We start from the raw sequence: 288,358 nt of genomic DNA, 5'->3' as shown, positions 1-288,358 counted from the left end.
TGGCGCACTTTGAAAAAAAAGTTCGTAAAATCGGTTTTTTCACTATTTTTTTAGTTTAAAAAATAGGAAATTATTTAAATAAAATTATGATTCTAGTTCCGACGATAGCGATACATGTTGTGAACAACATATCCAAATTTCAAGTGATTCGGTTGAATAGTTTTTTTGTTTTCATCCCCGCCGTGCCGAAAAAAGTCGTTTCAAGATAAATGAGTTTAAAGTTTGAGGGACAGAAGCGCGCGGACCGCTCTCTATCTACTTAATGGGCTGCTGAAACTATAGTATTGGGGATTTCCGCATGAAAATTGCACAGTATATTTTTAAAAGCCTATACTTTTGAAATATCGAAAAAAAAATCGATTCTTTGACATTTCTAGACCACGGGGTCCCCTTAATCATCTCTCGATAGCGCAATCCATTCATCGTAACTGTTGCACCAGCGTCACTTTCGAAAAAGTAAGGTCCAATGACGCCGCTGGACCATAAACCGCACCAAACAGTCACACTTTGAGGATAGAGAGGCTTTTCAACAATGACTCTTGGATTTTCTGAGCCCCAGAACCGACAATTTTGCTTGTTGACGAAGCCACCGAGGTGGAAATGGCTCAAGTTAATTTTTCGTTGGAATTCCGGATCATTTTCATGGATTTCAACGACCCAATCAGCAAAGACACGACGTTGTTGATGATTGGCCGGATTGAGTTCTTGTGTTAACCGGACTTTATGAGCCTTAAGACCCAAATCGTTCTATTTTTATTACTGGCGTAGTTTCTACTTGACAAATATCAAAAAATGACAGCTTCAAAAGTGACATCTACCGAAATAGCGGGCTATTCAAAATAACACCTGTTATTGGAACACCCTTTATATATATTTAAGAATACACGCAGAATATTTAATATCGTTCCGGTGAATATTTTCGATATTACACGCAAATTTGAAAAGGCATTTCAGAGTGCTTGAAAGTACAAGGCAAGCTTTAAACTTTTCTCAAAATGGTGTTTTCAAAATCGGTGACCATTATTACCCGAAAACGGCTAAACCGACTAGTCTCAAATTTTAACACGAGCTTCTTAAATATATTTTTTAGTAATTTAGTAATTTTCTCACCGATAGATATTTTTTTTCTATAAACAATTTAAGGCCGAAATTTTGGTCAAAAATCGATTTTTTTTTTTTTTTTTTTTTTTTTTGAAAACCGCCATTTTGTCAAAAAGATTATTGTGCTTATTTCTTCGATTAATTACTAGATTTAACATTACCTTAACGAAATCTGTTTGGTTTTTTAATTTCAAAGGATCCAGTTCAGAGATATAGTGGTCACCGCAAAACGTCTCTTTCTAGAGGAGCTCCCGGAGATCAGTGGTAGCTCTTTTCCAAATAAATATTTTTACTAATACAGTTAAAAGATAACATCATATGTTTACACATTTTTAGATCAACCAAATTTAAAAGTTTTCTCAGAAAAAAGGAAAATTCGCTTTTTTTCGACCTTCCAACTGTATATAACCCCTTAATAAACGTTGAATCTGCGAATGTATCTGTTTGAGTACCTATGTATGTATCGACGCTGCCCCGACAGTATTTATTAATTATTTATATTTTTTTTTACTTTATACTATTTTTTTAATTCATTCTTAATTTTTTTTTTATTAATTTTTTTAATTTCTTTTTTTTTATTTTTTTTATTTTCTGATTTTGTATTTTTTTTTTAATAAATTTTTTTTTTTTTAATTATTTTTTTTTTTTATTTTTTTTTTATTATTTTTTTTTTTTAATAAAATTTTTTAAATTTTATTTTGTTGTTTTATATTATTTTTTAAATTTATTTTTTTCTTATTATTTATTTTATTTAATTTTTTTAATTCTTCTTTTTAATTATTATTTTTTTATTATTCTTTTAACTATTTTTTTTTTTGTTATTGTTTTTATTTATTTTATTTTACTGACATTTTTTTGTAATTTTTTCGATTTCCCTCGCCAACAATTTAGTCAGCTGTTCGTGAAATTTGCAAATTGTTAATGGTTTTGCGTTAATGCCCTCTTTTTGATATTTTTCTCTTTGAGAGCCAATTCTCGGAAAATAATTTCCTGGCAAGTAACTGGATAATTTTTACATGAATGGAGCTAATAAATATAATATAAAAAACCCTTTCTAAAACACTCTTCGGAGACCAGTGTGAACAATTCGAAGAAAATCGACGCATACATGGCGAGTGTGTTCGAACTGTAATAATTGCAGCTGTGTTACTTGTTATGAGATAGCATCACGTCAAGGGCGCAAAACTAAGTTCAAATGAAACGAAGTTATTAGTCGATACGAATCAGTCAATTCTGCCCAGTATGAGGGCACCCCTTTTATTCAAGCAAACTCTGGATCAGATCAGTCTGCAACGCACAAGCCAACAATAGGAGCTCACTTGGGAGGTAACTAGACAGGGCTAGAAGGAATGAACAGCGCACTGCATACGTCTCTCAATGAACACTTAGACCAGCCTTTCATTAGTACAATGATTGATACCATCACCGGGCGCTACTGGCGTGCACTGTTCCATTGTAAAAATCTGCTTGGACTGACGCTTCCAACGCGGTATGTCATTAAGCGATCTGACGTCTCTGTCAAAAGATACAGGGTTGCCAGATGGGTCCGTCGAATATGGGCAACCCAGTTATGGGAACACATGTAAAAAGTATGGGATTTCCCTCTAATAACTTTGTTACACCTGCAGGAACAATAGCGCTGTCCCGCTCTTGCCAGACCTCGACATCGTGTCTAAGCTCTTACTTCTTTGGATGTCTGGCAGGCTTAGAATCCGCAGACGTTCACAATATTTCATTGCTTATTAGAGATGAACTGGCTACCGAAGGTATCACACCAGCTTCTTCAACTACACTGACGCGATTCAGAACAAAACACAACTGCACCGGACTGTATATAGAAAGACATCAAACGGCATTCATCGGGAGATCCTTACCATGTTCCTAAACTCCTGACACCCGAATACCGTTATCGGAGACCAATCAACACCCATTGCAGGCGAAGAGCTTCAGCTGCCAGGTGGTTTTCCTACTTATAGAGAATTGACCTAGACATACTCAATATATGCGCGGCATGTGAAGATACCCCTCACAACACTCACCACCTTTTAACATGCCCCATCAAACCTACTCATCTAACACCCCTATCCCTCTGGAATCGAACTATCGAAACAGCACGTTTTCTGTGCCTACCGTTAGATGAGTTAGACGAAGACGATCGGCGACTATACCGCACTACTACTACAACAACAACAACAAACAAACTGATTTTGCCACATTCGGAATTATAGAAGGAACTTGAGACCAAACAAGTGGTACCAAAATGGGCCTCCAAGCCTGCAGCCTCATGTAGAGTGGCATTCCACCATAACTTAACTAAAATTTTACTTAATAAAACAAATTCAAATAAAGTGTAAATCAAATTACTTCCAGAAGATCTTCTACCAGCTGTTGAGAAGTTGAGGTACGGAAAATATGTGCATACAAGCGATCAAGTATGAATTTAAGAAAAATCGATCCGTTATAGTTCTTTTTTTTAGTGGACGTCCGTACATATCTGTGTAGGGTAAAGCTTGTAATTAGTACGAATACGTGATGCATATAATTATGATCAAGAACAAAGCTGATTAGCTAAACATACATACATACATACACACCAAAAGCGTTAATAAAGTTTTAACCAGCAGAAAATGAAGAAATTTATTCATTTTCTGGCTTATAAGATATTTCAGATGATGATTTCACAATTGCCGTAGGGGTAGGTGCATCGCTAATGAAGTCACAATGAAGACCCTCTAATTCGTAGTAACATTTTCAAGATGAATCAACCACGAAAATAATCGCAAATACATTTTTTTTTTTATTCATTCAAATGCAAAACACTCAATCTTACTTGTTTACTCAAGGCGCGAAACTTCTCACAAACGTAAGGGATGGCATGCATAAAGGAAGAGCGCAAAGCAGAGCACTAAACATATTTTAATATTTTGATAATTTTATGGAGAAACGTTTCTCACTACTTTCTAGTGGCAAAAGAGCTGTTTTGATGTAAAAAATAAATACGGCTATGACAGCATTTCAAATAAAGTATGTGCAAGGTGTTTTTTTTTCTGGTTTCTTTTTGTACGTTTTTGAATTTTACAGTCATTTTTTAGTCATTCGTTTAGAAGTGATAGCTCATTTACATCTACTTACATACTCGTATAAGTATGTCTCACGACATTTTGCGTTGAGCGTCTAATTCTCAAATTTCTCCGAGGCTGGCTTAGAACGCGCTCACTCTCTTTCCATGGCCAATAAGAAGTAAAATGAAGTCTTCGATTATCAATGAGTATTGAGAAAGAAACTAAATTCCAAAAATACTGTTGTTGTTATTATTTTTTTTTTTTGGAGCGACACTTAAATCCATTGCTTACGTATGTAAATGGATATGTTTTAGCGCATATTTGTGTAAATGTATGTATGTATTTGTACATTTGTACATTTATATATTCCAAAGTTTGGTTTTGAATGCCACGATGGCGACAGCTCTTTGTAAAGGGCATCTCAAAATGAGCTGCACTTTTCATGTGTTAGCAAAACGCATTAGGGTAATTTTCTTATCCAACCAGTGAGCTGTAACGATAAAGAGAGCTAACGCTAATTACTTATTTGAAAAGCACGAATATTTTTATTTGAATTATTTTATATATCATGCAGAAAAGACTTGGGGGTCATATTTACATCGAAAATGTCGTTTTTTAAACATGTAGACTTTATGATTGCCAAGTCTAGATCTATGATTGGCCTTGTAATAAGGAATGCAAAGGGGTTTCAGGATATTTCTACGCTGAAGAATTTTTCTTTTCTGAAGAAATTTTCTCTTGTTAGATGAAACCTCGAATATTGCAGCATTTTTGGAATATTTTCTATATGGGTTCATCTTTAAGAATTGAGAAGGTTCAGAAACGTTTCACTAGGTTTGCCATTCTTTCTCTTCGTTGACTTTGTATCATAGTTTGCTGCATATAAAAGTAGATGCCTTTTTTTAGCACTGCCAAATTCTAGGAATAAAACTCAGAAGCCTGTATCGGTTGCTACATAAAAACTCTCATATTTCTCTCGAAAGTAGGCTCAATTAGCCCTCAATTTTGCTCTGATTGACCTGAAACTTTGACATTTATTCTTCCAGTAAAAGTGATATAATTCGCTCAGCTTTGCTCTAATTGGCTTCAAATTTCAACACGTAATTGCAGAAGCGTCAGTCTTTCTAAATATGCAAAAATCATGAAAATCGTTTGTCAAACACCATAACTGTCAAGTCTCCTCGGTAAAAGTGCTGTAACTCCCTCAATTTTGCTCTGATTAGCCTGAATTAGCCATATAACCTTCCAGTAGAAGTGCTATAACTCACGCAGCTTTGCTCTGATTGGCATTCAACTTTGGGGCACTGCAGCTAACTCCAACATCAAGATACTTCAAAAAGGCACAAATTCATCGTATCATCGCGAAGGTACGGTTTGTTCTTCGTAAGATCTAGCGTTCAAGCTAATATTTTTACCGAGATATAAATTTCTCTGAAGTGGAAATGAAGTAGATTCTAGAAAGAAGTAGGAAGGTAGGTAGATAAGCTGCCCTTAAGGTTTTCGCAAACTCTCTAACTACAAAGTGGTTTTCACAAATGTTATATACTAAATATGCTCGAGTTAGGAATACTAGGCAACAAGATATCTTTTTTACGTGATATTGCACATCTGATCATCGGGTCAGAGTATTATTTGGCAAGGCTTTCTTTGATGCGCATGCAGTTGTAGTACTCTCTTCTTCAGCTAACAAAGCCACTATCAGAGAGTCGGCGGTTTTTTCGCCAATTCAGAAAGTCTGTACCATACACATAGCCCATAAATTAATTTTTCATTATTTGATCGGTTGGCGAACTCACTTGCACATTTCATTTTAAAATGGTAATACGAGTAATTTGAAAACATGAAAACCAAAGTAAAAGAAATTAGTGTATCAGGAAGAAAAAAAGAAATAAAATTGTGGAAAGATGGAAATAGTTTCCGAAATATTGAAAAAGCTATTGGGAGAACGTTTTCCTCTATTTAACGCGTAGTAAACAATTACAAGCAAACAGGGATGTTAACATCTAATCCCAGGTCTGAGCGTCTAAGAATACTATCGTTCTGAGAAAAGCGCAGCATAATCAATATGGCAAAGGTTAGCCCTCGAATTACATCATCGAAAATTATTGAGAGCGAAAACCAAACATTTAAAAAAAGGATTTGTGCTAGAAAACATTAAGCTGGTTACCATAGTCCAGTCGCTCGTGTATTTCACTTGTGAACAGAAGAAAGAGCATTGAATTTGCTAATAATTATATAAATAAGCCTCCCGGGTTTTGGAAATAAGTAATTTTTTCAGACGTAACTAAATTTTGTATATTGGGATAAGAAGTCGTCAAATCAAGCGCAGCTCTTGACAAACAAAATCTGTTGCATTGTCAAACAAGGCGGTGACGGAGTTGTGGTGTGGAGATGCAGGCGGCAAGTGATATGGGTCAGTTAGAATTTATTGAATTGACATTGGATAAATGGGGGTATTTGAACATTTTAAAAAGGAATTTGAAACAGAGTACCGAAAATCAAGAGCGTGTTGGTGCCAACGACCCAAAGCATACAGCCGACATGGTTAACCCCTTGTACAACCTTCCAATCCTATTGAGCATCTATTCGAAAAACGAACTCGACAGGATGTAATAACAAGTAAGAAGGCTTTGCGAGAATTACAACTGAGGAAATACAGAAGTTAGTAAGCTCAAGGACAAATAGAATGATTGAAGTCCTAAACAATAAAATATTAATTTTCGTTTTTGTATATTATCTACTAAAAAAAAATTTTCCATATATAATATTTTAAAACTGTACGCAGACTTTCTGGTTGGTATATTTACATGTGTCTGCAATTATTTACCATTATGTAAACAATGAAGTAAGGAATTTTGTTATTTTCTTTTGGTTTTGTCACCTAAGAATGTAATGAAAGAACAAATAAATAAAATATGTTTTCAATTATGAATTTATATATGTTTTTAATCAATTTAAAAATATTTGTAAATTGTACATAGACTTTATTGGCCATATGTATATATAATTCCATTTACCCTTCTTGTTTTAATGAGAATAAGACAGCGAAAGAATCTTCTTTGAGGCTATGCGACTTTCGAGGGGATTGGGTATGCCCGTTTGGAAAATGCGTTAGGTGAGACGAAAGTCTAAACTCCCTACGCTCCTCTAGCCAGATTTATTTAAATAAATAAATAAAATTAGTTTAATAAACAAAACCACAACAAGTCAAGCAAAATCATCGACTGTATTAAAAACAGACTCATTCCCACCGGAGCAGCATCAAAATCATGTGGCTACCTGGACACTCCAGCCCCTAGGGTAACACACTGGCAGATACAATTGCCAAGGACATTTCCATTACACCAACAATCACATCCGAAATCATCCTACCCAGCGACATATACCGACTTATTCATGAACAGAGGCAAACGAAGTTACTTCGTGAATGGTCGTATTATAAACACCGAACACCGTTATTCGAACATTAACCCGAAAGGTACAAAACCTCTCTATCCTTCATCGGTACCCACCAACCACATTACCCATACACACGGCGCACACAGGGGATTTTTGTACAGAGATGCGGAAAAAGTATACATCCCAAAAAATATTTACATTTTTACTACTAACGAAGTTGTATATATTCGTGTATGAAAAGAACATGTTTAAAAACTATTTTTTAAACAAATTTTAAAAAACAATATTTTTAAAATTCATAAATTTTAATTTTTTTTTTTTTTTTTTTTTTATTAATATAAGCCAGCAAATATTTACGCACAGGATACATGTAAGTTCATAATTCTGAATTACCCTCAAAATGTCAAAACAAAATTAAAAGTGTTTCGTTATCATTATGCACACACTAGAAAGCGTTTAGTTATTATCATTGCCAAAAAATAATCAGTGGCGCCTGGTGGCACCTGCAATTGATTAAAACTGAAAGAGACGCTATTAAGCAACACGTTGATACTAGTTTCTGACCGTAGGTAAATGTAGCTCAACTTGCAGATCCAAGAATATGAAGGAATATGATTTTTTTTTTTTTTTGTAAAATTAATTATAAATAGATAATCAAATGCTTCACAGCCTTTGTTCTTCCGGCTAAAATATATAAAAATATCGTACCCTAAATGAAAAATAAAAAATTGGAAGGCGGCTCAAGCAAAAGGAAAAAAAACCACCTTGGGCTTTGAAGTTTTTTTTAGTCAGTTCAATACTACAAAAAATAATACTTTTGACATATCTATAAAAAAAAAACTGTAAGTCGGAGTTTAGTAATTCTTTTTGATTTTATTGTTGGTTCTATTCTGGAATTTAGAAATACCATTAAACATTGCGTAGGTGGTATGTTGCAAATTTGACTTTCTTCCGCTAAATCCCCAGTGTGCGGCGTCATCTATGCACACGGCTCCGTATTGGGCACACCATAATAACTAGCGCACACTTATTACATGGTAGTATATCTAACAGCTGTTCCTTCCCTGCCAAGCCACAGCCAGTGTGCATCATCTACTGGTATCCTGCCCAGAACTTGCTTCTCAAAGGCACTACCACTTCAGCAACACAGATCCTCTTAAACTTTTAAAAGATGCCACTGAAGATAACATCAATAAAATGTACGCATTTGTAAAGAACACCGACCCACTCCGTCGTATCTGATCCAATAGACATCACCAGCCAGCCGAAAACCTCTGCTGCTAGCTCTGCGTTTGCTTGAGTTTACTAATAATTTTATTATCATGTAAGCTTTTAAAAATAAAAATAAAACACATTAAATAAATTGGATATCATCTTAAAGACGAACAAACTCAATGTAATGGACGCTGTGTTGTTTGAGAGCAATTTTCTCTAACTTTGTGCTTCCGATTGCAAGCTAAAATTTTGTTATCAAGCTTCCCATAGAGTCACAGAATGATGGGCATATTCATTTGTGAATTCTTGCGATTTCCTCTCATTTTATCATTTGTAATTCACTCTAAATAAAGTAGAAAACTCCTGTAAAATATTTGAAGATTCTGGGTTCACAGACAAAAAACTGGGCCAAGCCATTTTGAGTCACCCTACATCATGTGTGATCATGAAACTCATGCAATAGCACAACAAATGCGAAGCTCTTGCAAACTGCTTAAGCTCTCAGCTAAGTTACTTGTTGTACTCTCGTATGCATGATTTTTTAAAATCCAGCAGCTGCCACCTTGACGATCTCACTCAGCCAGCATGTTCAGTCTCAATTGAGAAGTTGATCGTGTGTGAATTGTTTAGAACTTTGTGCGGCTTTCGACTTATTCTGTGCTTACATACATACATTAATACGTGGAAATTTCAAAGAATTTGTAACACTAATTTGTATTCTTTTGGTAACCAGTTTGTAAAAACAAGTGAAGATGCCCAAATACGTTACGGACAAAGCGCTATTCAATGTCAGCCTGCGTAATGCCTGCCTGGGCATAGCGATATTCTTTCTGGTCACATTGGTGCTGGGTGTCATAGTGCGACCGGGTTGTAAGTGAAAACAAAAAGGCAGAGAACGTTAATGTACAGAGAATGTAATGTAAGACATTCACGTTCTCTGCAATAGGGCTATCGGATGAAATGGTGAAACAAAAGAGAAAACAACAAACAAATAGATATGGAAACTAATGGCTGCTTTAAGTATAAATAATGCAAAAACATCATTTTTGGTAAATTCAAGCCAAGATTTACAAAAAAAAAGATAAAATGCTATGAACCATTAGTTGTCAAAATGGACAGACTTTAATCAAAATAACGGAAATACATACATACATATATCAAATGCTCCTTAAGTGCTTGAATAAGAGACGGTAATTCCACTAAACAAATACTAAGCAAATAAAGTTGCAAGCCAGCACTTTGTTGTTGCAGAATATCTGGCACGCATAGTGGTCGCAAATTGCATCAAAACATTTCGCAAGCCACAAACCGCTGAAGGTAGTATAGGCGCGATGTTTGCTTTGTATTGAGATTCTGTGTTGCTTTTTTTGTGTTGTTTTTTTTTTGTTTTTGCTTGTCGTTTCACCTTCTTCTACTGTATATAGAGAACGTTAATGATCTCTGATATACTGTTTATTTTTTTGTTTTTTTTAAACTGATGAAACTGAGACGTAATACGCGGATGGCCGCAGCATTAAATTTCTTCGATATTTTGCGCTAAAACATGAATTATAGTAAGAATCGCATTCGGTTGTTTCAGCACTGCTGATTACACAAAAATTGTTGTCGTTGTGTTTTGTTGATTTCATTTGCCACTTGTTGACATCATTGCTAGCTTTGCTGTTTGTTTATTGTTTTTTTTTTTCTTTTGTGTTTGCTGCTTCTCATTGTTCTTTACCACTTTGCAATTTCGTTATAGTACTTGGCGTGGTGTGGTGTGGTGGGCGTCGACAACATCGCTCTGGCATCCCCATCGCATCGACGCTGAGAATTTGGCGCTCATTGTCTGCGTATGCATAAATAACACTCAAATTAGGTCATTTCGACTTTTAAATTTGTCAAATAAATTAAAAAGAAATGACATCATTCCCCATTCTTCAAAACAGTAAACGAAATGGAAAACAAATTGTTTTCAGTTTTAATTGTTATGAAAAAATAATAAAAAAAAGTATTCCTTCCACAATCTGCTCATAGACGTATGGAGAGTAAAATGTAAAGTATGTATGTACATATGTACACATATCGTGGTCAACAAAGAGGCAGACTGTTGCATTGTCGAGCATTGGCGCGGAGTTGATATTCATTATAGCTGATAGATGGGGAAGCTTTATGTACAAAGTCTCTACAAATAAACATAATTAAAAAAAAAATACCAGTCTAACGGTTAGACGCGATAGAAGTGAAACCTTCCGTAAAACAAATTGAGAGAGAATGAGACGAAAGCAGCATTAGGAGCGGGATAATTATAGGTTCATTATAATATTGCTATAAAGTTCATATTTTATTTTATTCATTTTATTATTATTCATCCTCAATGTTTTCAATTTCAACAAATGATACGAGTGGCTTATGATAGCTAAAATATGATACAAATGCTTTGGTTTCGATGTTGTCAACACATCTTTGAAATACCGAGTCAATTGTTGTTTTTGATTTTTTTCTGTCGATATTCACGACACTTTTCTGCATTATTTTTCGGCATAATTGCGGTAAATATTTAAATATGAAAATATTTACGAATATAAAAATACGGACGCAATACAGCACACGCGGTTGCTATTATGAGCGTCGTAACGCGTATAATACACAGACGTACTAACATACACGCAAACATTCGTAGGACGCTTGGTTTGAATTTTTTATACATATGTATGTATGCTATACTATGGCCTAGCCTATGTACGTACATACATATTTATGTTCTGAACTTCCAGCAAAATAATGCTTATTAATATACACATATGCATCTACATACAACCGCACACACAGGCCACTCACTTTATTCCTGTAAATGCGTATGTCGTCCAAAGCTAAAATTCTATGCCTAACGACTACAAGAACAAAATGCATTAATAGGCGCAGGCGTAGCGGCCATCATCCTAGTTGCCATAGCGCTGAACAGTCGCGGCGGCGCCGAACAGTTTCAACTATTGTACTGTGCAACAAAAACTCATCATCAAAAAATTGATTTATAAATTCGAGCTCATAGTTCTAAGAGCAAGTACTTTCATTCATAAAACGAGCCGCCCATATGCTAATTTTCTCCACAATTCGAAAATAGTCAATATTGGAATATTTCGCGTAGAATTATTTGCCAATATTCAATTTTTGTCAAGTCGAGTGCCCGCGGCTCCGTAAATATATTTGCACCCATATACATCAGAATTCGTTTTAGAGGTATGGTTCCTTCGGCAAAGTTTCTTATTTTGATCCCTAGAATACGATTTTCATAGAGCAATGAGCGATTTTTAAATCGACCCGCCCTACTGTACATGCAATGCTGTGCCTATGAATGCGCGCTGGATTTCTTGAGAAATTTTACCGTATGTTTTGCTGTGGCGAGGCACATATGTACATACACACAACATATATACATATATCCGCATATATACATACATATATAAATTCACAAATTTAAATTTGCTTATGCCATCCTTCTGTGTGCCTGGTAATGAAGCATTTTCTATACATACATATATATACGTATATCTTTTTTCTTCTTCTTTTTGGTGTCGCTTTTTCGTTTCATCGAGTCTCAAATCACTCCCAACGATTCTAAAGAAGTTTTCACTTCAAAAAAAATAGGTTGGGAAGCCAACGATGTCCATATTCTGCGATAACAAGAATGCCATTCAAGTGGCATTGAATAAATCCTACTCCCACACCTAAACATATACACATAAAGACGAAATGTATTCGTCAACTTATTAAACATAAGCAAGTAATTTTGAAGTATTTACTTACCAGCTCATTTAGGTCACAGGACACAGAGGTAATAATTAGAAACGAAGCAAGATGATAGATTAATGGGTTTGCCAATAACTGTGCTGAAAAGCAAAGTTGTGTGGGTAACTACGGCTGCCACGTAACGGGGGTGATTCGCTCGCCTAATTCTGCACTATCGTTTCACATGTATTCACATACTCGTAAAATTTGTCGTTGTTGAGACGGCAGCGAAGTGCCATTGGTCGATTTTTTTCGTATAACACCAACATATTCTTAGTGTTTTCGTAAACAAACAGATTCGTTACCCGCACCACGTCAGTCCATCCGCCCATCAGCTGATTCTCATTCGTTGAGAGCCGGCCAACGGTCTGATTTCGGCCACACCATTAAAAATCGTTTCTCCATGAGGCACGAACTAGCGGATGCCCCCTTGCTTGCTATGGGACAATACACCATCAAGGGGAAGCTTAGAAGTAAAGAGCTAAGGTTTAAAGATGTAGGTAGGTAAGTGAAAAGGTTGAAGTGCCAGTCTGGCACTCCCCAAGTAGCACTAAAGGCCCGTTCTGATACCATTATGAGGCATCCAACAGAGAGATATCGACATCCAACCAGAGCTGTTGATATAATGAAGAAGATTGATGGGATTTAGGTTGGCGCACTGCCCCAGGCTGTCGAAAAAAGGAGCACCAGTGACCTTAATCGTTTAGCTGGCAAATCCGGACATTTCCAGAGAAAGTTTTCAGCAGTCTCCTTCTCTGAAAGGTCTCCACAGCTTCTGCAATGAGGGTTAAATGATAACCATAGCTTTTCCGCGTGTGTATCGATGTGCTGAGAATTTGATTGTACTGATATCTTAAGCAGATTACCTCTTAACATGCCTGCTACGGGCTTGCGCCATTTCGACTTGTTGCATATGCAATTGAACAAATTTGGAATGCTATCAATGCACTCATCTCGAGAAGCTCAAGGGAGCCCAATAATGTCAAAACTAATGATTCCTCACCTAGCTGCTTTACTGTGTCGCTTTAATAGCCATCAAATATAGGCGCTTGTATTCATAATAGGATTCTAAAGGCTCTAAAAGTGCAATATAGAAACGTTTCACTACGCCGTTGCTGCGGAGGATTATTTAGTTTTAGAAATGAAGAAAGAAGCTACCCATTTCCAAATTATTTTCCAACAAATCAGTTTGGTGTAACTTATAGTACATACACTCATGACAGTAGTAAAATTTCCATTCAGCTGAAATATTCCCTATTTACATATTCATATATATATATACATATATATTAGGGTGTCCCAGGCTACAAGGGGGATTTTTTTTTTTCGGAATTTCAATACGGATACCCTTTATTTTTTTCCATTTGACTCTAAAAACTTAAATATAAAATATTATTGAGATAGGATGTCATTAACCCGTGCCGACTTGATGTCAAACTTTAAGTTTAAAAGTTAGTATGAAAGCTATAGGCTCACAATAGAGAAAAGTTTAATTGAATTTTTAGATTAATTAAATAAATAAAAATAAAACACACATTTCGTATTTATTTTCTTTTTATTATAAAAGGGACATCAATCATCGAATTTTCTTTTCAAAGTTTGCTTTTTACAGTCGGGATATACCTGTCTGTGTTCTTGTATGCAACGTAATAAAAATTGTGTTTGCTCCTCTTGAACAGTGATCAAACCATGGAAGTCTTGCATTAACTTAACCGCTCTTTCTGCCGTATCATAAACTGCTTTCAGTCCTAGCAGCTTCCTTTTAGCCTGTACTTGTTCAGAAAACTGTCGTCAATCTGGATTCGCTTAAACAGGAACTTGCTTTTGACAGAGACGAAGTCATCAATGTTTTTCTCTGAAATTAAAACAGATAGATCAGTTATCAATTACATATACCTATTAGCAAACTTAGTAAAAGAACAAAATTAAAGCTTAATTAATGTACCAAAAAGTGGGCCACAAAGTTCTTCTTTGGATGCAATGTAACGTTTATTGTGGGCTGTTGGGTGTTCTCTAGTTAAGTTAGCAATCATTTTTACTTTAGTTTCTAGATCGACATCATCATCGAATAAAGCCAGAATAGATACTTCATCTGTCAAATACCACAAATGCTGGCAAAACTTCTGCAAAACTGCTTTTGAAATGCTTTTGTCTATTGTTTCGTAATTTTTCATGCCCTTCAAAAAGCACAAATCCTGATACGGCGCCTTTACTGCTAAAATACATTGGAGCCAGGGTTTTACGTAGGATGTGATGATGAACTGACATACGTCCAACAGAGCTGCCTTATCCTTATTTGAAATTCTGAATTGAGAGCTAAGTAACGATATTTTTAATGAATAAATGGCTCTCGCCATCCATCGAGCCTGGTGCATAGCACCTGGAGGCCGGATCTTAAATTTCTTCTCTGAATCTCCGCCAAGAAATATAATTGAAAGCTCAATTAATTCGCGATAGTCATCCCTAACGATTTCTTTGGTTAATTTAGTTTTGTAGAGTTCTAGCAGTCTGTCAATTTCCGAAACATTAAAACAAGATAGCTTTTCTGTACAGCTTTGTTTTTTCTCGGTCGGGATCGATATTTTTCCAGTTTTCTCGGAATTTCTTGAATAATGGTATGTCTGGGCTTGTAGTTACTTGACTGATTTTCGCTTCAAACACGCCTTTAAGTACTAATTCATAAACGTGATGACGGCAAGCAAAAATAAGCACTCTCTACCCAGTTCTTGTTCGAGAAGCACACATGCTCCATTTATGCGGCCTGTGTTAGAAGCAGTAGTATCACAACAGAGAATCTGCGCTTTGTCTTCAAGGTTCCAGTTCGTAATAGCATCCCAAACTGCGTCTGCCTGTTCCCTTCCTGTCGAGCTATCCAATTTAGGAACAGCAATAATTTGTTCTTTATTATCGTACGTAATAACTACCGGTAGGCGTTCTTCTTTACTTTTACGTGAATCTAGAGCTGGTTTTCCGTCCCAATGGACAGTTACCGTGCCCGGGACCTTGTTTTGAAAATCAATTTTTATAGCTTCAGCCCGTTCTTTTCGCATTTCCGTAAGAACTCTATGGATTAAGGACTTGCTTATAGGGAAGTCATCCGTATTGTGTGTCAGAGCCTCAATAGTAGCTTCAGTTATAAAGACAGAATCCCTCACACTTAACTGACACCTGTCTAATGCGGCAACTAACTTGGGAGTTATGCAATTTTTCTGCATAGAAGTTTTATCGGGCTGAGAGGAGGCTTCTCTTGCGCTGGGCCTATTTTGTTCTAATTCTATTATTTCAGAATCAGAAGATGACTTTTCTAGTGGTGGTTCGCAAGATGATGTTTATGGTGCTAAGGATGAAAAATGTTTAGCACGTCGCTTTTACTCCTCGATAATTGTAAGGCACGTCTTTTCCTCTTTGTTTATTACTTTTTTGTCCACTCCGGCTAAGTGACCAGGCCGACCTGGTTCTCTTTGGCGCTGCAAGAAGATCTTATCTTCATTTATTTTAATCAATTGAAGAGCATGGGCATGTGCGATGTCAAATAAATTGTTTAAATATGAAACAAACTCCTGTCGACGCTGTTCAACCACCTCTTGAGTTTTTTTCGCATTTTTTTTTTTGCAATTCTCTCCCAACTTGGTATAAGTTACCTAGTTTGTTAACACAGTTAGGTATTGATCTTTTCGGTATACGTGCCTTTTCCCAATAAATAATACACTCACAAATTGTGAGATTTGCACTTTCATTGACACTTAAGTTCACTTCGCGAATATTATAGAACAAAGCTGCCAGTACTTGCCCGTTAGAGGGAAGTTTAGAACCGAAGATTTGATGTTTTACATCCCCTATTAAAAATATCTCTTTTTTGGAACTTCGTAACTCCACTGGCATGTTTACTACACGAAAAAACGCGATTACTAATAAAAAAACAAGTAATTACACGCAATCAATCCGACTTTTCGCGCGCGCCGTACTATACAAGTGCCGACAGGTTTCTGCGCAAGTCGGCACGGGTTGCCGTGATTCTAATTTTGAGACCATTCAAACAAAATAAGAGGGTATGCGTTAAAAAAAAACACTTTAATTTTTTTGGACACTCTAATATATTATATATACATATATATATATATTTTTTTTTTTAATTGCAGACTTGCACAGCAGCTCTTCACTTATAGGCTTTATTGTAGAGCTGATTAGTAACTTAGCATTGCTTTTCGGTGCCTTATGGGTATGTAAAATATATTCATGAATTCAAAAAATTGATATTCTTATTCAATAAAAATGACTTTTATGCTTTGCCTTTTAAACTATTTTCACAGAGTAACGCCTGGCTAGTCTTGGTTTGGCTTGTGGTTGCCGTGCTGTTCTTCATCCATTGGCCCATTGCAGTGTTGGGCGTAATTTTCAATTATGGAGATTATCGCGCAGCTGCGTACTTCAACAACGTGTTTCTCATACTATTTGAATACATTCTGGCGCTGGGTGAGTATTTTCATTTATTTTATATTTTTTTAATTTTATCAAGATAGTGTTTAGATTGCGCGGGGCAATGTATGCCATTGTTTAGCGAAAAGGGGGAAATGTTGTAACCGTGGCAGCAGAGAAAAAATTGCCTAAATCGGTGATGTCGTTAATTAACGTCAACGAGTTAATTTATTAGTAAATCCAAGAAAAACTCGTATGCTGTTTCTACGACGTTAAACCAAAGAAAATTGAGTGTAAATGAATCGATTGAATCAGATAAGTGAAGGACTGGTTAGCACGAGGGTTGCTATTTAGATTCTGTCAAAAAAATATCGGAAATTGTTCATTTAAAAAGCGCGCGTTACACATACAGTCTGGGTCAGAAGATAAGAACCTTCAAGATATATTTCGTTCTGCTTTTTGCTGCACAATAGTCCCACTCAAGGGCTACGCCGCCTGAGCTAACTCAGGTTAGTGTCTTGCGAAACTTTCCAGTAAACGCAACCAAACCAAAATGAGTGAGAAGTACGCGAAACGTTTTGAGGCGGTATTTTTATGCACGCATTCGAACGAGCTGAAATTATCTTTCGCCGCGGCTGCAAAAGTAATTCGAAAATCAAAAAAGTTTGTTGTGATGTGGAATCAGCGGAATAAATAGATCGAAAATTTTGATGACCTTTCTGAGCGCAGCTTGAAGCAAGTGATGACAAAGTGATCGTCCAACTTTTTAAGTGGGAGCGTTCTTTGTGACTACGCCAAGCACGATCAGTTCTTGCTAAACATTGGATAGATGTGTGTATCAACATCATCGTACGTCTACTGAAGGAGGCGAACATATCCTACCGTCCCACATCGTCAAAATCATTGCTCTCAGAAAAACACATTGAAAAACAAGAAAACAAGAAAATGGTGTCACAGTATTGAATTGGCCTTTCCAGTCCAGACGCCAACACCATTGAAAATGTGTGGGGAACTATGAAAACGCATCTTGCCAGAAGGTCAGTCCATGATTTAAAGCAACTCGTGCGTCAAGTTCGCAAAGTCTAGTCCTGTTTGTCGACGAGTCACCCAGAAAAACTGGTTGAAGATGCAACGAATGAAGAAGATGCCAGACTATATTCAACGATTGCGACTCGTAGTTTTTTACATACTTTCATGTAAACAAATTTAAAATATATATCTTTTATACTTCATGAATAATCGCCTTTCCTTTTTTCTGACACGGATTGTTTGTCTAAATTTTTTTTTTGCCAATTTGGTCGCCGATAAACGTCTTCAACGGATGAAAACGTCGACAAAGTCAAGGAAATTGTGCTGGAAAACCATCATTTAAGTTTGAGGGAGGTAGCTCGTGACCTTAGCGTGTGTCACGAATCAAATCGCAACATTTTACACCATCAACTGGGCATGAGACGCGTGGCTGCTCGACTCGTTCCAGGAGAGTTGAATTTCTTTCAAAAAAATCATCGGAAGAAGGTGGCGGAAGACATGCTTGAGCAAGTGAATTCGGACCCAACGTTTATCCAGCGCATCATAACAGGTGATGAGACGTGGGTATATGAGTTTGACAAGCATACCAGTTAACCAGTCAACAAGCGTCTGAATGGTGCTATCCACATGAGCCGAAACCCAAAAAACCACATCAAAGTCGGTCAGAAGTGAAAGTTACGCTACTCGTTTTCCTTGATTGTCACGGTGTTGTGCGCTCGAAATTCGTTCCAAAGATTTTACGGTAAATAAAGAATATTATTTGGCAGTTTTGCAACGTTTGAGAGAGAATGTGCGTAGGAAACGGTGCAATTTGTGGAAAGAAAACTCATGGATCTTGCACCATTATAACACACCGTCTCACAAGGCTCATATTGAGAACACTTTTTTGACCAAAAACTCATCAAATATCATCGAACAACCACCGTATTCACCGGATTTAGCCAGCCGCCTGTCTTTTTCCCAACACTTAAATTGCCACTCCGCGGATGCCGCTTTGAGTCGATAGAGGCAATTAAGGAGAATTCGCTGAAGGAGCTGAAGAATATTTCTTCAAACGCGTTTAAAAGGTGTTTTGATGACTGATGCTAATCGTCGGCATACGTGTATTGTTTCGAATGGAGCTTATTTTGAAGGCGACAAAATAAATTTTGATGATTAAACAACTATTTTGCGTTTTATTGAACAATTCCCCGCTACTTTTTGTACAGAATGTATACCGTCGAAAACTAAGAGACTTCTCTGAAAAAACTTTATGCGAAATCAAATATAACTATACAAAATCCTCACAAGAAATGTTTGTTATGTTTTTATTTCATTTCCCATTTTCATTCTTTGATTTCAGTGATTTTCGGTTATTGCGCGTATCTGGTCTACTCCTATTTCCATCAGTTGAGGAACAGTCAGTCCGCTACACCTCACGACGTTGTAGTTTAAATACTTATGTATATAAATTATATGTGCTTATGCATAAGTGTACCAATGTGAGTACAAATATTGTACAAAAACACCAAATTATTAATATCCTTTTTCATTTATGCCGCAATGCAGACACCAACTCTTATGCATTAAGAAATATTATATTTTGAATGCCATTATTGTTCGCTTGACCGAGAAAAAAAGATTGTAACATCTTTAAAAATAGTTACACACTTAATATGCATTTTTACAATTTTTTATATATATGTGTGTGTATCTTTTAAAATGTACGTATATATGTGGGAGCATTGACAACTTTGTTACTGTAATTAATAAATAAAATAAAAGAAAAATACATGGCAGATGTTGTTTTTATTGAGAGGATTTATATAATTTGTTTCAAAGTCCAGCTCGGTTAGTGCATTCTTCTTCTGGCGGAGCAAAATATAATGTTGATGACAGAGAAAAACAAAATTTTTAAAAGCCAAGGTGGGCTTGAAGGTCTCAAAAATTTCAGTTACCCTGGTTAATTTCTTTAAACGACTCACTAGACAGGGCTAGTTTACTGGGGCGGCAGCCCTTGGTCGGGGAAAGTCCGAGTCATTCCGGTAACGTAGAACCGGCTGCCATGGGAATGTAACTTCTTTCAGTAAAAGTGCTATAACTCACTCAATGCCAGTGAGCTTTGATTGCTTTGAAATTTCGGCAAGATTGGTAGTCGCGCACCAACCCATTCGGCTACCGCCGTACCATATATATACATATACATATATATATAGTAGGTAGGTGGTATGCAGACTGAATAATCTCGTACAAAATAAGAACGAATGATAATGTACGCGCTTCGCTAATGTATTGGTTGCTCCGCTTAGCAGCTCAAAATCATAAGACTAAATAAAGATAGCGGAAAAAACGTATAGACAAAAATGTTCACAAAAGAATGCTCTATAAAAAAGCTCTGATGTATATTTTCCATAAAATCTATAAAAAAAAAGTTATTACGCTTTAAAACAATTCATCCATTAATTTTTCGCGTAATTTTGTTTATAACTTTTTTATTATTAATTTTACAATAAAAAGTTTTGAATGAAAGTTGTAGATAATATTATTGTCTACAAAAAAGTATCTTAAAACGTAACTTTCGGAATTCACGAGATAAACGCAAAAAACGAGTTGCACCCTTATTTCTAAGGTGGCGGCCGCGGGACACAGCCCCCGACCCCGAAAACTCAAACTTAAGTTCACAGTGATGGGTTTTACATAATAAATCCATAAACTCGCATACTCCTAAAATTACTTACTTGGCTATTTTTTTTGTCTCTTTTGACTGGACTAAACAGACGTAAACGCATTCAGTTTGCTAATGAGTACATAAATAAGCCTCCCGAGTTCTGGAAAAAAAGTAATATTTTCAGACGAAAGTAAATTTTGTATATTCGGAATAAAAGGCCGTCAAATTGTTTGGCGAAAACCTGGAACTGCTCTTGAAAAGCAAAATCTTGTTGGCACGGTTAAGCACGGAGATGGCGGGGTTATGGTTTGTGGCTGCATGGCGGCAAATGGGGTGGGTCAGTTAGAATTTATTGATTCGACGATGGATAAATGGGGATACGTGAACATACTAAAACGGAATTTAAAGCAAAGTGCAGAAAATCTGGGCTTATTAAGAACATTTTGGTTTCAACAAGATAACGACCCGAAGCACACAGCCAAGATCGTTAAGCTTTGGCTCTTGTACAACGCCCCAAAACAGCTTAAAACACCGCCACATTCCCCAGATCTTTACCCCATCGAGCATCTGTGGGATCTATAGGAAAAAAGAATACGTCAGCAAGTGATTACTAGTAAAGAGGTTTTGCGGAGTGTCATGCAGGCAGAATGGAGGAAGATAACAGCAGAGGAAACAGAGAAACTAGTAAGTTCAATGCCAAATAGGCTGAGTGAAGTCCTGAAGCAACGTGGATATCCAACTAAATATTAGATTTAATTTTTGCATATAGCATATCATGTTTTTGTATTAGACTTTTAGACTGAACGCAGACTTTATGGTCGCTTTATTTACTTGTTACAGCCATTATTCACCGTTATCTAAAAACTTATGTGAGGAATCTTGAAATTTATTTTTGTTTTTGAAACTTAAACATATAATAAACATATACATATATACAAATTTATAAAAATTATAAAATCAGGTTGTGTGTTTCATTCACTAAAAAGTTATTGTAGGGTGAACGCAGACTTTGTGGGGCATGTGTATGTATATATAATTCCATTTACCCTTCTTGTTTTAATGAGAATTAGACGGCGAACGAATCTTCTTTGAGGCTACGCAACTTTCGATAGGATTGGGTATGCCCCTTTGGAAAATGCGTTAGATGAGACGAAAGTTTAAGCTCCCTACGCTCCACTAGGCAGATTTATTTTATAAATAAATAAAATTAGTTTAACAAACAGTTTGTTCTGTTTCCAAGCCATCCAAAACCACAACAAGTCAAGCAAAATCATCGACTGTATTAAAACATACATAAACATACTCATTTCCCACCGGAGCAGCATCAAAATCATGTGGATACCTGGGCACTCCGGCATCTAGAGTAACACACTGACAGATACAATTGCCAAGGACATTTCCATTACACCAACAATCACATCTGAAGTCATCCTACCCAGCGACATATACCGACTTATTCATGAACAGAGGCAAACGTAGTTACTTCGTGAATGGTCGTATTATAAACACCGAACACCGTTATTCGAACATTAAGCTCAAACGAACAAAACCTCCCTATCCTTCATCGGTACCCACCAACCACATTACCCCATACACACGGCGTCATCTATGCACACGGCTCCGTACTGAGCACACCATAATAACTAGCGCACACTTATTACTTGGTAGTATATCCAACAGCTGTCCCTTCCCTGCCAAGCCACAGCCAGTGTGCATCATCTACTGGTATCCTGCCCAGAACTTGCTTCTCAAAGGCACTACCACTTCAGCAACACAGATCCTCTTAAACTTTTAAAAGATGCCACTGAAGATAACATAAAACATTTACACATTTGTAAAGGACACCGACCTACTCCGTCTTATCTGATCCAATAGACATCACCAGCCAGCCGAAAGCCTTTGCTGCTAGCACTGCGTTTGCTCGAGTTTACTAATAATTTTATTATCATGTAAGCTAAATTAAAAATAAAATAAAATAAATAAATCGGATATCATAGTAAAGACGAACAAACTCAATGTAATGGACGCTGTGTTGTTTGAGAGCAATTTTCTCTAACTTTGTGCTTCCGATTACAAGCTAAAATTTTGTTATCAAGCCTCCCATAGAGTCCCAGAATGATGCGAAGCTCTTGCAAACTGCTTAAGCTCTCAGCTAAGTTACTTGCTGTACTCTCGCATGCATGATTTTTTAAAATCCAGCAGCTGCCACCTAGACGATCTCACTCAGCCAGCCAAGCATGTTCAGTCTCAATTGAGAAATTGATCATGTGTGAATAATAAACAATTGAATCATGTGAATTGTTTAGAACTTTGTGCGGCTTTCGAAATACTCTAAGCTTACATATGTACATACATTAGTACGTGGAAATTTCAAAGAATTTGAACACTAATTTTTATTCTTTTGGTAACCAGTTTGTAAAAACAAGTGAAGATGCCCAAATTCGCTGCGGACAAATCGCTATGCAATATCAGCCTGCGTAATGCCTGCCTGGGCATAGCGATATTCTGTCTGGTCATATTGGTGCTGGGTGTCGTAATGATACTGGTCCGTGGCGGTAAGTGAAAACAAAAAGGCAGAGAACGTTAATGTACAGAGAATGTAATGTAATATAATACATTCACGTTCTCTGCAAAAGGGCTATCGGATGAAATGGTGAAACAAAAGAGAAAACAACAAACAAATAGATATGGAAACTAATGGCTGCTTTAAGTATAAATAATGCAAAAACATCATTTTTGGTAAATTCAAGCCAAGATTTACAAAAAAAAAGATAAAATGCTATGAACCATTAGTTGTCAAAATGGACAGACTTTAATCAAAATAACGGAAATACATATGTACATACATATATCAAATGCTCCTTAAGTGCTTGAATAAGAGACGGTAATTCCACTAAACAAATACTAAGCAAATAAAGTTGCAAGCCAGCACTTTGTTGTTGCAGAATATCTGGCACGCATAGTGGTCGCAAATTGCATCAAAACATTTCGCAAGCCACAAACCGCTGAAGGTAGTATAGGCGCGATGTTTGCTTTGTATTGAGATTCTGTGTTGCTTTTTTTGTGTTGTTTTGTTTTTTGTTTTTGCTTGTGGTTTCACCTTCTTCTTCTGTATATAGCGAACATTAATGATCTCTGATATACTGTTTATTTTTTTGTTTTTTTAAACTGATGAAACTGAGACGTAATACGTGGGTGGCCGCAGCATTAAATTTCTTCGATATTTTGCGCTAAAACATGAATTATAGTAAGAATCGCATTCGGTTGTTTCAGCACTGCTGATTACACAAAAATTGTTGTTGTGTTTTGTTGATTTCATTTGCCACTTGTTGACATCATTGCTAGCTTTGCTGTTTGTTTATTGCTTAATGGTTTTTTTTTCTTTTGTGTTTTCTGCTTCTCATTGTTCTTTACCACTTTGCAATTTCGTTATACTTGGCGTGGTGTGGTGAGGTGGGCGTCGACAACATCGCTCTGGCATCCCCATCGCATCGACGCTGAGAATTTGGGGCTTGTTGTTGTTTTAACAGCATAGGTAGCCCTGTCTGTGTAGGCATATCATCGGTCGTCTTCGTCTAGCTCATCTAGGGGTAGGCCCAGGAAGCATGCTGTTTCGACAGGTTGGGTCCAGAGGGAGAGGGGGGTTAGATGAGTCGGTTTGAGGGGGCATGTGAAGAGGTGGTTAGTGTCGTGCGGGGTACCTTCACATGCCGGACATGTGTTTGGTATGTCGGGGTCGATTCTGGATATGTAGGAGTTTAACCTGCTACAGTATCCAGAACGTAATTGTGTCAGTGTTACACGAGTCTCACGGGGAAGCTGGAGTCGTCTGCAATCGGTGGTGGTTGGACTCAGATTACTGCATTCACAGGACGGGAGTTCATGAAGGTGGTAACGGTCTCCCGGTGGATGTCGTTTATTGACTGTCTAAATACTGTCCGGTCCAGTAGGTTGCGGTCAGTTTTGTCCTAGATTTCGTCAGCGTAGTCTAAGAGGTGTCTCCTGACGTGCCTGGTAGGCGGCTCAGGCTCAAGCAGGTGTCTGCAGGGGTGAAACCTGCGGTAGCATCCCAGCAGGAATTGCTTGCTGAGCAGTTTGTTGTGCTCCGCTACTGGGAGCATTTGTGCCTCGTTATGTAGATGTTGAATCGGGGACATCAGGAGGCACCCGGTCGCTGTCCGAATGGCGGTATTCTGACATGTCTGTAGCTTTGTCCACTGCGAATCACTAGTTCCAGGCGACTAGACAGGCGCAGCATAGTTTAAAACCGGCCGGCCAATTGCCTTAAATGTCGAAAGCAACAGTTCTTTGTCTTTGCCCCAAGTGCTGCTGGCCAGCGATTCGAGGACCTTGTTGCGATTTTGGACTTTAGTGGCAATTGCGGTTGTGTGCGCAGAGAAGGAGAGCAAGCTGTCAAAGGTTACACCCAAAATTTTGGGGTTATTTACCGTCGGAATTGGTGTGTCATCGACTTTTACCTTAAGGGACAGCTTGACCTCTTTTGTCCAGGTGGTAAAGAGGGTCGCCGTGGACTTGGTGGGGGAAAGTTGTAGATTCCTCGCAGTGAAAAAGCGAGAACGGTCGGTGAGGTAGTTGTTCACTTTGGAACACAGGCCATCGATGTCATTGCCCGACGCCATTATCGTGCAGTCATCAGCGTATGAGATCAGGGAAACTCCCGCTGGTGGTTGGGGGAGCTTCGAGATGTAGAAGTTGAACAGCAAGGGAGAAAGGACACTACCCTGCGGTACACCTTGCTTAATCTTTCTCTGCTTTGAAGTTTGATCGCGAAATATCACTGACGAGTGCCGACCGCTCAGATAGTTTGCGGACCACCTCTTCAGCCCTGGCGGGAGTGTCGACTGGTAAATATCATCTAGTAGCGTGGAATGGCTGACTGTATCGAAAGCCTTCTTCAGGTCCAACGCTACTAGGACAGTCCTCTCGCAGGGGCGGTTTTGGTTAAGCCCGCGATTTATCTGGGCGTTTATGGCGGTGAGTGCAGTGGTGGTGCTGTGCACTCGTCGGAATCCGTGCTGATGTGGGGCTGGGGCCAGGTGTTTCGTATAGAGTGGGAGTAGGAGGGCTTCAAGTGTCTTCACTACTGGGGAAAGGAGAGTTATCGGCCTATAAGACTCCCCTTGGTTGGCGGGTTTCCTAGGTTTCAGTAGTGGGACCACTCTCCCTGCTTTCCACTTTTCAGGGATGATGAGAGTGGCCAGGGACAGATTGAAGACCCTTGTGAGGAATCCTACTCCCAGGGGTCCCAGATGCTTCAGCATCAGCGCGTTTAATCCGTCAGGGCCAATGGCTCTCGATGATTTCGACTTGTTGATGGCCCCCTGAACCTCATCACTGGAGAAAGTAAGTGGCGCACTGTCGTTCGTCAGTTTGTGCAGCCTTCTGGTAGCGCGACGTTTGGTTCTGTCGCCCAGAGGATGCAGTATGAAAAGCCGGCTAAAATAGCTCGCGCATCTCTTCGGGTCCGACGAAGTGCAACCGTTGAAGGTGATAGCCACCTTGCCGTTGTGCTTCGTCGGGTTCGACAGGGACCTAACGGTGGACCAGAGCTTACTCACCCCAGAGGTGAGGTTACAAGTCTTCAGGTGCTCAACCCATTTGGTCCGCTTATGCTGATTTACCAATTGCCGGATCTCCAAATTGAGATCCCTTATGCGGGGATCCCCGGGATCGGCCTGGCGTAGGTGGTCACGCTCGTTTGCTAAACTGGCTGCTTCGGCTGGGAAATGAGGACGAATGTCCTTGTAACTTTCAGCTGGAATGACGCTAGCCGCAGCAGCTGTGAGCTCCTCGCGGAATGCGCGTTCGCTTACGCGCACATCAGTGGGGATGGGAAGAGAGGCGAAGGTGTCCTCGGTGAATTCCGTGAAGCCGGCCCAATTAGCTTTTTTAAAGTTAAAATAGGACCGGTGATTCGCGGAAACGAAGTCGGCAAGTCTCTCAATCGAGATGATAATGGGCAAGTGGTCTGATGCAAGCGATAGCATAGGTCGCCACGTTATGCTATTTATCAGACCCGCGTTAGCTATTGTTAGGTCAGGCGAGCTGCTGCAATTGCCCACTACCATGGTGGTGGCGTCGTCGTTCACAGTGCTGAATTTGGCGCTCATTGTCTGTGTATGCATAAATAACGCTCAAATTAGTTCATTTCGACTTTTAAATTTGTCAAATAAATTAAAAAGAAATGACATCATTCCCCATTCTTCAAAACAGCAAACGAAATGGAAAACAAATTGTTTTCAGTTTTAATTGTTATGAAAAAATAATAAAAAAAAGTATTCCTTCCACAATCTGCTCATAGACGTATGGAGAGTAAAATGTAAAGTATGTATGTACATATGTACACTAGGCCGGGTCGATTTGTGAGGAGGCAAAAAAATCGCCCATTGCTCTGTGAAAATCATATTCTAGGGATCAAAATAAGAAACTTTGCCGAAGGAACCATACCTCTAAAACGAATTCTGATGTCCCCCAATTTGTGTCGAACTTTTTAGTTTCTTTTCTCATGTAAAGGCCAAAAATGGTGATATTTTGAAATGATTGTATGGGGAACCCCCCAGGGGAGTTCCAGGGGGTGTGCCACTGGCATGGGTGGTTCGGCCGTCCAAAGTTAGTGGGGGTCGGTCAAACATTTGGACTCGATTGGAGCACTCTAAATGGGTCAAACTGGGATTTTTCGTCCGACCCAAATTGGGGGACATCAGAATTCGTTTTAGAGGTATGGAGTCTTCGGCAAAGTTTCTTATTTTGATACCTAGAATACGATTTTCACAGAGCAATGAGCGATTTTAATGTACACATATCGTGGTCAACAAAGAGGCAGACTGTTGCATTGTCGAGCATTGACGCGGAGTTGATATCCATTATAGCTGATAGATGGGGAAGCTTTATGTACAAAGTCTCTACAAATAAACATAATTAAAAAAAAAAATTGGTTGGGAAGCCAACGATGTCCATATTCTGCGATAACAAGAATGCCATTCAAGTGGCATTGAATAAATCCTACTCCCACACCTAAACATATACACATAAAGACGAAATGTATTCGTCAACTTATTAAACATAAGCAAGTAATTTTGAAGTATTTACTTACCAGCTCATTTAGGTCACAGGACACAGAGGTAATAACTAGAAACGAAGCAAGATGATAGATTACTGGGTTTGCCAATAACTGTGCTGAAAAACAAAGTTGTGTGGGTAACTACGGCTGCCACGTAACGGGGGGATTCGCGAGCCGAATTCTGCACTATCGTTTCACATGTATTCACATACTCGTAAAATTTGTCGTTGTTGAGACGGCAGCGAAGTGTCATTGGTCGATTTTTTTCGTATAACACCAACATATTCTTAGTATTTTCGTAAACAAACAGATTCGTTACCCGAACTACGTCAGTCCATCCGCCAATCAGCTCATTCTCATTCGTTGAGAGCCGGCCAACGGTCTGATTTTGGCCACACCATTAAAAATCTTTTCACCATAAGGCACGAACTAGCGAATCTCCCCTTGCTTGATATAGGACAACACACCACCAAGGGGAAGCTTAGAAGTCGTTCTGGTACCACTACGAGACCTCCAAAAGGCAGATATCTACAGCCAACCAGAGCTGTTGATATAATGAAGAAGATTTATGGGGTTTAGATTGGCCGGCTGTCGAGAAAAGGAGCACCCAGTGACCAATCGTTTAGCTGCCATCCCGGACATTTACGGAGAAAGTGCTCTAGAGTCTCCTTCTCTGAAAGGTCTTCACAGCTTCTCCAATGAGGGTTAAATGGTAACCCTAGCTTTTTCGCGTGTGTCCCGATCGTCCAGTGACGGGTAAACACAGCTACGAGTTCGGAAATTAAATGGCGTGGAGTCTCCAGGACTTTCTGAGTCCTCCGTATATTATACTGAGGCCAAAGGGTTTTCGAAGTAGCACATGAAAAAATGGAGCTCCATCTTTTCTGTGCTTTCCTGAAAAATAGTTTGTACCAACTATCAGAGGGATGCCAATGACTGGGTAGGAGGTCTCTGAAGCCAATTCAGTCCCCTTAAAGACGTAAGTTGGCACCAAATTATGGGGCTACGCCAGACGAAGTCCCTACTGGAGCGGTCCACTGGTCCACTGACTTCTATCGTTTATGCGACGTTATAGCGCGAAGAAAGTTAAGACATCTCGGCCGAATGCGGCTGGAAGAAAGGCACATACGCTTAGCCTAACCCAACCCTATCTTAGATTTATTAAGGAATCTGGGGGTTTGGATGAGGCACATAAAAAGCATTGATCCCATACAGCTCGTAAAAAAAATATATGTAGCACCTAAGCACTTTAACAATTTTGTATATGCATTTATTTTTTTTAATTTAATAATTTTTTATGAAAATATAGCTCATTGTCCAACAGCAACCCAATATGGTTGCCAAATTTCAATCTTTATACAAAAATTGGAAAACTTCGAAAAATGTTCATCAAATTTTTATCCATAATTTTTTTTTTTGGATATGGAAAAAATACGCAGCACCGTCAAGAAAAAAATTATACAAAATCAACGAGATTTTGTAGCAACTTCGAACTTGCACTTTATTATACTAAAATTTAGTGGGTTATAAAATTGCGTGCCAAAAATTTTGTTTTTTAATTCTGATTAAAAAGTTTGAGATTTTGATGAACATTTTCTAATTTTTCTAATTTTTATATATTATATAGTTTGAAATGTGCGCTGATATGATTTTTTGCTAGACAATGAGTCATAGTTGTATAAAAAACAAATCAAAAATAATAATGAACATTAAAACGAAAAAAGATTCTAAATTGGTAAAAATGTTGAGGTGTTATATATGTACTTCTGCTCAAATATGAACGAGACTGATTTAATAAAACACAAACGGTTAATTATTGTTCAACTTTTATTTTATCTCCTTCAAAGTAATCACCATTGGAGGCGATACACATATGCCAACGTTTTTTCCAATCATCATAGCATTTCTGGAAGGCCGATTTCGGTATGGATTTCTGTTCCTTCTTCGAATTCTCTTTTATGACTTCAATTGTCTCAAAATGTTTTCCACGGAGCGGCAACTTGAGCTTGGGAAACAGGAAAAAGTTACATGGAGCCATATCAGGCGAATACGGTGCTTGCGGAACAAGACGTGATATGTGAGCTGGTGCATTATCGTGATGCAAGAACCATGACTTGTTGTCCCACAATTCCTTCCTTTTAAGACGAATGTTCTCGCGCAAACGCTTTAAAACGTCTAAATAATATTCAGCGTTAACCGATTATGCGATTTGTGCGATTTTCAAGCACAATTTCCTTTACTTTTCCGATGTTTTCGTTGTTTACTGATGTTGCTGGACGACGTTCATGAGGCAAGTTTTCAACCGATGTACGGCCCTCTTTTAACGATTTGTACCACTGGAAAACACGTGCACGCGATAGAGCAGAGTCTCCATAGGTTGTCTGCAACATTTTTAAGGTGTCTGAAGCCGAAACTTTGTTGGAATAACAAAATTTCAAACAAATTCTTTGTTCAACTTGAATTTCCATCGTTAAATTCGAAGAACACACTCGAGCTTGACTTGTTTACAGTAGCACAGAAAACAAAATATGTGACATATCACGCTGAAATTGGCCATGTAAGCTTATAACAGTCCTACCATCCAACAAAAAATTTATTTTTGCCATATGTCATCCGCGGACCGTTTTATTGATAAAGTCTCGTTCATATTTGAGCAGAAGTATATATCGCTCATTTGCTGCAACGTCGTCATAACTCAAAAATCGCAAAATTTTAGTTAACATCACTAATATATCGGAAATAATATGTTTGATCAACTGACAAAGTGTTATATCCGAAGTTTTAACATTTCACGCAGCATCGCGATAGATGCCTTTCGCTCTAATTACATATCCTATTGCGTCGTATTTGCAACAACGTATTATCTCAGTTGTGCGTCGGCTTTTGTGTGGTTAACATAGTGCAGTTCTCTAGAAAAGTGTCATATTTCGTTTTGTGACAATATTAATAAAAGGTAAGTTCAGTTTTATATCTCTTTCTCTATCGTGTGTATTGCATTATTTTAAGATATGACGTTGTGCATGTACAAATTTGAGTGAATTCCTGTAGTGTTTTTGAGTGTTATGACGTTTTTGCAGAAAATAATAATTTTTATTTCAGTACTATTTTGTTTTGAAACACTATTACAAATAAGATGTATTGGTGAAGCCATAGTGTATTAAAGAACTATTCACTGTTATGACATTCTTGCACTAAATATTTTTTAAGTATAAATTATTTGCTATGAATCATTTCCATTTATGTCAGTATTGTTGTCATTTTTAGTCAAAAAATAATGGAAACTAATTCTCGATCCGCCAAAATGGTGGGAATGGGTTTAAAAAACAAGATGGAAAGGGTAAAGAATGCCAGATAAAAAGTACATCAACAGTGAATTTTGTTGAAATGAAATCAGACTCATTAAGCTCGAGCTCATTTTCTGAGGATGATGACGATTCCGTACGTGATACCACATACATTCCACCCGATATTGTCAGTAAGAGTAACAGACCCCTATTATGAGCAACATTCGATCTTCGACTGTAGTCGAAAGTGCTGATCGAACGAATTTTCATTTGGTATTATGGTGCTCATTCGTTGAAGAATAGGACTATTGTGAATTTCGATCGCTCGACGCATTTACAATAGATAATTTTTTCTCAGCTGATACAGCAAATCAAAATAAAAGAAAAACCGATTGTGTTGAAATTCTTTGCTAACATTATTTTTAAAAGGTAAAAAAAGTATTTTTTGTGAAAATGAGTACAACGGAGTTGTGGTTCGACGATTCATCGGACGATGAAAGATTAGTGGAACTAGCTAGAAGTAGGAAACAGTTGAGGGACGCATCCAACCACCTAGAAATGGCTTCCACTGAGTAAATTTAGAGCTTTCAAAATGTGTTGACGTACTTAATATTACAGAAATTTCCTTACAGATTTTTAAAGAACTTTAGATTGTCTAAAGAGCCGTTTGTGAACCTACTGTCCAGTACAGAAAACCAGTTGCAGCAGTGCACCCGAGCCAAATTGATTCCAAATATTTTAAAGCTAGCCACAGTTCTGCGAGTTTGTGCTCAGGGATCGTACCAATTGAGTATTGGTAATGAAGGTATGCTAGGACTTGCTCAACCCAATGTGTACGATGATGCTGAAGATATTGAAGTGGAGTCAAATAACGGAGAATTAGAAAACATAAGAAATGAAATTTTGAGAATATTATAGAAAAATCTAAAAAGTATTAAATAGAAACCTTTACACCACACTTTCTGTTTCATTTTTGTTATAAATTTTCTTTATTCAATTATTCGTCATTCGAAAAAAATATGAAAATGTATTTCTATAAACATCACAAAAAAAAACCATTATTAAGCTTAATCCATTTTGCTGCCGTTCTCACTGGTGGTCCCAAGCAATTCAGCTCCGTTGTAAATTCCTCCCATTTTTTTGCTGCTTGAAGTTTGGTGCAAATCCCTTTTGCGAATTGTGGATTCGCCTTTCTAATTGTTGTTTGGTATTCACGACTTTCGCCCCGCATAATATTAACAAAATTAGTATATATTTATTATTTGGTTACTATAAAACCATAAATAATCGCAAACAACTTACACTTTAACAAGTTTTCCCACTATACGCTACACGATCGAAAGCAAAATTGCATTCGACTCTAAATTCGGTAAACAACGAAAATTTCGATAGAGTTGCACCGCTCATAATACCAAATTGACATTCGATTTTCGATCTTCGACAACCAGCGAATATCGAAGATCGAATACAACTCATAATAGGGGCCACAGTCACTGCGAACCAAATTCAACATCAGACAGTTCTGAGGCTAACACAACCGACGTCGAAACTCCGATGATTTTAACGAGTCCACTAAAAAAAGGAGTAAAGCGTAAACGAAATGAGAGTAATTGGGTAAGAAATGTAAACAAAAAGTTGAGAAATAGTGGAAAAGAATACAAAATGAGGTCTACGTGTCAAAAAGTTCGAAAAGAGAGAAAAATTGAACCTCCATGTACAGAGAAGTGTAAGCGAAAATGTTTCGAAAAATTTACAGAAGAAGAACGGATGGTAATTTTTGGATCATACTGGTATTTGGCTATGTAGGAAAAATAGCCATTTAACGTTACGGAACTGTGCTTTGAAGATTCAATCAAAATTTTCCACAGTGGTGGTTCTGCAAGTTCGGCGCGATTCACCTAACACCATTCTCTTTAAAACATCTTATAACGAAAACGAATTTAAGGTGGCAAATAATATCATTAAAAAGAAAAACATGAAGGATATTACAATGACAAGAGCATTTTATACAAAACCTCAGATATCGGACCGAAAAAAAAGATCTGCTAGAATTGATACAGAAAAATCACATTCCTAAGTATTATAGACCTTTTTACGAGCAATTGTAATCCTTATTCAATTCATCTTTTTATTTAAAATGAATATTATTTTTTACGTGAATTTATGTTTCTTTATTTTATCTGAAGTAATATGCTAATTTTTATGCTACAATAAAATATGCTATGAATGCAATACATTTTATTTAATATCCATATTTTTTTCTCTTATAATGTTTAGTAAGGTGCAAATATAATACAGTCACAAGTCAGAATTTGCAATAGGTTTTCAGCTATAAAACTTTTTGTTATTTGCAGTAACGTCACAATTTTAATTATGTCAGACCATAAAACCAACGTCATAAGAAAAACTCGGAGTACTTTTGAAGCTACAGAAAAAGTCCATTATATTGTACATTTCAACCTTTAATTTACATATACGTCTTAACCAGGTTCTATTTCAGCAAATTTGACCATAATCTTCTTTTCATATACAATTTTAATATATATAAAGCAATTTAAAAACTGAAAAATGCGTCTCCTGTAAAATCACAATTTTTGAGTTATGACGACGTTGCAGCAAATGAGCGATATATATTTTTTTTTGCAGTATATCCTAAATGTATTTATAAAAGTAGAAGAACACTTTTCTCGTATTCCAGTAGATTTTGATTGTACTGATATCTTAACACGTTCGCGGATACTAAAAATTTCAGAGAGCTGCACAAATAGACAGGCAATTGTTTTTGAAACTATTTGTAATATCCTAAATCTGATTACACATATTTATATTATAAGAGTAGTCAGAACATCGTATTTTAACTGTTATATGAAAGTACTTAATGAATCAAGTGGTCATTACTTTAAAATGTTTATTAATTACAAAAACTTAAAGTTACATGGCTTTAAAATTCGAATGCTATAGCATTCACGTCCGCGAACGTGTTAAGAAGATTACCTTGCCTGCTACGGGCTTGCGCCATTTCGACTTGTTGCATATGCAATTGAACAAATTTGGAATGCTATCAATGCACCCATCGAGCGAGCCCAATAATGTCACCTAGTTGCTTTACTGTGTCACTTTAATAGCCATCAAATATAGGCGCTTGCATTCATACTTGGACTCTAAAGGCTCTAAAAGTGCAATATAGAAACGTTTCACTACGCCGTTGCTGCGGAGGATTATTTAGTTTTAGAAATGAAGAAAGAAGCTACCCATTTCCAAATTATTTTCCAAGAAGTCAGTTTGGTGTAATTTACATACACTCATGACAGTAGTAAAATTTCCATTAAGCTGAAAATATTCCCTATTTGCATATATTTATATTTATATTCATATATTTTGTTTTTCTTTATAAAATTTCAGGCTGGCACTTCACCTATACACTTATAGTTGAAATTATGCTGCTGATTAGTACCTTAGTATTGCTTTTCGGTGCCTTATTGGTAAGTAAAATATATTTATGAATTCAAAATGTTGTTATTCTTATTCAATAAAAATTACTTTTATGCTTTGCCTTTTAAACTATTTTCACAGAGTAACGCCTGGTTAGTCTTGGTTTGGCTTGTGGTTGCCGTGCTGTTCCTCATCTGCTGGTTAATTCAATTCTTTGGTGTAATTTTCAATTATGGAGATTTTCGCGCAACTGCGTCCTTCGACAACGTGTATATCAATATATTTGAAGACATTCTGGTGCTGGGTGAATATTTGCATTTATTTTTTAATTTTATCAAGATAGTGTTCAGATTGCGCGGGGCAATGTATGCCATTGTTTAGCGAAAAGAGGGAAATGTTGTAGTCGTGGCAGCAGAGAAAAAATTGCCTAAATCGGTGATGTCGTTAATTAACGTCAATGAGTTAATTTATTAGTAAATCCAAGAAAAACTCGTATGCTGTTTCTACGACGTTAAACCAAAGAAAATTGAGTGTAAATGAATCGATTGAATCAGATAAGTGAAGAACTGGTTAGCACGAGGGTTGCTATTTAGATTCTGTCAAAAAAATATCGGAAATTGTTCATTTAAAAAGCGCGCGTTACACATACAGTCTGGGTCAGAAGATAAGAACCTTCAAGATATATTTCGTTCTGCTTTTTGCTGCACAATAGTCCCACTCAAGGGCTACGCCGCCTGAGCTAACTCAGGTTAGTGTCTTGCGAAACTTTCCAGTAAACACAACCAAACCAAAATGAGTGAGAAGTGCGCGAAACGTTTTGAGGCGGTATTTTTATGCACGCATTCGAAAGAGGTGAAATTATCTTTCGCCGCGGCTGCAAAAGTAATTCGAAAATCTAAAAAGTTTGTTGTGATGTGGAATCAGCGGCATAAATAGATCGAAAATTTTGATGACCTTTCTGAGCGCAGCTTGAAGCGAGTGACGGCAAAGTGTAGAGTACCTTCACTTCACTTTCAAACTTCTTTCGAATTCTTTAAATATATTTTTAATAGGTAAATGAACTCAAACTTAAATTATTTAAACCATTTCAATGTCAATGCCATTGTTGTCAAATAAACACTTTAATTTCAATGACAAAATTCTTTTTCTTTTTTTTTTGAAACCCAAAACATAAGTAAACACATGGCGCACACCAAATACATTTTTTCTGTCATATGATACCTCACTCCAAAGCAAAACCATAGCTTACTGTCAAGTAAGTCTGCCTAAGCAAAATTTAAGTCAGCCTGAGCAAAATATTATTGTATAATCTTTTTTTTTAATTTATAATTTTGTTATTGATTTTTACTTGTAACAATGTTTAGTTGTAATTATATATTTTATTGATGAGAAGACAAAAAGAAAGTATAAAATAAAGCCATTCTATCAGAAGGCGGGCAATTCAGTCTTAGCCTGGTAGTTGGAAGGCAGTCATTTGCCCTAACTAAATTTAAAAAAATCTTTTACAATATTTAAAAGGAACCTTTAGTCGGCAGGTTTGCTCTAAAGCTCTTCCCCGATAATAAAGACTCGTCCCACTTTTTAAGTGGGAGCGTTCTTTGTGACTACGCCAAACACGATCAGTTCTTGCTAAACATTGGATAGATGTGTGTATCAACATCATCGAACGTCTACTGAAGGAGGCGAACATATCCTACCGTCCCACATCGTCAAAATCATTGCTCTCAGAAAAACACATTGAAAAACAAGAAAACAAGAAAATGGTGTCACAGTATTGAATTGGCCTTTCCAGTCCAGACGCCAACACCATTGAAAATGTGTGGGGAACTATGAAAACGCATCTTGCCAGAAGGTCAGTCCATGATTTAAAGCAACTCGTGCGTCAAGTTCGCAAAGTCTAGTCCTGTTTGTCGACGAGTCACCCAGAAAAACTGGTTGAAGATGCAACGAATGAAGAAGATGCCAGGCTTTACTCAACGATTGTGACTCGTAGTTTTTTACATACTTTCATGTAAACAAATTTTAAATATATATCTTTTATACTTCATGAATAATCGCCTTTCCTTTTTTCTGACACGGACTGTTTGTCTAAATTTTTTTTTGCCAATTTGGTCGCCCATATACGTCTTCAACGGATGAAAACGTCGACAAAGTCAAGGAAATTGAGCTGGAAAACCATCATTTAAGTTTGAGGGAGGTAGCTCCTGACTTTAGCGTGCGTCACGAATCAAATCGCAACATTTTACACCATCAACTGGGCATGAGACGCGTGGCTGCTCGACTCGTTCCAAAGGAGTTGAATTTCTTTCAAAAAAATCATCGGAAGACGGTGGCGGAAGACATGCTTGAGCAAGTGAATTCGGACCCAACGTTTATCCAGCGCATCATAACAGGTGATGAGACGTGGGTATATGAGTTTGACAAGCATACCAGTTAACCAGTCAACAAGGGTCTGAATGGTGCTATCCACATGAGCCGAAACCCAAAAAACCACATCAAAGTCGGTCAGAAGTGAAAGTCACGCTACTCGTTTTCCTTGATTGTCATGGTGTTGTGCGCTCGAAATTCGTTCCAAAGATTTTACGGTAAACAAAGAATATTATTTGGCAGTTTTGCAACTTTTGAGAGAGAATGTGCGTAGGAAACGGTGCAATTTGTGGAAAGAAAACTCATGGATCTTGCACCATTATAACACACCGTCTCACAAGGCTCATATTGTGAACACTTTTTTGACCAAAAAGAGGTTGTCTGTAAAGTCGGTTTACTGACGATAGTTTAACGTGATAACGTCATAAGAAAATACTGATTGAATGGTTGCATTTTTCAAAAGAAAATTTTAATTTTATTTGTTTGATAGATATTTTGTATGGATATAGAGAATGAGTTAACATTAACATAACATAATATACAATACTTTAACATAACAAAACATAACATAACATAACATAACATAACATAACATAACATAACATAACACAACATAACACAACACAACACAACACAACACAACACAACACAACACAACACAACACAACACAACACAACACAACACAACACAACACAACACAACACAACACAACACAACACAACACAACACAACACAACACAACACAACACAACACAACACAACACAACACAACACAACACAACACAACACAACACAACACAACACAACACAACACAACACAACACAACATAACATAACATAACATAACATAACATAACATAACATAACATTACATAACATAACATAACAAATTACCCCGTATTAAAGCACTTATCAACAGCTTTCATTTGATACCCATATTGTACATACACAACCAAAGGTTACCCGGGTCCACGTTTTGACCTATATCTCGAGACCCCAGTCACGGAGCGGCATGAAAAATACTCTGTACTAAAGCATTCACCAACAGCTTCCATTTGATATCCATATTGTACAAACACATTCTAGGGTCCACGTTTTGGTCTCTATCTCGAGACCCTAGTCTCGGAGCGGCATGAAAAATACTCTGGACTAAAGCATTCACCAACAGCTTCCATTTGATACCCATATTGTACATACACATCCGAAGGTTACCCGGGTCCACGTTTTGACCTATATCTCGAGCCCTATTTCCAAAATAAAATATAATCCATGTTACTCGTGGAGGATGTAGCTTTCGAATGGTGAAAGAATTTTTAAAATCGGTCCAGTAGTTTTTGAGCCTCTTCATTACAAACAAATAAAGTTTTCCTCTTTATAATATTAGTATAGACAACATATCTTATAATGTATATGGTAAATATTGCCATACATCTTTTCCTTCATATATAATAAAAAAATTAATAATAATAACATTAAAACAACAGGTATTATTAACAAACTTGGTTTTATTTTAAATTCTTCAAGTGAATCAAATTAATAATAATCAATAAGAAGGCATATGCAAATACAAATACGTGAATTTATATATGTACATATGCGCATATACATACATATATACGCTCACTTAAGTAGGAGAGAGCAAGATGTCGAACGTTGCCGTTCGTTAGCTTTGTCGTTCGTTCCGTGCTTTCGCTTGCAGTTCATTCAATGCAATAAGCAAGGTAACGACAAATGAGCAAGGTAACGGCAATGAGCAAGGTAACTACATATGAGCAAGGTAACACTAATGAGCAAGGTAACGACACATTTTTTCGTGCGTGCAGCCTGTTAAATCGAATTATAAGACGTTATCACGTCAAAACTCATCAAATATCACCGAACAACCACCGTATTCACCGGATTTAGCCAGCCCCCTGTCTTTTTCCCAACACTTAAATTGTCACTCCGCGGATGCCGCTTTGAGTCGATAGAGGCAATTAAGGAGAATTCGCTGAAGGAGCTGAAGAATATCTCTTCAAACGCGATTAAAAGGTGTTTTGATGACTGATGCTAATCGTCGGCATACGTGTATTGCTTCGAATGGAGCTTATTTTGAAGGCGACAAAATAAATTTTGAAGATTAAACAACTATTTTGCGTTTTATTGAACAGTTCCCGCTACTTTTTGGACAGAATGTATACCTTCAAAAACTTCTCTGAAAAAACTTTATGCGAAATCAAATATAACTATACAAAATCCTCACCAAAAAATGTTTGTTATGTTTTTATTTCATTTTTTCATTTCCCACTCCACGCACCTTTGCCTTTAGATAGTCGCACAGCGCTCGTATGTATACATATACATATGTGGTTTTTTTGGCTTTTTTTTTTGTTGGTGTTTTGTGTGTGAATTTGATTCCCATAAGTTCCATGAGTTAAACATTTCTTATTTTTCATTCTTTGATTTCAGTGATTTTGTGTTATTTCGCGTATCTGGTCTACTCCTATTTCCATCAGTTGAGGAACAAGCAGTCCGCTACATCTCACGACGTGTAGTTTCAATACTTATATTTAAATACTTATATAAATTATATGTGCTTATGCATAAGTGTACCAATGTGAGAACAAATATTGTACAAAAACACCAAATTATTAATATCCTTTTTCATTTATGCCGCAATGCAGACACCAAAACTTATGCATTAAGAAATTTTATATTTTGTATGCCATTATTGCTCGCTTGACCGAGAAAAAAAGATTGTAACACATTTTAAAATAGTTACACACTTAATATGCATTTTTACAATTTTTTATATATATGTGTGTGTATCTTTTAAAATTTACGTATATATGTGGGAGCATTGTCAACTTTGTTACTGTAATTAATAAGCAAAATAAAAGAAAAATACATGGCAGTTGTTGTTTTTATTAAGAGGATTTATATAATTTGTTTCAAAGTCCAGCTCGGTTAGTGCATTCTTCTTCTGGTGGAGCAAAATACGATGATGACGTCAGAGAAAAAAAAAATTTTAAAAGCCCAGGTAGCCTTAGAAGACGTCAAAAATTTCAAGTTGCCCTGGTTAACTAACGATTCACTAGAGAGGGCTAGTTTACTGGGGCGGAAGACGTTGCTCGGAGAAAGTCCGAGTCATTCCGGTAACGTGGCACCGGCTGCCATGGGAATGTAACTTCTTTCAGTAAAAATGCTATAACTCCCTCAATTTCAGTGAGCTTTGATTGCTTTGAAATTTCGGCAAAATTGAGGGAGTTATAGCACTTTTACTGAAAGAAGCTAACCAGGACACCACCAGGACACCAGAAACTAGGTACTAGGGAGGCTAATTTGACCGATTTTTCGTTTTAACCAGATTGTTCTGTTTTTAACATATTTGAAAAGGTTGACGCCTTCTGTCAAAATTTCAAGCAAATCAGACGAAAACTGAGGGAGTTATGCAACTTTGGCCTGAAAGTATTTGACTGAATTTATTCACTGAAGGTCAAATGAACAACGGAAACGAACTCAACCTTAAAAACGTTTGGGGTTTTCCAATTTATATTTTTATTTATTATTATAGGCAGATTTTTAAGTGTATGTACAGGCAAATATTTATTATACAATGAAATATTAATAAATGATAGAAATGTCTCTTTTAGCTGAATCAACACTAAATAGCAAAAACCAAACAACCAACTGCTATCCAATACAATCAAACTTTCACCAACTACTATCAACCTGCACGAACGCGAGGAAAAAAATACTAAAGCAACGTATACACGCTGCACGGTCGTTGTTCATTCCACACGGTCGTTGTTCATTCCATCTGGCTGAACGACAAAGCTGGGCTCTAAGCAACCGTGGGGGTCGGCAGGTTGCGGATAGCCGGAAGGCCTGTAGTAGCAGGTTAGTTGCGAAATAAGTTTAAACGAATAAGCAATCCCCGACAATGAGCGGCCAGAAGCGGAGGAGGCGGCTAAATGACAGCCCATCCGATGAGGCTTCCGGGGGCAGAAAAAAAAAAAAAAAAAAAAAAAAAAATCGGCGGTTTCCATAGTGGACGGCTTCCTGGTCAGCGTCTGTTCACCATGTTAGGTGCGGCTGCTAACTGACCGGTATATGCCGTGGCGCACTGGGAGTCTCTCATCACTTCAAGAACCATCTCTGTTGTTGAAGTGAAGGGAGTGATGTGAGCTTGCTCTTCCGAGGTGTTAGCTGCGGGGTGTATCAGTGACCAGCCCCTTCGGGCCCTAGTCAGGGAGTGTGTATTGGACGCAGAGGTAGTAGTATGCGTTGCCCCGGGTGAGCTCCGGTCCGTCCGTGTTTTCCGGGACCGGTAAAGCGAAGAACAGGCCTCAGGGAACTGGGGTAGGGGCACCGTCCCCAAGGGTATACCCGTTCCTGTTTATTTCGGCCCGCCCCCCTACACACGATGCGCTGGTAAACAAAAAAGAATGGAAAACAAAATGAGAATTACAAACACAACAAACAACAGCAGTAACATCTATGGAGCCATTATGGGCAGTGGCAGTGAAAGCCGGGAAGAGGCTAACAGAAAGGTACCAAGTGCAAGTGGATCGAGTGATCTACTAGTGGACCTAACTGAGGAGTACAAGACCCCCAAAGGCCGTATAACAACGGGGGCTGATCCCTTTAAGCGTGCACCAAAGCTGGGACGGAGTCCTATCAAGACGCTCAGTGTAGAAAGGCCTGAGAGAGCAAAATCGTCGCCACCTGCGCTGCAAGATAGCAATGAGAAAGCAGCACAATCGAGTAATGATACCTTAACGCTTCTTGGTGAGACGATTGGGAAGTTGACAGAAGCAATGCGTCTACCGCAACGCTCGATCAACAACCATATAAGGGAACTCCTCGAAAAGATCACTAAGCTACACTCGAGAGCCCAGGAAGAAGCGAAAAGCAAGGAAGCCAAGCGAAACGTTCTTGGAAGTGTAATGGCTGAAGGAACACCGAAAAGACCACGCGACGATAAGCAGCCGGGCAGAAAAACGCCACCCAAAAAAAGCAAGACTACACACGAAGAAGAACACAAAGTGTCAGCAAGTGCAGACAAAAAAGCCAAAGGAGAGAGTAATGCCAAGAGGACAAACGGGGTTATGGAAAATGGCTGGATGAGTGTCAAGCGCAAACCAGCCAAGAAGAAAGTGATAAATAAACCACCCCCGAGGCCGGATGCGATTGTCATTGCGCGTGCCGGAACAATGACATACAGTGACATTCTCAGGGCGGTTAAAAAAGATGATGCCCTGCAGGAACTCGGCGAAAACGTTACGCGTATAAGAAAGACGGCCAAAGGCGAAATCCTGCTTCAATTGAAAAAAGAGCAGATGGCCAATACAGGAGTCTACCAGAAGAAGATTGGTAAGGTGCTAGGTGACCAGGCGCAAATCAAGGTCCTAACCCACGAGATGTTGGTGGAGATCCGTGATTTAGATGAAATCACAACCAAAGAGGACATAGGTGAGGCAATACGAACGCAAGTTAAGGAGCTTAACCTATTTAGTGCAAACGCAATAAAAAGCGTTAGAGCGGCGTATGCAGGCACGCAAACAGCGGTGATAAGCCTACCAGCACTGGACGCAAGGCGACTGCTTGAGCAACAAAAACTCAAAATCGGCTGGACGGTATGCCGAATAAGAGAAAAGCCTGACTTGAGGAGGTGCTACAGATGCCTGGAGTATGGACACCTAGCGAGGACGTGTACAAACGAAGACGACAGAAGCCAGAACTGTCTCAAATGTGGAGAAAAGGGTCACCAAGCAAAAGTATGCGAAAAAAACCCTTCTGCGGAGCTTGTAAAAGGAATGAAAGAGAAGATACAAGCCATCAGATTGGAAGCAGAAAATGTCCCCTGTATCAAGCGGCGTATATTAAAACCAAAAAATGAGGATTGAGCAGATCAATCTAAACCATTGCGAGGCTGCACAAGAGCTCTTAAAACAAAGGGTATACGAAAATAAGGTGGACGTTGTGCTAGTCAGCGACCAGCATAAAAACCTAAACGTCGGAACGTGGGTCTCGGACAGGAAAAGTAAAGCTGCTATTTGGGCCTGTGGTGGAAATACCCTGCAGGACAAACCGCACACCCACAGTGATTACTATACCCGAGCAAAAATACGTGGCATCTATTTCTACAGTTGCTACGCGCCACCGAAACTGACGCAAGTAGAGTTCGAAAACCTACTGGATGAACTTCTGCAAAACGCTCGCGGCACCACACCAAACGTGATTGCGGGTGATTTCAATGCGTGGGCCTTGGAATGGGGTAGCAGATACACCAATAAAAGGGGAGATGCCTTGATTAAGGCCTTCTCACTGCTTGATGTGGTTCTGCTAAACACTGGGGGAAAAAACACCTTCGAAGTGAATGGTCGTGCATCAATAATCGACATCACTTACGCCAGCAGGGCTCTAGTACGATCAGCAAGCTGGCAAGTGAGTGACTCTTACACAGGCAGTGACCACCTCGCCATTAAGGTGGACTTTTTGCATGCAAAAGAAACCGCACAGAGAAAACAGAATAAGGGTTGGAGGGTGGAGACGCTTGATGAAGAAATGTTCCAAATCATGCTGGAAAAGACCCCACCTAGCACCAACGATGTGGAACTTCAGGCGGAGCTGCTAGTAAAACATGTTAGCAGAGCGTGCGATGCCGCTATGTGCAGGAAAAGACAGAGCGCTCCCAGAAAGCCTGTATACTGGTGGAACGAGGAGATCAGCACCCTAAGAAGTGAATGCAAAAAAGCAAGGCGCCTTTCCCAAAGGAGTTATGGGCTGGCAGAACACTACAGGCTCCGCGAGAACTATAAAAAGAAGCGGAAACAATTAAAGAAAGCCATTAAAAGCAGCAAGGCAGCCAGCTTTAAAGAACTGTGCCAGAATGTGGACGAAAACCCGTGGGGTGATGGCTACAAACTCGTTATGGCCAAGGTCAAAGGAGGTAGAGGACAGGCGCCAACTTGCCCCATTCTCTTAGAAAAGATTGTACAGACACTCTTTCCAAAGCAAGACATACAACCAAGCCAGACCCAGTTCCACGCAGCTGGAAATAGTGTCACAATCAGTGAAGCAGAGGTGATTATGGCAACGGAAACTTTCGGCAATGCTAAGGCTCCAGGACCTGACGGCATTCCGAACAAGGCGCTGAAGATCGCTATCGGGCGCAACGCAAAGCCATTTGCAGAACACTTCACCAAGTGTATAAATGAAGGCATGTTTCCGAAAGTATGGAAGAAACAACAACTAGTCCTACTTCAGAAACCAAATAAGCCAGCGGGTGACCCAAGTTCTTATCGGCCACTCTGCATGATAGATACTATGGGCAAAATCCTGGAGAAACTAATCTGCACGCGCCTGGAACAGCATCTGGAGAAAGTGCCGGCTGAACTATCCGAACATCAGTTTGGTTTCCGAAAAGGTCGTTCAACCATCGATGCCGTCAGGAGGGTGACAAACATTGCAAGTAAGGCTATTGAGGGTGACAGGTGGATGCATGGTAATAAAGAATACTGTGCAGTTGTCACTCTGGATGTTAAGAACGCCTTCAACTCGGCATACTGGCCCCATATTATAAAGGCTCTTGAAGAGAAAAAAACACCAGCATACTTAGTACGGGTTATAAACAGTTATCTGTCGGAAAGAGTACTTCTGTACAATACAGATGAAGGTCCAAAGAGATACGCAGTGACGGGCGGAGTACCGCAGGGTTCTGTACTGGGCCCGATGCTATGGAATGTATTATATGATGGGGTACTGCAACTCCCAATGCCGAGGGGAGTGCAAATGATAGGATACGCAGACGACATTGCGTTGACCATAGTCGCCAAAACAATCCCCCAGATCCAGAGTATCTGCAGCGAGGCAACAACAAAGGTCAAACAATGGCTAACGGCGGTTAAACTCCAGCTAGCCGGGCAAAAAACAGAAGCAGTTCTCATTACGAGTAGAAAAAAATTAGAAACGACCACACTAAACATTGATGGGTTCAACGTCACAACACAGGCGGCACTACGATATTTGGGTGTAATGATCGATGCGCGACTAAGCTTCAGGGAGCACATCAAAAAAGCATGCGGAAAGGCAGCCATGGTAACGGCGGCACTGTCAAGGATTATGGCCAACATCGGTGGTCCCACTCAGAGTAGAAGAGCGCTCCTGGCTAGAGTTACCCAGTCTACACTCATGTATGCAGCACCCATATGGGGTAAAGCCCTGATACAGAAAACGTACGCGAAGAAGGCGGAAATAGTTTTTAGACTTATTTCCCTTAGAGTTGCCTGTGCTTTCAGGACAGTGTCGTTCGAAGCAGTATGTGTCATATCGGGTATCATGCCACCAGATAAAATGGCCTCTGAACTGGGTAGAGTGTACGACAAAGCCAAAAGCCTAAACAGGCGATTAACGGCTGAAGAGCGTAAAGAAGAAAGACGGGGGAGCATAAGTGAGTGGCAAAATCGCTGGGGCCAAGCGACAAAAGGGAGATGGACGCATAAACTTATCAGAAGCGTACAGGCCTGGGTTGAGAGAGGACATGGAGACACAGATTACTATCTCACACAGTTCCTGACGGGGCATGGATGCTATAGAGAGTATCTCCAAAGACTCGGCCACGAGGACGCAGCTGACTGCTCGTTCTGTGGCAACGGTAGTGAGAACGTGGAACATGTCTTCTTCTCCTGCCCGAGATACGCATCTGAGAGAATGTGCATTGAAGAAATCATAAAAGAAAAAATAACCCCGGGCAACATTGTAGATCACATGCTGCAGTCGAAATTGGTGTGGGCCAAGATGAAAGAATGGTCCGCAAATGCGTTACAGGAACTGCGGAAAAAGGAATGGGAACGCAGTAAGGAACGAAGACAAAGAAGTAATGAAGGGTAGACGGAGAGAGAAATACAAATGAAGAGCCATAATGGCTAGCTTGGCCCTGCGATGCAATGCTTAAACGGCGGTACCGCAGGGCAAACGAAAGCTACAGAGGTCGGAGTTAGGGTTTAGTACGTAGGTGTACTGTTTCCCAAGTCCAGTTTGGTAGTAATACTGACTGTGCGTGGTCCCGAATGAGGTGCACCTTTAGCGATCAGTATGAATCGTGCATGCCGTCTGTATTGACGGTATCTATGTAAGATTCCCCCTTCGGATAAAAAAAAAAAAAAAAAAAAAAAAAAAAAAAAAAACGCTGCCTTTTTGTATCTACAATCCCTACGACCAGCACACACGCTGCGATTGTTGTATCAACGCGTTGTACAGTGCGTACATGCAATTACAGGCAATGCCCCACATCACTTAGTCGTTGGGCTTAGAGACTGAGCAATTCACTTTACACAGTTTCTTATGAAGCCTCACCCTTACAACTCAACCGTCGGATACAGGGAAAAGATTTTTAATTACCAACTTTCCAGGTCAAGGAGCGTGGGGGAGAACGTTTTCGGTCACTTGAAAGCAAGGTTTAGAAAAATTTATAAGCCAGACAAATTTCGAATTCGCAAATCAACCACAACCACAACTTCAACGCAAAACACATACGATTTATTAAATTAATTGCACCTTATTAAAGTACTAACAACAAATGCATGGAATCTTTGTGTTCGACTAGTTTTAAATTGAAAGCTTTAATTCACTTTATCTGCAAACTTAAAATAAAAATAACAGTTTATCACATGTGTATATTTTTTTTATTTTTCTAAATTGACATTAACATTTTGCTATTGAACAAAGTTGCATACATTTATTAGGTAAATTGTGAATTTTGACTTTTATTTCCTTCGACGAAAACACAAAGCCTCTTGTGGCCATTTCTACTGTCATGTCTGCATATATATGTATGTATGTTTCTTTTGCAACCCTCGTAGTTGTGGCAGATTCTCTTGCCACCACTCCGCAAGAAATTCGACAGCTTCTCTGTAAAAGTGCGTTGGTTTTTTCTGTAAAATGAATGCATAATTAGCAATACTTAACAAAAACTTTATTAAGATTATGTCTACAAACCTGTTTTCTTTGCCGACGACGTCACTTTTATTTAGTCTTTACTTTGACACTTCTTCCTATATTCGTAAAAATAATTATCCATAACACAGGGTTGTATTTAAAAAAGTGTGGTTATAATCTAGAATTATTTTATAATCTCAGATTTATGGAGAGAAATTTTATATGGGAAATCTCGCTTTTTAATAACGGATTGGGAGTTAAGCACGAAAAAATAGATAATCTGTGATAATAATAAACTTATATGTGAACGTATTGTTACTCGCGTATTTAATACTTAGTAGGGTTGCAATTGTGATTTGAATTGTTGGAATTGTTTTCAAATATTAGACGAAAATAAAATTATTAACTTTTTTTATCAAACCTATTTGACCTGTAACAATAGGAAATACCTTTGATTCGTCATGATGTGCATAATAAATATTATAAATGAGATCATTCAGTATTCTCTTTTATTCTTTATTCTTTTAGAAGAGCTGCAGAGAACATAAATGTATACATTAGCGACTACTAGCGACCAGTCCTGATAGGTTGTATAGGAGTAAATATTTGAAATGCTTGAAACTCATCTTTATCCAAAAAGCTACTGCGGTAGGAGATTAAAAAAGGACTGAGATTGAATGAAGCCCCGCCGCATGAATTCCTAAAGGAAATTGTCCAATTACCATCACACACGAGAGTTGTTGCTTGGTTAGTCTTAGAAGGAACTAACCTTCGAGCAGCTTCGATATATTCGTCACCAACTCCGATATACTTCGCCAAAAGTGCTTACAACCTCATTGTCTAAGTAAAAACCACAGGGAGCCAAAAAGAAAAGGAAAACTTCTCAATATTACCTTGTCTAACCAGATTATCTGTTGCATCTGGCCTGGTACTCATAAAGGGTTTTTCAATAAGGGCGGGTAGATGTTGAAATGGAATAAAATGGCGTTTGCTGTGTGGCACGTAGCGCCGTCCTGCTGGAACCACATGTCGTCTAGGTCCATATAGTTCAATATGGGCCATAAGAAATTGGAAGGGCCACCACGTCTACCGAAAAATGGGCGCAATGCGCGCAACGTTTGCGATAATGAACACTCATTTTGATAATAAAGTTTTATCATTTGAACGTGCTGTTCAATCGTGTAACTTGCCATGATGATTTGGCATAAAAAACTGAATAATAAACAAAAGATTTGACAGATGCCACCAAAACAAAATGGCTACCAGAGGGTGCCAAAATCGACCCGCGCTAATTGAAAAACCCTTTATAAGCATATATATATAACTAAGTATTCAGTCGAAGCTGTACGAGATCTCAGGCATGCCCTGAGTAATATATTCTACTAAATTATAGGTGTTTCTTGGACTTTCTTCAATTTTGGTTTTTTTAATTATCGGCAAGTCAAGCTGGGCACGATTTTCAAAAAGTATATTCATTCGGCCGTCATACCCAAATGGGTTGGTGCGTAACTACCATTCGTAAGTACACGGGTTCGGAACTCGCTGTCGATACCAAACACCAAAATAATTATAACAAAGGTTTCTTCTGATGTCGGTCACTCTCGGCAGGCAATGGCAATCCTCCGTGTGTATTTCTGTCATGAAGAATCTTCTCATAAAAAATCATCTGCTGTTTAGAGGCGGCATAAAACTGTAAGCCCTTCCATCAAGACATCTACCACAAATGTATACATTAACGTTCTCTGAGAGCTAGTCTTTTAAATAACCACAAACGTAATTAAACAAGCATGAAACTTAAACTTTCCATAAGGAGAATCTAATAAATTTGTTCTTCAGTGCTTATCACTTTATGGTTTTAAGGGGACAGATACCTGTAAACGGCCATATTTTCTCTGATTTTCATTAAAATTATTTCAAATGAAGAAGTCAATATATTTTTTTCAAAATTGGCATACAGTTTTTTTATTTATTTATTTATTTATTTATTGTCTTTGAATGGATACATTCTTACAGACTATATTAAGCTAATGTACAATAGTTTAGTAGTATACTAAGAAAAGAACGATTTAAGATGATTGACTAAGATGCCATACGGCCATGTAAAATCAGCACCAGAAGAATTGAAAAACATATTTAAATCTGCACATGTCCTAGGAATCGGAGCATTCACCCCATAGTTGGTTCTCGAGAAGCCAATTTTAAAGGTTTCATACTGTCGGAGCCTCATACTGGGTATATTAAATTGAATTTTACTTAAAAGGGAAGGACAATCAATAGATCCAGAAATGATGCGAATAATAAATGAGCACGATAGAATAGATCGTCTGCTATCAAGTGGTTTTAAGTCAATTAATAAACATCGAGAGCGGTACGATGGAACAGGTTCAGAAAAGTTTAAAGATCGGAGCGCAAAACGAAGAAAGACTTTCTGAACTCTCTCAATCCGATTAGACAGACCTATTTGGTACGGTCTCCAAATAATAGCGGCATACTCTAATCTTGATCTAACAAAAGCACAATACAATGTTTTAAGAGTGTGTGGGTTGGTAAATGCAGAACAATTACGGCGAACGAACGCTAGCATCGCATATGATCGTCTTATGACGTGGTTAACATGGCTGGTGAAATTCAGCTTAGAGTCGAAAATAACGCCTAAGTCTTTAATTTCCTCAACGGATTGCAAAGGTAAGCCAGCAATATTATACGAAGTATGCAAAGTATTGTTTGATTTAGCATATTTTACGTGAAAGCATTTGCTAATATTTAGTGACAAACGGTTTAAATAGCACCAGTTCCGAACATTGTGCAAGTCGGTTTGCAACTTTTCAGAGTCCCTAACACTGTTAATCACCGCAAATATTTTAAGATCATCAGCATACAACAAGTGGTCTGCAAACGAAAAGCAAGAACCAATATCGTTAATAAAAAGTATAAAGAGGAGGGGTCCTAGAATACTTCCCTGTGGGACACCAGAGGATGCAATAAATGCACGGGATGTCGTATTATCAACAGTTTATTTATACATTAAAATAATATAACATGTTTTTTTTTTTTAATCATTTAAAATGGCGGATGTGCACTCAATTCTTCCACGAAGGTCGATCAAAATTTTTTTTGTTTACTAATGTCATAATTTCTATATGAGTTAACAATAAATTGAAAAACAAAAAAAAATCCCGGAATAAAATGCTTCAAAGAAATTAATTTTGGGGCGAATTTTTCTACTATTTTTGCTTCGAAAATTTATTCGATGTGTGCAAAATTTCAGGGAGATCGGTCAGTAAATTATCGAGTTATCGTGTACGCCAATTCGAGAAATATAGTTTTGAGAAAAACGCGTCAAAAGTTTGAATACATGAAACATATAAATCTCCCAGCGCTCGAACGCAAAGAATAGAGTCGTCACGGTTGACGATCTATAATATAAGAAATACTTAAATTTACGTTCTAAAAATTTTTTTACATATTCTTAAAAGATTGTATTAACATTTTATGAAAAAAAAATTTTGTATCCGAAATTTTACAGATATCTGTCCACTTAACTATAAATATTTTAATATGGGTGTGCAACTAAGTTTTAAAGGATTTAAAACATATAGTAATACTAGTGTCAAATTGTACTGAGTATTTGTGTAACGAGTTTCATGTGAAAGCGTCATCATTAAGTGTCGCTTCTTAGTTTGTGTCATTTCGTCGAAGTGTAAACAAAAATTTTTTTTATACAAAGACTATGCCAGCTTTTGTGCCTACAAAACTTCATTCGCGGGAAGCATTGCTATTTTGCTTCCATCTGAAGAAAAGTGCAGCGGAAAGTTATCGGATGCTGTGTGAGGCTTTCGGTGAGAATGCTCCATCAATTTCAACCTGCGAGTGCTGGTTCCGACGATTCAAAAGTGGTGACTTTGACACAGCCGACAAGGAGCGCGAAGGAAGGCCACCAACTTTTGAAGACGCCGAATTGGAGACAATTTTGGACGAAGACCAATGGCGTGACTCATCAAGCCATTTCAAAGCGGTTGAAAGCCATTGGAATGGTTCAGAAAGTCGGAAACTGGGTGCCTTACGAACTCAAACCAAGGGATATCGAACGCCGTGTCACTGCTTCCGAAATGCTGCTTCAACGATACAAAGCGAAGTCGTTTTTGCATCGCATTATTATTGGCGATGAGAAATGGATTCACTACGACAATCCGAAGCGCAAGGCAGCGTATGTTAAGCGTGGCGAACCCGGACCATCGACGCCAAAGCCAAATATCCATGGCAGCAAGGTAATTCTCTGCGTTTGGTGGGACCAGAAGGGAATCGTTTACCACGAACTACTGAAAAGTGGTCAGACGATAAACGAAGCACTCTACAGACAACAACTTATGCAATTGAAGCGAGCAATTGCGGAAAAACGTCCGGAATGGGAAAGCAGACATGAGACATTGATCTTTCATCATGACAATGCTCGGCCGCATGTCGCACAAGTGGTCAAAACCTATCTCGATGGTAGCGGATGGGAAGTTCTACCCCACCCGCCTTATAGCCCAGATCTTGCACCATCAGATTACCATTTGTTCCGGTCGATGCAGAATGCCCTTACGGGAGTGCGTTTCACTTCGGTTGAAGGTATCCAAAATTGGCTTGATGAGTTCTTCGCCTCCAAAAGCGAGCAGTTTTATTGGGACGGAATCCATGCATTACCAGAGAAGTGGGAAAAAGTTATAGCTAGTGATGGACAGTATTTTGGATAAAATAGGTTGTACCAATTTTTAGCAATAAATTTTTGAAATCGAAAAAAAACCTTTAAAACTTAGTTGCACACCCACACAGTTGTATTAAATAAATATTGTGTTTTAAAAAATAAATCATTTTAAACAATCAATGTCACATGCGTAAATATTTCAAAGTTTGTGTTGTGTGTTCCAGAACCGATACTAAGAGAGTTGCCCTAATAAAACTTACATAATTAAAGATCCATGTTTAATTACAACTTTTATATTATTTCTTTATTTAAAAGTATACACATTGATTGGCAAACTTAAGATTGAATTTATGTACACATGTACCTCCTTAAAATTGCATATTCATGTGTATATATGTACATATTTACATATATGTATAGGATATATAATTAGCGCGTATGTATATTCTTTGTTAGATGTGTAGCCGAGCTCCTTCACCAATGATCATGTGCGCCCTTGATGTCGCTTTAAAAATGGAGGGACTTTTAGTTTTATGCCGCCTCCGAATGACAGATGCATTTTTAAGAGGAATTTTTTCATGGCAGTACACGCGGCTTGCCATTACATGCCTAATCTTGAGGTGTTTCATTATGCCCTCAATACCCATTCGGCTACGGGGGCTACAAATGTATATATGTTTGTATAGTAATAATTGGATTATCTATGCAGCATATGTGTAGTTCCGAAGTAAATTATTTACTTGTTTCGCTATTTGTATGTATTTAAATAAAACTAATCTTTCGCCTTAATAAGTAATATCATTATGACCACATGTCTAGGCAATATACTATCTGAAGTGTTTTTTTGGATGTGTGCAAGTGCAGAGTGCTTAGCCACAGCTTAGCTCAAATATAGTCAAATCTATATTCAAATTAAAAACAAAAACAAAAAGATCGTAACCATCCAGCAATTGGTTCCAAATTTAATTAGCTTTCCTTTCATACCACTAGAGAACGACCAAACTTCGACTGCGGCCACAAAATTTCAGTTCGGCTTTGGTAAAAAAAAAAACGGACTTTAGCCGAACATTTCTTTAAATTTTTTTTTTGTTCAGAAGTTTTAAAAACTTTTAATAATTATAACATTTTCAAATAATGATGTCAAAGTCTAAATTTTATGTTGCAATAAATTATCTGCCCCCCTCCATCCAGGGCGACTGGTGAGGATTTGTTCATGCTGTGCAGGTCAGCTCTACAGGTATACCGAGAGATGGTGGCACCTACAAGGTGAAAATGTCGATAAGCTATTATTTCATCAACAAATAATTAATATATGGTATTTTTACAAACATAAGTATACTATATGTTACGAGTTGAGAATAATGTGTTTGAAACTTATGTACCTCTTATGCTTCTCGATTAATAAAAGTATTGGATTTTTTTAAGTTATTGCTTATTTATTACTTTGGCCCTTGAAAATGTTCGGCTCGGTTTCTTTTCGAATCGCTGTTCGGTCGCTCCTACATTCCTACATTCACCCAAATGCACTATTAAGCTTCATCATTTGCTTCGTCGCTACTCTCCGCTGTGATATTTTCTTGTACTAGTACTTCGTACTCGGTTGTGTGCACCTCAATTCCATCATACGGCATATACATTACCCTATGAGATGGATGTACCTTACCAAGCAACGTCTTTTCATTGTATTTCGCACGTGCCACATATAAATTTTCACCAAGTTCAGAATAGCCACCCACTATGGCACCTTCTGGCACATGACCATCTCTATCGGCTACCCACTTGTGTTTAAAGTTATTTAACAATTCCACATTTTGACTAAAGGCATAGCCATTACAGCCATGAGAAGCATATGCAACGCCCTTGGCGGGTACATAACCAGCCGGCAGTAGATCATCTTGGAAATAGACGCGAGCAACATAAGTAGCATTGCCTTCTGAATCAGTTCCAGTTTGAATAGCTTCGTCAGGTTCTGGAGGGGCCATTGGTACACGCGCGGAACCGTGCAACTCTAATTCAAAAAGTGGTGTCCAAATAGGCATATTTGCATATGCATCGGCAGCAGCAGATTCACTCCATTTTACGTCCATCTCTGTACGTTCACCATAATTCAAGAATACCGGATGCACTCTGTTGCGTGTGCAAGGTCGCCGACACTCAGGGCATGATTTTGAATGATTTAATGCGGCAAACAAGCATCGATTGTGAAATAAATGACCACAGGTCGTGGAATAGATGCGATCTGATTTGTCGTAAAATTCACAACAAATTGCGCACATAACGTTCAGAAATGTGGGCTTTTTCGTATCCACAGGCTCTTGTTCCTTTTCCTTAAGCTCCATATTAAAATTTCACAATAATTGCACACAAAATAAATGACGCGATTACCAATGTAAAAACACTTTTCTCTTTTCCGAAATGAATCACATATTTCACTAAAAGCAATAAAGCAACAACATTGCTGAAAATATTTACAAAACAAATCATACAAAATACTAAACACTTTTTCAGGGTTGCCGTGATAACGTAAAAATACACCAGTTTAATTATTTTATATGAATCCAAAAAACCATGGCCACCGTAGCCGAATATTGCTAAATAATTACCGTTCTAAATTCGGAGTACGTTGGTTCGAATCCCCCTGATACCCCAAATTGAAGAAAAGTGGTTTCTAATAGCAGTGGCCCCTGAGGCGGGCAATGGCAAGCCTTCGAGTGTATTTTTGCCATGAAAAAGCTCCTCATAAAAACAGTGCGTGTAGCGGAACGAAAATGCCCAACATGTTGCATGGCCTTGAAATTGTACTCTCCATTTTCGCTCGTCCATCGACGCCTGAGAAGTTAGACTTCAAAAAAATGTGCCATTCGGCAGTAGGCTTAAAGTTTAGGTCCTTCCATTTCCATAAAATGGTATTTTGTTGAGATAAGCACCTCCAAGTTCCTTTAAGAATGTCAAAAAGTCTCTCAACTGATTTTCGAGCCTTGCACAATGCCTCATTATATATATGTTGTTGTTGTTGTTGTTGTAGCATCGAGGAATGCTGCTGAAGTGGCAGTCCTTGGCCGGATATAAATCCGAGTCGTTCCGGTTACGTAGAACCGACTGTCATGGGAATGTCATTATATAGATGTTTGGGATTGCCTTCTGGTTAGTTCGTTAGAGTAGACATCAGCGAAGACTCCAAAGGGTGCCCGGAATCACCTGCAGACAATTTTTGATTTTCAATTCACTTATTTTTTTTCTTTAATATATTTATTCAAAATTCATTCCATTCATTTCAAAATTCCGTTGAATACTATTCACACCGCAGAGTAACACCAAATATATGAATCGTGCCGTGCTCCTAGAAATTTGGAGTTAGTGTTTAAAATGTTAAGAGTAAGGTCACATATCTGTAAGATATAAAAGGGTAATCTTGATACCTAAATACTTATTATCTTGCCACCATTTGCACATTAAGCGAATGATAACCGTGGTGGTTGACATAGGCCTCTTCATGATGTTTCGTGACCAAAATCGACACATGCACGCAATCGATAGCTCCAATGGTACCTCCCACAAATGGTGAGGTGCTGAAGCAAAAATTTCTTTTGCCATTTGCCCCTTCACTTGGGTCATAGGAAACCTCAGCTTTGCGCAAGACATGGAGCGGTTGTTTACTTCTGTTACACGATGTATACTACGGCTAACAAACGACTGGCTCATGGCTATTCTCCGTTGCTTTACCTACGGGTCGTTGATAACATTCAGTGGCATGAATTCGCAGTGCAGCTACCATAGAACCTTGTAAATAAAGACAGCGTTTAGAATTAAATTAACTTAAAGATTACAAGATTTACCTGTTTCCAGTCGAAATCAGTGTTATTCTGGAACCCCTAAGGTGACTGTCAAACTGAGAAATTAGTCAAGTCTGGAGTTAACCGGGTTAGTTTTTGGAACTCCCATGCAGCCAAATGGAAAGGGTTGTCCACATCCCAGAGCGTACGTCCATTCACAGGGTTCACTTCTCCTCTGCACGCGATAAGTCATAAGCCAAGTACTTAAAAAACATATTTCTGTCTTCCCATTTTTGTAAATGCAATTTAAAATTTTTATTCAAACTACTAATTTTTGTTTTCTCGTTTAATTTAACCACAACAAAATTGTTGTCGTTTAGTTTGCGCTAATCGACAGGTTAACCTAACAGCTGATTTTGTTTTATCGATTATCGTTATGAAATGGGTTACCGCATAGCAAAATCGTTAAAGTTGCGGTTAAGGAAAGATATCGATACGCAGATATCGTTAAAATGTATTAGTGAATCGCACTACAGTGATTGAACTCAGCGGCCTTTTTTGAGACTTTTATTTGAGAAAAACTTAACAATATGCGTATTTTCGACCATGAACGCAACTACTCGCCGGGCAAAAATATCAGATTCACAAGATATGAAATTTTTGAGTGATCATCAGCGATTTTTTCAAATTTACATTTCACGTTTAGGGGCCTAAGCAAACCTGTAAAAAAATTGTAAAATAAAAAACAGTTTACTATGATGACAAAATTTTAAATTTCTGTCTGATATGCCAATTCGTAACTTTTTACGTGGATAACTAGATGCGAAACTCTCTCAAATTATGGGAGAGCGCGATCAGGTACTAGTTTGAGTGCTTGGTAGGTCTGCCAATCCCTGGCAGATAAACAGCTGACGAAAATAGTTCTGTTTTACATTAATGACACGATATATATATTTCGTAGGAATTTATATTCAACTAAGAGCGAAAACTAAAAATGAAGAAGGTAAATAATAATGTTAGTGCAAAGTTGATTTTTTAAGCTAATAAAGCATATTATGTACTTTTTTTTCAGTAGCTACGTAACTAATTTATCTTCTCGCTCCATTTCCAATCCCTTTCTCTTATTCCTGGAAACTGGATGAAATAAACTAATGCAATATTCGCTATAAGACAGAGTAAAATCTTAGCTGTATACTACTTTTTTTTCTTCATCACCGATTCACTACAAAAAATTACAGTAAAATTAGAAAATAATAGTAAATTAGCAACAACGCAAATATATCTTCTTTCTTATATATAAAAATGAATGTTTGTCTTAATGTCATCGATGAACTCAAATACAACTGGACTGATTATTGTAAAAATTGGCATATAGCATATATCGCACCCTAAATACAAAAGGGTCACAACTCAAAATTTTCCACACTCGAGCTTGACTTGTTTACAGTAGCACAGAAAACAAACTATGTGACATATCACGCTGAAATTTGCCATGTAAGCTTATAACAGTCCTACCAAAAAACAAAAAATTTATTTTTGCCATATGTCATCCGCGGACCGTTTTATTGATAACGTCTCGTTCATATTTGAGCAGAAGTACATTTTGAGTTGTGACCCTTTTGTATTTAGGGTGCGATATGTATTTTTCCACGGAGAAGGTTTTTAGAATATGCTCATTGATGCCACTCGCCACCAGGTGACGCTGCAGAGGGGCAACGCGCGCCGGGTACAGCTAGTTTTTAATAAAAGTGTATACAATATTTCAGTTCCGAACGAAAAAATAGCCAAATAATAAAAATAACTATGAAAACAATACAATAATAAAATTAAAATTCAAATAATACAATAATACTCGTAAAAATAAACCAAATGTAATTCATAAAGTCAGTTTAATCCCCAATTGTTTTGAAATTGTCTCTTTATGCTCCAAATTTTTTTTATTTCTCATTTTTTATGTTCTCTGCAATGCATTTGTATTTTTGACAGCAGTCACAAGAATAAGAAAAAGAATTATTGCAAGTTCTAAAGAAAGATAATCTATTAAAAATTCCCTGCAACTTCTCTGTTATATTCCACATTTTTGTACTTCTCAACATTTTACGTTCTCTGTATCGTGTGTTGCCTGTATTTAGTTTATTTCCAATGCATTTGTATTTTTGACTGCAGCCGCAGGAAAAAGAAGAAGAGTTCACGGAATAGGGAAACACGCGAAAAATCATAAGTAAAAAATCGATTGCAGAATTTTCCTAGCATTTTTCAACGATAAAGTAGCTTAACTCAAATAAAAAGTTAAAAAAGTGTAAGAAAATATAAATATTCCAAACATAATTGTAAAGAATTTAATTTGATGCTAACTACGCTGTAACATTTATCAGACGGCAAACATTTAGCCGAGCAAGGTAGAAAAACAGTGAAAAATATAAGAAATGTCATCGAGTACTGGTACCGGGACAGGAGCTGGCGTTGGTGCCGCTTTAGGTGATAGCGAGTGAGTTGCAGCTGACTGTCGACTGTCTGAGGAGGGTGGTCGAGTGTTGTTCGCAGCAAAAAAGCCAATTATTTATTTTATCAATCTTACTAAAATTTCTTTCGACGATTTCTGAAATTTGCATTACAGAAGCCGTCATGCGAGTTTTGGGCAACGCAGCCCCGAACGCTCATCTGGCGGTGGAGGTGGTGCGTCGAAGAAAAAATTGGGCACTGAAATCGGTAAGGCAGCTGCTGAAAAGTCGCGTGGTCTCTTCTCCGCTGAGGATTGGCAGTGTAGCAAATGCGCTAACGTAAACTGGGCACGTCGGCAGACTTGTAATATGTGTAACGCACCTAAATTTTGCGATATTGAGGAGCGAACCGGTAAGAGCGAAATGTCGAGTTTTTAACTTCTTTATTAATTTAACTGGTTCAAAAATGAACAGTAATAAGAATAAGTACATATATTTAAAACAAACGCACTTTAAACTATGAATATATAAAGATTTACTGTACTGTCTTACATCTACAGGTTACGGTGGTGGCTACAATGACCGAGGCGTAGTCGAGTATAAAGATCGTTCTGATTCAGACAGCGATTATGATGAATATGGACGGCGAAAAAAACGCAAGATGCAGGATAATGAAAAATCCAATGAAGATGGTAAAGAATATGATGATACCGACGAAGATGCACTTGAAGAGGAGGAAGATGAAGAAGATGATGGTGGCGATCTTTCGAAATACGATTTGTGGGGTGACGATGAAATAGCTCCTGTTACCCTTGTAACACCGGGAGGTGTTGAACAAAAACCGATAGCAAGCACAAAACCTTTAGAGGAACGAAAATCTCGTAGTCGTTCAAGGTCACGTTCTCATTCACTGTCACATTCTCGTAGCCGTTCACGCTCCCATTCACAATCTTCCACCTCTTCCAGCTCAAGTTCTTCTTCGTCATCGTACACTTCAAGTTCACGTTCGAGTTCTGCCGGATCGCGTTCAGGTAGCCGACTATCCAAATCACGTCAACGCAGTACATCCAAAGAGCTGAAGAACTCACGGTCAAATAGCCTTAAATCTGCACCATCCACACGTAAGCGTTCGCGCGAACGCTCCAAAACGCACTCACAAACATCTCGAACCTCATCACACAAGTCTGGAAAACCTGGAGGAAAAATATCTAAGTCGCGATCACGTACAAGATCATCCTCACGTTCGTCATCGACATCAGCAAAACGTAAGCGTCGTTCCTCCCAGTCACCAACTCGTTCTAGGCAGGGTCGCGGCCGCAATCGTACACGATCTCGTAGTACATCACGGCACCGTCGTTGAGATCCGAATAAAAAGAGAATAAAAAATATGGTTGACTTCTTTAACAACAAAAATCTGAATGCAATAGCATTTCAATACTACTAAATTTGCGTCTTCTACCTACTATGACTATATGCATGCCTCGTCAGGATAAGTCACAACCTTCGGATATTAAGAACTTATGCATACTGGAAAATGAATAGCAGTAATTTAAAAAAAAAAAAAATAAAACAATTTTGATTTTCACAATACAGATTAATTATACAGCACTTAAACACCACATATTTAAACACAATATATAATTTATCTAATATTTAAAAGTTATATACTATTCTTGCGCATACGCCAAACGACGTTTTATTCCTCTGCTTTTCATAACTTAAGTATAATTATAAACGCTGAATTGTAACTTACGAAAACTATATTAGTAATTTGATGGACGTAGTGAATTTCTTTCAGGCTTATTAGCATGTATGCAGCTGGAGTTATTTATGAGTTGTTATTTATGTAAAATGAATAGTTTTATAAACTTTCAAGTTTTGACATAATAAATAAAACAAATAAACACTTTTATGAATGTACTCAATTAAAATTGGTAACCATTTAATGATGAAAGTACACGAAAGGTTGTATTATACCAAAGTTATTTTCCACAAAAAAATTGATAGCATTTAATATTCAGTCTATATGAAAATGAAAATGTGCTTACCGATTCCTTAAACTGGTGGCCGCCGTAGCCCAATGCGTTGGTGCGTGACTACTATTCGGAATTCACAGAGAGAACGTAGGTTCAATTATCGGAGAAAGACCAAAATGAAGAAAAATATTTTTCTAATAGCAGTCGCCCCTCGGCAGGCAATGGCAAACCTCCGAGTGTATTTCTGCCATGAAAACGCTCCCCATAAAAAATATCTTTCGTTCGGAGTTGGCTTGAAACTGTAGGTCCCTCCATTTGTGGGACAACATCAAGTCGCACACCACAAATACGAGGAGGAGCTCGGCCAAACACCCAAAAAAGCGTGTACGCGCCAATTATATATATATATATATATATATTTCTTTAACTGAGATGTGCTTATGACTCAGTTTAAGTAATCGTTGCATCCGATTTGGACTTGAATTTTAAGGGGTCACAAATCGTCCTAGGTGTTAGAATTTGCACTTTCCACGACACACCGGTATCTAAGTATTGATTCCCTATAAGTTTGAGTAGGTGCGAGGCGTCAGCGAAAGCAAACATTTTTTCACTATCATCCGTAGGGTGTGTGAACCGGGGCTTATCTTTTAATAGTATAAGTTTTTGAATATTATGTCCATTAGATCATACCTACAGTCACGTTTAATTCCTCCCGCAACTTTCGGTTGGTAGATCTCATATCACATACCACGGCTACCACTGGAAAACTAGCGGATTTCAGTGCTGAAATAATTTTAAGCAAAATTGCTTCTGTCATTTGACAATCGTAGTCAAAAAGTATAGGCTGCTTACATGACTTTAGTAGCCTACATGCCAGTACTACTTGCACATAGTGCATCTCGTCGAATGCAAGAACTCATATTTTATCATAATTATAAAGATCAGACATGTGTTACATAGAATTGATTGATGCAGTCAGGAGGCTCTTTTGTTGTTGTTGTAGCAGCATGCCCGCACGTGACCAATTCACGTTTTGATCTATAATAAGTTTATAGTTATAACACTTCGTACATTAAAAAGGAAAAATTAAGGCATACCGGGGAGGGCCAATTTCAGAATTTGTCCTTCGGTGAATATTTTTTTTATATTGGCCATTATCGCATTCGTTTCATTCAACTTGTTGGTTAACTGCCGATATTCCGCCTTCAATTTCTGGAGTTCATTTTCTAGCTTAAATACTTTCTCCTCACTTAAAGATTCCAAAACTATAAAGCTTCAAGTTGATGGAAAATTAAAGTATCAAAAACCCACGATTTGCTTATGTACACTTACTCTGTTTGCGTTTGGCAGTCTTTAATCTGCGTTATAATTGCTTTTTTTTTCAAAGAAGGTGACGAGCATCGTTTAACGGTCGATATACATACCGTTTAAAATGGAGCCATACGAAGATGGGGGAATGGAATGGCTTTTGCCAGTAATCTAGTTTGATTACCTGTGAACACTACATCTTCACGGGGAAAGTGGTACAACAAATGAAGTCATGGCCTCTAAGTTGTGTTCGGCATAATGTGGACCACATTAATCGTTCTGATTCCTCCATTGAAACCTTGAAAAACGGCACCATTCCACCCTGTTGTTTCCTAAAACAAATTGCACGCTTTCTCATTTTATTATTTAATTTTGAAACATTTTTTGAATTGAAATAAATTACAAAATTTGAATGTTTCAAATACGTTGCGTCATTTCATTCTGTGCTGACAGTTACATGACACCGCGAAAGAAAAAAATACATCAGCTGATTTAATGATATCACCTTTAACACATTGACGCCACGTCGGCCATATATGTGTGACACTGTACTATGCGGTTTACGCCACGTCGGACACATATGTCCGACACGACTATTATTCTCTCTCGCCATGTTACACAGCAACGATTGACGATAAATATGATTTTATTGCAATAATAAAATATATGGCTTCCAATGAAATTTCTGTTATAGTGGCTTCGGCGCAGCTCAAAAAAAAATTTTCTTTTCGACATTCCGTAACACAAATATTATCAACCAATATAACGCGATCAAGTATTCTTGTTTACTCAGCATGTAATAAGCTTTGACTTGTTTCTGTTTGCAAAATACATTGTCGTCATATAACGTTGTTTGGTGTTTGTTTGCAAAAACAACATACTCCCAATTGTTTTGTTTTTGCAAAACGAAGTAGAGCTTGCCAATGTTTTTGTCGTGCATATATGTATGTCCGCCATGGCCCTGAGTTAAAAAAAGTCGGTAGGCGCCACGTCGAACATATGTGTGTGATATATTAATTAGTTAAAAACTGCCTGTTTCTAAGCAGAAAATATTACCAGCACTACCCTAAATTCCAATTTTGACGTCTCTGATGAGATTTAAACAAAAAATGCTGTGGCCCCAGAGCATCTTATTTGCTCAAAGTGCCTTGGCAGTCAATGTGTTAATAAATTCGCCTTGGTAGATAAATATTAAAACAATTTTAGAGCAACGTTCATAGAATAATTCTAAAAAAAACATTCCGTTTGAATGCCAAATACATGAAAATCTAAACCACAACTACAAGGGTACTGTGGTTATTTGCGACATTGCTATACGGCTGGTGAGCAGTTCGCTATTTGAGCACAAGTGTGCGACAACGAAGCGTATCTCTCGCGCATATTTTGTCTCATACGCTGCGATGATAATACGAGCCAAGGCATTTATGCCCTGGATGTAAATAATATAATATTGTTTTTTTTATAAGTTTTGGTTCATATTATTGGACATTATAATATATGGCTTACTACATATTTATTGAGCATTTCAAATAGAAGTAGCAGATTTACTATCATAATTTTTTCAATTCGATATGAATATTCGAAGCTTGCTCAATGTGTTTTTATTTGTATTTCCGTACTAAATTTCTTGTTGGGAAGCTTCATAAAAACAGATATGTTACACTACATAAATAAGCTGTCAAAAAGAAGCCAACTTCATTCAAGTAATCGTGATATTTCACAACAAAAATCTCCGAATAATAATAAAAAGTATTCTTTTGCTTATTTGGCACGTCTACAAAACAGAAATTAAGAAGGTGTTGTATTAAAACAATTGATTCCTTCCGAGTCGGGCTCTACAGTATGTCCTCACGTGGTCGCGATGATCATATTTCACACCCTCATTCGATCCAGTCTGCGTCAGGCGTCACATCTTCCAGTTCTTCGCGCACACTTTCGCTGGCTGAAAAACAAAAATACATCGAAGAATACGATTTTCCATACTGTGATGAGTCGTCCAAATATGAGAAGGTAGCAAAAATAGGCCAAGGAACATTCGGGTAACTACTGCGAAATCGGATTACAATGGCCTCTAAAAAATTATTGCTTTCATTTGCAGTGAAGTGTTTAAGGCGCGTGAAAAAAAGGGTAATAAGAAATTTGTCGCTATGAAGAAGGTGCTAATGGACAACGAAAAAGAAGGCGTAAGCAAAACACTTCCATTTTTTAAGCACAAATATTTTCAAAAACTATTCTTTGTACATACCTATGTTCTAAATTATAGTTTCCTATTACTGCGTTACGTGAAATTCGTATACTGCAACTATTAAAACATGAAAATGTGGTAAATCTTATAGAGATTTGTCGAACTAAAGCGACTGCCAGTAACGGTCACCGTTCAACATTTTATTTAGTCTTCGACTTTTGTGAACATGATTTGGCTGGGCTGTTGTCGAATATCAACGTAAAATTCAGTCTCGGCGAAATCAAGAAGGTTATGCAGCAGCTCCTTAATGGGCTTTATTATATACATAGCAATAAGGTAGTAATATTGAACTATGAAACAAAATATTATTTAATACAAACTTTTATTATACTCCCAGATTCTGCATCGTGACATGAAAGCTGCCAACGTACTTATTACGAAACACGGTGTGCTAAAACTAGCAGATTTTGGCTTAGCGCGTGCATTTAGTATACCAAAGAACGATTCCAAAAATCGTTATACAAATCGGGTTGTAACGTTGTGGTATCGACCACCTGAATTGTTGCTCGGTGATCGCAATTATGGCCCGCCCGTGGATATGTGGGGTGCGGGTTGTATTATGGCTGAAATGTGGACACGATCACCCATTATGCAGGGCAACACGGAACAACAACAATTAACATTCATCTCTCAACTATGCGGATCATTCACACCTGATGTATGGCCAGGCGTTGAGGAGTTGGAATTATACAAATCCGCTGAATTACCTAAAAATCAGAAACGGCGTGTGAAAGAGCGCTTGCGTCCCTATGTAAAAGACCCAAATGGCTGTGATTTATTGGATAAGTTGCTGACACTCGATCCAAAGAAACGCATCGATGCAGACACAGCGCTAAATCACGATTTCTTTTGGACTGATCCGATGCCCAGTGATTTGAGCAAAATGCTTTCACAACATTCTCAAAGTATGTTTGAATATTTGGCACAGCCGCGTCGGAGCAATCAAATGCGAAATTATCATCAACAAATGGCGACTATGAATCAAAAGCCGCAAGATAATAGCTTAATAGACAGGGTTTGGTAGTTCTTAAAATTTTTAGGATTTCCACCAATCCGAATTTCGCTAAATTTGCCGTTAGTTACGCGGCACTTTAGTGCTACTTGAGGAGTGCCGGACCGGCACTTCAACCATTTCACCTACACGGATAGTTATAGGATCATATACTAATATATTTAAATTTAAATAAAAGCTAGGAAGTGTATTTGAATTTAAGGCTGAAACCGCACGGTGTATGCGCAAATAAACTCGTTTTATATTTATATGAATTTCGATTTTTTCAAAGAAGTAAAGGCGACCGCCGTAGCTGAATGGGTTGGTGCGTAATTACAATTCGAAATTCAGAGAGAACTTAGGTTCGAAACAACAAAATGAAGAAAAAATTTTTTCTAATAGCGGTCAGCTTAGAACTGTAGGTCCCTCCATTTGTGGAAAAACATCCAGACGCACGCCACAAATTGGATGAGGAGCTCTGCCAAACACCCAGAAAGGGTGTACGCGCCAATTATATATATATATATATGTATATATTTACCAGTTATTGTAAAAAATGTTTTTTTTTTGGAATTTGATTTTCCCACCTATTTATTATTTTTAACGAAAGTAACAACAGTTTTTTCTTATAGTTACTCCGTGGCTTCTGCCTTTACCTCAATCTTTGATTTGAGAGCCTCTAGCTCTTTCTTGAAATCTTCTATTTGCTGCTCGGTTACTGTAACTGGTATATCTAAATCAATTTGCTCTTTGCGCACAAACTCCATTTTTTTAATAGTATCTTCCAAAAATGGTATTTTTTGTTCATCCAATAATTTACGATACTCAGCCAAGCGTTCATCTTTTATTTTTTCACAATGCGCATCGGTAAGCTTTTGCAACGATTCCTTTCTTGTAATCCAATGGAACTCTGTCGGCGGAGGTTTGTATACTAAATCAAGCTTCTCTAACATCCATTCGAATCGGCGGTAATCCCAGCGACGTAAATATTTTAAGAACTTTTTCCGCTTTTCAATAAGTTCTTTTAAAGCAACCTTCAGTTTCTTATTGCGAGGAAATTGTTCAAGCTCTTGTTGCATACTTCGAATTCTCACAGTCATCCGAGCCACTGCAAAGAATTGACGCAAATAAATACATAATTTGTGATGCCAAAACAATGATAAAATATTTTACATTTGGCTTCCATGGAGCCATAATCCAGTGGATGGCGTTGAACCTCTTTGATTAGCTGATTCCGTAAATAACGTGAAATGTCAGCACTTCGGTTATTGCCAAGTTGAAAGAGTGATTGTACTACTGGATCGGCGCTGCGAAATAGTATTAATATTTACTTATCATTCAACAGTTTAATTACAAACTTCAGCCTACCTTTGAAGTTCTCTGCTGTTTTTATATTCAAGTAAAAACTCTTTTTCATTTACCGGAGGTAATTTGCCTAAGTCTCCACTTTTCTCTGGGTTAGTAGATGGTATCTTCACAGGACGAACCCATTTGATTTTCAAATCCGACTTGAAGGCATAATCGCGCGTTAATTGTTGATGCACCACACAGGTTTTCCGAAGTATTCTTCCGAAATTCATCTTTTTTATGTGAGAAATTTGGGCAAAAATTGAATGCGAGGAACTGCCCCCCAATATATTTGTGACTTTTGTGTCAATTTGTAGGAAAAAGGTTATGTCACAACAGGGTTGCTATTTATAAGAAAACATAAAATTTACTTCTCAAAAAATTGCAATGAGTCGTAAATATAATATTTGTGATTATGTTTACATTTTTATAATTTTCTGAATGATCATAACAAAGTCCTGGTGTTAGAATGATTTAATTATTTCTGTGTTTAACGTACTATAACCTGGTAATCAATTTCACATTTCTACGCGCCACCCTTTGAACAGCTGATCCATAGTTATTTAACAACAAGAGGTTAGTTTTGTTATTTCTGTATTGAAATACCTATTTAACAATTTCATTCTTCAAAATTAAACCAGAAACCTGACAAAATGTCTAATAAGCATTTATTTCTCAAATCTGGATTTCCACGTGCGCCTCTTCAAAATGGTTTGGGCCGTTATATTTGCCAATTGCAGCGTGTTACGCTTAAGTTCTGCAAGAACCATGGCGCCAGTCGCGGCATGAGGTTTGGATACACAAACTTATTTAATCTTCTGATGAATTAAATATTTCTGTTTTAATAGAGGATTCATCGAAAATCACCTACTTGATTTTGCCAAAGAAAATCCCGGAGTAGTGGTTTATGTAAAACCGCGCCGCCATCGCGGACCTGTCATAGTTGGTGAATATTGTAAGAATGGAAAGCGTTATAGGGCTATTGCATATGTAAATCTAAGAGAGAAACTCTTTGCTTTATTTTAGTAAACGGGGATCGTGAATGGTTATCTTGTCAAAATGCCACTAAAGACGATATTTCGAAGTGGCTGCAGTTACTGAAAACACAAAATGGAAGTTCAAGCTCACTTCGTTTACGTAAAATGTGGCATACCGATATACCTTCAATACAGGGCCCTTGGACGCCTTTTACACTCCGTAATCCAGAAGATAATATGGAGACATTCCCCAATGAGGCTGCTTCACGTCCACTCGATTTGGAACAATCGGCTACAGAGAAACTTATTGAGTTGTTCAAACAACAACGACTCGCTGATGATAGCAAAGTTGCGGAGCAAGTTTTGGAAGAAAAACGTGCTGAATAAGTGTAATTAATAGTTTAGAGTACTCGTAAAAGCAAAAGATTTCAAAATACACATAATAAATTAGAAAAAAATAAATAAATGGAAGTGTTATTCATTTTTGGCTGGTAGATTGCCTATAATGAGAGAAGTTTTTCTATAACTTTGATGCTTAACTCAGTGCGGATCGAACCCAAAATCTACTGGCGGTATGCCAGACACACAAAAATAGCGGTTATGAAAAGGGTGCATAGTATTTTTTAAAGAAAATAACTTTCCAAGCTGAACGAAGTAATTTGAGATTGTACATACATATGTATGTGTAAGCGCAAAGCGCCTATGAAAATATCTTTAGTACGAATCTTTAACTTACATACATATATTTAACCACCCCAGCCGTTGGTCGGATATGATATGTATATATGTATATAAAGGCACAATATAAAATAATTTTTTTTTTGTGGGTGAGCTAGGAGTCAATAACTTCGCACTTACAGCGACCGTCTTTTACTCCTCCTCTTCTGGGGAGACTCCCTTCCAACTCCCTTGTTGTAGGAGCTTAGTAAACCCTACCAGTGCGGTGGAGTCACCGGTCGTCTTCGTCTAACTCATTTAAGGGTAGACCCCGAAAACGTGCTGTTTCTACAGGTTGGGTCCAGAGGGAGAGGAGTGCTGGACTAATGGGTTTGATGGGGCATGTAAAAAGGTGGTTAGTGTCGTGCGGTGTGCCTTCACGTGCTGGACATGCAAGGTGAAGTCCAAAATACACAAGACTGGCGTCATAAAAATGTTTTTGATGCCGCCATCTTTCTAATCAGTTAGTGCGTTGGAAGTTACATCCCTAGCAGACTTCCAGTGAAAGCTTGGAGACATTCGGTTCAGTGGAAGCGAGGTTATTGCATCTAAAGTGTCAATATGTTTGTGCCATCGGTAGAGTTGAGTTTCGAACAAAGAGCTAATATCAAATTTTGTTTTAAAATCGATAAAACGTTTACCGAAACATTTGAATTGATAAAAAAAGTTTATGGCGATGTTCATGAGTCGCTACACTTTTCAGAGATGATTGTGAGGTCATAAATGACAATGAACATAACTACAGGCCGCCCAAAATCAGTAATCACCGAAAACTCCATCGAAATTGTTCGTAAATTTATCAAAAATGAACCGAAATCATCGTTGAAATTCATAGAATCGGAGTTAAATATCTCCAAAACATCGATTTATCGCATTTTAACTGATCATTTGGGCGTACGAAAGGTCTGTGCACGTTTCATTCCGCGCAAGTCAACTGAGGACCAAAAATTGCTCAGAATTCAACATTCGAAAGACCTCATTAAAGAGACGAGAAAAGACGCGAACTTCTTTTACAACATTGTAACTGGTGTTTCCAACATGAACCTGAAACTAAGCGTCAAAGTGCCGAATGGAAGGCCACAGACGAGCCACCACCAAAAAAATTGCGTTTGGAGAAGTCAAAAATCAATTCGATGCTCATTTATTTTTACTATTCCAAGGGAATTGTTCACAAGGAGTTCGTGGCAACGGGCCAAACCGTCAAAGTGATTTTCTATCTCTTGTTTTGAAGTGAACACCGCGAAGGAGGAAGCTGGCGTTTATTGCATGATAATGCACAATCTCATCGATCCACTCTTGTGACTGATTTTTTGACTAAAAATCGCATTTTAACCATCAATCACTCACCGTATTCGCCTGATTTGGCTCCCCGTGACTTCTACCTATTCGGAAAATTGAATTTGGCCATGAATGGAAAACGTTTTGCGTCCGTAGAGGCCATCCAAAAGGCTTATACCGACATCCTGAATGGCATTCCGGTCAATGACCTGAAACACTTTTTCGAAAAACTTTTAGATCGCGCAAAACAGTGTATCGAGGCCAGAGGGGACTATTTTGAATAAATAAACTCGAAGTTATCAGAACAAAGCTCCTGTCGTTTCTATTTTAGCTTAGTCTTGTTTTTTTTGGAAGTTTGCTTGCCATAGAAAAATTGGGAGTAGCACAGAAAATATTCGTGTGAAGAATTTCATGACCACCACATATTTTTATACTTACTTCTACTTTGGTGATGATGGCCCGTCTTTTGCCATGGCAAAAAGAAGACGTCCTTTGTGAAGGCTGTGCTCTGCGACTTTCACTATGGATAAAAATATCGATCGAAGAATAAAATTTTGTAATTTGAACGGGAATTCGTGTGCCGAATCATTGGAAATGTTGCAGAAAACCTATGGCGAATGTATTTTATAAAAAAACAAGGGTCTACGAGTGGTATAAGGCTTTTGAAGAGGGCCGAGAAGTCGTGGAAGATTTGCCCCGATCTAGTCGTCCATCAACGTCTTCAACGAAAGAAAACGTCGCCAAAGTCAAGGGAATGGTGCTGGAAAACCATCATTTAAGTTTGAGGGAGGTAGCTCGTGACCTTAGCATGCTTGACGAATAAATTCGCAACATTTTACACCATCAATTGGGCATGAGACGCGTGGCTGCTCGACTCGTTTTAAAAGAGTTGAATTTCTTTAAATCTTTCTTTCTCTTAAATTCTTTCTAGCCCCCTGTGACTTTTTCCTTTTCCCAAAACTTAAATTGCCACTCCGCGGACGCCGCTTTGACTCGATAGAGTCCATTAAGAGAATTCGCTGAAGGAGCTGAACAAGATCTCTTCAAACGCGTTAAAAAGGTTCCTTGATGACTGGAGTAATCGTTGGCAATTATGTACTGCTTCGAATAGAGCCTATTTTAAAGGCGAGAAAATAAATTTTAATGATTCATCATTTATTTTGCGTTTTATTGAACAATTCCTGGTACTTTTTTGACAGAATGTACTCGTATACTTTAGAAGTTAAACATCAAGTTTGTGGGTGTTCAACATAGTTTTATTTTTTAACAAAATAATTTTTACAACGGAATAAAACGTAACACAACTAAACATTGTTTCTTTATTTTCTAATAACTACAATACAATAATGTTTAGCTTAAATACAAAATATTTTCAGCGCATAATTTTCAGTCAATAAATAAATTAACCAGGAGGTTTTCACATATTTTGCAACTGGATATTCAAGGAAATTATAACAATTATCAATAATATTGTATATAAATGTACTAAACTGACTGTTACAAATCGCTCGAAAACATAAATAAATCCGATTCATTCTAATATAAATGTATGTATTTTCGGGCATTTTTATTCTAAATAAATATTATGAAATAATTTTTTTACAATACACTTGTTTCATATAAGAATATAAAAACTGCACCATTTGATTTGTACAATAGAAGTTTATAATGCAAACGAACAAGTCTGACATATTTTAGAATATGCATTGTCATAAGTAAGTTTTAAGGTAATGTAATACAAAATGAAAATGTACACCAGAAACCATAATAATTAATTTGAGTGAATTTTTCTATGTAAATATATGCAGATATAATAAGTGCAAACATATTCATAGTGTTATGCGTGTAGGAGTGTTTGTATGCATGTGCATGTCATATGCAAATATACAAACAAATACGAGTACATTGGTATTGGTATTTATCGTTGGTATATCAGTGGGTAGATACGAGTACAATTATTTAAGTTGAGTACATTATTTGAGTAATATAAAGAACGGTAAACGATATGTTTGTTACAATTCTTAGACGAATGTTCTTAGGTTGCTTTCGGATATGGAAACATTAGGTGCGTTAGCTTTTATTAAAAAAAATGTATACATACATACAATATATGTATATAAGTAATTTGATTAAGCTTAAGGAATGTGGTAAATTGCTTTTCATTTCAAAACTATATCGCCAATTTATTTTAGAAATAGAATTGTAGGTATGTGTGTAGCATATAAGATCTGGTCATGCAGCAAATAATTTGTAACAATTGTTTTTGTTAACCCAAAAACTTGCAAAGTAGGGGAAAGTGAGAGAGCAAAATGGAATTTCATTTTGAGGGGAAGTTGCAAGTTTTTACTGGATACCTTTTTGCTTGTAAGAATTTGCAAGTGAGAAAAGCAGCTGAGCGCAAAGTTAAAATAAATTTCAAGAAATCAAATTTGCGAATGCGGTCACAGTTCTACATTTAAATTAAAATTGTGATTAAAATGAAGAATGTAAGTAAATATCTTTTAGATAAAATTTATAAAGTTTATTTGAAGTCAAATATTAAATAGGAATCTGAACCACAGCCTCTAGTCGCCAAAGTTGCAGTTTCCGAAATACATTCCCGCGACAGTCGGGTCTACGTAACCGAAACGACTCGGCCTATTCGGCCAAGGACTGTTATGTCAGCAACATTCCACATATACCTATGTATGGTTGAAGGCACATAACTTTCGTGTTTTATGCTTGTACTTCTTCATTATAAACTAATTTGGCAATATATTTACATAAAAGTGCATGCATAGACGGAATCAAAGGTAATATGAAGAAAGCTTTGATTGCCACAGCAAAACAATTGCTAACGGAATGTGCTTCAGCTGACAGCGATGATCAAATGGAACAAATTGTTGTGTACAAAATAAAATTATGAGATGCCTAACTCGTTATTTCTCATTTTATTTGCTTTATTTCTTTTCGTTTTTTAAGACGAGGTAGCTCGAATGAATTTTTTTTTACTTTTCGTGATTTTTCCAGCCAAAAATGTAATCAGCTGTTAGCAAAACTTGCAAATTGTTACTGATTTTGCGTTCGCGTCCTTTTTTTCATATTTTTCTCTTTGAGAGCGAAATCTTGAAAATCAAGCTACTGGATAATTTTTACATGAACAGACCTTAATGGTAAGGTGGTAATGGAATATATGTAGGGTATGGTAAAATCATGCCAATGCAATTGCTTATTTTTCCACATTTCAGTTGGTAGTTAAAGAGAAAAATGATAGTCAAACATTTTGAGTTTATGAAATTTTGATTTCACAGTGACAATTTTTGACGGACACACGAATCAAAATAGTGTATCGAGGATAATTCCGTTTTTCCCCGTTCATAGACCACACAAATTTTACATTGAATACAAAAAAAAAAAAAAAAAAAATTATGTAATAAAAAATTTAATTTTGACGTATTTATTTTTCGATTTAACAATTTTAACTAAACAAAATTGTTTAAATAAAAAAAAAATTTTAAAATAACAATTCAAACATGTATGGGGTTATTTTTTGCCTATTTACACATTTTACCAAAAAACAAAAATTATGTAATAAAAAATTATTGTAGATTTAAAAGTAAGAATTTTAACTAAACAAAATTATTTAATTAAATCAAATTTCATTAAAAACATAGACGGAATTATTTCTTTTATTTATCCATTTTAACTTAAAAAAAATGCTTTTAATGCTATTTTTTATTTTATCTTCCTCTATAATTTTAATCCGAATACATAAAAATTAAAAAAAAAAGATGTATTTATGTTTCGATTTAAAAATTTTAACTAAACAAAATTATTTAAATAAATATTAAAAAAATTTATTAAAAAAAAAAACACAAACCTGGATGGGGTTATTTTTTGCCTATTTACACATTTTAGCAAAAAAAACTCATGTATATTAATAAAAAATAAAAAAAATTAGATGTACTTAGTTTTCGATTTAACAATTTTAAAGAAAATTATTTAAATAAATAAAAATACTTTAAGAACATAGACGGAATTATTACTTTTTATTTATCCTTTTATTGTGATTATGTGAATTCGGCATTTGGAGGAAACAGACGTGTTTTGATTTCGCTCCGCAGTTTTTAAGTGTATTAATATCGTTGGTGACTTTTAACCATTTTAATGGTGACATATTGAGCCTGTGATTATTGATATACACGCATATGTACATGTGAACAAAACTTGTGATTAGCAAAATACATATTCATGCGTTTTTAGTTTCGCTGTGCATATATGTACATATATTATTGTACGGTAGACTAAACACGAAAACAAAGAACAATAGAAGAGAGAGAAACAAAAAAACAAAAAACAAAACAAAAAAAAAAAACATTACAATAAAAACAAAAAACAAAAAAAAAAAAAACCCGCTATAGAGAGTGTAAACAATCACGTAAACAAACAATCTCGTGGGTCGAAAGAACAGCTGTCATCGTTAACTGCATTACCGACTCAACGAAAAGGTATCTACTATACCGACTAAACTTCGAACCCAAAGTGCTGTGTTAGTAGATAAGTGTTTAAACATACATATATCCCAGCGCACACTACGAATTACATAAATTATGCAACGAACGCCTCCACCCGGAGGTGGCCAACTAGCGAAAAACCATGAAATTATGGCAAATAACTTAATCCACTATCAAAACATAATAAGCCAACAAGCTAACCAGTTAAAAAATATGGAAAAAATGTGCATGGAGTTAAAGAATGAATTAGATTTACTCAAAACAGAAAATAAAAACCTTAAAAAAAATAGTACACCTCCTAAAAAAAATGATACTAACGTACAATATGAAACGGATGAAGAAGAACTTGCACGAGAGACGGATTGGATCCTAAAAAAAAGGCCAAGTAAGAAAAGGAAGGCTGAAGTATCACCTGAAATACAGGCTTCTAACTCAAAAGTGACTGCAAAAGCATCCTTTGAGCAAAAAGAGAAGAAAATCCCACGACCTCCACCAATAATGATATCTGGAGAATGCGATTACCAACAAATTTTTAATATTGCGAAAAAGGAAATGAAAAAAGAGTTTCTTATTAAACTTCTAAACAATAATACTTACAAAATCAATGCATCAGATCCTGATGACTATAGAAACCTGACAAAAATGCTGACCAATAAAAACCTATCTTGGTATACATATGAAAACAAGCAAGCCCGGCCGATTAAGGTGATGGTAAAGAACTTGCATCATACGAGTGATCCAGGAGAAATAATATCAAATCTTCAAAAACAAGGACTTAAAGCCATCAGCGCAGTCAATAAATTGAAATGGAAAACTAAAGAACCTTTAGATATGTTTCTCCTTACGTTTGATTCCAGTGAAAACATTAAGAAAATACATGAAGTAAAAACTATCTTACACTCTGTTGTTACTATAGAAGCAGTGAGGCAATCAAAACTCATACCGCAATGCAAATCATGCCAGGCGTATGGGCACACGCAAAACTACTGTGGCAAACAACCAAGGTGTGTCAAATGCGCAGGGAAGCATAAAACGATTGAATGCACAAAGCTTGAACAACAACAACCAAAATGCTGCAATTGTGGTGAGTCCCATCCTGCGAACTACAGGGGATGTGTTGTTGCCAAAGAACTACAAAAGATACGTGATCAACGAGCTGGCTCAAAAATAAAAAATAATATAAATAGTACTCAAGGCAAAAATATAAATAAAAATATTATAGGTAGCTACCCAAATAACCTTACCAGCAAACCAATTTTGCAAAACAATACTACACCACTTAAAAGACCCACATTCTCACAGGTAGTAAAAGGAAACAATCATTCGGAAAACGCTAACATACTACAACAAATATTGGAAAAACTAACGACACAAAACGAGTATATGACTGCACTAGAAAAGAGATTGCAGAAGATCGAAAAAACACTACACCTAGTTGAATAAAAATGACTAAATTTTTAAAAATAATGCTATGGAATGCAAACGGCTTGTTTAAACATCAAAGCGAGCTGGAAATGATTTTAGAAACCGAAAAAATCGACATCTGTCTAATATCCGAGACGCACTTTACCAAGCAGTCATATATCAAATTCAAAAACTACAATACATACCATTCAATTCACCCAAACAACGCCGCACGAGGAGGCGCTGCTATTATTATAAGAAACAATATAAAGCATTACGAAGAAGGCAGCATCTCTATACCTGAATTTCAAGCAATAACCATAACAGTGGAGAGTGATAGGAATTTATCAGTCACTGCAGTTTACAGTCCCCCAAAACATCAGATCAAATGCGACCAATACATAGAGCTAATTAATAGTCACGACAACCGATTTTTAATGGGCGGTGACTTCAATGCGAAGCACACACACTGGGGCTCGAGATTAACCACTACAAAAGGTAGAGAATTATGCAAAGCTCTTCAACAGACTGGATGTATAACATTTTCTACTGGGACTCCAACATACTGGCCAACGGATTCACAAAAAATACCCGACCTAATCGATTTTTTCATTGCCAAAAAAATATCAGCTAATTATATCAGCATAGAAAGCGGGTTGGATATGAACTCGGATCATTCTCCAATTTTATTAACATTATATGAAAATGCGCTTATCAAGAAATTGCCATTTACGCTAACAAATAAATGTACGGATTGGGAATATTTTAGGAACGTTTTAACCGCGGATAATCACAATGTAGAAATTACCAACACTTCCGATTTAGATGATGAAATATTAAGATTATCTAACCTTATACAACTGGCAGCCTGGAGTAGCACTTCGGAAAAAAAGTTTGTCACATCAGGCCATAAATATACCAAAGATATTAAAGATATGGTCGCAGAAAAACGCAAAATACGAAGACGATGGCAGCAAACAAGATCTCCCTCCGACAAAAAACGACTAAATAAAATTACGAAAGAAATTTCCAGGAAAATAAAAGATTTTAAAAACAGATCTCTGAGTACGTATCTAAAGAGCTTATCGAACGAACGCAGCACTGATTACTCGCTCTGGAAATGTACAAAAAACTTTTCACAGCCAGTAACACAGTACCCACCAATCAAAAAAGAAGACGGTTCTTGGGCCAAAAGCAGTAAAGAAAAAGCTAATGTTTTTGCTGAGTACCTCGAGGGCATCTTTAAGCCATATGACACGTCGAGGATAGCCGGAATGCAGCCACTTACCTATGAAACTGATGCCGAAATTCCCCTTGTTACGGATTCCGAATTGCTTGGTGAAATAAATAAACTAAAATCAAAAAAAGCGCCTGGGTATGATCTTATTACTGCTGAAATTTTAAAACAACTTCCTCAATGCACGATATCTAGGTTTACTGAAATAATGAACGCCACATTCAAATTGCACCATATCTCAATATATTGGAAAACTGCTGAAATAATTATGTTTAATAAACCAGGGAAGCCAGCGCATGATGTCACATCTTATCGGCCTATCTCGCTCCTACCAATTATATCAAAACTGATGGAAAAGCTTTTAGCCAAACGTCTCAACATAATTATTAAGCAAAGAAATATAATACCAGTGCATCAATTTGGTTTTCGCACAAAACATTCTACCATCGATCAAGTGCACAGAATTACTCGCATCATTGAAAACGCCTTTGAGGAAAAAAAGGTGTGCCCTGCTGTCTTTCTCGACGTGTCTAAAGCCTTTGACAAAGTTTGCCACATTGGGCTCCTCAACAAAATAAATGCGCTTCTACCAATACAATATTTTAATGTTCTAAAATCGTACTTATCCGATCGTTTTTTCCGAATAAAATACGAAGACACATATTCCGAACTTAAGGAAATTAAAGCTGGCGTCCCACAGGGCAGCGTGCTGGGGCCCATTCTTTATATTCTTTTTACGTGTGATCTACCTATTGACATAAATTGCTCCACCGAAACTTTTGCTGACGACACAGCCATCTTATCGGTAGGAGAAACTCAGATTGACTCAATCAAAAACCTTCAAATTTATTTAAATAAAATCTCCGAGTGGACCATTAAATGGCGCATAAAACTAAACGAAACAAAATCGGTTCATTTAGACTTCACACAGAAGAAAATCAAATATCTGCCACTACATATAAACGGGGTACAAATCCCGCATCACAACACCGCCAAATACTTAGGTATGACACTAGATACCAAGCTTAGATGGAATGCTCACGTTAAAAAGAAAAGAGAAGAGTTAGATATCAGATTTAGAAATATGTACTGGCTTATGGGCAACCAATCAGCCTTATCCCTATACAATAAAATTCTTTTATATAAGCAGGTGCTTAAACCAATTTGGACATATGGGATCCAGCTATGGGGCTGCTCAAGCTCAACCAACATAAAATCCATACAAAGATTCCAAAATAAGGTACTACGATGCGCTGTTAATGCACCTTGGTACGTCCGTAACACCGATATCGAACGCGACCTTGGCATCGAATCAGTTGCCACTTCGATCAACATCAACGCTAAGTCTCATATGGAAAGACTACGCCACCATGTAAATAGCGAAGCCTCAGCCCTAATTGACCCCGTTAAATGGAAAGAAAGGCTGAAACGAAAAAAACCGCACCAACTCACGCAGTAGCCCATTTCCCTGCAAGCCTGATGCAGAGTATTATTAAATTTAGTTGTATTGTACAAAAATAAATCCAAATTGTTCGTTAGTTTATAATTTATTAACTAGTTACAATGTAAATAATAATAATAAAAAAAAAAAAAAAAAAAATTTATCCTTTTTAATGAAAAACAAAATGTTTTAAATGCGCATTTTTTATTTTATCTTCCTCTATAATTTTAATCCAAATAATATTTTAGATAGCATAGATTTTTCCGCTCCTACTATTACAAAAAAAAAAAAAAAAAAAAAAATGGAAAGACCGTGAACGAATGCGTTTTTGCGTGACTATCATTCGGTAGGGAAGTTGAGAAACAGTAACCAATGTTCAAAAGGCGCCAAATATATATATTTTTTAATGAAAATAAAAAAGAAATATGTATAACTGAGATACTAAAAATTGTATATGAATAACATTTTGGTAGAAATGATGCAATGATGCAAATATTCTCATTGTGGTATACAATTTTTAGTTCCTATGATAAATCGAAAATTTTCTGAGTGAGCAATCGTTCCAGAAATCATTATGAAAACTCGCCCTCACCACAGGGCGAAGGTCAGAATATCAAATAATTGAGCATTCATGAAATGTTCGGCTGTCGTAAAAAAGTCAACTAATCGAGATTTAATACAAAATATTGGGTTGCTCGGAAAGTAATTAGCAGCAGCATTAGTAAGCAGCATTTTCCTCATAATTTAGGTTTTTACTGTAGAAAAGGTAAAAATGCTGTTCAAATCAGAAAGAAATTAACCGACGTGTATGGCGAAGATGTGTTGACAAAACGCCAGTGCCAGAACTGGTTTGCAAAATTTCGATCCGGGAATTTTTATGTCGAAGATGCACCACGTTCTGGAAGGCCGGTTGAAGCTGATAAAGACGCGCTAAAAGCATTAGTTGATTCAAACTAGCGATAAATAACACGCGAGATCGGTGAGAGGTTAAATTGATCGAATTCAACTGTTTATGACCACCTGAAAGGCCTGGGTTTAACCTCGAAGCTCGATATATCCACAAAAAAAAAAAACGAAATTACTTTGCGAACAACTCAATATATTAAAGCTACACTAATAAAATACTATTTGGATACTGAATTAGAATTCTATAAAAGGGCAAATTTTTGCTTAAAAAATATGATAAAAATGTTGAGCACAGAAAGAATATTTTATAACTTTTTTTTATTAAAAAACTTTTATTAAAAAACCTACTCCTTTGCGTTTTTTTTATGTAAATAATCACTTTTTAGTGCAATATATTGTTGGTTTTCCTTGGATACACCATTTCGATTCGCGGCTAATACTGAAGCTTACCAGTATATATCTAAGTACATATGGCCCCCCATTGGCTGTAAGCGTGTCGCAATCAAAAATAAAACTTTCTTTGTGATATTTTAATATGACAAGTTCTTCATTTATCATGGCGTCATCAAATAACACTATCTCATTAGATGAAATTATGTCATATGGGGTTAGGGGCGGTCTGAAATTTGAAAAAATTGGACTTTGTTTGTATTTTCTTAAAGTATAATATCTTAAAAATATTGTGTGAAAATTTGAAGTGAATCCGACAAATACTTTTTGAGTTATTCAACAATTAAAAAAGGGCGCTCGGGCGCTCTGGAGTGTTCGTATGCTGAAAAAATGGATGCTGCACGTATGAAAGTGGCTGATAACACTCGAGAAGGTAGAATGCTACGTAGGCAACAGCAAATCGATATTTTGGAAGCTGCTATGATGGCTGAAGAAATATTTTATGGCCCAGAAATAGATGACACAGTGTAAGTAATTAAATAGTTCGTATAAAACCACATAAATCGATGGCAAAACTTGAAATGCGTTTTTCTCAAAACTATGTTTTTTGAACTGGTGATCACCCCTACTTAAAAGCCGCTTGGTAGATTTCAATAAAACTTATACTGGTTTTGAGAAACATAAAAAACTCGTGCCTGAGCGAAGGATTTTTTTTCAATAATTTCTATTTTTTTTAAACAATTCATTGTCAGTTTTTTTCTCGAAAATCTGAAAAATATTTCCTGAGACCGCCATATTATTAGTTTTGAAAAACAAGTTTCGATCAGGTACAAGATTTTCTATTAATAAAACGAATTTCTCTTGTCCGATTGATTTTAAAGGAATCTCGAAGGACTTGTGATGATCACCGCAAGGGAGTTCTGGAGAAACAGGCTCCACACAAGCAGCGATAACTTTTACAATTATTATTATTATTTTTTTTGGAAATTTTGCTAAAGTCAAGTCGAAACATTGTGTATTAATGCTATGTTTTTATTTTTGTAAAATAAAGCAATGACTAGCAAAAAAAAATTATTCAAAATCATAATTTTTTCGGACATCTGACTGCCTCTAATACCTTAAGCAGATTTAGTAAATGAAAAACTTTGAAGCCGACAATTAGGTTTTTTGGATTATGTCGCACTTGCAGCAAATGAGCCATATGTACATGGACGTGATATATGTATGTATGTATGTAAATCCATTTATGTGGTTTGTGGTAAATGACAGGCATGAAACCTACGGCAATACAGGTGATTTCGAATTAGTGGTTTCTACTTTTTGAATCACTAAAAAACGTGCGCTGCATTTATTTAATTTTTCATTTTCGCAGAAAAATGAAGTGTAGCTTAAAAAAAACCCATGCATTTTCCAATTTATGTATTACCATAAATCCTTTGAGAATGCATTCCAAAAGTGGGCGTGAGCTTTCATGGGCGTTAGGTATGCATATACCATTAGAGAAGTTTATATTTTATACTAATTTAGCGATATTTGAATTGAGTTTTGCTGCTAAGCTAAATTTTGATAATGACATTTTAGCTTCACAATTGCAAGCGTTTTATTTATTTTTAGCTAAGAAAATGCTACTGCACAGGTGCGCGCAGAGACGTTCACTTTGAGACGAGATCCATTAATGAGTCTTTGAGGTTTTTTATTATTTTTTTTTTGATATTTAAGTACGTTAGCCATGTAATGTTTTAATAGTTGATTTGATGACAATGATTGTGGTTATGCACGATATAGGCATATACACTGGTGAAAAAAATAATAGAAACAAAAGCGATTTGCTACTCTTACGCGTAAATATTTTTTTCACTGATCGTTCAATCGAGGTCGTCTTTACTGTAATGTACCATTGTCCAACGCTGCATATCTTGACAATTTACTTTCATTGTCCATTAAGCTTCCCAGTGCTTTTTGAGCATTGAACAATGGACATACGCGTATTTTTGTGGAAAAAATTAGAAACAAAGCAAATTAACTTTGATATTTTCATTTGACATGCCATTTGTAAGCCATTTATTTTGCATTTAAGCCTAAAAAATACAATTGCTTTTTTCTCTTTTAGTAAAACTTTACACAAACAATAACAAATACTTATCAACATGAGGCGAAAAAAGCATTCAACTGACTCGCAGCAGAAATTGATTAAATACTTATGGAATGATGGCAAAACCATGGACCGAATTGCCGGAATAATGAAGTGCTCCAAGAAAAAGGTGTTCACAGCTGTCCACGCACATGTAAAGAAAAAAACGAGAGGCAGAAAGTGGAACACCACAGTTCGACTGCCGAACAATAAGATATAGATTAAAAGAGGTAGGTTTGCCGGCAAGAAGTCGAAGAAAGTAGTAAAGTAAAGTAAAGAAAGAAGTAAAGTAATGGTACTTTGCTTCCAAAAAGGTACTTCAACCAGAGACTTTCCTTTGCGTTAAGACATTTGCAACGCGAACACTGGTTAAATATTCTATGGTCAGATGAAATCAAGATAATATGTTCGGATCCGATGGAAAATGTTACGTGCGACGTTCAAAAACCACAGCGTGCGATTCTAAATTCACAAAAAAAAAAAAAAAAAAAAAAAAACCAAACATGATAGTGGATCAATAATGTTATGAGGCAGCAACTTTTCTGCATTCGGTGTAGGTCCAATTTTTTTTGATTAAAGTAACGATGTGCGCCCCGCACTACGTAAATATTTTAAATACAGCTATGCTTCCATGGTCCGGCACTCGAAGTGTAACCAACTTCAGACCGCCCGCGCACGCTCTGATGCACGGACATCAACTGTCTGTTGACTAAATGACAGTGCAGAGTATTGTTTAGAAGTGCGCGCAAGCATTTTGCCAAGAGTAAACGCGAAAAAAGAAAATCAGTAATGGATTTCAAACGTAATAGTGTGATTACATTATATTTGGCTGGATAATAGTCCGGGAGCCAGGGGTCATTTCGATCTCATCATTTCATGCCGACTGATTTTAATACTGAAGGCAGACGACATCCAATGGATGACGAAATCAACCGTCAGCTGGTCCAGTAGCGCTGGGTTCGTGCGTGGGATCCTGCGAAACGTGTCGAAAAAAAATGTATAACAACTCATTTAATATCGGCATAAAGTAGTTTTAATTTTTAATTTATTTAACAAGTTCGCCTGTTCAGCTGACGCATTTTCTCCCCTCTACGGCGCAGCTGACTATTTTTTTTTATTCTACTAAATGTCAACAATACACAAAAAAAATTTCAGCCGGTATTAAATGAGTTGGTAGAAATTTATTTTCGACACGTTTCGTACCCTCCCACAATCACACCCACCGCGGGTGTGCCAGCTGACGTTCACTTTCGTTATTCATGAAAGCTAAATCACACTTATAGTCAATATAGGCATAAAAACGCAGTCCAAAATCGACCCCTGGCTCCCGGGGTATAATCACAACCAGCGATTGTTTGTGAGCTCGAGCACCTTAAAGTAAATAAAGTGTTTGTTTATCGCACCATTACTCGTTACAATGATACTCGTAGCATCGCGAAACGTCATGAAGGTGGTCATCAAAAGACTGCAACGTCACGTGAAATGGTTCAGAAAATGAAGAAGCGACTTCAGCGAAATCCCCGTCGAAGAGACCAACAAATGGCGAAAGAACTGAAAATATCTGATCCTAGCATCAGCCTCATACTGAAAAATGATCTCAAAGTCAAGCCTTACAAGATCCAAAAGGCGCATGATCTCACACCAAAGCAGTCAGACTTGAGAGAGCGAAATAGTTGCTTCGCTTGGGCGAAAGCGGTCAATTTCAGAGTAGTGTGTTTTCTGACGAGAGAATTTGAGTCATCGATTGGCCATCAGGAGGCAGCACCAGCCACAGTTAATGGCGTGGGCCGCTGTAACTACACATGGGCGCTCTCCAATTGTTTTCAATGAGCCTGGCGTCAAGGTAAATGAGAAATATTATCGGGAAAGTATGTTGGATGTTGCTTTGAAGTCGTGGGCAGACAAACATTTCGGTGGCAGGCCATGGACGTTTCAACAGGACTCGGTAACGTCTCACAAAGCGTGAGTGAACCAAGAATGGCTAAGAGCACAGAGGCTCTCAAGTTCACCAGGCGCGGATCCAATGGATTATTCTTTTTGGGTCAGTGTAGAGAGCAAGGTTCGAACTAAAAGATTCACCAGTCTCAAGGCGCTGAAAAAACCCATTGTCCGCGAGTGAGCCAAAATACCTGCAAGTCACATTCGGGAAGCTGGAGATTCGTTTCTAGACCATCTCAAGGCCATAGTCAAGGCAAAAGGTGGTCATATCGAGCAAAAGTAAATTGATTTTTAATTTTGTATTATTTTCACACATGTTTTACTTTGAATTGAATAAAAGTAATTTTCCAAACTAAATTTATGGCCTTTTCAATTAATTACACTTCGAGTGCCGGACCCTGTATTATGCACTATTTGTTTTTTTTTTTTATATTTTCCAACTGTTACACTAGAAATGAATACTATCTCTGACAGTTGTTTATGTTATTTCTTGGTTTAATCGTTAATGTGTTCATAATTAACGGCTCATATAATTTAAAAAAAAAAAAAAGAAATAAAAAGAAAATGCTAAAAACTGCCTTGTTTCTATTATCTTTTCCACCAGTGTAGGTATGTATTGAGTGGTGTTCCAACAACTGAAACCACAAATAAAATTTCAATTCCAAAATATAAGAACAATAAGAAGAGTTCCATTTGTTTGCATTCATTTGCTTTTAGTCTATTACGTGCGCGTTCATATTAGTGTGCACAAATATCTCAATGCAGGCGACCGCAAAATGCGCACACGACAATAGCATTTTCTGGCTCAATTTCAATTTCCAATACGACACCTTCAGGGTATATAGTACTTATAGTAGATGACCTAAGGGGAGTTAATTTGATATTTATACGCCAGTTTGTGTTTAGTAACGCATAGTTAGCCATTTAGTATAGAAAATACAAAATTGATAGTTTACTTAGTTGGAGTACTTTGAAATATATACTCGCACATATACTAGCTTACATAGATTACAAGTACAATCATATTATTTTATTTTAATTTTGTTGTCTTATAAACGCTAATGCGTTGAAAAAATCCCTAATGCTCAGACAATAATTGAGCTTTCAAAAAGTTGTCATTTTCATTTTTGTTATTGGTTTCTATACTTGTACATATTTCGTAGTATAAAAATATTGAAACTGCATACGTACTACATATGTATGTGTATGCACGTTTGTACATAATTTAGAAAAAGAGTTTGCTTTTATTGATTTGCATGTTTTATTCACATCTTTGTCTTTGTTCAATTTGTGTCGTTTAGCTGTGAATGCACCGTCAAAAGTCATTTTAGCCTTTTTAATCTTATCTTAGTTTAATAACAATACATTTGATACAACAATCAATACAATCAATGATCGAACAGGACGCCAAATATTTTTGCAATTCCATTGTTTTCATGAAAAATATTTTCGTTTAATTTGAATGGAAACGAGGTAGAAAATCGTTCCTACGCACAGTTGGCTCTAAGCTACTCGAACAACTCGTATTTATAGCCAAGCAATGGCTGACACTCCAGCAGCATTATGCCAAGTTGGTTGCAGCATTATGGCGAGTGTTTAATGCTGCGCCAACAATAACAACAAATAATACAATTTTGGATTTGCTTACTTAAGCTAGGTTTGGCAGCCGTATCGCACATAGAGACAGCGATGCCACTTAGACCACGAAATGGGTCCGTTGTGAGCAAATGAAAAAAACTAAGCTAACTCACATTAATTTCATTGAACTATCAAAATGAAGATAGAGTGAATGTGTTTGTATATAGACTTTCAAAATAAACTTAGTTAAATACATAAATTTTCTTAATTAACACATTGTTGACCGGGAACGTCATATGACGTCTTTAGATAACCAAATGTAATTGACGAAGTATTACACAAACAAATTGTGGTTAATGGTTAATTTCTATAAAGGAAACAGTGGAAATCAGATACAAAAGAGGGTTCAAGAAATTAAAAATTAAAATACTTTCGGACAGCCAATCGGTTCTCAATGCCTTGAATAGTTCACATTGAAGTCAAAAGTCTTAATAGAGTGTTACAAGCCAGTCCACAAACTGGCCACTCATAATCAGGTCTCACTGATTTGGGTACCAGCACATTTGTATGCCAAAAAAGGTGCAGGAGGGCTATTTATGGGACCAACTCCATTTTTCGGCTTTACAAAAATAATATAAAAAAAACCAAAAAATGGATCCAAACAAAAATCAGTGCACTCTGGAACGGCACAAGCGGCCTTAATCACTCTAAAAAGTTTTTGAACTTCAATGCCAACAGAGCAAAATCTGCTCTAACCCTAGATAAAAAAGACCTCAGATTACTCTGTGGATCACTTACAGCTCACTTTGCCTGTAATAAACAACACAATTGGGTTATCTAGCATAAGATCATGCAGGTTCTGCTGTGATGAAGAGGAGTCTATGGACGACACTTAATCACCAACTGTGAGGCATTAGGCCACAGAAGAGCTACAATTGCTCCCTCCTAAGGAGCTGGTTCGATTCCTCGCTATACTAAATAATCATAATTAAGTATCACAATTAGGGGCGCATAATAGATCCAAATGTCGCAGTGCATAAAGGCCTTAGCCCAATCCGTATAACCATTACCATTACTGTTTGCCATTTATCCTCGTTACATTTACAATACAAAGTGCAAATATATAATTGAGAAACTCTCAGAGTATAAGCAAACGTAGTAAGATCAAGTTGTTTTACATTTTTCCATTAAGGGGTTAGGGGTAGTCAGAATTTTCAAAAAAATGTTTTTTTTTTGTTTTGCATTTTCTTAATGTATAATATCCTAAAAATATTGTGTGACATTTTGAAGTGAATCCGACAAATACTTTTTGAGTTATTCAACAATTAACAAAGGGCGCTCGGGCGCTCTGGAGTGTTCGTATGCTGAAAAAATGGATGCTGCACATATGAAAGTGGCTGATAACACTCGAGAAGGTAGAATGCTACGTAGGCAACAGCAAATCGATATTTTGGAAGCTGCTATGACGGCTGAAGAACAATTATATGGCCCAGAAATAGATGACACAGTGTATGTAATTAAATAGTTCGTATAACTCCACATAAATCGATGGCAAAACTTGAAATGCGTTTTCTCAAAACTATGTTTTTTGAACTGGTGATCAGTGTAACTTAAAAACCGCTTGGTAGATTTCAATAAAATTTATACTGCTTTTGAAAAACATAAAAAACTCGTGCTTCGTCCTTCGATCAGAATTTTTTTTCCAAAAATTTCGATTTTTTTTAAACAACTAATTGCCGGTTTTTTTCTCGAAAATCTGAAAAATATTTCCTCAGGCCGCCATATTGTTAGTTTTGAAAAAAAAGCTTCGATCAGGCACAAGATTATGGACTAATAAAACTAATTTCTCTTGTCCGATTGATTTTCGATGAATCTCCAATGCGATGATCACCGCAAGGGAGTTCTGGAGAAACGGGCTCCACCTTCGAAGACGCTGAATTGGAGGCATTGCTCAATGAGGATCCGTGTCAAACGCAAGAAGAGCTTGCTTCAGTATTAGGAGTTACTCGCCAATCCATTTCCAAGCGATTGCACATGCTTTGGGAATGATTCAGAAACAGGGGACTTGGGTTCCTCGTGAGCTAAAACCAAGGGATGTTGAACGACGTTTTTTCGCAGTTGCTCCAGCGGTAAAAAAGGAAGGGTTTTCTTCATCGCATCGTGACGGGTGATGAAAAATGGATTCAATACAGTAATCCAAAGAAAAGAAAGTCATGGGGACTGCCCGGTCATGCTTCTACGTCATCGCCTTGGCCGAATATTCACGCTGCGAAGGTTATGCTATGTATTTGGTGGGACCAAGTTGGTGTTATTTATTATGAACTGTTAAAACCAAGCGAAACCATCACTGGGGATCGGTATCGCCTTCAATTGATGCGATTGAGCAGAGTACTGCGCGAGAAGCGGCCGCAATACGCGGATAGGCATAAAAAAGTGATTCTACAGCATGACAACGCTCGGCCTCACGTTGCCAAACACGTTAAAACCTAGCTGGAAACACTGAAATGGCGGGTGGGGTAGCCGCCATATTCTCCAGATATTGCGCCATCCGATTATCACCTCTTCCGATCGATGGCACATGGTCTAGCTGACCAGCTGATCAGCAGTTCCATTCATATGAAAACATCAAAAAATGGCTTGATCCGTGGATAGCCTCAAAAGATGAACAGTTTTACCGCGACGGTATACGAGATCTACCAGAAAGATGGGAAAAAGTAGTAGCCAGCGATGGGCAAAACTTTTAATGATCACTTGTAACCATTTTTTCAGAATAAAGTTGTATTTTCATAAAAAAAAAACAGCGAAAACTTAGTTGCGCACGAAATATAAAGACCAGTTTTAAAAAGTTGTAAAAAAGTGTGAAAAAAGTTTGCCCCTCATCATATAAACGAAAATATTTTTCATAAAAAAATTGCGCATATTTGTTTGTTTCGATTACTTTTAGTTCATTTCTCATTTTTTAGCACTTGTGCAAATGCTTTTTGTTGGTTCTTCATTTTGAGTGCTTACAGTAATTTTTTGTTTTGTTTGTTTGTATCTTTACCTACTTAATATCATCATAGAAAAATAATCGATCAAAAAAGTTTTGGTTTTATACATATAAATATTTGCTACTTTATAATAAATATTATCATCAGTGTTATTTATTAATACCGTTATCGATACCGATGTTAACATTAGTATGATGCTTAGTCAATAGCATCAAAAATATTTGTATCATTACCACAATCATCGACGTCAACGTCAGCATCCTCATCTTCATCTTCTGCTACGTTAATTACATTGTTAGTGTCTAGCACAGCTGATAATTATAACTGTTACAAAATATCATTAGTTTTTCGTGTATCTCGTTTATTACATATTATCAACAGGTTTCGGTTTCTCTTTATTTTTATTTATAATTTAAGACAAGCGTATTCGATAAAAGTGCTTTAATTTATTACATTAGTTAATTTTTGGTTTGTTGTTGCATTCTAATGACCTAAATTCCGTTTAAGCCTTTTCTTTGCCTTTACACACACATACGCACATATCTTCCCGACCATTGTACACTTTGCAGTCCTTTGGACGAGATGAGACGAGACTAAGCGTGTCAAAATGTTAACAAAAAACAAAAAAATTGGCGAGCCCATCCCGCGCACACTAACTTACATGTCTCCCGTTTCCATGGCAGTATTAATATCGCTAACGATTTTTCCCATTAATTCGCGATACGGCGAATCGGGTTTGAAGGCGGTTTCTAAGAGTGTGGTGTCACCGAAAAAATCGAATACTTCGTCGATGCGATTTAGCGACTTCTCGGTAAGGTGTCGTTGGACAATTGACTTGAGGGCGGCATGCGATTCGGCAATGGATTTTTGCAGATACGGCAGATCGAAGCTATAATCCACTTCATAGAAGGAAATTACTGAGAGTTGTGTATTCTAGAAAAAAGAAAAATTGCAATGATTATAAATTTATTATTGGTTTTTTGGATTTATATACTCGTACTGTTTTAATGTTTATAACAATTAGAGATAAATAAGATACAAGGTGGCGCAAAATTAAACTAATTTCCAGAACTTTCAAAAAAATCGATTTTTTGCTTTTTCGATATTTCGAAAGTAAAGTATCTTAAAAAAATACTGTGAAATTTTATACGGAAATTCCCAATATTATAACTTCTACAGCCCATTAACCAGGTAGAGAGCGGTGCGCGCGCTCCTGGACCTCAAACTTTAAACTCTTTTCTCTCGAAACTACTTTTTCCGGCACGGTCTGCATGATAACTCTACAGTTTTTAATATTTTTTGATCCGTTTTTTCTTAAATATTCAAAAGTGTTTTCCCTATGGTCCATCGACACGGATTTTTGATATTTTTATTAACAATTTTTATAAACATAATTAAAATGTGACATTTATGACGCAAAACACATTTGTTTTTCCTTGTTCACTCCACTCGGGAGCATAGGGCCTCGACAACACTCAGTCTTGCGTTGGTTTCGTTAATCTATTTCGATGCCTGCCAGGGTAGGTGATTAGCCTGCCGCTACCAGTCCTAAGTAGTGGGAATGCCCACCTGTTGCTGCTTAGGACAAAGCCTTTTTACTGCTTGAAGCGTCATCTGTGTGTCAAACTTTTCTGGCAGAAGGATCACACAGATGGTTGAGGACTTCGCTATATTTGGTGTGTCTGCGCTATTACCGCGATAGCCCGCTTCCTCTTGCTGGCGCCACTGTTGCAATGTGTAACTGTGTCTTCTTCTTTTTTTTGTTTTGCTTGTTTTAGCAGCCACAATGCAAATAATGCGCTGACTTTTTGTGCGGGAGTAAGGATTGGAAGGCTAAGGTTGTTGGGGTTGAGGAATTATTATATTTTTTTTTATAGAAACTAGGAAAGTAGGTAAGTTTGGAAAAGTGCGTGGACCGTTCTTTACGTGGGATTTGAATCCACAACCTCTGGGATGGCAGGCTACAGCACTTACGCTAGACTACCGAGTCCGCCGTAAAACGCATACTTTTCTTTAAAATACCGTAAATTGCAAAATTTTTCTCAATTCAAAACTCCGGCTCGACAGACTATAACTACAACTTTATTTTATAAGATTTTTTTTAACTTTTTACAGATCCATCAACGTTTCAAGGAAAATGGATTCAGACCGTGGAGCAACTTTTTTTCATTGTACTTTGGGTCACGTGATTTTTTATATACTAATTTGGAGCTACCCCTCCAGCACTTTCTAATTTTCCATTGTTTTTTGCTTTAAAAATTCATTTACAATCTAAAGAATGAATATCTTTTCAATGTTTTAAACTTAATAGATGTCTAAAAAGTTCCTATAAAGACGGTGAAGTGATGAGCGTCGAACGAAAGATGAGTAAGAACGAAAACTTCAATCGCCCTCTTCTTGAAATACGTTTTTTTCTGCGCTGTCGAATATAACTCAAAAAGTAATCAAGATATCAACCTAATATTTTACAGGGATATAAATTCTTAATATCGTACAGAAAGAAAACACAAAAATTAACGCGATTTTCGGAAATTTTGTACAAAGTTTAAAACTAAGATTTAGAAGGTTTTTGTTATACAATGATTATATTTTTATAATATAAAAAATTAACGAAAAAAATTTAGCACGAAAATCGCAGAACCTGCAGAATACCGATAAACTAATTTTGAAGGAAATTGTGTCATTGACTCTGCGGCATGTCGAAACGTCTTTAGTCCTGCCATAGGTTCTATTACAAGTTAAGTCCGTTATAGAAATGAAATTATAATACTTTTTTTACTGAAGTTAGTTTTATTTAATCATGTAAATATTAAAAAATAAATTTTAAATTGTCATTCGAAATGGTCACCATTTGCTTTTACACAAGCCTTCAAACGATTAGGCCATTCAGCTGTTGCAACACGCACGGTTTCCATGGATATTGACGTCGCTGCTCGAACTAAGGATTGTTTGAGTTTCTCCAAATTTCTACGAGAATTTCGACATGCCATGTTCTCCCATTCTGAGCACAAACTGTAGCACAATGGATTCAGATCTGGACTTCCAGACGGCCAATCTTTGAATCTTCTGCTGGGTGGTTTATGGCTGATGGGCTGGAGCGGAATCTTGCTCGAAGATCCAACGCTCTCAATTGAACAGAGTACCGCTCAACTGCTTCACCATCGTCTTCTGAGACATCCTTCTGGTGCACTTTTGCCCCGGTCTTAACCCTTTTTTCATAGAAATGAAGAGACACTTTACGAGACACCCTTCTCCAAACTATGGCGGAGGCTGGATGTTGGCCACGCAGAACCCTTGGACATTTTTTGCGTCTTTAGAAGTTTTATCATATATTTCGTCGTTTTGCTTACTAAAAACTTCTTCAACAGTGAAAATTTTCTCATCTGTGAAAAGAATATTTTCATGACCGTTGGCCGCGTGCCACCCTAATGTAAATGGCTGATGCCATGTAAATATTAAAAAATAAATTTTAAGTTGTCATTCGAAATGGTCACCATTTGCTTTTACACAAGCCTTCAAACGATTAGGCCATTCAGCTGTTGCAACACGCACGGTTTCCATGGATATTGACGTCGCTGCTCGAACTAAGGATTGTTTGAGTTTCTCCAAATTTCTGCGAGAATTTCGACATGCCATGTTCTCCCATTCTGAGCACAAACTGTAGCACAATGGATTCAGATCTGGACTTCCAGACGGCCAATCTTTGAATCTTCTGCGCCTATGAACCCAGGAATATTGTTTTCTAGCCACTGCTTGGTGGTACTGCTGTGCCTCCATGTAAACTATGGAACAATAAACCCCATAATGTGCTAGAATTTTAAAAAGCTTCAAACGCACAATAAATCTGCTTTGGTTGCAGTACGCAGTAGCCTTATTATAATAGTGTCTGACCAAGGACTGACACTTCTTCTGGGAGTAGTGAAAAATAACTCCCCCCGTTACTAGTAATCTTTCAATCATCTGTGTATACTGTATGCCCACAATTATTTCTTATATTCCCATTTACAATACTTACTTGAAACTTCCGCTTGAAGACTTCCGCATCCTTCAGTTCGTCGGCACTGAATTGATTATTTCGATGTAGGACACCAATTTTGATAACAATTTTAATTATGTTTTTTATCAGCTTCTCCGCTTTGACTTTGTTGCCCGTCTACATTATATAGATAAGTAAAATTATAAAGTTAATGTACAGTGAATGTGATGAGTCAGCAAAGAAATGAATGTAAGTAGTTAGGCATGAAATAGTAAAAGTTCTCACACATAGTAAGTAATCGGTATGTATATGTAGGTATGTATGTATGTAAATGGTAAGCAAAAGTCGATGGTAACGCACTTACATGCATCTTACATAGGCGATATAAATTATCAAGAAGCGATGCGGTGGTGCCATCTATAAATGTTTTCGCTATATTCTTGGTGGCCATGCGCGAGAGGATCTTCTTTTGGGCACGCAAGCCAATGTCACGCGACTTGAAAGCACTGTCAGCCATAACTGAATAAAATATAAAGAGAATAATAAATGAATAAAACTATAAATAGAAATGCACAGTTTTTTGCTTCAAGTGTAGAAATACGAGTAGGATAAATTATTGCATGGTGATAGAAAAAATAGACTTATGTATGTAGTATAAAATAAATAAAAAATAATTTTCTAAACAAAAAGGTGGTATTAAATAATATTGTGTGAGAGTGATTATATACTTTCTACGAGACAAACAACAAACTGTAGGCCTAGTCAAGTAGAAAAAAAACTGCGTATTTGGAATTTTTAATTGGCCCTCAAAATCGGGACAAATCAATTTTTCACTTCTTCTTCTTAATTGGTGCGATAACAGCTTACGCGAATTTGACCGAGTTTAAAAAAGCGCGCTGGTCGTTTCTTTCTTGTGCTAACCGGCGCCAGTTGGACACACCAAATGAAGCCAAGTCCTTTTCCACCTGATCTTTCCAACGCAGAGGAGGCCTTCTTCATCCTCTGCCACCACCAACTAGTACCGCATCGAATACTTTCAGAGCCGGAGCTTTTGTATCCATTCGAACGACATGACCGAGTCAACGTAGCTGCTGGATCTTTATTTGCTGCGCTATGTCTATGTCGTTGTAAAGCTCATACGGCTCATCGCTCCATCGCCAGTGATATTCACCGTCGCCAACGTGCAAAGTTCCAAAAATCGTTTGCAGAATTGTCATCGTCCAAGCTTCTGCGCCATACATAATGAGAGCCTTGTAGAGTGTTATTTTCGTTCCTCGAGAGATAACTTTACTACCCAACTTTACTTAGTCCAAAGTAGCACTTGTTTTCAAGTGAGATTCTACGTTGGATTTCAAAGGCTGACATTATTATTGGTGTTAATTTGGGTTCCTAAATAAACGAAGTCTTTCACAACGTGGGTGCCGATAAGCGAGTGCACCGACTGCTAGTTTGAAGACAGGAGCTACTTCGTTTTGTCCTCGTTCACCACCAGACACATTCACTTTGCTTCTTTATCCAGTTTGGAAAAGGCAGAACTAACAGTGCAGTTGTAATACCAATACCACAGATTAAAGAAGTCACACGACAGCGAGTCTCCTATCTGGAACCTCGTTTGGCATCAAACGTTTCGAAGAGGTTCTTCACAATTTTACCGACGTTGCTGGTAATGAGCAACGTTATCTTGCACAGCCGTATTAGTTTTGCGGGAATACCAAATTCACACATCGCGGCATATAGGTGACTCCTTTTCACAATGGCGAATGTAGCTCTGAAGTCGACGAAAAGATGGTGTGCGTCGATTCTCCTTTCATGGGTGTTTTCCCAGACTTGGCGTATTGTGAATATCTGGTCAATGATGGACTTTCCAGTTCTAAAGCCACACTGGAACCACGCGAGGACGACCACTTCGACCACTATTTTCAATGCTGCTAACTCTCCTTCAAGAGAGTTTCATTAGGCTGCATTCATACAGGGAGACGTTTATTGCTTCAATATTGCGAATTTTCTTTTGGGTGTTGTCTGTCGTATTCACGCAGCTTACAATTGTTAGTTTTTAGTCTACAGACGATAACAGCATTGAGAAGAAAGAGAACACAAAGGGTGTTGACAGAGGACGAGCATCACAAGTAACGAGTTGAGGCAGCAAAAGTTGCTCTGTATGAACGCGGTCTTACTAGTACTCATTAATTGGTTCGAAAAATATGTAATGTTTTGCAGCTCTTTTCCAGTGATGTCGACATATTTTTATTTGTAGCAGCCACTTGCTAACACTTGGCGAAAAGAAGAGGTCTATTGTAAGCAACTAAATGCTGCCTCTTTTTTTTGTTTTTCAATGACTTATAAAGCTTTCTCACGGAGTTTTTATATATACAAAGTGGCGCAACATCAATCATCCAATTGGTTTTGAATAACTTTTTTAATAAATAAAAAAATATATTTTTTAGTTACTTTTTTAATAAACAAAAATAGTGTTTTGAAGTGAAGTACTCCGTCGCTTGTCTGTTTGTCCATTGAACTAAAATTTATGGCCACAATTGGAGAACATGGCCTTTCGCAGACCTCGCTCAGACTCGTCAATTTGGATATTCTCAAACAATCTCGAAGTTCGAGCAGCGACGTCAATATTCATGAACCATGAAACCGTGCGTGCCGCAATAGCTGAATGGCCTAATCGTTTGAAGGCTTGGGCAAAAGCAAATGGTGACCATTTCGAACGAAAATTAATTTTTTGTTTTTAATATTTACATGATGAAATAAAACTAACTTCATTACAAAAGTATTATAATTTCATATCAGTAACGAACATAGCGTGTAACAGAACTTATGGCAGGTCTAAGTATAGGTACTGCGCTAGTTCACAAGCGCCAAATTCGATTCACATACGACGCCATTTGCTTAAAACTATAAATTTTCCGATACGGTGATTAATTTTGTGCCACCTTGTATAAAGTTTCGGGCAAGTTTATGCTTTGACGCATGAAAAATTGGATTTACGGCACTATGTCCAGATTTTGAAATTCTAAATTCTGAGTACGCAGCAGTTTTCTACTTGGCTATGCCTACAACTCGCACATTCTTGGGAAAAAAGTATATTAAACATTTTTTTGTGATGTTATATAAATGCAGAATCTATTTAAAAAAATAAAAATTCAATAAAAAAAACAATAATATTTTTTTGTTTTAATAAATAAACGCATGCATTCACTGCACTCAACTCAAAGCAGTCGATTTGCATGAGAAAATTGGTTTTCGACCAAGTCAAGTCAGGGAACTAAGTTGTTGGCCATGCAGAGTTTGACACAAGGGGTAAAAAGAATTCATTTATGCATATGAAACTATAACAAAGAAACTAAATACATACATACATACGAGTATGTATGAATAATTTAAAAGGGTAAAAGTGCGAGGGAACAAAGGAATAAAAAAAAACGAACCAATACACAGCCACGTAAACTTTATGGCAAAGGGGTATAAAGTAATCAAATTTGAAAAAGTAATCAAAATAAAAAAAATGCTTTATTTGGTATTGATTTGATGGCATGGTTGGTTGACTAAATGTTTGCTTGATTACCTTCTAGATTCCAATAGTCGACGCTCCACAGCAGCAGACATTGACGCAAACCTTCCGCTGCCATTTTGCTAACAAATTCTGTTGTTTTTTTTGATTGATTTTAGTTCGAATGCAATTTTAAATCGAATGAGAAGAAAAAGGAAAATGCTAGAGAATTTTTCAAAAATAAATTGGAGCAATATATCTACTATAGAATAAGTGATGTACATATGCGTGTAGGTGCAGCGATTTATACGGGCGCTAAACATTCTATGCATGCGTGCGTATGTATGTACATAATATATATTTAATAGGATGGTGCCGAAAAAAAATTTTTTTAGGATCGAATTCTAATATTGCGGAAAAGTTGCTCTATTAGACAAATAAAGTGTGTGCCAAATTTCCGCCCAATCGAACGATATCTTTTGTCGCCAGCAGAGGTCTCAAATATTGAAATTTCAGTTGATATTCTTAAACATTTTATTTTATAAAATAATAATACAACGTTATTGATTGTGCAGCTTTTTGCCTACTTTTTATTGCGAAAATACGAGTACATAAATATTTTTGTAGCCCAGAACCCACCACGTGGAGGTTGCTGCACTTTGGGTTCCTATTTTTTTGTTTTTTTTTTTTAATTTAATTTTTTTTTAACTTTTTTTTTTTTTAATTTCATTTTTATTTATTTTTTAATTTTTATTTATTTTTTAATTTTTATTTATTTTTTAATTTTCATTTATTTTTTAATTTTTATTTATTTTTTAATTTTTATTATTTTTTATTTAATTTATTTTTTTTTTTAACTGGTTTTGTTCTTTTTTTCATGTTTTGTAATATTGATAAAAAAAATATGAAATAAAAAGTATTTCAAGAAACTCTGCGTTTAAACGTAAAGCTATAGTTCATTTCATATTTATCAAATCAGAGGGAGTATTGGGCTTTGTTGTCAAACTGAGACATAGTTTGACGGGATGCTCAAGTACACCGAATGAATCCATCCGAGCGTCACTTCCGTATACTTGAACCATCATTCACTTCAGATATATTGCATGGGAACGTAGAGCAAGAGGGATAGTTTTCTGGACCACAGAATTTTTTATTAGTAATTTGCTTGGTCATCTCATCGCGGCGTCGTTGTCTTTCTATAAGTTTCTTTGTTTCAGGTATGTCCGGCCGATACGGCCTATACGAGCACCTCTTTGGTCTGACAGAAAAGCTTGCTCTTTTTGAGGAACTTTTTTTCTCTTGGAGATGAGCAAGTTGTAAAATCTTGACACTTACAAGCCTAAATATCAAAAAGTCGGGAAGCATTCGCCTTAAAGTCATCAGCACATTTTTTCAAAGCAGGACTTCTATGTGCAGAAGACAAATCCTCTTTAATTCCTCTGTACTTTCTATCATGTATAGGTATTGGGCGTGAATGTGAAACTATGGGAATAGAAGCCTTGTTATAAATACAAATGGTTTTCTTGGCAACTTGTCCGGCTATGATCGAAAAGGCCGGCACTCGTTTCCTCCTACTCTACTCCCACTTCCCGTCTTTGAAAAAAAAAACATCTTCATAACTTGGTAGTTGATGATCTGGCAAATCTTTAGGACTTCCAAACTATGGGCAATTAAACGTTTGTCTTAGGGAAAATTTGGTTAATGCCATTGTCGTCATATAAACTTTTAATAAAAGATATAATTAAATGCTTTTATACGAAACAATAACTTTCGAATAAAGGGGAAGAAAAAATAGTCAAAGTAATTGCTGTAACTTCAATTCAACTCGCAGTATAACGACGAGCTACTGGGAGCTCCAAATAAACAGGGATCTTGATCAAATAAACAGGGTAGAGTGTGGTAGTGAATTAAATTGTTTCGGTGGGCCTTCTCATATAAAATTTGTATTTAACATATACGGGTGTGATAACAAATAGTATTTTCAAAAAAGTTAAAATTGTTCAGAATTTAAACTGAAATTTCAAAATTTGTGGCCTCTGCTGGCGACAGAAGATATCGTTCGATTGGGCTCAAATTCGGCACACACTTTATTAGTTTAACAGTGCAACTTTTCCTAAAAAAATTTTTTTTCGGCCCACTTTAATATACATATAATATGTATGTATGGAGAGGCAACGGTAAGGGGCAGTAAGCCGTAGGCAAAGGGTGCTACCAAAAAGCTATTGTTATCATGTTTGGGGGTAGATTTAAAGGTATATACAATTCATGTGTTTAGAAACTCCCATACGTAAGTAAGTATACATGTGTGTGTGTGTGTATTGTACATTAATACCTAGAAGTATTTTCAAATTTCAATAGCGTGTCTAGGAACTATTAATGTATCCATGAACACGTATGTGCACACGTGTAGGTACACATTTCATATTATAGCAATTCGCCTCGAGAACCTACTTAGAATCAATTTTGCATATACTTACAGTGCTGCCCAAAAATTATGCACTTCGTTAGTTACTCAGTAGCGAACCCATTAGTCCGGATGAGTCCTGCACGTCTTTTAGGTATAGAGGATATTAAATTGTAATTGTGGATTATTAGGGTTGGGGCCTAACCAAATGATATTAAGCCTCAGCCCTTCCCACCAAATCTAAAGGGTGATCAATTTAGAGGTATAGGATTTTAAATTGAAATAAAGTAAGGAGTTAGGGTAGTAAGAGACCCGAAAAATGATGATTTAAAATATTTTTTTGCTAGCCAATCGCTTTATTTTACAAAAATAAAAACATAGCATTAATCAGCCATATTTCGACTTGACTTTAGCAAAATTTCAAAAAACAAAAAAAAAATATTAATAATTGTAAAAGTTATCGCTGTTTGTGCGGTCCTTGGAGATTCATATAAAATCAATCGGACAAAAGAAATTAGTTTTATTAATAGATAGTATTGTGCCTGATCGAAGCTTTTTTTCAAAATAAACAATATGGCGGCCTCAGTAAATATTTTTCAGATTGTCGAGAAGAAACCGTCAATTAATTGTTTAAAAAAAATCAGTATAAATTTTATTGAAATCTACCAAGCGGTTTTAAGATGTTTTGAGAAAATCGCATTCAAAGTTGTGCTATCGAGCGCCCGACCCCATGCGCCAACTTTTAACCCAGTCCTCCCTCCATGCACCCCTGGTAGGCCATCGAAGGGATGGCCTTCAGCTCCGTCGTCGCATTCTCTTTGATCTCCTCTATCGACTGAAATCTCCTTCCACGAGGTAGTAATTTCAACTAGGTGAATACGGTGCTAGCACGATGGTATTTATTTGGTGTTTGGTCAAATAATCCAGCAAAATTTGGGCTCGGTGCGATGGTGCGTTATCCAAGAATGTTTGTCCACATTTCTGGTGGGCCAGGCAGACACTAATGATCCGATGGCGCTAAAAAGTGACAGAAGTGTGTCTTACAGTCCTACCAACATAAGCAAAAAAAATATGGACCGGTTCTCACGTGCGCGGTTCGTTTAAATTAAACATTCCAGGTACTTCCTGATCATAGGTATTTCAATTTAAAATCCGATACCTCTATATTGATCCTCCTTTACAAGCAAGGGCTACTTAAATAAGATTACAAACCAGGAAGAAAGTATTTCTCATCAGAACCGATTTGGGAAAAATTTCAGCTCGTACCGAAATTTAAGAAACTGATGTTAAATGCATACTGAAATGTCATACGCCTACGCACAAAATAGAATCCCGATATTTGACTAATTTTCTTTTGTTTTTTTAATTTTCACTAATTTTTGATAAAAATTTAGATCATTCTACCACAAATTTCATGTAAATCAAAGTTTCTAACTTTCTGCAAAATTCGTTAAATTGTCGTCAAAAATTCAAACTTTTTTATCAGATTTAAAAAAATTGTACGTAATTTTACAGTAGCTCATTGAATTATTGATATTGGCATAATAAAGTGCAACTTTGAAGTTACTTAAAATTCGCGTTTATTTTTGCTACTTTTTCCCGCTGACGGTGTTGTGCTAGAAAACTGCCTATTCAATTTTTTTTTTAATTCTGATTAAAAAGTTTGAAACTTGAAATTACAAAAAATTATCAATTATCATTTACAGTTTTAATAATATTGGGTATGGCAATAAGTTTCCGCCCTCGTAAAAGAGGTGTCGCTGCTGAAACTGTTTTTGTGTTCGCTCTAGTTATACAAGAATACCGGTATGAAGGTGTATATGTGGGGTCTAGGTCGCAGTAGTTGACATTCGTTTGAAGCGCAAAGATCCTTTTTTATCTGACGTCAAAAATGTCTACGTTCGTTCCGAAAAAACAGCATTTGCGGAAAGTCATGCTTCATTATTACCTTCTAAAGAAAAGTGCAGCTGAAACGTGTCGAATATTGATCAATATTTACGGTAATAACGCTCCATCCAATACAACTTGTAAAGAGTAGCTTCGACGCTTCCAAAGTGGCAATTTGGACATGAGTGATAAAGATCGAACGAGCGAAGTGGCACCGAAAAAATTCGAAGATACTCAACTACAACAATTATGGGATGAAGACGCATGTCGAACCCTTGATGATACAGGGTTTGATTGAAAAGTAATGAGCCTTCCCGCGCGGAGCGTCTGCCAAACGATCAACCGAATCGGCTGGTGGGGGAAAATGATCATTGGACCTTCCACTAGAAACCGGTCCCAGTTCGCTGGCAACAGCGGTGCAGTTAACATCGCTCCGGGCGTGAAAGCTGTTTTAAAAGTTTGTTCGGATTTTGCAGTGGTGAAAATGCAGCGATCGTTGGAGCAAAGTTACTCTATCAAATTTTGCGTAAAGCTAAACAAAACGAGTACCGAAACCATTGGGCTACTCAAGGAGGCTTACGGAGACCAATCTCTATCCAGTGCCCAGGTAAAACGGTGGCACAAGTCGATCAAGGAAGGCCGGGAGGACGTCGAAGACGAACAGCGATCTGGAAGGCCTTCGACGACGAAAACAGACGAAGATATGAACCGGATTCGTGAATTTTTGAACATTTACCTCCAGGAAGCACTGTAAACGCGGCATTTTACAAAGAAGTGCTCCTTCGGCTGAAAAACCGCGTCGCCCGGGTTCGGCCCGACCTCGTCAACAATTGGACCCTTCATCACGACAATGCGCCGGCGCACCTCGCCTTCCTCTGCACCTCTGCATTGGCCAAGATGGGGGTTCCGGTGCTTCCCCACCCTCTCTACAGCCCAGACCTGTGCCCTCCGGACTTCTTCTTGTTCCCGCGCCTGAAAAGAAAGCTGAAGGGGAGGCGTTTCGACTCCATCGAGGCGATCCAAAAAACTGTTACAGCGAAATTGAACGCGATTCCGGCGGATGAGTTTAAAAAATGTTTCCTGCAGTGGAAGGACCGCTACCAGCGGTGTATTGACGCTCAAAGGTCCTCTTTGGAAGAATATTAGTTGTATAAGCCGAAAGGTTTAATAAAACTGCTTAAAAGAAATAAGGCTCATTACTTTTCAATCAAACCCTGTATGTCTAAAGAGTTGGATTTTGGCAGATCAACTGTGTGTAAACATTTGTACCCGACGGGAATGATCCAGAAAGCAGGTAACTGGGTGCCACATCAATTAAAGGAGAGGAATATCGAGAGACGTTGGGTGACGTGTGAGATACTTTTTGAACGGCAGAAAAGAAAAGGTTTTCTGCACCGCATCGTCCGTGGCGATGAAAAATGGATCTATTGTCTAAACGTCGACAATGTCTCTGAACCAGGTCTATCAACAGCGAAAAAAAGCATTTATGTATGCTTGAAAAGTTATGTTGTGCATCTGGTAGGATCAGAAGGGTGTCATCTATTATGAACTTCTTAAACTATCTAAAACCATTACTGGCGATCGTTACCGATTGCAGCTAATGCGTTTGAATCGAGCTGTCAAAGAAAAGCGGCCGGAATGGTACGATGGAAAGGACAAACTGATTTTGCTGCATGACAACGCCAGGCCACTTTGCTAAATCGGTCCAGAAATATTTAGTGGGACTTCCCTACCCACTGTATTCCCTAGTCATTGCACCTTTGAATTACCATCAATGCAGTCAGCCCTTATTGCAGAGCGGTTCTCTTATTACGAGAGCATCGCAAACTGGCTCAATGAATGGATGAACTCGAATTTTTCGTCAGAAGAATCCGTATGCTGCCTGAAAAATGGAGTAAATTATAGCTTCCAATGGCACATACTTCACATAATATCAACGTGTGGGTCCCCTCTTGGAAGCAGCTAGAGACCGCGCATTATTTTCAAATTTGTATTACAAAAAAACAAAAAATTGTAAAAAAATGTGTAAAAATTGTTATTACTTTTAAATTGTATAATCGCTTACATTCGATTACGAATGGTAAATAAAGAAGAAGATTATTTAATTGTTTAAATAATTTGTAACTTTGGCTTAGAAAGGACGGTATCTTATTCGAATACCCAATATATATGTAAGTACACTCGGCGAGAATATATCATACAATGCAAAATAGGTTATATTAAATAAAAGCAAAACTTCAAATACATCAAACGAATTCCGGTTAAGGTCAATGGCAAATTTAGTTTTTGGCGAAGAAAAGAAAAACATTGAAAGTAAACATTTATCATTAGGAACAAATTGGCTCTTGTATCACTAAAAAGCAATTAGTTCCGCTAATGATTTGCTGCTTGAAGGCAAAATAAAGCTACGAACAATAATTATAATTACGCCCATAATGAATTTCGGGGCTAAATGTAAATTCCTTATCTAGATACATATGTACATACACACATACACAGTTATATATTGCCATTCTTATCTAATCGCATTTCTGTTTTTTGTGAATTATTCAAGAGTACTAATAGGCAAGGGATGGAGGGCCAATGACATCCAATATACAAAGTGTTGTTACATACACAATAACAACAACATAAACAGGCTTGCACTCGACAGAAATTTGCGAATTATTTCCTTATTTGGAGTATTATTATTCAAATATTATAATAAACTTTGAGTACATAGGGTCTTCCAGTAAGGGCGGGTCGAAATGGAGTGAAACAAGCCGTATGAGAGCTATTAACGAAACTCTTCTTTGGAAGGCCGATGTATGCCATTATCTACATATGGAATACGACATCGTTCAAATATCCAACGTGGCTTTGGATGATGGCACAGGTCTCAGAAGATACAACTTATTGGCATAGACTTAAGGGGTCACACAATTTATTCGTACACTCACAGTTTATAAACAGCTACACCTGATACTTAGCACGATGTATGGTAAACAAACGAACAAAATTTTGATATATTCGTAAAGAATAACATATTTATGCAATATTTAAAGACCCAAAACTTTCAATTTCATTTCTGGAATTAGAGAACTTAAGACATTAACGAAATAAGGCACAATTTTATGCGAAAATATTATTCGTACATAGCCATATAAGGCTGCCTTTAGCTTTAATAACTGCTTCCAAACGTCATTGCAAACTTTTTACCAATACCTTGGTTTCATTAGCTTCAATTTTCTCCCACTCAACACTTAAAGCTGTCTTTAATGACGCTTTTGATGTTATTTTGTGCTTTCTGATTCTCCTTCTAAGAGCTCCTAGACATGGTCAATTGGGTTCAGATCCGGTGATTGAGGTGAATATTTAAGCTGCTTACAGTGGTAAATAAGCCATTCTTACACGAGAGATAAGATGAGTGTTTTAGGTCATTGTCTTGTTGGAACAAGAACCCTCTAGCATTCAGTCCAAGTTTAACGGAACTATCATGCAAATTATTCTTCGAAATGTTTAAATACAGATGTTAATCCATTTTATGACCAATAAAAACCATTTTTCCTACTCCAGATGCACTATGCATTCCCAAACCATTGCATTTCCTCCTCCATGCTTAACGATAGGAATACGATTTTTTTCATTATGTTCTGTATTTTCTTTTCGCCAAACTTTTGGAGGCCCATCTGATTCGGAAACATTAAATTTCGACTCATCACTGAATATGACGTTTTCCCAAAAAGAATCTGGCTCATTTGTATAGCATTTGGCGAAATCCAATCTCTTCTTTCTGTTTATATCAGAAATGTAGGGCTTGCGGCGTGCCACTTTGCTATGATAACCAACGTTTTGCAGACAATTACGGACTGTTTATGGGCCTACTTTTTTATGCAAAGACTCTTGAATATTTCGGCCTAGTATCGTGGAGGTTATTTTGGGACTTTGCGCGACTGATGCTACTATGTTACGTTCCGCACGTGAAGTCAATATTTTTCGCCTTCCGGCTTGGTGGTGCTTAGCTTCCAATTTACCAGTATTAACGTAATCAGCGGTAACACTTTGCACCGTATAATGCGATTTGCAAATTTTTTGTCGATTTCGCGCAGATACTTATTTTCCATGTACAATTTAATAACCATTTTAAGGATTTCTATGGGTAAATCCGCACTTCGTCCCATTTTGCCAATTTCAATATTACGCGCAACTGAAACTGAATCAGCGGGAAAAGCTAAAAAAAACCTATATTATTTCGTTTTTACCAATATTAGTAAAAACACAAACGATTTTTATTGTTACTTTTGTAGCAACAATATCATGAACTGAAAGTGTATGAATAAATGTTTTGCAGAATTTTGCTACGTCTGCCTGCTTTCCTTGGAACCCCTCAGTGGGAGTTGAAATATCGGGAGTTTTGTTTGCGGCAATTCATCGGGAATGTAACATTCTTATACTGACCCAAAAAATATATATTGCCACAACAAATATTTTGCGCAAAGCTAACGTTTTTTATGTACTACGCAGGCTGTACGAATAAATTGTGTGACCACTGTATGTAACCCCTTAATAGTAGCAAAACCGGCATCAAGGCGCGTAAAGCTGTACATTTGATGGGAATAGATTCTAAATGAAAAGAAAGGAGTCCATTATTCTTGCGCAAATGATTTAAAACTTTTTTATGGTCGCTCTTTAGCTACTGGGCGATGCTACGGCTACTAACATGCCAGTCAACTTCGGATATTTCTGTGATTTTATCGACATTAACGACATTTCCTTTAACATCAAAAATGCCTGAACGGAAGCGACGATACCAAAATTGCACACATTTAGCTGTCACAGTATCGGCACCATAAACACCACTCACAATTTCAGGGACTGGCTTGCATTTTCGCCTTTATCAAAGAAAAACTGTAGAATTCACAGAATTTTTTCTTGTTGACCTCCATTGCTAACACCCTGTAACTCACAACTGAATGGAACAAACAAAAACAGCAACAGATTTTTTAGTGTGTAATGTCACCTTGACAACGAGCGTAAACTTTAAAGTATTTGATCGATAGTTTAGGAGATATCCATCATTACAGCCATCTACCGAAATAATACTGGATTTCTTTTTCCCCCAACCTAATAAATAAATAAAGAATTGGCGCGTACACTCCTGTTAGGTATTTGGCCGAGCTCTTCTTCCTATTTGTGGTGTGCGTGTTGGTGTTATTCCACAAATGGAGGGACCAACAGTTTTAAGTTGACTATGAGCGCAGATGGTTTCTTATGAAGAGCTTTTTCATGGCAGAAATACACTCGGAGGTTTGCCATTGTTTGCCTGTGGAGCGACCACCATTAGAAACAACTTTTTCTAACATTTAGTGTTTCTGTGCAACCCATTCGGCTACGACCGCTGCTTTAAGTTAGAAGAAATTTTACTTTACTTAAATTTGCCTAAATACATAGCTCACAATAAACTTCTTTAGATTTACAGAGCTCATACTAAATCAAGACTTCATTAAAGCAATGAAATGTTTGACAGTTTTTGAGTCTGTCTGTAAGTCACTAGCGCGACGATTAGGGGAACAAAGACCTCTGGTGGACAATAATCTGCGGGTAACGAACAAAAGTCATGCCTCTGTTATGAATGGAAAAATTCGACTCCCAATCACACTTTTCAGCATACAAATTCGGAGTTCTGACATCTTGAGGGCCTGAAAGGAGCAGAGATTGCGCTCGGCCAAAGATCACTTGGCGAAGGTCGATGTTGCGCGAACTAGCAGATGTCGATATTACACGGGACAGCGCAAAAATAACAGTCCAGAACCGTGTATGATGAAAGAGTCTTGTCGAGGTCCTATGTTCCCGAGCGGAGTGAACAAGGATATAAAGCAAAAAAAAAGTATTGAAATTTTTTTTCGGTAAAACGCTTACTTGCAAGTAAGTTACTGCCGATTTCCAATAAAATGTGCAAAAGCGTGAAAACTTTGATCCCACCTTCTAAAAAACATGCAGACGTAGACTTTCAAATCGCCGATAGACATACTGGGTATTTGTGTTCAAAATAATAAGCGCGACGAAATGCCAAGTTTTCACTCTTTTTGTTTTTGTATTTGCATCAATTTTTCATTTTATTATCAACAAAAGCATATAACTCAAAGATCCAAACTTAATACAAAATTCACGAAAGTTACAAATCTAAATAATTTTTCAAATTTTCAATCAGAATCTTTAGAAAATTTCAAGGAATGCAATACTGATTTTTAGTAGAATAAAATGTAAGTTCGAAGCCGCTCGAAATTCGCGCTGGTTTTTTTACTGCTTTTTATCACACGAACATTTTCTTCTATATAAAGCACCTGTTCGGAAGCGCCTAGAAGAATGCAAATAAATGCTCAACACCTTAGCGAACAAAAAATGTGCGCGTTAAACTTTAGAAAAATACAAAAACATAAATATTGGTTTTTCGGACAAATTAAGTGAAATGAGAGCAAAGTTAAGTCAGTTAAGGTTCGTTACCTCCGTAAATTTTCCTCTGATTTGTTTCAAATTTTGACAAACATTAAAGACGCATTGAGCTTTAGAAAAAAATACTGGTTTTTGGGGAAAAATCAGTTAAGGATACCTGTAAACAGATACCTGTAAACGGCCATATTTTCCCTGATTTTTATTAAAATTATTTAAAATGATATACAATTTTTTTTTTTAATAATTTAAAATGGCGGAAGGTTGCAGCTGGGATCTCAATCGGCGGACATTGTAGCATCGGCGTCAGTGACCTGAATACAAAAAACCAAAAACTTTTTTGTTTATTAATGTCATAATTTCTATATGAATTAGAAAAAAATGGAAAAAAATTCGCGGAGCAAAATGCTTAAAAAAAATTGATTTTGGGGCGAATTTTCCTACTATTTTTGCATATTCTTAAAGGGTTATATTAACATTTTATGAAAAAAAAATTTGTGTTTCGAAATTTTACAGCTATCTGCCCCCTTGAATGAGCCCAAAGTCTCACTAAATTCTTTCAGTTAAAGTTCGTAATCTCCGTAAGTTTGATTTAATTGAAATTTTGACAGAACCTTAAAGACGCATTGAACTTTAGAAAAAAAAATGCTCCCAGAATTTTTCTAGAAATTTTAAATAAAATTTGGAAATTTCGGTGTGGGTTTTAAGAAATTGGTTACATTTTTATGAATTTTGTATATGGAGTACGGAGCTTTGAGTAATAATTTTTTGTTGCAGAATGAACTTACTTTTCTAAAAACACCAAAAAAAATAATTACAAAAAAAATTGCTGTAATTGGTAATTCGTCCCCTCAATATTTCGATCACAGGAGGATATTGCTTTTTATACCCTTTACCAGAAAACATTGTCAGTATTTTTTTTGCGTTGTACAATGTTACAGGAACAAATTTTTAACCGCATATACGAGGTGTGTTTAAAAAGTTTCGCGAATTTTGTGTTTTTTCAAAAATTATTTATTTAATTATTTAAAATATATTTGGTCTCCTTCAAAGTAATCCCCATGAGAGCGAGTGCATAATACTTGTGCCAACGTTTTTTCCAATCTTCAAAGCACTTCAAAAAATAATTTTTTTATCTTGTTCAGCTCCTCCTACGATGCCGCCTTTATCTCGTCAATCGTAGCGTGCGTCGTATTTTCATGGGCCTCTTCAGTTTCGGGAACAAGAAAAAGTCCCAGGTGGCCAGATCTGGGGAATACGGTGGATGGGGCATTATTAGTGTGTTGTTTTTGGCCAAAAAGTCGCGCACAAGCAAAGGGGGGTGTGAGCAGAGGCGTTATCGTGATGCAAGAGCCAATTTTTGTTCTTCCACAAATACTGGCGTTTCTGGTGGATTGCTTCGCGCAAATTGCGCATAACTTGGACGTAATATTCCTTATTGACCATTTTATTCTGTGACAAGACCTCATGATGCACCACGCCCCTGCAATCGAATAAAACGGTAAGCAAAACTCTTACATTCGACCGAATTTGGCGCGCTTTTTTCGGTCTTGGTAAGTGTAGCAGCTTCCATTGAGATGATTGAGCTTTGGTTTCCACGTCACAACCATAAACCCACGATTCGTCACCAGTTATGACCCTCTGGAGCAAACTTCGGTCGTCGCGGACAGAGTCCAACATCTCATTAGCAATGTTCATGCGATGCTGCTTTTGGTCGAAATTGAGCAGTTTTGGTACGAATTTTTCTTTGATCCATCTTTTTGAATAGGTAAAAATCGAAGATGAACTGAAACACGTGCAAGCAGAGCAGCTGCCAACAATTACCTGAACATTCAAAACAGCCGACCTCGTCAGCATGAGTGAGAGACATGAGTACCAACATATCGCCACAAAAAAATCGAAATTTGAATATACGTAACCTGCGAAAATTGAAAATTCGCGATACTTTTTGAACACACCTCGTATGTATGTCTGTATGTAAGTATAGGAAAATGCACCCTTAAGAATTATTTAATCGCATACATACATACATACAGTAGCTGTAAAAACCATGGCAGCGCAAACACAATACCAAAATTTTCTCGACGACAGGTGGACTTGAGCGATGTGCTCACATATTTACATACTAAACATCTGCAGGTATTGCAAACATACGTAGATGTGTATACATTTACATATGTACGTATGCGGCAACAACACGAAACTTAGTAAGTATATTTTTTCACCGGCCCATCATAGGAAGTTGGCTGGGCTGGAATGAAATATGTGTGTTTTTGTGTGGTTTGTTGCTGGCGGGCATTCGCTTCAGTTATCGTAAGTTGGTCGTGTTCGAAAAAATTCACGTATGTACATACATGCACAAAAATATTAATATATTATATATATGTATGTATATAGACATAAGTATGTAGTTATGCACATTTACAACCCGTCTGAGAACATCTGTTTTGAATTCCGCTTTCCCTTCTCGTTCAGTCGGGTTATTTTTCGAGTGTGCACATGTATGTAGGTTGTATGTCGAGTGCGTACGGCTATAAAGATTGGCATGCTGGACGAAATACGTAGTTACTATCCTCTGTTTTTTTTTTTATTTTTTTTATTTCTTATTTCAATGTAAAAGGTAGTGACAGTTGACGGCGAAAACAATTTGCGAGATTTCATTATGAGAGCCTCATTAAAAGATACTCATAAAAAACTAGCAAAGCTTGGCTCTAGAAGTGACAAGTTCGACTGGTTTACTTGGGGTCAGCGAATCATCAGTGGTAAGCAGTTAGGCGAAATACATTTGCATAAGCCGCTTTAATGTTTTTTTGTTTGATTTTTGTTTATTATAGAGAACTACACAATGGGCACAAACTAGCTTTTAAACAAAATACAACAGATTGAAAGAAAATTAATTATTTATGCTACAAAATCATCAAGTGACACAAATTTATTGTCTTGTTTATTTGCGAAAAAACTACTTCACATTCGAAAACTATTCGCGTCCACATAACTGAATATTCAATTTAATAGACACAAATGACGAATCATCAGCCTCATTACCGCAGGTGCTCGCGCACTCGTCAGGGCTTACTAGTGGCAGCCGTAACTAGTGTGAGTGGAACAGGTTTCGTGCAACAGACTACATAGAATGACACGTTTCCATGCCGTGGCAGCAATAAACTTTTCCAATTCAACTTTCTTAAAGTTATGGAAAGTGAGTAAACTTTTTTGTAATTGTCGCCAAGTGCGCACTGCTACCTAACCTCTCTATTAAGGCGGACAGTTGGGGGAATTCATTTCGATATATACAAGGGCGGTTCAATAAGTGCCCGTGTTTGATGACAGAGGGCGTTCCCGAGGGAAGTTGGTGTTAGCATCGTGAGCTGCCATCTATCAAACGACGGCAAAACTAATTTTAGACTGATTGATAGGTTAGTTCGGACTTGGCAGCTATTCGAGTAATTCGCTTTTAGTTTTTGGAGATAAAAGCAAAGTTAGATGCTGTTTATCGGGACGATTCGCCATCTAGGACCACACTATTTGTTCAACGAATTTAGACGTGGCGAACATCCGTTTTTTATGAGGAGCAACCGAGACGCCCGGCAGACGTGGGTACCGAGGAAATCATTCAATAAGTCCACGACATGATTCTCGCTGATCGACGAAGGAAAGTGCGTCAAGTAACAGAGGCCATGGGTGTGTCGAGCGGAACGGTAATTAATATTTTACATGATAAGTTGGCGATGGAAAAATTGTTTATGGCCCGATGGGTACCACGATTGCTCACAAGCAACAGCAAACAGATGCGGCTGTTAACTTCGAAACAGTGTTCGGAGCAATTTGAGCGAGATCCGAAGGAATTCTTGCGTCGAGTTGTCAACGTTGATGAAACCTGGATTCATCATTACACACCGGATAACTAAACAACAATTGAAATAATGGATTTCTCCCAGGGAGTCTGCCCCAAAGAAGGCTAAGACAGTTTCATCGGCCGCAGAGGTCATGGCGACGTTTTTTTGGGATGCGAACAGCGTCTTTGGTTTCTGTAACAATTTGATTTCGGAGACAGTAAGTTGTTAGCCTAAGGTTCCTATCCTCGCGATGGGATTACCACCTTGAATTTAGCTTGCGAGATTAGCTATTTGCTGGCAGCCGCTCGTTACGAGTCAGACGCTGCTTTCAGCCGCTTAATATAAGACAGACGCTGCTTGGTTTCTGGTTTTGGTCCGCGAGTGGTATTTTATTTCCCATCTGCCCTGCATATCTGCCGAGCTTTTCCCCATCCGCCACCCGGGGACGCGTCCGATGGGAGACTAGAAACTCCACACGGCCCTATGCTCCGCAACGGAGACGAAGGAATGATGATGATGATGACAGGCGTCATCCTCATCGATTTTTTAGAAGAAGGAAGAGCGATTAGCACTTGTATCCGGAGTTGTCGCCGCCAAACTTCATGAATTGCGTTATGAAGTGCTGCCGCACCCCCCGTATTCACCCGATCTGACTCCCTGCTACTTTTTCTTGTTCCCTAACATGCAGAAATGGCTCGCGGAAAAAAATTTAGTTCAAACGAGAAAGTCAGCGCCGAGACGGAGACGTATTTTGGGGAGCGCGACAAATCCTATTTTTTGGAGGGGTTCAAAAAATGGCTAGAGCGTTGGGAGAAGTGTATCTGGCAAACTATGTTGAAAAATAAAAAAAAAAATTCTTAAAAAATGGTGTCTTCATTTCTAACACGGGTACTTATTCAACCCCCCTCGTAGTACATATACTTACATACAGAAGTAAGTAAGAATCACGAGGTGTGATTTGGTTGAATGCATAAAGAATGGATACAAAAAATATTGGTCGAGCTAAAATCATTAGAACATAAAATTTGCGTAAGCTACCAAAACAATTTTTATTTTATTTTCTTCTTTCTTAAGCGCACTACGTTACGTTATGTTAAACAAAAAACTCATATCAATTCTCTTTGTTGTAAACAAAATGACGAAATTTAGATTGGACTTCTCTATTAGGCGATGGACATTAGTTTTTGTTACGGCATCTGCCGCTCTCCGCCAATTCATTTTAAACTGCTGCTAATTTTTTTTCTTGTTTTTTTTCTGCTTTTAGCAATTTTCTGTTAACAATTGCCCAATACTTTTGAATGGGTCGCAATTGTGCACAGTTTGGTGAGTTGTGGCCCTTTTGAGCAATATTTATACCGCGGTTGTCATACCAGCTCTTGGCAAGACGTCTGTAATGACACGATGCTAGATCCGACCAGAACAGAACTGTGCCTTTATGCTGCTTTATGAATGGCGGTAAACATTTTTGTAAACAGTCCTTCATATACATTTCCCGATTTATAGTGCCCGTGGTAATGAACGTTTTGCTTTTCATACCACCAAATATTTTTTAGGCCACTTGTCCAAAATTTTTAGCTTAAGGGCTACTGGAATTCCTCCTCTCTTCGTTGCAGTATGAAACTCAGCGCTCTGAATCTGCTTAAAGTCGGCTTTGAGGTATGTTTCAGCGTCCATAACCACACAACCATATTATGGATGTCTTGCCCGTATAATTTTCATGCACGTGCTTTACAGTGTGTGTGATTTGGTTGGAAAATCAAAACCAGCGATTGTTCGTGAGCTCGAACACTTTAAAGAAAATAAAGTTTTTGTTACCGCACCATTACTCGTTACAATGGTTCTGGTAGGCATCGCGAAACGTCAGGTGGTCATCAAAAGACTGCAACGAAGTGCCAATCAAATACCGAAAGAACTGAAAATATCTGACCGTAGCATCCGCCGTATACTGAAAAATAATTTCAAAGTCAGGGTTTACAAGATCCAAAAGTCGGATGATCTCACACCAAAGCAGCAACAAGTCAGACCTGAGAGAGTTAAGGAGCTGCTACGCTTAGTCGAAAGCGGTTAATTTCCGAACATTGTGTTTTCCGACGAGAAAATTTTTCAAATTGAGTAATTCGTAAACTCCCAAAACGATAGGGTTTATTTGACCGACCGTTCATATGAGAATTCGAGTTATCGATGGGCCACCAGGAGGCAGCACCCGCCACAGGTAATGGTTTGGGCAGCTGTAACCGGAAATATTATGGAAATATTATCGGGAAAGTATTCTGGAGGTTGCTGTGAAGCCGTGGGCAGACAAATATTTCGGTGGCAGACCATGGGCGTTTCAACAGGACTCGGCATCGTCTCATAAAGCGCGAGTGAACCAAGAATGGCTAAAAATCAACATTCCCAACATCATAACGACCACACAATGGCTCTCAAATTCACCAGACGTGAATCCGATGGATTAATCTCGTTGGGCCATTTTGGGGTCCGAACTAAAAGATTCACCAGTCTCGAGGCGCTGGAAAAACCCATTGTCCGCGAGTGGGCCAAAATACCTGTAAATCACATTCGGGCAGATTGCGATTGGTGTCTGGACCGTCTCAAGGCCATAGTCAAGGCAAAAGGTGGTCATATCGAGCAAAAGTAAATTGATTATTAATTTTGTATTATTCTCACACATGTTTTACTTTGAATTGAATAAAAGTAATTTTCCAAACTAAATTTATGGCCTTTTTAATTGGTTACACTTCGAGTGCCGGACCCTGTACCGCTCTTATTTCATTATTATCATTTATATGATTCCTTCGTATTTTGATTATATGATAGTAAACCTTCTTTTTTGCGCACTTTTTGCGCCTATGACCATCCCGGTAAGGTATCCAGTTCGTGTTGTTGAAGAGGAACTACACAAATTATTTCTCAGGAAAGCGCAGAAAAGATAGGGTTTATTTGACCGACCGTTCATATGAGAATTCGAGTTATCGATGGGCCACCAGGAGGCAGCACCCGCCACAGGTAATGGTTTGGGCAGCTGTAACCGGAAATATTATGGAAATATTATCGGGAAAGTATTCTGGAGGTTGCTGTGAAGCCGTGGGCAGACAAATATTTCGGTGGCAGACCATGGGCGTTTCAACAGGACTCGGCATCGTCTCATAAAGCGCGAGTGAACCAAGAATGGCTAAAAATCAACATTCCCAACATCATAACGACCACACAATGGCTCTCAAATTCACCAGACGTGAATCCGATGGATTAATCTCGTTGGGCCATTTTGGGGTCCGAACTAAAAGATTCACCAGTCTCGAGGCGCTGGAAAAACCCATTGTCCGCGAGTGGGCCAAAATACCTGTAAATCACATTCGGGCAGATTGCGATTGGTGTCTGGACCGTCTCAAGGCCATAGTCAAGGCAAAAGGTGGTCATATCGAGCAAAAGTAAATTGATTATTAATTTTGTATTATTCTCACACATGTTTTACTTTGAATTGAATAAAAGTAATTTTCCAAACTAAATTTATGGCCTTTTTAATTGGTTACACTTCGAGTGCCGGACCCTGTACCGCTCTTATTTCATTATTATCATTTATATGATTCCTTCGTATTTTGATTATATGATAGTAAACCTTCTTTTTTGCGCACTTTTTGCGCCTATGACCATCCCGGTAAGGTATCCAGTTCGTGTTGTTGAAGAGGAACTACACAAATTATTTCTCAGGAAAGCGCAGAAAAGATGGAACTCCATTTCTCCATGTGCTATTTCGAAAACCCTTTGGCCCCAATATGATATACGAGGGACCCAGAAAGTACTTTGGACTCCTCGCCATCTAATTTCCAAACTCGTAACTGTGTTTAGCGGTCATTGGACGATCGCCAGACACGCGGAAAAGCTAAGGTTGCCATTTAACCCCCATCGCAGAAGAAGGAGACTGTTGAGCACTTTCTCTGCAAATGTCCGGGTTTGGCAGCTAGACGACTAAGGTCACTGGGTGCTCCTTTCTTCGACAGCTTGCGGCAGTGCGCCAACCCAAATCCCATCAATCTTCTCCAATATGGCTGTAGACATCTGCCTGTTGGATCAAAACGGCGCTTTAGTGCTACTTGAGGAGTGCTAGACTGGCACTTCAACCATTTCACCTACCTACCTACCTACCTTAATTGAAATACTTTTTATTTACACCCAATTTGATAAAACTCCTCACACAATTTGTATCGACGAAAGAGTTAATACTTTTTGCTGCTATATTTTTTTACCGCAACTGTATGTGCAAGTTCAACAATCACGTGAACGTAAGTATGTATGTGTCCCACATGGACATGATTCATGACTTATGTCAAGCTGCCACAATGGCAATATACTAGTAGACATGCATACACATATTTACTAATATTTATTATGTTCAGTGGAGTGACGCGTGCGAAGTGAACCATCGCATTCCAATAAAATGTCGACAAATTTAAATTGAGGCATGAAAGGGGCGTCCCACGGACCAGTATCGGCGAAAGAACAATTGAAGCGAGCGGAACAAGGGTATCAAATTGTGAAAGCACAAAGCATTTACAGGAAAAAATCAAAATCTGTAAAATCGAGCAGAACGGATTCTACTTATCGTGGTTGTTTATATTCAAAATGATAAGAGACAAAGCTTCGTGCAAACGCTTGATGCAAACTGCTGAATTATTTGTCTGGATTAAGTTTGTGTGCACAATTTAAGCGTTTACTTAGTTGAAAATGAGTTGAAATTTAGTACGCTGGCGGCAAAACTGCTCGGTCAATGCTCGAAATGAGCTTGTTTTGTTAAGCCATTGGCTCTTGTTTGTATTTGTTTGTTTGGTTGGGCGGTGACACTGGGTGGCAGCCACTTATCAAGCAACCATTTAAAATTCTTATCATTCAATTTAAACGAATGTTTACAAAAAAGATAAATTTATTTTTTTTTTCTGTCAATTTAGTGCAAGTGCCTTAGTCACTGGCTTCTATGACTCTTACATATATTCGTCAGCATGAAGAAGAATTGGGAATAAAATTGAAATATATGCAGGTATGAGGTATTATCTTACTTAGTTATTAGTTAGTTAATAGTTAAAATTAAAAAAGTAATAGAGATTTAATAGTTTTTGAATAAGAACCCAATTCCGGTGAGACACAGAGATATAGGAAGCTGGACAACAAGATTGTCGCAGCAAAATCCTCATATAGGGACCCTCACTGCTCAAAAACAAATCAGACTGCACAGTCCCCGACTTAACTTCAAGAAGGACTTTCGGTGAGTTTTCCACCAAGAGCCGAATGGAGGAAAGGAAAAGTGATTGGTGCATTCGACATTGAAATCTACACTGATAATGCCAAGATGAACTGTGGTGTTGGAGCTGTCCTCTATTCGGAGCCGCTCAACATATCGAAATCAATCCGACTTTCTGACTATGCCAGTGAATTCCAGGCAGAACTATTAGAAATCAGAGAAGCATGCAAATCACTAAAATGCTACAAAGAAATTTGTGCAAGAGTAGCCATCTTTTCAGACAGTCAAGCAGCTATTAAGGCCTTAGATTCCAATTCCATTGCATCCAAGTTAGTGTTACAGTGCAGAAAGGAACTAGAGCTGCTTGGTCACTGCCTTCAAATTTTTCTGATATGGGTTCCTATCCATAGGAACATAGAGGGTAATGAGATGGCCGATGAGCTAGCAAGAAAAGATTCGGCATTAGAAATAACAGAAGCGGTGGCGGTTGCTACCCCTTATAACACAATAAAAACATCCATTGCTTCGCACTACTATGCTTTAGCCGAAATAAGGTGGAAGCAATTAACTTCATGTACTACAACAAAAAACACATGGCCGTCGTACAAAATCCAAAGAACGAATCCCCTGTTAGGATGCTCTCGGCCAAACATTTCACGTATAACTGCAACCCTTACAGGTCACTGGAAAGTAGGGGATCACGCAACCAGACTTAATCTGTCTTTCAATCCCATCTGGAGAAGGCGTGAAGCGGAAGTGGTTAAGGAAAGACGTTTCCACTATTTATGCGAATATCCAGGTCTATCTAGAGCAAGACTTCGCTCTTTCGGCAAGCCCTTCTTACAACAAATTAATGAAATCTCAGACATAGAGATAAAAAGTTTGCTGTTATATCCCTAGATCTCACGAAATGGATCTAACTTAAAAAAAAAAACACCAATCCAATTCAATATAACACATGGGCTGAAAAGTCGCGGGCTTAACACATAGACGGCACTAATTTCATTTTAATTCACCTCTTTTTCAGATAGTACTAACCTTAAAAAGGCAACTGTTAAAAGTTCATGATATTCTATTCATTAGGATGTGAGTTATTGCGCTAAGAGTGAAGCTAATTTTCTTATTTTTGAAAGAATGGACCAAAAAGAGTTTCGTGTTTTAATTTTACACAGCTTCTTGATGGGGAAAAATATCGTTCAAGCCAAGCAATGGTAACGATGGTTTGCTACATTCCCACGACAGTCAGTTCTACGTTCCACGACAGTTGGATCTACGTAACCGGAACGATCCGGCCAAGGACTGTCCCTTCAGCAGCATTCCCAGTATATATATGGGGATTGCTTATGCTGCTACAACAACAACATGGCTTGCATAAAAAAAATCATCAAAATCGCTTTGAATGCTCGAAAAGTGAAGTTGCATGAGTTAGCTGACATCGTAAAGTTATCAAAAGAACGAGTGGGCATGAACATTTGTCTACAGTCTGTTACACAAGAGCGTTGTCACTGTTAAATAATAACAATTGATTTTTCGAAAATTCGCAAACTTATTGATAATTTGGTCATCAATACTCAATGCAAATACCTCAGTAGCAAGTCCAATTTCCTGCATTGTCAATTATGACCTGGCACCGTTGGGGCATTGAATTGAATTGAATTTGAATTTGAAAAGGTCGAGCCAAGGAGCACCAGGAGATTTGGTGGCTCCTAAAACACTCAGGCTAAAAAAGCCCATTGTATTTAAAGCTCTGGAAAGGGGGTAGATAGTCAAGGAGGGAGGGAGAAAAGTATCATAGAAAGAGATAGGAAAGAATAGAGACAGAGATAGAGATAGTTAGTCCTGTGAGAATTTTCCAGATTCTTTGACAAATTTGTAAATATCCTCCAGTTTTAGAGAACGAATAATACTCATTCTCATGACATCGGAACCCAATACTCGTAGTCGCGCTCTAGCAAAGGCAGGACACTCACAGAGAAAGTGCTCAGTGCTATCCGCCTCCTCCAAGCACGACAGGCATACCGGGTCCTCGATGATTCCAATGGTGGCCATATGCTGACCCCATGGGTTGTGTCCTGTAATGATGCCGACCATCAACCGAATGTCTTTCCTTCTAAGTTTTAGTAGAAAGTTTGACAGTTTTCTGTTCGGACTCGTCACAAAACACTTTGCAGTTCTGCAGCGTTCTAGACCGGACCATCGCTCTTTATGTAGATTGCCTACATAATCGTTGATCCAGTTCTTGATTCCTGCGGGACTGATTCCGATTATTGGCTCTGGCCCCTGTGGAGGCACCGCTGATCCACGGTTGGCCAATTCGTCGGCAATTTCGTTTCCTTGAACACCGGAGTGTCCTGGAACCCATATAAGTACAAGCCTGTTCTGTTTTGCGACAGAATTAAGCTTCTTCTTACATTCTTGAACAATCTTTGAGGTTTGCTTCGCGTTCTCCAGGGCCTTCAATGCAGCCTGACTGTCACTGAAGACTCCAATCTGTTTCCCGCTCCATCTCCTCTCGATTATCCATTCGGCTACTTTTAGGATGGCAAAAACTTCTGTTTGGAAGACAGTTGCCATTCCCCCCATAGCGTAGTGATACTTATTACTATCGTTTAAGTACCATCCGGCTCCAGACCCTATTTCAGTCTTGGACCCATCGGTAAAGAAAATATCCGTCAAACCTCCCTGCATGCCTCCTGGATTGCTCCATTGCTCACGCAATGGAAATCTGACATCAAATTTCCTTCCGAATGAAACTGTGGGTATCAGGTCATCTTTAGGTGCCAAAAACAGTGGATACTGCTCCGACAGCAACTTAAAGATTTCTCTGTGTCCCGAAGCTCCATCTTCGTGCCAGAAACCATATTTATGGAGTCTACACATAGCTTTTATTGCTTCCTGTTGTATCTTAAGATCCAGGGGGAGCAAATCAAGCATAGCATTTAGGGCATCTCCAGAGGTTGTACTCATGGCACCCGTGATGCATAAACATACACTTCTTTGCAGCCTGTATAGTTCCCGGATTGTGGACTTAACCATGCTCCGTCGCCACCAGACCACAGAAGCGTAAGTGATGATTGGTCTGATAAGTGCCGTGTATATCCATAGGACCACAGCAGGTTTCAGACCCCAAGTTTTGCCAAAGGCTCTACGGCATTGCTGAAAAATCTTCAATGCACGATTCACCTTCAGTGAAACGTGTGTCTCCCAAGTCAGCTTCTTATCCAAGATTACTCCTAGATATTTAACTTCGTTGGAAAGACCAAGTGTCACACCTTTCAGTGTTGGAAGACTGAGTCCCTCCAATTTCCGTTTTCTCGTAAACAAGACTATAGTTGTTTTGTTCGGATTAACGGAAAGACCTTGTCTCATGCACCAATCATCGATTTTGTCAAGAATCCTCTGCACTTTCGTGCAAAGCCTCCTTAAGGATTTATCCGATGTTAGCGCACAGACGTCGTCCGCATATGCTTGGACGTGAAAGCCGAGTTCCTGCATCTCCACTAATAGGGAGTCTACGACGAAGCACCACAGCAGCGGAGAAAGAACACCCCCTTGGGGACATCCTTGCTTGGCCCTGACTGTGATTTGCTCGTCATCGCTCCCACCAGCGGTTAACAGCCTCTCAGAGAGCATGGAGTATATCCATTTTATAATGGCTTGATTAACTCCGTGTCGTTCGGCAGAAGAACATATCGAGTCGAAAGTGGCATTATCAAAAGCCCCCTCAATGTCCACGAACACGCCCATTGTGTATTCGTCAGCTACCAGCCCAGCTTCAATCTTGCTAACAAGATCGTGTAAGGCTGATTCACATGATTTTCCACTCTGGAAAGCGTGTTGATTTCTACTAAGTGGACTTCTCGGCAATACCCCCACTCGAATATGTTTCTCCACCACTCGTTCCAGACTTTTCAACATGAACGATGTCAAACTGATTGGTCTGAAACTTTTTGCTAGGGAATAGTCATCTTTTCCTGGTTTCGGAATAAATACTACTCTTACGCGTCGCCATTGGGATGGTATATAACCAAATGCAAGACAGGCTGTGAAGATCCTTTTCAGGGCCTCAATCAGCCTGTCTCCTCCTTTTTTAAGCATTGCTGGATATATTTCGTCAGGTCCAGGGGACTTAAAGTTCTCAAAGGAAGATAAGGAAAACCTTATCGATTCCCTTGTCACTATCCGACTAGCAATATACCAGCTGTACCTAGAGGTTCCACCGTTGCCACCGTTGTTGTTCATGCCACTCTCAACTTCAGAGATAGTTCTACTACCCGGAAAGTGAGTTTCGAGTAGAGCATTAAACGTTTCCGATTTGGAAATGGTGTATGAACCATCAGGTTTTCGAATGGAATCCAGCCTTACTGAGCGGTCTAAATGAAGGACCTTACAAAGTCTCGCTGTTTCCCTCATTTCTTCGACGTTACTGCAGAAATTTCTATAGGATTCAAGTTTGGCTTGCCGTACTTTTTTCTTATATTCTCTCTGTGTAAGTCGATGATTGGCCCAGTCCTCTTCTGTTTTGGTCTTCAAGGCCTTATTAAGAAGTTTCCTGGACCGTACACGAAGCTTCGACAGTTCAGGGTTCCACCAAGGAACCGCTTTCCCCTGTCTGCTTTGCCTGAGTGGACACAGTTCCTCAAAGCAATTGATTAAAGTACCTTCTAATTTCTTAGTCGCATCTTCAATCATTTCTGCTGATTTGAGTTTTTTCAGGTTTGGTAATCGCTCTGTTACAAGCTCACCATACCTGTCCCAGTCCACATTTCGAGGATTCCTACCGGAAGGTATTGATATTGTGTCAATTCCCAGTCGGAATTCGATAAGACGATGATCAGAAAGAGAGTCCTCCTCCAAAACTCGCCATCGGTTGATTTGATTTCCAACTGACCTATTGGTAAGTGTTAAATCAATCACCTCTTGTCTCCTTCTGGTCACAAAAGTTGGTTTGTTACCAGTGTTTTGAATGACCAAATCGGATGACAGGATAAAATCCAGTAGCTTGAGACCTCTGGGGTTGCATTTGCTGCTTCCCCACACAATGTTCTGTGAATTTGCGTCACAGCCCACTATTAGCCCCACATTGGGGCATACTTTCCACTAGTTTTTCTGCATATTCTACCGGAAAACACCTCCAAATTTGTCGAGAAAGTTGATCTAAATTACATGGCTTGCGTCGGAAATGCCCAGAAGGAGGATTCATCAGAAAAAATTACGTTGCTCTAATCGCGGTCCAAGTTTTCCTTCCCCATTCCACTCGTTTTTCAACGTGTTTTGCACTCAACATTGGTTTCTCCAAAGTACTGCGATATTTTGGTTTATTGGCAAGTAAGTGCCTGCGAATTGTTCCGTAAGATATGTCAACACCTTTCACTTTCAATTTCACAACAGCCCCACGTAAAGTCAAAGTTGGATCTTTCGAGAACAATGCGAGAATCTTTTTTTCGTTTTTTTTTGAGACTTTTATCCACTTGCTAACGAACTGCATATTTCGCAGCAGCAGTTTGCGTTAATTTGGGTCCTTTTTCATGCAAACATAGAAAAATTGCCTCAAAGCGAGAGGCGTAAACAGCACTCATTTCGAAAAACCACTCAATTGAAGACTTAATTTGGCAGACAGCTCACTTTTTACAAAAAGCATGAAGGATTGAGGTGCCCTCTATGTCATAGAAAAAGAAACAGGACGCTCTGATTTCGCGTTTGCTTACTGTTGACTAAAAACAAGAACATGTTGATGATTCTGAGCAGTGTTTGGTCAGGTGTAAACGTAATAAACCAGAATTTTTGCATCGATATGGGACAAAGGATAAAACATGGATCCATCACTTCACTCTGGAATCAAAACGATCGTCATCTGAGTGGACAGCAACTGGTGAACCTCGTCCAAAGCGCATGAAGGCACAACAATCGGCTTGAAAGGTTACGGCCTCGGTATTTTGGGATTTGCTTGGTGTAATATTCATCGACTATCTTGAAGAAGGAAATTCCATCAGCAGTGAATATTATATAGCTTTATTGGAGCGCTTGAAGACCGCCGAAATTGTAAAGAAACGACCGCATATGGCAAAGAAAAAATTACAGTTTCATCAAGGCAACGCACCGTGTCACGAGTCAATCAAAACAATGTCAAAACTACATAAATTGTGCTTCAAATTACTTTCACATCCACCGTATTTGCTAGATTTGGTTCCCAGCGGCTACTGGCTGTTCGCAGACTTAAAATAATGCTCGCCGTTAAGAAATTTCGCTCGAATGAAGAGATTATCGTTGAAACTGAGGCCTATTTTAAGGCAAAAGATAAATCGTTCTACAAAAGTGGTATTGAAATGTTAGAGCGGCGCTGAAATTATAGCATTGTGCTTGATGGAAAGTACGCTGATGAATAAAGCAAATTTTGAATAAAAAAAAAACTTTTTCTTTGTTACGCCCGGGACTTTTCAGCCCATGTGTTAAACATAAAACCAAAGCAACACAAAATAAGAAAAACTCGAAATTTTCTTTCAAAGTAAAAGATTACGAAATTTCACGAGAACAAAAAAAGAAATAGTAAACACTAAACACAACATAGCGAAATTTGTGTACAAAAAAGAACCTTTTTAAAATGTCCACATTTGGCTAGTTTTCCTTTAGCCTCCAACGCCTAGCTCACTTGTTTCTACCCATCGATTCTAAAGGGTGGTTACATTTCAAGGGCCGATGCTGAATTTGAACCACACCTAAACGTCAACGACACCGTTGGACTTCTTTCTTTGGGGTTATTTGAAAGAAAATGTGTACGTCCATAAGCTAGCAACAATTCAAGAGCTAAAGGATGAGATAATTCGGCACATTAATGGCATAGAACCTCAGTTATGCCTCAGCGTCATCGAAAATTTGGACCATTGGATGGAGGTGTGCCGCCGAGGCCGCGGCGGCCATTTGGCCGATATTTTATTCTATACGTAATTGATCTATACCAATATTGTCATAATAAAGAGAAATAACAATAATTTCCTAAAAAAATTGTATTTTATTCAAAATCAACACCGGCCCTTGAAACTTAACCACCCTTTATGTATTTTTTTTTATATTTGGCCTCTCTTTTTTCTCTTGTGTCCTTTTTACTTGAAATAGATGAAACGACTCAGTCATCTCAGCCTGAAAGACACTACAGTTGTCGGGAAGCTGACCCTCGAGCTTTGAGCCATTTGCGTACACATGGATGGACTCGCCTTACACCGCCTCTTACACAAAAAAAAAAGATTATTAATTTTGATGTAATTATCTTCTATGTGAACTAAAAAACATCCAAAAACTTTTTTAAGCGACTTTTTTACCCAGTTGAAGAGTTTTTTTTTTCCTTGAAAAACCACTTTTTTTTTCTACCTTCCCCAAAAATTCGAATTTTACGTGTTTCTTAGTTCACATCGAAGATAATTACATCAAAATTAATAATCTTTTTTTTTTTCGTTTTCAGATGAAAATTGCAAGTTGTATCTTGTACAGAAGTTGGATACAGGCGCTCTGGGAATCTATTGATAACTTGGCTTACAATATATTGTTGGAGATTGTACAAATTTTTTTTTTTTTAGTTCAAATATATATTAAACTATCCCCAAAACTTCATTTGGCTAATTGTTTTTTTTCTCATCCTACAACGCTTCGCGAAAACTACTGAATTTAGGACATCTAATTGGCCCGCCGGCCTTAAAGTGTTCAACCTTATTGTCGCACTGCGGGCGATTAATCTTGCTTGTAAGTCTAATCAGGCCTCCAACCATTGTCTTGAATAAATTCATCGTCTGTCAAGACATATGGCATGTTGCGCCATTCAGCTAGAAAAAATAAGATTCACACCATACCAAACAATGACTTTTACAACATGCAGGGGTTGCTCTTGCACGTTGAAATGTGTCTCATCGCTCGTGATGAGCCAATTCGATATTCGCAGAGGTATTTTCTAAATTAAATTTCGCGTTTTTCAAGGTTCAAATTGTACTCCATTGACTATTCTAAAACGCTTGAGAAAAAGCAAATCGAGCAACAACAGTCAAAGTTATTCTATGTTCTCTTTCATCAAGTCCGGATGAAACACCCTGTACAATATGTACCTATGCCTCAATATGCAATCATTAATTTGCAAATGCCCACAGGTTAATTTGCTTCATTAACATTTAAGCTGTTATTATTAGCATTTGCATCAATAAATAGCTGATGTTCATTTAAGCCATTAAGAAGTAGGCGGCCATAGTAATTTACGGATCGATGTTCTAAGAAATGAAATAGGCTACAGACATGCGAAGTGTGTACATGATTGCATATTGAAATCGGTATAGCTGCATGTGTATGTGTGCAGTAATATGCACTGCCTTTTAATACACCACTCAAAGATAAGCCTAATAAAGACATGTCTCTTGAAGAGAAAAAAAATACTCAAAATCATATGGAATTAATTTAAATAAAAAATGTAGTAAACAAACAAATTTTAGTATAGAAATTATTTCTTTAGCGTTATTTTCCAATTACTATAATTTCCTGTTTGTGGGAATAAAAATATTTCTTTTGGAAATGCGATTATCCTATTTAGCAGCAAAATTTAAAGATACTTCAAATTCAACGGAAACTCTTGAGAGGTGCCTTTAATCCTTCGTAATGCGTTGCCACAACAATTTTTCCCCCAAATCTGTTCACCTGCATTTGAAGCTCTTTCCAAACTCTAAATTTTTTTGCGATAATTCCAGCAAACGAACATTCAAATTTTTGACCTCAAACGAAAAATCGCATTCAACCCAATTTCTTAAAAAACAAAACCCTAACATTTTTATCACCTTTAATACTCACATTTTACTAATTTATAGTATTTTTATAAATTGGTAAAATAGAAGTGGTTATTCTCTCTGAATATTATTTCGAAACTTTTCTCCCACAACCAAAACACGTCCCAAGAAATTATTTGAAAATTCTACGAAAAAGCGCTACGAAGGAACTCAGTGATGCCATTTTACTAATTTCGAATTCGCGATGTAGCCATTGATGGTGGGTTTTTCGTAGAATTTACAAAACTCGAAATACGCTGGATTCAGTGATAAGGCAGAATGAAAAATGCTGAATTCAGCGAAGATAATTTAGGCCCATTTTTTAAGAGCAAGTTGAGCTTTATTTGGTTTTAAAACTTGACTTACACTCAATGTGAAGTTTTTTTTAGATAGAAGGCAAATTCAGTACAGTTAAACTAGTTATTGCAGTGCCTCCACCAGTGTGCCTTTATCGTTGCCTGATTATAACTTGGTTCGCTTCAGTACCATTTCAAATTATCTTGAGATGTGAATTCGTCAAGGAATAGACTTAACTTCTAAGCGACCTCACAAACGTTTCGATGCATCTGATGCTACAGATCAGTGCTCCAATTTTATAACTACTAAGCATTTTTACTAAAAGAAGAAGTTGAGGTAGCCGAGAGAGTATCTGCAAGAGAAATCGACTTCTAATTCAGTAATTATTTGTTATATCCAAACCTTTCGAATAAAAGAAATCTGAGCGTCCACTGTATTCAAAATTATATTATATAATGGCCACAAATGGTTATTGTTGTTGTTGTAGAAGCATAAATATTTCCCATATATGACTTAAATTCGTGTCGATCCGGTAACGTAAAACCAATTACCGTGAAAACGACAACAAATAGTCTGATATGACCGATCCGTAAATTAGTAGTGTTTTTGTTTATACGAAAAAATATTGTCCTTCCCCGGTGTAGAAATTGTTCACTGTGGCACTCAATCTTGTAAGAAGGCATGTTTTTGGCCTTTTCAACGGTCGCCGTAACCAAACGGGTTACTGCTTGATTACCATTCGGGAGTGCGTAGGTTCGAAACTTCGTACATGAAACAGCAAAATGATAGAAACAGCGGTCGTCCCTCGGCAGACAATGACAAGCCTCCGAGTGTATTTCTGACATCAAAAAGCTTCTCATAAAAATGCCTGTCGTTCGGAGTCGATTTAAAACTGTGGGTCCCTCCATTTGTGGAACAACATCAAGACGCACGGCATAAATAGGAGGAGAAGCTCGGCCAAACGCCTAACAGAATTGTACGCGACAATTAATTATTTATTTTATTTTTGGCCTACTCAGAAAAGAGCACAGAACACTGCCAATATGCCCGTCTTTCTATCTTTGTTAGACACACGCATTTTTTAATATTATGATTTTAAGTAGTCAGCTGATTTAGCTGACTGTGTCGAAAACCTTTTTCAGGACTAGCGCTACTAGGACAGTTCTCTCACAGGGTGGTTTTGGTTAAGCCCGCAGTGTATCTATCGTAGGTGTTTATGGCGGTGAGTGTTGTGATGGTTTTTGACTTTGGTTTATTAAACAATGAAAAATTGTAACTGATAACGCGGATGGGCGGAAAAATGTGTATGCAAAAATATCAGTGGCAACATTGTGTCGATACAACCAAACACAAACCCACTCCAACCGATGTATTGTGTAAATATGTAACCAAACGAGAGCAGCCGTTTTCTACGGGCACAAGGCTTGCTCAATGATTGAATAGGTAATCAGAACTGGTGATATAAATGATGGTGATTTTTCTATTCCATGTCAAGTGATTCAAGTATTTTAGACATGGTCTTTAATTTTTCTTAAAATTGGGGTATTTGTTACAATGGAATACAACTATGAAGCTTTCAGGGCTTACTGAGCAGACAGTCTGAGCTGATGATAAAAAATTAAAAATAAAATTTGAGTGAGGTTGTTTTTAAGAATGATAAAAAAAATTTTTTCCCAAACATTTTATAACAAAAAAATTTTTTCAGAAACATTTTTTAACAAAAAAGAATTTATAAAAAAATTTTTTCCACAAATATTTCTTAACAAAAACACAATTTTTTGTTAAAGTAAATTTTATCAACAAAAAAATTATAAAAATAGCCGAACATATTTATTTATAATGGAATGTAACTTTCAGGGACTACTGAGCTTAGTCTCAGCAAATAATAAACAAAATATGAAAAAAAATAACAGGAATATTTGATTTGGACTATTTTTTTCCAAAAATGACAAAAAATATATTTACTTCGAAAAATTTTAAACGAAAAAATTTATTTCTTTCCAAATTTTTTAATTTAAAGTACATTTAATAAAAAAAAATTGAAAAAAGTTAAAAATAACCGGAGATATTTGATTTAAAAAACTTCAATATTGAAAAAATCTCAAAATTATTCAATTTTTTTCCAGATATTTTCAATTTTCGTTTTCAGTTCATTTCTTATTATATTCAAGCTAGCAAATAAACCAATTTTTAGAAAAATTTGAGACGGTGTCCAAAATAATTGGAACAGTAGAATACGAAACAGTCCGCAAGTGACTACATTGTAACCAGTTGCAAGGTAATATAAGGGTCGCGGACAAATTGCAAAAATTATAAAATGTGTGTACGAGTAAATACTTTTAACGCGAGGAGACATAAATTCAAGCGCTTGCTTTACTGCTTGAACAAAGGTGCAGTGTACAGCGGGTAACAGGTTGATGGGTACCCGCTGTCAAAATTAGAACACATTTAATAGCATCAAATCGCACTGAATTGCAGCGGGGACGAAGTCAAAACAATGTTTACAAGTGGTACAAGCTTTTCACAGAAGGCCGAGAAGATGTGAATGACGGCGCTCGCTTTGGACGACCGAGCACATCAACAACCGATGAAAATGTTGAGAAAGTTTAGAAAATTGTTATGGAAAGTCGTCGAGAATCACAATTAGAAAAGTTGCTAAGGATGTCGGCATATCGGTTGGCTCTTTTCGGAAATTTTCGGCATAAAGCGAAGCTCGTTCCAAAACTGCTGAATTTTGACCAAAAACAACGTTGCATGAGCATCGCTCAGGAATTGTTGAATGACCTCAACGATGATCCAGATCAAGACCCTTAAAAGGGTCATAACTGGTTACGAATCATAGGTATAGGGTTATGACATCGAAGCCAAATCCCAATCGTCCCAATGGAAGAGTCCAGGAGAGTCAAGACCAAAAAAGGCACGCCAAGTTCGATCAAATGTCAAGGTTTTGCTCACTGTTTTCTTCGATTACCATGGCGTAGTGCATCAGGAATTGCCCCCACAAGGTGGTACGGTAAATAAGGAGTATTACCTTGAAGTTATGCGCCGTTTGCGTGAAGCAATACAAAAAAAACGCCCGGAATTCATGGCTTTTGCATCCTGATAATGCACCTGCTCACTCATCTTTGCTTGTGAGAGATTATCTGGCTAAAACAACACCGTCATCATCATGCCTCAGCCACTGTATTCACCAGATTTTGGCCCTCTGCGACTTTTTCCTGTTCCCAAGATTGAAGAGACCCGTGAAAGGACGGCGTTTTGCGGCGATTAAGGAGATAAAAACCGAATCGCTGAGAGACGCTCAAGGACATACCAAAATGTGCATATCAGAACTGCTCTGAGGATTGGAAAAAACACTGGCACAAGTGTACATATTATATCTGAGGGGGACTACTTTGAAGGTGATAAAATAGAAATTAATGAATAAATAAATATTTTTTTGGGAAAAATTTAAATTCATTTTATTTTGGAACACACCTCGTATGCATACATATGTACATATGCTTCTATGCAAGCTTATAAAGATTTGTGGGCATCTACATAGATTTCCATGAAAGTGCAAAGATACACCAAGGTAACTTCTATTCATTTAAACTGGCTGTCATGAACAAATAAAAATATCAGGTCAGTCCATAAGTTCGTACGTATCCGCGGAATATAGCGTATATATTTAACGAATATTTATATTTTCTTTGATATATTGTGCATTCAACAAGTGATTTTAATCGCGGATAGAAGTACGGGTTGTTAAAAAATAAAATGGAATCTTCGAACGCGTATAAGAGGCATATTTTGTATTTTTTTTATAAAAAAGGGTAAAATGCAACAACTGCTGCTGCAGAAATAAACATTGTTCACGGTGAGGATACCGTGATTGTAAGGATTGCGCAAAAGTGGTTTTCAAAATTCCGAAGTGGTAACTGTGACGTGGAGTCGTCCTGCCCCGCGCGCTGGTCGTCCTGAAGTATTTAACTCCGACGCTTTGCTCGAACTCGTGGAAGCTGAGTCAAATTTGACAGTCGATATGATAGCTCAGAGGTTAAATGCATCGCATGGAATAGTTCTTAGGCACCTGGTTTAGTTGGGAAAGGCTTCAAAGCTGGGAAAATGGGTTCTGCATAGACTTTCCGTCGCCAACCTTTAGCAGAGAGTGAATGTGTGTTATCAGCTGCTGCAACGACTTGAAAATGAAAGTTTTTTGAACCGTATCGTTACTTGTGATGAAACGCCAATGGTTAGATAAAAATGAAACACCAGAACCGACCCCTAAAGATGACCTTCATCCCAAGAAGATTCTCCTGTCTATTTGGAGCGATATGGCCGGTATTGTTTATTATGAGCTTCTGGAACCAAACCAGACGATAACTGCTGATTATTGTTCCCATCAGCTATCAAACCTGAATGAGGCACTTAATAAAAATCGACCGTCTTTAGTGAATAGACGCAAAGTTTTGTTTCACCTCAACAACGCAAGACCTCATATCGCAAGGCAAACATTAGGCAAGCTGAACGAGCTCGGATGGGAGCTAATGCCGCATCCACCATACTCTCCGGATATTGCACCTTGTCATTATCACCTTTTCAGTGGACTTCAATCCCATATGAGTAACAAGAACTACTCCTCAAAAGAAGAATTTTGGCTCCAAGGACAAACAATTTTTTGAGCAGGGAATTACAAATTTGCCTAAACGTTGGGAAGACATTGTAAATAATGAAGGAAAATATATTATTGATTAATAAATACTTTAAACAACTTTTTATTAATTTTAAAACCACCTTTAAAAAACGCACGAGCTTATGGACTGACCTGATACTTACAAGCATTCGCAAGTAACATACACACGCACACATATATGGATACGTACTTGTTTAAGTAGTTCCATACATGAATAATTTAGTAATGTTGTTCAGTGATTTATTTAGTTGTGCAAGTTGCACAACGCATATTTTAGTGAAATGAGTATTGTACTTCCTGCAAATTGCTGCAACTACATGAAAATAGTTATACGCTCATACACATACGTATATATAATATGTATGCATGTATGTGCAATGGGAGATCCATCTCCCTCCATACAAAAAAAATTTGGTACTCTTTTTTCAAGTTTATTAAGTTATAGTTATAACTTTTAAAGTTAATTATAGTATATTTTAATACATCCGACGAAATATTTCCTGAGCGGAAATTGATAATAACAGCAACATTGTGCGGTACCCTAATGTATGCAAATATGCATACACACATACGAGTGTGTAATGAATATGCACCCGATACCACCCACCTTGCCAATAGCTAGAAAAATGAATAGCGGACGAGCACTGGAAAGTAATGTAAACATTAGTTAACTGTACATTTTAACGTGACTTCGAACACTTACTCGAGTGCTAACATTTTCCGTGCAATTCAAATACAAATTAAAATAACTACGAATCTCTTAGATGCATATATGGATGTGTGTGGGTGTGTGCGTGTGAGTGTTAATATTTATATCGATAGATCCGTACGTACATCGTTTACAAAAGTGAATTACAGCAAACTGTCGTTTCTCGCTAGAAAACTAAGCTATAAGGAAATTAAAAGCAAATAAAATCAAAGGCTTAGCCAAAGACATAAAAAAAATGAAACGATGGGAATAAAATGTGACATGATGGCATATGCACTATGAGTGTTTTAAATAAGTGAACATTTGCATAGTGTGCCATCAATTTTCAACGTTTTGGGCGTTAGTGATTTTGCCAGATGCCTGCTTTTTTCTTGCAGACCTATCCGAATATGCGCCGAGAGTGAAAAAATTAGTACATTTGTAAATATGGGCGCCAAAAGTAGGTGCGCACTAAATATTGTCTTGTTTTGACTTGTTATTAATTTTTTTATAAAAATATCGTTAATACTGCAAACAATACCATATAACGCAAAATCCGCAGAAGTTGATAGTCCACTGGACCTCCTCAGTGGCGAAAGCAAGCGGCGCACTGTTGTTGGAAGTTTGTATATTCGTCTGGTGGATTTGTCGGCCAGAGGATGCAATATGAATCGTGCAGTGCAACCATTGAAGATGATACCCACCTTGTCAGTGTGCTTCGTCGGGTTCGACAGGGGCCTTACGGTGGACCAGACCTATTCACTCCAGTGGTGAAGTTGCAGGTCTTCAAGTGCCAACTCCCATTTGATCCTCTTATGTTGGGTGACCAATTGCCGAATCTCCAAATTGAGATCCTTTATGTGGGGATCCCCGGAAGCGGCCTGGGGTAGGTTGTAACGCATGCTTGCTAAAACGGCTGCTTCAGCTGGGAAATTGGGACACATGTCCCGAATCCCCCCAGCAAGAATGAAGCGAGCCGCAGCGGCTGTGAGCCTCTTGTTTTCTCCTGTGATGAGGTTCAGGGGGCCATTAACAAAATTAAATCATTTAAAGCCATTGGCCCTGACTGAAAAAGCTGGGCCCATTGGGAGTAAGATTTCTTACAAGAATTTTCAATCTGTTCTTGGCCACTCTCATTATCACTGACAAGTGGAAAGCAGGCAGAGTGGTCCGGCTACTGAAACCTGGGAAACCCGCCAACCAAGAGGAATCTTATCGGCCGATAATTGCCCTTTTTCCAGAAATGAAGACCCTTAAAGCCCTTCTACTCCCACTGTACACGAAACATCTGACCTCAGCCACATACCAGCATAGCTTCCGAAGAGTGCACACTACCAAAACAGCACTCACCGTCATTAACACTCAGATAAACCGCGGGCTCAATCAAAACCGCCCCTGCGAGAGGACTGTCCTAGTAGCGTTGGACCTTAAAATAGGTTTTCGGTACAATCAGCTATTTCAAGTTACTAGATGACCTTATACACAGTCCTGGCGGGAGTAGCTGAAGAGGTGGTCCGCTAACTATCTGAATGGTCGGCACTCGTCAGTAATCTTTCCAGACCAAATCTCTAAACAGAGGAAGATAATGTAAGGAGTTCTGCAGGGTGGTGTCCTTTCACCCTTTTAACTTTTATGTCTCGAAACTCTCCCAGCCACCAGAGGGAGTCTCCCTAGTCTCCTATGCTGACGACTGCGCGATAATGACGTTGGGCAATAACATTGATGACCTGTGCGTCAAAGTGAACGACTCGTCTGCCTTTCTCGCTTTTTCACTGCGAGGAACCTACAACTTTCCCTCACGATGTCCACGGTGACCCTCTTCACCACCTGAACAAACGAGGCCAAACTGTAACTTAAGGTAAAAGTCGACGATACACCAATACCGACTGTTAACAATCCCAAAATCTTGGGAGTTACCAGCGACAGTTTGCTCTCCTTCTCTGCGCATACAGCCGCTATTGCGACTAAAGTTAAAAATTGCCACAAGGTCTTCAAATCGCTTGCCGGCAGCACTTGGGGCAACGACAGAGAAATGTTGCTATCGACATTTTAGGCAATAGACCGGCTGATTTTAAACTATGCTGCTCCTTTCTGGTCGTCTGGCTTAGTGATTCGCAGTTGACGAAGCTACAGACTACAAAACACTGTCATTCGGACTGCGATGGGATGTCTACTGATGTCCCCACATCAACAGCTACACGACGAGGCCCATATGCTGTGAGGGAGCACAACAACCTGCTCAGCAAGCAGTTTTTGGTAGGGTGTTACCGCAGGTCACACCCGCGCAGACACCTGCTTGAGCCTGATCCGCCTCTCAGGCACGTCAGAAGGCACATTCTCAATTACACCGACGAAATCCCGGAAAAGACAGACCGACAATTACTGTATCGGACAGTGTACAGGCAGACAATGAACGACATTCATCGGGAGACACTTACCACCTTCTTAAGTTCCCGGCCCCCGAATGCCGTCATCGGACTCCAACCACCACCCATCGCAGACGAAGAGCTCCAACTTCCTCGAAGGTCCCTCGCAACCTTGGCGCAATTACGTTCTGGTTACTGTAGCTGGTTAAACTCCAACCTATACAGAATTGACCCCGACATACTAAACATATGTCTGACATGTGAAGGCAGCCCGCACGACACTAACCACCTCTTCCTCTGGACCCAACCTGTCGAAACTGCAAGTTTCCTGGGCTCACCGTTAAATGAGCTAGACGAAGAAGACCATTGGTTTACACTACACTGACAGGGCAAAGTATACTGCTACAAAAACGGCAAGCATGAGCACTTTGCGGAATGCGCGTACATCGGTGACGATGGGGAGAGCTACCAAGGTGTCCTCTGTAAATTCCGCGAAGCCGTCTCAATTAGCTTTGTTAAAGTTAATATAAGGCCGATAATTCGCGGAAACAAATATAATACAATAGGCCTTCATGCCAGAACTTATCAAAAGCCTGCGTGATATCTAGAAAAACTGCAACTCAATTATTCCTTGTTCTTGTTTATTTATTTATTTTTTTATTTATTCATTCTTCCATCAATTAAAGTACAACTCAAATAGATTACTAATACTAAAGCTTGAATATGATATATGGTAAACAATACTGCCAGATTCATTAGTCACAATTCAAAAAGTGTATATCCAGATTAAGTTTTGATTTGAAAGTCTCTCGTGAGTTAGAGAATATATCCAAATTTTTGCTTAATTGGTTAGACTGTCTTATACAACGTGCAAGCGGTTCAGCAGCATAAACATTCCCCATACATATACGGGGAATGCTGCTGGAGTGACAGTCCTTGGCCGGATATAAATCCGACTACTGTGGCAACGCACAATATGCCTTCTTCCCAGTGCTTCTCAGCGAAATTAAATACGCAGTTCATCTACAAAGTACCTACATATTCACAGAAATAGCGTCGTGGACGTATATGGAATAAATAATTTGCTATGATTAGTCACAGAAAAAATTTGATACAAAATGAACTCTCGAAAGTACCATTTTCTGAATTTAATTTTATTTTAGAGTTTGAGCTTGCTTATTGAAAACCCCTATGCGGCGCGCGGTATCAGCTGGCCAGCAACTTAAAAATATTTTGTGTTTTTTTTTTAATAATTAAACGACCAACTGACTATCTGACGGCATAAAGTTGACCTATGCATTGGAACATTCAACCGACAACGACCACTAACAAGCTCTGCTGAACATTTGTTGACATGACCAAACAATCGATTTGCTTGAATACATTTGAATGGATTGTGGTGTTAAGTGAAACATATTAAATGAGCGAATGCGCACAATGCCTGCCACAAACGTGGACAGGCAGACGTTGTGTGCTGAGCAGACGGTGTCAAAGTTTCGAAGTGAATGTGATTATCGATAGATGACTATGTATGTGTGTGTGTAGCTAGGCTGGGTATTTATCAACAGACAAGCATTTATTTGTGCCAACTAAATAATACACTCCAAACTTCAAGAAATGAATGAAAATAGAAAGAAGAAATTAATTCTAAGTAGCAGTAAGAGAAGCCACACTAAAGCCGGAAACGAGTGTCGGTCGCAAGTACGCTTGTGTTAATGAAGCAATGATGGCGGCACTATACGAATATGTTATTACTTGTATGGATGGATATATAGCACGTGAAGCTCCTCCAATGGTACTTAACTTTCCGAAATGTTAACATTGTCTTTGTTTTTCACTTTATGGCTAATAATCCGCTTTATAGACGTGGTCATAAATTTTAAATGGCAGCCTTACTTAGCTTCGAAAGGCCATAGACTGCTTCGGCTGCTTACTTGCGACATTGCCTGGAGTAAGCGTTGCTTTTATGGAAAGTGTTGAACTCTTTAGAATGTTAATGGCAGAACTAGTCTATATGCGGTCAGTATGTATGTATGTATCTCCTTAAGTTCACTTGTGTTAGTGGATTTTTAATTTGGAGTGTTAGAGCGTTTCAGAATCATAAGATAAAAGTATAATATCTTAAAAATATTGTGTGAAAATTGGAAGTGAATCCGGCAAATACTTTTCGAGTTATTCAACAATTAACAAAGGGCGCTCGGGCGCTCCAGAGCAGATACCAAAACTTTAAATGAGTTTTTCTATGTTTTTTGAACTGGTGGTCACACTGTAACTTAAAAACTGCTTGGTAGATTTCAATAAAATTTATACTCCTTTTGAAAAACATAAAAAACTCGTACTTGAGAGAAAGATTTTTTTTTTTTTTTCAAAATTTCGATTTTTTTTAAACAATTAATTGTCTATTATCTTTATATATAAAAATGAATGTTTGTCTGTATGTCCTCGATGAACTCAAAAACTACTGGACCGATTATTATAAAAATTGGTGTATATATGTACATATATATATTATATATCATTGCTGCCACTCGCCACCAGGTGGCGCTGCAGAGTAGCAACTTCTGCCCCGTTCAACCGATTTTTTCGAAAAAAACAAAATTAATTAAATGGTTTAGAATGAATTGAATATTTGTGTACTGAGTTTTCTTTAAAGTTATTTTTCTTATGCAGTTGATACACAAAAAATAATCTTTCTTCGAGCATATTTTGTTCTAGAAACGATGCACTGCTCATTGCTATACGGATTCGAAAGTTAAGCTGTGTTTTTGTTGCTTTATAGTAGCAGCACTTTTTTGAAGAACTGGAAAAGAGAATCAATAAAACCGCAAAAGAATGGTGGAGCCTTGCCAAAGAAATAAGAACAGAATCATTTAAAGTTGGTGTAGATATTACGCCATCGGAGTTTAAAAACTATTTTCAAGACTTACTAAATCAGCCTCAATTAACAAAAGATATTCATTATGCACCTGCTTTGCATGCAGATACGGTCCTTGATAAAGATGTAACAATAATCGAAGTCCAACAAGTAATTAAAAATGCTAAAACACACAAAGCACCTGAAGAAGACAGAATACCTTATGAGCTACTAAAGGATGCCTCAACAGAATTTATCATGGAGCTAATGAAAGTATACAACATCATCTTCTAAACCGGAAGAATCGACGAAGCATTATTTAAAACAATAGTTTTCCTAATCTTTAAAAAAGGAAATGCAAATATAGCAAGTAACTATCCTTTATGAACTGTATCGCAAAAGTTTTAATGGGATTGTGGATTTCAAAGCAGCTTTCGACAGGGTACCCAAATAACAAATCTGATTGAAAATATATATTCGAATACGAGAACAGCAGTTTGGACAGGAAGGGAAGTATCAGATTACTTTGAAACCGGTACAGGGGTAAAACAAAGTCGTCCGTTATCACCTTTGCTCTTCACATTATACCTGAATGATCTTCATGTCTATTTGAAATGTGGTCTACGGAATAAATGTACGCCGTCTTCTATATGCTGATGATATTGTTCTCTTAGCTGATAATTCTTATGTCATGCAATCTATGATTAAAAAACTAGAAATATATTGTGCTGAGTGGATCATGGAAGTAAATTTAATGAAATCTGAGATGATGGTTGTTGTTGTTGTAGCAGCATAAACATTCCCCATACATACATATATGGGCAATGCTGCTGATTTGACAGTCTTGGCCGAATATAAATCCGGGTCGTTCGGTTACGGAGAACCGACTGACGTGGGAACGTCGTTCTGGTTACGTAGAACCGACTGTAGGGGGAACGCGGAATGTTTTAGCCGATCACGTTGCTGCTCGAAATCCTGCCTATATTACCCAATCGAAGCAATTTTTAACTGATTAAATGAAAATAATGATCAAAATAATGTCTATAAATTTAATTAGTTCCACTCACCAAAGTTTTAAATCGTGTTTCAAAGCAAAAATAATGTATTTGGGAGATTAAAACGACGATTTAATTTAAACGCAGTTGACAATAACTTTTTCCGAATTCGAATTTCTATGAACAAAACCTGTAGGTAGCACTTTTCAAGCCTTAACAGACTTTTATCGGATTAATTCCTAGCCTAAACCGTGTTTGGATGAGGTACTGATAAGTAAATGGCACAGAGACTATTTATTAATGAGGTAGCTGCTAAGACACAAAAAACATTTATAATTAACTCATCACTCATCAATAACTCAGGTGCGACTGTTAAGGGTCAGCAGTAATAAGGCACCCAAACTTTATTGTTACTGTTTCTTTCGCGTTTATAGCAACAATTAAGTTTGTATATTATATTATGCATATGTGTATGTATGTATATGTATGCATGATGGTCTGCATATTGCTTATGCATAGCGTAATGACAAAAGCAAACAAAATTGTTGCGGAAGTGTTACTTTGCCATTCGTGTATTTCCGGACCCATCAAAATCCTTGTCGTAAAAGTCATGGATAAGTTGTAGGATACATTCAACATCTACCAATGGTAGCAATTTTGCTTAGCTTTAGTTAAAGGGTGTTTAACAACACTCAACCATGGTACGCTCCGATCGTAGCAGACTTCGCGAGGACGTCACAAGAAGTTTACTTGCCATGTTATGCGTGTGCGTTTGAATATAGTCATAAGCAAGTAGGCATGCAATATTTTTTATAGTAGAATGAAAACATTTTTCAGCATATCCTTTCGGATTTTTTTTTTTTGTATGTTCTTTTATTCAATTACCTTATGTTTAAATTTGTTGTGTATCCTTGTAATTTTCGTTAATTATCACTATTTTGCATTCAACAAAAACTATTACGATATTCTTCACGCTGCTTTAACTGCGCGTAAACACCATCGATGCCAACTTTTGGAAGTGTTTTCAGATTTATCTTATTGCTTGTTTAATATTTCTGGTTAATATAAAAGCCTCACACAATTCACTCAAGTACTCCGTTTTCTCGCGCTTGCCAGCTTTGTAATTCCGTTTTAAGTATATAAACGCGTATTTTTTGGTTATCACAAATGCACGTCATTAGAACATGAAATTTATTTTATTACTTTCAATTTTATTTTGTTTTTCTGTTTTTTATGCACCACATTAGCCCGACACAATTTCCAAACAACCAGTCGCCCAAAGAAATAGAATTAAATTGAAAAGAAATTAAGCAAAAGCGTTTTAGGGTGTTGTTGTGCGAATAAAAATTCAGAGATGCAACAAACTCAGTATTCCATTTTGCAATGAAAAATCATTTTATTTAATTTTTCTTAACAAGTTTCTAAAATAAAAATCATAGTTGAAAATTCGTTTTTATTTATATATTTTTTTTTTTAAATTGTAGGGTTTTGAAGGCATTGAGGGTTTACGATTTGCTACTTTAATTGCATAAGCTTTGAGGTAATCACGGATCGTATTTTCATAATTAAATAAAAATTTAAAAAAATTAGAAAATACTAATTCCTCCAAATCCCAAGAATAATAGAATATCAGTGGCCTTTCCCCAATCGTACAAATCTTAAAAATTTATAATAATTGCAGTATCTGTTTTGATTGACATTCACTTCTTGTCAATAAATCTGTTGTCAGTCGCCAGCGCAAAAAAAAAGAAAACTAAAGAAGGTGGAAAGAAACCTTAAAGAGTGTAGCAAGCTGAATAGAATACCGTACAAAAAGGACAATTAGTGAAAATTTGTTTAAAATTGTTTAATTGTGCTTATTTTCGGCTTGAGAAACACCTGCACTTCAACGAAAACTCGCGTAGCTACTTCCACGGCATAAATGTATCGAACGTACGAAATTCTCTCGGCCAATAGTAGTTACCATTAAGAATAGCAATAGGAAACGGTCGGAAAGAATTTTTTTCTCTTATTCCTATAGTCAATTTTAACACAAATCTCACCCAGTGTAATTGGATCAGTAGCTGCACGGTTTTTCCAACAAGCATCGCCATTGACTGGGATTAGTGGAGGCAGACATGTTGACTCACAAGGGCTGTCAAGGTGGACGTAAGAAAATGCAGGTAGGTTATGTCGGCAAAATAAAGAGCAGCGAATGATTTCTGCGACAGTCTGCTGGCGCCCACAATGAGTTGCTGTTGCAGCAGCCATGGGCATACAAAAGTGTAACGCTTAAAATTTCTTTGACTACCCAAGTAAAAGACGTGAATATTATAGAACTCGAAGTGTTTTCATTGCCAGGTGTCCTTTGTAATACGAGATGCAGAGGAGAAACAACACAGAAACGGTGTTAATGCGTTGCAACTAGACCCCAACAATGGCAAGCTCTACTCAGCTGGGCGTGATGCTATTATCCGCGTATGGAATACGAGAACAGAGTCCACAGAGAAATATATACAATCGATGGAGCACCACAATGATTGGGTTAATGATATTGTGCTCTGTTGTAATGGCAGAAATTGTACGTCATTGAACATTTCTTTGAAAATATAACGAAAAACCAATTTGTATTTACAGTGATTAGTGCCAGCTGTGATACCACCGTTAAAGTGTGGAATGCCCACAAAGGCTTCTGTATGTCAACGCTACGTACACATCGTGACTACGTGCAAGCGCTGGCCTATGCTAGAGATCGCGAGCAAGTGGCAAGTGCAGGACTGGATAAAGCGATTTTTCTTTGGGACGTGAATACGCTAACCGCACTGACTGCCAGCAACAACACCGTTACAAGTAAGTGCATGACTTGGTTTCGCCATCAGTGTATCAGTGTATTGTCATTGTGTTTTGCATCCACAGCCTCTAGTCTCACCGGTTCCAAAGACTCCATATACAGTCTGGCTATGAATCCATCAGGTACGGTTATTGTTAGCGGCTCCACAGAGAATATGTTACGCATTTGGGATCCACGCACGTGTACACGCAGCATGAAGTTGCGCGGTCATACTGAAAATGTGCGCGCGCTGGTCGTCTCACCCGATGGCAATCAAGTAGTCTCCGGCAGCTCAGATGGCACAATCAAAGTGTGGAATCTGGGCCAGCAAAGATGCATACAAACGATACACGTACACAAAGAAGGCGTTTGGGCGCTATTGATGAGCGAAAACTTCCAGTACGTGATTTCAGGCAGCCGCGATAAGAATATCATTGTAACAGAGTTACGTAATCCCAGTAACTCGGTGTTGGTGTGTGAAGAGCGAGCGCCAGTGCTTAGTCTTGGCTATAATATTGATAAGACAGGCGTGTGGGCAACAACCTGGAATTCGGATGTACGTTGTTGGAAATTGCCACTCTATGATAAATGCACATTAACGTCTAGTGGTGGAATGGATGCGCAATGGTCGATAGCGTCCAATACGGAATTGACCTGCATCAAAGGTAAGCATCAAATAGGCAAATTGTACTGGATTGCAGGAATTTCATTTACGCGCATTTTTGTAATCACAAATTAGGAGGTGCGGCCGTAAAGAAATGCATTGTGTTGAACGACAAACGATACATCGTAACAAAGGATACGGAGGAAAATGTTGCCATTTATGATGTACTGCGTGTGATGAAAAAAGAGGATTTGGGTAAGGTGGACTTCGACGAGGAGCTAAAGAAACGCAATAAACAAGTGTACATTCCAAATTGGTTTACGGTGGATTTGAAAACCGGAGTAAGTAAGAAATTGAGCGCGCAATTATTATATTCTAAAGCTCAAGTATAATGTGCGAGTATTAATGAATGGACATTTTCCCAACAGATGCCAACAATCGTTTTAGGGCAGGACGAAGTAGATTGCTTTGCAGCATGGGTGTCTATAGAGGCTGGACTTCCTGAATGTGCGGAACCAACATCGGAGACTAAGGTGGGCTTTGGATATACAAGTTGTTAACTGTCAATGTTGTTGTAGCAGCATAAACATTCCGCATACATATTGGGTAGTCGAAAAAGTCTTTTCGTATTTTGTCAATAGATGTCGTTGGAATCATCTATCTCAGTGCTACCAATCACATTGCGTCATGTCATATGGTGTTAGAAAGGTGACATTTTAAGCTTCATTTAACAAAAAAAAAAAAAAAAATTAAATTCGGAGAAGTTGAAAAAAAGTTATAGCTGTTCAAAAATGAGTGAAAATAATGAAGAAATCCGCTATATTTTGAAATTTTTGGTTAAAAAAGGGAAGAAGCTACCAATGAAATTTGTGAAGTTTACGGAGACGATGCTGTATCAGTTCGTGTAGCACAACAATGGTTCGCTCGCTTCCGTTCTAGAAATTTCGATGTGAAAGATGCACCTCGCTCCGGTCGACCTATCGTTGAAAAAGTCGATGAAATTATGGAAAAGATTGACCAGGACCGTCACATAAGCTGCCATGACATCGCCAAGGCACTAAACATACATCATCAAACGGTTTTGAACCATTTAAAAAAGGCTGGTTACAAAAAGAAGCTCGACGTTGGGGTACCATATGAATTGTCTGTGAAAAATTTAATGGACCGAATTAACATATGCGATTCTTTGCTGAAACGAAATGAACTCGATCCATTTCTGAAGCGAATGGTAACAGGAGACGAAAAGTCGATCAAATACGACAATAATGTGCGAAAAAGATCATGGTGCAAGGGTGGTGGAGCTCAACAAATGGTCGCAAAGCCAGGATTGACGCCTCGAAAGGTTATGCTGTGTGTTTGGTGGGATTGGGAAGGAATCATCCACTATCAGCCTGCTCGAGCGATTGATTCTGCACTTTACTGTCACCAACTGATGAAATTGAAGCAAGCAATGGAAAATAAGTGGCCAGAACTGAGCAGCAGAAAGGGCGTAATCTTCCATCAGGACAACGCTAGGCCACACACATCTTTGATGACTCGGCAAAAACTGGGAGAGCTTGGCTGGGAAGTTTTGATGCATCCACCATATAGCCCTGACCTTGCGCCATCGGACTACCATTTGTTTCGGTCAATCCAGAACTCCCTTAATGGAGTAAAGTTGGCTTCAAGAGAAGCCTGTGAAAATTACTTGTCGTAGTTTTTCGCCGGGAAACCACAAAAGTTTTACACTGATGGAATAATGTCTCTAGAAGAAAAATGGCAAAAGGTGGTCGACGAAAATGATACATATTTGGCTTAATAGAGTTCATTATAAATATAAAAAAATGAGCTGAAGTTTGATCAGAAATATGAAAAGAATTTTTCGACTACCCAATATATGGGGAATGCTGCTGACGTGACAGTCCTTGGCCGGATATAAATCCGGGTCGTTCCGGATTGTAGTTAACTGCCAATGTTATAATTTGCTTTTAATTGCAGATAAATTATGGGAAATTACTACTGGAAGCGTTGCTAGAATATTGGACACCCCCGCATAGTTTACCGCAAAGCGAGTTGGAACCTGACAGCCACGGCAACGGTTACTTTCAAGTACCCAAACATACGCCAGTTATCTTTAGGTACGTACTTGAAAATATCACAAAAAAAAAACAAAACAAAAAAAAATAAACAAAAAAAAAAAAAAAATGATATGTAAATTTGTTATTTTTTATTTTATTAAATTTATATAACAAAACTAATTTTGATATGCAAATATATTCAATATCGGCACTTGTGATTCCTTTACAGTGAGGTTGGTGGTCGTACAGTCTGTCGTCTTCTAGTACGCGATGCAGCTGGTGAGAGTGAGAGCACATTATTGCATGAAACCGTGCCACAATGGGTCACAGATGTGGTGATTGAAAAAACTATACCGAAATTTTTGAAAATTCCCTTCTTCCTGCAGCCACATCCACAAATGATTAAGCCTGAACGTACCAAAAAGGTATGAAATCATAAATTTAAAAAATATACCGTTACGTGTACTCATTGTACCTCCTGTTGCTATGCTAACTAGGATCGCCTAGTTGCCAACGAGTTTATACAGTGCCGAAAGGTGTGCGAACATGTGCTGGAAAAGGTACTCGGTGCAGAGACAACGCCCAGTGGTGGTGGCAATGCCTCGAATTCCTCGCAAAATAGTCAAAGCGATGCGAATTCCGAAGGCTCGCAAGTACCTGCAGAAGATAGAATTGAGTTATGGTGCAACGATGTTGTAAGTACTGCTTAATGCACATAAATAAGTCTTATTTGTTAATTAATAATAATAATTTGTTAATTAATAATATTGTAATTTACTAGGTGGTGGATCCGAACATGGATTTGCGCACAGTGCGTCACTTCATTTGGAAACAGTCGACTGATTTGACTTTCCAATATAAGACAAAGCCAAATTTTAGCTACGATGGTAAACTATGAACATACAACACAGTTGAAATACCAACACACCAACAGATGCAACCACATAATTACATAGAGCAAACGCTTACCCGCATATATACACGCAGCTACTTAATACACCTACCATTCTTTACGTTGTGCACGCGAGAGATAACGCAAATTTTTCAAACGTATCATCGAAAGTCGTGGGATATAAAACATGCCGTGCTGGACGCATATACAATGCCAATAATAGTTTAGCATGAGTGCAAGCGTGGTTTGTATAGCGGTAAATCTGTACAACAAAATATGCGTCAGGGCTTCAGTTCAGCGCACGCGTGGCGAATTTTTTTGTGATGTTTCGTCAGAAGTCGACAATTTGTATTTGGTTGTTGGTTGATGCCCCAAAGAAAACTGGACGTGTTCGATCAAACAAAATTATAGATCTTTTTAAGTTGTTTTTGATAAGTTGTGCATAGGCACACCTTTAAAACGCCGGTATGTTGTGGGTACTGCCGTCTACGGGCTATGTTTATGTGTTAGTGCGCTAAACACATCCATAATTTTCGACAAATGCGTTGTTCAAGATTGTATAAAAGTTTTTTTTTTTTTTTTGGTGTATTTTTAGCTTGCTTAAAATACGTTCAACTAATTTGGGATTGTTTTTTTTTTTTCTTTTTTTTTGTGATATCTGCGTTAAATCTTTTACACCTCTTTACAAAAGGCGCATTTAATTGTATGCGTAGTTACCAGTAATTTTATTTTGCTGTAACGATAAGTGTTTTGTAGCGCGTAAAAGCGCTTAGTTTTCTGAAAAAATGTTTAATTTTTAGCAGTAGAAACCCTTGAAATGCGCATTGTACAACATTGGTAGTGTTCATAATGGCCCAGCTCTTTTGTGTTTTGCTTGTTAAGTTGTATCGTATTATGTATTCAAATCTGTGGTTTAGCTTTTCATTGAAATCGAGTCTTGCGCTCGGCTTGGTTATTGTTTATACATATATTGTACGGATTTAGCAACATATAAGATATTAGTCTTTGATAAATTATCTAAATAATACATACATACGTATTTATGCATAAAATGTACGTGGCGCGTATTATCTACAAGTTATTTACTTTAACATAAGTTTAATGCTATTCTATACGAAATTATTATATATTAAAAAAAAAAAAACATAATAAAAAAAATAAATAATTATAATATAAAATACGAAATCAAAAATCTAGCTAATATAGCAGCAACTATTATAAAATTACAATACATTAAATTATAAAGAAATTGAAATTTCACACAAGGAATATAAGAAGTAATTGCATTAAAGCCAATAAACTGACAAATTTGTATATAAGCCATATGTTAAGTGTTTACTCTAATCTAGGATCTTCTTCCAGATGTACTAAAATATGACGCGCACACCATGGGGATCCATAGAAATATACTTGATTTTGAAATATTTTAAATGCATTTAATCCGTATAATCAACGGTCACAAGAACACAAATTTGCATATGCTTTCATGAATTGTAATAATTTGTATGCGTTCACTTTGTAAATAACTTTCAAGCGATTTCATATATTTTTAATGAATGTCGTTTATATAAAAATCAACTTTATTTTATTTATTCATTTACAGGCAATCCTTAAAAATAAGCAAAAAAACAAAAAAAAAAAAAAAAAAAAACAATATTTCGTTTTGTTTCTATGATTTAAATTATTCCCACCCAACTTATATTCTATTTAAGGGGTTACATGGGTTTCGTCGGGTAAAAAACGGCTTATTTTCAATATTTTTTTTTTCTATGTAAAAAATTATTTATTTAATTCAAACTTTTTTCTTTCTTATAGATAAATATATTTAAAGAATAATTTCTGAAATTTTCAAAAAAAAATTAAAACTCCTCCATTGTGACGTCATTTTCGGTGACCCCTCGAAAAAAAGGTGCGTCCGCGTTGTCAGCATAACTCCAGGCTCATCAAAAATGAAAAAGCAAAAATAAGTGCTTTAGTTAAGACTATAAACTCGTGCTTGAACGAAGGAAAGAAAAAAAAGTAAAAATTGGAATTCTGGCAGACATTTTTCCAAAAAAAATGAAAATTTCGGTAAAATTTGCTTGACATTTTGTTTTTTTTTAAATAGTTGTAATTGAAAAAAAAAAAATCCTTCGTTCAAGCACGAGTAAATTGTATGGGGTTTTTCAATAGGTGCGCTTCAACTTTTTTCGGATAATCGTTCTGTTCTGCTACTTTAAGGGCTTATACGCAGTTATGAAGCAAATAAAAGACGGGTTGTCAAGGATTTATCCTGAAGAAACTTCAGAATATTTTAATTTGAAAATTTTTGGCGGTTATAAAAGCATCCTTCAAGAACGTAACAAAATTTTTTATTTATGAAAATGTTGATTATAGAGCGCGCTGCAGGCGATTTCTGGAACCTCCTTTAAAAAAAGACGATTTACGGTGTACATTGTAACTCAGGATTGGATTATCTGAAATCAAAAAACCAAACAAATTTTATTAATATATTAGATTATCTAGTAATTAATCGTTCGGCTAATCAAAATAGTGAATTTTCACAAAATGGCAGCTTTTAAAAGAAATGATTTCGATTTTTACGTTAAAATTTGGCCGTAAATTGATTATAAAATGGAAAATAAGTATCAGATTTACAAAAGGAACGATTAATTACTAGAAAATATATCTTTAAAGATTGAGTTAAAACGGTTGACCGATCAAACAAGCCGTTTTCGAGATATCGTGTACACCGACTTGAAAAATGCCGTTTTGAAAAAAACACGTTTAAAGTTTCAATACCTACCTTAAAACGTGCCGAGGCATCTCTACATATTTAGGTATAACTCCGAAAGTATTGCTTAGATCTACTTCAAATTTCGTGCGTATACTTTTGAATATATGTACATTACAAAAATGCAATAAAAAAATCGATTTTTTTGAAAGTCATAACTGCGTATAACCCCTTAATAGCATTACGGCCATTTTACGGTCCATTTAACAAGCCGTCCCGTTTTGGGGTTATGTGAAGTCATTGATTTGTGAGCTCAGAGCCAATATTGAACGCGAAATTGCTGGAATTTCGGCCGATTTATGCAAAAGAGTGGTCGAAAATTGGGTACAACGATTGGACTTCGTAAAACGTGCACGCGGTGGTCATGCAAAAGAAATCGAATTTCATACTTAAATGTATATGTTCAAACTCGATAATAAAAAAAAATTAGTTAAAAAAGTCAAACCGTTTGTGTTTTATTCAAAAAAGTTCAAAAGTTGAAGCGCTCTTACTGAAAAACCCTATATTTCAAACACTTGTGTAAAATTTCATCAAGATCGCTTGAGTAGTTTTCGAGAACATTTGACAACCGACTTTGAAAACACAGTTCCGAGAAAAACGCGTTCAAAGTTTTGAGTAACGATAAAAATGGCTTGGAGCGCACACCTCCCAAAGGCTGTATCTCCGAATTTATTATTCGGATCAACTTGAAAATTTAGGATAATATTCCTGAGATGATGTAGAAATTAATAAGCAAAAAAAAAAAAAAAAATAGATTTTTTCAACCAACGAAACCCATGTGACCCCTTAATTGCAACAACCATTCCTGTTCGCCCCTCCCCCCCTAGTCTTTACTATTAATTTTTCTTAGTTTTTCTCGTTCTAGTATACTGTTGAACATTTTCATTGTGACAATGGTGGGATACTCCTTGCGTAGGAAATGCATTCTCAATTCGTTTTTCAAAACTTTGGGTAGTAGCAAAACATCGTCAATGGTACTCATCGCTACTTGGTGCGGTATGGCATGCAGTTTTGTTACAAGCTGCCAGATGCAATTTTCTCGTAACGTACGCAATGTGAAATGTATATTAATCTCTTTCCGACATGGTATAATACGTGAAGGATTTCTTGGGTCACGCATTCGATAAGTTTGTGGCCAAAATATTTTACGTTGTTCCACCTACATATGTACATATTTAGTAGTAAATGAATATTACTGTAGTTTTTTACCAAACATCATTTTCCCAAAAATTCATTCAACAGCTGTTTACTTACACACATCATTTCATCGGTGTCCTTATCACAAAATATCCAAGCATGGTTTGTGAATGTGTTAGTTTTACTACTGTCGCCTGGGCCCAATGTTACATGATAATTTCTGTTACCCCTAAGACTCCAGTATAGATTTATAGTGCGTTTCGTTCTGTTGCGAAAGAGTACGAAAGACTCTTGTCCTGGATTCCAAAGTTCTCGTTGAGCACCAAGCGGCTCCAATGCCATTATTGTGAATTTACTTGATGTGGAAACTTGCGCGAATGGTCAAGTATTGGGGAACTTTGTGCATATCCTATATTGCCAGTTTATTCGTTTGTAATTTGTTTATAATTAATTTGCTTCTTTGTTGAATTGTATACCCGAAATAAATCACGATCGACAAGTGCACAATAAACATCTGATTATGGTTGTTGTTTTCGCATACAGTGATGCTTCTTTTTAGACTTGCGTATGCAATATGGGAAAAACCATTTACATAAATAGGAAATTTTTTATAGACAAATAATCTGCGGTATTTCGATTTAATATAAAAAAATTATTATCCGATTTACAAATGATTATTGATTCTTAGAAATCATCATACGAGTATATGTTACTGATTCATATAATGATGGCCTCCCTGCGTTTAGATTATTCTTTGCAAGTGCAATGCCTTAGGGAAGGTCTGGCAATATGGTTATAGTATCATTAATTTTCTCGCCGAGTCGTGGATAGTTGAGTTGGTGTTGACTATGGCAGTGTGTATTTCAATAATTGGGAAAGATGTAAGTGTTTTTTAATATAAAATGAGGTATGAGGCTTTCGAAGCAAGCGTTGAAAATATTTTATTATTCGTAAGTTTACCAAGAGTTGAGGAGGGTGATTGCTTTTCAATTGTCCATAATAGTAAACAAAAGTACGGCACTTACGAGACTCGAAATACTGCCAGACGTGATAATTTTGTTAGAAGCAATGAGAAATAACTATGAAAGGCGCGATACGAATTAGAAGAAACATTAGGGTCGTAATATTTCAGATAATCTTCGGCTTATATTGATAATAATATAAATTAATATTTTAATAATAAATTAAATTGATAATTGTCTAGTTTACGGCCGTGGCGCTAAAATTCGTCAAAAATAGGGTAATTACACAGTTCATGAAGTACATGAAAAATTGATCGGAATTGTATAGGGTTTTCCAATAAGAGGTGTTATTTTGATATTCAAAGAAAAATGATATTTTTTAATATAAATGATCGGATGTTTATTACAATATAAAGTGGAGGGAGATATGCCGTTAATAGGCAAATGACCACCACGACCACGCTTACAGGACAATATCCTTTTCATGAAATTTGGCTGGTGGGCAATTTTTTGCAATTTATGTCTTTATTAATGAAACTTGGTGGAGATGTTAGTGAGGTGTTAAGGAACACTCTTTATAACTCCAAATTATTCGGGAAATAATAATTTCATAATTATTTGCCTTCAAAATGCCCTCGGGAACTTCACTATAATTTGCCACATTACACTATATATTTTTTAACACTTCACTAAAATTCAGCAAATATACACTCACACGCGTGTTTTTACATATTTTTTATCCTTATATTCGAATTATTTTTATTAAAATTAAATGCAAATGCATTTGTAAGAAGAATATTGGTATGATGCCTGCAAATGAAACAAAAATATGAACAAAAATTAAGTATTTAAGTTTAGTGTTAATGATGGGGATGGGTGTTATTGTGCCTCTTTATTACATACACGCATATGACGTTTTAATTTTGGGTTCAATGGTTTTAACAGGGAAAGAAGTTCTACGCAAAAATACTGTGGATTGCGTAGCCGGAGTTGGATTGACGAGGGTTATTTTTTTTGAAAGAAAACGAGTTTTTTAGTAAAGACAACTACGACCACCCTATTTAGTTTGCAGACATGATAATCGAATTTTTGTGGAGAAAATCTGTTTATAAAAGGCATGAGGGCCCGTTTGTAAAACTAGTCGAAGCAATACAATACACTTATAAACCGTAATTTTTGGCTTTTAATTACTTCCACTTCCTTCCACTGAACATCCCTGCATACGAACTTCGTTTTTATTTCAGCTGTATAGCAACACCAACTTTTCGCTAAATTACAGAACTTTAACATTAAATTATTTAAAAACTATACGCCTCCGGCAGGTGCGGTTTTCAGTTTTAAGATGAGGATACACCCCTCTATCCTCCCCTTTTAACCTTTTTTTCAAAGCCATAGACATACTAAATATTTCCCTGAAATTTTCCATAACCGAATTGCAAAGTGGCTGCTCTATGTCCTCGATAGCCTCACGAATTCCATCTTTGAGGTCTTGAATCGACCCTGGGCTGTTGGCGTAGACCTTCTCTTTCACGTGGCCCCAAAAAAAAAAAGTCACATGATCTCGGTGGCCAATTGTGATCACCTCTTCGAGAAATAACATGAACCGGAAACTTTTCCCGTAAAAGATCAATGGTTTCGTTGCTTGTGTGGCACGTAAGGTCGTCTTGTTGAAAATAAACGTTGACGTTGTCCAGATCAATACCGTCCAATTCCGGCCAAAAAAAATCGTTAATCATCTCTAATCTAATCTAAATAACACCTGTTATTGGAAAACCCTATACCATATATGTATAAATAATAGGTTTTTCACACAACTAGTCAGAGGTTTAAGATTTAGTCCGGTTCTAAAAACATTCCAGAACATCAATGGAGAAGAAGACCTGCGCTTTCCAAATGATTTAATTTGAATCCTTAATATTTTTAGAATGCCCCTTTATACTTAACTACAGCTGATTTGGATAAAGAATTGGAACTGCAGTATCGTGTACATGCAGCACTCGATGTCGTTGAGGAAAAATGCCTACCCATGGCTAAGGGTACACCAGAATCGAAGGAACTTTATTTGGGCATGCTATACTCGACAGAGACCCATAAAATGTAATATTGCCCGTTAGAGTAATATAAGTATAGTGATTTAATATTTCTTTATAAACAGTTATGGATTCGTGACTAACACAAAAATTAAGTTCATCATTGTCGTGGATTCGGGAAATATAGCATTGCGCGAAAATGAAGTGCGGGCGGTGAGTATTACCAAAAACGAAATCGATGTCATGATAGACGGGTTGATGCTACCGAAAGGATGCATATTTACATGCAGGCAGGCTCTTCAGGAACACTCAAAAAATTAATTACTTTCTTGTTTTATTCGCAGATGTTTCGAAATTTGCATATGCTTTATACGGATGCAGTTTGTAATCCTTTTTATGCGCCCGGTGAGCCTCTTACTTCCAAGTAAGTACAACTACAAAGACATCTTTTATGTGGAATATTATATGCCACGTATTTGGTTATATCCATTTTTTCTATTTTTTTTCCTTTCAGAAAATTCGATCGAGCAGTGCAAAAAATTATGGGTGGAAATGCCTAAACTTAATTACTTTTTCAATTCGTAATTTGTTAGAGTGGTATTATATTAATGTGTATATTGAGTTAACTAAATAAATCTGTCTATGTAATGTTATTGGTGTTTTTTTTTCAGACGTGTAGATTTTTTTCTTGTAGGAATATGTGCCAAATTAACTGTCAATGTAAACACATCCTAAGTCCATTCGAATAGGTTTTCACGACAATCAGTTTTATATTGTGTCTAATCAAGAACTACCGCTTCCTTGAAAATATGTGGTGAATATTTTATGCTATTACAACAACAATAATGCCATTAGTTTTTCAGATCTATCGAGCAACTGCTGGGGAATAATAAAACTAATCTCGCCTGAAGAGGTAGATGTGTAGTGTTTTTCTGGCATATTATTAAAGAAATTTGACAAACGGACAGGACATACACTCAGGGCGAAAATTCGCACGGCGCAATCGTGTATTTTATTATTCCTGAGTGGTAACAGTACATAAGCTGATTGTTTTTTTTTTCTTTCGCCGTGCCCATGTGGCTACTAGCCCCAGAATGAAAAAAGCGAATAGAGTAGTGAAGGTGGCGCCATTAAAAACAGTTACTTTACTCTGGTGTCAGCTCCCCTCTTACGACAGGGCGAATTCAGAAGACGCAATCTCTTTCTTTATCATTCTTGGGGCAATAGTTGCGTACGAGTATATTATAATAAAAAAAAAAAGTGCGTGTAGCGTAGTAGGAGTGAAACTTTCAAGGCAGACAAAGAAAGAGGGAAAGACCCGAGAGAGCATGAGAGAAAGAGAGAGAGAGAGAAAGAATATATATCTAAATAAATTCACAACATTTGCAGAGAATACAAATAGAGAAAATTTACAAAAAACGGGGAAGGGTCGACCGGTGTAGGTAAACGCCGTACACAAACCGTGACAACAACGCGCTCTACTCCCTGCGTTTTTCACCCGCACAAATGCAGCGATTCCAGGACCGCAGCAACGGCACAAATTACCGCAAGGCAATACCAATAAACCCGACGCCGGAATGGATAGCACTCTATAGCACTAGCCAAGAAACGGAAATAAGCGCCAAAAAGGATGCACCAAAAAACACGCCAAAAAAATTGGGACCAAAAACGTCCCAAACAGTAGGCACCAAGGAAATATAACGGCCGAAAGTAGGCACCAAAAATATATTTCCTACAAGCTTGCACCAATAAGCAAGCGCCAAAAAGTAGGCAGTGTTATTTCTCACTAGAAATTAGCAACCACAAGGAAAAACTCAGGAAAAATAGCCTAAAGTGTATCTAAGATACTATATATACTATATATCATATAATAAGTTAAAGCTCTCTCTCTCTCCTTTTTCTCTACGTTAAATCTTTTTTCTCTCTTGCGGAACGAAAATGCCCAAAACGTTGCATGGCCTTGACATTTTACTCTCCATTCTCGCTCGCCCATCGACGCCTAAGAAATTTCACTTCAAAAATTCCTTCAAATTAGTTTACCATATATCCATTTCGGGCTTGTTGCCTTTGGTCATTAGCAATCTCAACGCTTTTGGAGCGACAATAATGACTCCAACAATGGTCCAAATTTATTCAAAACTTTTAATGGTGAACGTACAAACAAATGATTCCCGACTCCTTCATCCTCGACGAATATGCCAGTTGTCGTTATATAATCCTAGCAAAGGCGGTGCAACATGGCATACAGTACGTGAAATCATTACCTTAACGAATGCTTTCTTATTTGGCCGAATCTGGCCAAGCGTCAGCACAGGGCGAATAGATGAAGCAACTGGTATAAATGAACATATGTTGGCAACGTGGGAATAGAGCTGCCTTAAATTACATGTGTTTTACGACAGTGAGTCCTACCAGTTTTATGAGGTATAACAGTATTTGCTCCCGGTGGATCTTGCTCGATAACTTTGTTGTGGCTTTCGCATGCAAATTTTCGTTAAGTTAATCGAGCATAGAGATAGCGAGCGGGGAAATGGCGAATCAAAGAGGCTTGTAGCCATGCTCGCCCTAACCAAGTTGTCGTGAAAAAAGAATATGCTTCCCGATCTCGAAGTTATGATCGCACCCACCGCCTACAACTACCATAAATTCTATTAAAATACTCTTTCAACAAACATTGGATTTATAATATATTTCACAACCAGCTGAAACCTGTTTATATACCACGAAATATGGACGTTTTATACGTCACGTCAGTCAAATGCGTTGCCACAACGGGCGGAACGGCCCCATTGTGATAGCTCTATAACGAATTCGCATTGGTTTTCGGCATATTTCCTAAAGTAAGCAACACTGTTTGAAATGTCAAAACCGCTGTTTGAAAATTCAATGCATCCAAAAATTATTTATATAATTATAATTTTATAATTTCATGAAGGAAAATGGATTCGATAACGAAGACACTAACGAAAGAATACAGCATCGATTAAGAGCAGACCAAAGCAATATACTTCGTATATTTAGGAACCATTCAATCCAACGTAGAATCTCACTTGCCAACAAGTGCTACTTTGAACTAAGTATGCAATTCAGTAGTAAACGACAAACGTAAATAACAATCTACGGCTCTCATCATGCCCGTCCTAACGTATGACGCTGAAGCGTGGACGATGACAACATCCGATGAAGCGACGCTTGGAGTGTTTGAGAGAAAGATTCTGCCTAAGATTTTTTGACCTTTGCACGTAGGCAACGGCGAATATTGCAGGCGATGGAACGATGAGCTGTATGAGCTTTACAACGACATAGACATAGCGCAGCGAATAAAGATCCAACGGATACGTTGGCTGGGTCATGTCGTCCGAATGGATACAAACGATACGGCTCTGAAAGTATTTGATGCGGTACCAGCTGGTGGTAGCAGAGGAGGAGGAAGACCTCCTTTGCGTTGGAAAAATCAGGTGGAGAAGGACTAGGCCTCGTTTGGTGTGTCCAACTAGCGCCGGTTAGCACGAGAAAGAAACGACTGGCGCGCTTTGTTAAACTCGGCCAAAATCGCGTAAGCGGTTATCGCGTCAATTAAGAAGAAGAAAGTAATATACTAAGTCTTAGCGAAAAAGGGGAGTTAAGTGTTTGATATGGTTGTGAAATGACTCACTGACTTATTAAATTATAGTTTTAGAAGAAAAAGTATGCGAAAAGTAATTTCTTTCGAAAATTTAGCATGCCTGACATAATTCGAGGACTATTGGAGCACTAGACGCGCACATGTGCAAATTGTGAGACCAGCGGCCAACGAACATTCGTACTTCAATAGAAAACTGAAGCATAGTATCCTGCGCTTGCTCTTTGCTCCATGGATTCCACTGCTATTTCAAATAAAACCAATTTCGTGTGCATTGTCGTATTTTTAGCTTATCTTCAGCTTAAACATTTATTTTAAAAATATGTACTTCCACTACTCCTCAATTACCACATCATACCACAATACTTAAAATATATAACGTTCATAAGAACCGGGCCACTCGTTAACAAAAGTGAAATTTGGGAATGTGGCAAGGAATTCCTTAGTCTCAGCATCTCGTTCATAATCCAAGTCAATAAAATGCGCTCCAATACCCAGCTGCATGAGCGGTACGTCAAAGTCGGTGCCATTCTTCTGCAATTTAAAAAAAAAAATAAACATTTCACGATTCATAAATAATTTTTAATTGTCATATTTCTTGTTTACCTGCAAATCAATGTAAAACTGCAGTGGTGTGCTGAGTTTGCCATATGAGAAGTAGATGTGGTATGGTGGCGGATACGTTGCCGGTTCCTCCAGCATTTCAGGCAAGAAAGACCAACCGCTCACCGTTACATTTTTTACTGGTTGTATGAAAATACTCATATGCGATGGGCCTTGTAGTTCGAATTCGAAACGCACACTTTCTGTGCTGGCATTCACCGTTTTGTTGGTGAGTGTAAGGATTGCCTTGCCTGGCAATTTAATGGGCTCTTCACGTGGCAGCCACGCGGCGTATTTACGAGATTTCATCCAGCGGTGATTGTATATGGGTAGGCCGCAGACCATGTATTTTTCACAGTCCTCAGCGACGTAATATAAACCCGCTAGATCGACGTAAGCTGAAATTTAAAGAACAAAATGTACAAATAAATTGAACATCGAATTAATTTTTTTATAAGCACAGGATCTTTCCAGTTTAAGTTTATTTTTTAGCATTTTTTACGATTTGGACTACCGACGGCATAGCCGAATGGTTTTGTTCGTCGATGGATGTTAGCATCGGCCGAATGGGTTGGTGCGTGACTACTACACCCGGACAGATTACAGTAGAAAGAAGAGAGATATAATACATGATATAGGGTGGGCTATATAGCGTTTGCTTTTTGAGAATTGAATATAGAATATTTTTTTGAGAATGCTAACACAAATGACATGTCAAATGTGTTCATAATTTACTTAAAGGTTTGACATTTACGAAATGGGACGCTATACGCTTGAACAAAATTGCGAAATATTGAAAACCTATTTTCAAAGTGGTGAGTCTTTTTCTTCTTCCGCGGTTACAGTAAATGGCGAGCGTTACCGTGACATGCTCAACGAGTTTTTGTTTAAAAAAATTGAAGAGGATGACATGGACGACATTTGGTTTCAACAGGACGGTGCAACTTGTCACACTGCCAAAGTTACACTCGACCTTTTTTCTACCGCTTTTGAAAACCGAATAATCAGCCGAAATTCCGATATCAATTGGCCGCCTCGGAGCTGTGATTTAAGCCCGTTGGACTATTTTTTGTGAGGACAAATGCTATACAGAGACGATTGATGCTTTAAAACTCGAAATCGAAGTTGCCATTTATGAAATTGGAGCCCAAACAATCGAAAATGTGCTTAAAAATTGGGTTGATCGAATGGCCTACTGTAAAGCCAATCGTGGCAGTCATTTGAACGATATTATTTTTCATTCATAAATGACAATGTTCATTCTTCAAAATAAAAAAAAAAGTTTGAAAAAATATTGATTAGTTTTCTTTTATAGCCGATTCAAAAAGCAAATTATACATGGCCCACCCTATAGATACTTTATCGATAGTAAGACGGGAAAGAGGCCACTTTTCCGAGAATTTTTTTATTTATTGATGAATCTTGAGAAATCCGGAAGAGAAACAGTATGAGCCCTTATCCATACTAAGTACATCGCAACGCAACATCCTAAGTCTGATTCTAGAAAACACTGGACAGCTACAGAGAAAATACTCTGCAGTCGGCTTTTGGATATTTTAAATAAATGGGATTTCTAAAGGGCAGTGCGGCATACCAAAGAACAAACCAGTTATTGCAAACGAAATTCTCGCGCAGAATAATTTCACTATGTTGGTGCCGAAAGCCACTTTGCCAGCAGGATCGCTTGATTTATGGATGTTGAATCTATGCCGCAATTATGCGTAACTGTTATCGAAATTTTCACTAAAAGAATCGACATCTACAAACGTGTACGCGGGGACATTTGGAAAATATCATTGATTAGCGGCTGTCGTAACCGAATGGGTTGGTGCATGAGCACTATTCGGATGTGTGCGGGCTCATCAAATGATAGAAAAAGCCTTTTCGAATAGCAGTCGCGTTTTGGCAGGCAATACCAATGGCAATGGCAGTGGTAATGGCATGTATTTCAGTCGTGAAAATCGCTAATCATAAAAAACCATCTGCCACTCGGAGTCGACTTAAACTTGTAGGTCCCTCCGTTAGTGTTCGAAAAGGAAAGTCGTACTTTAAAGACCCTTTAAATTTGCATGTAAATATAAATAAAAAAATATTTATTTATGATAATTCAATACTTTTACTTACATACAAGCGGTAGATGTTTACGTCTGTCTTGGAAATCGAAGTAATAACCAGACTCATTAAGGCTAACGGAGCCGTCGTACTCATAGAAGACTCGATGCACTTCCTGAATTGCAGAAGAAATGGAAAATTGTATTAGCGAATTAAATAGCGAATTAAAGATGTCGGCACAATCTATTTTTAGCAGCTATTTTTGACAAATTCTAGGTAAGCAGTTTTGTAGCACATTGAAGAGCCATTTTAAAGTTGTGCAAAATTTTGATAATTTGTTCTGTTGACGAATGCTCGAATTTGTTTATGGTTCGAAAATTTTCGAAAGGTTCGACAATTTTTTTATATGAAAGAAAATGTCTAGCACAAAGGCACATTCATTAAAAGTGGTGGCACTAGACCCACAACAGTGTTCTGTACGTTTGATTGTTAAAGCAAAGTATTGAGAAACTAGAAAACAAATAATGAATTCGCCTTGTTTCATTCTGAGCTGACAGCCACATGGAAAGAAAAAAAAAAAACAACTCAGCCGATTTACCAACACCGCCTTTAATAGATTCGCCTTGGCTAGCACCGTCAACAAATTAAAAATTTTCAAAAATTAAAGGTAACTTACACTTTAGTATACAAAATTGAATGCGCTATAAAACTGCATACATGAAATTTTTGTAAAAACTCTGATTATAATTTTGTTACTGTGTTGAAAATTTGTTAAATTTTTTAAAGCTTTTTTCAAAATTTGAAGCTTTCAGTTGTATGGTTGTAGCATAAACTTTGTTTTCATACAAAATGAAATAACAAATAAATCAAAACTTTGCAATATATCGCGCTGCTATTATTGTGAGCGCAGCTGTACATGTGTATGAACTTACCAGCATATCGACTCGCTGCGCATTGGTGCTGGGTCGGTAGGGAAAACCGTAGCTTGTTAGTGTGAGCAAAGCAAAAATTACTGTTGCAGTTGGCAGAAGAAGAAGAACCGTTTTGGGATGATTGAAAATATTTAGCAATGGTATCTGTGAAAGAGCAGAGAGTTCAATATTAAACAGCGAATGTCAATAAACTTCAGTACCTACCAAATAACCCATCGCCAGAATAATCGCCAAAATAGTTAGCAATCCTATAACCAAATCTGGATTGGTTGCTGTACCAAAGCGACCCATCATCGGTATTAAAGCTACCAACAACGCATTGAAGAGGTAGGCAAAGTAGAGGAAGGGCAAAATTTGACTGAGGATTACGAAGATGGACCAGTAATAGGCTGTGTGTGTGTTAAATATTTAAAAATAATGGCAATTATTTATTTATTTAATTTAATTTATTTATTCATTTAATTTAATTTATTTATTTTTTCTTTATACGCTTAAAGCGATCACCAACTCACCTTGCCGATTGAGCGTTGTAAGTAAATTTATTAGCAAAGAGCTGGCATAGAAGAGTACTGAAATCATTAGGAAATAGGAGCTGCGTATGCCAAGGAATGTGAGCGCGAGACACAATATGGACAGAATTAATGTGTGCGCATGATTGACCATCTGAAGGCGAAACGGATGTGCTACTTTGTCCTTTTGGCGGATGAAAGACGAAAAGGAATATTTAATTAATATAAATAATCGGATTGTTTCAGGAATTTTTTTTCGTTTTGTTAGGTACTCACATTCCGACTTAAGCTCAAGTAGAGTAGTGTGGGTGTGCACAATCCAAAAAGTGTTGGGCAGGCGTATAAACCCAAAATTAGCCATTTACTTGTAAACCAAGTCATGGAATAGTTGAATTTATCGAAGATAACGGCTATAAGTAGAGGCAAAACGATAGCCAATATCCAACCCAGCAAATGTAGGACAAATATCAGTGCGAAGAGACGCAATATGTGACCGATGGACATAAAGGAATTCGCTCCAATATGACACATGGAAATGACCACAAGTACCAAGGCAACCACTGATACGCTGGTGTTAATAATTTTGCCAGCAGCTTCGGTGTAGTAGATGGCGAAAAATCCAAGGAAATCATAGAAGACCGCATTACCCTCGGCATAAAGCTGTGGAGTTTAATTTTTGTTATAAAATTAAAATTATGAGAAAATTGTGAAATAATAAGTGATTGATTAATACAATAGGAATTAAAAGTGTTTGGGATAAACAAAAATTATAACAAAAAATTAATAAAGAAAAAAATAATAATACAAATAATAATAGAAAGTAACAACAAAAAATAATAAATATACAGATGTAAAATAAAAAAAAAAGGTATATTATTAAAAACATATCAGAAAAAAATAATATAGAAAATAATAAAAATAGAAAAGTATGATAAAAAAAAAGAAAAAAATAAAAAGGATAATAAAATATAAAACTAAATAAAAAAACATAAAATATTGGAATAGGAATAGGAAAAAGAAATGTTTTGCTTAAAAAAAATTAATAAAAACATAATAGAAAAAAGAACAGAAAGAAATTAAATAAATATAAAAGGAATACAAGTAACAATGAAAAGTAACAAAAAAGAAATAATATAATAAAAATAGGAATAGTAGTAAAAAAACTTAAAAAAGAAAAAAAAAACACAAAATAATAAAAATAGAAAAAAAATAATAAAAAATTATAAAATATTGTTTAGAGAAAATAGTACTTTGGTTAAAAAAAAATACTAAAAAATTATTAGAAAAAATAGTAAAAAATTAAAAAATAATACAAATAACCTTAAAAAGTGACAAAAAAGAAATAAACAGATATAAAAACTAAAATAGTAATAAAAAATATCAGAAAAAAATATATGAAAATGGTAATAAAAAATAAATCTAAATAAAAAATATCAGAAAAAAATAATATAGAAAATAATAAAAATATAAAAAGATGAAAATAAGAACTAGAAAGCTTAATAAAAAATAAAACTAAATAAAAAAACATAAAATATTGTTTAGAGAAAAATAAATGTTTTGGTTAAAAAAAATAATAATAAATTATTAGAAAAAAATAGAAAACTAAAAAATAATACAAATAACAATAAAAAGTAATAAATAAGAAACAAACATATATACAAATTAAAATAGTATTAAAAAATATCAGTCAAAAAAATAAAAAGGGTAATAAAAAATAGAACTATAGGAATAGGAAAAAGAAATATTTTGATTTAAAAAACTAATAAAAAATTAATAGGAAGAAAAGAATAAAAAAATTAAAAACTAATACAAGTTACAATAAAAAGTACCAAAAAGAAATAAAGAAACATAAAAAATTAATATAAATAGTAATAGTAATAAAAAAACTTAAAAAAAGACAAAAAATAATAAAAATAGAAAAAACAGAAAAAAATAAAAAGGATAATAAAATATAAAACTAAATAAAAAACATAAAATATTGGAATAGGAACAAAAATTATTAGAAAAAAGAATAAAAAGTTAAAAAATAATACAAATAACAATGAAAAGTAGCAAAAAATAAATAAACAGATACAAAAATAAATTAGTAACCAAAAATATCAGACAAAAAATAAAACTAAATAAAAAACACAAAATATTGTGTGGGGAAAAAGAAATGTTTAATAAAAACTGAATAGAAAAAAAGAACAAAAAAATTAAAAAATAATGCAATAAATAAATAAAATATAAAGAAGTTAAAAAAAAGAAAAAAATGGGTAATAAAAAATAAAACTAAATAAAATAACATAAAATATTGTCTGGGGAAAAAGAAATGTTTTCATTAAAAAAAAAACTAAAAAAAATTAATAGAATAAAAAAATTAAAAAACAATACAAGTAACAATAAAAAGCAACAAAGAAGAATTAAATATAAAAATAAAAAAAATAGAAACAGTAAAACAAATCAGAGAAAAATAATATAAATAGAAATAAAAATAAAAAGGGTAATAAAACCTATAACTAAATAAAAAACATAAAATATTAGTTGGGGGAAAAGAAAGGTTTTGTTTTAAACAACTAATAAAAAATGAATAGAAAAAAGGATAAAAAATAAAAAAAATAATACAAATGACAATAAAACGTATCCAAAAGAAATAAATAAATATAAAAATAAAAAATAGTAGTAAAAAAATATCAGAAAAAAATAATACAAAAAATAATGAAAATAGAAAAAATGAAGAATAAAGGGCTATAAAAAGTAAACCTTAATTAAAAAAACATAAAAATGAAAAAATATATTAGAAAAAATTGAAAAAAAATAAAATGGATAATAAAAAATAAAACTAAATAAAAAAACATAAAATATTATTTAGAGAAAAATAAAAAATAATACAAATAACAATAAAAAGTAGCAAAAACATAAACAAATATAAAAATAGTAGTAAAAAAATATCAAAAAAAAAAAAGTAATAATAATACAAAACATAATGAAAATTCAAAAAAATGAAGAAAAAACATAAAAAGTGTAATAAAAAATAAAACTATATAAAAGAACATAAAATATTGCTTAGAGAAAAATAAAAGTTTTAGTTAAAAAAAAATAATAATAGTAATAAAATATTAATAGAAAAAAAGAATACCAATAACAAGAAAAAGCAACAAAAAAGAAATAAACAAACATAGATATAAAAAAAATGAAATAAACAAAGAGGGTAATAAAAAACAAAACTAAATAAAAAAATAAAAAATATTGTTTGATGAAAAAGAAATCCACTATTTTCTCAGTAGATGGCTGCAGTGATCGATAACTCGTAAAGAAATTGGTTGATCAGAATTTAAAGTTTATGCTTGTTGTCATTTATGACATTTCGCCATTCAGTTGCGAGTTACAGGGTGTTAACAATGGAAGTCAACAAAGAGAATATTCGGTACATTTCACAGGTTTCCTTTGATAAAGGCGAAAATGTAAGTCAGGCGCTGAAATGTGAATGGTGTTTATGGGAACGACACTGTAACAGATACTACTTTACGTGGTAACTGATACGATTTACGTGGTTTCTTCGTTTCGGTTCAGGCATTTTTGATGTTAAAGCTGTACGTCGCACAGGCAGGCCCGTCATCAAAAATGTCGATAAAATCACGAGAAATAATCGAAGTTAACCGGCATGTTAGTAGTCGTAGCATCGCTTAGGAGCTAAAGATCGACCATAAAAAAAAAGTTAGCTCATTTGCGCAAGAGTTTTACCCAAAAATAAAGGATTTCTATTCCCACAAACGCTTAGCGTGACAAATTAAGGCTAATTAATAATTCATTTTGGTTTTCTAATGTTTTTTTTTTCAAATCTTCATATTCATATTTTATACCAACTACATACGCATAATCATTGGTCCGAGTCGGAGTCTATACAGCAAGTGTGTGCAACAACCCCGCTGGTTTGAAAATTTTTGTACTTCGAGTGGATTTTAGAGTTATTAAAATTTCCGTCCCCGCAATGCACTAAATATTTCAAACAGTGTTATTTCAATAACTTCTTTACTTATGCCCAATTTTCAAAGTATGATATACCATTTGAAAGGTATTTTCGATGTCTTATAATTTCATGTGGACGCGAAATACCTTCACCGATCAGTAAACTTAATCCCTATTCCACTAAATTCAATTCTAGCTCTCGTAAAAATAAACATTTGAGTAACAAATTGTTTCATTGAAAAAGAGATCAATGTATGTCATTTAAAACTACACCCTTAATGACATGCCCCACCTTGCAATCGGTTCAAAAATAAAAGAGTTATGAAGAAAACCCGACTTCTCATGAATTATTTTCCGTGATCCTACCTAATATAAAATGCAGTCAAGATAAAGCGTTCTCTAAAAAATTAGTTTAATCACTTTTTATCTTAATCCTAGTCGAGTTATTGTCCACCTTCACTTCTCAAACAACTTTAAACTTCAAGCTGTTAAGTCAGTTAGCAAACCTTTAAAGATTACATGAAATTATATTTTTGTAGATTTTTCGTGCATGGAAGTTGTGATGCAACTATTTAATGATATTGATAGAGGCTCTACTATAGATAGAGGCTCAGAATATATTTAGATAAGAAAGGTGAATAAGGAGGTTACGAATTTCGCGGAAAAGTTGTTCTATTTTTTAATGAATTTGACACAACCAGTTGTTCCGCGTTTTGTTTAAATTTGTTTTGCTTATATTTTTTTATTTGCAAACTGCTATTTTCTTTTAATATCTTTTACACTAATTTAACCTAACTTTAAGTCTTTGTTTACATAAGTTTGGTATTTTGCCACCTTCCACGCAGTTTATTTATTAGAATTTACGTAATTTTGCACTTTTCATTTCTCACTATTCTTTAAATCCTATAATTCTTTGGTACATAAAACCAAATTTTGACCGAGCATATTTTTGAGCTGACGTTATTTTTGAAGTTTGTGTAAATTTTTTTACTCACAAAAACTATTTTTGTATTTTTTCCATGCTTAAATTAATCTAAGCTATTTTTGAGTTTTTGCTCCTTCCACCCAGTCTTCTCCATTTCAATCTGCGCTTCTTGAGAACTAAATTCGACAGCACCAATTTTTGAGCTGATGCTACTTTGGAAGTTTCTTTACATTTTTTACTTCCACAAAACTCTTAATTTTCTAACATACTTTTAATTCCCTTCCATGTTTACTCGAACCTCACCTAGCTTTAAATATTTAGCTACCAAAGTTCGCTATTTTGATTTCTTCCACCCGATTCTCTCACTTTTCTCTTTATATTAATTTATTTCACCTGCACATGATCAAGATATGGCCCACTGATTCTTGTTATTTTTGCTACCAATCTCAAGATCTCCAAAGCACCATCTCCTTGAATGTAGCGTTATAGCGCGGAGAAGGTTGAGTTATCTCGGCCAACTGCAGGCAGAAGAAAGGCACGTACGATCAATCAAGCCCAGCTCTATTTTGAGTTTAATAAGGGAACTGGGTCTGGATGAGGCACTGTCATTAGTAGAGGGCACAAAAGATCATAAGGTCGAAAAGCAAACCTCGCAGAAAATCTATTTTCAATACTAATTTACGCAATTTTGTACTTTATTAGTTATGGGTTCATGAGTACAAATTTTAAGAGAACCAGTTTTTGAGTTAACCTAATTTTAAAAGTTTATTTTTTTTACTCACAAAAAGCTCCTTCTAATATTAGGATTATTCTTAAAATTATATATTTTCACATTCCTTCTAACTTTACATTAACTTAACCTAACTTTTCATTTGAAGCTCACAAATCCTCGCTATTTTAATACCCTCTCCTTAGTTCTCTCCCACACCTCAACTACATTTACGACAAGGCAAAGTCACGCTCTTTTTCACAGTTTAATCTGCGCATTGTTGCATTTTATCACCCTTGGGTTCAATTCTTTCGATTTAAATGGTTTGAATAACAATGCGAAAATTCCTAGCTTCAGTTTCAAACATTTAAATCTCAATATAAAAGAGATTTAGTTTGGGATAACTACAGTCGTCTTTTGAGTTTTGGGCAATGATTATGCGCGCATTTCTTTAAAGTTAAATTATTTTTCTTTGGCAGGGCACCCTAGATTTAGTGGGCCTTTAATCCTAAAACGTATAATTTAATTCTCACTTACTGCAGGATTTTTTAATTGTGTGCAATTGCTAAAAGCACGCACCAAGCCCAATAAATTATCGCCAGTGTTTTGTAGGTTGCCACGAGGTATAATATCCGAGGTATCAAACTTCGTATGGTATACATAACCATTGTAATTGTGTGCCATGTCCAGACCTATAAAATTGGTTAAATTGACTCATATTTTACGCAAATAAAAAATAAGATTTAAAGTTAATTTTTACGAGTACGAACCAGGTATATGTCCGAAGTTTTTGAATATTCTAAAATCAGTATCCGAAGGTATAATACCAGATTGGAATAATTCTTCAGCGAATGTTGTGGCAAATGGACGTTTAACGCTACTACCGTACAACTGGAAATAAATAAAAAATAATATAAAATAAAAATATTCTAATTTAAAATGATGTATAGGCAATTGATTGCGGGTTGATTGAGGTTGAGTATTTGTGGACTATGTGGACAAGCGGCCTTAATCACTCCAAAAAGCTTTTGAACTTCGATGCAAACAGAGCAAAATCTGCTTTAACCTTAGATAAAAAGGACCTCAGATTACTCTGTGGAGCACTTATAGGCCACTTTGCCTGTTATTAACATTTCAACACAATAGGGTTATCTAGCATAAGATCATGCAAGAAGACGAGTCTATGGAACACTTAATCATCAACTGTGAGGCATTAGGCCACAAGAGACACAGAATCCTGGACTCGTACCTACTAGAGGAGGAAAACCTACAAGTGCTCTCTCCTAAGGAGCTGGTTCGATTCCTCGGTATACTAAATAATCATAATAGGGGCGCTCAGTAGATCAATCTGGTCGCAGTGTATAAAGGCCTTAGCCTAACCTGTACAACCACTACATTACATTACCATCCACTTCTTCTATATAAGTAAAAATTAAAAGTTTACCCTATGAATAAACCAACCGCACACATGGAAACTGGTCCATTTTCTTTCTTATGTTGGTAAGACTATAAGACACACATCTGCCACTTTTTAGCGCCATCGGATCATTAGTGTCTGCCTGGCGTTTGTTTACATCAGTCAACTTTTTTCAATTTGTCGCATTTTATTATGGATAATTTTGTTGAACAAAGAGTATGTTTGAAATTTTTTGTTGCGAGCGAAATTTCGTGTTCCGATTTACTAAAAATGTTGCAAAAAGCATTTGGCGAATCTGCTCTAGTAAGAGCAAGAGCATACGAGTGGTAAAAAGACTTTAAAAGTAGTCCTACAGTGGTGGAAGATTTGCCTCGTTCCCGACGCCCATCGAAGTCGAACACCAATGAAAAGGTGCAGAAAGTGAAAGAAATCGTGCTTGAAAATCGTCATACCTGCTTAAGAGAGACTTCTAGTGAACTTGGCATTTCAAATGCAACGGCACAACACATTTTGGTTGATGTTTTGGGTATGAGACGCGTCACAACCAGGCGCATTCCGAAGAACCTGAATTTTGTGCAAAAACACCACCGAAAGACAGTTGCTAAGGAGATGATTTCTGAAGCCCAAAGTGATCTAACCTTCATGAAACGGATAGTTACTGGCGACGAGACATGGGCCTATGAATTTGACATGGAAACCAAGCAACAATCGTCTGAGTGGCGCTTCGAAGACGAGCCGAAACCGAAAAAATCGCGAAAAATCCGCTCAAAAGTGAAGGCGATGTTGACTGTTTTCTTCGATTGCCAAGGCGTGCAGTGCACCATGAGTACCTTCCATCGAGCCAGACAGTCAATAAAGAATATTATTTATACGTTTTGAAGCATTTGAGAGATGCTGTATGTCGCAAACAGTCGGAAATGTGGGCAAAAAATTCTTAAATTTTACATGATGATACCGCGCCATCGCTCCGAGCCCAAATTGTGCTGTATTATTTGACCAAACACCAAGTAAATACCATCGTACAAGCACCGCATTCACCTGATATGGCCCCGTGCACTTCTTTTTGTTTCCCAAGTTGAAGTTACCACTTCGTGGAAGCAGATTTCAGTCGATAGGGGAGATCAAAGAGAATGAGGTGAAAGCCATCCCTTCGTCGGCCTACCAGGGGTTCATTGAGGACAGGGTTAAACGTTGGCACATGTGCCTTGCTTGAGACGGGTCATATTTTGAAGGAGATAAAATAAATTTGCCTGAAATTTAACTCTGTTTTGTTTCATTTAAACATTACCGGTACTTTCTGACCATAGGTTATATGAATGAATGAGTTTTTCTTTTTAGTACCCTGCAATATTAAGGGTACTCGAACTGAGCTCGGTAATGCTGAAATTCTGTACGGTGGAGAGAATACAGAAGGTGTGACCAACATCGGATTATTAAGCGGCTCTCAGCAGTTTTGAAGGAAACAGCTGATTTGTTGACGTCACATCCCCGGTGTGACAGCGTTTTGTTTACAACAGCGATCAGAAAAAACATTGTAATTGATTGTGCTTGGAAAGTTAGTATTCGGGATACTTTCCGTGGATGTATTTTGTTTCTGTCAAATTTTCCGAATACTGGTAAATTAATACCGAGTTATCTAGCTGCCTAGAAAATATTCCGCAAAATGCAGGAAGCTCCATAGCGACCATTGGTAAGTGGTTAAATAACTGGTTCGGTCGAGCTGCATGAAAACCGGTAGTAGTTTTCTTTTCAAGTAGAAAAAATTAAAATTTTAACTCAAGTTTAAGTCACAACTACTAAGCTCGCACTTGAATAACTGAATAAATGTTATTGACAGACGATGGACTTTCGGAATATGTAAAACAACTAATTCTCCAAAGCCATGCTCAACAATCGAGGATCTCAGCAAACCACTGCTGGCTGTAGCAGTCTCGATGCGACATAATCAGATGTTAAATGGCAAACTCCGCTTTGGAAAGGTAATGGATTTCTGATTCAATTATTAAGGAAAATGACGAGTCAGAAAATGGGGAAATGCAGTCCCAACTTATGACTCAGATTAATTAGATGAAAATTCACTAAGAAATAGGTGTAAATTTATGCAAATCTGTTACCGAACTCTCCATTATGATGAGGTTTTAGTAATCTCAAACTACGACAGCATCCACTTGCTTTGAAAACTTTGAAAGGCGCATTGATTGCATTGAAATGGTGCAGAATGTAAACGAGTTATTAAGGCTTCAATCGGATTTTCACCTCCCAGCTGGTACAGAAAAGTTATAACAGCTTTCTCATTCTGACAAAGAAAAAAATCAAAAAAGCTTTGCTCGGTATTTGACCGCTGCGGGTTTACGGGAAATGAAGTCGCCATTGAGATGACAAAACTACATTCATTCATTGTTCGCCTGGCATTGGGAACATTTCATGGTCTTAGCTGTTCTGCTTCACGGAGGCTAATAAATTACTGGGTATACTTAGGGCGCTGTAAGTTTCATGAATGCAACACGAGACCTCAGATGAGTCAATCTAAAGCGGCGATTGAGTAGACCGCACTGCCCCTCTTTTCTGTGCTCGTGTGATCTCGGCTGGAGGGAGACCAATTAATGCTATTCAATGGGAAACAGTGAGGAAAAGAGCTTTCACAAATTTCATAAAGTACTTGTAGGTCTTATCGGGCGATTCTTGAACTCACTGTTGCTTACTAGACCTCATTTGTTCGGTTTTGCACATATACTTGTATTTATATATACAGTAGGTTCTGTTTTTATGCGGCTTTTTTTTATGCGGTTTTGAAATAGTGCGGTTTTTTTTTAAATTACAAAATGCATGTCGACCTATCGGGAATTGTACATATAAACAAGATTCTAAACCAGCTAAGCAAAAACTCATCACAGATTCATGCGGTCTATGGGACTAGTGCCCTTTTTTATGCGATTTTAGTACATTATTTCAGATTTATGCGGTTTTAGCATTTGAAACGTATCTATAGTTTTACTATAGAACTAGTAGCTTTTTTTATGCTGTTTTTTTATGCTGTTTCTTGCGGAACGTATCTACCGCATAAAAACAGAACCTACTGTATATAACTGGCGTTCACACCCTTTATTTGGTGTTTGGCCGAGGCCTTCCTCCGATTTGAGGTGTGCGTTTTGATGTTTTTCCACAAATAGAGTTTTACGCCGCCTCCGAACGGCAGATGTTTTTTTAGGAGGAGCTTTTTTATGGCAGAATTTTTTTTTCTTGTTCACTCCTCTCGGGAGCATAGGGCCTCGACAACACTCAGTCTTGACTTGGTTTCGTTAATTTATTTTAATTTCTGACAGGGTAGGTGATTAGCCTGCAGAAATACACTCGGAGCTTCATTACCTGCCGTGGGGCGAGCGCTATTAGGAAAAACTATTCCTATCATTTAATATTTCACACCCGAAGATTCGAGCCTGAGCACTTCCGAAGGGTAGTCACTTATCAACCCATCCGGTTACGCGTTATTTATTTAATATAATTAAAGCACAATAGTGAAACTTTGCGGCTACTGGACGCTTTTTCGTTTATAGTAGAAGCTATCTGCGGAAATTTGTCACTGGAAGCGCAACATAGGATGGAAGATGAAACGAAATGACAAGCAGCGAGCGACGCTAAATTCAGCTTTAGAAAGAAAGCTAGACCTAGCACTGGCGAATAACAAAGCTTCCTCCTTCGAGTAGGTAAGTTAGGTTAGGTTGGATTGGTTGCCCAAGGAATGAGCACACTTGGACGAAGATAAACGGATTCGTTCTTTGTGATACCATTGTGAAGGAGGTGAGGTGAAAGAGAAAACCGATGGGTTGAAAGTAGAGAGCGGGGAGAGGTGATGCTGTGATGGTTAAGAGAATGGGGTTAGAGTGTGTGGATTATGAACGATGACTGTGCTGCGCTTGCGTCAACCGCTTTGTGCTGCTGAGAAAACTCATCAGATTTTTAATGTCAACGCCAGCTATATCAGCAGGTGTAGCAAAGAAGTAAGAGCCAAGAAGCCTGGATCTTAGCCCCGCCAGAGCAGGGCAGCTTAGGAGACGGTGCTAAGATGATTTTACTTCATGCTCTATACATCCGACGCAAAAAGGACTCGAGGTAAATCTACGTCTCATAGCATGCGTTCCTCTCGCATTGTGTCCTGTGAGTTGATATTTTGTCAACCTCAGAAGGATCCCCGATCCTTACGTGGCCAGAAGGATTTCGCGACCTTACCAGTTTGTGTACTTGCCCAATGCTCGCTGAGTTGGCGTGAAGCCCATCTTTCTAGGAGCAGACCGCAGGTAGTCAGGGGGATCTCAATTTTCTCCCTTCGAAGGGAAATATCCTCACACGTCCCTTGTCTAGCCACCTCATCCGCCTCACAGTTTCCCGCAATGTCGCTGTGACCAGGAACCCAGTTGAGGCTTATGTCAAAGAATTCGGAAGCAGTCAAAAGTAAGGCCAGACTTTCTCTGACCAGTTTCGAATGCACCGTCACTGACCCGAGGGCCCTCATTGCCGCTTGACTGTCGGAGTAAATATTTACTTTATTGACTGTTTGTACGCAACTGAGCAGCCAATCAGCTGCCTCCTCTGCCTGGAACACACTACAGTAGGTATGCAATGCCTGGCGACGACAACGCGAGGTAAGACAATTCTTCGCAAAACAAGCTTACACAAGTTTCAGACGGCCTCTTGAAAGTAGCGCCGCGCTATCACAACGCCCATAAAAATAAAAGGCATAATTGTTAGTGCTCTAACTCAGGTGTAGCCGATCAACAGAAAATCTGTTAAGCATTAAATACGTATTAGATAGAGTACTTTTATCAATAAATCACATGAACAACTACAAATAATGTCTTGAACGAGTTGACTCAATTTAACTTTATCTAATCAGTGCAAGCACTTCGCTTTTTTTATTTAGTTTTGATGATGGCAATAAAATGCTCGATTATGAGATACACAAGGACGCCGTATGTTGTATTCGTTTTATTTATTGACCAAAACAATTGAAATCAATAATTTTCGTTTTTTATAAGATAAAATGTGTGCCTGCCCCACTCTAATCTTCCGCAAGTATGTACATAATATCTATCTCGTATATACATACAGACATTTTATGATGCGGGCGTTTGATGCCCTCTTAAGTTAAGATAATAGATGTATATCGGATTTTCAAATAAAAGGTTCGACACGTGCCGTACGAAAATTTTATGGTGCAATTCTCTGTATTAAAAATCCTGTACACAAAATTGTGGGTGCTAAAATTTTGTATTGTAAAATTCTACTTGATAAGATTCATTATTGCCAAGTGATGGCTTTCAAATTCTTTGCTAAAAAAGTGTAGACGAGCAAGTACAGCACTCAGACACAGTTAAGTCCTTTGTACTGCACTCGGATTCCCTATTTAATTTTCTTTAAATCTACGCGACCTCCGAAGAAATCTGAGTAGATCTTGTGGTGCCAAGGAGCCAAGGTGGTCGCTTCTTAACACATCAGTGCCAAAGACCGACCACAAGTCTGATTCGAGCGAAGGCTGGGGAAGTGGTCCGCCGTCTCATCCTCCTCTCCACATGCTGAGCAGAGTGCGTTGTCTGAGATTCTCACCTTTTCCATGTGCTTCGCCCATAGAAAGTGAAGTAGCCCGTCATCAGTCCAACCAGCTGCCTACAGTCCCCTCTGCTTAGTGGGGAACTAGCACGCTGTTAGTCCTGCCTTTTCTAAGTTGTAAGAGATTTCGTTTTATTAAGGTACCAGTGTTAACACCGATAATAACGTCAGCCTTCAAATGCAACGTAGAATCTAACTTGCCAACAAGTGCTACTTTAGACTAAGCAGGCAATTGAGTAGTAAAGTTCTCTCTCGACGAACAAATGTTACCCTTTATAAGAGTCTCATCATGTCTATTCTATTGAATAGTCAGGAGCTTGGATGGTGATAACATCCGATGAGTCGTCCCTTGGAGTATTTGAGAGAAAGATTCTGTAGACGATTTTTGGATCCTGCGGGTTGGTGACGGCGACTGTTGCAGGCGATGGAACAATGAGCTGTATGAGCTTCACGGCGACATATACATAGTGCAGAGAATAAAGAGCCAGGGGTTCTACTGACTATGTCATGTCGTCCGAATGGATATAAACGCTTCGGCTTTGAAAGTATTCGATGCGGTACCACCTGGTTGCAGCAGAGGAAGAGGAAGGAAGAGGAAGGGCTCTTCTCCGTTGGCAAGATCAGGTGGAGAAGAATTTGACTTCATTTAGTGTGTTCAACTGGCACCTATTAGAGCGAGAGAAACGACTGGTGCGCTTTCTTAAGTTAGGTTTGGTTTGGTGAAGTGGCTGTCTTTCGCCGCATCTAGTCAGTTAGAGGCCATTTGAGATCTCACAGGAACTATCATATCCTTACTCTATTTTATCCTCTTTAAATCATTGTGCGACTTTAAAAAATCTGGCTATTCTAGCTAGTTTGAGATTCGCAGCAACCGAAAAGTCGTGAAGAAAAGAGAGACCGAGCAATCTCAACTGTCTTCTACACAGAGCCAAGCACCCGCAGAAAAGATTTTCGACTGCCTCTTTCTCTTCTATATCCTGCGCTTTCTTAAACTTAGCGCCTAAATCATCTATTGAACTGGGGTCAAGAGATTTTAGAAATAGCACATGAAGAGCTTCATCTTTTCTGCGCTTTTCTGAGAAATAAGTTGAGCAATTCTACTTTAATAACATTCAGGGGGATGCCGATTACCGGTTAGGAGGTCGCTGAGACCAATTCAGTTTCCTTCCTAGCAATCTCATCAGCAATTTCATTTCCTATGTTCATATGTCTTGGAGCCCAGATCGGAAAAATGTTTCTTGCACAACCAAGAGATTGGATCTCCTTTTTACAAGAGTTGACTAGTTTGGATCTCGCCATGGTGTCGACAGAGCCTTAATCGTGGCTTGTCTATCGGGAAAGATGTTAATGTCTCCCTCGCTCTTACGTTCCCTAAGCGTCTTGCATGCTTGCCTGAAAAACCACTGGCAGTATTCGGCAATTTTAAGTAAGTAGACAAAACTCCTGCTCCGATACCCGATTGGTGCAGTACCGATACAATGGTAGCAGAAGCTTTACATGTAGAGGATGATTCAAGAGGGCTGCATATTTTTGACAGCAATTATTTGTGATATGCAAGTTTCCTTTGTATTTTTTAGAGAATTGGTACGCCTACAAAACTCAATCGTTATAGGAACTGACTCCCATTGAAATTACTTGTAGCCTTTCGCGATGATTTATATTCAAGATAGTGGACCGGCAAACATATAGGCCGCGACAAGACTTGTCTTGCGTTGGTTTCGCTAATCTAGCCTGCTGCTACCAGGCCTAAGTAGTGGGAATGCCCAACTGTCGTTGCTTAGGAACAACGCCTTCTTACTGCTTGAAGCGCCATCTGTGTCTTCCTGGCGCCACTACTGCAATGTGTAACTGTGTGTTTTTGTTTGTTTTTTTTTTTGCTTGTTTTAGCAGCCACAATGCAAATAATGCCCTAACTATTGTGCGGAAATAAGGATGGAAAGGATAAGTTTTTGGGTTTGAGGAATGATATTTTGTTTTTTTTTTTTAAGAAACAGGGAAAGTAGGTAAATTTGGGAAAGTGCGAGGACTGTGCTTTATGCGGGAACAAACAACCGTTGGGAAGGCAGGCTATTAGACTTACGCTGGACTACCAAGACCGACATATGTTAGTGTATTTCTCTTTTTCTCTTTAACTTTACTGGAACAGCTTGGCATTATATCTGACCAGCCATTACCACTTTAGTAGCATTTTCTAAAAGTTCTTTTGCACAAATATTTTTCTCTATTTTACTAGCACCACTAAGCAGGTTGTCCCCATCATTTCGGAATGTTTATAATGCGCCTAGGTCTCTCTCGTATTCCCAAAAAATACTCATGCATGTGGCACTTATTGAATATTAAATTTACTTACGTCTACTAGCCATGGATTATTTGGTCCAGACTGAAAGAGAATCTCACGACCACTGCTACCCGATGAATCCAAATTTATTACCGCTCTATTGAAATTGTACATTTTAGTCAGCAAACATTTTTATATGTAAATTTACAAATTCTATTTATTACTTACTTGCAATATTTGGCCCACTTGTGTTGTGTAATGAAACCGTGTGATGCCTGTAGAGGATTTTCTTCGGCGCCATTAAAGAGAAAAACAATTGGATACTCGAAAGGTTGGCGAGTTGTAGCGAGTACGCGTAGTAGTTCGAGCATTATAACAACCATAGCACCATCATCGCCAGCACCTAGCAAGAGATAAATATTTATGTTAAAACATGCCACGCTGTCGCTCCCTCTCTCTGTCTCTCTCTCTCTATCTTTCCCTTTTTTTCTCTTTCTCTCTCTCATGCCCTTCTACTTACCTGGGCTAAACGGCTTTGAATCGAAATGACTATTAATTAATAGATACGATTCGCTGCTAGAATTTTTCACGCCGAAACGTACAACAACATTTTGTATCGTCTGATACATATTCACCATAGTCCAATGGATAAAAGCACCGGATGCCACTTGCACATCTATATCCATTTCGAACAGATCATCAAGCATAACACCTTGAATCTCTACCAGTCGATCGTAAACAAACTGCACGGTGAGATTTTCATTTGCATTGCTTCCCACCACTTTTGGTCCAATTTGGCCAAATGCGATGTCTATGCTTTTTGCGCGCTCGCTTATGAATTGCCCAGGATTTGTGATCTCATTATCCAGCGTCAGTCCTTCGGGTAGTGTCAAGTAAATGGGTATGACAACGGCAAATAAGAGTACAACCCAGAAAAGTAGAAATGCTGGAGCTAAGTAAAATGGAACCTTGGAAGATTGCTTTCTGTGATAAGTCATGTTGTCGGGAGAAACGGCCTCTGTAGGTACTTTAGCCTCATCCGGCTCAACCTGTAGAATGGGAAGAGTTCATATTTTAAAAAAGCTTCATGAAATCTTAAATTGTGGGAAGAATTGAATTGTTAGCAAAATTTGGTATCTCGTTTTTTTCCTACTTTAACTGGAGGCATTAAGTTTGCGCGTCACATTTCGTGTTGAAAATAAGTAAAATAATTCAAACATAATATTTGCTAAATGTGTGGGAGTTAATTTAAAAAAAAGTTAATTTTAATAGCAGTTCTATTTCATGGGCTGATCCTGCACCAGCGGAGTTTACAAATGCATTGTACGGCTGGGTTGATCCATTGCCTACTACTGACGGCAAATGATAGCACACCAACATTTTGAGTAGTTTTGACAATTTTATTTCTTTTATTCAATATACATTTTTTTTATTAAAAACTCAGTTCACGTCGCGGAGGACTGATTACATTATCCCAACGGTGATATTCAATAGGAATTTTGCCACCCACTTTCCATCTCGAGAGGTATGGAGTGAGCGACTTTTATTTATTTATTTATTTATTTATTTAAGTCTATGAATTACAATCCTTACAGACTATGATACAAAAGTTGCTTAGATTAAGCTACAAATATATTATATGTTATATATAAGAAGTCTGTGCGTCTTTCGAATACCAGTAGTTTCTTCCTAGCGGAGTGCTAGCAATAGGGGAAGCTTGTAGGTTACTAATTGCACACGTCTTCATTAAGTGCAATATAATTAGCCATGCTGCAATCTAAGCACTGGATTCAGTTGCAACAACCTTTAAACTGGTGGAACAAAGCAGAAATAGCCTTACTACTGTGAGTGAAATGCATGAAGTTACCTCAAACTGGGTGCCGGGGCATCGGAACATTGAAGGTAACGAAAAAGCAGATGAACTGGCAAGAGGGGGATCTGCCATGAATAGGATTCTTGCAGTATCGGCATTCACACCACTGGGTGTAATCAAGTGTGCAATTTTCTTAAAACATGGAGAGACCAGACAACATGCAGAAGAACTTTATGGCCCCCCTACAACCACAAACAAACGTCAATACTGGTAAATATGAAACGAAGATATGAACGGATAGGGTCAGGCTCACGGCAGTGATAACTGGCTTTTGCCCTGTCGGGGAACAAGCAGCCAAAACGGGCATCACTCACAACACACATTGTCACAGTTGCAAACAACCGAAGAAAAAGGAAACTATTTTCCATTTCCTCTGAGAATGCCCAGCATTTTGGAAGGAGAGAATGCCAACCCTGGGCAAACCACTGTTCGAGAGTTTCGAATTGGCTTAGACATTTAAGGTTCTTAAGCCGCACAGTTTGGATATAGTCAGTCTGTAATTAACCGTTAAGCAAGCTTGTAGCGAGGATGGGGCAACAAAATGGTGCGGAAGCGCTAGTTGGATTCTGGATGAATCACCACTTTAAACAAGCAACCAATCAACCAACCAGGTTTTATTGTTTAACAGACATTTTTGACATTTCTTTATGTGGAGAAAATACCCAACCCCATAAAAAAAAGAAAAAAAAATTGTTAAAAATTTAAATTATTTTTTTTTAAATTATTTAAATTTAAATAAAATCATTTTTTTTACGTCTGAAAAGTCTGTGGAATTTTTCAAATTTTTCTACGAGTATAACATTTGAAAATTTGTTTATTGTTTACCAAACATTTTTGACATTTTCTTTATGTGTAGAAAATGCGCAAAATCGTCAAAAAAACAAAAAAACAATATTAACGGATTTTTTTTACGTGAAAAGCTTGTGGAAATTTCTAAATTTTTCTATAACATTTGAAAATTTGATTTATACATATGGCTTTTGTTAGACATACCAGACTTTTATACAAAAATAATGGACATTCAAAAAAAGGCAGAAAAATATTCAAAACTGGTCACAGCCAACATTTGGTAACGGTTAACAGCGGGGTGTATATACAAGGTGGTGCAAGTTTTTACATAACCTTTTTACTAAATCAAAAATATGATCAGGAGTGAAGACAATCTTAAGGGAAATTATTTTAACCTTTACGCGCTCCATTACTTGTCTGTTTGGGTGCTGCAGCTCTCCGGCTCACAAGTGTCAAGTATGATTGACGAGCGACGTCATTTGCAAAAATTATAAATCTTCCGATAGGGCCACGACCATCTCATATTTGGTCGTGTCATAAGTGCTGTCCAATTTTCAGCCGGTGTAACAATTTAAGGCTTAAATTTTTAGATTTAATAGGGATTTTGATTTTTTTACTAATTGGCAACGTTTCCGGAAAACTAAAAAGCTATTCAAAATGATCCCCTTTACTTTTAATACAGGCTTTTAAACGGTACACTAAAGCGGTGCATATAGTTTCCATTGATATGAATGATGATATGATGAAGGACACTTCACTAAGCACTAGCTTGAGGTACCCCAGATTTCTGTGGCGACCTTCGAAGTCTCTACCCCCTTTGACCATAGATTGTACTCGAGAGAATTTAAATCTAGGCAGGCCGAGAGCTAATCTTCGCCACTGTGGAGTTGAAAGATAGTCAGTGCACCTTCGAAAAGTTCTCTTGTGGAGGTCGTCACTGATTAATCGTGAGATGGATCAAGAAGACATGTCCAGCTCTCTAGCCATAATTTGCAGTTTCCTGAAGGAATTTCGTTTGATTCGCTCCTGCAAAGCTTTTATGGCTTTATTCGTACGATTGAAGCGCGGACGTACACTGTTCTGATCTTGGCCTCCACTTTTAGTGATTCTAAGCATCGATTGCACTCACGATAAATTCGCATTATTTCAGCACCGAAACAATTTTCCTTGTCGCCCTATTAGTCCTTGTTAACCCTTTCGCTATGTAGTATCCGTAGGGATACACTAAACTTTGTGGGCGGCTAACAATCTCCCCGCTAGAAGAACAATTTAGTTTTGAATTGATTATGATTTTTGAGGTTCCAGTGCAGGGCACACTCCTGGAGTCTCTTTTCAAATGTAGGTTTACTCCAGTTTAACTTATCGTCCAGTTCAATGCTGAACTTTTTTTCGAATTTGATGATCACTAAAGTCATCATCTCTGGGTAGCTGTACAATATTTACAACGTCATCTATAATTACAACGTCATCTATGTATTCTTGACACTGGATTCCGTTGTTTGTCAGCAAGTGAAGCAGGTCGTCAACTACATCGTAGGCTCCACTGGAGGGATAATAAACAGTGCAGTGTCCGTAGACCTTCCTGCTCTGTATGTACGCTGGTTTTGATGGAGAAGTGTTGTTCGCAGAGTGTATGATTTAATTTCATTGTTAATAGTCTCCTCAATTGCTTTCAATACAAAGAAGGTGAGACTAATTAAACTGAAGCACGGACTTAGCCAGTGAATAGTCCTTTCTTTCTACTTTTGTGCCCTGAGCGTTTAGGCGATAGCTTGATCAGAGCTCAGCAGCTTCAGCTGTGAAAATATAATATTTTCCCGTGGAAACTAGAAAAAAATGGAAGGCTTCCACACTCCTCTGTGAAATTGAAATTTGGAATTTGATTAGCTCGAGCCAAGGAGCACCAGGAGATTTGGTGGCTCCTAAAACACTCAGGCTAAAAAGCCCATTGTATTTAGAGCTATGGAGAGAAGGCAGATAGTCAAGGAGGGGAAGAGAAAAGTATCAGAGAAAGGGTAAGGAAAGAATAGAGGCATAGATAGAGGTAGTTAGTCCTGTGAGAATTTTCCAGATTCTTTGGCAAATCTGTAAATATCCTCCAGTTTTAGAGGACGAATATTACTCATTCTTACGACATCGGAACACAAAACTCGTAGCCTTGCTCTAGCAAGGGCAGGACACTCACAGAGAAAATGCTCAGTACTATCCGCTTCCTCCAAGCAAGACAGGCACATTGGGTCCTCAATGATTCCAGTGGTGGTCATATGCTGACCCCATGGGTTGTGTCCTGCAATAATACCGACCATCAATCGAACGTCTTCCCTTCCAAGTTTTAGTAGTTCTGAGTCCGACCTCTAAGCATTCTCCTAATAATACCTAGATTTACTGTTAGAGTTATGAGCTTTTGAACCCTGCTTTTGTAATCAATCGCACATTTAAATCGTATTCGTTGTGGTATAATCAACAGTCGATTCATCACGAATCTTTTCACTTTCCTTAGGTGACCGGAAAATTGGCTTTCTATGACAAGTGAGGTCAAGTCTATCTGTAATTTTCGGTCCTTCTGGTGCCTTCAATGCAGATACGGTATCACTTTCGCTCTGCTAACATCGGCGCCTACCGAATTATGTTAGGACGAAATTACTGTTGGGACTAGAACGATACAATTCGCACAAAATGGTAAGGCCTGCAGAGCGTCTCGATCTTAATCACTTGAATATATCGAAGTAATTGCAAAATATCTGTATAAGACACATTTTTTCTATATTTTCCCATAGTACCGTCCCTAATTTGTATAGGCCCTTAAATTCGCCTCATTTAATATTGCCATCCAATGGACAATCCTAGATTTATGTTCGTCGAGAGAGAACTGTATCGTTTAATTGGTTAAGGTGCTGTAAATTTACGTAGAAAAAAAGTGATGAAAAAAAAACCGCATATGGGTATTTTTAGAATTACGGCGGTCACCTGAGCGGAATGACTATCATTCGGAAGAGCCCGAGTTCGGGCATGAAACGCAATATGATAGAAACCATTTTTCCTAACAGCGGTTGGAAGCAATGGAAAAACCTCCGAGTGTATTTTTACCATAAACAACTCCTGATAAAAGTCATTAGTCGTTCGGAGTCGGCTTGAAATTTTAGAGCCCTTCCATTTGTGGAGTATTATCAAGACCCACATAGGAGGGAGCTCGACCAAACCCTAAATAAAGAGTGTAAGAGTTCTAGGATTGAAAGAGTTTTTAGAAATATGGTCGTTCCTTTAACCTCTAGACGTTTGGCTACACACTTTAACTCCTCTATGAACATTTTTTAAATGCGTCCCTCTTTAAAGCCTCGAAGTATTTCGCTACACACCTTGGCTCCTCGTTGGACATTTTTAAAAATATTTCCCTCCTTTTAGCCTCTAAGCGTTTGGCTACACACTTTAGTTCCCATTTTGGATACTTTTTGCATGTACCCTTCTTTATAGCCTCCAAGTGTTTAGCTACAGACCTAAGAAATGATGCATTTCACCGTTCAACAATTTTTTAAGTCTCAAAATGATTGCACAATTCCCTTTTATAGTACCAAAGGATTCATATCCTTCTTCCTTATACTTATTTCAATATTTCTCATAGCCAAAATTTTCAATTTTATCCTAATTTCGATTTTATCTTCATTAAAATTCCTTACTTTCTTCACGCCTTCGTCTGCCATTTTGTATCCCTCACTTCCAATTATGCTTTTGATAGCGTTTTTTGATACGCTATTGCAGTTTCCGCGTTTAATTAGAGACTAATTTTTGCTCAAATCTGCACGACGCGGTAAAGTTCAAGACAATTGATTTCTAGGCGAAATATCCATTAATTTATAGCATTTTTATCTTAGTGTGCAGCAAGTCAAAGAGACCAATCGTTTTAACATAAATTTAGAAATTTATCAGTAAAAATTTATTAGTGTTGCTTTCAGAGGTATGTATGTAGGTACGTATATTTTCACTAAAGAAACCAGTTCCGTGCTAAGATCAGTTTTAGGGGACTTTTTTAATCATTTGTGCAAAAATCTGCGGAGGCAAGGGGCGGGAAGTGTTTTGCACGGATGACAAAAAAAAAATTTTTTTTTATGTACATATGCTCGGCGTCCGCCGTAGCCGAATGGGTTGGTGAGTGACTAACATTCGAAATTCAGAGAGAACGTAGGTTCGAATCTCGGTGAAAGACCGAACGGTCGCCCCTGGGCAGGCAATGTCAACCCTCCGAGTGTATTTCTGCCATGAAATAGCTCCCCATAAAAAATATCTGCCGTTCGGAGTCGGCTTGGAACTGTAGGTCCCTCCATTTGTGGAACAACGTCAAGACGGTACACACCACAAATAAGAGGAGGAGCTCGACCAAACACCCGAAAAGGGTATACTAAATACAAAAAAAAAAAATTCTAAAAATGTTAAAAAGAAGAGAGGAACTTTCACTTTAAAAATCTCTACACCTAAAAATTTCAACATTGAATAAATCTCAAAATTATTAAATTTGTGTTCGACATTTTTTTAGGTATCTTGTTCTTCTTAATTGGCCCGTTAACTTCTTCTTTTTAATTGGCGCGAGTCTAACAAAGCGTGCCAGACGTTTCTTTCTCGTGCTAACCAGCGCCAGTTGAGAACATCAAGTAAAGCCAAATCCTTCTCCACCTGATCTTTCCAACGCAGAGGATGCTGTCCTTTTTCTCTGCTACCACCAGCTTTTACGATTTCGAATACTTTCAGAGCCGGAGTGTTTGTATCCATTCGAACGACATGACGCAGCCAACGTAGCCGCCGGATCTTTATTCGCTGCGCTAAGTCCAGAAATCTTACGCATAATCTTTCTCTCAAACGCTTCAAGCAATGCTTCATCGGATCTTGTCATCGTCCAAGCTTCTGCGCCATACGATAGGACGGGCTTGATGAAAGACTTATAAACTGCAACATTTGTTCGTCAAGAGAGAATTTTACTACTCAGTTGCCTATTTAGTACAAAGTACAATAGCATTCATTGGCAAGTTAGGTTCTACGTTGTATTTCCAGGCTGACATTATTATCGGTGTTAATGCTGGTTCTTAAATAAACGAAGTCTCTTATAACCTCAAACTCATAACTGCCACGTCACTGTTGTGGGTGCCGGTACGCCAGTGCACCGACTGTTTGTTTGATGACTGGAGGTACTTTGTTCTGTCCTCGTTCACCACCAGATCCATTCGTTTTGCTTCCTTACCCAGTTTGGAAAAAGCAGAACTAACAACGTGGTTGTTAAGGCCGATTTTTTCAGTCTGGTTCTTATTATACTTAAGTCCACAAGTTAAAAAATTTCAGAAAAATGTAAGACCGTGTCCAAAATACTTGGCTAACTTGATATGGGATCGCTCAAGTGGGTTTACACCTAAACTTGATTCAAAACAAAACTATCATATTTCTCCTTTTCGTGGACCCCAATGACCTAAACAAGCAAGGGTTTGAATAAATTAGTTGTCAAACTTATAAAAATCATTGACAACTATATCGAAACTTTTGGATAAAATATACACTATTCAAGATTAGGGCGAGGCTACTTGTTTAAATTACTTTCCCACCCGATTCGTGAATCTCCGCTTTTAGCTTTGTTTATGGTACAATAACTGGTTATCTAAATTTGTTTGGTCATATTCGATAAAAATAAATACACGTGTATTTTGTGAAATCAATTGCATGGCGACGGGGCAATGCGATATTTAGGTTTTGGATTTTATATCTACAATAAAAACTCAATATCCTTTATGATACCTGCTGTATAAGCTGTCTTCAAAGATATTATAATCACTGACCTTTGTTTGTCTCCGACAGTTAGTTGCTATTTGGTTCCAAATAGTTTTTTGTGTGCTGAAATTTGCTGCCGCCCGCAATAATAAAATTTTTACAAAGTTTGCGTGTTTCTTTGAATACTAAAATGTTTGGACCGGATGAGCCGAGAGGTGGTTGAGGAATTATTCTGATGTGTGAAGAATTTTCTGAATATTCTCTTATTTGTTTATATATCCTTGTTTATTCCGCTCGTGAGCCGTTGCTTTTGCGCCGTCCCATGTGATGTTGGCATCTGCTAGCTCGCGCAACATTGACCTTTTCCAAGTAATCTTTGGCCGATTGTGACCTCTGTTCCCTTGCGGGTTAAAGTCCAGTGCCATTCTAGTGAGTCTATAACAGTAATCTTTGGCCGATTGTGAACTCTGCTCCTTTGCGGGTTAAAGTACAGTGCCATTCTCGTGAATCTATAGCAGTCTATTATAGGCTACACTTTATTCTGCACATACATCCCCCCGAAATGAATATAAAGGCACCACCTATTGACAAGCTTTGACATTTTTTATATATTTATTTAGTCGATTCTCTTAACAGATACCATAATAATCCAAGTTATAAACTTTGTACCAGACTAATAAAAATTGGAAAAAGTGTTAATCAAAATTTCCAAAATTTTTTAGTTTAAATTTGGATATGCACTTTATGGAATATGAAATTTTACTATACCAAAGTGCAAGTTTGAAGTGGCTCAAAAAATTCCTTGATTTTTGATAACTTTTTTCCCTGATGATATTTCGCATTTTCTCCGCATAAAAAATTGTGTGCTTTCGTCGTTATTCGCGACTTGGTTTAGATTCGGAATGCGTATTTCTCAGCGACTATTAATGACGACAGGCACAGGCGTGAGTGATAGTTAACTTCTGTGGTCTGCTCCTGGAAATATGGGCCTCGAGTCAACTCAGCGAGCGCTGGGCTAGTGCGCAAACGTGCAAGGTCACGGGATCGCGGGAACTCCTAAGGATAACAAAGCCCTAGCTCTCGAGTTTGGTGGGTATCCTTACCGGAAATTGTCCGTCCCTGTTCATGCGGTGAGACTTGGGATTGCCTCAAGTCCGTTCTGCAGAAGCTATCTCGAGGACGAGGGGAATCATCTCAACACCTTCTTCTCAGCTGCCCCGCTCTCGTCTAGCAAAGATTTCGATATCTGGGCTCTCATTTTTTCGCTACGCCTCCGGATATAGCGGGTTTAAATATCATAAATCTGTTGAATTTCATCAGTAGCTTGTTGGGGCTAATTTCGAACCCAAATTAGCCATCGTCTGCCTTGCCGTAAGTGCATGGTCATCATCCTCTAATCCCAAGGCTCCTTGTTCCTTCCCTTCTCCTTTCTTTTTTCCCCTGTATGTCATCACAACGGACGAATTTTGAATATTTGTCCAAGTGGGCCCCAAGCTAGGACAGCCATTTAATCTAACCTTAACTTATGGTGGCTATTCAAAACTTGATTACGCCTATAGGGGAGGTCCTCCCAAGTTCCTCTTGTATGGGATGACAACGCACAGTACTTCAACACGTTTAGCAGAGTTTCGAAAATACTATGAAAAATATTTCCTGACTAAAATCTAACACAATTACGAGTCTAAAGATGAAATAGCGCTTGCAGTGACTTCGACGGGAATTGAGGTCCCTTGTACATGTTTAAAATCTCGATAGATTCGTAAATGGATGACTGGCTGTCCAGAATCAATGATAAAGTCAGGATCCTAAGCACTTGCAGGTTAATAAAATGAGACAAATTCATAGTGCAACCTTCAGAGACAGACGATAAACTGGCCATTCAATGTTTTGCGTAAGCGTTTTGTTGACATATTCCCAGTGACACCAGGGGCAACCAGAGTGGAGGATATAAGAGTAAGGAAGAGCGGAAGTTTGTGGCGGCTCGTTTAAGTAAGATGGGCTCTGAGGCCAACTTCTTTGGCACGGAGCTCATTCTGCCAATCCCTTCCGCAGCCATCAAAGCCACGGTTAGCAACAATCAGGTTACTACAATCGATAAACGAACTTGGAAGGCTGAGAGAGGTTGCAGATGGACTAAACTGCTGTTATCTGTCATGTCCTACCGACTGTTGCAGATCCTCCTGTCACTAAGCAGAAGGGACTGCAGACAGCTGGTTGGACTTATGACATCTTTGACAGTGCACTCTGCCCAGCTTGTGAAGAGGAGGATGAGACGGCGCACCACTTGCTGTTCGTTTGCGCAACCTTCACTCGAATCAGGCTTGAGCTCTTTGGCACTGATGTGTTAAGCAGCGACCATCTAGGCTCCCTGGCAGCACAAGATCTACTCAGATTTCTTCGTAGGTCGGGTAGATTTAAAGAAAATCAAAAAAGAGAATTCGAGTGCAGTACAATGGACTTAATTGTGTCTGAGTGCTGTATTTTCTAGTTGTCCCAACAAAAAAAGTAAGAGACTCTTAAAACCTCATGATCTTGACCTTTAAGAAAAGGTGAGAGTCGATAGGTTTACAATTTTAACGAAAGTGACTCTATTGGAACTTAAAAGTTTAAAGTGAAGGTGTTTAAGTTAAGTCGAGTTATGTTAAAGTTAAGTTAAAGTTGCAAGTGGTAAAATTGGGCGCACAAAACACGCAACTGCAGGGCGTTAACAGGGTGTTAGCAATGGTAGTCAACAAAGAGGAAATTTGGTAAATTTTACAGTTTCACTTTGATAAAGGCGAAAATGCAAGCCAGATACTACTTTACGTAGTAACTGATACGATGGACGTGGTTTCTTTGTTTCCGTTCAGGCATTTTTGATGTAAAAGAAAATGTCGATAGTCTCGAAAATGTCGATGAAATCACAGAAATAATCGAAGTGGACCGCCATGTTAGTAGTCGTAGCATCGCCCATGAGCTAAAGATCGATCATAAAACAGTTTTTAACTCTTTTGCGTACAAATTTTACGTAATGAATTTCATTTCCCTCAATTTGTGGTGGAAAAACATGGATGCTCATACGAGGTTCTTTATAAAGGCGATTGACATAAACTATGAATTTTTGCAATTTTTCAGGCTTATCAGTTTTTTTTCTAAGCGAAGAATAGCAGCGCTGTATACATTTTTCTCTAAGCAGAGCAATTTTTAAAAACGAAAAGCAATTTCGAGCTATGCGACAACACAAAATTTGTAGCATTGACACGCATGCCGGGTACTAGGATAGTTCAGCTGGCGCTTGGAATTCAATTTTATTCGGCTGTAAATAAAGTACACCTGAATACTTTCAAATGAATTTTATTTTATTGCAAAGTGTTAGCTTCCCCAATGAACTTGGAACAAACTTTCATTAAAATAACTTTAACGGCTAACTTTACAGTAACCCATTTTGTTGACCCAATTTTTTAGCACATTTTGCCGGTTATCTCACTAATAGTAACTTCGATATCGTACTTCAACTTTTGAATCGCCTATGGCTGGTTGGCATAACTTTTATACTGAACGGCGCGCCATACACAAAATTGTCTAATGGAGTCAAAACGCAGCTTGACATCACCGGTTTCGGCTGATTATTCGATTTGCTATTATTTTCGAATGTGTTTGATATTTCCCAATTTTGTGCCAGTAAGAACGGCGTATTTTGTAAACATCTAAAAACTGATTTCTGTCATTTTACAGGGTACGGCACTCGAAGTGTAACCAACTTCAGACCGATAGCGCAGTTGATGCACGGACATCGGCTGTCTGTTAGTTGCCTAATTGACAGTCCAGAGTATTGTTTACAAGCGCGCAGAAGCATTTCACCGAGATTAAACGCAAAAACAGAGAATCAGTAATGGACTTCAAACGTAATAGTCTGATTGCATTATATTTGGCTGAATAATAGTCCAGGAGCCAGGGGTCATTTTGATTCATCATCCAATGGATGACGAAATCAACCGTCAGTTGGTCCAGTAGCAGTGGGTACGTGCGTGGGATGCTGCGAAACGTGTCAAATTTTTAACAACTCATTTAATACCGGCTCATTTAATATCGGCATAAAGTAGTTTTACTTTTTAATTTATTTAACAAGTTCGCCTGTTCAGCTGACGTATTTTCCCCCCTCTACGGCGCAGCTGACTATTTTTTTTATTCTACTAAATGTCAACAATACACAAAAATAATTTCGTACCCTCCCACAATCACGCCCACCACGGGTGCGCCAGCTGACGTTCACTTTCGTTAGTCATGAAAGCTAAATCATAAGTATAGTCAAGAATTTAACGGTATAAAAACGCAGTCCAAAATCGAACCCTGGCTCCCGGACTATAATCACAACCAGCGATTGTTCGTGAGCTCGAGCACCTTAAAGTAAATAAAGGTTTTGTTTATCGCAACATTACTCGTTGCAGGAATACTGGTAGCATCGCGAAACGTCATGGAGGTGCTCATCAAAAGACTGCAACCTCACGTGAAATGTTTCAAAAAGTGAAGAAGCGACTTGAGCGAAATCCCCGACGAAGTGCCAATCAAATGGTGAAAGAACTGAAAATATCTGACCCTAGCATCCGCCGCATCCTGAAAAATAATCTCAAAGTCAAGCCTCACAAGATCCAAAAGGCGCATGATCTCACACCAAAGCAGCAACAAATCAAACTTGAGAGAGCGATGGAGTTGCTTCGCTTGGCCGAAAGCTGGCAATTTCCGAACATTGAGTGCTCTGGCGAGAAAATTTTTCAAATTGAGCAATTCGTAAACTCTCAAAACGATAGGGTTTATTTGAACGACCATTCATGCGAGAATTTGAGTCATCGATTGGCCACAAGGACGCAGCACTCGCCACAGGTAAGAGTTGGGGCGCTGTAACCGCAGATGGACGCTCTCCGATCGTTTTCATCAAGCCTGGCGTCAAGGCAAATGCGAAATATTATCGGGAAAGTATTCTAGAGATTGCTTTGAAGCTGTGGGCAGTCAATAATTTCGGTGACAGCCCATGGGCGTTTCAACAGGACTCGACACCGTCTCACAAAGCTCGAGCGAGCGAGCCAAGAAGGGCTAAAAAACGACGTTCCGAACTTCATAACCTCCACACAATGGCTCTTAAATTCACCAGATGCGCCTCCGATGCATTATTCTCTCTGGGTTGTTTTGGAGAGCAAAGTCCGAACTAAAAGATTTACCAGCCTCAAGGCGCGGGAAAAAGCCATTGTCCGTGAGTGAGTCAATATACCTGCAAGTCACATTCGGGCAGCTTGCGATTCGTGTCTGGACCGTCTCAAGGCCATAGTCAAGGCGAAAGGTGGTCATATCGAGCAAAAGTAAATTGATTCTTAATTTTGTATTATTTTCACACATTTTTTACTTTGAATTGGATAAAAGTATTTTTCCAAACTAAATTTATGGCCTTTTTATTTGTTTACACTTCGAGTGCCGGACGCTGTTGTTGTTTTGTTGTCAAAATCGATAGTTTAAATGCTTAATAGTGGCTGCAGTTGCTTGTATGTATGTATTATATGTGAATCATATTATAAGTTTTTGACTCATATATCAAACAGCCCAAATTATAGTGCTTATGTATGTATTATTGTTTTTAAATTTTTTTTTATCTAAACTACACTATTTACCAAAAATCGAACCTTGTCTCTACATCAAAATATTATTTATCTTAAGAAAAATGAAATTTATAATGAAATAAACATTATTTATCACACCCCATAAAATTCCAAATGATTTTGTCTTATATAATTTTCGTGTTTTTTTCCGATCGTTTTTACCTTTCGTTTTAGGAAATGACAAAAATGCGTACAGCGCGCAAAAACTAAAAAGCAGCGTAGACCGTCACGTTTGCACTGATGCTGCCACCAAAGTCGCAGCGATGCGAGAGTCAACATCTTTTTTACTGCTAAAGCGCCAACGAGCGCCAAGATGAAGTGGAAGAGGAAGCGCTGAGCGCTCCAGCGTTTGCCTCTGATAAAGCTGCGGGTTATCCGCTGAGTAAATCGTAGAATCAAATATATTTTTTTTTATACCAACAACTATTCTTAGTTTTCATTTGTTTAATCTGCATAAATTTAAGCTCATGCTCTCTCTGTGCATACGAACACGAGTTTATATGAGTTACTACATAAAACATTTTTTCATATGTTTGTACAGATTTGTTTTTCATGCGCACACTGGCGTTTATTGTGATTTAGTGTTATCTATATTATTTTACTGCAAAAAAAGAAAATTAACGAAATTCAAGCACTGCTTAAGATGATATGAGTAATTTCGTTTTTGATATAAAAAACAAAAAAAAAAAAAATAAAAAAAAAACACTGCACCGGTGAATCCAAATATGGATTGTGTACTACACACGTAAATGCCGCCTACCGACTACAGTGAAAACGAGGTATGCAAACATTATTTAGTTGCGGTAGTAAGTTATTAACGAAAAATCGATTTTTAGTGAAATATTTACATATTTACTTATTATTATATACATACATTACGTACACAGATATATGTATGTAAGTATAAGCAAATCGACAATGTGCATGAAAGTGATTTAATTGGAGCTGATGCTCAGCGTAATTTTACGCCTCATGGCGCTCGTCATTAGCAGCGAACATAGCTGTGTTAATTTTATTGTAAAACAACTTAAGTCGAGTAAGTATGTGTCACTTTTTAAACATTAAACTGCCGGTGTATGATGTAGTATATACCTATATATATATATAATTGGCGCGTACACCCTTTTTGGGTGTTTGGCCGAGCTCCTCCTCGTATTTGTGGTGAGCGTCTTGATGTTGTTCCACAAATTGAGGGACCTACAGTTTCAAGCCGACTCCGAACGGCAGATGTTTTTATGAGGAGCTTTTTCATGGCAGAAATACACTCGGAGGCTTGCCATTGCCTATTTAGAAAAATGTTTTTCTTAATTTTGGTGTTTCACCGAGATTCGAACCAATGTTCTCTCTGTGAATTCCGAATGGTAGTCACGCACCAACCCATTCGGCTACGGCGGCCGTCAGTGGTAGTATTCAAACAATTAATTTGATGTAGGCTTGGCTTAGGAATCCATTTCATCAAAGTTTGAAAAAAAAGTTAAATATTTTTGCAATATTATGATAAATGGAGAGCGATGGTCCGGTGTATAGTAGAACGCTGCAGAACTGCAAAGTATTTTGTGACAAGCCCGAACAGAAAACTGTCAAAAATTTGGAAAGAAAGACGCTCGCTTGATGGTCGGTATTATTACAGAACACAACCCATGGGGTCAGCATATGACCACCATTGGCATCATTGAGGACCCGATGCGCCTGTTTTGATTGGAGGAAGCGGATAGTACTGAGCACTTTCTCTGTGAGTGTCCTGCCTTTGCTAGAGCACGGCTACGAGTTTGGGTTCCGATTTCGTTAGAATGAGTAATATTCGTTCTCTAAAACTGGAGGATATTTACAGATTTACCAAAGAATCTGGAAAATTCTCACAAGACTAACTATCTCTATCTCTGTCTCTATTCTTTCCTATCTCTTTCTTTTATCCTTTTCTCCTGCCCTCCTTTACTATCTACCCTCTTTCCAGAGCTCCTCAGAGGGCTTTTTAGCCTGAGTGTTTTAGGAGCTACCATATCTCTTGGTGCTCCTTGGCTCGACCAATTCAAATCTCAATTTCAATGATAAATTCATGTAAAGGGTGATCAATTTAGAGGTATTGGATTCTAAATTGAAATAAAACAACGATAATTCTAATTGATGGGGAATCTCTATTACTTTTGTATAGAACGATTCATGACATTTATTTTTTCAAGATAATCCTTTTCAAATGTAATCCGTAATTCGGCCTTCCGTAAACACCAAATTTTTAATGACTCGCTGGAGAACTTCGGTCCGTATCTCAAGAATAACTCTAGTAATGTTGGCTTCCAATGCCTCAATCAAAGCTGGCTTATCCAAAAAAGCATCTGGACTTTACATACCTCACAAATAAAAGTCCAAAGGTGTGATATTACACGATCTGGTTCGAAGCGAGAAATAAATTACTAACCGAAACGACGACACAGTAAATCCATTGTTTCACGTGCTATATGTTAAGCCCGGATTTGATGTGGTGGAGATCAGGCTTTCATTTTTGGTATCACGGCATAAAAAGTGGTTTATCGTAGCATTCCCCATTCACTGTTACATTGGCGCCTGTCTCGTCTTTGAAGAAATACGGGCCAATAATTCCTCCAGCTCATAGGCCGCACGAAACGCTTGTATTCAATGGGTGTAATGGCTCTTCTTGAATGGTTCGGTTTTTTGGCTCTTGGGTTTTTTAGCCCAAATAAGGCAATTTTGCTTAATGACGTAGCCAAAAATCGGCCTCATCACTAAATTGTTATGTACACCATAAATTGGACTGAGCGCGCGATAAACACTTTTCGAAGGACGTCGATTTCCGTAATACAAACGTAAGTTTTTCTATGTTGAAATACCACCTGAATATTGAAAAAAATTATATATTTAGTTTAACACGCGTGATCTGTGAAAAAACCTTATTGGAAAAAATACTTCCAATCTGATCACCCTTTATATATATTTAAGTATACTTTTTTTTCTGAAATGTTCAGATGCAACTTTCAATTCTTTTAATAGCACTTTCGCTAACGTTCGTTAAACTTATGCTGTTAGATTGTCGATTTCTTGGCGAGTTTTGTTCTTGAGCAACAAGAAGGCCTGTAATGAGTTTACGCAGGCCAGCCCCTTAGGTAACATCACTGAAAGTAAAGGGTTTTCCAATAAGAGGTATTATTCCCGTAAAAGATCAATGGTTTCGTTGCTTGTGTGGCACGTAGCGCCGTCTTGTTTACTTGTAAACGTTGACGTTGTCCAGATCAATACCATCCAATTCGGGCCATAAAAAATCGTTAATCATCTCTCGATAGCGCAATCCATTCACCGCAACTGTTGCTCCAGCTTCATTTTCTAAAAAGTAAGGTCCAATGGCTCCGCCGGACCATAAGCCGCACCAAACAGTCACACGTTGAGGACAGAGAAGCTTTTCATCAATAACTCTTGGATTTTCTGAGCCCCAGATCCGGCAAATTTGTTTGTTGACGTAGCCACCGAGGTGGAAATGGGCCTCATCACTCAAGATGATTTTCGATGGAGTTCCGGATCATTTTCATGTATTTCAACGACCCAATTAACAAAGACACGACGTTGTTGATGATTGGCCGGCTTGAGTTCTTGTGTTAACTGGACTTTATAAGCCCATATCTGTATGCAAAATACGGTGTAATGACGTTTGTGGAATGCCTAATTCCAAAGAACAACGAGGAATGGACAAACCTGGGTTTTCTTCAACACTTTCGGCTACAACAACAATATTTTCGGCTGTTCTTGAGCGACGTGCATGGTTTAATTCTTCACATCACTAACTTGTCCCAACAGCTCGAATTTTTTCACCGATTTCTGTATTGCGGTCCGACAAGGTGCTTCACGATGACCCAAAAATGTTCAAGTTTCTGCTAAATTTTCACCACTTTTATAGTGAATTTTAATAATTTCAATGCGTTGTTTAAGCGTGTATCGTTCCATTTTTATTAATGGCGTAGTTCCTACTTGTCAAATATTAAAAAATGACCGCTTCAAAAGTGACATCTACTGAAATAGCGGGCTATTCAAAACAACTCCTGTTATTGGAAAACCCTTTATTTGGAAGGTACTATGACTTACATCCGTGGAGCATCTTTCAATGGGAGGTGGTAGGCAGGTAGCTTGTAGGACCTTAAGAAATATGACTCCCTTTAATCAAATCAAAGCTAATTAGCTATTTTTCCCAGTTTACCTTAGTCGATTTTTATCTCTCTAATTTAGATTTAGAATATCACAGAGGGATTCAATTGAACTTTCTTGGGTTAACAAGGAGAACGTGAGCAGACGTTCAAAAGTAAAAGAAAGCTTTGGCATAACAACTGAAGGGCGAATACTAAAAAATGCTAGAAAGACCCAGGGCAACATATTTAAAATTCTTGCAATTAAGGAGCTTGGATCTCTGAACGGAGCTTTGATCTGGTAAAGCAAACAGCAATAATGGGGTTTTCCTATAATTAACCTGCTACAACTGTTACCTACAGGAAATTATGCAATAGTTTCTGCGAGTAAGTGCTAGCGCTTAGGCATCGTTAAGGCATAAAATACCGGAGAATTTCACAATTCTGTTTTTAGAAATAGTTCTGCCACCAAGTTTAATTCTACTTATAGGCGCATAAGACAATCAAATCGAGTAAGTTACAGGTTTGCTTTTCAAGTGATAATCAGGAAAGGAGAATACCTGAATGACTTGCCATGTATAGAACGGACCTTAAAATAAATGCATGGCAATTTATACGAGGGGTGTCTTTCATATTTCGGGATTTGGAAACCCTGGTGTTGCAATCTGGCAACTGACAGCTGTATCGCAAAGTTTGAAATTTTTTGGCTTTTACGTACTCAGAACGTGTTGAAATACCAGTGCTATTTGTGTTGTTTACAGTAACTTAAAAGATTCATTTCGGTCCAAAAATGGAATTAAATCGTGAACATTTTCGTGCGATTATTTTTTACAACTTTCGACGTGGATTAACTCAGCAACATTGCATGGATGAACTTAATTCATTTTTTGGCGATGAAGCTCCTTCAAGGACCAGTGTTTATCGATGGTATGGTGAATTCAATCGTGGTCGTAGTTCACTCCAAGACGAATTTCGTGAAGGTCGTCCAAAATCAGTTGTTGTTCCGAAAACCATTGATGCTGTGCGCGAACTGATATTGCAAGATCGTCATGTGACCTATCGTGAGATTGAGACAATCTTAGGCATTAGTGAGACCAGCATACATTCAATATTGCATAAATATTTGACTGTCAAAAAAATTTGTACGCGTTGGATCCCACACAATTTGTCAATCGCTCAAAAAAGGCTCGTGTCGATTGGTCGAAGGAAAAGCTCAAAAAATTCGATCGCGGGGCTGCGAAACACGTCTCTGACATCGTGACAGGTGATGAATCATGGATTTACGCGTATGAGCCCGAAAGTAAACAGCAGTCGACTGTATGGGTGTTTCAAGATGAGCCAAATCCAACAAAAGTTGTTCGCGCACGAAGCACTTCCAAGCAAATGGTAGCCTGTTTTTTCGGAAAAACTGGACATGTCACAACCGTACCACTAGAACAACGCAGAACAGTAAATTCTGAGTGGTACACAACCATTTTTCCATCCAAGAAATTAGGAAAACCAATCGCCAAAGACGGATCACTCTTCACCAGGACAATGCGAGTTCTCACACATCGGCTCAAACAACTGCATTTTTGAGCACCCAAAACATCGAATTAATGGGTCATCCGCCGTATAGTCCTGACTTGGCACCGAATGACTTCTTTTTATTCCCGCACATAAAAATCAAACTGAGAGGTCAACGTTTTTCGACACCTGAAGAAGCGGTTGCGGCATTCAGAATGCATGTTTTGGAGGTACCTCATTTAGAGTGGCAAAAGTGCTTCGACAATTGGTTCAAGCGCATGCAAAAGTGTATAGATCTTCATGGAGAATATTTTGAAAAACAATAAAGTGATTTTCGATGATTAAAATTTGTTTTTGTTCTCTAATCCCGACATATAAAAGGCACCCCTCGTATTAATGAGATTATAATAATTTATTTATTGTGATATTCAGATCTTTGTTTTTACAGTTCTGCTTATTCTTCAACAATATAAGTGCTAGTTTTTTCGTCTTATTCACCACTTATTCAACTTTTATTGCGCATCAGAACAACCAACTGTCATACGTGGCAACCCAGTTCACAATTATCGTATAATCTGGAAAACTCTGTAAAAATTCTTCATAAATTTCGGCACGTTGAACCGATTGGTGGACCCAGTTGCCAGCAATACCAATTTCCAAATTTGGTGAGTTTGAATTATTGGCGGGTAACTGAAAATTTATGATAACACAAAATGATAGTAAATATATTGTAGTATTAGGCAAAATATTAGAAACCAAAGCAAATTCAAATATAATATAAAAAAAAAATAAATAACTACCAAAAACCAAGCTTACCTCCAAGTCTATGAAAAACTCCAGCGCTTTATTATCTTTGCCGTATACAAAACTCATGAAGTATCCACTATTTGGTAGTAACGTTTTGTCGAAAGACCAATTCACAACCCTGGCCGGTGCTTTCGGTCCAATAAAAATCGTCAAGTGATCTGGTCCTGTTAAAGTGTAATTGTAACGTTTTGTGTTCGGCGTATTCAATATGATTTCGTCAGTGAGCGTTAGTAGGGGTTTTTCGCTTGGTATAATTGGGGCCTCATCGACGGGTAACCAGAAAGCGCTCGCTGTGTAGAAAATACTGTGTAAAAAAAGGAGATTTTTACACTTACGAAGATTTACATAGGAATATTCAAAGCCAACCTGGGTCTACGCAGCAGACAAGAGATTTCATCATTGCAAACATCGCTGATGTTGTGCACAGTTTTAAACCGATTTATTACATCTGAAAAGGTTTGCAAAATGTATATATAAATATAAGAAAGTTTGGTTTAATGGCCTAGGTTGATTTCATATCTATATGAGCAGTGGGAATTGGGAAAACTTGGAATAATCAATGCCGGGGAGTAAAAAAATTGGTAAATGATGGGAAAAGGAGTTTGATACAACATCAAGCCGCATACCACGAATTGCTTCATGTATAGGTATAAAATATACCCATTAAGATGGCAAAGAAACAATTTTTTTGTTTATACTAATCCTTAAATTTGTCCTATAACCAAAACAAGTTAGTGATCTGTATTTTTGTGATTATTTATTTGTGCCTTCAACACTTTGAAAATTACCATTGAATAGGAAAAATTTACTTTTTGGATTTAAAATGTTTACATATCGATATTATTTAGTTTTTTTCTTGACCAGGAATATCCAAAAATGGATACCCTACACTTAATTAAAAGGAAAAGGTTTTGCTATTTCTATTGTTTCGCTGAAAACTCTCCAAATGAAAAAAAAAACTTTAAAAATATCGACATCTCCCTTTTTTATTTTGGATAAGTAAAAAAATAAAAAAAAATATAGGTGACATTGTTTTGACCAAAGAACAATGTTAGGGTGGGACATTAAGGGACAAGTATTCTTTTTGGCCATCCTATCCATCCATGCCTACAAACTCACACGTACATATCTATACACATACAGTGGGATAAGTGGGATAATATAGTACAATTTTTAAAAGGGGTTTTCAAGAAGGTAATACTTCATAACAAACCAATTAACATAACATAACAAACATAATATTCACTTAATAGAACATTGCGTAAGAACATTTAACATAACACATCAGAACACAACATAGCATAATAATATGACATAACCTCACAGAACACAATGTAACATAATATAACATAATAACATAAGTTAACATAACATAACATAACGTAACGTAACATAACATAACATAACATAACATAACATAACATAACATAACACAACATAACATAACATAACATAACATAACATAACATAACATAACATAACATAACATAACATAACATAACATAACATAACATAACATAACATAACATACCATAACATAACATAACATAACATAACATAACATAACATAACATAACATAACATAACATAACATAACATAACATAACATAACATAACATAACATAACATAACATAACATAACATAACATAACATAACATAACATAACATAACATAACATAACATAACATAACATAACATAACATAACATAACATAACATAACATAACATAACATAACATAACATAACATAACATAACATAACATAACATAACATAACATAACAATTCGAGAGGCTTCGGTATTTCAAATACTTAAGCCGTTTCTATTATCTAGTTAATTTGACCATGGGAACGCCGTGAATTCGACTTATTTATGATAGTTCTTGCTGAACCGATTCGGTACTTCGATCTGTGCGCAGCCTAACTGGTATGGGAATATTCAGTGGTGATTACGCAAAGCCTGTCTGGAGGACCGATTAATACGGTGGAAAAATCGACTAAGCATTTTGAGAATTGCGATTCCAGATAGAGATTATTGATTGTAATTTTAATAATGTTGCCTGCTCGTGTCCTCGTATTTCACCATAATAACATTAGGAATTGGCAAATCATAAAAAATAATGCAGTTGTATTTAACTGCAAAATTAATGCACGAATTTAAAATCCCTTAGGTGGCAGATACATTCATAGACAGGTGGCGATAAAATCCCTCACAAAGTACTAGACAACCTCCAACGTAGCCACGAAATGCCGCATATGTCTTAACGAGATGGCTGAGTCATTTCACCTAAAGGTAACATGGATTCCTTACCATTGTGACATTGAGTGTAAGTGCAGAGCCGATGAACTAGCGAGACTCGGCACTAAATTGACCGATGAGTACATAGACAATGACATAGGCATACCCTTACAACAATATTTATTATTGAGCAAATGGTAAGAGCAGCGAACGAATGGTGGCGTTATGAATCCACCTGCAGAATCGCCCGACAATTATGGCCGACTCATAATTCTAAACCCACAGAATCTTTGCTATGCCAAAAAAGCACACTTTTGAAAAGCATACACTGGTTTAAGAAAGATAGAAAGTTCCTCACACAATAGGCTATGAGTCTGAGTGTGTCCCACAGGACAACCGCTTCAACCTAACCTAACCTAGGAGAAGGTGCAATACTTTTAACACTAAAACAATCTTTTTGTTAAGTTTGTCCGCTAGAGGGGCCCATTCGAAAGTAACTTCTAACTTCTTACCTTTCGCTGTGTTAGTATGCCGATCTATTGGGTATACATAAATAGCTGATTCATTGAAGCGGATACTGCCATCGGAATTATGAAATATTTGAGAGGCATGCTGTACGGAAGAAGAAGAAAAACATTCAGAGTTCATTTAGATTCTAACTCAGCAACTTACCTGAACTGAGTAACGCTGTGGTGCCAATTTCGCGGTATACGGTGAACCAATTGGTGTAATAGCCAGTATAACGAATAATAAAGTGATACCGAGAAAGCAAAATATAATCGAGCGTGCTTTTCGAAACAAAAAATATAGTGGCATCTGAAAAACAAAAATTTATGGAATGAAATGGAGGCGAAGAAAATAATAATTAGGAATAGTTAGTTACCAAAAATCCTCCAATTAAGACAGAAAATATTGTCGCTACGATGGAAATTAGTATATCCGGATTTAAAGTTGTTCCCGACCGTCCCAACACCGGTATAAATAAATAATATACAAATTGTGCTACATAAGAAAAGAACATGAACGGAACTATTTGGCTCACGATAACGGCGATTGCGAACCAGTAACCTAAATTTCAACAAAAAAATACGTAAGTTAAATAAAATCAAACAAAAATGCGTGTATTGACACAATACATTCTTACCTTTGCTATGCAGTTTCGTTATCAAATTAATTATAAGAGCAACTGCATAAAAAAATACGGCCAGCATACACATGAACGCTGAGTTAATATTCAAAATGGTTAAGGCAATCGTGAGTGCTATTAAAATGAGACATTGCGAGTGCAAGAAAAGTTGAATGCGAAAACTCAAGCAGAGGGGGTGCTGTAGGTGACAAACGAAATTACCGCTGAATATGCATAAACGTACTTCGATTTGTTTGAATATATTATATTATACTTGTAATATGTGTGTATGTATGTATGTATGTATGTTGGTAACTTACTCGTTTTGTGCACTCTAAGAAGAGAGCCGGAAAAATGCCTAAGAAATAAAATATTGGACAAAAGTAGAGACCGAATATCAGCCAATCGCTAGAGAACCACGACATGGAATATCCGATGCTATCCAAAAAGTATGCTATGAAAATCGAGGCAGTCGCACCCACAGCGATAGAGAATATTTGTAGCAGCAGGGCGAGAGCGTATTGAGATGTAATGGCGAGCCAGCCTAGATTTGTTGCCTTTGACATCATAAAGAGCGACAGAGTAATTGCTATTAAAGTGGCCGAACATACGACATAATTGATGATAATACTGGTGCTTAGGGTATAGGAAAGCATAAACCAGCCGAGAAAATCGTAGAATATTAAATGATCCGTTTTGTTGTCCGCTGCCTACGAATTGGAGAAGTTAATGTGATAGGATTGTTGATTTCTATAGGCGTATAAAAAAGTAGTAAATTAAAAATAAGAAGATTAAAAACATAAAAATAATAAAAATATAACGATATTATTTTTTTTTTAATTTTAAGTACAAAAAAAAATATATAATAGAAAAAGGAAAAAATCCTCGGCTAGTTAGACCAAAAAAATTTTATTCGCGTTATCTTCTTAAATGAATGCATAAAAAATAATAAAAATGAAATGATGAAAATTTTTTTTTAATTTTAAGTACAAAAGAAAAAATTAAAAATAATATTAAAAAAATAAATCTCTGGGCTACTTAGAACAAAATTTTTTTTTTAATTTAAGTACAAAAAAAAAAAAATTAAAAATAAATCTATTTCTACTTAGATCAACAAATTATATTGGCGTTCTTTTCTTAAATGTCCGTTTTCAATGAATGAAAAAATAATAAAAATAAAAAGACAAAAGACATAAATTTTAAGTGAAAAAAATTAAAAATAATAATAAAAAAATAAATCTATGGCTACTTGGAACAATATTTTTTTAAATTTTAAGTACGAAAAAAAACAATAAATAAATAGAAAATAAATCTAGCCATAGATAGAACAAAAAAATAGAACAATAAAATTGTAATGGCGTTCTCTTTTTAAATGAATGAATTAAAAACTAAAGATAAAAAAATGTGTTTTTAATTTTAAGTACAAAAAAAAAATTAAAATAATATTAAAAAAAAAATAAATAAAAAGTAAATCAATGGCTACTTAGACCAAATGCTTTTTTTTAATTTTAAGTACAAAAAAAAACACATATAAAAATATATAAATAAAAAATGAATCTATGTCTACTTAGAACCAAAATATTGTATTGGCGTTCTCTTCTTCTTAAATGAATGAATTAAAAAATAATAAAAATTAAAAGATGAAATTTTTTTTTTAATTTTAAGTACAAAAAAAAAAAGTAAAAAAAAAAATAAATCTATGGCTACTTAAAAAGTAATAAAAAATAAAATATAAAAATTTTTATTTTAATTTTAAGTGCAAAAAAAAAATTAAAAAAATAATAAAGAAATAAATAAAAAATAAATTTATTGCTACTTAGAACAAAAAAAAACATTTTTTAATTTTAAGTACAAAATAAAATTAATAATAAATCTATGCCTGGAACAAAAAATTTATTCCCGAGAACTTTTTTTTGTTTTGTCTTAAATGGATGTATATTTCAAATTGTTTGAAGCAAAATTACTGTTTGTTGTTGAAGGCTAAAGGAGGATCAGGAAGATTAGGTGGAGAAGGACTTGACTAGAAAAAAAAACTACTGGCACGCTTTCTTAAGGCCGGCGGGCCAATTAGATGTCCTAAATTCAGTAGTTTTCGCGAAGCGTTGTAGGATGAGAAAAAAAACAATTAGCCAACAACATATATATTGTCAGCCGAGTTATCAATAGATTCCCAGAGCGCCTTGCCACTGAAGTATCCAACTTCTGTACAAGATACAACTTGCAATTTTCATCTGAAAACAAAAAAAAAAAATATTATTAATTTTGATGTAATTATCTTCGATGTGAACTAAGAAAATTGGGAGAAACACGTAAAATTCGAATTTTTGGGGAAGGTAGAAAAAAAAAGTGGTTTTTCAAGGAAAAAAAACTCTTCAACTGGGTAAAAAAGTCGCTTAAAAAACGTTTTTGGATGTTTTTTTTAGTTCACATAGAAGAGAAAACAATACTGAAGATAACGCATTTTGAATGAAATGGATAGCTCGTTTAGTTTTTTTGCAATCGTGTACATAAATTAGGTAAAATCGTGAAAATGAAAAGCCGAGAAAACGCGCTTCAAAGTAAACGGTCAATGGGCGGAGCACTACAACAATAAGCGCACGGTTGCTCGACGCCGCACTACGCTTGGCTCTGTAGCTCTGCAAATACTTGGAATTTAACTCTGAAAATTTGTGTCTCATGTTCTTGAATATCTAAGCTATTGATTTCAGGAAGAAAAAAATCGAATTTTTTAACCTTTTAATTGGCCCGCCGGCCTTAAACTCGACCATAATCGCTTCAGCGGCTAGCACCCCAATCGAGAAAAAGAAGTTTTGCATTTGACTCATTCGCTAGCTGATTGGATGGGCTAAATTTCTTGTTCCCGCGAATATTTTAATGCCAAACTCAGGTCGTGTTGGAGAGGAGTTTATGGAACACTTAATCACCAACGGTGAGATATTAGGCCACAGGAGACACAGAATCTTGGGCTCGTACCCATTAGAGGGGGAAGACTTACAATTGCTCCCTCCTAAGGAGCTGGTTCGATTCGGCATACGAAATAATTATAATTAAGTATTTAGGAGCGCACAATAGATCAATCTGGTCGCAGTGTATAAAGACCTAAGCCTATCCCGTACAACCATTGCCATACCATTAACAAGTCGTGACATTCATTTTTCAGTTGAAGCAATAAAGCTCTCGACCTTTTGGGTCTTACACGTATTTGGTTAACACGCTTACCTACCGTTAGATTCCACATTTCCGGTGCATTGCCCACAGATTTGGCTAGACTTAGGACATTATCGCCAGTATTTTGAAGTGAACCAATGGGCAAAACTTTCATGCTGTCGTATTCCGTGTGATAAACGTACCCATTGTGAATATATGCCAAGTCAAGACCTGTGCGAATAGAGAAAATCTTAAAATCTGTATAAGGGCAAAAAAAGTAATAGTCTTCTAACCTACCCAGCATACCGGCGTAATCGCGAAAAATTCTAAAATCTGTCCCAGAAGATATAAAATTCGTTTGATAAATATCTTCGGCCAATGTTGTGGCGAACGGATGTGGCACTTTGCGATAATAGTTTATTAGCCATGAATTACTTGCACTGGACCGGAAAAGAAGCTCCCGTCCACCCGAACCAGCAGCATCCAAATTGATTACCACTCTTTACGAAAGTTACCTTGTTATTTTTAATATTAATAAATGCATGAAAACTAACGAAATTTACTTGCAATTTTTAGCCCATTTATGTTGTGTGACAAATCCGTGCGCTCCATCCAAACCTTCTTCTTCTGCGCCATTGAATAGAAACACTATAGGATGCTCGAGAGGTCCATTCGATTTTGCGATAACGCGTAGCACTTCCAGCACTGTGGACACCATCGAACCATCATCTGCAGCACCCGGACTACCGGGAACGCTGTCAAAGTGTGCATTGATAAGCAAATAATTGGGGCTCGTATTGTTTTTGGCACTCAGTTTAACGAGCACATTTTGCACTCCTTGGTATAAATGAAAGCGGGAGGATTGACCTGAGACAACTTGCGTATCCACTTCAATATCAAAATAATCGCTCATCTGATTTTGTACTTTTCCGATCTCGTTCAACAACAACTCGATCGTTTTTACTTCGTTTGCGTTGCTACCCACTACTCTCGGACCGAGGCTGGTTAAATTGATAAGTATCTCTTCTGCGCGTTCAGCAATAAAGGAATCGGGATGTGCTGTTTCATCTCTGTGCGTGAGTGGTGTGGGTAAATGGTTTAATTGTGTGAGTACTATTGCCAAACCAAGGAGTATCCAAAATGCTGTGAAGAAGGGCGCGTAGTACCAGCCAAGTTTTTTGGGTTGCTCGAGCTTTATTAATTGAATTGAAGGAAGCAAAAAAAAAAAAAAAATTACGTTAAACTTTTCTGTAAAATTCCATGAAAAGCTTTAAGAATTTATTAAGTAGGGCACTTCACCGCAAAACGTAGCCAAAGGAAAAATCTATAGGGTATATAATTATGGGACGAGCTGCAGAAATAGGTCATCAACACATAGAGCGAGTCATCATAAGTCGTCCGTTGTGATACCATTGCAGAGGGAAGGGGGGAAAGAGTATCCAAATTCAGTTGTGTTTATCGCTTCATGCTGCTGGTGAAACTTATCAGGGGGCTAATATCTAGGCCTACTCTATCTGCAGTTATAGCAAACAAGTGAAAACTAAAATGCCTAAATCCTAGTCCCGCAAGAGCAGAATCGCTGAGATGATTCGACCTCATCTTTTACACAGCTGCCGCAAAAAATACTCGAAGTAATGTCGAGTAACGTCGTGAGCAATGCCCTTACCGTCCACAAAAGTCGAGCGCTGAAGCGTTGTTAACCTTAGAAACTCCCTCGAAGTACGTCCATGGAACCAGTAAGTGGAACCGCAATGCTGATGCCCTTCGACCGTGTCTTGACCTTTCTCGCTTCTTCAGTCGTCGGGACTAAAATCCTACTTTACGAAAACAACGGCCACCTTATTTAGAACTTGAATGAAGGCGGTTAAGCTGGAGTTAGGCATTCATGTCAATAATACTCGAATACCAAATGTAGGGTAGGTAGGTAGGTGAAATAGTTGAATCACCACTCTGGCACTCCCCGAGTAGCGCTAAAGCGCCGCTTTGATACCATTATGAGACCTCCAACAGGAAGATATCTACAACCAGCCAGAGCTGTTGATATATTGTAGAAGATTGATGAGATTTAGGTTGGCGCACTGCCCCAGGCTCTCGAAAAAAGGAGCACCCAGTGACCTTAATCGTCTAACTGCCAAACCCGACCATTTACAGAGAAAGTGCACAACAGTGTCCTTCTCTGAAAGGTCCCCACAGCTTCTGCAAAGACGGTTAAACGGTAACCCTAGCATTTTCGTGTGTGTGCCGATCGTCCAGTGATCAGTAAACACAACTACGAGTTTGTAAATTGAATGGCGTGCAGTCCCCAGTATTTTCTGAGACCTCCGTATATTGTACTGCGGCCAAAGGGTTTTTGAAAAAGCACATGAAGAAATGGAGTTTCATCTTTTCTGCGCTTTCCTGAGAAATAATTTGTGCAATCCCCCTTTAATAACAGTCAGGGTAGGAGGTCTCTGAGGCCAATTTAGTACCCTTTCTGGCAAGCTCATCAGCAATTTCATTTTCCTCTATGTTCCTATGTCCTGGAACCCAGATCAGAGAAATGTTTCTTGCAACCAAGAGATTGGATTTCCTCCTTACAGGAGTGTACTAGTTTCATTCTGCACCATGGCGTCGTTAGTACCTTGATCGCGGCTTGACTATCGGAGAAAATGTTAATATCTTCCTCGCTCTCGCGTTCCCTAAGCATTTTGCATTTCGCCTGAAAAACACTAGCAGTATTCGGCAGTTTAAAGGAGATGATAAATTGGCTGATTTAGAGAAAACTCCTGCTCCGACTCCCGATTCCATCTTGGTGCAAGGTGCAATCTCCGTTAACGGAGAACACACATCCCAGACGCAGCGCTCGTGCACGTGTATAGTCTCCGACATACCAAATATGTCGGTCCAGTATGTGAAGAAGTCCAGAGTGGTACGAATCGCCTTTTCTTATGCCCACTTAAATCGTCGCTCCTAACAATCCTCTGCCTTTGGTTCGATTGACTCTATTACGATTATTATTTTAGAATTTAGCACTGCAACCTGAAAGATCTACTACGCTCTCTTCATGGATTCAGAGTATTGCTATGAGCCCAGCTTTCTCAAAAAATTTTAGTATTTGTTCTTTTTTATTGAGCCGCCCATATCTAACATTTGTTCAAATATTCTAGAAGAAGAAGTCACGTTATTGGAGTAGAGGCAATTCGTTGTGGGCTCTCAGTGCGTTTGAAAAAAATGTTTTTTGTTTTCTTTTCATTTCTTGTTTACATTAACATAATCTAAATATTCAAGTTTGTTTACTATCGCTAGCTATTCGACATCGTCAGATACTCTCTTCTTAATTCTCGTGTATGCCTCATATATATTTATATCGCGGCGAAGGTAATCTCATTTTTCGTCCCAATCTCTGACTCTAATAAATCAGTCTAAACTCGGAATATATTCGGAGTCAAAGTAGTCCAAGGCGAATCTATTAAAGGTGGTGTTGGTAAATCAGCGGAGTTGTTTTTTTCTTTCGCCGTGTCCATGTGGCTGTCAGCCCAGAATGAAACAAGGCAAATTCATTATTTGTTTTATACTTTTCCAATACTTTGCCGTGATAATCAAATATACAAAACATTGTTGCTGGTCTAGTACCACCACCTTTAATGAATGCGCCTTGAAATAACCACTAATATAAATAATAACTTTATCCACTTTGAGCGAATTCAAACTTTTGTAGGCAAACAACGAACAACTGTCAATATAATAAAAATTATAGACAGGGATGTATTCGACAAAAGAAAATAAACTTCACAACTATTAATGAGTTCAAAATCACTTATCCAACCGATCATGCGCTTCGACTTAAAACTCTGTTTATATATGCTGGTTGTTTGGCCGAGCTCCTCCTTCCATTTGTGGCGTGCGTCTTGATGTTTTCCACAAATGGGGGCCGGATTTAACGAAGAGCATTTTCATGGCAGAAATACACTCGGAGGCTTGTCTACCGAACGTAGCCCGTTTCTATCATTTGATGTTTCATGACCGTGGAAGTCACGCACCAAACCATTCGGCTATAGCGATCGCTGCACAATAAACAAAATCTTATAAATTCAGTCACTTTTAAGTTCATCACTAATTTACTGATCTTCTAAATTACAACACAAATTAAGTAATCATTCGTTAACGTACACCCATTTTAGCCATTTCAGCTGTCAGCCAAAGAAACGCGGCGTACAGCTGAAATTTTGAATACTGAGACTTGAAAGGTACAAAAATTTCGGTGAAACTGTTTTCTACGTTCTTATTTTTATATGCTGCTTTAATTTCTACTCCCGGATTAAGTAGTATAAACGTTTTTTTAGGATGTCTATCTATATAATTTAAACAAAATACATCCGCTAATGCGCGGACTGAAAAGCGGACTAAAATTTGATTCAAATTCAACTCATCCAGCGCAACACTCGCGACCAATTGCAGAATTTATGAATGAAAATATTTTAATACGTATTGGCTATTTATATGATTGTAAATAAAATTTGAAGTGGTAAACTCTTGGGATCACGAGACGCCTTTCATATCATGAGTTACTTGTCACAATATTTATATTGATAGTGCCTGTGGAACAAAGGTATTATCAGATTTTGACAGGTATGTACGATAGTGGTCAAGTGCAATTAATCATTTCAGAACAGTCATGTGCAAAAAGTTTATTTGTTTATATATAATTGGCGATTACACTCGTCATGAAGATGGTGGCAAAGTCTAAGGCCGTGGAGAAGATGGGAAATAAATTTCTATACGGATGGATCCAAGCTACTGAGTGTCCTTTTGCACTTACTTCCCATCGACTTTTCCGTCATTTCCATCGCAACTCAAAGTGCAACCAGGTTAAAGCAGGTTGGCCTCTGGAGGAAACCTCTCAAGGGGTATGGTAGCATTTTCGGGCAGTTACCACCGTATTCCTCTGAACTTCGAACAGGTCTCTCTATCCGCAAACTAGAGTTTGAGGCACGTGCTAGGGCAATCTTTCCAAATAGGCAGGATTGGAGCGAGAGGAAAATCTACACCGAAGCTTGCACCTCTGTCTTCACTGACGGTTCCCAGATGGAATCAGGAGTCGGAGCAGGGGATTTCTCTAAATCAGTCAATTTATCTTTCCCCTTTTAACTGCCGAATACTGCTAGTGTTTTTCAGGTAGAAGTCTTTGTGGTCCTGGAAGCATGCAAAGTGCTTAGGGAACGCAGGAACGAAGGAGATATTAACATTTTCTCCGATAGTCAAGCCGCGATCAAGGTACTAACGACGCCATGGTGCAGAAGGAAACTAGTAAGCTCCTGCAAGGAGGAGATAAAATCTCTTGGGTGTGAAGGTAGCATTCCTCTAATCTGGGTTCCAGGGCATAAGAACAAAGAAGGAAACGAAATTTCTGATGAGCTTGCCAGAAAGGGATCTGAATTGGTCTCAGAGACCACCTATCCAGTCATCGGCATTCCCCTGACAGTTAATAAAGGGGAACTGCACAAATTATTTCTCAGGAAAGCGCAGAAAAGATGGAGCTCCATTTGCTATTTCAAAAACTCTTTGTCCGATATACGAAGAACTCAGAAAGTCTTTTGGACTCCTCGCCATTCAATTACCAAACTCGTAGCTGTGTTTAAAGGTCACTAGACGATCGGCATATACGCAGAAAAGCTAGGGTTACCATTTAACCTCCATTGCAGAAACTGTGGGGACCTTTCAGAGAAGGAGACTGTAGAGCATTTTCTCTGTAAATGTCCGGGTTTGGCAGCTAGACGACTAAGGTCACTGGACGCTCCTTTCTTCGACAGCCTGGGGCAGTGCGACAACCCAAATCTCATCAATCTTCTCCATTATATCAACAGCTCTGACTGGTTGTAGATATCTGCTTGTTCGAAGTCTCATAATGGTATCAAAAAGGCGCTTTAGTGATTGTTGAGGAGTACCAGACCGGCACTTTAACCATTTCACCCACCTATCCAAGCAAGAAAATAAAGTACGCTGCGGAGTATTTTCCAAAAGAATTAGAATTAAAATTATCTGTTCGACTTCCGGACTACTGTAGCGTCTACCAGGTAGAAGTCTTAGCTATAAAGGAGGTAAAACTACTATAAATACATTCTCGGACAGCCAGGCGGCCATCAAATCAGTGAAGGCAGTTACTCTAAGATCAAAGGTTGCACAGGAATGCCTGGCAGCTCTAAATGATATGAGCACCATATTCAAGGTCAACCTTATATGGGTTCCGGGATATAGAGATATGGAAGAAAATTGCAAGACTGATGAGCTCGCCAGAAAGGATATTAATCTGCTTTAATAAAGATACAATATTAGGATTTCTATGGCAATCTGCAAATTAGGAATAAAAAAAAGATATTCTCCAAGAAGCCAATAGGTCATGGAGAGAAGGAAATACTTGTGCTACAACCAGGCTAATTGGCCGCAAATAGATAAGAAAAGATTAGATCAATTGATTAATCTCTCAAGAGAGAACATTTCGAAGGACGTGGTTTGTGCCACCGATAATTGACTTTTAGGTAGGCACAATTCTAGGCTGCGGGTATTTTCGCAAGAATACTGCAGAAGCTGTACAGTCGAGGAAGAGGAAGAAACAGTAGAACACTTCCTCTGTAATTGTCCGCCTTAGCTAGGAGTAGAGCAAAGTTGTAAGGGAAATACCATTTTTACTCTCTTTCGGAACTAACCGGTGTTGGGACAAACCTATCCTACGATTCATAAGAGAGTCTAACTGGCTCTATGAAAAATAAACCGTAAGATTCCCCTGTTACGCAGTGGTACCACAAAGGACCTCCACGGCTACTCTAAGCCGACTGCCACAAAAACCTAACCTAACCTACACCCTGTTTGGGTGTTTGTCGGAGTTCCTTCTCCTATTTGTGGTGTGCGTCTTGATGTTGTTCCCCAATTTTGTTATCAAATAATCGTTCGCTTGAAAAAAGTAACGATTTCATTTTCTCCGATGCAGCTCATTTCCACCTCACTACTTCGCTGCTCGCTAGAGAATTGCGCTGATCACCATGCAAAAAATGTGTATGTGACAGCATCAATAATGTAGCTCTAAAGCGTTTGCATAGGCCAGTGCTTCCAAGTACAAAGTGGCGCAAAATTAACCGCCCCGTCGGAAGATCTATAAGTTTTGCGAATGGCGTCGTACATAAATCAATAGTTGACACTTGATACCTTGATACCTGCATACCTGTTAAGGATTCTCCAGAGCTACATGAGTGAGCGCGAACTGTTGTACGACACACCAGATACCCAGAAAACAAAAGGGATAACGTCTGGCGCAGATCAAGGGTCTATTCTCGGCCCCGATTTCTGGAATCTGAGCTTCGATGAGATATTGAGCATGGAAATGCCAGAAGACACATATCTAGTGGGATATAGCGGCGGTCATACAAGTTCGAGACACTGAGGACGCCAGAAGGAAGCTGAACCAAGATGAGGACGCAAATATGGCTTGAGGACCACGACCTGGAACTCGCCAAACCGAAGTCATCCTTATGACACGAGGTCACATTCCTCTCGAGGTCAGCATGCAAATAGGCGACACGTCCTTAGTGACGCAAAAAGTAGTGAAATACTTAGGTATTCAACTTGACTGCAGGGCTCAGATACGCCATGCGGCTACCAAATCAACAAAAGTCACGGGAATGCTAAGCAGATTAATGGCAAACAACGTTGCGCCAACACAGAGCAAAAGAAGGCTAATCACGGCGGCCCCAAACTCAATTCTCCTGTACGGTAACGAAGTATGGGGAGTTGCGCTAAGCTACAAAGCCAAACGCGAAGCAGTAGAGGCTGTGCAACAAACAGAGGCTCTCAGAGTTGCCTCAGCCTACCGTACTATTTCAGGTGCAGCAACTTTCGTGATCAGCGTGGAGAGACCCGTCGATCATCATGGCCCGCTGAACACATGGTTTTTAGTTGCGACAGATGGCCTACGGAAAGAAATGCTCTGAGGGAGCAGATTGGCGACATCGCGCCTAGCAAAATGATGGAACGCGAGGACAGCTGGAACGCGCTAAAGAAATACATCGAGAACGTACTACGGCAAAAAAAGATAGAACTCGACACAGTGCAACAAAGCGAAGCCGCACATATAGAGACACAAGAAGATGAGCCTATAGCCTGAAAACTGGCTACAAATGCGGTGGACCCAGACGTGGGTGAATAGAATTGGTCCTTTATTGATGCCGTTCTGGGTCCTCCCAAAGTAATATACAAATCAGTTCCGGTTTTAGGTTTTATTTTTATTATTGACAGTTATTATAACAGTTTGAGCGGCATGTGGTGAGGAGCAGGACGTTTGCCTTTTGACCAAACCGTTTTGCATACGTTAAGATATAAGAAGCATTCTTCTTCTTCTTAATTTTCGCGTCAACTGCTTACGGGATTTTGACCGACCCTAACAAAGTGCGCTAGTCGTTTTTTTCACACCAAGTCAAGTCAAGTCTATCTCCATCTTATCTTTCGAACCAGAGAAGGCCTTCCTCTTCCTTTGCAACCACCAGCTGGAACTGCATCGAATACTTTCAGAACCGGAGCGTTTGTATCCAATTCGATGACATGCACTAAGCAGCGGAGCCATGGATTTTTATTCGCTGCGCTATGTCTATGTCGTCGTAAAAAGCATTGAAAGTATAGCTACTACATAAAAGTTCGCCTTAACGAGAAAAATGCAGTGCTGACAAAGCAACGTGGGATTTAATGGAACTCTTTTATTTTATTCACAACTTGCTGAATCAAAAGCATCTAATATTACCGTAAATTAAAAAAAAAAAAACATATTTTCATATTAACAGTCTCAATATCGTTTATTCTTCGGCTTCTTAAAATCTTGCTAAATATTATAAATAAACTACGAGTATCTTTACAAATGCCATTTGGTGCCTTAATTAAACAATAGTGCCTACTACTCCGCATTAATAGTAATCTGGAGAATTTCTTAAAAAAGTAAGAAATTTCGAAAATTCACTTAACATTAATATGTTATGCCATTTGTAACATAAATGTTTTCGAATTATCATACGCTGACGCTGGTTAATTTCGGGGTTTCCACATTTTTAAAATAGCCAACTTTCATAGGTGGCGACCCAGTCGGACACGAAGGTATAATCCGGAAAGCTTTGAATGAATTTCTCATATTTGTCGGTGCGTGTTTGCGTTTGATGTACCCAATGGCCGGCTATGCCGATTTCCAAATTTTGTGTGCTCGAGTTGTCGGCGGTAATCTGATATGTAAAGAAAATTAAAGGTCAATTTAAATTAAAAAAAAATTATAAATAAAATGATAAATTTAAGAGCGTTTACTCAACTAATTTCACCTTATAACATTAAAGCGTACTTTATCAGGCGGATAAACACCTTGTTATACTCTCGAACCGATAAATTTACCGGTTTGTTGGTGTGTTCTTCAAAAATTGAGGTTACGGTTAAAGCGAGAAAAGCGATTTGTTTTGCTCATTGGCTTTATTAGCTTAAAAAAAATATATATATGTAAATATATATATTTAAAAAAAATAATGAAATTTTACTTCAGCCTTGCCAGAATTTATCTGTACAATTTGTGTACAAAGTTTTCAGGCGGCTGAGTAAACGAAAATAATTAAAGGTGACTTTAGAGTTAAAATAATTTCTACCGAGAAAACAAGGGATTCCTTTTCCCGAAACTAATATTTTATCGACTCTGTCGAAGCCAAAAGGAAGGTAAATCATGGCTAGAGGACCATGGATTAAAGGTGGCCACAAAGAAAACAGAGCTAATCCTCCTACCAACAGACCTATCCCATTAGAAGTAGATATACAAGTACTCGATGCCACTTTATCGACAAAAAGAGTGGTCAAATACCTAGGAGTGCAATTAGACACAAGGCTAACTTACTGGGTGCTCATAAATCATGCAGCCACAAGAGCTGCCAAAGTAAGCTCATTTGGTGGGCATCCTTACCGGACATTGTCCGTTAGGTGTTCACGCCGTAAGACTTGGGATTACCTCAAGTCCGTTCTGCAGAAACTGTCTGGAGGACGAGGTGGAATCATCTCAACACCTTCTTCTCAGCTGCCCTGCTCTCGTCTGGCAAAGACTTAGAAATCTGGGCTCCCACTTTTTCCACCACAACGGACGAATTTCTTAACATTTGTCCAAGTGAGCCCTTTAGCTAGGGCAGCCATTTAACCTAACCTAACCTAAGCTCATTGCAAACCTTGGAGGACACGACAAACTCGATTCTTTTATGCGGATGCGAAATATGGGGAGATTCCCTAAGGGTGCTATGCCGGCGAAAAACTCTGCCATCTGTGGAACGCACCTGCGCTCTCAGAGTGGCTTCGTCATACAGAAGAGTATCTGAAGCAGCGGTGTTGGTTATCAGCGGAACCATCCCTATAGATATTCTAATACAAGAATGCAAACGGCTATGGGAGGCAAAAATCTCAGGAATCCCAGTATCACGCTTCTACGATATTAGAATTCAAACGCTCACACTTTGGCAGGCAAGATGGAACTCTGAACGGTACGGTAGATGGATAGCGAGACTAATACCCGATCTAAAAAAGTGGATAGAAAGAAAGCACGGTGAGGTTAACTATTATCCACACAGTTTTTGTCCAGACATGAGTCCTTTCACAAGTATTTGTGGCGAATGGGAAAAATGAAAAGTATGATGACTACTTTGGACTAAGTAGGCAATTGAGCAGTAAAGTCCTCTCTCGACGAACCAAAATAACACTCTACAAGGCTCTCATCATGCCCGTCCTAACGTATGGCGCAGAAGTGTGTCGTCGATCCAATGAAGCGACGCTTAAAGTATTTGAGAGAAAGATTCTGCGCACGATTTTTGTATGTTTGAACATTGGCAACGGCGAATATCGCAGGCGATGGGACGATGAGCTGTATGAACTTTACGACGACATAGACATAGAGCAGCGAATAAAGATCCAACGGTCACGCTGGCTGGGTCATGTCGTCCGAATGGATACAAACGCTCCGGCTCTGAAAGTATTTCATGCGATATCAGCTGGTGGTAGCAGAGGAAGAAGAAGGCCTCCTCTGAGTCGGAAAGATCAGGTGGAGAAGGACTTGGCTTCACTTGGTGTGTCCAATTGGCGCCGGTTAGCACGAGAAAGAAGCATCTGCCGCGCTTTGTTAAACTCGGCCAAAATCGTGTAAACGGTTATCACGCCAATTAAGAAGAAGAAGAGTATGATAATACGGACCACACTTTCTTTAAATGCGATAGGTGGAACATAGAGAGAATAGCTCTGCAACGAGCTATTGGTGTATTTACACCTGAAGAAATAATCGAGAAAATGATGATAGACGAAGAAAAATGGAATGCGAAAAAAGAAGCGTGAAATGGAAACTTATGCTGAGGAGCATTGAGCGTAAGTTTCTCAAAACAGGCGATCCTGAACGCAGGGTGAGTAAGTAAGTGCCCTTCTTAGGACGCCGTCTTGGCCCTCTACCTCGAAGCAATGCGTAAGCAGTCCCGGGGTGGAGGGAAAAATCCAAGAGAAGAGGAGGGATATTTTTAGTTCAATTACCACACACGTACTAGCGACGGTTACTATATGGTGCGAAGGCAGTTTTAACCCAACCTCACCGCCAAAAAAAAAAAAAAATCGACTTAATTGATCAGTTAAGTAAACGCATTAAAAAAAAACCAAAAAACTCAAATAACCTCCAAATCAATGAAGAAGTCCAAAGCGCTACTATCTTTGCCGTATGAGTAGTAAATAAAGAACGGTGGCTCCCAATTATCTCTCAACATTGTATCGTTGAGAGACCAATTCACAATTGTGGCAGACGCTTTTGGCCCAATAAAAATTCCCATATGATCTGGACCGGTTAGCGTAAAGTTGTAACGCTGTGTGTTCGACGTTTCCAAATCACTTTTGGATATCAAAGTTAGTACTGGCTTTTCGCTTGGTAAATTCGCCTTTTCATCGATTGGTATCCAGTAGCTAGTTTCTCTGCAATGAATAAATATAAATAAATACTACATTACATTTTTTATACCCAGGAGAGTTCGACGACCAACCTGGCTTTTTGCCAACGATGATTGTAAAATGGCATGCCGCAGAAGAGTTCGTCATTGCAAATATCGCTCACTTGGGACTTGACGCCGATGCTTTTGATGAGCTCTGCAGATGTTTTCATAATTTTATATTTTTTTCCAGTTTCTTTGCCAGCTAAGTGCATACTTACCATCTACTTCGTGAATGCGGCGATCCTGTGGGTACAAATAAATTCCCGAATCATTGACACGCGTAGTGCCATCGGCATTATAGAGCACCCGGTTTGTATGCTGGAACATAGGTGATTTTATATAATTAAATAAGGAGTTAAGTGAACAACTGAAATTCAACTCACCAGAAGCGCATAACGTTGAGTGGCCACTTTGGCGGTGTAGGGGAAACCAGCTGGCGTCACAGCCAATATGATGAAGAGAATCGTGACGGCCAAAAAGCAAAATATGATTGTACGCGTCTTACGGAAGAACATGTAGAGCGGCATCTAAATGCGGGTTTGAGTAAATGAAATAATTTAATTTTATGAAAATTTTTGTAGGGAACAAGAAATGCAACTTACTAGAAAGCCTGCAAACATAAATGAAAAGAAGATTGCTAAGGCACCAATTTCCACGTCCGGATAGGAATTAGACCCCGAGCGACCCATCATCGGTATCATGGCCGTGTAAAGCTCATGCGCGATGTAAGTAAAGTATATGAAAGGCAATATTTGGCAAATTATAACAGCGATTGCGAACCAATAGGCTAAGAGAAGTTGGAAGATACAAAAATTTAATGTATAAGTTAAAGAAATTTTGGATTAATCATGTATGTATGTACTACTGTGGGCAAAAAGTAAGGTGAATTTATTTGTCAAACTTCGCGGGATTAAAATTTCGCTCTAGTTATTTTTTTCATGAGTTGGCAGCTCTGTTAATAACCTCTGGGCCAACTTTCATGTCAATGTAATATAATTATCAATAATATATTCACGCTTGTGTTTACCAAACGACCAAGAGTGCATTTTTCGATTTTTACAATGTCTGATTTGATTGAGCAGAGAAGTGCCATCAAATTTTGTTTGCGGCATTTGGTGATTCGACCATGTCGCAGAAAAATGTTTATAAGTGGTACAAATACTTCAAAGAGGGTCGAGAACGTGTTGATGACTTGGAGCGCTCCGGACGACCATCAGCGTCAACAGATGATCAACACGTCAATAAAGTGGAGGAGTTAGTGCTCAAAAATCGTCGGTTGACTGTTAAAGACCTTACTGATATGATCGGAATATCAGAAGGATCTGTGAAAACCATTTTGAAAGACCATTTGGGCCTGCGAAAAGTCACATCTCGTTTGGTACCGAAAACTCTCAATTTCTTGGAAAAAAGTCGTCGCGTTGATGTGTGTGAAACAATGCTTTCAGACCATCAGGACAAGCTCAAATGCATCATTACGGGAGATGAGACTTGGATTTATGCTTACGACCCTGAAACAACCGAAAAATCAAGCGAATATGGTGCTAAAGGCGAGGCCAGACCGAAAAGAGCACGTCAAAGTCGTTCAAAAATAAAGGCCATGATGACAGTTTTTCTCGATTTTCGTGGTGTGGTGCTCTATGCATTCCTTCCGCCTGGCCAAACTGTTAATAAGGAATATTATTTGAGCGTTATGCGTCGTTTACGTGAAGCAATTCGTCTAAAAAGACCAGAATTATGGGCCAACAACTCTTGGTTTTTGCATCACGATAATGCACCGTCTCACACTGCACTCGTTCTTGGTGACCATTTCGCCAAAAATTCCACGCATATCGTCCCGCAACCACCGTATTCGCCTGATTTGGCTCCGTGTGACTTCTGGCTATTCCCAAAACTCAAGAGACCACTCCGGGGAACGCGTTTCGAGTCGATTAAGGAGATAAAAGCTGAATCGAAGAAGGTGCTGATGGCTATATCGGAAATGGACTATTTGGCATGTTTCGGGGATTGGAAAAATTGTTGGCATAAGTGTATTTTATCGAGAGGGGATTATTTTGAAGGGGATGAAATTGATTTACAAGAATAAATAAAGATTTTTCATTTTACAACCAAATTCACCTTACTTTTTGACCACAGGTACGCTATAGATTTTATACAGCAACCCAGGCGAATCTATTAAAGCTGATATAAGCAAATCAGCTGATTTGTTTTTTTCTCTTTCGCCTTGTCCATGTGGCTGTCAGCCCAGAATGAAACAAGGCGAATTCATTTTTTGTTTTCTAATTTTCCAATACTTTGCTTTGACAATCAAACGAAGAAAATATTGTTGTTGGTCTAGTGCTACCACCTTTAATGAATGTGTCTTGACAGCAACGGGGCATACGCAGTTTTTCACTTTATCCTCAATTTTATTTTGCAAGGAATTTAAAATTTTAAAACATTATAGTTTCAAATCTTTGAAATAAACAGTGCGGCAGCAATTTTTGGGCCCAAACCAAACCAATTGCAAATGAAAGTACTCATGTAGAATAGTAAAAAGTTTCGCAATATTGATCAAATGCCATATTAAATAATATGGTAAATCCAGTACAAATATTAAGTTTTCTTAAATTTCGTCTTAGAAGATGTTTAGTAAAATTCAATGATAATATACATTTTTTGTAAAACATTTTATCCCGTTGAATCTCACCGCTATGGTGACTATTTAACCCATTTTTTCAAAAATTGTTCAAAAGTCCTCTTAAACTGGATATTAAAGGGTTAATATGTTCTACAAAAAGATTCCTTGGAAAATTTTACTAGGGGTTGTCAAAGACATTGAGCACCTATGGGCTAAATGTACTTGAAAAAAATTTATTATAATAAATAAGCCCATATAAATATTGCTGTAATTTACGCCTAGAAATTAAATTCATAAAAGAGAACTTCCGCTTCAGAAATTAATTGCTTTGCTACTTTGCCGAATACTGCTGAATGTACTCAAATAATTTCGCATTTTTTCACTCCAATCAATCCCTACCTCTACTAAAGGGTGATCAGATTGGCGGTACAAGGGGTTTTTCGGCAGATCGCGGCGACTACTGTCAAACTAGACATATTTTTTTCAGTATTCATTGACATTTTATCCTAGAAAGACGTCTCAGCAAAACGCCGTTTACAAATCGTAAAATTGTATGAGGAAAAACGACGCTCTGTGAAAAGAGTTCTTCGCGCGCTCAGGTCAACAATTTTGTATAGCGATGATACCCATTTTTGGCCTTATGGCCTACGTCATTAAGCAAAATTGCCTTATTTGGGCTGAATAGCAACCCGAAGTCATTCAAGAACAGTCATCACATCCATCGAATACAACCATTTCGTACGCCCTATGACCTGGAGGTATCAACGGCCCGTATTTCTTCAAAGACGAGGCTGCCGCCAATGTGGCAGTGAATGACGAACGCTATCGCGTCATGATAAACGACGTTTTCATGCCGTGATACCGAAAATTGAAGTCCGTGATCTCCACAACAGCCAGTCCGTAGTTCCAACAAGACAGCGCTACTTGCCATACAGTTTGAGGGGCAATATTAAGACAGCCACCATAAAATGGAATTTCATCCATTTCCGCTTCTGTAGACTAACCTCATCCTTTGCAGAGAAACGGAGCTTCTACAATAACCTCCTCTTTATATCTGATATCGACAGGAAAAGGCGAGCCTCCTGTAGTTTTGTATGAATTTATAACATTTAATGGTTAAAAAAAGGCACAGTTTACCACTTGGAGGTCGTCCATTTGTGGAATAATAAACACAAAAATACTTTTGTCTCCATTCTGGAGACTAACCACAACCTTTGAAGATGAAGATCTTCACTTGACATCCCCTTTAAACTGCCAAAACTTACATTTCGGCAGCTTTCATTCTTATTGGACTGTTGGACTGGGTATCAGGGCATGAAGGTTATGATGGTAACGAAATGGTGGACTGCCTTGCGAAATTAGGTGCTTGGATTCTCAAAATTTATGAACCAGAATCCATTTGTGCGGCCACCGATTTCATTTTTATTCGCACAGATTCAAATTTAACTTAGCCGTTTTGTTGGACTGGGTATCAAAACATAAAGGTTACGATCAGAATCCCTTTGTGGGAACACCGATTTCATTCTTATGTGCACAGACTCAAACTTAACTTAGCCGTTTTGTTGGACTGGGTATCAAAACATAAAGGTTATGATCAGAATCCCTTTGTGGGAACACCGATTTTATTCTTATGTGCGCAGACTCAAACTTAACTTAGCAGTTTTGTTGGTTGGGTATGAAAACATAAAGGTTATGATCAGAATCCCTTTGTGGGAACACCGATTTCATTCTTAAGTGCGCAGACTCAAACTTAACTTAGCAGTTTTGTTGGACTGGGTATGAAAACATAAAGGTTATGATCAGAATCCCTTTGTGGGAACACCGATTTCGTTCTTATGTGCGCAGACTCAAACTTAACTTAGCCGTTTTGTTGGACTGGGTATGAAAACATAAAGGTTATGATCAGAATCCTTTTGTGGGAACACCGATTTCATTCTTATGTGCGCAGACTAAAACTTAACTTAGCCGTTCTGTTGGACTGATTATCAAAACATAAAGGTTATGATCAGAATCCTTTTGTGGGAACACCGATTTCATTCTTATGTGCGCAGACTCAAACTTAACTTAGCCGTTTTGTTGGACTGGGTATGAAAACATAAAGGTTATGATCAGAATCCCTTTGTGGGAACACCGATTTCATTCTTATGTGCGCAGACTCAAACTTAACTTAGCCGTTCTGTTGGACTGATTATCAAAACATAAAGGTTATGATCAGAATCCCTTTGTGGGAACACCGATTTCATTCTTATGTGCGCAGACTCAAACTTAACTTAGCCGTTTTGTTGGACTGGGTATGAAAACATAAAGGTTATGATCAGAATCCCTTTGTGGGAACACCGATTTCATTCTTATGTGCGCAGACTAAAACTTAACTTAGCCGTTTTGTTGGACTGGGTATGAAAACATAAAGGTTATGATCACAACGAACAGGTGCTTTCTAAAAATTGTATGTACCAGAACTCTTTTGTGGGACCACTGAAACCCACATAAAGAAATTTAGGAAATACTGTAAGGACAAGGAATTCACACGACACTGAATGAAGAGTTGTGGACAGAGGCAGGCCAGACAGTTTTATCCTTTCCTCCAAAAAAGCATCAAATAGGTTCTGAAACCTGGACAGAATGGGCTTACGAACTCTCATCGGATACCACAAGGGACATTGCATTCATCGTTATCATTTCAAGGAAATATAATTAGTAGATAGTTGCTGTTTTCTCTGTTCCTGTTTTCTCTGTGAATGTGCAGCTCTCGCAATACGAAGACTCGCACAGCTAAGTGGTGCGATTGCAAATCCATTAGTGATATGAAACTAAAAGTCTGAGGAAGTACTCAAATTTATCAGAAACCTATAATTTTGTGGTTTCGGTCAAGCATAATGAACCAAATCAGAGATCGGCAGTGCATAATGGCCCAATAATAATAATAATAATAACCAAAGGTCTCAAGACGTTCTTTCCCATGACCTTTGAAACCCATCCATTGAATACCTAGCCTACCCTAGAAAGATAATAGCCTAGCCATATTGCAATATTAAACAGTGATAATTTCGTCAGCTTATTCTTACCTCTGCGATGCCATTTCGTAATCAAGTTTATGATCAGGGCCACTATGTCAAAGAACACAGCCAGCATGCACATGAAAGCCGAACGCACATTCAGCGCTGTAAGAATTATTGTTAGCAAAATTAGGATAAGACAATGCGAGTGCATGATGAGTTGAATGCGAAAGCCCAAGCTTAGGGGGTCCTGTAAAAGAGAAAATATTGTAGTTGAGTAATATTAAGCGAGAATGGCAGATTGAAGCCGACATAACTCCAACTCCACTAAAGCGGAACTCTAGAAAATGTTGCAAGATTTTAGTTTACACGCATAGCTTTTTGGAGATGAATTAAATTGCGACTTTTCGTCGCATGCCATATTTATTTGGCCAACTCACCTTCTTTGTACGTTCCAAAAATAATGCCGGAAATATACCCTTGCAGAAAAATACAGGGCAAAAGTACAGACCGCTTATTAACCAGGTACGAGAGAACCAGGACATAGAACATCCCACAATGTCCAAAAAACACGCTATACCCATTACCAAAAGCGCACCCACTGACAGTGAAAGTATTTGTACAGCAAAGGCGAGCGCATACCGACGACTGATCGCCAACCAGCTGAGACCCGATCGGGCTGACATGAAGAAAAGCGAGACGCCTATGGCGCTGAATGCAGCCACACACACAACGCTGTTAACGATGATGCTGGTTTGCAGTGAATAATAGAGGATGAACCAACCGATGAAATCGTAGAAAATAACTTTGCCAGACACGTAATCCTAAAGAGAGAAGAAGAAGACAAAATGAAATGAATATAAGTAGTGCAAGAAGAGTAGGCGTCAAAGAGCGAGAAAGAGTTTCAGCAAGAGTTTAAGAGCATAATACGCCAATTTAAACGGGCAGGCTTTGTAATTCGATTGCTAGAAAATTTCAATGAAATTCACTCGCTAGTGAATTACAAAGCCTGAACCCTGAATAGGCGATATTCTCACTAACCGTGGGATTCTCCATCTCTGGTGCATTAGCTATGGATCTCGCCAAACTTAGCAAATTATCGCCAGTATTCTGAAGCGAGCCTTTTGGCATGATATTGAAACGATCGTATTCTGTGTGATAAACGTAGCCATTGGTGATGTAGGCCATATCCAAACCTAAAAAAAAAAAAAAAAAAATATTTACTTTGTAATTCTTGAGTATTTTTGAAATTTGCCTTTGTTGCTTACCAGGGACACCGCCGTAATCACGAAAAATGCGAAAATCTGTATCGGATGGTATAAAATTATTTTGAAAAAGCTCCTCGGCCAGTGTGTTTGCACTCGGATGTGGCACTCGGCGATAATAGTTCATGAGCCATGGATTACCTGGACCCGATTGAAAGAGCATTTCACGACCTCCCGCACCAGCCGCATCCAAATTGATTAAAGCTCTACAGAAAAAAGTAAACGAAATAAGTATTGCATTCACCTATTAACTATCGACATATGTTTGTGTGTGTGTGCAACGGTCTACTGTGAATCTAACAACTTACTTGCAATTCGTGGCCCATTTATGTTGTGTAATGAAACCATGCGATGCTTGCAGTGGATTCTCTTCTGCGCCGTTAAATAGAAACACTATAGGATGCTCCAGAGGTCCATTAGATTTTGCGATGACGCGCAGCACTTCTAACATGGTGGACACCATCGAACCATCATCTCCAGCACCCGGACTACCGGGAGCGCTGTCAAAGTGCGCATTGATAAGCAAATAATTGGAGCTCGTATTGTTTTTGGCGCTCAATTTTGCTACCACATTCTGTACGCCCTGATACATATTCACCATGGTCCAGTGCACGTATGCACCCGAGACCTCCTGCACGTCGATTTCGAGTTCGAAGTAATCGCTCATTTGTTCTATGACTTTGTTGATTTCGCCGACTAGAAACTCTACGGCCCGTACTTCGTTTGCTTCACTGCCTACTACTTTTGGACCGATACGCGCTAAGTTGATTAGAATCTCTTCGGCGCGTTCGGCTATATACGAATCGGGATATGTGGCCTCATCTTTGCGTGTGAGCGGTGTGGGCAGGCGCCCAACTTGTGTGATGACTACACTCAAATAAATGATCAACCAGAAAGCGGTGAAAATTGGTGCATAATACCAGTTGAGCTTTTTGGGCACCTCAAAGTCAACGTCGATGTGGTATTTGGATTTGAACTGGGGATGGAAAAAGGTGTGTAAGTGAATTTTCGATGAGTCATTTGAAAGTATTGAATTATAAAAAAAAATAACCAGACCAACAAAAATTTCGTACGAAGAATGTGAGTGTGAATTCATAAGAAAATGAAAACTCGGTAATTGACTATATGTAAAATCACGTGTTACTTTTTAACGACTTAAACATATCTCAAAGTTCTATTATTTCTCTCCTAAACACATTTTGATACTTAAAAAACTGTTTGAGATAACGTCGGTGTTTGTAGTTATATTCTTCTCCATTTCGTTAAACGCAGTTTCGAGCACAAGAGCTCGGATTTTTAAATTTTTTAAAACAACTTCAATGTACTAATTCATCCATTACCATTAGACTTACATATAAAAACAATCGCTACTTGCAGCGGGGTGAGACTCAGAGACATAGAACACTGGACAACAAGGTCGTACGGTCACAGTAAGATCCTCCTACAGGGACCCTGGCTGCTCAAAAACAGATCAGACTACACAGTCCCCGATCTTAACTTCAAGAACGACTTTACGTTATGTTTTCCACCGAGACCAGAATGGAGCAAAGGGAAGGTGATTGGAAGTTACGATATTGAAATCTACACTGACGGTTCTAAGATGAACTCTTGTGTGGGAGCTGGCTTCTATTCGGAGCCACTCAACTTACCTCAGTCAATTCGACTTCTAGACTATGCCAGCGTGTTCCAGGCGGAACTTTTAGCGATCAGAGAAGAATGCAAATCACTAAAACTCGACAAGGAAATTGGTGCTAGAGTAGCTATCTTTTCAGACAGTCAAGCAGCTATCAAGGCCTTAGACTCCAACTCCATTTCATCCAAACTAGTCTTACAGTGTAGAGTGGAGCTGGAATTACTTAGTCATTGGCTTGAAATTACTCTGATATGGGTTCCCGGTCATAGGAACATGCGGTGTAATGAGAGAGCGGATGAGCTAGCAAGGAAAGGTTCGACACTAGACATAGAGGTGGAGGTAATCTCCACCCCACGCAACACAATAAAAGCGTCCATTGCTTCACACTATCATACTTTAGCCGAAAGAAGATGGAAGCAATTAACGATATGTATTACAACAAAAACTACATGGCCGTTGTACAAAATCCAAAGGACAAATCACCTGTTAGGATGTTCTCGCCCAAACATTTCACATATCACTGCAACCCTTACAGATCATTGGCTAGCACCAATGTAACAGTGAATGGGGAACGCTATCGCGCCATGATAAAATACTTTTTGATGCCGTGATACCGAAAATTGAACACCGTGATCTCCACAACATCCAATCCGCGGTTCCAACAAGATGGCGCTACTTGCCATACAGTCCTTGAAACAATGGATTTACTGCGTCGTCGTTTCGGTGGGTAATTCATCTCTCGTCTCGGACCAGTGGATTGACCACAAAGTTCGTGTGATATCTCACCTTTGGGCTTTTATTTGTGTAGGCATGTAAAGTCTAAATGTTTTGTGGAGAAACCAGCTTCGATTGAGGCATTCGGAAGCCAACATTATTAAAGTTATTCACGAGATACAGACCGAAGTCATCCGAAGCGAGTCATTCAAAATTGTTGTTTATGGAATGCCGAATTACGGCGCTATTGTGGCCAACATTTGAGAGGGATTATCTTTAAAAAATAAATGTTATGAATGATTTTACAGAAAAGTAATAAAGATTACGCAACCAATTTGATGTTTCGTTGTTTTAATTCAACTTAAAATCCAGTACCTCTAAATTTATCACCCGTTATTTCTATAACAACTGTGTACGTATACTATTTCTTCTACTCATCGACAGAACCGCATAATATTTATTTTCCAATTTTCTTATCAAATCATAAGCGATGACGATTGAGAATTACTCCCTCCTGGCATATAAAAATTTGCCTCAAACTAAAAAAAATTCCTTTCGAACTTGTTATGACATGTCGCATAGCTGTATTCGTCACAGTCGGACAATTTTTTTGCTAGATTCATTTGTACACCCAGGATCAAAGTAATAGATACGCGATATTTTGACCAGTTTTGGTTACTTTTCTTTAGACCTATTTCTAGAAAAATCAATTCTAAAGAATTCCGAATGGCGCAGAATTCCAGAGGGAATCTTAAAAGTGACCTTTTCTAAAAGAAGGGCAGTCAATAGAGCCAGTTGTGGTGCAAATGACAATAAGCACGCTAAAATGGATCTTCTGTCCACAAGTGTGGGATGTCTAATTAGTGCTTAGCTCCTCCCTTTCGAACGCAAATCGCGAACAGACAAACAACACATGTTCAGCATCTTCTGCAGTTGATGCACAATAAGAACAGTACGGGTCGTCTTCGACCCTGTATAAATGGGATTTAAAGCACCCATGTCCTGTCAGTATTTGGGTTAGATAGTAGTCTAACTGTTCATGTTTACGGTTAACTCATTTGGAAATTATGGGAATCAAGCGGTACGTCCAGCGTCCGTTGAGGAACGAACTCCATTCTTCCTGCCATGAACGCAAGGTACGCTCTCTTGCTTCCTTGCGTATTGTCACCCGTTCTGAAGTAGCTTTGTTTTTGTAAATTTTAGCATACTCTTTTGCCATTAAATTAATTGGGAGTAGTCCTGATATAACCATAATGGTGTCTTCTGATATCGTGCGAAACGCGGAGCATACCCTGACGCCACTCAATCGGTACACTGATTTCATACACTTAACATACAAGCTGCAATTTGTGATGAGACAACAGTGAAATAGTCTCCTGCAGTCTTGCCTAGGGCCTCTGATGTTCATCATTAATCGCGTTAGCGCAGTTTCTGCTTCTGCTGCCCCGATGCTCGCGTACGGCAAATGCTCTTTGAAATTAAGTCTACGGTCAATTATTACGCTCAGGTACTTAATGAATGGCTTCGATTCTACGCCATGATCGCCCACCATTATATTGACCGATTCCACAATCTTCCTGCTGCTAATTAGTACAACTTCAGTTTTATGGTTCACAAGGGTTAGACCGCTGTTGCACAACCATTTCTTTAACATGCTGACAGCTTGGTCACATGGATCTTTGGGTTGACGGAGTAATTTAGCCACGACCAAAACAACAATGTCATCAGCAAATCCTACAATTTGTGACCGAGAGATTTAAGTGTGTAGGGGTTCGTAAATGCTTGACAGTTTCGGCGGATAAAAGCTCACATCGAATACGAGCGCGACAGAATATAATCGACATGGCTATTATATGACAGCTGGGAATCAAATACAACACCAAGGTCCTTCATTTTCCGTTCACAGATTGTAAGATGGAGCCCGCAATACTATAAGAAATATAAATGATTTTTTCGGCACCATTCATCGACTCTATAAAGTATACGTCCGTTGGAAGGTTGGCTGACTCGCGCAAATCTGTGATGGTTGCAAATATTTTAAGATCATCAGCGTAAAGCAAGAAATTCGCAAATTTGAAGCATGAGCTAATATGCCTGAAGACGTTACCTTGGGGGACATTTGAGGACGCCATGAATGGTGTTGAAACAACGTCGTCAACAGCAACAAAGCAACCCCTATCAGTTATATTAGTTATTCCGGGACAAGAATGTTGAATGAAAACAAAAAGAAGCCACTTTCAGCAAAAGCAAATGATATGATACTGTGTCGAAAGCTTTCGAAAAATCAGTCTGGATAGTATCCACCTGAGATTTATTTTCAAAAGCAGAGAAGCAGCAATCGCCAACCTCTGACTCTCTAGCTAAGATGGGCTCAGAGGCCAACTTCTTTTGCACGTCCAACCGACTGTCACAGATCCTCTTGTCATTAAGCAGAATGGGCTGTGGGCAGCTGGTTGGGCTGATGATGGGCTAATCATGGACTACTCCACTTTCTGTCGGCGAATCACATGAAAAAGGTGGACATCTCAGACAGTGCACTCTGCCCAGCGTGTGGAGAGAAGGATGAGACAGCGGACTACTTGTACTTTCTGTGTGTTTGCCCGGCCTTCGCTCGTATCAGGCTTGAGGTCGGTTTTTGACACTGATGTATTAAGAAGCGACCTTCTTGGCTCCGTGGCAGCACAAGATCTACTCAGATTTCTTCGGAGGTCGGGTAGATTTAAAGAAAATTAAAAAGGGAATCCGAGTGCAGTACAATGGACTTAATGTTGTCTGAGTGCTGGACTTGCTAGTTTGCGCCGACAAAAACAAATTCCCAAAAATAGCCAGATTGCGGCCGCTGAGCGCTTGGCGACGAACCCATGTTGGCTGGGGGGAGAAACAAGATTTATAAAAATGCAAGTTTTAAAACAAAATGTTGTGAATTCGTTATAATTCGTGGGGGAAAGGCGCAACACCGAATGGGGGGTAAAAATAAGCAACAATCAACGAGATTTTTGATGTATTTCAAACTTGCACTTTATTATAGTACATTAAAATTTAATGGAGCACAAAACTGCTTACCGCAATTTTTTTTAAATGCTGATTAAAAAGTTATAAGTTTTAATAAAAGTTTGTTGAAATTTTAAAAGCTTTCTAAAAAGTTTGAAACTTTTATTTATATGATATTTGTTGCAGAATGATTTATATTTCTGTAAAAAATTTATAAAAATCAAAAAAAAGAAAACTAGTCGAAACAGGTCAAAATAGCGCGTATCTATTGTATTATTTTGACCCAGGTTGTACTCATATGCTTACAGCTACAGATCCACGTGTCATAATAGAATAGGCGCAAGCACAACAACAAAAATGAATAATTAGTAATTGAGGCAATTAAACGTTTAGATGATTAATTAATTGCTTGTTTGATTAGATTAACGGGTGCCAGTGCCATATGGTATGTATGCGCCATTTACTGTCGTAGCAGCACGCCGCAACGTGCCGAAAACGCGAGTACTCGTACTAATGAAGTGGACAAACACGGCGACAGAGATACGACAAGGTTTTGTAACTACGCGGGTAGGTCGATTGGTAGGTGCAAATTGAAAAAAGTTTTGTTTTCTATTCGATTAGTTCGATCCACTTCGTTTGACGTTTCCGCAAATGTTTTAAATGCCTTGAAATTTTAATATTGCATTTATCAGCGTGTATGTTCGAGCATTGTCCTACTACAGAATAGAATAGAGATTTTTCTTTTTCAAATGTGCTTATTTTGCTTTAAATCGACGTCGACTTGATTCAGCTCCGTATTAAGTGCGCTGGTGATGATTTTACAAGGCGGCGCAAAAGTTGTTACTTGGTGTTCTATGGTTGTAGTTTTTTATAAATGAAAAAAATCGGTTATACTTTTGGATTATCTTTATTTGATGTCTTCTTAATTGGCTTTCTTTAAAAGGAAAATTCTATATGCGCCGTACGAGCCCGACTTATTGCATTTTCCACAATTTCCAGCGATTAATTTTGGCGTTCTGTCATTCTAGACGGATGATCTTCTTGAGGGCTCAAAATTGTGAGCCTTGTTTACATAAGCTCGTTGCTTCAAAAAGTTTGGCGATTGACGCTGACACGCCAATAGCACTGCGGAGTTTTTCAGCATTCCTGTGGGGTATAACGATCCATGACTTATTGAAGGGTATTTTGCATCTGTTTATTTCACAAATGTCGAAGCAGAGTCGTCATTTGACTTATTCTCCGCAGGGGGCTAATATATATATAATTAGCGCGTACACGCTTTTTGCGTGTTTGGCCGAGCTCCTCCTCCTATTTGTGGCGTGCGTCTTGATGGTGTTCCACAAATGGAGGGACCTTAAGTTTCAAGCCGACTCCGAACGGTAGATATTTTTTATGAGGAGCTTCTGTCATGAAGAAATATACTCGGAGGTGTGCCATTGCTTGCCGAGGGGCGACCGCTATCAGAAAAACCTTTATTTTGGTGTTTCACCGAGATTCGAACCTGCGTTCTCTCTGAACTCCGAATGGTAGTCACGCACTAACACATTCGGCTACGACGGCCACCGAGGACTTAGTTTTTGTAAAATTCAAAACTTTATTTAAGATGTTTCGAATTATCCGATGTGGGTCAAATAGGCACCGTTTTGTTGTATGATTTGTTGAAGAAGTCTTGGTCCTCATTGGCGAAAAACTCTAGTAATCGATTCTCCAATTTTCTCCTGAAAAAGGAGGTAATCGCTTGGTGTCAGGTCTGGAGTATATGGTGGATGCATTACAACTTCCCAACCAAGCTCCCGTAGTTTTTGGTGCATCGCTACAGACGTGTATGGCCTTGCGTTGTTGTTATGGAACACAACACCTCTCCTGTTGATCATTTTTGGCTATTTCTGGTCAATCGCTAATTTCAAAGGGTTCAGCTGGTGACAGTAGAAATCTCAATTTAGTGTTTGGCCATACGGAGTAATAGTAAAACTTTCCTGGCTGTTGATCTTGGTTTGACCACCGTTTGCGCTGCTTCATCACTCTATGACCACGAACGTTTTCACACAGTATTGTCGTGTGTGACGCGTTTTTCATATCACGAGGACATCAACCAGCTGGGCAGGGGTACCTTCCCCATTAAGGAACCGGATATTCCAGATCCAAATCGTAGTCCTTAGTGCGTTTGCGAGGGTCGCCATCAGTACAGGAAGTTCTCATCCGAGCCTTTGTATATTTTTTCATTGGGGAGATTTTTAAGTGGCAGGTCCCAAACCCAGTACAATCAGCTATCCTGGGATGCTGCGACTTCTCACGTTGGCTTACTCCCGAACGGGTGTTCGGAAGCTACCTTGGGCTAATCCCGGAAGTTGTGAGCTGCGTGAACCACTGGTCACTGCTCCTGACCACTCCCAAGTGAATGGCAATCAGTAACTTTCCCCATTTGCGTGGACTTCCACATGTGGAACCAACCTCCAGGATCAAATCCACGTATGGCGCAGAAGCGTGGACGATGGCAACATGAGTTGAAGCGACGCTTGGAGTGTTTGAGAGAAAGATTCTGCGCAAAAGTTTTGGACTTTTGCACGTTGGCAACGGCGAATATCGCAGGCGATGGAACGATGAGCTGTATGAGCTTTACGCCGATATAGACATTGCGTAGTGAATAAAGATCCAGCGGTTACGCCGGCTGGGTCATGCCATCCGAATGGATAAAAACGCTTCGCCTCGGAAAGTATTCCATGCGGTACCAGCTGGTGGATCAGAGGAAGAGGAAGACCTTTTCTGCGTTAGAAAGATCAGGTGGAGAAGGACTTTGCTTCACTTGGTGTGTCCAATTGGCGCCGGTTAGCATATGAAAGAAACAACTGGCGCGCTTTGTTAAACTCGGCCAAAATCGCGTAAGCGGTTATCGCGTCAATTAAGGAGAAAAAGGCCCATTTTTCATCTCCAGTCCCCATCTTTGGGTGCTTCTTACTTCGACAGCCTGGGACAGTGCGCCAACCTAAATCCCAACAATCTTCTCCATTATATCAACAGCTCTGGCTGCTAGATATCTTCCTGTTGGAGGCCTCATAATGGTATCCAAACGGCGCTTTAGTGCTACTTGAGGAGTACCAACTGGCACTTCAACCATTTCACCTACCATCCATTTAAGAAATGGTTCGATTTCCTTCGGTTTGGCCAAGGCTTCGCCGATGGAAATACGATCCATTATGCTTTCTGGTGTTACTTGGTGTGGCAGCGAGCTTTTTCGTGAATCCAGATTTGCGCAAATGGTTTAAAACTCTTTTATGGTCGGTCTTTACTCCTGAGCGATAGCTCCTTATCCGTTGATTTTGGGCGACCAGAATTTTCGACTTTATTGTACAGATAGGACCGCACAGTAACTGAGTGGATGATTCCAATCGACTTTTGAAGAGTCTCAACAATTTTTCTCAACATTTTGTTCCCTTTATGCGTTGGGTTTCTCGCTTGAAAACTTGTGTTTAATCAGTACAAAAAAAGCATTTTTAGTTAGTTTTTAAAAGTTAAGTTCCACGTCGCCTCTTCTCAACTGCAGGTACTTATTGAACCTCCCTCGTACTGATTTTATATGAGTCAACGTCTGTGATTCCCTGAACTAAAATTAACTTGTCACGGTGATGTTTAGGTACTACTAACCTCGGTTTCTTAGAAGCAACGTCGTCTAGTCGGCAACACCTTTGAAGATGGCTGGTGAAATTAATAAGAGCTGGATATTCGTGTGCTTGTGCACAAATACATACATACAAATATTATATTTAAGTATTTGTATTCTCCATTGAAAAATGAAAGCAAGAAAAATATGCAGTTCACATGTGAAATAACAGTAGCAGCTCTCATGACTAACCGGCTGGCCCATTTGAAAGTACAAAAATTGCTCTTGTAAGATGTACCTATATACCCAATGGTAGAAAATGCGTAGCACAGTCAAAAGAACTAAAAAAAAAATGATTAATTGGAAAAATTGAATGGATTAAAAATTTATATACCCTTAATAAGAGTAAAAATTCTGACGGTAGTATTTGAAAGCTGCATTTTTTCAAATTTTTTAGAAAGTTTTAAACTTCAAAAAAATTAAATAAATAGTCAAAACTTTCTAATAAATATGTCCGTTGCTATTATTTTGCACACAGGTGTATATTAAATATTGTGCACGTGCAACCATTATATCTAAGCTCTCAATTTACAACCTATTCTCAGTATTACAAATATATTTGCCTGTAGAAGGAATTGTAAGTGATTTGGAAATATCTTTACATGGGAACCAACCCTACTTAAAATAGATCAAATTTAAAGAAATATTTTATCACAATAAGTAAAGCTCACTGCATTTTACTGAGAACTAGTATTTCATAAAAACTCGCATGGTGACTCTTTTAGTACTTATTTGGCGTCTAGTTCTAGAGGGGTTTTGCGAACCATAGAAATGGCAGTAAATTTTTCAGTTGAAGTGTCGACAGACAAACGATTGTTATTCGATATTTGTCTGGGTATTTTTCTTTAAAAGTTGCTTAGTGTGCACACTCATACATATCATAAATATACATATCATAAATACATTTTAATTTATGATATTTATTATATTTACAATATCAATTCAATTCAGGGAATATTTTCTTTAGATATTAGAAAGATGAAATGCGTCTAAGGAAGGGTAGGCAACTTGCGGCTCGCGCGCCATGTGCCGCTGTGTGGATGTGAAGCTGTGGCTCTTTAGTGCCATACGCAAATATTATTTATTTTATCAAAATAAAAAAAAAGAAAACAAAAACAAAAGCATTAAAAAATCGTTCTGAATCGATTAACGCGGATTAGGCGCGAATTCTATCTCTCAGCCACTTGTACTCGCTGACGGTAAAGAATGCTTAATGGGTTATGTACAGTTAGAAGTTTCAAAAAATCAATTTTTTTATTTTAAATTCTTAATTTACATATATTTAAGATTACACACAGAAAATTTAATATCGTTCCGGTGAATATTTTCGAAGTTCCACGCAAATTTGAAAAGGCGTTTCACTTTAAACTTTTCTTAAAATGGGGTTTTCAAAGTCGGTGACCCACTTACGGCTAACCGATTAGTCTCAAATTTTAACACGAGCTTCCTAAATATATTTTTTAGTAATTAATCCAAGATTTTTTCTCACCGATAAATTTTTTTATAAACAATTTAAGGCCGAAATTTTGATCAAAAATCGATTTTTTTTTGAGAAACCTCCAAAAAAATTTATTTCCCTTACTCCTTCGACTAATTAATAAATTTAACATTACTTTAACGAAATCTGTTTGGTTTTTTAATTTCAGAGGATCCAGTTCAGAGATATAGTGGTCACCGCAAAACGTCTTTTTCTAGAGGAGCTCCCGGAGATCAGCTGTAACGCCTTTCCAAATAAATATTTTTACAATACTAAGTCTTAAAATACAGTCAAAAGATAACATAATGAGTGTACAAATTTTTAGATCAATAAAATTTAAAAGTTTTCTCGGAAAAAATCCTCGAAAATTCGCGTTTTTTCCGGCTTCTTAGGGGTAGAAACTTAGTATTCCACCTTCCTTCTTCATAATAAAGTGCGATGACTTTCTAAAGGTTAGGTGTTGAAACGTTTTGCTTTGTGCTTGAGTGAAATACTATAAATACATTTCTAATTGAAAAGGTATTAATCACCTTGAATTAGAGAACGACAATTGGTTGCAAAAATGTTACTTTATGGTGGATATCACAGCGAAATTAAACGAGCAGAATCTAAACGAGGTAGAAGAATTCGTTTATTTTGAAGAAACATTAATTCTTTCTGCAAAACATACTCAGAGCGGTAAATTACTTCAGTTTCAATTTCTGAAGCAATATTGCGATAGAACCAGTCTAACTGTTGACACGAATTACTTTAGCGACTTATAAAAAAAATGAAAGATGAATTTGCTGACTGATTTGGCAATTCAAAATCAATAAATCCATTCATAGTAAATCCTCTCAACACAAATAGTAATGAAATCCAGGTTGAGCTATTTAGAATTGATATTGGATCTTTAAAGTGGCTTTGACACCATTATGAGACCCCCAAATGGCAGATATCTACAGCCAGCCAGAGCTGTTGATATAATGGAGAAGATCTATGGAATTTTGGTTGGCGCACTGCCCAGGCAGTCGAAGAAAAGAGCACCCAGCTCGGACATTTATAGAGAAAATGCTCAACAGTCTCCTTCTCTGAAAGGTCCCCACAGCTTCTGTGATGGGGGATAATGGTAATCCTAGCATTTCCGTGTGTGGGTCGATCGTCCAGTGACCGGTAAATACAGCTTCGAGTTTGGAAATTGAATGGCGCGGAGTCCCCGGGATTTTCTGAGTCCTCCGTATATTGTAATATACTGGGGCCAAAGCGTTTTCGAAATAGCAAATGGAGAAATGAAGCTCCATCTTTTCTGCGCTTTCCTGAGAAATAATTTGTGTAGTTCTTCTTTAACAACTGTCAGCGGGATGCCCATGCCCGTGTAGGAGGTCTCTGAGACCAATTCAGTCGACCCCTTCCTGGCGAGCTCGTCAGCAATTTCATTTCCCTCAATGTTCCAATGTCCTGGAACCCAGATTAGAGAAATGTTACCAGACAGCTGGAAAAAAGGAAAAATTGGCTTTGGATGAAAGGATACGACCAACAGTGGCGAATTGCGTTCGTATTATCCGCTTCAAGCTAATGATGAATTTCACAAAGTGTCTGATATCAAAATCCGCATTATTCGCAGGTGTAGCGATCAAGTGAATATCCAGATGTCTAAGCCTTTGCACGACGTGAGCAGGGCAGCTGAGAAGATGAAGCCACCTCGTCCTCCAGACAGCTTGAGAAGAAAGGACTTGAAACACTCGCAAGCCTCGCCGCATGGACACCTTACGGACAATGCCCGGTAAGGATATCTACCAAATTCGAGAGGTGTGGCTTTTTTAGCCTTAGAAGTTCCCTCGAGTGTCCTCGATCTACTCGTAACCAGAAGGATATCGCGACTTTGCATGCTTGCGCACTAGTCTAGCGCTCGTGAAGTTGACGCGAGGTCTATCTTTCCCTGAGCAGACCACAAGTTCTCAAGCGAGCAACAATCCTCTCATTTTGCGATGAGACCACCTCTAAGGTCCTCAGACTAGTCAGCTCATCAGCCCAGCAATTTCCCCTTATGCCGCTGTGACCGGGAACCCAAAAGAGTCTAATATCGAAGTAGCCGGATGCAATCGAGAGAGAAGTCAGGCATTTTCCGACTTGTTTCGAACGCACAAACAACGAGCCCGAGGCTCTAATTGCCGCTTGGCTGTCGGCGTAGGTATTTACATCCTTTACAGTGATTGCAGTAGTAAGCAACCAATCTACTGCTTCCTTGATTGCGGCTACTTCCGCTTGGAAAACACTACAGAGTTCCGAAAGCTTAAAATTGAACTTATTGAGGAGCTCCTCCTCTCCAGAATACTCCCTCACCAACTTTTCCGTTCAACTTCGAGCCATCCGAAAATTATGTTTGTCATGCTTTGCCTCCAAATATTACACTCTGCCCACTCCTTACTTGAGAGAATATGAGTGGAAAAAGTTCCACTCGGACCTAGCAGACTTTTTGAGTGATGAAATTAAGTGTCAAATATGACGGTATTTACAAAAATTATAAGTCTTCCGATAGGGTGATTAATTTTGTGCCACCTACAGTGATTACTGATTTTAAAAAGCGGACGTCTATCATTTGTCATAAGTTCAGGCCGAGTGTTTAAAAGAATATTTGAATGTTTAGATGCTCTTTTATTTACTTACACCCATTTTTACTGCGGCTCACTTATATGCTTGTAGTCTCACAGTCAACTGGCAATCCTCTTGCGAATTCCACAAATCTTCACAAAATCAATATTCACCACAATTTTGATTTATACGCACTTTATCACAGGTATAAACATACATTCCTAGTTATGCCAGTATGTATAAGCAATCACTCGATCTCACTCTACACAATAATCTCCCGTATATTCCTTTTTGTTGTTGTTATGCAACACAAAAGACCTGAGATCCTGCACGATCTACAGGCTTTCAAAATAATCGAATTTCGTTACTTGATTTTCCTTTCTTTCGCGTAGCTCAATAGTTAACGTCTTTCATTCGCGAACCTTCACGCCGAATTGAAGTTTTGATTCATGGCCGCACGCTCAAATATCAATTCGAGAAAAGTACACAAATATGTTCATAAATGTGCGCGTACATAGACTACCGCACTACATTCGAGTTACTACATACAATAATTTAGGGTTAACGTTGAGTTTTTTGCGATTGTAAACAATTATCGAAATTTTTTTATATCTGAAATGATAAAACCCAGCCAATTAAGAATGTTCGAATCCATGTTTCGAATTTCATAGTTCTATTTCTAAATTTGTATTGACGATTCGATTAAATATTACATTTGCGTATTGTTGTTTTGATTGTCGTACTGATTGGTTTATAATTATTATTTTATATGTACTTAAGTGTAGTGTATTGATTGTTCAAACATAAGTGAACTCGTGGAATGCCACAGTCATATAAAAACGGCTATAACAGGTGGATGATTATATGATTATGCCCATGTGTGTATGTATGTATGTACTAGGTTGTTCAGTAAGTTTTGTGTTTCGACAAGAAAAACGTAATTTTATGATTTGAAGTACACTCTATTATTTAGTACAGCCGCCCGGAACATCAGTACACTTCTTCCAACAAGATTCCATTTTTTTGAATTCTATCCCTGAAGTGACCATCTAGAAGAGCTGCAAAGGACGCTTCTAAAGCTGTTATGACCTCATTATGAGATGAAAAACGCTTTCCACGCAACAGATGGAAGTCGCTAGGAACCAAATCTGGTAAAGACGGTGGACGGTCCAAAAAAGTCATGTATTGGGTTGGGGAATAAGTTCATGGCGTTTTCATATTTTCTTTTATTTTACAACGATTTGTTTGCTGTTTGGCACAGGGTAAGTATTCATTCGATAGAACTCTTTCTGATCTACAAAACTATGTAAATTGCATTTTTGAGTTATTTAATTTTTTATTAGTTTTAAGGCTTAGAAATGGAATACCCAGGAGGCAAAAATCAACACAAAACTAATATGTTAATTGTATTTTTGAGTTATTTAATTTTTTATTAGTTTTAAGGCTTAGAAATGGAATACCCAGGAGGGAAAAATCAATATTTTCGACAACTGCTTTCCTTTGATATTCATCGAGGTTAAAAAGCAGTCGAAGTACCACGAGACATTTGGGACTTGTATGGAGAAGGTGTCATGGGCAAGTCTACAGCACGGAAATGGTTTGCAACGCTCAAAAATGGCGACTTTGACGTCAATGACGCGTCCCTTAGCGGTAGGCCTTCTAAATGCGATGAAGAACGTCTCAAATCACTTTGGAAGGAGAACGGTCGCCAAATCTATCATGAATTGGCTGAAAAAATGAGCACCGATCATAAAATGATTCTCAATTACCTTCACTCGATGGGATTTACCGAAAAATTGGGAGCCTGGGTGCCTCACGAGGTCAACGAAAAAACAAAGAAAGTCACCTTCAAATTGCTTCTCAGCATCTCCCCCACCATCGAGCAACTCGCGGTCATAAACAGCGGTTTTTGTACCATATCGTCACAGGAGATGAGAAATGGTGCCTATACATCAATATGAAGCTAAGAAAGGAGGGGGTGGCTTCAGGAGATACGCCAAAGCCGAGAGTCAAGTCAGAACTTCATCCAAAGAACATAACTATGATATGAGTTTGGTGGGACTCGAAGGGCATAGTGCACTGGGAAATGCTCGAAAAGAATGCCACAGTCAACAAAGAAGCTAAACATGGTCCAGCTACTCCGTGTGAATCAAGCTATAAGGCTATTCGACGGAAAAGACCTGATCGACATGGTGAAACCATACTTCTTCACGACAACGCCAACCCTTATGTTGCACAAGTCGTTAAAGCTGTACTCCAAGAGCTCGAATGGGAGGTCCTTCAGCATCCGCGTTATTCTTTGGACCTTGCCCCCATAGATTACCATCCTTTCCGCTCCCTGTCAAACCATATGAAGGGCGTTATAGTTCTTCTTCCTTCGTTGACAGCAGATCAGGTGATTTTTGGCGGAACGGCATCAACAAATTAGTCGAGAGGTGGGAAGAGGTTTTAAACAGCAACGACGAATATATAATTGATTAACTTATTAATATAATTATTGTTTTTTGTTTAAATAAAAAGTTTCGGTAAAAACGCTACGAACTTATTCCCAAACCTAACTTTTAGCCACCATCGAATGCCCAGATACGGCTGGGTTGCCAAAACAACAAAGGTCACGAGAATGCTAAGCAGATTAATGCCACACATCGGTGAACCAACACAGGGCAAAAGAAGGCTAATCATGACGGCCGCAAACTCAATTCTCCTGTACGGCAGCAAAGCGAATTGTGCTAAACTGCAAAGCTAAGTGCAAAGCACAGGAGACTGTGCAACGAACAGCGGCACTCAGAGTTGCCTCAGCCTACCGCAATGTCTCTGGCGCTGCAGTCTTTGTGATCAGCGTGGAGATCCCAGCAACGAATGGATGCGTTGGAGTCCAAGAAGAAACAGGTCATCACTAGCTGCGCGGAACGAAGATGCCAAACCATGCTGCGGTGGCAAAGCCGATGGGACATTGAACCGAGCGGCAGTAGACGGCGAAATTCATTCCATTAATGGGCAAATGGGTGCAGAGGAACTTTGGGTAAGTGATTTACTTCTTAACTCAGTTCCTCTTTGGCCACGGATACTTCCGGAGTTACCTATACCGTATGGGCAAAGTAAGCGATCTCAAGTGCATATATTGCGAAGCGCCGACCGATGACGCTGAACACACGATTTTTAGTTGTGAAAGATGGCTCGCGGAAATAGATGCTCTAAGGAAGCAGGTTGGCGACCTAGCGTCAAGCAATATAATCAGCAAAATGCTTGAACGCGAGGCCAGCTGGAACGCGGTAAAGATATACATGCATCAAGAACGTACTACCGCAGAAAAAGATAGAACTCGACAGAGTGCAATAAAGCGAAGCCACACAGATAGAAACACAAGAAGATGATCCTATAGCATGAAAGCTGGCTATTAATGCGACATACCCAGTCGGAAGTGAAAAGAATTGGCCCTTTATGGATGCCTTTCTGGGCCCTCCCAAAATAATACAGAAAGTAGTACCGGGAAGGGTGTCTCCTCAGAAGGCGAAGAAGGAATTGTTTTAGTGGCCTCATTACTCGACGCAGTAGACGATGGTCGCTGTAAGTGTGAAGGCATTTTGAACCCTATCTCACCCACCAAAAAACAAAAAAAGATAGCTCTTGTGACACGGTGCATTGTCCTGATGAAAAACAATTTTATTCTTTTGGAGTCTGAGTATTTTCTTACGAATTTTTTCCTTCAGCTGGTCTAAAAGGATGGTCTATTCAGATTTTATTGTTTACCAGTTTGCAAGTAATCTACAAGCAAAATCGCTTCCGCATACCAAGAAGAATCAGATTCACCATACTTTTTAGCCTTTTTTATTTAGGATCATGGTGCTAAACCGAAGTCTCCTACATGGTGATAAATCAGCCTATAAAATCCACTTTATCCTTTTGAAGACTCTTTAAATGTTGCGAGAAAGTCGCACCCGAATTAGTTTTAGTTCCATTGTTAGCGAATGCGGCACCCATTGTGCACACAGTTTTCTGAAATCCAATACTTCAGTCCTAGCTTTTTATGCCTGTAAGAGAGCTCTGGCCTGAAGATAAAAAATATTACTGTTGCCACATAAGATATATATATTTGTGCTCTAAGTACATATGTATGTATGTTAGTATATGACAATGCACAAGTTTTAGATTTATTTTTTGTATTTTAGACCGATATAAACTACAGTTAAAATATTTTATTTTTATTAGCATCATCAGCGCTTCTTTAGGTGATACGTTTGCTTGAATGTATGCACCTTAATGGGCCTTAAAGATATAGGCTAAATAAATGATTGCAAGTTGGGCCATATATATTATATATGTTGGCAAACCGCGGTTGTCTTATGATAAAAAAAATATTTACCTAAGCAGCAATGGAAATTGCTTATAATAAGACTACTTTAAATGGTTATAGGTTTGTTCGGTTAATTTTTTAGCAAATAAAGGGCCTTTAACAAGTGACTCCTACATCTAGTAGTGAATAATCCCTAGACGGTACCTCTTTCATGTCATCTTTGGCATTTACCAAGTAGACAGATGCACAAATTGAAACAAGATGAAACCTATTTTGAAAATGGTCGATCTTTAAATGGAGGGACCTACAGTTTCAAGCCGACAGATATTTTTTATGAGGAGCTTTTTCATGACAGAAATACACTCGGAGGTTTGCCATTGCCTGCCGAGCGGCGACCGCTATTAGAGAAAACTTTTTCTTAATTTTGATCTTTCACCGAGGTTCGAGCCGACGTTCTCGCTCTGAATTCCGAATGGTAGTCTCGCACCAACTCATTCGGACGCGGCGGCCGAAAATAGTCGCCCGAATTATTATCGCGCAGCGAAATTCTGGCGAATTCCTATCTGATCTTTCTCAAAGAGAAACATATTTAAAATAGCAAACATACATAAAACTAGTAAAAACTGATATTGGACGATTAGAGAGAAAGAAAAAGGCCAGCAATGCACTATAAGCATGTAAAAAGATACTGGGAGTTACATGGGTTCTAGCTTCTGCTGTAATGTATTGACGCTACTCAGCTATAGTAAAGCCAATATTATTATACGGTGCTCTGGTGTGGTGGACTGCGCTACAAAACCGGCATATAAAAAGCCTATGGAAAGTATTCAAGGTCTTGGTGCACTCTGCACAACAGGTGAATTGAGAACTACTCCAACGGTCACCGATTGATATTGCGGCGGAATAAGGGACATACGGGCATTGCTGGAAACGAAATTGTAGATGAGATTGCCAAAAGCGCTGTTTACAGACAATTCGAACAAGAAAACGACATACTGAAATCTTTAAATACGGTAAACAACTACTTTGAAGGAGATAAAATAGAAATTGATGAATAATAAAAAATTTTTGAGAAAAATGAAAATTCACCTTATTTTTTGAACACACCTCGTATATGCCAGAATGGTGAGAAAGTGACCATAATTGATAATAAAGGATATCCTATTAAATATGTGCATTATATTTTTTTTGTTTTTAAATATAATCCTTTGTTTTGACCCTATTTTTATATGTAATGAAAGATTTAATTCGTAAGGCGTCTTACGTCAATCATTTTTGACATTTGTGAACTAGACAGCAGATGAAGCGCGTGAAGGTCAAAATAAAGGTCCCCCTCACTGAATATCATCTTTTTTATTTAGTAAAAAAAGTTATTCAAAAGCTCTAAAGTGATTAATTTTGCGCCACCTTGAGAAAAATAAAGTACAATTTTGAGTTGAATCAACAAAAACGTATTTTTCTTCTTCTGTTATAAAAAATCGTTATTAGTGACTCCATTTTTTTGCTCACAACTGTATATAATAAATCCAAAGTTAAAAATCATCATACAAATTGATGCGTTTTTTAAGCAAATTTCGCAACAAACGCGATAATTCGGATGCTGCGACTGGCTCTGGCTTTTATCATTCGATAAGTCACTCTTCTTTTATTCATTTTATAATATTTTTCTCACGGTCAAACGTAGCTATGTATGATTTTTGTTTAATTCTAATTTCACGTAAACACTTTTTTTATTTTTTGTATTTTTTCACTACAAACACTTAAACTTTTAAATTCGAGCGTTTCCCGTTTTTAGAAGTATTTAATTCTTCTTGCAACTCAAAGTCCTATTTCCGCGTATATCGCACATAGACACGGGGATGTGCAATTCTATGTTTGTAGGCGGAGTTCTTATGGCATATACGATGTGTTGTTCTAAACCTTCCGTTGTAATGCGCGTTTTTGCACTGAAGTGTCGGACCAGTCTGGTGTGGCAGTCTGGCGCGTCTTGCCATCGCCACTTTTCACTTTACTCGCACTACAACTACGGCGTGCATACGGACATACGTACATACTCGTACTTACAAGCAGAACTACTATCCACTGCTAGAGGTCGTATGCAAATTACGTCTAATTCACGGAAATGTATATGTGTGGGTGTGGGCGTGTGTGTGAATTGCGCCCAACCACACCTGAAATGCTTCATTTGCAGTAGTTGAGATTCGTGGATTTTGCTCTTTGGTAATTTTTCAAATTCTTTGTTTTTTTATAATTTATTTTAAGTGTCGGTTTTCAAATCGCTTGCCCATTCACCTACAAATTTTTGGTTACATCACCTACAATTTTGTTGTCGTTGCTGTTGTTTGTTATATTTGTATTTGCAGTTTGATTTTGTTTATTTTTCACATTTTTGTTTTGAAAACTTTCGCTTTAGATTTGTTTGTGCAAATAAATTTCAATGCTCAATCAAATCATAGTTGTGGAAATTGCAGTGAACTTTAGTGGTGCACATTGGGCAAAAACCGAAATGAAATTTCTAAAAATCTGGTAATGAGATACCAAAAGGGACAAAAAAAAAAATTGAAGCAAAAAAATGTAACAGCCATTTAGCAAAAAAAAAAAAAAAATATTTCAGATGTATTTGAATAAAAGCCTTTTGGTATTAAAAAAACGCGGCTTAACCATTGCTTTCTTGTATACAAGTTTTTCTTTTTAACTTTTATTTTCAAGGAACATTTCAAGTAATATGTAATTTGTAGTGCAATATTGTGGGGCCCGGGGCAGAGAGGGAAACTTTTAGTATATAAATTCATCTGTGTGTACTCAGAAGAAGTGACTTTAGTTTTTTCGGAAAACATTTATGCTCCATCCACATTGCTCCATCCATTGCTCCATGCAATGCTCCATCCACATCAAATGCAACTGAGTCGCCGTTTTTTTTTTTTTTCAATTTACTGAAGCACTTTTGGCTCTGAGTGTATTTATCTGCTCAATAATGAAAAAATTTCATCCTTTCATCGCTATTTTCAATTTAAGGATTGCATTTTTCCAATTACATACTTCTCAAAAATGGCAAAAAAAAAATTTTTTCTCAGAAATTTTTAACAAAAAACATTTTTTTTCTCAGAAATTTTTAACAAAAAAAATTTTTTTTGGCCAATACTTTTTTAAATTTATTTTTTACTACAAAAAAATATACATACATATATATCTATACTAATATTATAAAGAGGAAAACTTTGTTTGTTTGGTTGTAATGAATAGGCTCAAAAACTACTGGACCGATTTTAAAAATTCTTTCACCATTCGAAAGCTACATCATCCACGAGTAACACGGATTATATTTTATTTTGGAAATAGGGCTCGAGATATAGGTCAAAACGTGGACCCGGGTAACCTTCGGATGTGTATGTACAATATGGGTATCAAATGGAAGCTGTTGGTGAATGCTTTAGTCCAGAGTATTTTTCATGCCGCTCCGTGACTGGGGTCTCGAGATATAGGTCAAAACGTGGACCCGGGTAACCTTTGGTTATGTATGTACAATATGGGTATCAAATGAAAGGTGTTGATAAGTGATTTAATACGGGGCAATTTTCATACCTATTGATGACTAGGGTCTCGAAATATATGCCAAAACGTGGACCCGCCGTGTCTTTGCACCGAATTAAATCAAACTTACGCACATTGTTAAGTAAGTATTGAAAATGGGTTTCGTAAAGTTTGGTTGTAATTCGGAGCACTGGCAACGGGTACAGCGTTCTTTTGAAGCAGCCATAATGTCGCTGACTTTTTTAACGCTTGGGGCGGAACTGAACTGTCAAATTGACAGTGTGAGTTACAATGTGTCAATATTTCTTTCTGATTTGGATGCCATAAGGAAAAAACGTAAGTGCAACATGTAAAAATTGTTTGTGAATTTTTTTGGAGTGGATTTTGGAACAGTGCATAATTTCTTACGAAATTTGAGAATTTAATGTGAAATCCGAATGAAATTATGTGTTCGTGGAAAAAAAATTTTTTTTCGTTTTTTTTTTTGAAAAATAGAAATGGATAATGGTTAAAAAAGCTCGAATGCTTAATAAAACATATAAATTGAAACGAAAAATTCATGGATGATCAGGGAAAAAGACGAATGTTTCTTAGTTATTCATTTGCGTTGATTTGAAATTTAAAAACAATCTTCTTTTTTCCTGATTTTCAACAAATAGAAAAACAAAAAATATTATTTATGCCAAAGCGCTTGAATAAAGAATAAAGAAATAAATAATATGAAAATCATATATTTTCTGTTCTAAACCATATCTATTCTATTTTAGTGTGCCCAGCGAAGGGGGCCGGGCTTGCTAGTATAAAATAAACTTATATAAATATTAAAAAGTACCAAAGTCTTTCTACTCTCAAAATATATCTGCTAAAATTTCCAACATTTAATAAAATTAAAAATTATCAAAAATCGTTTTCCCAAAAATTTTTCAGAATTCTTTCAGTTGACTTCTTAGTTGAATAGAAAATAAAACCAATTTTCAGAAGAATGGGCGACAATTTACAAAAAACGTGAATCACCTGACATAGAATCGCTCCAATGGAGTAAATCCTGATGGAAATTGCGACACGTGTTGTAACGGTTATGTTAATCTTTCATTCTATTCTCACGCACTCCCAGTTTTCTGATATTCAATGGAGACGCTGCGCCAACATTTTTGATATTAAGGCTAGTACTAATTGCACAGCCGTGAAATTTCGCCAGCAACATGAATTTCATTTGCCGTGAAGTGTCGCTAGCAACATTGCTTGTCGAATGAGAAGAAATGTTGCTAGCAGCATTGCGTGTCAAATGAGGAGAAACATCAAATTATGAGCATCGCCCCGGAAACAATTGGAAAATTTTGTTCAGAAAAAAGTTTTTAATTATAATAAAATAATTAATTGCATTCTTTTCAACAGGTTTGACTACATTTACCAACATTTTAATACTCGAACAGTCACGATTTCTTCCGCTCTTCATTATTCAATTGTATTTACACCCTTTTTGTGGTGGCTGCTGTATTCTCCACTATACACAAAATAAATAAGCGGTTGTTTTAAGTTTTGAAAGTTGGTATTTTTAAATAAACTTACTTGTTCCAATAATTGGTGAAATTTAAAAATTCTAGACGCTCCGTTTTAAGCGACATGTGCATTTTAAATTGGCGTGAAAAAATGTTGTTGGCATCATGTTGCGCGGGGCTTTCACGGCGTGAATCGAGTACTACTTTGCCGTGAAATACATTTTAAATTCCACGCATATTTCGCGGTAAGGCACTCATAGCGCAGCGAATAAACATCCAGCAGGTTCGTTGGCTGAGTCATGTCGTCCGAATGTATTCGGTGCGGTGCGTTGGAAAGGTCGGGTGGAGACGGACATGGCTTTACTTGGTGTGCCGAATTGGCGCCAGTTAGCATGAGAAAGAATTGACTGGCACGCTTTGTTAAACTCATCCAAAACGCGTAAGCGGTTATCCCACTAATAATGAAGAAAAATTGCCAGGTATACATATGGACATACCCTAGAAACACGTTTATATTGCGAGCCGCTTGATGCAAGACGGACGTTTGCTGTAGCCGCCACTAACCTGTGGGTAGACGCTACTAGGAGGATTGCTTTTAGATTAGGTGCTCACCATTGACCTTACCGGCTTAGGAGACCCTACCAGTAGCTACGCTGGTGCTGGCATCACTCTGAGTATCATTGCACTTACCGAGCCTTCTCATCGAGGCACGATAACAATTCCTCGAGGAGAAGTTGAATAATGTTGAAAGTTACACAATTTTCTTTCAGGATTTCTTGAGAAGTTTCATTTCTGTGCTATGGCTTAGCAAAAAATCTCATCTCAGTCTGGAAATCCCTCCTATTGGCTCTATACTCTAATCGTACAGAGTTCGTGCATCTTACAATTTTTTAATAATACTGGCATTCGGGAATTCGGGACAAGTGCAAACTAGCAGTTTTTATATCAGCAGGTGTTTTTTTTTTTTTTTTTTTTTTTTTTTTTTTTTTTTTAAAAACTTACAATTGGTTCAGAAAAGTACTACAGCATATTTTTGCTTTTTCATTTATTGTCCTAAATAGGTCGTCCGTTTTACGAACATCTCGTTCGGTGAGTAGTGAAATAAAGTTTGTAGCAATCATCCCCATTTTTAAAACCTTTGGGAGGATTTCACTGTAATTGCACGTATGCCTTTTTTTCATTTCTTCGAAACTATCCCAAGAATTAAGGGAAACTAATGCGGATTGACTACTCGAATTAAATTAGATTAGATTAGATTTGTGTGGGGGTTGGAATAGTCTAAGCACTCAGTCAGGAGACCATTGTACTACACTCAGATATGTTTCAAAAGAAAGAATAGAGATAGGAAAGGTAAAATGTGGGTGGTAAGACAGAAAAATTAGTTTAAGGTCACTCTTTCACAAATCTCTTGGATTCATTGATGATACTTGACTTAAGGGGACGTACAAAAAAGGTATTTTTTTCGAAATTTTACTGTCTCTTTAAGAAGTAGATTAGAGGAATTTTCGATGGCAACATTACCGAAATTTGACATTTAATATCCTATTGTGAATGAAAAATAATCAAACTTTTAAAGAGAAGAACAAAAAAGGCTGGATGCAATGACGGATAAAATTACTTTAATTGTTTTTATACAATACTTCGGAGCAGTTTGAAAAAATGCAACTTAAGTTTTTTTTTTAAATAAATAATTATTTTTGAGTATCGGGCAGCTAATACTCGTATTTGTTGCCTGAGGTCCATCTTTTACTGACAAAACTATTCAATAAACAAATGAGCTGTTCACTAATCTGCGTAATAACCGTCTGCTATAATAATTTTAATAAGAATTAACAGTGCTGGTAATCCCGATTAACACCGCCATCTGTCTAGGCTATTGGGATTCAGTAATCTATTTCTAGTTTTAGTAAATTTTACAACGTGCACTATACTCGTTCTGTACCACAGGTTGTGTGGATATATGCCACTGTGCGTCGGCATAGAAATAAAAGCATTCAACGAAAGAGATGAGTAAATGAAGCGGCTATGTGAGAACTGATATTAAGGCAATTTCATTTTGGCTGTAAAATAAACAAAAAAGCAAACAGTCAATTTCATCGTTGTGCTTGAATGCATTCAAAAAAAAATTCGTTTCATCATTCAACCAATCATTGGACATTGCGCGTAAATGTATCTTACGTCTGTATTATGTGCAAGTATAAACACAAAACAAAACAAAACCGTCAAATGAGAGTTTATTGATGGTAGTTTGTTTTTATTTTATGAAATTAGGCGCATTAACGTAATGAAGCCTTTTATATAGAATTTATATTATTCCTATTTTCTAAAGCTAAATCATTCATATGCATGTGAATATGCCCCTACATATGTATGTATGTATGTGCAATTAGCAAATTCAATAGCGATTTAATTGCCACAAAAGGCAAACATTTTTACTACGGTGACGTGCAGCAAAGTAGAAATCAAAGGACGGGAAGCACAGGGTGTATACCTATGAAACCGGATTTTTAAAATTATTTATTGAAAATATTTAAAAATAAAAACAAATTTATTTATTATGGAAAAAGGCTAGAATATATTTTGTTCAAAGTAATGATCATTAAGTGTAGTAAGGAAGCCAACAATCGCCTTGTATGTATGCAAGGGCGCAATTGGCAAAAGATGGGGCATCTCGCCTAGAGTTGTATTTTGGCTCTATAATACCATAATAAAGCCAATCCTGCTATATGAAGACGTTGTCTGGTGGGACTCACTGGAGAGGACGACATCGGTTAAAAAGCTTGAACTCTCTAAGCATCCTCAGCAACTTTGAGTTCATTCGCTCGTCGACGGATCAGTGTGTGCCCTCGCTTAGTCCAAGCGGAACTTTCTCCACCCATATTCCACCAAGGGAGGAGTGGACCGGCGGCAACCCTTGGGGACAGGGCCTAGTTAACCTGTTCACGGATGGCTCGAAGCTAGACGGTAGGGTTAGAGGAGGAGTATTCTGCAAAGAGCTCCCCATCAAACTCAAATTCAGGCTACCGGATCACTGCAGTGTGTTCCAAGCAGAGGTGGTCGCAATTAAAGAAGCAGCTGATTGGCTACTTACTTGCGTAATAACTGTTAAGAAGGTAAATATTTACTCCGATAGTCAAGTGGCAATTAAGGCTCTAGGCTCTATTATGGTGCATTCGAATCTAGTCAGGGAATGCCTGGTCTCTCTCTCGATTGCATCAGAATTCTTCGATATTAAGATAATTTGTGTACCTGGTCACAGCGACATTACTGGAAACTGCGAAGCCGACGAGCTGGCCAGACAAGGGACCTGTGAGGTAGTGTGGCCGCTGTGAGGATCGGGATCCCTTTGACAAACTGCGCTCTACTCCTGGAAGGATGGGCTTTGCACCAACTCAGCGAGCGCTGGGCAAGCACACGAAGGTGTAAGGTCGCGAAGTCCTTCTGGCCACGTTTGGATAGGAGGTGGTTGAGGGATATTCTGAGGATGACAAAGTCTCATCTCTCAAATTTCGTGGGCATCCTCACGGGACACAATCCGCGGGGTATACATTCCGTGAGACTCGGAATTACTTCGAGTCCTTTTTGCGTCAGCTGTATGGAGGGTGAGGTGGAATCATCTCAGCACCTACTCCTCAGCTGCCCAGCTCTCAATCATCTTGGTTCTCACTTCTTTTCTGCCCCTGCTGATATAGCAGGTCTTGAAAACAAAAATCTGATGAACTTCATCAGCAGCATAAAGAGGTTAACACAACCTCAGACTAGTCACCGTTCGAAGTCCACAAACACTCAACCCTCCCCATCCCTTCCCTTTTCGTCCTTTTTTCCTTCACATCTTTTTCCCCTCTTGCAATGGTATCACAAAGGATGAACCAAACTTCTTTCGTCCAAGTGGGCCCACTCTCTGAGCAACCTTCACTACCTAACCTAATGACCATTGTCAGTATGTACATGCACATAATTCCCATATTCAAAGAAAGTTGTGAATGATTTGCCAAGCAAATGCATCCATCTTTCGAGTCGAATCAGTTTGGAGCTCTTTTTTCACAGTTTCATGAAAATTTTCTGTCCAAATGCGATTTCCATTGAATAAAATGTGTGGGTAACAGCTGAAGTGAGGTCTGTTCAATGAGTTGCAAGTGTCAATGATTCCTTTGGCGCATTTTCATTAGATTTTAGAAGCTCATATAAGATTACAGAAATACAAAATTAAAGCGATCAGCATGGAGAGCGCAAAACTCGCAGCATTTAGCTGAGGATAAGTTATTTTGTTATAACTAATTTTTTTCCTGTGAATTCGATCTTTTAACTGGCAGTAAATATCATAAAATGTGCGTTTGATGCCTTTCGTACAGTGTCACGTTCGATAATTTTTTTGTATGGCAAACGGCCAGCTTCTGGTTAGGAAAAAAATTGTCCAAAAGTAACGGTATTTTGTAGCCAATTGCAACTAATACTTATTACAGTAAAATTGAATAGGCTATTAAGTTGCATACCAAAAATTATTCAAAAGGTTCTGATTAAAAAATATGAAATTTTGGTGAAAATTTGCAGCATTTTCATAATTTTTGCATAAAGTTCGGAAATACGATTTGCATGGTTTTTCTTGTACAATGAGTTCAACTTTTACAAACAATTTTTTTTTGTTCCTTGTTTACTCCTCTCGAGAGCATAGGGCTTTGACAAGACTCAGTCTTGCCTTGGTTTTGTTAATTGTTTTTGATTTCTGCCAGGGTAGGTGATTAGCCATCTGTGTTTCACATTTTTCTGGCAGAAGCATCGCACAGATGGTTGAGGACTGCGCTAAATTTCATGTGTCTGCGTTATTATCGCAATCGCCCGCTTCTTCTTGCTGGCGCCACTGATGCAATGCCACTGATTTTGCTTGTTTTAGCATTCACAATGCAAATAATGCGATTACTATCGTGCGGGAGTAAGGTTGGAAACGAAAAGTTTCTGGGGTTGAGGAAAGATTTTTTTTATTATTTTTTTGTTTGAAACAGCGAAAGTAGGTAAATTTGGAAAAGTGCGAGGACAGTGGAAATATTATATAATTACATACATATGTATGTGTTTTTTTTTAATTCTTATTCACTCCGCGCGGGAGTCATCGGTAAGACTCTTCCATCGTACACGATTCTGCCATGTGATGTCATCATCTGCAAGCTCGCGCAACAGCGACCTTCCCCAAGTTATCTTTGGCTAACCGCGACTTCTGCTCGCTTGCGAGTTCCTGGTGGGTTTCTAAGCGTGTGACCTATCCATCGTCACTTTATGCGTTTGATTTGCCATAGGGCGGGTTTCGCATGCGTTGATCTCCACAGCGCGTCGTTGTTGATGCCGAGGCATTTGTTGACGAAAGACTATACTCTGTGCTAGCCATGTTTCACTTCCGTACAACAATACAAACTTCTCACATGAGCTGAATATTTGCAGTTCAGTGTGCCTAGAGGTTTGCGAAATCACCCATTTTGTATGCATTCGCCCGAATGCCGCCCTTGCTTTATTTAGCCTGCAGTTGACATCTTCATCTGGTCCGCCGTCTGTCATGATAGTGCAGCCTAGGTAGCAGAAGCTTTCGACAAATTCCACCGGACGTACGTCAACCAATATCTGCCTTGCGTTATTGTGGTTAACTCTCATAGCTTCGGTCTGGGCGATGTTGACCTCCAGTCGGACAGTGCGTGACAGCGTGACTAGTCTGTTCGCCTTAGCTTGTATGTCAGTGAGTTTGCGAGAGAGGAGACAGATGTCATCGGCGAAGTTCAAGATGTCTGACGAAGCTCTCTTTTATGTTAGGGTCAATTGGCTCTGGAAATCGTCTAGGACGATGGCGAAGAGAAGGGGCGGCAGGTGATATGTACTTAATTCTATTGAGTTTGTCATAAGGTAGAAATTACATTAATTACTGCGATTACTTTACATCTGTGATTTGGATATCTTTCACTGGAAGATTTACCAACCCATTTTCAAAAAAAAATTGAGAGAAAAAAATATTTCTATGACGCTTGTTACACTGCTTTCGTTGTATTTACTATGTTAACTCCTTGCCGTGCAATTTAACAATTTAACGAAACTCGAGCCCAAATGTTACGCGTCAACGCGTGGTAAACAGATTAGAATAATATAAACTACTTTGTAACAGCAATTATGAGACTCGTGACTAAATCTGGTAGCGTACAGATAGTAACTAATATTCAATCACGACCCAGGCTCGTGATATTTACGTTTGACACTATGATCTATTCTCAAGCCTGGCTCGTCATATTCATGTTTGGACCAAAATTTTCATCACGAATTAGACTCGTTAAAGCACGGCAAGGGGTTAACATGCACATCATACTACCCTGGCGAGCTTCTCCTCTACATCTTGAACTTTTTCCCCTACTTATGGTATTTGATTAGGTTGTGCTAGATTAGGTGAAATGGCTTTCTTAGAGGGAAGATGGAGTTAGATGATAGGTAAGACACCATTAAACACTTAAAACGAAAAAGAACAGGGAGAAGGTGATGTACCCGAACAATGACTATTAAGTTTGGGAGAATGCTGAGTGGTCAGAAAGGTCAGTTCAGGGCATAATATCTCACATATTTCATCTGCATTTGTTTTTTTTGAAGGAGGTTGAAATCTAAGTGTCAGAAACATCTCAGAGATGCCGTCACACCAACGGTTTGTGGGGCACGCTCCCATTAATACTATAATAATCCTCCACCTTGGCTAATTGTACCCTGGGCCCAGAAAAGTATAACTTCAGGATAGAGCCGAGTTTATGTCCAAAGACACAACAGGTACCTGCGTCCAGGTTCCTCTCTTGCAGGCATATGAAGACTATATACCTTCGATAGTTCCAATTACTCCCACTGTGTTTATAGATGGTTCCAAAGTAAAGGAGACATCGGGAAAGTTGCAGTAGTGTTATACTAACTCACTACTGTCTTATCTTCTGTACAATACTGTAATGAGTGATTCACTCAAACGTCTGTGCTTGTTGTCTGTTTGTCAGAAACTGTCTGCCTTCTCTGTTGCTGCATCACTTTGGCGAAGTCGCATCATGATCTTACCTGCGAACGTTTGTGCTGCCTCCCACTTACCGGTGTTTGCGCACATATCTCGTAAGAGGGTGCTGGGGATGGTTGAATACCCAGGGCTTGTTCCAGGATAGCTCGTTTCTCTCTGAAGCGGTTGCAATAAAACATGACGTGTTCTGCGTTTTCGTCAGTATTCGGGCAGTTTGAATAGAGAGGGCTGTCTGACAGCTTAAAAGGTGCAGGTATTCCTGAAAACAGCCATGTTTTCTCATTAACCACTCATCAACATTGCATAACTGCACTTAAGACTCCTGAAAGCAGCACAGTTGAGGATTAGCTGCAGAGATAATTCTACGCCATTATTCTCAACTGAGAAACCTCAAAAGTTCAAGCATCTTCTGCTAAGTTCAGTCTCACCGGACTTCTAAGATTTCTATCACTAACGAGGGTTGGGAGTTTTTGAGACTTAGAAGTTTGGTAATAGGTCATATACACAGTATAGTTTTGCCACAGAAATGCCGGTCTTATAAGCTGTAGCGGCCACTATCATTCGGTAGTGCCTGGGCTCGAACCCCGTTGTAGGAACGAAACATAAATATTGATAGAAAATAATATGTTTTTATAGCGGTCGTCCGTTCGTAGGCAAAGGCAAACCTCCAAGTGTATTTCTACCATGAAAAAGATACTCAGAAAAAACCAGTAGAAACAGTAAGTCACTGCATTTGTGGAAAAACATCACGTCGCATCTCTACCTGAAGTATACAACAGTTGTTCGCGCTGCAACGTAAGTGTCCAGGCCTCTTCGTCTAACGTAAGAGTCTATCTCGTCATAGTATATAGATGCATAGTACGTAGATGCTCTTAAAATCACTAAGCCATAAAAATGAATGAATAAAATTTTATATAAAGAGACGAGTGGAATGCAAACTGCACTGTGGTTACAGTGGCTTCGATTTGTCTAGCTACCTGACATCAACTCTGACGATTATCTTGTATCAACCAAGGTTCACACTGATTTCTATGTAGCGGTAAGCCTATGGAATCAATTTCTAAATAAAGCGCCAGTGTTTGCTATAAAAAATGTGGAAAAAAAATTACACGGCGCGTTTCGGTGCGTAAAAAGTGCTGGCTTTTATAGATAAGAGTTTTACAAGCAATTGCTTGTATTTTGCCGACCAGACTTATGAACTTACCCTGTAGGAAAAATGTTAATAGGAGACACTAATGCTTTATCATAGATGAGATCATTTGTTGGAATTTAATTAGAATGCAAAATTCTTTTAGAGCTCATATGCTTCATGCCTATTTTATAAATATTATTATTCTGTATATTAATTTGAATTATTTTCATAAAGTAATATAGATTTCTCTTTATTTTTATAACACAGCAAATTATTTACCTTAAATGTTCCTTATACCTCTGACCAATATAAATTCGTAGGGGTTGGTCTTCTGGAAATATTTTCGTGCTAAACTCACGAGTAAAACTATGAGTACAACATTTAAATTTTTCCCTAATGTGAGCGTATAATTAAACAGTACAATAAATAGAATGGAATTTATTTATAAATTAGTCAATTCCGAACATTCTTAGAACCGAATTTGGGAACTCGATAAGAATTTAGAATTGTACCATTTGTCCTGGACCTAGCAATGCGATAAGCGTGTGTGGTCAGCAGGGGCATTAGGCTACACATTGCGCAAGCCACGGGATGACATCGCAAGGGCAGCGCTAGACTGGAATCCCCAAGGGGGCCGTAGATGCGGGAGACCAACCAACACATGGAGGTGACAAGAAGCAGCAGAGGCAGACAAAGCATGCCGTTCCTGGAGTCAAATTAAACATCTGAATCTAAACAAACGAAATTATAACTTGTTTATTGAGGCCCTGTGTTTCATCTAGGAACTATGGGAATATATATATATATGTATTATATATACATAAGTGCCTAGGTGGGTATGAGACTCCTATAAATAATTTTACCACAGATCCACAGTTAGCGGCTTCATTTTCCGCAAACCCATTTCATTTTAAGTTTGTTTAAAAAAAACCCCTACTCGAATATATTTTTTTCTTCTTATACAATTAAAATAATATTTTCATGTTTATAGTGTGGACCAAATCGGACTAGACAGATAGAAAGATAGATAGGTTAGGTTATGAGTCTTTGTGATTGCCGCATGCCCGACTGGGCTATCCAATAATCGATTAGGCCTCGCTGTTCCTACTCACGCAGAAAGGCACTTTTGAAGTTGTTCTTTACCCCGCAAAAAGGTTCAAGACCTATGAAGGGAGTGTTTGTCTCCTTTTTCGCTAAAGTGTTCGCACTTTCATTCCCTTCGTGCCCCTCATGTCTTGGTAAGTAACAAAGTTTCTTTATGCTAGAGTGTTGAGGATTTTAAAACATTCCCAGACCCACCTTGATTGGAATGAGAAGATATCCAGCGAGATTGTCAGAGAGAATGTTAATATTGCCAACGCGCGTGCCTCTAAGGCGTGGACCTCCGCCTGGAAAATATAAGTGGTTTTCCCCATTGCAATTGCTTGTTTGAAATGTGATCCGACAATTCCAGCCCCGGTACTACCGTCTTCCATTTTTGATCCATCAGTAAACCACACCTGTGCGCTAGTTTACTGTCCATGTTGTCGTGGACTGTCGGTGGCAGGAAGAGCTCATTGAACCCAGAATGCTTACATTTGCTGTAAGATCGCCGTTTTTGAGATGGAATAGATTAGGAAGCCTTAGAGCTGCATTCACTGCCGACCTTTGGCTACAAGATAGAGTGGAACGAGTCTAGTGACCATTCCTAAAGCCACTGTGGTGCAGATTTGCATTGCTCCCATTACGTTCAGACAGCCTATTCTGTATACCTTGTTAAGTGTTGCTCAACTGCTTCTAGATAGATAGATTCTTTTATTTATTATGGAAATATCATAAATATCTTTAAAAATATTTATTAAAGAATATACGACAATGACCCAAATAGTCGTCTCTCGGAAAAGAACTGTTAAATTGACATTGAAAACCAAATTTGTTCCAAATAAAATGTGCAGTTTAATTATATTCATTTACAATTAACTTTCTAAAGGGTGGTTAAGTTTCAAAGCCCGGTGTTGATTTTGAATAAAATACCAATTTTTTAGGAAATTATTGTCATTTCTCTTTATTCTGATAATATTCGCATAACTGAATTACATGTGGAACAAAATATTGGCTAAATAGCCGCCGCGGCCTCGGCGGCACACCTCCACCCGATAGTCCAATTTTTCGATGACGCTGAGGCATAATTGAGGCATCTATGCCGTTAATGTGCCGAATTATCTCATTCAATAGCTCTTGAATTGTTGCTGGCTTATCGACGTACACCTTTTCTTTCAAATAACCCCAAAGAAAGAAGTCCAACGGTGTTAAATCACATGTTCGTGGCGGCCAATTGACATCGCCGCGACGTGAGATTATTCGGTCATCAAATTTTTCGCGGAAAAGAGCCAATGTTTCGTTAGCTGTGTGACAAGTGGCACCATCCTGTTGAAACCACATTTCGACCACATCCATATCTTTCAATTCGGGCTATAAAAAGTTCCAGTAACTGGCTGACCAGCCTCATTTTGGAAAAAATACGGCCCAATGATGCCGCCTGCCCATAAACCGCACCAAACAGTCACTCTTTGTGGGTGCATTGGTTATTCGGCAATTTATCTTGGATTATCATTCGCCCAAATGCGGCAATTCTGCTTATTGACGAATGCACTGAGGTGAAAATGTGCCTCATCACTGAAGATGAAAAAATCATGAAGTGCGCGATATGCATTTTGATTTGAACGCTCGTTTTCATAATGAGCCTGAAGACTTTTAACGCGTTGCTCGATAGTTATCTTTCCATGGTTCAAATTGAATTAGTCTGAAATAGAAAAATGTTAAATGAAATACGGAAAAAAACTTGACGGTTAGGTGTGGTTGACATTCAACATCGGCCCTTGAAATTTAACCACCCTTTAAATCACTAATCCGTATGCCTGAACCAATTCCATTCAATATATGGGTTGGGAAAATAATTTTTGTCGCTGGTTTGGTGACCGTTGTAAAGTGATTAGAGAAGTTCTTCATCTTCTAAAGGCCTTCCGCTGCGGGTTGTGTCATCGACGTTTGCAAAGCGTTTTCGTGCTGGAGATTCGCCTATGATGCCTTCTCCATACACGTCGCAAATGTCCCGTGCGACTTATCGACTGTCGTGCGACTGTCGAAAATGTTGATTTTTGCCTCCTGGGTATTCCATTTCTAAGCCTCAAAACTAATGAACTCAAATTCCCCAAAGAAACTTACATATTCTTTGACGTGATCTGCAGCTTTTCGCATTCCAGTTCCTAAGCAGACTAGTCCATATTTGACCGCGAAAGAAGCTGTGAAATACAAATTCGTAGTAATATACGCAGTTGAGTTTAGGTTATCGGGACACTCTTACGTCATACCTAATTATTATTACTTTTAGATAATACATTTGTATGTTTGTAAGTAGGTGAGATTGTAAAAAATTCCACACTTTTCGATATGAAACTGTACGATATGAAACAATAAACAATGAAATTAGTCTAATAATTAGCCAATCGCAATAAAACTGAAGTATACCCATTGGGGAATGTTTGCAACTGATATTTGAAAGAATATATAATACATCGTAATCTCAAGCGATACAGAGCGAATTTCGCTACGTACTCAAAAATATTTTTAATCTTTCTACACGGATTATTTATCTCATTATTAAGCAATTAACAAAACGGATTAGCAGAGTACAAGAGCACCGGCTTTAGTAAGATTATATGAGAGTGAGAGTGCATGATAAGAGTGTAGCCAACATACATACATAGTAACATAAAAGGGGCCAACATAGGGAGTTGCTGTTACCTAACTGATTAGCTTAGAGAGAGAGTTGGCGGTCGAGTGTAGAGATGAGAAAGTGAGAGAGATGGGTGTGTGAATCATTAACTTTTATTACTATTAAGGCTTTCTTATACAATCACACTTACACACACATGCAATTACCGCACAAAGATGATAGATACCAGGTTTGCTCGTTAGGTATGGTGAACAAAATTTTTTGTGGGGTACTTTGGATTCTACGTCATTCACAAAACGAATGACGTCTGGTGCTCAAAGGTGAAGTTTTTATTTCTCTCTCTTCAAGCAAAACATGCCAGATGCAAAACACCTATGCCAATAGTTTTTCTAATCCCCGATCCACTTCTCATTAAATCAAATCTGAACGCTTCTAGCAGACAAATTCAGACTTTATCGCAACAATTGTAGCTACCCTCGGTATTTTCATGGATATTTTCTGTGTTGGGAATAAGAGAAAGTCACAAGTGGTCAAGTCTGGCGGGTGTGAGGTTGAGGCAGAATTACGGTGTTATTGATCTAAAAATTTTGTTTTGCGATTATGACACTAACGACAAAAACTAACAAACGGAGAAAAAGGAAACGATCTTCCACTTCCTCTGTGAATGCCCTGTCCTATGGAAGGACAGAATGTTAACTCTGATCAAACCGCTGTCAAGCAACTGTCCTGGCTTAGATGTCAACAACCTAAAAATCGGGTATCGAATGTGCATTGCACGCATGTTTCGCAAAATCCCCTTAGATTAGATTAGATTAGATTTGTGGGAGGTTGGACAAGTCCAGTCAGAAGACCATTGTACTACACCCGGATGGCATTCTGTCGAAAGAATAGAGATAGGAAAGATAAAATGAGGGTGGTAAGACGGAAAAATTAGTTTGAGGTCACCCTTCCACAAATATCTTGGATTCATTGATGAATCTTAACAGATCCGGAAGAGGAAGAGTATGAACCTTATCCACACTCCGTACATCATAACCCAACAGCCTAAGTCTGATTCTGGAAAACGCCGGACAGCTACAGAGAAAATGCTTTGCAGTGTCGTCATCCTCAAGATAGGATAGGCATATCGGGCTGTCGACGACCACCATGACAGCCATATGCTGACCACAGGCGCTGTGCCCTGTGATTACACACATCAATACTCTCAAATCTTTTCTCATGAGGTTTAGGAGGAAGGTCGCTATTTTCCTGTTTGGAGTTTCACAAAGCACTTGGCTACTCTGCACGAGTTCAACCCAGACCAACGTCCTCTATGCGTAAACCTCATGAAGTCGTCAATCCATAGTTGAATTGATACAGAATTGACACCTAGAAAGGGTTCAGGGCCTAGTGGCATCAGCTAACTCATTCCCTGAAATACCGCAGTGTTCAGGCACCCAAATAAGACAAACTTTGTTGTGTTTTGCAACACTATTCAGTTTTGTCTTACATTCACCGACTAATTTCGAAGACCAGCGTGGGTAAACAAGGGCTTTCAGTGCGGCTTGACTGTCACTTTAAATTCCAATACTGCAACCCCGCCACATTTTCTCAATTATCCAGTATGCCACGTTCAAGATGGCATAGACATCCGTAAAGAAAACCGTGGCTATCTGTCCTGTGGCATAGAAGTACTCTGTGTCTTCGTACCATCCAGATCCGCTATCATCACTGGTTTTGGATCCATTGGTGTAGAAAGTGTGCTGATATCTCGTTAATAGGTTCTCTGGACTTAACCATTGATATTTATCTGGGATCAAAACATCATACTTCCTATCGAAACTAACGAAAGGCAGCCGATTGTCCACTGGCATCGAGAATAGTGTGCACCGCTCCGATATATCTGACAGTGGCCAGTGTTTTCTTCGTTTCCCCAGACTCCGTTTAACTTGAGCCTGTACGCCGCCTTCATCGCGTCCTTTCGAAAGCCACCTTACTTTTTGAATACACCTCGCACATCACTTGCTAGGTGTTTGGCTAGTTTGTGATATGCGTCTTAATGTTTGAGGGCTCTACAATAGTAAGTCACCTCTGAACGGTAGTTGATTTTTATCATGAGCTTTTTATGCTACATAGAAATACACACAGAGGTTAGCCATTGCCTGCTGGGTAGCCAATGTTATTAGAAAATAAAATGTTTTTATCATTTCCATCATAGCAGTCATAACTGGTCATACACAAATAATTACATTCGATTATGGCCGCTTCATAAGAAAGTTCCTTTATTATTTGGCACAACATCACATTTCCACTGACTGCCTCAACAAGCTTCATAGTAGTACACCCTCGGAACCTAACTTATCAAGACCAGGTGGTGGCCAGATTCTGACAATCTCAAGAATGCATATTTACTTTAATTGCCTGAACGGTTTCTGGATTATTTCTGAAATGACGGAATAACACCAATATTTTGTCAAATATCAACAATGGCACGAACGAAATTAAACAAAATGGTCAAGATGTCGAACAGCTTTCATTATTTAATGCTTTATACATCAAACCCCGCTGTGGGCACGAAATATCAAATAATGAAAGAAAAGGTGTTTTCTAATAGTAATCGCCCCTCGAGCACCGAGTTTATTTGTGTCATGAAAAGTTTCTCATAGAAAAGCTATTTGCCATTCGGAGCTAACATAAGACTGTAGGCCCCTCGATTTGTGAAAAAAACATCAAAAAACCTACCACAAAGTGGAAAATCAGCTCCACGAAAATGAATGTATCGACCAAATCCATGCCCTGGTCATATTTTGACAACGCGCTTGAAGAAAATTAGACTCGTCGGATGTAAGCAGCTTCTTTGGTGGCAGGCCATGAAAATATTCTTTTCATAGATGAGAAAATTTTCACTGATTAAGAAGTTTTTAATGAGCAGAACGACGAAATCTATGCTAAAACTTCTAAATAAGTAAAATATGTTGTTCCAAGGGTGCAGCGTGACCACCGTCCAGCCTCTGGTGGTTCGGTGAGGACTGTCTTGTAAAGGCGTTAAATCTCTTCATTTCTCCGCAAAAGTGGTTAAGACCGGGGCAAAAGTGTAGCACGAGGATGTCTTAGAAGGCATGGTGAAGTAGTTGAGCGATACTCTCTTCAATGGAGAGCATTGGGTCTTCCAGCGAAACTCCACTCCAGCCCATAAGGTAAAAACCCCACAGCAGTGGCTAAAAAACAATATTCCTGGGTTCATAGCCGCAGAAGATTGGCCGTTTGGAAGTCCAGATCTTAGTCCATTGGACTACAGTTGGTGTTTAGCATTGGAGAACATGGCCTGTTGAAGACTTCACAAGAGTTTGGAGAGTCTCAAATAACTTTGGCTTGAACAGCGACGTCAATATCCATGGAAACCGTGCGTGCTGCAATAGCTAAATGGCCTAATCGTTTGAAGGCTTGTGTAAAAGCAAATACAAATTTAAAATTTGTTTTTAATATTTTCATGATTAAATAAAACTAACTTCATTAAAAAAAGTATTATAATTTCATATCTATAACGGACTTGACTTGTAACAGAACTTATGGCAGGACTAGGTATATATCATATATGGGATTATTAAATTAATCAATAGTTTTAAAAATGGTTTTGAATTTGGATTGAATGGTGCGAAAACCGTAAAATGTTGGGAAACTGTTTCGGTAATGTTATTCGAATGAAAACAGCCGCTCACAAGTGGCATACACGATTCAGAAGAAATCCGGAGTCCATCGAGATTGACGGCCCGTTCGTCGACATCAAAAACTGATGAAAACATCAATCAAGTGAAAGAAAAGTTAATAAATAACCATGTCATTTTCAGTCAAAAAAGAAAGCTATGTTCTTTTTATGGATTACAACGGTATTGCATATAACAAATTTTTGCCAGAAGGAGACGCGGTTAATTAAGACTATTATTCGGGCGTTATGAGGCGTTTACGCGAAGCAATTCGCCAAAAAGGAAAGGATTTAAGGGAAAATAACTCGTGGATTTTAGCCGTGCATTTTTGACCAAGAAGGATACGAATACCATCCAATAGTTGTCGAATTTACCTGATATGGCTCTCTGTGATTTTTTTTCCCCGTTTGACCGGGTCAAGAAACTACAATGCGGAATGCGTTTTAACAAACAAAAGGAAGTCATGGAAAAATCGAAGACGGCTCTGATGGCTACATCGGAAACAAAGTTCCAGAGTTAGATCCAACGCTGTCGTAAGTGCGTTGCCGTTGATGGGCAGTATTTTGAAGGCGATAATATCATATAAATAATCTTGTATTTTTTTTTTCTCAATATATTTTGGGAACTTTTTGATCAAGGTGTATAATAATGTGTTTTTAGAAGTTTGTACGACATTTCTTAGAATTTTCGATACGATTTTCTCAGAAATTTAATCAGTTTTTATGCAACTATGTTACACAAAAGAGCGTTTTGGAATAGGAGATCTCAGCTAGGGACGTTCTTTCACGACCACCTGAGAGTGTTTTTACTTAGGGATCTGTACAGTAGTTTATATACTCCAGCTGTCAGGTTCACAAGTGTCAAATATGATTGCCGTACGAGGTCATTTGCTGCTGAAGCCAAAGTTTTTAATTTAAGTCCACAAAAAGTCGGTAATCGTGTCTTTATAACAATTGCCGTTAATTGAAATGACACGCGCAGCAGCATTTTCGTAAGAAATAAATAAATTATGTCATCGTTTCAAAGTCTTTATCGAATTGCCATTCTCTGCGGGTCTCGCGGTAGTTATCTTATCAGATGCAACAAGAAACTGCTGCTATAAAAACCGCATAAGAAAAATCGATATCCAATTAGTGCTATGCTCAGGCCCATATTCAGATGTGATAAGGGGTTAGGGGTAATCAGAAGCCCGAAAATATGATGATTTGCAATAATTTTAATGCTAGTCATTTGCTTAATTTAACAAAAATGAACAAATAAATAAAAAAAATTGGCATTAATACATCAGATTTCGACTTGACTTTAGCAAAATTAAAAAAAAAAAAATTAATAATTGTAAAAGTTATCGCTGTTTGTGTGGAGCCCGTTTCTTCAGGAGCCCCTTGCGGCGATCATCACAAGTCCTTGGAGATTCATCTTAAATCAATCGGACAAAAGAAATTAGTTTTATTAATCGATAATCTTGTGCTTGATCGAAGATTTTTTTTCAAAATTAACAAGGAAATATTTTCAGATATCGAGAAAAAAACCTTCAATTAATTATTTAAACAAAAAATCGAAATTTTTGAAAAAAAACTATCCTTCCATCAGGCATGAGTTTCTATGTTTCTCAAAAGTAGTATACATTTTATTGAAATCTACGAATCGGTTTTTAAGTTACAGTGATCACCAGTTCAGAAAACATACATAGTTTTGAGAAAATCGCATTTAAAGTTTTGCAATCGATTCCGGAGCGCCCAAACGCCCTTTGTTAATTGCTGAATAACTCAAAAAGTATTTGATGGATTCACTTCAAATTTTCACAGAATATTTTTAAACTATTATACTTTAAGAAAATGCAAAAAAAAGTGGGTGTAGTACACATAATTGAAGTGAAACTTTCAAGGCAGACAAAGAAAGAGGGAGAGACCCCAGAGAGAGAGAGCGAGAGAGAGAGAGAGAGAGAGAGAGAGAGAATGAGAGAGAGACAGAGAAAGAGAGAGGGGAGAAAGAATATTTATCTAAATAAATTCACAACATTTGCAGAGAAATAGACAAAATTTACAAAAAACAGAGAAGGGTCGACCGGTGTAGGTAAACGCCGGACACAAACCGTGGTAACAACGCGCACTACTCCGAGCGTTTAACACCCGCACAAACGCAGCGATTCCAGAACCGCAGCAACGGCCGACACAAATTAACACAAGCCAATACCAATAAATCCGACGCCGGAATGGATAGCACTTTATACTACGCACAAGCACTAGCCAGGAAACGGAAATAAGCGTCAAAAAGTATGCACCAAAAAAAACGCAAAAAAAATTGGCACCAAAACACGCCCCCAACAGTAGGCAACAAGCAAATATAACGCCGAAAAGTAAGCACGAAAAATCTATTTCCTACAAATTTGCACCAAGCAAAGCAAGTTTGCAAACAAGCGCCAAAAAGTAGGCAGTGTTATTTCTGACTACAAATTAGCAACCACAAGGAAAAACTCAGGAAAAATAGCCTAAAGTGTAGCTAAGATATATATAAGGTATAGCTCTCTCTCTCCTTTTCCTCTACGTTATATCTTTTTTCTCTCTCGCGGAACGAAAATGCCCAAAACATTGCATGGCCTGGAAATTTTACTCTCCATTCCCGCTCGTCCATCGACGCCTAAGAAGATTCCCTGCAAAATGAGATTTTTTGAAAATTCTGACTACTCCTAACCCCATAAAGCAGTTAGCGATCATGTGATTTCAGCTGCTCAGAGCTTTTTGTATTTTCTTTAAATCTTCGAGATTTATGTGCAAAATTTTCATTAGTCTAATGTGAAATATTTTTTAGAACAATCAAATTGAAGCGATTCAATGATCATCGAATTTGGTCTACTAGCAGGCCAGTTTTGCGATCTTGCATTTCTAAAATAAAGACATTTCTAATTAATTTTGAAATAAATACATTTTTTTCCAATAAATTTACTCACTTTGAGCGTTTAATTTCGTTCTATGGCTCACGAAACTAACAATTCCCAATAATTCCCTCAAGTATTCGCGCGCGAAAGAGTTTTTAGTGTCGAACCAGTATTTGGATCACCCTAAACAAGTTGAAAGGAATTTAATTTTTCCCGCTAATCATAAAATGTAAATTTGTATGTATAGACATGGTCGCCCGTCAAAGGATATTTGTTGTTTTTCTAAAACACAGAAAAGTGTGCGTCCAAATCTTTATTAGTGCAATTAGCAATCATAATTTGTTTATACGCTCATATTCTCTTTACTGCGTAGAAATTTCCTTCCCAATTTCTTTTTTTTTGTTATAAAATTTTTTGTTAGTGCTATGTGGTAGCAGCTACCGACTTCTCAATCGCTATCGGTAGCCAATGTATGATATTAGAAGACAGAGCTCTTCGCTTCATGGGCAACTCATTTACTATATAAAATCGACTAACAGTAGCGATATGTTGATTAATTGTTAGTTGGAAGCCGCCGTGCTAGAAAGTCGGCAGTTCTATGCAGAGAAGATAGAGGAGAAGAAGAAGACGCAGAAGACGTAGTAGAGAAGGAGCAACCTTTCAAAACTAAAAAAACTTCAAATATCCTTCTTTGTGGCCGCAACCAATGGAACAGCAGCAGTGATCGTGCAAAGAGAAAAGTAAGAGCAGCAGCATATCTTCTCTCACCAACTAGCAATCAATTCAACTCAGTTCAAGTAACAGCACAGCCTATTTCACGCGCTGTTATTGAGATTTCCCGCACATTGACGATCTCTGTTGCTGTTGATCTTAACACACAACTCAGCATTCAGCACTCATCATCTATACGCTTAGCGCTGGGCGGCTGCACCCAGCTGCCGCAGATACGAATAGAACGCCGTGCGCTACGGTAATTTAATCAAAGATGAATCGCGGCGCGGAAAATCGGTTTGGAAATTAAAAAAAAGTAAACGAAAAAATTGTGCGCTTTTAAACTGAAAAAAAAAAAACACAAAATTGTTATCGCAGCAGTTGGTGTTCAAGAAGTGAGTAAAGTGTGCCAAGTGAGGACAGCCATTCCTGGCTAAAGAAGAAATACATCAATTATTATTTTTATACATGCATGCATATGTATATTTATACATAAATCATACAAAAAGTACATACAAATGTACATGCATAGGAATGTGAAAAATTTACGGAAAATAGCCACTTCTACTCAGCGTAATTAGTGTGAAAAGGCCTCCTCTTTCGCGCAAAGGTGCCAAAGAATCGTCTTGCGAAAAGTGCCAAAAATTGTTTATTTTTATTAAAAGATATCTTTGAAGAGTTATGTCTGTGTTTTAGTTGTTTTTTTGAAAAATAAATATTTAGACTGGCCTTTTGTGTACAACGCGGAAGAGGAATTTCGCTGAAAAATTCCAATTATTCGGTGTAAAGAAGTGTTACTTAATTTGCGGTTAATTGGATATCAACGCTTGAAATTTCACTGGATATAGTTTTCCTTTTTTTTTTGGTAAGTAATTTGAGATGCGTATAAGTTGTTGGCGATTCTTCATAGTTAAAAATTTAGTTTATTTAGAATTACTTAATGCTGCCATAAGTTCTGTTACAAGTTAATTTCGTTATAGATATGAAATTATTATCCTTTTTTTAATGAAGTTAGGTTTATTTAATCATGGAAATTTTAATATTTCTAGTCTTGCCATAAGTTCTGTTACAAGTTATGTCCGTTAAAGATATGAAATTAGTATTCTTTTTTTAATAAAGTTAGGTTTATTTAATCCTGGAAGTATTAAAAATAAAATTTTTATTTTCATGCGAAATGATCACCATTATCTTTCACAAAAGCCTTCAACGATTAGGCCATTCAGCTATTGCAGCACTCACGTTTTCCATGGATATTCACGTCAGTGCTCGAACCAAAGATTGCTTGAGACTCTCCAAACTCTTGTGAAGTCCTCGACAGGCCATGCTCTCCAATGCTTAACTCATCAAACCGTAGTCCAATGGATTAAGATATGGACTTCCAAATGGTCAATCTCCCAATCTTCTGTGGCTATGAACCCAGGAATATTATTTTTTAACCACTGCTGGGTGGTTTGTGCCTTATCGGCGGGAGTGGAGTCTTGCTGGAAGATCCAATGCTCTCCATTGAAGGCAGAACTGCTCAACTGTATCACCACGCCTACTAAGACATCCTTATGGTACACTTTTGCCCCGGTCTTAACCCCTTTTTCGCAAAAATGAAGAGATGTAACGCCTTTATTAGACAGTCCCCATCGAACCATTACGGAGGCTGGATAGTGGCCACGCTGAACCCTTGGGACAACACATTTTGCGTCATTAGAAATTCTAGCATAGATTTTTTAGTTTTAGCATAGATTTTGTCGTTCTGCTCATTAGAAACTTCTTTAACAGCGAACATTTTCTCATCTTGAAAATAATATTTTCATGGCCGTTGACTGAGTGCCACCGAGGAAGCTGCTTGCATCTGTCGAGTCTAATTTTCTTCAAGCGTGTTGCCAAAAGATGAGCAATTGAGAGACGGAAGGCTTTCATGTGGAGATCATCTCTAATTAAACTTGACAGGGATTTGGTCGATACATTCATTTCTCTGTACATGAATTTCTGCTTTTTAATGGGATTTCCGCCAATTTTTTCTCGAAATTCTTTAATAGCTCCTCTGGTACAAACCGCGCGAGAACGACCACTTCTTTTTCTGTCTGTCACTTCAGACGTTTTGAAAAAATGATTGATTGTGCGGTAAACAAACATTCTCGAAATTTTAAGTTTTTTTCAGCAATTCGTAAATCTCACTTGCACTTTTATCACACTTTTGTAATGCAATCAATCACTCCAATGCGATTCTCCTTAGCTGCCCACTCCATTGATAACAAGCGAAATTTGACATGAAACTGAATATAATTTTAGAGTAGACAATGCAAACGAACAAAAGCAAAATAACCGAAATTTTTTCGGCGAATTTTTTCTCGTCGTATGTATTGTGAAATTTGTCACAGAATTTATTTCAAAAATTACATATTTACATTTTTTTAGGCTAATCAACTGCCCTGAGAAATCAAAAACAGATTAACGAAACCAACGCAAGACTGAGTCTTGTCGAGGCCCTACACTCCCGAGAGAAGTGAACGAGGAACAAAAATTAAAAAAAAAACATATATTTTTTTTATTTTAGAGTTTATCTGCCTTCCAAAAACGGATTACTACAAAAAACAAAAAAAAAATTGTTTTTAAAATTCTATAACAAGCCATGGGATTTTTGAGGATTTATTTCGAATTAAATTTTGTTGAAAAATCTGTGTGAAACAGTTTAGATTTTAGAGCATCCTAAAATCCCACATTTTCTATAATTTTACTCTCATAAAGACCGCTCAAACTTCCAAATACAATGAGAAATTTTAATTCACATGAGCTTTTCTTTTTAAATGTATACGTCTTTTTTTTTTTAAGTACAAATTGAGCCCAGAATTTCACGAAGAATGCGAATTATGTGGAATCCATTGCGGCTTTCGTTTGTGGTTTATCGGCATAGGCGAGAAGTGGCGTCATTCTGTGGAAATCCCCTTAATGGTGACGAATCTAACTATCATCCTTCTTAGTTGACAAAAAATTCGTTACAATCACCTTGACAGTGGGCCCAGCTCATTGCGCACCTTCGAGCAAATAAGGTCCGATGATACCACCTTTAGGATAGGTACCAGAAAATAGTAGTACTTGATTATTTTTAGATCATTTATCAGTATGCGGCGGATGCTAAGGTCAGATATTTTCAGTTCTTTCGCCATTTGATTGGCACGTCGGGGTTTTCCTCAAGTCGCTTCTTTACTTTTTGAACCATTTCACGTGCCGTTGGGTGTTGTGTGCTTTTCTTGTCGAACTGCAAAACTTATTGAACAACCTAGTACATATATACATACACATTTTGTCGACTATCTAAATATTAAGGTGATTCATATTTTTAACTCTAAAACTAAACGTCAGGTATTCCTTCTTTCTTTCAACTATCCAAAATATGCAAGTACAATATTTTCTTTAAAAAGTTTATAGTTTTTTTGCTCTCCTCTTACAGGTCAGGTCTATTGCAAGCCATTTAGCGGTAAACAGAAATTTAATTTGTGAGTAACAAAAAAGTTTGACACAAATGCAGCAACTTAAAGACCACTCTAGCTTTTACGATGCTGCACTTTGACACGGCATGCAACACGGTTTTGCAACAGCGTTATTACCTAGTTGCCGCATTTTGTGGCCATTACCATAATTATTTCTATGCTATGCTTGCAACTGTCAGATGTTGGTGTAGCAGCAGAATACCAGCAACAAGCCAGGCGGCAGTGAGCCGACAGTGCCAGTTAGTCAGACTGACATCATCTCTCCAGTGTTTTGTATGGATTCCATTGCCCCTACGCCGCTGCCTTCCAATACCACTGGCGGAGACATTGTATTTCCGCTATTGGCGCTCACTTGCATTGTGGGGGATTTTCCTTTTGATTTCTTATTCACTGCTTTTACATATTTATTAGTGGAGGCGCGCATACTGAGATGTTAAGAAAAACAAAAAAAAAAAAAAAGAAAAGACGAATCGATGTCGACAATTGCGCTGCATGGCATTTACTGTGCCACCTTCACATTGTACCCGCGAATATTTACTTGTGGAGTAACAGAATGTGGCTTGTTGCACATTGGGGTAGGCTTCACAAAAAAGTGACTAAAAAAATTGTTTAAAATGAGGAATATATTTATATTTTTTCCATACAAATGATATTTTGCAAAAGAAAAAAGTGCTGCTGTTCTGTTTGAGTATCTGCGACTGCAGTTACGTGTAGCGACAAATGAAGTGGGGAAACACTGCCATCTGCAATGTCTTCTTCAACTTTTGCCGTGACTACTTTGAACGTTCAACATTCCTTTGTAGTGCTTCACTTAATTACTTTGTATTCTATTACATGCAGTGTAGCTTGACTATGAATGAAGGGAGCGACGTTGGATGCTATTAACTGCCCTCCCTGCAGCAATGATTTGCGGTTGTAAAGATTGAAATTTCTGACAGATATTTGTCTATTTATTAACAATCTTGAAAGTATTGCATTATTTACAGATTAAAAAAAATATTTTAGAAACCATTTAATCATTTTAACATTCAAATTTTAAATTGAAGTTGTATTTAGTATAAGAGAAATCAATAGTAGAAGAGTTTGAAAGCAGACTAAAATCATTTAATACTTTATAAATAGCAGCATTTATTTATTTATTTATTTATTTATTTATTTATTTATTTATTTATTGTCTTTGAATGGATACATTCTTACAGACTATATTAAGCTAATGTACAATAGTTTATTAGTTACTAAGAAAAGAACGATTTAAGATGATTGACTAAGATGCCATACGGCCATGTAAAATCAGCACCAGAAGAATTGAAAAACATATTTAAATCTGAACATGCCCTAGGAATCGGAGCATTCATCCCATAGTTGGTTCTCGAGAAGCCAATTTTAAAGGTTTCGTACTGTCGGAGCCTCATATTGGGTATATTAAATTGAATTTTACTTAAGAGGGAAGGACAATCAATAGATCCAGAAATAATACGAATAATAAATGAGCACGATAGAATAGACCGTCTGCTATCAAGTGGTTTTAAGTCAATTAATAAACATCGAGAGCGGTACGATGGTACAGGTTCAGAAAAGTTTAAAGATCGGAGCGCAAAACGAAGAAAGACTTTCTGCACTCTCTCAATCCGATTAGACAGACCTATTTGGTACGGTCTCCAATTAATAGCGGCATACTCTAATCTTGATCTAACAAAAGCACAATACAATGTTTTGAGAGTGTGTGGGTTGGTAAATGCAGAACAATTTCGGCGAACGAATGCTAGCATCGCATATGATCGTCTTATGACGTGGTTAACATGGCTGGTGAAATTCAGCTTAGAGTCGAAAATAACGCCTAAGTCTTTAATTTCCTCAACGGATTGCAAAGGTAAGCCAGCAATATTATACGAAGTATGCAAAGTGTTGTTTGATTTAGCATATTTTACGTGAAAGCATTTGCTAATATTTAGTGACAGATGGTTTAAATAGCACCAGTTCCGGACATTGTGCAAGTCGGTTTGCAACTTTTCAGAGTCCCTAACACTGTTAATCACCGCAAATATTTTAAGATCATCAGCATACAACAAGTGTTCTGCAAATGAAAAGCAAGAACCAATATCGTTAATAAAGAGTATAAAGAGGAGGGGTCCTAGAATACTTCCCTGTGTGACACCGGAGGATGCAATAAATGCACGGGATGTCGTATTATCGACGGCTACAACGCAGTGTCTGTTGGACAAATATGATTTGATCCAAGACAAAAAAGTGGAGTGTATACCCAATGATGCAAGCTTCGACAAGAGTATTCGGTGCGATACTTTGTCAAACGCTTTAGAGAAGTCTGTATAAATTGCATCAACTTGAGATCTGTTCTGGAAGGCTGAAATGCAGTAATCATTGAAAATAGACAAGTTAGTGACAGTGGAGCGACTTGCAACGAAACCATGTTGGTTGGTAGATATTAGGCCTTTGACAGCAAAATATAACTTATCATTTACTGTTATCTCAAAAAGTTTTGAGACAGACGAAAGCTTCGAAATCGGTCTGTAATTGCTAACATCGTTTTTATTTCCACTCTTAAATATAGGCGTAATGGAAGTAAATTTCCAGTCGTCAACAAAGATACCAGAGGACAACGATTTATTGAATATAATTGTAAGAGGCTCAGCGAGACACAAGCAATTCTTCAGCAAAATGCCCGAAAGGCCATCCGAGTCAGTTTTCGTTGTAGACTTAAGCTTCGTAATACCCTTGACGACATCAGTAACAGATAGGTACAAAGTCCCAAAATTTAGAGGTGAAAAACTATTAGAGGGCAAACTAGAATCGGAGTATAGGTCGGGTTCAAAATTAGAGCAAAAAAAGTCAGCAAATAAATTGGCAGATTCTATGGCAGAATTTGCATATTTACCATTATAAAAAACATTGTTTGGCACCATTGAGCAAGACTTTTTTGATTTGATGAATTGCCAAAAGGCCTTCGAATCCGAAATAATATTGTTTTCGAAATTCAAGATGTAATTTCTATATAAGAACTTGTTCAAACAGTTAAACTCTTTTAAATGGCATTGAAATTTTGAGAATTGCATTGGGTCTCCAGACCTTTTATACAGTTTAGAGAATTTGTTTTTTAGATTCTTTAGGTGCCTAAGCCGTTTGGTATGCCAAGGTGACTTATATACTTTCTTATGATAAATAGGAATGTGCTTCAAACAGAGCTCAGAAACCTTAGTCTTAAAAAAATGAAAACAAGAGGTAACATCATTGTCGTGGAAGGCATTACCCCAGTCAATACTTAATAAAATTTCGTTAAAAATTGAGAAGTCGCATAAGTTGTAGTTAAATTTGATGTTAGGCTCATCGGATACCTCAGAAAACTCATAAAATTCCAACTCAAGAGAAAGAGGAACATGATGTTTATCAGTTAAAGATATGGGAGCAATGCCTTCAGACAATGTTCTGACCACTATTTACAGAATGCAGAGGGGTCAATGATGATAAATTACTAGGTTTACCCGATAATTATGGTAAAAAACAAAATTGTGAGGGGAACTTCGGCTACCACATCATCTTCGTCAGCTGAAATCCATGGTTAAAAGATATTTAGAGGTGTACTCGCCTACCTAGCAGACCGTTATTCGGCTCTGAGCGAATTTGACAGATATGCCGACGTCATTTGTTTTGTGTTTGACAAAATTTAGCTTTAGCTTAGTGAAACACAAAACGATTGGCGTAAAATCTGAAGTTCCCCTCAAAATAATTTTTTTTCAGCATACCTAACGAGCAAACCTGGTATCTATCATCCTTGGGTTTAGCTAATAACTATGGTGAAAAACAAAATTGTGAGGGGAACTTCGGCTGCCACGTCACGGGAGAATGTTGCATGAAAATTTCAAACACTCGTCAAATCTTTCGTTGTTCAGACAGCAACGAAGTGAAATTGTGTTAATTTTTTTCGTATATCACTAACACATTTTTAGTTTTTTCTTAAACAAACCGATTCGTAGCTCCTGCTACGTCAGGCCATCCGCTGATTCTGTCAAAGTCGCTGAGAACCGGATAACGGTCTGATATTGGCCACATCGTGACTAACATCGGACCTATAGCCGGCTCTCACCCAACAAATATTAAAGTTAGAGAACGATTACGAAACTAGTCGGTTTCTAATATATAATATGTATCGAAGGTAGGTTAGAATACGATTAGAGGAACTGTTGAGAGCTACATGATTCTCTGGACTTAGTTCTCGTTATGGAGAAAACGTTTAGATATGGAATCGTTTTTTTGACGATGATTTCTAATGTGGATTGTAAAATTATGTGGGATGTTAGTTAATTATAAATAATTCGAGTGTTTTTCCAATCATTCTCTAATCGATTACTGATATCGTTCTCTAGCCTGATTTTCCATTCGAGAAATATTTCTCTAACACAAGTATTGCTGGGCAGTAATTTTGAGGGAATCAGCTTATTTGCTTACATCATGAGAGTTGTTACGGCGGTGTTGTTTACGGAAAAATTGACATTGTGTTTGTGATATACGAAAAAAATAAACGCAACTTCTGATTGGACGAGTGTATGAATGCGTGTGAAGAGAGCGGACAGAATTCTGCTGTTGAGTCCCCAGTAACGTGGAAGTCAAAGTTACGCCCACAATTTTGTTTCGGATGGCTAAACCTGGTAGTCTATAACTTTGAAAAATTCCGTAAACTCCTCTGCGCGATACTAAAATAAATTAATCCTAGTAGGAATGGAGACTTGCTATGTCAAGTGTAAAGCCCTTCTTCGGCTTCATTAGCTGCGACATGTCGTCATGAATATAAACGCTCAGGCATTGAAAGTAGAAAGATGAAAGCCTTCTCTGCATTGGAAAGGTTGGAAAGTTGAGAAGGACTTGACTTCACTTGGTGTGCCCAACTGGCGCCGGTTAGTACGAAAAAGAAACGACTGGTAGGCTTTGTTAAACTCGGCCAAAATCGCTTAAGGGGGGAAGCTGGTCTAGAATTTTGAAAAAATCGAAAAATTTTTTTTTGTCTTAAAAGGTGCTTTAGGGTCTTAGAAATAATATACCAAATGAGGGATGCCAGCAAAAATGTCTAAATGCCCAAATTTTTCATTCGACGGCAGTGCCTCGCAGGTATGCCCCGAACGCTACTTACAACTTTAAACGCGTTTTTCTCGAAATCACTTTTTTTAAACTGGCCGAAGACATAACTCGAACAAATCTTTACCGATTCTTACGAAATTTTGACAATACATTCGAAATGCCTTTCTCCGGAGACGTATGTAGGATTTTTTATTTATATTACATAGTTTTTTTTTTAATCAACAATTTTATGTCGTTCTTTATAGTGAAAATTGTAACTTTTTGTTCAAACGTGCACCATTTCGCGAAAAAACAAAATATCGAAAAAATCCTACGTACGTCTCTTTCTGTTGTTATATAGAAACTAAAAAAATTTTATTTTTTGATCCAGGACAAAAATTAAGGAGTTTACGTCTTCGGCAATGGACCCACTAGAAAAAAAGGCGCCTTAGGAGAACTGCTGGACAGCGGCCATTTTGAAATTAATTCAGACGAAAAATTTTGTATTTGTACCATGAAAGCTATATTATTAAACCTATTTCACAGATTTTCGATTGATTCCTTTGTTGAGTCAAAATAAATTCATAAAATATGCCCATTTTTTGCGCTCTAGACCAGCTTCCCCCCTTAAGCAGTTATCAGGCCAGCAGAAAGTCCTTCTATTGTATGACGATTTCAGGTTAATAAGAGGACAGCTCATGACATCAACGTCAAAATTGTTCTAATAACAGTTCAATATATTATTTATAAGCCATCAAAAGCATTTGCGTCTCAGTTTTGTTGAATTTTTTTTTCCTGTGATGGAATTCAAACGTAATAGTGTGATTGCGTTATATTTGGCCAGCCATTGTTCGTGAGCTCAGTCACTTCAAAGTGAATAAAATGTTTGTGTATCGCACTATAAAACGTTACAATGATACTGGTAGCATTGTAAAACGCTATGGAGGTGGACCAAAAAAACCGCAACAACGTCAGAAATGGTTCGTAAAGTGAAGGCTCGACTTGAACAAAATCCCCGCTGAAGTGGAGGAAAAATGGCCAAAGAACAGAAAGGTTCACAAGACTGCATTCGACGCATATTGAAAAATGAGTTCAAGGTCAAGGCTTACAAGTTTCAAAAAGCACACGATCTTTCATCCCAGCAAAAAAAAGTTCGGTGCGAAAGAGCAAAGGAGTTGTTGCGCTTGCACGAACGTGGTGAATTTCCTAACAATGTTTTTCTGATGAAAAAAAATTCCCAATTGAGCAATTCATAAACACTCAAAATGATCGAACAATCCATTGATCGAACGCTCGTACGAGAATTTGAGCCTACGTATGGCCACTCGAAGCAATTCCCCATCGCAAGTAATGGTTTGGGCCGTAGTGACCGCTGATGGACGCTCTCCAATCGTTTTTATCGAGCCTGGTGTCAAAGTGAATGCGACTTATTATCGAGAAAATGTTTTAGAAGCTGCTGTAGAGCCGTGGACACGCAAACGTTTCGGTCGTAGATCATGGACGTTCCAACAGGACTCGGCACCGTCTCATAAAGCTCGTGATCATGTTCCACACTTCATTTCGTCCACACAATAGATTCGAATTCGCCAGACGCAAATCCGATGGACTATTGCATCTGGTCCATTTTGGAGAGCAAGGTGAGGACTAAAAAATATGCCAGTATGGATGCGCTGAAAAAAGCGATTATGCGAGAATGGGCCAAAATACCTCAAGATCACATTCGTGCAGCATGCAACTCATTGTTTGACCGTTTGAAGGCTATAATCAAGGCAACACTTCATATCGTTCACCCTGTACATGTACATATATATTTAGTTGCCGCTTACTTCGTTTTGGGGTGTGCGCCTTGATGTTGTTCCACAAATAGAAGCGACTCCGAACGGCAAATGGTTTTTTTATGCGTAGCTTGTTCATGGCAGAAATACACTTCAGGTTTGCCATTGCCTGCCGAGGGGCGACTGCTATTATAAAACAACTTGTTCTGAATTTTGGTGGTGCATGGAGACTCGAACCTTTGTCTTCCGAATGGTAGTCACACACCAACCCATTTGGCCACGTCGGTTTCTTTCATTGATGTTTCATAGATAGTAAGGTCTTCAAAGGTAAAGGCTGCGTATTCCAACTTAGACCGTACGAATGAGGTACGGAGTAATTTTAAAGTAAACATGTAAAGGGTTTTCCAATCAAAGGTGTTATTTTGATATTCAAAAAAAAAAAACTTTTTTTATTTTTTTTAGGATTTACATGTCCCCACAAATAAAATTTCAAAGGTGTGATGTGTGGCGACCAATCTACTGGTCCGAGACGATGGTAAATTCGTTGTTTCACGGGCTGTATGGCAAGTAGCGCCGTCTTGTTGGAACCAAATGTTGTGTTACCGGCATGAAAAAACTGTTTATCATGGTCCGATAACGTTAGCCATTCACTGCCAGCATTTATATTGCCACCAGCCTTGTCTTTGAAGAAAAAGTTGGAAACATAAATTTTTGTAGTTGGCTCATTCCGGTAATGTAGAAAAGCGGAATGTCAGTAGGTATTCTCGTTGGAAAGAACACAGAAAATGGCGAAGTGCGCGAACCGCTTTCCTGCTATCAGTGAATTTGGCAGAATCAGCGGTTTTGCTGACGCAATGAACGAGTATTTGTGTTAATCTTAACGTTATGTTGTGGTATTGTTTTGAATTTTTATTGTTATTCCTGAGCGAATTTTCCCTACAACGCCGTTCTCTTTCTTGTTTATGTACCCTATGATCAGAAAGTACCGGGAACGTTTAAATAAAACAAAACAGAGTTAAATTTCAGGCAAATTTATTTTATCTTCTTCAAAATATGGCCCATCTGAAGGAACACACATGAGCCAACGTTTAACCCAGTTCTCCATGCACCCCTGGTAGGCCGACGAAGGGATGGCCTTCAGCTTCTTCGTCGCATTCTCTTTGATCTCCTTGATCTCCTCTATCGACTGAAATCTCCTTCCACGAAGTGGTAACTTCAAGTTGGGAAACAAAAAGAAGTGGCACGCGGCCATATCAGGTGAATACGGTGCTTGCACGATGGTATTTACTTGGTGTTTGGTCAAATAATCCAGCACAATTTGGGCTCGGTGCGATGGCGCGGTAGCATCACGCAAAATCCAAGAATTGGCTCTCAAACGCTTCAAAACGGATAAATAATATTCTTGATTGCACTACGCCTTGGCAATCGAAGAAAGCAGTCATCTTCACCTCCTCGGTACCTTTTGATCATAGGGTATTATTACGTCATAACCATAAATTCTCGCACGGATGGCGCAATCTTGTAATCTATCATTCTTGGGGTAGACATCTACTGATCTTATTAGCTGCTTTTTTACATTGCCTCACTAGTCTGGTAAATCACATTTTACAACAACTGGTTCTCATTTCCCCTTTATTGCTTAAATTGCCATCGACAATTCGTTACTTTGAAGTGGAGCCCTTTACGAAAAACTGCCAACTATCAAATTAATAAACCTAACGTAATTTTTCACGAATCTCAGCCCATTGTGCATTGATTGACGCGGTGCTGGCGACGAGGTGAATGACTTGCAGCAGCGCTTAAATGCTAATACTCTTGTTGCTGCTGCAATTGCATTTAAACAGTTGTTTTTGGTATTGTTGCATTGTAGTGTTTCTATGCAACGCATTGTTGTGGTGGCGCAGTTCTTTTCCTTTATCCGATTTCGCTTTTGTTTTAATCTGGCGGATGCTATGCTTTCTCCCACACATTTCAGGGCAAACGTACCATATGCTCACATATGGATTTCACATACACATACATCGCATACATATGTATGTGTGATAAATATATGGTTGCACAAATGCACGCTTTTGTGTGTGCCTGCAATCGGTGCACGACTCTCCAGTGCTCACCAAGAGCACTCCCTGTAGGAAAACAAAAGCGTTCGAAGCTGGTCGCTGTTCTTGGAAATTGAAATAAGAGAAGTTTATGTTCTTTCTGTTTCCCACAGACGTAAGAAACTGGTAATTTTTACTAGAAAGTGTCCATAATATTGGCGATTGCACTTTTGTCACATTTCGTTTTGGATGGTTCAGAACTACAGGTAAAGTCGAAATTCCATACCAAGCGTTCAAGGCATTATGGCATTCAGCGCTTATGTTAGCCTTAAGACTTTTAAGCTGAATGAAGTTCGGAAACCTAGAGCCTCTGGTGCGCTTGAAATGGAGTTCTATAGAGTTTGACAACTTTACTTTAATTGAAATAAATGCGAAATTGATTTTTCAGATTGATTGTCAAAATGAATGACGCAAAAAATTTTATCTAAAATTGGACTAAAAAAAGGATTTTCTATGCTTATGATTGGCTGCTCTGAAAAAGTACTAACGTGAAATTTTGCTGTGTTTGTTGTATGGTCGCCATAGCTGAATGAGTAGATGCTTGGCTAACATTTGAAAATTCGTGAGTTCGAATTTCCGTGGATGAAACACAAAAATGATATGTAAAAGTTTTCTAATAAATACAAAAAAATATTAATTTTATATATTTCTAAATAAATAATAATAACAACAAAAATGAGGTGTTGAGAAGTTTTTGTCTCCTGTGCTGATTACCTTTTTGCGAATTTTTATCAACAGTGCTGATTGCTTTTTGATAACAAAAATGAGTAGTTTGGCCCATCAGTGCTGACTACTTTTTGATAATAAAAATGAGTAGGGCCCATCAGTGCTGATTACTTTTTTCGAAACTGAGGAATTTTTATCATCAGTGCTGATTGCTTTTTGATAACACAAATGAGTAGTTTGGTCCATCAGTGCTGATTACTTTTTTAAAACAAAAATGAGAAGCATGATTATTAGTGCTGAGAAGTTTGTGATGACGACAATAAGGAGTTTAGTTGCCAGCAGTTATTACATTGTAAGAATAAAAATGATTAGTTGCCTTGCCTTTAGAGCATAGTAGATATATTTCTCACTTATAAGAAATTGCTATTGGTAAAAGAGAAATAGAATATCACACCGACAAGGTGTGATAATTTCCTATTAGAACTTTCCTATGGCTAGAACGGAAATGTGTAGTTAAATGAGGATAGTGATGATAATAATATGAGTGCTTATATGTATGATAGTCAGCTGTCTTGTAGGAAAATTGGTATTTTTTGACAGAATATCAATTACATCCTTAGCCGATTTAGGCACTTAATGCTTATGATCAAAGAGTTGTTCAAATAACTAAAAATATTCAACAGACAAACCAAAATAGACAAAAATATTCAATAGACAAATAAACATACGAGATGTGTTAAAAAAATAAGATGAATTTCCATTTTTCTCAAAAAATACTTATTAATTTCTATTTTATCTCCTGCAAAGTAGTCCCCCTCAGATATAATACACTTGTGCCAGCGTTTTTTCCAATCCTCGAACGACATCTGATATGCACTTTTTGGTATGCCCTTGAGCTCTCTCAGCGATTCGGTTTTTATCTCCTCAATCGTCGCAAAACGCCGTCCTTTCAAGGGCCTCTTCATTCTTGGGAACAGGAAAAAGACGCAGGGGCCCAAATCTAGTGAATACGGTGACTGAGGCATGATAACGGTGTTGTTTTTGGTCAAATAATTTCTCACATGCAAAGGTGAATGAGCAGGTGCGTTATCAGGATGCAAAAACCATACATTTTTTTCCACAATTCCGGCCGCTTTTTTCATATTGCTTCACGCAAACGGCGCATAACTTCAAGGTAATACTCCTTATTTACCCTACGACCTTGTGGTGAGAACTCCTGACGCACTACGCCATGGTAATCGAAGAAAACAGTGAGCGAAACCTTGACATTTGATCGAACTTTGCGTGCTTTTTTTGGTCTTGATATAACTTGAAAAAATTGAATAATTTTGAGATTTATTCAATATTGAAAATTTTGGAATGAAGTTTTGAAATCAAATATCTGCGGTTATTTTTAACATTTTTATATTAAATGTACTTAAAAAACTAATTTGGAAAAGAGTTGAATTTTTTGGAAGAAAAAATGTTTTTTGTCTTTTTTGAAAAAGTAGTCCACATCAAATATTCTTGTTATTTTTTTATACTTGTTTTTACTATTTGCTTAGCCTGTTAACAGTTTTATAATTTTTTTTTATTAAATGTACTTTTAAAAGAAAATTTTGGAAAAGAATTAAATTTTTTTGTTTACAGTTTTTCGCAAGAAAAAATGTTTTTTTTTAATTTTTAAAAATGTAGCCCCCATCCGATCTTTTTGTTATTTTTGTATCATTTGCAGAGAAAAAAAAATCAACTATCTTCTGTTATTTTTAACATTTTTATAATTTTTGTTTTGTTATTAAATGTATCTTCAAAAAAATAATTTATTTGGAGGAAAAAATATTTTTTGTCATTATTATTATATTATTTGCTGAGACTATGCTCAGTAATTCGTGAAATTTTCATAGCATTCTAACAAAAAAAAAAAAAATAATAAAATACCTTCGGTTATTTTTGAAAATTTTTTGTCGATAAATATATTTTGTAAAAAAATTTTTGTTGAAAAAAAATTGCATTTTTTTGTTAAGAAATGTTTGTGGAAAAATCTTTTTATACATTTTTTGTTGTTGTTTTTTATAAAATATACTGAAAAAAAATTTTCTTTAGAAAAAAATTGATATTTATTCAATATTTAAAATTTTGGTATGAAGTTTTTTAAATCAAATATCTTCGGTTATTTTTAACATCTTTATATTTTCTTTTATTAAATGTGCTTTCAAAATTTTTTTTGGAAAATAATTTAATTTTTTTCTGTATAATTTTTTAGTAGAAAAAATTATCTTTTTCTTTTTCGAAAAAGTAGCCCACATTCAATCTTGTCTTTATTTTTTTTTCATACTTTTTATTATTTGCTGAGACTATGCTCAGTAGTCCCTGAAAGTTACATTCCATTATGGTAGTAGTCTGGTCAAATACTCATTTTTTATAGATATTTTTTAGGAATTTTTTTTTTAAGAAAATAAACGTTCGAATTTTTATATTTATTTTATAGTATGCTATTATTAACATCAAATATTATACAAAAACAATTTTTTTGTAGTAGTGGGGCACCAAAGTAAGCATCTAAAAAAAGATAGGTAGCTTGTCAACAGGATTTTGGCTCTGCAGGACATCTGAAACGAAAAAGTTAAACTGATTATTATTCTGTAGGCTTGTCATTCTGGCAGGTGTGACAATGGGATTTTTTTTGAAAAATAACAAACTGATGGACTTTTAGAAAAAGGTATGTTTTTCGGGTGGAAATCAGACCGTGGTATGGAAAGTTAGGGCTGAAAAGAAACGAAGGTAGCACCTGCCAGAGCTACTGATGTGTGGAATAGCTGATGAAAATTTCAGATCAATCGGTTAAATAGAGTAGACCAGAGAAACGTTGTTTTGAGAAAAACACGTTTAAAGTTTTCTCAGTGACATCTGCAGTTGCCGTGCGGTTAACGAAACGCAGCTACGACGTGCTCTTCAATATGCGCTACAACTTTACTGATATTTCGAATTTTAGTCTAAAATTTTCACATTATATTTTCAACATATTTTACTTTTAAAATATGTAAAAGAATATTTTTTTTTTTTTAATTTTTAACCAAACTACTAACTTATAACAAATAAATCAAATATCTTCGTTTATTTTTATAAATTTTTTCTTGATAAAATATACTTTTTAAAAAAATTGTTTGTTTTTTTTTTTTTGTGATAAAATATACTTAAAAAAAATCTTTTTAGAAAAAAATTTTATTTGTTTCTCAAAAAAATGTATTTTTTTCTTAAAAAATTGAATTTATTTCTTAAAAAATGTTTGGAAACATTTTTTTTTATCATTCATACTAAAAACAACCTCACTCAAATTTTTTTATCATCAGCTCAGACTATGCTTAGTAATCCCTAAAAGGTTTGTAGTGGGATTCCATTGTAAAAATATACTTAAACAATTTTTTTAGAAAAAAATGGTATTTTTCTTAAAAAATTGTAAATTGTAAAAAATTTTATTTAATTTTTTTCTTAAGAAATTTTAGGGAAAACCTTTTTTTATCATTCTTAAAAACAACCTCACTCAAATTTTATTTTTATTTTTTTATCATCAGCTCAGACTGTGTTCAGTATTCCCTAAAAGCTTCATAGCCGTATTCCATTGTAACAAATAAACCAATTTTAAGAAAAATTAAAGGCCAGTCCAAAATACTTGACATGGAACATAAAAATCATCATCATTAATAACACCAGTTCTGATTTAGAATTTTGTTTAACAAGTTTAGAATTTCTTATCATCACTAGTAAGGAAAAACTATTTATATATACACACACACATACACACACTCGCATCTATGCATTTAAAATTTTATCTGCGTGACGTCCCGCTCCAATTTGTTGTGCGTTTCTTGACGCCACTCACGCATTCGTTTCTCGTCCACCCCTGTTGTATGTATGTATGTGTATTGATAGCTCCCTGCCGCACTTGTCTGACAACACCGTCACAAACGATTGCACTTTTGGAATTTCTCATTTTTTTTCCTTTCCTTAATTTTTATTGCTTTTTACACTTCGCGTGTATCGTAGACAAGTGACAGTCACCGCAATTATGTTGCAGCGATTTTAAATAAATATTTATACTAAGTACTAAAGACAATGCGTTCAAACGTGTGTGTACATGTGGTTGTGTGTGTGAATGTGCAGTGTGTGGGCGTTCGAACCGTTCTTAATATGATGTCGCTATTGCTCAACTCGGGACATATGGATACATGCATACATACATACATACATACATACCTACGTACGTGCTCTTGCATGGCAGTGTATTTTTACTTTGCCGCTTGCCGGTTCTCGCTTGCTTACACATAGGAATACTGCGCGCGTGTGAATTTGATACTAAAAAGATGCGAGAAAATTAAGAAAATTGTTGAAAACAAAATCATCAATTGATTTGTGTTGGCGTATTTAATCGCTTGGAATTGAGAAAATCATTCACAATTTTCCACCTTCGAGTTTGTATGTAGCATAACTAACGATATATCGGTATATGCATACATACGTACATACATGCGAACATACTCGCGCATACATAAAACGCTTGGACGAATAAGTTTTCTCACACCCTGATGAAAAATATAATTTATTGTGATTGGCAGGTCGGAAAGAGCTAAATAGTGTCAATTTGGAGATAAAAAGATATCAAGTAGGTAAAAAATGTTGGTGATTGTAGTAGACTCGTATAAACCTCGAGCCTTACTCGAGTCATTGCTATGCTTGTGAGTGAGAATTGTGCTACCCGGCTCACAGTATTCAAGTTATGCCCCTTATAAATTGGACTAGAGAACTGGAAAAGGGGCTCGCGTTCGAATAACTAGGTTTTAATTTTTTATGCTTTTGTGCGATTTGAATTTGGTTTTGGATAGGCGCAAATTGTAATGATATTTATAAATTTTAATTAATAATAATGATCATCTAAATCTTCTGAGAAGAACGGGAGCTCCCACCAAGATAATCCGCTTCATCAAAGCCCTCTACGAGAACTTTGAACTGACAGTGCTTCAAAGGCAATACCAACGCATGCGTAAGGCAAGGTTGTCCCTTGTCACACCCTCTCTTCGCCATCGTCCTTGATAATGTCATAAGCAACTGATCCTGCACAAAAAAGGGATCGTATGGAGTTTTACCAGACATCTTGAGGACCTGGACTTCGCCAATGAATCTGCCAAATGACCCTGCTGATAAAAGGGATCGTATGGAGTTTCACCAGCCATCTTGAGGACCTGAACTTCACCGATGACATCTACCTCCTCTCTCACAAACTCTCTGACGTGCAAGCGAAGGCGGACAAAGTAATCGCTCTGGCACGCACTGTTAGACTAGAGCTTAACATCGCCAAGACCAAGGTTATGAGAGTTAACCACAATAACGCAAGGCAGATATTGGTCGACGGATGCCCGGTGGAATTCCTTGAAAGCTTCTCGGCTTTCATTATCACGGCAGATGGTGGAGCAAATGAAGATGTCAACTGTTCGGGCAATTGCATACAAATCTCCAGGCGCTCTAAACTACGAATAGTCGGCCCATGCGTAAAGTTCGTCTTGTTGTGCGGAAGCGAAACATAGCCGGTCTCAAAAACCATCTCACAGAGGCTACAATCCTTCATCAATAAATGTCTCCGCATCATCTGAAGAATATTCTGGCCAAACACCATCAGTAACGACGCACTATGGAGATTAACGAACGAGGAACTCATCCTTAGGCAAATCAAACGCAGAAAGTGGTGATGGATAGGTCACACATTGGGAAAACTACCAGATAGCATCACGAAAATTGCACTGGACTGGAACCCGCAAGGGAGCAGAGGTCGTGGCGGACCAAAAAATACTTGGAGAAGGTCGATGCTGCGCGAACTAGCAGATGCCGACATCTCTTGGGACGGTGCGAAAACAACAGCACTGAACCGTGTAGGATGGAAGAGTCTTGTCGAGGACCTATGCTCCGGAGAGCAGTGAACAAGGAAAAAATTTTTTTTTTCTTACACTTCTAGACCAGTCGAAGACATTTGATTTTGTCGATCAAGCATTACTTTGTTTGAAACGTAAGAACCTCTTTAACTTTCCTTCTCTAGCTGCAGATCTTATCAAATCATATCTTCTTAAGAGAACTCAAGCAGTAAGTGCGGGTAATTCTATGTATGTCCAACTTCTTCCCTGTATAAAAAGGTTTTCCGCATGGATCTTAACTTGGACCTTTGTTGCTCGTTCAATGACCTACCGAATGTTCTTAAAAACAGTTATGTGCATATTTACGCAGATGATCTTCAAGTATCTTTGAGTTGCCCACTGATAAGTGTATATGCACCTGGTTGTTCAATAAGTTTTCCGATTAAATGAGAAAACTACAAATTTATAGCTTGAAATACAATTCAGTTCAGTTATTCAGTATAGTCGCCCTGAACATCAATACACTTCTTCCAACGAGATTCTAATTAAAATTCGTAATCATTCCTGAAGTGAGAACCTGGAAGGGTTGCAAAATACGTTTCCACAGCTGTTATGACGTCATCTTTTGATGAAAAAAAAGCTTTCCACGCATGCATTTTTTTTTAGATTTGCAAACAGATGGAAGTCGCTAGGGGCCAAATCTGGTGCATACGGAGGATGTTCCAACAATTCGAATTTTCTTCAGCAGGTCTAATAGGTTACAATAATATTCAGAATTTATCAGTTTACCAGTTTACAAGTAATACACAAGCGAAATTCCTTTCGCTAACATGCTAACATTTTCTTGGCCTATTTGTGGAAGCGACCTCGTTTCGGTCAGTTTGGGACTTTAATTCCAATAAAAGCACCTGAAGTCCGACGGTCCACCCTACGGTCCACCTTCAGTCTAGAGGCCGTCGTGAGCAATGATCCCAATCGTCAGTTATATTCGTCTGCTGTTCGACTTGCTTCATTTTATCAATGTGGTTGCTGCCGCGTTCGTCTCGCATCATTCCTTCGCCTCCAATTAATTTTGCGAAGTTCCACGATAATTTGTGTCGCAAAAGCTTGTACCGCACTCCATTTTTCATTCGATTCAAGCAAGTGGAACTAGGTTATAGGGCGTCGGAAATACATCAGTGGTTCTTGCTAGGTCATCACGATCTTAACGGACCTGCTGCAATCAAAAACCACATGTTCGACCGTCTCCTCTTCGTCCAAGCATTCTCGACAATTAGGACTACTAGCTAAGTCTAGGCGATGCATATATTTTTGGAAACATCCGTGTCCACTTAATAGCTGCGTTAGGCAGAAATCAACGTCTCCGTGTTTTCGACAGATCGACTCGTTAATCCCTGGAATCAACCTATGCATCCACCGGCCTTTTGATGACTAGTGCCATTTTGATTGCCAGTCAGCTATAGTGGTAGAATGTTCTGCTTGTTGTGTTCCTCTGTCAGCTTCGTACATTGCGAGTAGTAGAACCTCTTCTGTAAGATTGCCCGGTTTATAGGCATTTTGCTACCTATGACGTAGGTTGCATCGTCCGACACCGTTCTATAGGCACATGCAGTTCTCCCCGCATTTGGTGTACTGACCTGCAGTACTTCTTTAAAATGGCACTTTTTTGCTCCAGCCCAGGCTGGAGAGGCGTACAGCATTATGGAGTCTGTCACAGTGGAAAGAATTTTTCTCCTGGCGTCCTGTGATCCTGCTATGTTTGGTAACATAACACACTAACAGCTTTAAGATGTTCCCTGAATGTTAGTCTGGTTTCAATGTAAATGCCAGAATATTTTGTAGACTTCTGGGATTCTATATCGTCACCACTAACTGATATTGACAGCTATTTTTTCTGCTTGCCCCTGCTGATTAGCACCAGTTGTGATATAGGATCATGGTGATAAACACAAGTATCATCCATAGTGATAAATCGATGCCAAAAATCCATTTCATCTATTCGAACACCCTTTAAATGTTGCTGAGAAAATCGCATTCGAATGTGTTTTTGTTCCATTGCTAGCAAATGCGGCACCCATTGCTCTTTGAACTTCTACTAAATCTCTTAAGTCATTGGTGTTGTTACGATTTCTGGTATTGTTGCTGTTTTCGGACCTCCTTGACATGGATCGACTTCACGTTTAAATCCAGCAACTCAGCACTGAGACTTAATAATATTTGATAAAAGGATCGGAAAATTCACAGAAAATGGCAAAGAAATTCATAAGCAATCCTGTAGCATAATTAATTCCGCGATACAATAACCCCTGTGCTACAGATCTCTAGGATCAATATAACTATTTCAGAGCGGGCAATCTGGGGTAACCCTTAAATTGAATCTGTCATGGAAATCTGGTACACAGATAGATCAAAGTTTGCCGATGACAGGAGTGTTGCGGGTACCTTTGAGCTGAACTTTAAAGGAGCAATTCCCAATTGAGGTTATCCCACAGTCTTTCCAGCGGAAATCCATGACAGAGAATGTCACACAGAGAAGGCACAACTTTGAAGTGCATCTGCGTATTGTCAAACGGTTTGCCAGTCTTATGTGCATTGAAGTTTCACATAATAACATTCCAACTCGTTGAGAAATGCTTCATTGTGCTCAACACATCAATCGGAAATTTCACAGGACATATGGAAATGGCAAAGAAATTCAAAAGCAATCCTGTGTTCAAACTCGTTAAAGAGTGCTTCACTGGGGAAGAGAACGCCGTTTCGTTGGAACAGATATCAGATTATAAAGATTATGATGGCAACTAGGCTCTTTCAAAATTCCATAGACCATAATCCTTTTGTGGGCTCACTCAAACTCACTTAAAGGAATTTATCGAAGACTGGGAGCACAGGGAGCTGACACGATGCTGGATGAAGAGTTAATAGAGCATAGGCAGGCTAGACAGTTTATCTTTTCCACCAGGAGAACATCAAATAGGCTCCTAAACCTAGACAGAGCGGGCTTATGAGCTCTCACAGGATACAAAATGGGACGTTGCAGTCTTCTTTATCATTTTACGAAACTAAGATTTGTAGATCTTCTTGGTAAAGAGAATATTGAGACTTCAGACTTCCCGTTTTTGTGCAGGGAATAATGAAACTTCACAGCATATTCTCTGTTAATGTGCAGCCCCCGCAAGTCGACGACTCGTACATCTACATAGGTGATGCGGTAGTAATGCCCTTTGTCCTCAGATTTTCATAATTCGGTGCAGCGAAAAGGAAAATACTGCCAGAAACTAATGAGTTGCACTGAGTCGTTGTAAGTCAGAGTAAAAATGCAAAAAGAAAATAAAGCTGAAAAAAATTAAAGAAAACAGCAAATTACTCGCATTTGCATATGACTGTTCATATGAGGGCACGTCGTAAAAATATGCGAAAAGAAATATTGTAGAGAAACACATGTGCAATGATATACACCACCTATTTACTATACTCGTGCCATATGTGCAAGTATCGGGTGTTTTTTTAGCTGCATGTGAACTGTCGATACCGATAACTATGTATAGTTAGATAGCTCAGAATGGCAAACTGTGTTGACATTTCTGTTCAGTAAAACTTGGCAGTTCATCATAAATCGTTTAACGCAAGGCGCATTCATTAAAGCTGGTGGCGCTAGACCAAAAAAAATGTTTCGTTCGTCTGATTGTCCCGGCGAAGTGTTGGTAAAGTAGAAAACAAAGAATGAATTCGCCTTGTTTCATTCTGTGCTGACAGCCACATAGACAGGGCGAAAAAAAAACACCTGATTTACCGATACCACCTTTAATAGATTCGTCGTGGTGTAACACCAAGAAAATGCTTCCAAATTGTGGAAATTTGCTTTGAAAAAAAAAAAAAAATAATAATAATAATAAAATAAAAAAATCTGTTGGCGAGGTTCATGGAGCATCATCGGTCCTTATTTCTTTAGAAATGGGGAAGGAGCTGCCATTACGGTGAATTGAAAGCGCTATTGAGCCATGCTGACTGCATTTTAAGCATCGATGATATTTGGTTCAAAAAGAGGTTCGCTTAACAATCGATTGACTGCACACGGCCAGATTTATTGGAAAAAGTAGTCACAAATTGGCCTGATCGAATTTACCATGTAACCCGTAGTCACGGCGGACATATGCCGGATATCATATGCAAAAAATAGATGCCATAAAATTATCTACCAGATTGTAATAAAAATATGCGATAGGCTTCTTCGTCTCGTCAAACGCTAGCAGGTGGCGAATAGATGAATCCACTGCCATAAATAAATTTATCTTGGCTGCGCTGGAATGGAACTGCCAAGAATTAAGTTTGCTTGGAAGCTCTTAAGGGGTCTAGGTGGTGTAGAGCCCGAAAATTTAGGGTATTTTCAGAAATTTTTTTACAATAAAAAAAAAGAAAAACGATAATTGAATATTTTAGGCTTTTTTCTTTCTTATACATACAAAAATGGAAACTTTTTTTTCATTTTAATAATTTAAAAATGGCGCTGAAGTTTACCCCTCCGAAAAATTGAATCTGGACGGTGTTGTCCACTTTGGCTCTTCTATTTAACTATTTAACTACACAAAACCCAAAAAAAAAAATATTAATCAGTATGACTGTAGCTAAGTCCCGCGCTAGAGTAATAAAAAAAATTGCCAAAATTAATTTGAATTTGACACTCTAAAATTCGGGCTTTTTCAGTTTTTTAATACAAAAAATACGAAAGAATTGAAATACTAATATGATTCTAGTTCGGGCGATAGCCATTGTTGTTGTGAGTAACATATTAAAATTTCAGACGATTCGGTTGAATAGTTTTTTTTTTTGGACAAAACCAGGCCGAAAAAAGTAATTTTCAGATAAATGAGTTTAAAGTTTTGACCATTTAAATGCGACCATTGATGCCGCTGTGTGGCAAGTCAGACTCTACTTGCTAAAACGGCTGTAGAATCGAAAATACCGGGAATATCCTTCCAAAAATTTTACAGTATATTCTTAAAAACCTGTACTTTCGAAAGGTCAAAAAAAAGGAAATCGATTTTTTGAAAATTCTAGACCACCGGGACCCCTAAATGAGTATTAGTAAGACCACGCTAATATAGGGAAAAATTTGCTGCTCCAACTCGTTAGTGCCGATTTACACACAAATACCATTTGGAAGGGAGACACATGTTTCATTCGCGGTCACGCGGACAATTCATGAGCTGTTAAAACTGAGTAAAAATCGAAAACTTTTGCAAATTACTTCGATAAAGTTCTATCAATTGACGAAGAAAAGAAAATAATAGCTAAAGCGTTTGACAAAGTGTGGCACAAAGGCTTACTTTACAAAATAAAAGGCTTACTTCATCATAAAAAGCTACCTAACCGACCGAAGATTCTTTATTAAATATGACAATCAATGTTCAGATATCCGTCAAATAAGTGCTGGAGTTCCGCAAGGAAGCATTCTTGGACAACTACTATATGTTTTATTCACCGCAGACATACCACCTCCTGACCAAACTAATTCTTCATTTGCTACGTTCACAAACGATACAATACTACTGGCATCGGACAAAAGCTTAAGGTACTTGACCACCTTATAAGTTTCAAAAAATTAAATTTTTTTTTTTTACATTTTTTCAATCCTTATACTTTTAAAAATCATCACCTGAAACTGTTTTTTTAAATTCGAATTCTAACAAAGTGAAATCAGTGAAAATGTGCAGGCGCATCCTGCACTCATTACTTGCTGACTCAGCTGAAAGAAAATAGCAAGTTTTAACTTTAAACGCGTTTTTCCAGAAATTACTTTTTTTCGAATGGCGGACACTTTATCTCCGAAACTGCTTAGCCGATTTTAATGATTTTGGTCTTGTTTTATTTGTTAAGATGTTTTGTATGCCAATTTACCACATTTTGCAAAAAAAAAGTTAATAAAGTATTGCTTTTTAAGCATAACATTGTGAAAAACAGGGGTGTTTTCTTAACTTTTTTCCAAACATCCGCCATTTTTTTATTATTTTTTTTTTTTGTCAGTTTGTGGTAAATTCTCACGTAAGGAACCTTCCTTTTGAAAATTTTGTTTCTCTCTTTTGTTTTAGAATTACCATTTCTAAGATTAACTGTCCGCCGCAAGACATGATTTTCTTCAGGCCTCGACTTTGGCGCCTCCTGGATATATGTTAAAAAAAGAAATTTTAATAAATCAATTTTTTTTTGTATTATATAAGCTCTAAATAAAAATTAAAAAAAAAATTTATTTTAATATATTATACAGAACATGAAAAAAAAATTATTGAATATGTTGTACTTTTTAGCTTTCCAAGGTGGTCAAGTACCTTAACTATCGCTATTGAAAAACTCCAGCGATACACAAACGCAGTTGAGGAATGGTTTGATAACTGGTGCCTAAAAATAAATGAAGACAAAACCGTACAGGTTATATTTACTAACAAAACAAAATTTACTGCATTTCCAATTGAAATAAATCACAAAGCAATTACAATAGAACCAACTACTGAATACCTGGGAATTCACTTGGACTCCAAACTAAATTGGAATCACCATAAAAGGTCAAACAAATAAAAGAAAAACTTCGACAACTTTATTGGTTAGTCTGCTCAAAATCTAGACTTACTATACAGAACAAGCTGTTAGGGCCCAAAACTATGATTAAACCAATCTGGCTATATGGACTACAGGGGTGGGGAACGGCTAAAAAAACTCATATAGAAAAAATCCAACGACAGCAATCTAGGATTCTTCGAATTTTGACCATGTCGGACAGGTACACGATAAATGCTGACATCCTCAGGACTTTTAATATAGCAAGAGTAGACGAAGAAATCAAAAAGATAACAACAAGGCACTTTGAAAAAATACACACACAGTAATGCAGAAATCAACAAACTTCTTGAAACGGAAAGAAACACAAAGAGAACCCGATCAAGCGACCTAATAATTGGTAAAAAACAATAAATATGTAAAAATAGCTAAAATGCTATTATATAGTTGTACAACTGTAATCATGTAAAGCGAAACTTGTATTGTATATTATTTAATTGTATATTATTTCGTTCATTTTAATTTTATCGCTTTTGGCACTGGCCATTAAGCGATGTACATATATAAAACCTGCCCAAATTGTCAAACAACATACTTAATGTCAATGGACAGATGTATAAAATAAATGGGGAGTATAAAAAAAAAATTCTTTTTTATATATTAAATTTTTGTACTTGAATAAATAAAAATAAAAATGCTTTATATATAATATAAATACTTCACTTGAAATTAACTTGAGTATCTTGAAATGAAAAAAAAAATAATTGAATTCAACATAAACATGTCCCATAAGTTTTTAAGTCATACCTACTTTACTAGCAAAACTCATTCTAAGTATATTCCCCATTCAGCGTTCTGATTGGAGAAGACAACTTTGAAGCCAGTACGGGAGCCAAAATCCTCTCTCTCTTCCCCGTCCGTCCTTCTCACACAAACAAAATGTTTCTCTTCCAAATGTTTCCCTGTGTAAATCGGCACTTAATCGCTCTTCTCAATGTTGTTGTCTACTGTTGACCAACAACTAAACAATTGCAAGCAACGGAGCTGCCGGGTTGGAATACTACGAGAACACCAAAATAGCAACTTTTGAAGCAATAAAAACCTCCCTGTGTGAAAGCGGCCTTATGAAACTACCTTAAAAGAGAGTTGCCAGGATTGAAGATAGTTAGGTATACCAGTTTTATGGGGTATAACCATACACGCAAGCGGCGAATCTTGCTCGATAACCTTGTTGTTGCATTCGCCTGGAAATTTTTCGTCCAGTATCAGAATCCAGAGATAGCGAGCAGAGAAGTGGCGAATCGAAGGCGGTTAATATTTCGGTTTTGTGTTATCATTTTATGTGCTCAAGCTCTGAAAAAAAAAAACACCCGATATTATACTTGCAGGCGTATGCAACTCATGCGTGCCACAATTGGTGCAAATGACGCGCTGAGTTGGCGACGACTAGGATGACGACACATCGACACAAATGAGATTTGCATAAATACATATGCAAGCAATGCAATGAAGTGTGCAAGCTGAGGCGCAACAATGTGCACTTGCGTGTGTGTGCCTGTGTGTTTGCGAGGGCTAATGACCCCCATAATAGCAGCTACAGCAGCTGCAGCAAGTGTCGCTATTGCATGTCTCCATTTTACTACATATCGTACATACCAATTTTCTTAGTTTTACTACGTTTTTTTTTGGTAAACTATCGGCATCGTCTAGAACTGGGTTAACGGTCCACTACGCTTCCTAGTCGTCTAAGTATAGCCATTAAAAAGCACTGCAGTTGCTCTTTTAGTCGCCTGGCAATCACTCTGAAACTATTGCACGCCGCCGAGAAGTCCATCAGTCAGTCAGTCAGACAGTCACTTTGACAGTCGGGCAGTCAGCGTGGAAATCACCAGCGCACTATTTACGCTCTTTAAATTGCGCGCATTTGTTGTTATTTATAAGTCGCTAGCATTTCGTTGCAATTACCCACTTGTGAATTGCTCTGGGTCTGCTGTGTTGTCTTGTGGCAAGAAATGCATTGCGTCAGAGAGCTGCTCCTGCTGTTTCTACAAAAAATATTAAATTTTATTTATGCAATTTACGGAGCGTCGGGACACGGGGGGTGGTTAGCTCGACGGCAGTATCATTTAAAAAGCCAATGAAATTTGATTCAACTGCGAATGTTTTATTTCCCTTGTGTTCCGAGTTGTTGTAGAAATGAGTTTTGAAATTTGAGTACTCGTAATTATTTCGAAGCTCTTATTGCGGCTATTCGAATTTTCGCAAGAAAAATTTAATTAAAAGTTAAGTGATTCATTTTAAAATAGTTTGCATGTCGGTCAGCTGAAGGCTGAGAGATTTTGATATTTCACTTTTTCACGGACTTGAATCGTGGAATTGCTGGTACGAAAACTATGTTTAAAATTAATATTTAAAGTATTAGAATTGCATAGATTGTAAATTTTTTTTTTTTGTTTTTTCCTTGTTCACTCCTCTTGGGAGCATAGGGCAAGACTCCTCCATCGGACACGGTTCTGTGTTGTTGTGTTTGCACCGTCCAATGAGACATCGGTATCTGCAAGTTCGCGCAGCATCGACCTTCTCCAAGTGTTTTTTGGTAGACCGCGACCTCTGCTCCCTCGTGATGATATCTGGTGGTTTTCTCAATGTGTTACCTATCCATCGCCAAGCTCTGCTTTTGATTTGCCTAAAGATGGGTTCCTCGTTCGTTAATCTCCACAGTGCGTCGTTACTGATGGTGTTTGGCCAGAATGTTCTGCAGCTGATGCCGAGGCATTTGTTGATGAAGGATTGTAGCCTTTGTGTGATGGTGTTAGAGACTAGCCATGTTTCACTTTTGTACAACAATACGGACTTCGCGTGTGAGCCGAATATTCATAGTTTAGTGCGCCTAGAGATTTGCGAACTCGCCGATACTGCGTGCATTTGCCCGTACGCCGCCCTTGCTTTGTTTAGACTGCAGTTGACATCTTCATCTGCTCCACTATCTGCCGTGGTGATGCAGATGATGGATTGTAAACAATAATGCTATAAAAATTGGTAACTGTGAGTTCATGTGAGTGTGAGTTCCATATGGGCTTACTTTAGATGAAGTGAAAGGTTTCACACTAGTTGCGTCTTACATTTACAAAATAACAGAAAAAAAATGAAAATCGACTGATTCTTCAGTACAATTCCGTCCTAAGTAAGAAGCTGGAGCAAGGGGCACACATTTTTTACTGTTTGTGGACTTTTTTGTTTTTGTTTTTGTCGGAACATCTAGGAAGTACTGAACTCAGACACAATTAAGTCCATTGTACTGCACTCGGATTCGGTTTTAATTTTCTTTAAATCTACTCGACCTCCGAAGAAATCTGAGTAGATCTTGTGGTGCCAAGGAGCCAAGGTGGTCGCTTCTTAACACATCAGTGCCAAAGACCTTAAGCCTGATTCGTCCACAGAAAGTGGCCTGTCATCAACCCAACCAGCTGCCTGCAGTCTCTTCTGCCTAATGACAGAAGGATTTGGGACAGTCGGTCATCAGTTTAGTCCATCTGCAACCTCTCTCAGCCTGCCAAACTCGCTTTTGGGTTGTAGCAACCCATTTGCTATCCGTGGCTTTGATGGCTACAGAAGGGAGTGGAGAACGGGCTCCGGCAAAGAAGTTGGCCTCAGATCCCATTTTAGTTAAAGAGGCGTTCGCGATACGCGCGTGTCCCGGGATAGCATCAGGCTTTTATGCCTACCGAAATAGTTCAGCCTGGATTTACAGGACTCGACTACCCATGAAGTGGTTGGAGGGCTGTCTAAGACCATGAGCTCAGCTTTACTGTAGCTGCAGATACATACAGATCTACCTCTCCATCTGTTTTCCACAACAAAGTTCATCGCTTCTCGAATAGCATACACATCCGCTGGAAACACACATGCATGCTTTCCAAGCAAAGTGCAATTTTGTCCTGCTGGATTCTTCGTAGACGTCCGAGTCGAAGCCATGCTCGGTCCTGGAGCCATTCGTGAAAATGCGAAAACAGTATTTGCTGGGCTAATTTTCAGAGTTTGACCAAAATTGAGTCTCTGACAGCACTACACTGTATCTCTTTTCAAGTACGACTCTTGATGGCATGGAGTCTAGAGGCATGGAGAGAATCATTGTATCGAAGTCCATCCCTTCTCCGTTTTCCGATGCCGGACAGGAGCCGTACCAGTTCCTATTGTGTTTCAGCCTGCAGACGGCCTTCAAGGCATCTCCTTGGACGAAATCATCAAGTGGTGGTAAACCACTTAACAGACTTAGTACAGTATCAAAGACAATGGCAATGGAGTGGCTCAAATGATTCTACAACTGGCATTAGACGTCGAAGGTAAGACACGCTTTGTTGGGAAAATTGTCAAAAATGTCAATAAAATTAAAGAAATCGTAGAGCTGGATTGGCGTGTGAGCATATACTCCATCGGCCAGTAAGTGAAGAGTGGCCAGAAAACTGTTTGGAATCATTGGCGTTAGGGATTGACACTGCAGAACTTTTGGTGATTTCTCTTCTAAAACGTAAGAAGGTTATCTCTTTTTTGAAACGATAGGTAACTAGCAAAGATAGCAGAACAACACTCAAGTCAATCAATCCGCTAAATATGTACTGGCGTCCAACTATCCCGATTTGAAGAAGCCGAATAAGTGCGAGTATATTTAGAATCCCGCTGAATTAAATTTCGTACTCAATTGCATAACCCCAAAACCAAATTGCGGC

The 288,358-nt window shown here is 37.8% G+C and overlaps 14 protein-coding genes and 1 long non-coding RNA gene across 23 annotated transcripts; 7 read left to right on the top strand and 8 right to left on the bottom strand.

The window, feature by feature from the left end:
* The first annotated feature begins 9,355 nt into the window (after positions 1-9,355).
* LOC128867464 (uncharacterized) lies at positions 9,356-19,758 on the top strand. Of its 2 annotated transcripts, XM_054108673.1 has the most exons (5): positions 9,356-9,647; positions 16,682-16,761; positions 16,853-17,015; positions 19,330-19,468; positions 19,536-19,758. In XM_054108673.1, the coding sequence occupies exons 1-4, from the start codon at positions 9,530-9,532 to the stop codon at positions 19,419-19,421; spliced, it is 453 nt and encodes a 150-aa protein (XP_053964648.1). In that variant the 5' UTR covers positions 9,356-9,529; the 3' UTR covers positions 19,422-19,468; positions 19,536-19,758. The 2 variants fall into 2 exon arrangements, with proteins under 2 accessions (XP_053964648.1, XP_053964647.1); XM_054108672.1 differs by having other exon boundaries at positions 19,330-19,758.
* Positions 19,759-22,886: 3,128 nt separating this feature from the next.
* On the top strand, positions 22,887-39,685 carry LOC128867895 (uncharacterized). The gene is made up of 4 exons (XM_054109479.1): positions 22,887-23,189; positions 34,402-34,481; positions 34,573-34,735; positions 39,248-39,685. The coding sequence occupies exons 1-4, from the start codon at positions 23,066-23,068 to the stop codon at positions 39,331-39,333; spliced, it is 453 nt and encodes a 150-aa protein (XP_053965454.1). The 5' UTR covers positions 22,887-23,065; the 3' UTR covers positions 39,334-39,685.
* A 12,654-nt stretch (positions 39,686-52,339) lies between these two features.
* On the bottom strand, positions 52,340-53,910 carry LOC128866535 (uncharacterized). Its single transcript, XM_054107351.1, has 2 exons — positions 52,790-53,910; positions 52,340-52,666 (listed from the first exon to the last, which is right to left on the bottom strand). Exon 1 carries the CDS (start codon positions 53,744-53,746, stop codon positions 52,937-52,939), a length of 810 nt encoding a protein of 269 aa, XP_053963326.1. The 5' UTR covers positions 53,747-53,910; the 3' UTR covers positions 52,340-52,666; positions 52,790-52,936.
* Positions 53,911-57,351: 3,441 nt separating this feature from the next.
* On the top strand, positions 57,352-59,530 carry LOC128867718 (zinc finger Ran-binding domain-containing protein 2). The gene is made up of 3 exons (XM_054109168.1): positions 57,352-57,668; positions 57,798-58,033; positions 58,182-59,530. Exons 1-3 carry the CDS (start codon positions 57,607-57,609, stop codon positions 58,979-58,981), a joined length of 1,098 nt encoding a protein of 365 aa, XP_053965143.1. The 5' UTR covers positions 57,352-57,606; the 3' UTR covers positions 58,982-59,530.
* Positions 59,531-60,233: 703 nt separating this feature from the next.
* On the bottom strand, positions 60,234-61,361 carry LOC128867719 (uncharacterized). Its single transcript, XR_008455011.1, has 3 exons — positions 60,695-61,361; positions 60,450-60,635; positions 60,234-60,380 (listed from the first exon to the last, which is right to left on the bottom strand). It is a non-coding gene; the product is annotated as an uncharacterized LOC128867719 (long non-coding RNA).
* Positions 61,362-62,580: 1,219 nt separating this feature from the next.
* LOC128865994 (cyclin-dependent kinase 9) lies at positions 62,581-64,410 on the top strand. The gene is made up of 4 exons (XM_054106443.1): positions 62,581-62,944; positions 63,004-63,088; positions 63,169-63,426; positions 63,488-64,410. Exons 1-4 carry the CDS (start codon positions 62,748-62,750, stop codon positions 64,172-64,174), a joined length of 1,227 nt encoding a protein of 408 aa, XP_053962418.1. The 5' UTR covers positions 62,581-62,747; the 3' UTR covers positions 64,175-64,410.
* Positions 64,411-64,698: 288 nt separating this feature from the next.
* On the bottom strand, positions 64,699-65,821 carry LOC128865865 (28S ribosomal protein S15, mitochondrial). The gene is made up of 3 exons (XM_054106248.1): positions 65,510-65,821; positions 65,315-65,448; positions 64,699-65,249 (listed from the first exon to the last, which is right to left on the bottom strand). The coding sequence occupies exons 1-3, from the start codon at positions 65,719-65,721 to the stop codon at positions 64,774-64,776; spliced, it is 822 nt and encodes a 273-aa protein (XP_053962223.1). The 5' UTR covers positions 65,722-65,821; the 3' UTR covers positions 64,699-64,773.
* Positions 65,822-66,049: 228 nt separating this feature from the next.
* On the top strand, positions 66,050-66,931 carry LOC128865866 (39S ribosomal protein L43, mitochondrial). Its single transcript, XM_054106249.1, has 3 exons — positions 66,050-66,278; positions 66,337-66,443; positions 66,515-66,931. Exons 1-3 carry the CDS (start codon positions 66,142-66,144, stop codon positions 66,850-66,852), a joined length of 582 nt encoding a protein of 193 aa, XP_053962224.1. The 5' UTR covers positions 66,050-66,141; the 3' UTR covers positions 66,853-66,931.
* A 15,858-nt stretch (positions 66,932-82,789) lies between these two features.
* On the bottom strand, positions 82,790-136,208 carry LOC128865925 (protein salivary glands marred). 5 transcript variants are annotated; one of them, XM_054106339.1, is made up of 5 exons: positions 135,785-136,208; positions 91,309-91,463; positions 90,984-91,121; positions 87,630-87,901; positions 82,790-87,561 (listed from the first exon to the last, which is right to left on the bottom strand). In XM_054106339.1, the coding sequence occupies exons 2-5, from the start codon at positions 91,459-91,461 to the stop codon at positions 87,471-87,473; spliced, it is 654 nt and encodes a 217-aa protein (XP_053962314.1). In that variant the 5' UTR covers positions 91,462-91,463; positions 135,785-136,208; the 3' UTR covers positions 82,790-87,470. The 5 variants fall into 5 exon arrangements, with proteins under 5 accessions (XP_053962314.1, XP_053962315.1, XP_053962316.1 ...); XM_054106340.1 differs by having other exon boundaries at positions 82,790-87,539; XM_054106341.1 differs by having other exon boundaries at positions 82,790-87,292.
* A 437-nt stretch (positions 136,209-136,645) lies between these two features.
* LOC128865916 (WD repeat-containing protein 48 homolog) lies at positions 136,646-142,586 on the top strand. 2 transcript variants are annotated; one of them, XM_054106325.1, is made up of 10 exons: positions 136,646-137,061; positions 137,240-137,459; positions 137,516-137,728; positions 137,795-138,373; positions 138,448-138,653; positions 138,741-138,845; positions 140,290-140,429; positions 140,599-140,794; positions 140,867-141,064; positions 141,151-142,586. In XM_054106325.1, exons 1-10 carry the CDS (start codon positions 137,017-137,019, stop codon positions 141,265-141,267), a joined length of 2,019 nt encoding a protein of 672 aa, XP_053962300.1. In that variant the 5' UTR covers positions 136,646-137,016; the 3' UTR covers positions 141,268-142,586. The 2 variants fall into 2 exon arrangements, with proteins under 2 accessions (XP_053962300.1, XP_053962299.1); XM_054106324.1 differs by having other exon boundaries at positions 137,225-137,459.
* A 424-nt stretch (positions 142,587-143,010) lies between these two features.
* On the bottom strand, positions 143,011-146,057 carry LOC128865917 (protein Vhl). The gene is made up of 2 exons (XM_054106326.1): positions 145,289-146,057; positions 143,011-145,193 (listed from the first exon to the last, which is right to left on the bottom strand). Exons 1-2 carry the CDS (start codon positions 145,511-145,513, stop codon positions 144,858-144,860), a joined length of 561 nt encoding a protein of 186 aa, XP_053962301.1. The 5' UTR covers positions 145,514-146,057; the 3' UTR covers positions 143,011-144,857.
* Positions 145,959-148,816, top strand: LOC128865918 (trafficking protein particle complex subunit 2-like protein). Its single transcript, XM_054106328.1, has 5 exons — positions 145,959-146,052; positions 148,058-148,230; positions 148,289-148,376; positions 148,508-148,587; positions 148,678-148,816. The coding sequence occupies exons 1-5, from the start codon at positions 146,020-146,022 to the stop codon at positions 148,721-148,723; spliced, it is 420 nt and encodes a 139-aa protein (XP_053962303.1). The 5' UTR covers positions 145,959-146,019; the 3' UTR covers positions 148,724-148,816.
* Positions 148,817-152,048: 3,232 nt separating this feature from the next.
* Positions 152,049-185,097, bottom strand: LOC128867821 (endoplasmic reticulum metallopeptidase 1-like). 2 transcript variants are annotated; one of them, XM_054109356.1, is made up of 13 exons: positions 184,959-185,097; positions 171,283-171,811; positions 170,991-171,165; positions 170,835-170,919; positions 162,234-162,354; positions 162,001-162,155; positions 156,158-156,541; positions 155,885-156,065; positions 155,577-155,761; positions 155,373-155,516; positions 154,513-154,615; positions 152,392-152,786; positions 152,049-152,319 (listed from the first exon to the last, which is right to left on the bottom strand). In XM_054109356.1, the coding sequence occupies exons 1-13, from the start codon at positions 185,073-185,075 to the stop codon at positions 152,152-152,154; spliced, it is 2,742 nt and encodes a 913-aa protein (XP_053965331.1). In that variant the 5' UTR covers positions 185,076-185,097; the 3' UTR covers positions 152,049-152,151. The 2 variants fall into 2 exon arrangements, with proteins under 2 accessions (XP_053965331.1, XP_053965333.1); XM_054109358.1 differs by lacking the exon at positions 184,959-185,097 and adding an exon at positions 179,238-179,303.
* Positions 185,098-190,839: 5,742 nt separating this feature from the next.
* LOC128867702 (endoplasmic reticulum metallopeptidase 1-like) lies at positions 190,840-202,164 on the bottom strand. Its single transcript, XM_054109152.1, has 12 exons — positions 201,897-202,164; positions 198,311-198,939; positions 198,045-198,247; positions 197,824-197,978; positions 194,921-195,310; positions 194,619-194,799; positions 194,358-194,542; positions 194,147-194,290; positions 193,987-194,086; positions 191,603-191,684; positions 191,246-191,540; positions 190,840-191,119 (listed from the first exon to the last, which is right to left on the bottom strand). The coding sequence occupies exons 1-12, from the start codon at positions 201,909-201,911 to the stop codon at positions 190,952-190,954; spliced, it is 2,547 nt and encodes an 848-aa protein (XP_053965127.1). The 5' UTR covers positions 201,912-202,164; the 3' UTR covers positions 190,840-190,951.
* Positions 202,165-206,546: 4,382 nt separating this feature from the next.
* Positions 206,547-235,903, bottom strand: LOC128867771 (endoplasmic reticulum metallopeptidase 1). 2 transcript variants are annotated; one of them, XM_054109253.1, is made up of 13 exons: positions 235,626-235,903; positions 229,735-230,200; positions 216,924-217,591; positions 216,619-216,821; positions 216,392-216,546; positions 215,791-216,174; positions 215,420-215,600; positions 210,340-210,524; positions 210,121-210,264; positions 209,956-210,055; positions 209,789-209,891; positions 209,429-209,720; positions 206,547-206,980 (listed from the first exon to the last, which is right to left on the bottom strand). In XM_054109253.1, the coding sequence occupies exons 2-13, from the start codon at positions 229,738-229,740 to the stop codon at positions 206,813-206,815; spliced, it is 2,589 nt and encodes an 862-aa protein (XP_053965228.1). In that variant the 5' UTR covers positions 229,741-230,200; positions 235,626-235,903; the 3' UTR covers positions 206,547-206,812. The 2 variants fall into 2 exon arrangements, with proteins under 2 accessions (XP_053965228.1, XP_053965227.1); XM_054109252.1 differs by lacking the exon at positions 235,626-235,903 and adding an exon at positions 235,361-235,433 and having other exon boundaries at positions 229,735-230,271.
* Between the last annotated feature and the right edge of the window lie 52,455 nt (positions 235,904-288,358).

This window comes from Anastrepha ludens, chromosome 6 (genome assembly GCF_028408465.1).
Source record: "Anastrepha ludens isolate Willacy chromosome 6, idAnaLude1.1, whole genome shotgun sequence".
Classification (NCBI taxonomy): Eukaryota; Metazoa; Arthropoda; class Insecta; order Diptera; family Tephritidae; genus Anastrepha; species Anastrepha ludens.
Note: the sequence above shows the minus strand (reverse complement) of the source record. Positions and strands in the feature narration are given on the sequence as shown.

Bases quoted from the DNA above. Each gene is read 5' to 3' on its own strand.
- LOC128867464 (XM_054108673.1), top strand. From the start codon at position 9,530: ATGCCCAAATACGTTACGGACAAAGCGCTATTCAATGTCAGCCTGCGT. The intron at 9,648-16,681 runs GTAAGTGAAAAC...TTTTAATTGCAG, and splicing joins TGTCATAGTGCGACCGGGTT to ACTTGCACAGCAGCTCTTCA. The intron at 16,762-16,852 runs GTATGTAAAATA...CTATTTTCACAG, and splicing joins TGCTTTTCGGTGCCTTATGG to AGTAACGCCTGGCTAGTCTT.
- LOC128867895 (XM_054109479.1), top strand. From the start codon at position 23,066: ATGCCCAAATTCGCTGCGGACAAATCGCTATGCAATATCAGCCTGCGT. The intron at 34,482-34,572 runs GTAAGTAAAATA...CTATTTTCACAG, and splicing joins TGCTTTTCGGTGCCTTATTG to AGTAACGCCTGGTTAGTCTT. The intron at 34,736-39,247 runs GTGAATATTTGC...CTTTGATTTCAG, and splicing joins TGAAGACATTCTGGTGCTGG to TGATTTTGTGTTATTTCGCG.
- LOC128866535 (XM_054107351.1), bottom strand. From the start codon at position 53,746: ATGGAGCTTAAGGAAAAGGAACAAGAGCCTGTGGATACGAAAAAGCCC.
- LOC128867718 (XM_054109168.1), top strand. From the start codon at position 57,607: ATGTCATCGAGTACTGGTACCGGGACAGGAGCTGGCGTTGGTGCCGCT. The intron at 57,669-57,797 runs GTGAGTTGCAGC...TTTGCATTACAG, and splicing joins GCCGCTTTAGGTGATAGCGA to AAGCCGTCATGCGAGTTTTG. The intron at 58,034-58,181 runs GTAAGAGCGAAA...TTACATCTACAG, and splicing joins CGATATTGAGGAGCGAACCG to GTTACGGTGGTGGCTACAAT.
- LOC128865994 (XM_054106443.1), top strand. From the start codon at position 62,748: ATGTCCTCACGTGGTCGCGATGATCATATTTCACACCCTCATTCGATC. The intron at 63,089-63,168 runs GTAAGCAAAACA...TCTAAATTATAG, and splicing joins TGGACAACGAAAAAGAAGGC to TTTCCTATTACTGCGTTACG. The intron at 63,427-63,487 runs GTAGTAATATTG...TTATACTCCCAG, and splicing joins ATTATATACATAGCAATAAG to ATTCTGCATCGTGACATGAA.
- LOC128865865 (XM_054106248.1), bottom strand. From the start codon at position 65,721: ATGAATTTCGGAAGAATACTTCGGAAAACCTGTGTGGTGCATCAACAA. The intron at 65,449-65,509 runs GTAGGCTGAAGT...ACTATTTCGCAG, and splicing joins AACAGCAGAGAACTTCAAAG to CGCCGATCCAGTAGTACAAT. The intron at 65,250-65,314 runs GTAAAATATTTT...AATTCTTTGCAG, and splicing joins TGGCTCCATGGAAGCCAAAT to TGGCTCGGATGACTGTGAGA.
- LOC128865866 (XM_054106249.1), top strand. From the start codon at position 66,142: ATGTCTAATAAGCATTTATTTCTCAAATCTGGATTTCCACGTGCGCCT. The intron at 66,279-66,336 runs GTTTGGATACAC...CTGTTTTAATAG, and splicing joins GGCGCCAGTCGCGGCATGAG to AGGATTCATCGAAAATCACC. The intron at 66,444-66,514 runs GTAAGAATGGAA...GCTTTATTTTAG, and splicing joins TGTCATAGTTGGTGAATATT to TAAACGGGGATCGTGAATGG.
- LOC128865925 (XM_054106339.1), bottom strand. From the start codon at position 91,461: ATGGCTGACAGTGCTTTCAAGTCGCGTGACATTGGCTTGCGTGCCCAA. The intron at 91,122-91,308 runs GTAAGTGCGTTA...TATATAATGTAG, and splicing joins ATCGCCTATGTAAGATGCAT to ACGGGCAACAAAGTCAAAGC. The intron at 87,562-87,629 runs GTAAGTTAGTGT...TGACACGCTTAG, and splicing joins GCCATGGAAACGGGAGACAT to TCTCGTCTCATCTCGTCCAA.
- LOC128865916 (XM_054106324.1), top strand. From the start codon at position 137,017: ATGTTGACTCACAAGGGCTGTCAAGGTGGACGTAAGAAAATGCAG. The intron at 137,460-137,515 runs GTACGTCATTGA...TTGTATTTACAG, and splicing joins CTGTTGTAATGGCAGAAATT to TGATTAGTGCCAGCTGTGAT. The intron at 141,065-141,150 runs GTAAGTACTGCT...GTAATTTACTAG, and splicing joins AGTTATGGTGCAACGATGTT to GTGGTGGATCCGAACATGGA.
- LOC128865917 (XM_054106326.1), bottom strand. From the start codon at position 145,513: ATGGCATTGGAGCCGCTTGGTGCTCAACGAGAACTTTGGAATCCAGGA. The intron at 145,194-145,288 runs GTAAGTAAACAG...GTACATATGTAG, and splicing joins ACACCGATGAAATGATGTGT to GTGGAACAACGTAAAATATT.
- LOC128865918 (XM_054106328.1), top strand. From the start codon at position 146,020: ATGGCAGTGTGTATTTCAATAATTGGGAAAGAT. The intron at 148,377-148,507 runs GTGAGTATTACC...TTTTATTCGCAG, and splicing joins GCGAAAATGAAGTGCGGGCG to ATGTTTCGAAATTTGCATAT. The intron at 148,588-148,677 runs GTAAGTACAACT...TTTTCCTTTCAG, and splicing joins GGTGAGCCTCTTACTTCCAA to AAAATTCGATCGAGCAGTGC.
- LOC128867821 (XM_054109356.1), bottom strand. From the start codon at position 185,075: ATGTTGACTCTCGCATCGCTGCGACTTTGGTGGCAGCATCAGTGCAAA. The intron at 170,920-170,990 runs GTAAGTAATAAA...CAATTTCAATAG, and splicing joins AAGTGGGCCAAATATTGCAA to AGCGGTAATAAATTTGGATT. The intron at 155,762-155,884 runs GTGAGTTGGTGA...ACACACACACAG, and splicing joins TACAACGCTCAATCGGCAAG to CCTATTACTGGTCCATCTTC.
- LOC128867702 (XM_054109152.1), bottom strand. The intron at 195,311-197,823 runs GTAGGTAAGCGT...TCCAATTCGTAG, and splicing joins CGGAAATGTGGAATCTAACG to GCAGCGGACAACAAAACGGA. The intron at 194,543-194,618 runs GTAAGAATGTAT...GTTGAAATTTAG, and splicing joins AACGAAACTGCATAGCAAAG to GTTACTGGTTCGCAATCGCC.
- LOC128867771 (XM_054109253.1), bottom strand. The intron at 210,265-210,339 runs GTAAGTTGCATT...ACCCGCATTTAG, and splicing joins TTATGTTTGCAGGCTTTCTA to ATGCCGCTCTACATGTTCTT. The intron at 209,721-209,788 runs GTTGGTCGTCGA...TATTCATTGCAG, and splicing joins CATCGTTGGCAAAAAGCCAG to AGAAACTAGCTACTGGATAC.